Source organism: Lithobates pipiens, unplaced genomic scaffold (assembly GCF_037356315.1).
Source record: "Lithobates pipiens isolate NorthernLeopardFrog02 unplaced genomic scaffold, aLitPip1_a1.2 Scaffold_18, whole genome shotgun sequence".
NCBI lineage: Eukaryota > Metazoa > Chordata > Amphibia > Anura > Ranidae > Lithobates > Lithobates pipiens.
In genome coordinates, this window is record NW_027507758.1 from 490389026 (window position 1) to 490677383 (window position 288358).

The 288358-nt window shown below is 45.0% G+C and overlaps 1 protein-coding gene across 3 annotated transcripts; it reads left to right on the plus strand.

The window, feature by feature from the left end:
* The first annotated feature begins 4218 nt into the window (after window positions 1-4218).
* On the plus strand, window positions 4219-145208 carry GRK7 (G protein-coupled receptor kinase 7). 3 transcript variants are annotated; one of them, XM_077488574.1, is made up of 5 exons: window positions 4219-4332; window positions 4915-5346; window positions 82206-82643; window positions 118471-118742; window positions 143661-145208. In XM_077488574.1, the coding sequence occupies exons 2-5, from the start codon at window positions 4987-4989 to the stop codon at window positions 144004-144006; spliced, it is 1416 nt and encodes a 471-aa protein (XP_077344700.1). In that variant the 5' UTR covers window positions 4219-4332; window positions 4915-4986; the 3' UTR covers window positions 144007-145208. The 3 variants fall into 3 exon arrangements, with proteins under 3 accessions (XP_077344700.1, XP_077344701.1, XP_077344699.1); XM_077488575.1 differs by lacking the exon at window positions 4219-4332 and having other exon boundaries at window positions 4621-5067; XM_077488573.1 differs by lacking the exon at window positions 4219-4332 and having other exon boundaries at window positions 4622-5346.
* The last annotated feature ends 143150 nt before the right edge of the window (window positions 145209-288358 follow it).

The following is a 288358-nucleotide window of genomic DNA, read 5'->3' on the forward strand; positions in this document are numbered from 1 at the left end:
TCAGACTGAGCCTTGATAGCAGTGGCAGTTGCAAGACTATTTTGCTCAGCGGTGGGTGCATTTCTGGTAGTACCTCTGTGCTCGTGCTTAGCACTATGGGCAGAAGGGGAGGTACAAATACCCCGAAAAATAGGGGCTCAAAGGGATTTCCCTCAGGCTCCCTCTGCAACTCCATTCCCCCCCCCCCCCGAAAGACCTAGGGAGGCTGGTCAGAGTGAGCCATTGGGTTTAGGGGCTGCAACTGCTTCTGGCATTTCAGCCCCTGTATATATTACTCAGGAGGTTTTTTTTCCTCAGCCATAAATGGATTGAAGGAAAGATTAATGGCCTTAATTGTATCTTCACAAATTTGAAGAAAACACATTAGGTCCCCTTCTACCACCCAGGACCCTCAAAAAGAGGAACACTGGGAGAGGGGAAGATGACTTCCCCTCAGAGGACCGGGTAGGGACTGATGATTCCTCTTCCGAGGAATCAAGTGGGGAAGGACCCGCTTCAGCTTCACAGGCTCAGAAATTGCTGGTGTATTCTCTTACTGAAATGGTCCGCTCCACATTTAAGTTACCTGTAATTGAGTCGGTTGAAAAGCCCACTTCTTGCTTGGATTTCCCCCTCCCAAAAAGTTTTCAACACTTTTATCCTATGGAGGAAAAATTTACAAGGATGTGGGGTATACCAGTGATTGACGCTGCTCCTATCCTCCTATGAATAAAAGTTTGACTTGTCCTGTTCACAACGCTCAAATGCTTAGGGATCCAACTGATAAAAAGTTGGAATTCTTGATAAAAAAAAACTTTTTTCTTTGGCAGGTTCAGCAGCTCAACCTGCAGTGGTGGCAATTGGTGTCAGTCCTTGAGAGACCACTTGAAACAGGTGCTCAAGGTTTTCCCTGAACAGCAGGCCCAGGATTTAGCCGAGCTGCCAGCAGCTGAAGACATATAAAAAGCTCCTGGCTGGTTTTCCTTTTCATGTTGAAAAGCTGTTTAGGGTTGATTTGGACAATTATATCCAAAAGATATCAAGTGGGAAAAGTACCCTTTTGCCAGTTAAGAAAAGGAGTAAACGTCCCTCATTTAAACAGGCTTTCTCCACTGCCAGAGACGTCAGCCTCCAGGCAATAGCGACAACCGTCACTGTCGGGTCCAAGAGGTAAAACTCGGTCAACCCCAGGGACAAAAGAAGTCCTGGGGGAGGAAACCTACAAGAATGCTAAAGCCTCTTTATGAAGGGGTGCCCCTGCTTGTTTGGGGGGAAAACTGCTACAGTTCAAGGGTCTGGCAGGAGGATTTTCAGGACAGATGGAAGAGCGGGGGTTGGGGTTTTATTCAAACCTTTTTACAGTGCCAAACCCAAATGGAGATGTCAGACCCATTCTAGATCTCAAAGATCTGAACCGGTTCCTGAAAAATCGATCTTTTCGCATGGAATCAATCTGATCAGTAGTCTCCATCCTACAAGGAGAGGAACTTCTGGCATCAATCGACATCAAGGATGCATACCTGCATGTACCTATTTTCCCTGCTCATCAGAAACATCTACGTTTTTGAAGTGGAAAAACTTAATTTTCAGTTTGAAGCTCTACCTTTTCAGTGATTATAGCTTACCTAGATGACCTGCTCTTGATAGACCGGTCGGTAGTCCACTTAGACTGAAGCTTGGTCACCACAGTCAACTACCTGGAATACCTAGGTTGGTTCCTCAACCTAGAGAAGTCTTCTTTAAAGCCAGTAAGCAGACTAGATTTCTTGGGTCTGGTTATAGATGCAACCCAGAAGAGGGTGTTTTTACCCCAGACAACGATCAGCACCATAAAGGAGCTGGTTCAGGTGGTTAGGGCGAAGAAGGGTCCTTTTTTATTCGCCTTTGCATGAGGTTGTTGGAAAAGACGGTGGCTTCATTTGAATCGGTTCCCTATGCTCAGTTTCATTCGAGACTTCTGCAAAACAGTATCCTGTCTGCCGGGAACAAGAAAGTCCAGGCGCTAGATTTTCTGATGCGTTTGTCGGTAATGGTACATCAGAGCCATAGTTGGTGGTTGATAACTGAGAATCTGCGGAAGGGGAAATCCTTACCAGTTACCTGGAAGATGGTAACAGATGCCAGCCTTTTTGGGTTGGGGAGCAGTCTTGGAAGCGACAATTGTCCAAGGGAAATGGTCCAGAACCGAAGGGACCTTACTCATCAACATTCTAGAGATTTGGGCCGCGTATATAGCCCTAAAGGCCTGAACATTCAGGCTGTGGGATTGTCCTGTCAGGATCCAATCCGAAAGTATGCAACAGCAGTGGCTTATATCAATCACCAAGGAGGCACCAGAAGTTGTGCAGCCCAGGGAGAGGTAAACCAGATCTTAACTTGGGCAGAGAAGCATGGGCCATGCATATCGGCAATCGGACTACTTAAGTTGCACACAGTTGTTCCCGGAGGAATGGTCCTGGCAATATGCCAAAGATGGGGCATCCTGGATGTTTATCTGTTTGCGTCCAGGTTCAACAACAAGGTCAACAACTTTGGGTCAAGAACAAAGGATCCACTTGCATGTGCGTTGGTGACCCCCCGTGGGATCAGTTCTCGCTGATTTATGCATTCCCTCCTATTCTGCTGCTACCACGACTTCTTTGCAGGATCAAGCAGGAAAAGAAGTCAGTGGTTCTTGTGGCTCAGAAGATCTTGGTATGCAGAAATACTAAAGATGGCTGTAGGGGCTGCATGGACCATACCACCACATCCAGATCTGCTATCGCAGGGACCAGTGTTCCATCCTACCTTTACAAATGCTAAATTTAACGGTTTGGCTATTGAAACCCACATTCTGATGAATCACTTGCATTCAGGCTCAGTGATATCTATCTTGATTAATGCAAAGAAGCCAGCTTCCAGAGTCCTTTATTATAGAGTCTAGAGGGCATATGTTTCCTGGTGTGAATCCAGGGGTTGGCATCCCAGAAAGAATGTCATAGGTATAATCCTTGCCTTTCTGCAAATGGAGTTGGAGATGAAGCTGACCTTGAGTACTATCGAGGGCCAGATCTTGGCCTTAACGGTATTGTTTGAACGTCTGCTTGCTTCGCATTCTTTGGTCCAAAGCTTTATACAGGGGGTAATGCGGCTTAATCCACCGGTAAGCGCACCCCTGAACTCTTGGGACTTGATTTTAGTTCTGTCAGGATTACAGCCTTTTGAGCCAATAAAACATATTTCCCTGGTCCTTTTTGACAAGGAAGTTTTTCTGGTAGCCATTTCTTCTGCAAGAAGAAATTCAGAATTGGCAGCTCTTTCTTGTAAAGAGCCATATTTAATCATCCACAAGGCTAAAGTAGTATTGTGTCCTCATCATAGCTTTCTACCGAAGGTGGTTTCAGGTTTTCATCTAAACCAGGATATTGTTCTGCCTTAATTTTTTCCAGAACCCTGTTCTACGGAAGAAAAGTCACTACATTCTCTGGAGGTAGTGAGAGTGGTTAAAATCTATTTGGAGGCGACTGCTCCGATTCGGAAAACGGATGTTTTGTTTGTGTTGCCCGAAGGCCCTAAAAAAAAAAGACAGGCAGTGTCAAAATCTACTATTGCTAAATGGATTTGGCAAGTAATTATTCAAGCTTGTGGTTTTTGCAGGGGAAAGTTCCACCTTTTCAAATCAAAGCACACTCCACCAGGGCTGTTAATGCTTCATGGGCAGTGCATCACCATGCCTCCATGGCTCAAATCTGCAAGGCTGCAACTTGGTCTTCAGTCCATACATTCACCAAATTCTATCAGGTGGATGTAAGAAGGCATGAGGATATCGCCTTTGGGCGCAGTGTGCTGCAGGCAGCAGTTATGGGTCCTCAGGTCTGAATGCACCCTACGTTCGTTTGTGTCTCCCTCCCCTCAGTTAGGATTGCTCTGGGACATTCCATACAGTGATTACTGTGTCCCATGATGTACGATAAAGAAAATAGGATTTTTATAACGGCTTACCTGTAAAATCCTTTTCTTGGAGTACATCAAGGGACACAGGGGTCCCTCCCCTCTTTTAATACATGTATATTGCTTTGCTACAAAACTGAGGTACTCCAGGTAAGGGGAGGGGTTATATGGGGAATTGAACTTCCTGTCTAGGGTATGCCAGTGTTCATCACCTAAAGGTGCCTATATAACCCATGCAGTGATTACTGTGGCTCTGTGTCCCGTGATGCACTCCAAGAAAAGGATTTTACAGGTAAGCTGTTTATAAAAATCCTATTTTTTATTTTTTTTTCTCACTATAACATTTTACTTATTTAGGAAAAATATCAAGATCTGGTGAAGTCATAGTGCAGGCAGTGCAGTTTAACCACAAGACTGTCAAAGGTAACCTATTATTTGGATCAATTTGTTCTTTATCTTTTACCATTTTATTAGTGTATATAATTCACTATGAAGGTTCACACCTGGCTCTTGCTGTTCTACCTTGTACATGTGTTGGATTCCCATTGACTCTCGTAACACGCCTTGCTGTATGTAATCGGCAGCTATAGATAGCAAAAGAAAAGCTCCTTACAGCAGATATACCTCTTACTAGTCACTTTCCACAAATGGTACAAGCAAAGGTCTTAATGAAAATCCCTTAGTGGTATTTAATGCTAACTGTTGCTGGCACCTGTGTCACAGTGGCTGAGGAGGGAGACGATAGTCCCAGGGAGAGAGGGTAGAAGTCCTGTGACCTCTGTCCCAGCAAGGTGTATTTCTCATATTTGCTAAGACCCAGCAGCAGCCGCCATGTGTGATATGGGAGGACTAGATAATCTTATAGCCAACACAGCTTACTTGCAGGCCAGGAAAAGCAGTGAGGGGGATCTGAGAGAGTTGCAGAAAAGGCGCAAGAGCCTGTCTTTGCCTCCGCCGGATGTTTGTCGCAAGGAAATAAAAGACACCATTATTCTTGACTTTCAGAGCATCTGTGTGGATCAGCCCATTGGCCGACGACAGTTCAGAGACTTCTTAAAGTCAGTACCAGAGTACCTTATGGTTCAGGAACTCCTGGATGAAATACACGACTGGGAGCTGGAGGAGGGTTCTGCCAAGGAGCAGCTACTACAATCTTTGGTGAGCAAAAGGTTTAAACAGGACTCTCCGTATCGCCCCACTTTTTTCAGCGAAGACCTTTCCAAACGCCTCCAGAATGCCCAGGGTGCTGAGATTCCACCACTGGTTCAGCTTGTCAAGGAGGAGACAAATGCTTACCTTGCAAAAGACCCATTTGAGGCCTACCAAAACAGCAATTACTATGACCGATTCCTCCAGTGGAAAGCCTTTGAGAGGCAACCAATCACCCATAAATATTTCTATGAGTTTAGAGTGTTGGGAAAAGGTGGCTTTGGAGAGGTAAGAACAACTGATTTCACAACTGCATTTTAAAATATAATGCAATTTACATCTCAGTATTGTAGATGTTGTGTAATCTGCAATGGCATATATATTATGATGCGCACTGATGGAAGTTCAAGCTAGTTTTCAGTGTTTTATGTTCATATTTGATAACTGACTGTTACAGGTCTACTGACTAACTGCTTTGACGGTATGAGAATCGTGAGATGAGATATGTGTTTTTTTAATTCCTGTGCCAGTACACCTGGCGTGACCACTATAAAGGGGCCCCACTCTGTGTCGGATTTTTATGTTCTATTATGAAAGATGTAACAAGGGAGTACTGGGACATGCAAAGGTGGTAGGAACACCCAAAACTCCCATCTGAACAGGAACGCTGTTGCGAAACATTGTATTTAAGGAACCAGGGCTCACCAGGCCCTGCCTATAACTAAAGTTACATTTTTGATGGACTGGGTTAGATGCCTACATGCAGACAGATTAGGCCTCCCAGCAACCTTCTGTTAACTTTAGGTATCCCAATCTGCTTTTGGCCATTCTTACCAACTTGACACATCTTTGTGATTGGAATCGTATTCTTTAAAGACCCCAAAAATATTTCATCTGCATTATGTAAAGGAGATGCTGCTTACACTTACAGCTTTGTAGTAATAAAATTTAAAAAAAGCTCTCTAGTCCAGCAAATCCACTGATCTGATGAATCCTCTTTATTTTGGATGATTAGATTCTCCCTGGAAATAATAGGATTCCCCAGGTTAAAGTAGGCAAACACAAATCGCCAAAACCCGTCAAACGCGGACAGTGGCAAAAGTTTCTATATAAATAACCCCATGTGTTGTCAGAATACAACACTGCAAAATAGTTGTCCTGTACATATCTTCTGTTCTGATAATCACTTGAAACTTCTACTTATAGTGGATAAGTAATTATTTTTTATTGTTTTTGCATACATTACATAAATGTAAATTATGCACAGTGACTCTTTACTGTCTTGATGATATCTTATACATATAACTTCCAATAAGGTTTTATCTTAAGCATGCACTGTCCTGGTGAGCAACCAGATCTAGTTATGAGAAAACCCCCATGTGTACAGATATGCCCTGTACTCACGGTTGGACATTCTGACTACAAAATCCGTCATATTTTTTCTGACGGATTTTGGCCCAAACTTGTCTTGCATACACAGTCGCACAAAGTTGACGGAAAATCCGATCATTCAGAACGCGGTGATGTACGACGGGACTATAAAGAGGGCAGTAGCCAATAGCTTTCATCTCGTAATTTATTCTGAGCATCGGAATTGTCTACACACGATCGGAATTGAAATGATCGGATTTTGTTGTTGGAAAATTTTAGATCCTACTCTCAAACTTTGTGTCGGAAATTCCGACGGAAAAAGTCAGATGGAGCCCACACACGATTGGATTTTCTGACAAGATCCGATCGCACATTTTCCATCGGAAAGTCCAACCGTGTATACAGGGCATGAGACTTTACGAATGATGTTTTATATTTGCATTACTAGGCAATAATGATTATGTACCATGAGGATTGTGTTTTCAGAGCTTATGTATTCAGGTGCTCCCATTTGAAGTCAATGTGCTAAAAAAAACACCAAAATCTACTTTTTTTTTTTTTTTTTAACGCCTGCACATTTTCAAGTGCTCTAAGGCTCGGTTCACATGGGGGCGGCAAGACTTGCAGCGCGACTCAGACGCGACCTGCACACTACTTCAGCGGCGACTTGCAAAACGACTTCTGTATAGAAGTCAATGCAAGTTGCCTGAAGTCGCCCCAAAAATAGTACAGGAACCTTTTTTCTAAGTCAGAGCGACTTGAGTCGCTCCTATTAGAACGGTTTCATAGTACAGAACGGAGCGCGACTTGTCAGGCGGCTAAGTCGCCTGACAAGTCGCTCCTGTGTGAACCGGCACTAAAGCTTTCAACTTTAAGCTACAAATTGATCAGGTGTGATGGAGGCCTAGATGTTTTTCTTTATAGGATTGACGTATGCTGCTGATGCCTGAATATCCCTGAACCTTATGAATGACAGTGCCATCTGTTGAGCCTTTACTACAGCACCCGCTAATCTTTTGGTCCACATACTGTTTGGCGTGCGCTGAATATCACCTTTTGTGTTATGGCAATACCTTAGTGAATTAAACCTACTGCAGTTTTCTACAGGGGATCTATTATAATGCCTTTTATCAACAAGCTTCTACTATATCTGAACTAAATCCAGGTTTTGTTGTAATCATTTTAGGCCTTGAAGGAACATACATATTACAATTAATGGAGCAGAATATAAAGAGAGATTACTTGGCTGTCTGCCTATCAAAGGGGCATCAGGCCCAATTCATTAAGCTAGAACACATTCTTTTACATACATTAGTTGAAATTTTCAGCCATGTGTATGCTGTTTATTTTTCTTAATGGCTCTCATTGCTTAAAATATTGTGTGTGTGTGTGTGTGTGTGTGTGTGTGTGTGTGTGTGTGTGTGTGTGTGTGTGTGTGTGTGTGTGTGTGTGTGTGTGTGTTTTTGTTTTTTTTTTTTTGTTTTTTTTTTTGGAGACTATTGTAAAAAGAATATGTAGAGTGTTCCGATTTTACTTTGGAGATTGTTAGCTGTGACATATGCATCTGCATGAGAGAAAAACAAAATGTGGTAACTTGTAGTCACTGGGATGACAGTGTGCTGGGTAAGCCTTACCTTTTTTCCCCCAAATTTTTAAACTATGGAGATGATGGATAGGATTGCTTCTTTTTATATGTATTGTAAGGGATCTTCCCGGGGTAGGGTGTGTTTGGAGACAGTTCACAGCAGACTTGGAATTTATAAAGCAGATCTTGGCGTTTATTCGTGGTACAAACAGTCCAGCAAACAAAATATACAGCAACACCGTGCTTTCTAAGTACAACAAAAATAAAAGTCCTAGCCCGGCTGGGCGCTTACTAACAGGTTCTGCTCACCTATCTGACACTTACAAACACAGCGTCTTTCACCTGGATATCGCAGGGTGGGTTTTAGCTCCAGCAGTGGCAGTGCTTGCAGCTTCCTTCAACACACAGATTGTTCATTCCCTGGCTGAGCAATCACCTGCAGACTCTGCAGAGCCTTTAGCTTCCCAGGCTAATTAGGATCAAAGCTCACCTGATCCCAAACCCAGAACTGGATCGGGGGATGTGGAATGACAGGTCCCTCTACCAAACCTACCTGCCATTCCATATAAACCCAGGCCCGGCAAAATTTAAATAACAACTCAGCAGCATATCGCTGCTGAGAAACTGATCCATCCTGGATTTACCATCTCACACTGTGTAGCAACCTAGGTGAGATGTACACCCCCTCGATCACTTCTCCAGTGACATGTCTACATATCCCCCCCCTCTTTTTCAGACCGGAGGGCTGAGCCTTTTGTCCCCACAGACAACTCACCCTCGACAATGCGTCAGCATTTGCCTGTAATTTCCCTGGCCTGTGTTCCACAGTGAAATTAAAGTTTTGTAGGGAGAGAAACCATCTAGTCACTCTTGCATTTCTCTCCTTGTTTAACTTCATCCATGTTAGGGGGGCATGGTCTGTCACCAACTTGAATTTCCTGCCTAGCAAGTAATACTTTAACGATTCTAGGGCCCACTTTACTGCCAAACATTCTCGCTCCACAATGGCATAATTTTTCTCGGCCGGGGTTAGTTTTCTACTCAAGTACGTCACTGGATGCTCCTCACCATTCACTATTTGTGAGAGTACTGCACCTAAGCCTGTGTTAGAGGCATCTGTCTGGACCAGAAATTCTCGCCTGAAATCGGGGGTAACTAAGACAGGTGGTTGGCACAAGGCAGACTTAAGGCTTTGGAAAGCCTTCTCGGCCTCTGGGGTCCACGTGACCATTGCTGTCTTTCCGCCCTTTGTCAAGTCAGTTAGTGGAGCAGCAACTGAGGCAAAGTTCGGCACAAATCTACGGTAATACCCCGTAATACCCAGGAAAGCTCTAACCTGTTTCCTTGTCAGGGGTCTAGGCCAATTCTGTATTGCCTCAATTTTATTTAGCTGTGGCTTAATCAACCCTCTCCCAATAATGTAGCCTAGATATTTGGCCTCTTCTAGGGCTAGAGCACACTTCTCGGCATTTATGGTCAACCCCGCATCACTTATGGCATCCAACACGGCCTGTACCTTACAGAGGTGACTTTCCCAATCAGGGCTAAAAATGACCACATCATCGAGGTAGGCAGCTGAGTAATCACGATGTGGTCGCAGAATCAAGTCCATCAACCTCTGGAAAGTTGCAGGCGCTCCATGTAACCCGAATGGCATCACTACATACTGGAATAGCCCATCAGGGGTGGAGAATGCAGTTTTCTCTTTAGCCTCACCAGAAAGTGGAATCTGCCAGTAGCCCTTTGTGAGATCGAGGGTGGTTATGTACCTGGCGTTACCCAACTTCTCAATCAACTCATCTACCCTGGGCATAGGATACGCATCGAACTTGGAGATCTCATTCAACTTTCTGAAATCGTTACAGAACCTCCAAGTTCCATTGGGCTTTGGGATTAGCACAATTGGGCTGGACCATTCACTCTGTGACACCTCAATTACCCCCAGAGCAAGCATACGTTTTACCTCGGCAGATACGGCTTCCCTACGTGCCTCGGGTATCCTATAGGGCTTAAGGTTTACTCTGCTTCTAGGCTCAGTTTCAATGTGATGATGGATGAGGTGTGTACGCCCTGGGAGGTCAGAGAACTTGTTTTTGTTTTTCTGTAAAAATTCCTGAGCCTCCTGTTTCTGTGACACTGATAGAGTATCACCTACCTTGACTGGAGGGATTGGTGGTGACAAATTATTAACAGTATTTGTCGCCACCAAGGATTCCCTGTCTTTCCAGGGCTTGATCAAGTTTATGTGATAAACTTGGAAAGGCTTCCTTCTACCTGGTTGGTGCACCTTGTAGTTCACCTCACTGACCTTTTCAACAATTTCATAGGGACCTTGCCACTTCGCCAAGAATTTACTCTCAACAGTGGGGACTAGTATAAGGACCCTATCGCCTGGGTTGAATGTCCTGATTCTTGCGGACCGGTTGTAAATTCTACTTTGGGCCTCTTGAGCCCTCTGGAGGTGTTCCCTTACCAGGGGCATTATAGTGGCTATACGGTCCTGCATTTGTGCTACATGCTCAATAACACTCTTGTATGGGGTGGACTCATTCTCCCATGTCTCTTTTGCAATGTCTAGTAGACCCCTAGGGTGATGACCATAGACCAACTCGAATGGTGAGAACCCTGTGGATGCTTGGGGCACCTCCCTAATAGCAAACATGAGGTAGGGTAATAAATGATCCCAGTCACGACCATCTTTTGCCACCACTTTCTTCAACATATGTTTCAAAGTTTTATTAAATCTCTCCACCAATCCGTCCGTCTGGGGGTGGTACACAGAGGTACGGATGTGTGAGATTTTAAATAGTCTGCATAATTCCTTCATTACTTTTGACATAAATGGCGTACCTTGGTCAGTTAGGATTTCTTTAGGGATCCCAGTCCTAGAGAACATATAAAACAACTCACGTGCAATTGTTTTAGATGCAGTGTTTCTTAAGGGTACAGCCTCAGGATAGCGGGTCGCATAATCCAGGACTACCAAAATATACTGGTGTCCTCTAGCTGACTTTACAATGGGACCCACTAAATCCATGGCAATACGCTCAAAAGGCACCTCTATAATAGGGAGCGAAACCAAAGGACTGCGAAAATGTGACACTGGGGCACTAACCTGACATGTGGGGCACGACTCACAGTATTTTTTAATGTCATCATATATGGCCGGCCAAAAAAACCTCTGGAGAACCCTCTCTCGCGTTTTGTCAGTCCCCAAGTGTCCCCCAAGAACATGGTTATGTGCCATGTCAAGCACCTGACGCCGGTACGGCTTAGGTACCAGAAGCTGTTCCACAATCTCATCCTTAACCTTATTAACTCTATAGAAAAGATCATTAGTCACCGAAAAATGTGGAAATCTTTTTTCAGCATCTGGTTCCTGAGGTACCCCGTTCATAACAGCAACCTGCTCTCTCGCATTTTTGAGAGTGGGGTCCTGTAATTGTGCAGTCCCAAAATTATCGCTAGACACCTCTAAATCTAGTATATTTTGCTCAGTGGGAGGAGCCTCCTCCTCCCCAGCCAGGACCTGCAAAGGAAAACAATCATTTTCATCCTGCACACTTTTATCATTCACCGTGGACAAGGCAACCACCTTAGAGGTATCCTCACTCCTTTTGGGGATTTTTCTTTTTTCCCAGAGAGCCCAGAATAAAGGAAAATCGCGCCCCAATATTACATTATGCATGAGGTTTTTAACCACACCCACTTCATATTGTACTGTGCCTTGTTCAGTCCCGACTTTAGCCAGCACTATAGGGTACACTTTTGTATCACCATGTATACACACAACGCTCATATGCTTTTTAGACTCTAAGTCCCCAGTCACCAGGCTAGCATGCACCAAGGTTACAAGGCTTCCTGAGTCCATTAACGCTTTAACAGGAAAGTCATTGATTGTAATATCGCAGATTTGCGGTTCAGTCTCTAGTCCAGGAACTGCAGCACAAGATGGTTCCGCAAATAGCGACTGACGCCGGCTAGCGTCACATTCCATGGGTTCAGAGGTAAGAGGGCAATGGGCCGACACGTGTCCCGCCTCATGACATCTCCAACACTGGATAGGGCCTGGTCTCTTTGGCAAGGAGTCTTTTCGAGAGCCCCTTAGCCACCCGGGACCATCACCAGTCTTTTGTCCCTGAGACACCACTTGAGCCCTTTTCCCCCCATCAGCACCCCTCCACACTCCCCCAATAGATGGAAGTCTCTTACCAGCCGACGGCACAGATCTGGCGCTCCGGGGAGGTGAAGATGCTGCAGGAACATCACGGAGGTAGTCCTCAGTCGCCTGGAACCTCTCCACAAGGTTGACAAGTTCGTTTGCATTCTTAGGATCACCTTGTCCCACCCAGCGTTGCAAGTCAGTAGGAAGGGCTCGGAGGTAGCGATCCATCACGACCTTCTCTAGGATTTGTGCAGGAGTAGAAGTGTCTGGCTCCAACCACTTTCTTGCCAAATGGATTAGGTCATACATCTGGGACCTCGCTGATTTGTCCAGACTGTAGCTCCAGTTGCGTACCCTCCGGGCACGGACTGCAGTAGTAACTCCTAGTCGGGCAAGTATCTCCTCTTTTAGCCGAGTATAGTCCTTAACCTCTTGCTCACTGAGGTCATAGTAGGCCTTTTGGGGTTCACCTGTTAAATAGGGCGCAATTACTTCTGCCCACTCAGCGGCTGGTAACTTCTCTCGCTCAGCCACACGCTCAAATACTGTTAGATAGGCCTCAACATCGTCCTCAGCAGTCATCTTTTGCAGCGCTTTCTGCACAGTCCTTCTCCCAGAAAAAATCTCTGGAGCGGCTCCCATCACCACAGGCGCCTCTCGATTTGCTATCAGGTGCTCGATAAGTTGTTGTTGTGCAGCCATGGACTGTTCATGTCGTCTATTGGCCTCTATCTGAGCCTGCTGTTGTGCAGCCATGGACTGTTCATGTCGTTGCTGTTGTTGCAAACTCACTTGCATAAACTGCTTCAGCATCTCCTCCATGTTGCTGGACTGTTCCTGGAGTGTCATTGCAGCTTTCACCCAAGACATAAGCAGCTGTAGCCAAGTCTGTCCACACCGTTGCCCCTAGCAACCGACTTTGCCCGCATTCGAACACCAATTGTAAGGGATCTTCCCGGGGTAGGGTGTGTTTGGAGACAGTTCACAGCAGACTTGGAATTTATAAAGCAGATCTTGGCGTTTATTCGTGGTACAAACAGTCCAGCAAACAAAATATACAGCAACACCGTGCTTTCTAAGTACAACAAAAATAAAAGTCCTAGCCCGGCTGGGCGCTTACTAACAGGTTCTGCTCACCTATCTGACACTTACAAACACAGCGTCTTTCACCTGGATATCGCAGGGTGGGTTTTAGCTCCAGCAGTGGCAGTGCTTGCAGCTTCCTTCAACACACAGATTGTTCATTCCCTGGCTGAGCAATCACCTGCAGACTCTGCAGAGCCTTTAGCTTCCCAGGCTAATTAGGATCAAAGCTCGGTACAAAGGGTAAACCGCGCTACTCGAACAACAAAAGAAAGCAACATAAAAGCAGCAACCCTAATCGTAATACTCCGATATCAAACTAAATAGGTGAAAAAAATGAGCTGCGCTAAAAACAAATTAGAAATTAAAAATTAATCAAACACCTAAAACCTAATCAAAACCTATACAAAGTAAGCATAAAAAACAATATTAAATAAACAAAAATGTGATTAGTAAATAGTATATATGAGTACTATCATATCATCATAGAGTGAATAAAGTGTGTACTAAATCTGAAATGAAATTAGTATAAATAATATAGAAAGCACCCACAATAATTAATGTAAATTGAAACAAAAATAACAATGTGTGCTAAATCTAAACGAATAATATTAATAAAAATAATATTCAAAAACCATAAAGAGTTCATATGTGATAAAGGAAAAAATGATATTTTTAGTCCAAAAATATTATTATTGATTCTTCAAACTTGGTATTAAGGTGAAAAAATTTTTATCCACAAATGCGTGTATGTAGAAAATATTCAAAACAATCCTCCACCAGTGAGAAGAGGGGCCGCTTACCAGAGCTTTAGATCCCAGTGTTAGTGAGATCAATAAGGCAACAGCACAGGGGTTTTTGGGTGAACCGTCACAGGCATCCCACCATCTATGTCTCCAATACGAAGGCTCCAATACGAAGGCTCCAATCAAGGAACGAAGGTGTCGTAGATTGCTGACACCACGCTGTCTCTATCTCCAGTACGAAGCCTCCAATCAGGGAACGAGGGTATCGTGGATCATATATAAAAGATCAAAGACACTCGCATAGCGTAAAACCACTTGGTTTAATAAAGTAGAATTTAAAAAAATTACACTCACATACGTAAAGAAAAAACGATCACATAAAAAACGAGCCGGCCGGACTCGTGTGCCGCCCGCACTTCCTGGTTGGGCGTAGAACGCAGAGACGTCAGAACGCCTATCTCCCTACGCGCGTTTCGTCTCAAACGGACGTGTTCACGGGATGCGGGACGGCGTTCTGACGCACCGCCTATATACAAAATCATAAACAAACAGCCTCGGTCTGAGCTCCATGTTGTCCTCTCAATCCACCATGTTAGGTGAGGGAAAGAGGACTGGAATGCCCATACTATCACCCAGTCCACCATTTTGCATAAGGAGAAAAGGGTAAAAATTTTGCCCTACCATTACGCAGAGGCAAACCCATAATTATAACCCTCCAGAATCTTTTAAGAACTATAAAATAAAAATGCAAAATTATCATAAAAATACATTGAGGGAAAAAGAGGAATTACAAAAAAATTCCTTTCAAATACCAATTGAAAAGTATATTTATCAGAAGGTATCCAATGAAATAATAAAATAATAATATAATAATAATAATAATAATAAAAGTAGTAAGACCACAAATACAGAAAAATTAATAAAGGCAAAAAACCTCATTGAGGGCTCATGGAACTCACACCAAGTTTACAGTTAAAAAAGCAACAACGACCACAGGAAGCCCAAGCTATATAAACCATTCCAACCAATCATATATTATTCAAGAATTGTCAATAAATGCATTTACGTCTACTTCAATATTAAGACCATGAGGGACGTAACTTTTTAATCTGTGTATCCACATCATTTCAAGCTTGGAAATGCTTCTTACCAAATGGGTTCCCCTCCAATGGGGATTGAACTTGTCAATTCCCATGAAGATTGTGTTGGTAGGGTCTCTGTTGTGTGCCAACAGGTAGTGTTTGGAGACCGAATGCTGGGTATATCCTCTACGGATATTCCCAATATGTTCGTTCAAACGTACATGTAAAGCACGTTTGGTCCGCCCTACATACTGGAGGCCACAAGGGCACTCCAGCATGTAGACCACTGCCTCTGAGCAGCAAGTGATAAAAGGTTCTATGGTATAAGACCTAGATGTGACCGTAGATCTAAAGGTAGTACTTCTCCTAGACCGACAGCCATTTAAGCTACATACCGTGCACTTCCTGCATTGATAGTACCCAGTAAGGTTTGAGAAAAAATGTGGACGATTAGTGGGTGGGTCCAAAACATTAGGGGCCACCCTGTCCCTCAGAGATGTTACGCCTCTATATACTACTTGGGGTCTGTCAGGCAAAATAGTTCCCAATACCGAGTCGTTCCTAAGTACATGCCAATGTTTTTTAAGTATATGTTTGATCCTAGTGTGTTGGCAGGAATAATTGGTGATGAAGGGGTAACGGAAATTGTTTTGACGACCTCCTTCTCGTTCCTTTAGTAAATCGGATCTTTCAACTTGACTAATCTCATCTATCAGACATGTCAAGGGTTCAGATGGATAACCTTTATCAATGAACCTCTGAGTAAGAACACGGGCCTGTTGTATAAAAACATCCTGTTCTGTGCAGTTACGTCTCAATCTTAAGAGCTGGCTTCTAGGTACTGATTTGAGCCAAGATGGATGATGGCAACTGGTAGTAGGTATAAAGGAGTTCCTATCGGTGGTTTTAAAGAAAGTTGATGTAATAAAACGTTCTTCTTTAATAGTAATAGTAAGGTCTAAAAAATGTATTTTGGTAAGACTGGCTTCATAAGTGAGGTGTATACCCCTGGTGTTGGCGTTAAGCTCACTCATAAACAGGGAGAGATCCGATTCACTCCCGTCCCATAGGAGGAGGATGTCGTCTATATACCTGGCCCAAAAGGTCAGCTGCGGATCAAAGCTCACCTGATCCCAAACCCAGAACTGGATCGGGGGATGTGGAATGACAGGTCCCTCTACCAAACCTACCTGCCATTCCATATAAACCCAGGCCCGGCAAAATTTAAATAACAACTCAGCAGCATATCGCTGCTGAGAAACTGATCCATCCTGGATTTACCATCTCACACTGTGTAGCAACCTAGGTGAGATGTACACCCCCTCGATCACTTCTCCAGTGACATGTCTACAGTATGAAAAGGCATCCCTACATCACAAGGGAAGCTCAAGTCTCTCAAACAAATCAGGCAGTGATTATGTTCTCTGGGTAGTTCAGTTACCTTATGTGGATGAAGTCATTCAAGACTCAACAGATTAAGTTGTCTATTAGAGCAGCCTGTAAATCAGAGAAGCAATGTACACAGCCAAGTTTTGGTGTCATACATATTTGTGTGACAGTACAGAGGGAGAAGTCCCGATAAGAGTGAAAGGTGTGCAAAATTCAGATTGTGTTATGCCCCTTTCACACTGGGGTGTTTTTCAGGTGCTACAGCGCTAAAAATAGCTCCCTGAAAAAATCTGGCCCCTTTCACTCCAGTGTGAAAGCCAGAGGGCTTTCACACTGGACCGGTACACTAGCAGGACGGTGAAAAAAGTTCTGCTAGCCGCATCTTTAGGAGCAGTGAATACACCGCTCCTTCACCACTCCAAACGGCTCCTACCCATTGAAATCAATGGGGCACTGTGCCTATACCGCCAGCAAAGCGCCGCTGCAGCAGCCCTTTGCGGGCAGTTTTAACCCTTTTTCGGCTGATAGCGGGGGTTAAAACTACGCTTTACCTCCGACGCCGCTCCCGCCCCAGTGTGAAACGGGCCTTAGTCTTCACTGCAGAGAATCCCGCTGCAGAAGAGGTTAACCACTTGCCGACCGCCGCACGACGATATACGTCGACAGAATGGCACGGGCAGGCATATGGGCGTATATATACGTCCCTGCCTTCCCGCGGGTGGGGGGCCCGATCGGGCCCCCCCCCCCGGTGCCTGCGGCGGTCGGTTTTCGTTCGGGAGCGATCCGGGATGAGGGGGTGGCCATTCATTCATGGCCACCCACTCGCGATTGCTCCCGACGAATAGAAATGCTCCGTGACATCACTTCCTCTCCTGTAATGTAAACACAGGAGAGGAAGTGATGTAATCTCTCCTCCGTGTCGGTATTTTTCGTTCCGGCACCGAGGAGAGAGGATCGGTGAGTTGCACCAACACGACACTACACAGTAGAACATGCCAGGCACACTCACACCCCCCCCCTTCACCCCCGATCACCCCCCCAATTACCCCTGCCCCCCCAGTCACAGTGACACCAATTGCATTTTTTTTTTTTTTTGCATTGGTGTCATTTGTGACTGTAATAACTGTTAGGGCAGTTAGGGTTAGCCCCCTTTAGTTCTAATGTACCCCCCTAACCCCCCCCCAATAAAGGTTTAACCCCGTGATCATCCCCCGTCGCCAGTGTCACTAAGGCTGGGTTCACATTGCAGCGGTTTATGAGAACAAATGTGATTCGCACTGCAGTGCATATCACATCCGATCTCTGTGCGATTCGAGTTCAGCCATACAGATAGTATGGCTGAATTCGCGCCGCACCCGCCGCAAATTCGCACGGGACCCTTTTTTTGGTCCGCAGCAGAATCGGATCGCATGGGTGTTCACACCATGCGATCCGAGTTTGCAGATCGCACTGCGATATGCGAACTGATATGGGGGTGTCATTAACATTTTCACTGACACTCCCAGCAGTTCGCATAGGGCAGTGTGAACTGCCGCCGGGAGGCATGCGATGCGGGAACCCGCCGCGGATTCGTGGCGTTCCCGCATCGCTCCAGTGTGAACCCAGCCTAATAAGCGATCATTTTTCTGATCGCTGTATTAGTGTCACAGGTGACGCTAGTTAGGCAGGTAGGTATTTAGGTTCGCCGCAACTTTTTTTTTTTTTTTTTTTTTTTTTTTTTCAAAATAATTTTTATTGAGTTTTAAAATCATACAAATGTAAGTAGAACAGAAGTCAAATGCTTAAGTACAGAACAGTCAGCAAGATGACATCTTAAAGTACACATTGTACTTATTTTTTTTTTCCGAATAACAATACATGTCTAATAAACATAATACAAGTAGATAACCAAAACCCCGAGTGGGGGCAAATTCTTTGTGAGAAACCAATTGCTGATCTCAAGTCTTATCAAAAGGGAGGCCGATTACACTATATTAAACGCTTGTTGCGAAAGTGGAAATCTAATCAGTTTCTGAGATATTGGTTACCATTGCATGAGGGATGGCTTGTGTAACAGCTGGAAATACAGATCATAGGGAGAGAAAGTCATATGGATGCAAAATTAAAGTCATATTGAAGTAATCGTTGGGGGTCAGGGGATGAGAGGGGGGGGGGTGGTTAAGAGGGTAGGAAGAAGGCTGAGGGGAGGAGGGAGGGAGGGGAGGGGGTGGGGAAGGAGGAGGGGTAAGGAGGGATAGACGGGGATGGAAAGGAAGGAAGAGGGTATAGAATAAAGATACGAATAGGAAGAAAAGTGGAAAACGAAGAGTAGAGGGGGGGTGGAAAGTAAGGAGAGAAGATGAGCTGAGTGAGGGGGAGATCTCTGGTCCCTCCCCGCTGATGGGCAGGGGAATGATAAAACCTAATCAAGGAGTACGGGTGAAAGAATTTGAAGAAAAGCGTCCCATTAGGAAGTCATAAGGGACGTATATTCCTGCGTGGTCTGAAAATGTGACCAGCAGGCCCACTTCGTGTTAAATTTAGAGGGGGTATCGTGAGAAGCTGCAATTAGCTTCTCCATGTCAGCTACCTTTTGGATTCTGGAAAACCAATCTTTGATGGTAGGAACTCGGGAGGATTGCCAGTGAATGGGTATGCATTGTTTTGCCACATTTATTAAATGCATTCCAAGAGATTTGTGATAGGTGGAATGTGGCAAGCTGGAATGATGCAGGAGGAACAGTGCAGGATGAAATTCCAGCGTGTAAGAAGAAATTTGCTCAGTAAGACGGTGTACTTCCTTCCAAAAGGTTTGGATCAGAGGGCAGGACCACCATATGTGTAAGAGGGTTCCCTTCTCTTGGGAACATCTCCAGCAGGACTCAGGGGTAGTAGGTTTATACTTATGTATAATTTCTGGAGTGTAGTACCATCTAGATTGAATCTTGAAGCCATTCTCTTGGGTGTTTACATTGGAGGACCCCTTGTGGATGTTAGCAAATATTCGTTCCCACTGATCTTCCGACAGTGAGATAGATAAGTCTCTCTCCCATTTAGAACAAATGGGAGTATCATTCGCTTTAAGTTTCGTAAAGAGTAGAGTGTGTATGTGTGAAATAAGACGCGATTGGGGAGCAGTTTGGATACATAGTTGCTCAAAAGGGGAGAGTGGACGGGAGCAACAGTGGTCTCTATCTATACTCTGTAGGTATGAGGCAGACAGAAAATACTGCCACTGGGGAATGGGGACCTCTCCGTTCCCGAGCACAAGCTGAGTTCTGTGTAGGAGTTTACCCTTGTAAAAAAATTGATGTGCTCTGACTTGGTTCATGGGCCAGCAGTCTACTAGAAAATCAGTTCTCTTTCCCGGCGGGAAATCAGGGTTAAATTTCAAGGGGGTTAGGGGGCCTGGAGCAGAGGAGATTTTCAATTTTTTGCAAGTTTGGTGGAAGCAACTCAAAGTCGGGCCTATAAGAGGGTGTTGTATCAAGCTGGGGGGGACACGGTTTAGGGGGATCCATGGTATAGGGGCAAGGGGGACATCTGAGAAAGAAGCTTCTAGCGAGACCCAATCTTTATTTGCTATGTGTACATTCCAATCCACTATCCTCGTCAAGTGAGTTGCGATATAGTATCTATGTAAGTTCGGAAGGCCTATACCCCCTAAATTTTTGGGGCGCGAAAGCAATGCATAACTGAGTCTGTGCCTACGCTTGCTCCATAGAAATTGTGAGCAGAGTCGCCTATATTTATCAAAAAAGGACATAGGAATGTGGATGGGAATCGTCTGCAATAAGTAGAGCATACGTGGAAGAGCGTTCATTTTCAAGATTGCTGCCCTGCCAAACCAAGTAAATGTTGGTTTATCCCAGGCCTTGAGGTCTTTTGTCAGTTGATTTAAAAGGGGAAGAAAGTTAGTAGCGAATAGTTCCGACAAAACTATAGGAATCTGAATGCCTAAGTATGTGATCGAGTCTTTCTTCCAGACAAAGGGAAAATTCTCTTTACATTGGTCTACCACCGATTGGGGCAATGAAATGTTGAGGGCAAAAGATTTTGCCAATTTGATTTTAAGGTTTGACAAAACTTGAAACTGTTTGAATTCTGAGAGCACCACTGGTAAGGTAATCAACGGGTTAGAGAGAAAAAGCAGAATATCATCCGCGAAAGCCGCGTACTTATATTCTTTTAATGGGGACCTAATGCCCTGAATGTCAGGGTTGGCAGAGATTTTACGGAGCAAGGGTTCAAGGGTGAGGACAAATAGAATGGGTGACAGGGGACAGCCCTGCCTCGTCCCGTTACAGATGGGAAAGGCGTTCGACAGAGTGTAATTGGCTCTAACTTTGGCAACCGGGTTATCATACAATGCCATGATTAAGTCTATTAAACGGGGTCCCAGACCAATCGCCTGTAACACCGCCTTCATGTATGTCCAGGACACTCTGTCGAACGCCTTCTCTGCATCTAAGGAAAGAAAAAAGCCTTTCTGATTGGAACTCGTAATGAGATGGTGGAGGTTAATAGCTTTAATTGTGTTGTCCCTGGCTTCTCTTCCAGGGACAAAACCTGATTGATCTTGGGAGACTAAAGAAGGGAGGAAAGGGAGCAATCGATTGGCTATAATTTTAGAGAAAATTTTGATGTCCGAATTTAAAAGGGAGATGGGCCTATAGTTACTAGGTTGGGATGGGTCTTTGCCTTCCTTCGGTATGACAGCTATGTGTGCTTCCAGCATCTCTCGGGAGAGAGGGGAGGATGGGGAGAGGGAATTGAAAGCTGCAAGAAAGGGCTTCCTCAACGAGTCGGAGAATGTTTTATAGTAGACTGCTGGCAGACCATCTGGGCCCGGGCTTTTCCCGGGTTTCAAGCTCTTAATTGCAAAGTTCCACTCTGCTGGGGATAGCGGAGATTCAAGGCTCTGCGAAGCTTCAGAAGAAAGTCTGTCAGGGGCATATTGGGAAAGGAAGGAGGATATCGCTTCACCTTGAAGTGCTAGACCTTCCGAGGTTGAACCCGGGTTCTGAAGGTTATAGAGGGAGGAATAATAGTTTTCAAACTCCTTAGCGATATCCCTGTTTTGGGTAATCAAGTCTCCCGTAGGGGAGCGCAGATGGTGTATGACATTGTTATTGCGTCGTTTACGTAGTGCTTGGGCAAGGAAGCGACCACACTTATTGCCGTGTTCATAAAACATCTTTTGAGATAAAATGTAATTTTTCTTAACTTTAAGGTTTAGGGTTTCATTTATCAGGGCTCTCGTGTTTGTTAAGTCATCTAAAGTATGTTGGGCTAATGTTCGTTTATGACTGGCTTCAAGATTCCTCAATTTGGAGAATAGAGCAAGGAGTTCGGCCCTACGGGCTTGTCTAAAGGATGCTGAGATTGCAATCATTTTACCTCTAATGACACATTTATGGGCCTCCCATTGAGTCAATTTAGATGTGTCCGGTGTGTCGTTGTCCTTGAAATAGTCTGTAAGACATTTCCTCAAATCTCCCTCGACAGATATATCTGTTAAGAGAGTCGGGTCTAGTTTCCAAATAAAAGTCCGGTCGTTTGTCTCAGGTAACGTAAATGTCAAGGAAATAGGATGATGGTCAGAAATTGTCATTGGTTCGATTGTCGAAGTCGTGAGTAACGACAAGTCCTGCTGCGATAGAAAAAGGTAATCTATGCGGGAATATTTGTTGTGGGGGGCAGAAAAATAGGTAAAGTCTTTGTCCTTGGGGTGCATGATGCGCCAGGTGTCGTGTACATTCAGGTCCCGAAGGCAGAGCTTGATTTGTTTAAGTGCGCTATACGAAAGGTGTGACTTTCCCGAGGAGGTGTCTAGTAACGGGTCTAAGGGTAGGTTAAAGTCGCCCCCCAATATCAGGATTCCCTCTTGGAAGGATAGCAACCGTCTAACCACAGCTCTTAAAAAGGGTACTTGAAGCGAATTAGGGCAATATATATTCGCCAGGGTGACGGGTCTGTTTTTGTGTGTCCCTTTCAAAAAGACAAACCTCCCTTGTTCGTCCAATAGGGAGTCAGTAATTGAGATTGACGAATTCTTGGAGAGCAAAATAGAAACCCCCTTAGATTTGGTTAAAGGAGAGGTGGCGTGGAAGCCCAAAGGATAGTATGTGTTAGATAATTTTGGCACATGTTTCGCACAAAAGTGGGTCTCCTGAAGAAAAATTACTTCAGCTTTGGTTTGTCTCGCGTAAGAAAGTACGCGAGATCGTTTTTCAGGGATATTCAGACCCCGGGCATTCAAGGACAAAATTTTTAGCGTAAGGGGGATCGGATTGGGTTGGGGGCGTGACATAGTAGCCGAATGGTGGAACTTACCTTAGACGTGGAACTGACAGCGGGAAAGGGCCAGAGATCCGGAGAAGGAGAGGGGAAGGGGGGAAAGAGAGGCAGAGAGGGCACAGGGACAAAAAGGTGAGGCAAGGAGGGGTGCTCCGCAAGAGATCGCAGAGATTGCACCGGTTGACGGGTATGACCCGCACACCAACGTCAGGCAACAGATGTAACCGGACAAGGTCGGGAGAACTTCTAGAGTTACCCGCTTGGGAGACAGAAGTCTGGATACGGACCGAGAGAGGAGTCACAGGTCCTGCCGAGGCTTCTGTAGCAAAGGGGAGTTAGGGGGAGGAGCAGCAAGGGCAAGGCCCAGAAGGGTACGAGGAGCCCCCCCGGATCCGCCCGTCATGTATTCTAATTCACTCATGGTGAGGCGAGCATAACATTTAGAGGGTATGCTAGCGGTTCCCCAGGGTGAATATGGTAGAAGATTATATAGTCAATATCCAAATAACCAGGGTTAGTTAGACAATAGGTAGAGACAAACCTACAGTGAGTAGCGTAAGGTGTAGGGTTATTCCAGAAGGTGTCTGGGAGTATGCAGAAAGAGAGAGAGGAAGAGAGCAGAGCGATGAGGCAGTGGGGATAAGGAAGGAGATTCTACAGTTAAACCGTGTAATGAATATGAACAGCCAAAAGCAGGGATTAATGAACATAACACAGTCATTGAGAACTTTTACTGTAGCAAACATGGTATCTGAACCCAGTTTGGGAGGCTACATCCCATCCGATAAGCCTGGGTAAGAAAGAGAACAATAAATATCACTTACATAACCAAAATGAACACACTAGCTGCGGAAACACAAGGCACTACAAGAAGGAAGGTTAGTGGGGGAAGACCCCCACCAAGGGGGTAGGGTGAGGGCAAACAGATTTTAATTTTAAAGCAGCTACAATTCCCCTGTACATTGACCCACACCCAAGGAGGTATCGTCGGAGCAGGAGAGGCCACGCCCGGGACTGCGACTAGTGGAGTAGCAAAAGATCCACATACCTATTCAGCTCTTTAGGTATGAGTAGCGATGCATTGAACGCCGGGACCGTCAGAGAAAATGCTGGTTTCGGCATGCGGATCAGGCGCTTACCGAACAGGGGTTGTGGGAGAAGGCTGTTACCCGAACGTGGCATCTCCTGGGCCAACCACGCCCTAAAAAATATAAGGATAGCGGAGCAATGGTCCCTAAAGCAGAGAAATGTTAGTCATTGGGAATATCTGAATCCTAAAAGGAGACAACGATTCCCCTTATCCTAAGGTACAGTATCTCTCTATAGGACAGCACTGAACATGTTAGCAGTAGAAAACAAGAAGAGAAAAAGGAGAAAGAAAGGTGGATGAGAGCGAAGAGGGGGGAGGGGGGGCAGGGAGGCGAGCAGGAAAGTAGAGAAAAGAGATTATAGAGTAGTAAAGTGGATTGAGGTGGTTGGATAGCAACTTAGAACAGTATGCATAATAAAAAGGAATAATGAGCCTAATTTACACTGCATCTAAAGAAAACCAATAAGAGTCAGTCCCATGGAGCAAGGATAAGTTCCGTGCAGTACTTCGGTATGCTGGGGAGTCCAAGTTGATGACCTGCAGTGATCCTGATGTCTATGCTTAAAAAGTCCAGTGGAAAAGTGTTAACTGTGCTGTATTACCTTCGCATGAGGCTGTGGTGAGCGCACCTCATTGAAAATATGGAGGGCAGAGGAGCAGTGAGGGGGGGGGGAGAACTGGCATAGCATGGGAAGCACAGTACCTGAGACTTAAAATGAGGGGGCTGGGATAAGGGGCGAAATGGGAGCAAAATAGGGTCCCGGGTCAAAGTAATTGAAGGCAGACTGGGCACGAAATGGCAGATCCTGAGCAAAGCAGGGTAGGTCTCAATACGTGGGGCAATGCACAGAGAAAAAACAGTGAAAGTCAAAGTCAAAAACAATGGAGTAGAAAAAGAGAGAAAAAAAAAGAAGAAAAAAAGAAAAAAAAAAGGGGCAGAAAAACAAAAAGCCATAAATAGTACCTTAACGTCGGATGGGAGTAGTATGCAAAAAAGGAGCGTGTATATTAATGGATCCTGGCCCTGCGATGAGCTGGAGAGGCTGAGGGACTTCCATTTCTTGGAGCTCCGGCATCACGCGAAGGTGAACGAGGAGGAAGAGGGTGAGGACGGCGGCGACCTAGGTTGAAACTTCCCGCTTCTGCTATGCCGTCCATGGAGAACGACCGGGTAAGCGTGGAAAGGCGAAAGTCACTATACCAGTCCGGCAAATCCACGGGCGGTATATCCAGGGTGAAAAAGAAGTGGTCTAGGTCTTCTGGCACTCTGAGGATTGCTGTTTTACCGTGGTGGGTTGCCGTCAGGCCAAATGGGAACTTCCATCGGTATACTATTGACCTGGCTCTCAAGGCTTCTAGGAGGGGGCGAAGTTCCCTTCTCCTTTGTAGAGTGATCCCGGACAGGTCCTGATAGATTTTAATGGTAGCTCCTTGAATCATGACTCGATCATGTGTTCTGGCAGCATGGAGGATTTGCTCTTTGAGGTGAAACTCCATGAGGCAGCATACCACGTCTCGAGGGGGATCCGTCTCTCTCCCTCTTGGGCGCAAAGCTCTGTGGATGCGTTCGAAATTGATTTGGGTGTCAGGAGGGCGATCCAAAATGTCGTTAAACAGCATGGCAACAGTCTGGGACAGTTGGGAGGGCTCGATGGTCTCAGGTATGCCTCTCACTCTGAGGTTACGGCGTCGTCCGCGGTTGTCTAAGTCCTCCAAATGCCTGTTAATATCTCGTAGGTGAACAGCGTGGGACTCTGTTATTTGTTGCACATGGCACAGAGCGGTGTCCTGTCTCGATTGAGTCGCCTCCACTTCCTCAACTCTCAGTGTCATGGCGTGTATATCAGCTCTCATATCCGAAATCGCCGCCATAAGCGTGGTCTTTATATCCGCTGCCACGCTGCGGAGGTCGTCTATACTCACCGCCGCAGCCTGGCTCGGAGGTCGGTCTGTCTTGGGGCTAGCGGCGGGCAGTGCCTCTGGTCTGTTGGGGCTGGCGCTGGCGCTTGGGGATCTGCCGCCGCGCGCTTCTGCTTGGGAGGCCTGCATCCTACCTGAGGGCCGCGCACGGAATATGTCCGGAATTGGACGGGCGGAGAGGTCGTCGGATCCCCTGGGCGATCTGGACCGGGTGGCAGAGGTATCCCTGGGTGTCCTCACCATGACAGGAGTACAGCAGAGGGCTAAAAGGCTGAAGTTGCTTGCCTCGAGGACGGAGCTCCAGGTTTAAGCGTCCATCTCGGATCGAATCCAGGCCACGCCCCCCCTCGCCGCAACTTTTTATAGCGCCAGGGACCCCCATATACTACCGCATAAAGCCCCCTGATTGCCCCCTAGTTAACCCTTTCACCAGTGATCACCATATAACTGTTACAGGTGACGCTGGTTGGTTATTTTTATTTTTTTATAGTTTCAGGGCACCCGCCATTTATTACCTGTCTCACTAGTGTACCCCTAAATTTAGGGGTGTCTACTTTCCAAAATGGGGTCATTTGGGGGGGGGGGGGGTTTGTGCCATCTTGGCATTTTATGGCCTTCAAAACTGTAATGCCCTTAGAAAGCCTGAAGGCGGTGCTTGGTTTCGGGGCCCCGTACGCGGCTAGGCTCCCAAAAAGTCCCACATATGTGGTATCCCCGTACTCAGGAGAAGCAGCAGAATTTATTTTGGGGTGTCATTTCACATATGCCCATGGCATGCATGAGCAATATATCATTTAGTGACAACTTTGTGAAAAAAATAAATAAAAAAAAAAAGTTTGTAATTTTCCCGCAACTTGTGGCAAAATATGAAATATTCCATGGACTCAACATGCCTCTAAGCAAATAGCTTGGGGTGTCTACTTTCTAAAATGGGGTCATTTGTGGGGGTTTTGTTCCATCTTGGCATTTTATGGCCTTCAAAACTGTAATAGGTAGTGAGGAGTGAAGTCAAATATTTACGCCCTTAGAAAACCTGAAGGCGGTTCTTGGCTTTCGGGGCCCCGTACGCGGCTAGGCTCCCAAAAAATCCCACACATGTGGTATCCCCGTACTCAGGAGAAGCAGCAAAATTTATTTTGGGGTGTCATTTCACATATGCCCATAGCATGTGTGAGCAATATATCATTTAGTGACAACTTTGTGTAAAAAAAAAAAAAAAAAAAAAAAAATTTTTTTTTGTCATTCAATCGCTTGAGGCAAAAAAATAAAATATTCAATGGGCTCAACATGCCACTTATCAATTTCCTTAGGGGGTCTACTTTCCAAAATGGGGTCATTTGGGGGGGTTTTGTACTGCCCTGCCATTTTAGCACCTCAAGAAATGAGATAGGCAGTCGTAAACTAAAAGCTGCGTAAATTCCAGAAAACGTACCTTAGTTTGTAGATGTGACAACTTTTGCGCAAACCAATAAATATACAGTAATTGACTTTTTTTTTACCAAAGACATGTGGCTGAATACATTTTGACCTAAATGTATGACTAAAATTGAGTTTATTGGATTTTTCTAATAACAAAAAGTAGAAAATATCATTTTTTTTTTCAAAATTTGCGGTCTTTTTACGTTTATATCGCAAAAAATAAAAATCGCAGAGGCAATCAAATACCATCAAAAGAAAGCTCTATTTGTGGGAAGAAAAGGACGCAAATTTTGTTTGGGTACAACATTGCATGACCGCGCAATTACCAGTTAAAGCAGCGCAGTGCCAAATTGTAAAAAGACCTCTGGTCATTGACCAGCAAAATGGTCCGGTCTGAAAGTGGTTAATATGCAAACAAGAGGTCACATTTATATAAGGGGGATTAGTTGGAGGGTTAGTATGAGGGGACCTTAGGGCTATTGTAGCAAATTTGTCTCTAGTGGCAACTCACTGGCAACAGGGGATGAAAGCGCTCACCTGTTTTTAAACTGTTGCTCCAGCTAAAGCGTTGAAGCAGCAAAATGTTTCACCATCCCTTGCTGCTGAGTGAGATTTCGCAGGTTTTCAGCAAGCAATGCTATTGGAACAGGTGAATGGTCTCTTTAGCAATCTTATTTCTAGCGAGTGACTGCTTTATTCCTACTAAAATATTATTACTAAGAATATAGAACAAAACATGTTCTAGAGAAAAAACGTAGGGAAAGCTGTAAGTATTTATTATGTTCTGGCTCTGTAAGGGTTTTAAACAAAAAGTGAGGTTTGGTGGCAGGGCCTATTTCTTTATCGTACATCATGGGACACAGAGCCTTAAGTAATTACTTAATGGGTTATGGGCCACCTTCAGGTGATGGACACTGGTATACCCAATCCAGGAAGTTCAGTCCCTGTATAACCCCTCCTCCCTCTAGGAGCACATAAGTTTTATCGCCAGTGTCTAAGGTGTTGGCCACGAGTGAAGATGTGCACTGATGAGCTCCAGGAGGGATCCATGCTGAATTTAAATGGCCTCCAGATCCATCCAAAGTGACACTGAGGCCAAAGTGGACGGTACCTGGGCCTCGTATCCGAAGCACAAGGTTTTTCCTGTAATGCCTCTTTGTAGGACTAGACCCCAGGACCCAGGACTTAGATCATGCTACATTACCTAACCCTTTCCTGGTAGGGTGCTTTTACAGGTCCAAGGGAGTGGAACCCCGATATAAAGTGACCCGGTCCTTGAAGGTTTGCTAAATGCCACCCACCGTGATGGGTAAAGGTTGGATTGTCTGTTAATTCAGAAAATCCTGTGGCCGTGTTGGGTCTGTAGACCCAAAAGCCCCCCATGCGTGGGAACATTTTCAAAAATGGAACAGGGGGCGGGTTTACAGAGGGGGTGGGCCCTAGGTGCAGCGCCATGCAACGTCCATGACGCACGGTAGGCAAGGATAATAAATATACAGCTGAGACAGTCACTCCTTGGCTGATGAGGAGGAAGCGAGCAGTCTGCACACAGGGATACAGGAGCTGTGGGACACGTGAGGGTTGCAACTGGCATTTCCTGATACAGGAAGGACTTTTTTTCCCAGCACTAGGCTGAACTTAATAGCCCCCTTACTATCATGACTATGTTCAGCGATTTAAGCGCAAAATTAATAGTGCCTCTGTTTTTGTGCTTAGGACTATGCCTGCCAAAAAAGACACCACAAAGACCAAAAAGGTACCAAAGGTTTCACCCCCCAGGTGCTAGGATCTCCAGTTGCATTTCCACACTTTCATCCTCACCTGAATTGCCAATTATGGCAAGCCAGGGTGAGCCATTGAAACAAATTGATGGTGCAACTGCTTCTCCCATCTCAGCCCCTGTATACGTGACTGAATATATCTTTTCCTCCACTCTGCAGGGTCTGGAAGGAAGATTAGCGGCTTTAATAGCATTCTCCATTCAAATAGATAGGAAGCGTGCTAGATCCCCCTCCCCCACTTCAGACCCTTTGCAAGGGGAACAGTGGGTACGGGATGAGGTGTTACCCTCAGGCAATCAGGAGGAAAAACAAACCAATGATTCCTCTGCGGAGGAAACAACGGTAGATGAACCTTTCTCCGCCTCACAATCTGAGAAATTGCTGATATGATCTCTTATGGAAATGGTTCATTCTACTTTCATGCTACCTCTAACGCTGCCTCCTGAAAGCTCAGTTTCTTCCTTGGGTTCCTTAAAACCTTCACAGCCATTGCATGCGTTTTCTGTCCATGCATTACTAAAACAACTTCTTTTTGCTGAATAGGATCACCTGGATAAGCATTTCCTCCCCCCAAAGAGATTTTCAGTTGTCTATCCCATGGACAAATGGAGAAATTTTCCAAAAAATGGAAAGTACCAGCAGTTGACGCTGCGATTTCCAGTGTGACTAAAATGCTAACTTGTCCAGTAGACAATGCACAAATGCTTAAGGATTCAACACACAAAAGGTTGGAATTCCTGTTAAAATCTGCTTTTTCCTTGGCAGGTGCCGTTACCCTGCAGTTGCTGCAATAGGAGTCTGTCAATCCCTAAAGGACCAATTTAGACAGGCCCTTAAAGAGGTTCCTGCACAACAAACCCGGGAATTGGCTGAACTACCAAAGGCATTATGCTTTGCCATAGATGCCATTAAAGATTCTGTTCACCAGGCGTCCCGCCTTATGCTTATGCTAGTACATATGCGTAGAATCCTGTGGTTAAAAAATTGGTCAGCCAAAACGCCATGTAAAAACCTCCTACCTGGGTTCCTTTTTCATGGGGAGTGGCTATTTGGGGAAGATTTGGACAAATATATCCAAACAATTTCTAGTGGGAAAAGTACTCTTTTGCAGGCAAAAGAAAGTATAAACGCCCTTCATTTACAGGTTCTTTCTCCTGCGCCAGGGGCTTCTGCCTCTAGGCAGTGGCGATAGCCTCCGCCATCAGACTCTGAAGGAAAACCTCAGTGGCAGTCCCAGGCTCAAAATAAGTCCTGGGGCCGGGAACCTTCAAAGCGGAATCCTAAAGCCTCATCATGAAGAGGAAACCCCCCCCCCCCACCACCAAGGTGGGGGGAAGACTTCTGCAGTTTTCAGAAGTCTGGCAATCTGTTTCAGGCACTAGCCTGAATAATATCTCAAGGGGGTGATTATACAGATCTCCACAAAAGAGCAAGGTTTGGGGTTTTATTCAAATCTTTTTATGGTACCAAAATCAAATGGAGACGTCGGACCCATTCTTGATCTAAAAAAATCGAAATCCATTCCCGACGATTTCCTTTCGCATGGAGGCGATCAGGTCAGTAGTTTCTATCCTAGAAGGAGGAGACTTTCTGGCATCTATCAACATCAGGGATGCATATGTGCATGTTCCTATATTTCCCGCTCACCAAAGGTTTCTGCGGTTCTAGTTAGAAAAGCAGCATTTCCAGTTTGTAGCTCTGCCCTTTGGGCTACCCACAGCACCCCGGGTGTTTACAAAAGTCCTGACCCCCCACCTCTAGCCAGGTTAAGGGCACAGGGCATAACAGTCTTGGCATACCTAGACGATCTATTGCTAATAGACCAGTTGGTGGCTCATTTGGAGAAAAGCTCTGGAAAGTTTTTGGACTGGATTCTCAACCTAGAGAAATCTTCCTTAATACCGCTAAAAAGGCTGGAGTACTTGGGTCTGATCATAGACATAGCCCAAGAAAAAGAGTTCTTGTCTCAGGCAAAGATCAACTCCCTAAGCGAGCTGGTGCGGATGGTCAGGCCAAAAGGCGTTCCCTCCATTTGCCTTTGCATGAGGTTACTAGGAACCATGGTGGATCCTTTTCGAAGCGGTTCCCTATGCTCAGTTCCATTCAAGACTGTTGCAAAACAATATCCTGTCTACTTGGAACAAAATGATTCAAGCTTTAGGCTTGCCAATGCGGGTGTCCCAAAGCCTCAGTTGGTGGTTACTAACCCAGAATCTGCTGAAAGGAAAATCCTTCAGACCAGTTATCTGGGAATTGGTAACGACAGAATCTCTTTGCAGGTGCTTCGGCACCTGTCCCTATTCATTTCAATGGGCAAGGGCGGTTTAGGAGCAGTGTGTACACCGTTCCTCCACCGCCCCAAAGATGCTACTTGCAGGACTTTTTTTAATGTCCTGCCAGCGCAGCACCCCAGTGTAAAAGCACTCCAGGCTTTCACATTGGGGTGGCAGGGGAGGCGTTTTTCAGGTGCTATTTTTAGCCCTTTAGCGCCTGAAAAACTCCACAGTGTGAAAGGGGTCTTAAGCCCCATACACACGGTCGGACTTGTACAAACTTTTCCGTGGACTTTTGTACAAAGTGTGTTGTCCACAAGTTTGTATTGCATACACACGGTCGGACTTTTTGACAACAAACACGAACGTAATGAGGTCACAACGTACTGACGCCGCTTCAAAAGAGGACGTTCAATGACTCCAGCGCCACCTTTGGTCAACTTCTGTATTGTAGTCTGATCGTTTGCAATGGTTCTGAGCATGCGTGTTTGTACCTTGTACAAAAGTCCGATGCTTTTGCGTACACACGGTAGGACTTTGCTCCATCGGACTTTTGTTGCCAGAAAGTTTGTCCGTTCGCAGAGCCAACAAAAGTCCGATGAAAACAGAAAAAGTTTGTCCGATGGAGCGTACACACAGTCGGATGTTGCTCCAAAACAGCTAATTTGCATGTTTGTTGTCAAAAAGTCCGACCGTGTGTACGGGCCTTAACAGTGACAGTTTTGTATTTGGTAAAGGGGTAGTAAATCTGTCGGCCTTCTGTTTGAATTTAGTATAGTATGAACCTAGAAAAACAACTAACTGCCATGAGGGATTAGAATTTCTTGCAATCTTTGGGGGTTGCAAAAGCATTAAGGGTTTCACTGATTGATTGAGAGATATATATATATATATATATATATATCTCTCAATCAATCAATAATTTTTATTTATTTATTTTTTTAACCACTTGACAACTGGGCACATAAACCCCCCTCCTGCCCAGACCAATTTTCAGCTTTCAGTGCTCTCACACTTTAAATGACAACCGAACTAAATGAAATTTTTGTCCTTTTTTTTTTTTTTCATACAAATAGAGCTTTCTCTTGGTGGTATTCGATCCGCTCTGGGTTTTTTATTTTTTGCGCTATAAATGAAAACTTAAAATGTTGAAAAAAAAATAAAGAATTTTTCTTTTGTTTCTGTGACAAAATTTAGCAAATTATTAATTTTTCTTCATAATTTTTGGCCACAATTTTTATACTGCTACATATCTTTGGTAAAAATAACCCAAATTAGTGTATATTATTTGGTCTTTGTGAAATTAGAGAGTCTATAAGCTGTGGTGTAAATCATAAAAAATTGATCACACCTGAAGCACTGGTGGCCTATCTCATTTTTTACGACCCTAATGCCCTGTACACATGACCGGACTTTCCGTCAGAAAAGGTCAGACGGAATCATTCTGTCAGACATTCCGATCGTGTGTGGGCTTCATCAGACTTTCTTTCTAAAATTCTAATGGACCTAGAAATAGAACATGTTTCAAATCTTTCCGCCGGAACCATTTCGTATCGAGAAAACTGAGTGTCTGTCTGTATGCTGTTCCAACGGACCAAAAACTATGCAAGGGCAGCTACTGGCTATTGAACTTCCCTTTTCGAGTCCCGCCATATGCCATTGCGTTCTAAATGATCAGACTTCAGTATGATCGTGTGTAGGCAAGTCCGTTTTGATGGAACTCAGTCAAAGTCCTTTGGAGTTCAGTCTGACGAGAAGTCCGCTCGTGTGTACGCGGCATAACAAGCCAGGATAGTACAAATACCCCCCCAAACGACCCCTTTTTTTGAAAGTAGACATTCCAAGGTATTTAGTAAGATGCATGGTGAGGTTTTTGATGTCATTTTTTTTCCCACAATTCTTTGCAAATTATTTTTTTCTTCTTCTTCCACAAAATTGTCATTATAATAGGTTATTTCTCTCACATGGCATGTGTATACCTCAAATTACACCCTAAAATACATTCTGCTACTCCTCCTGAGTATTACGATGCCACATGTGTGGGACTTTTTCACAGCCTAGCCACATAGAGGGCCAACATGCAGGGAGCACCATCGGGTGTTCTAGGAGCATAAATTACACATCTAACTTGTTGACTACCTATTACACTTTTGAAGGTCCTGGAGCACCAGGACAATGACACGTGACACTGATGTGGCACTGACAGATGGCACTAATACATGGCACTGAAGACAGATGGCACGTGACACTGACAGATCGCACCCGATACGTAGCACTGATGACACTGACAGGTGGCACTGGGGACAGATGGTGCTGTCAGGTGGCACTGGAGACAGATGGCGATGGGGACAGATGGCACTGATAGGTGGCACTGGGGACAGATGGCACTGTGTTGTGTTTGTGTCCAAGGGACATGACCAACACAGATTTCCCCCGCCACGCTGGGGGGGGGGGGGGGGGCTGTAAACAGGAGGACGTCCAGGGGCACCCCTCCCGGAAATTGAGTGCCACGCTGTAGCTGTCTTTTGGCTATAGCGCGGGCGCAAATTGGTTAAGACAACAGCCATCTCAGTACATTATATACAAAATAAAGTGCGCAACCATAAATATATAACATAGTGATGAAAAGTGAGATGATAAACTAATAATAAAGTCCACATCAATAATAAAAAATTATATGTGAATAAATAAGTAAATGTCTATGTGTATTCAGTGGCAAGCCTGGATGTCCGTGATGTTTAGTGCTATATTTTCTTATATCAGAGAGGGAAAGATTATAGACTCTTACCAGACAGGATGGATCACAAGTTATAGGAATCTAACACACTTGTCACCAAATCTAACACACCTGCGATATCCTTCTCTGTCGGTTCAGCTGCAAAAAAGCTTAATTTCCCAGTGATGATCGCTCCACCCGCCCCTTTGAGGGTGTGGCTCTTTTTGAGACACGATTTTCAATTCCACCATTCCAAGTGCTTGCCCATGGTGTACGAGACTAGCCTAGCTCTGAGGAATGGGGTGCGCCCTCAAAACACGTTATCTATACAGTTTCATTTTGTGAGTACCCACTTTTATATAAAAATGTCTTATTGATGACTTAATAATAATGTCTAATTATTAAATGATCTTTGGTAATGCACTATGTGTGCGCGCCTTCCATTTCTGTTTTTTTCTTGTTTTTGAGTAGTAAGGGTTGGTCTTCCTTGCAGAGAATTTACTTCACACCTTGCAGGAAAGCTGCTATGCATCTAGCAATTGGATTGAGTAATCCATTTATTGTGACCCTGTCAAGAATATTAAAATACCCACAAGGACCACCCCTTGGAGAAGATGGTAAATACATACTGCTGAAGTCTTCTGCAGAAAATAACATTTTTGGGAGTGTTGATCTTAGTCCTTCGCAGCACTCCCTGGTCCCTCTCACCAATCTCCATGTCACTATTATACCTATAAAAAGAAAAAAAATGTTGCGCAAATTTATACATGAATGGCCTATATGGAGGTATTTGCCTGGGATCTGTCTATTTATTCCTTTTGAGATATTCCTGGTTGCTGCCTTTGACTCTTTGGAGTTATCACTGTGTAGAACATGTACACTGTGTGAGGCCGAGAATAGGACCAGCACTGAGCTACAAGGTGAAATGCTTCTCCTTGAAATGACTGTACATCGATACAATTAATCAGACTGAAAAAGTTGCCGTCCCCTGCTCCCTTCTCTAATTCCCGTTAATCCTCTGCACGCAGTACAGATTCCCCACTGTGAAAAGGAACATTTCTGCTGGTAATTACAAGGGTTAGGAGGTGACTGCATCCACATTCAGGAACAATTATATAGACCTGTCAGGATTCAGATGAGCTGTCTGACAAGTAGCTTAATGGAGCCAGGAATCCACTGAAGGCTATAGAGCCAATCTCAGGCTGGCTGCTGGCATTGCCTGACCATATGGCACAGGGCAGATTGAACCTGTCTGATCTGGGTTACCATTTAAAAAAAAAAAAAAGTTGGTATAGTGTTTGTGCCATTCTCTCTAGGTTTTGCTGTCTCTTCAGGTGTCCCCGCTGGCACCTGCTGTGTGTATGTGAATGGTAGTGTAGCACCCTTCTAGTTAGGATGCTAGGCAAATTTTGTTTTATTTGGTTCCCCTGTAATCCAGTGGAGCAGTTGCTTAATTGATTTGGGCTGTTCAGGTTTTCGCAGGCTGCAGGAGTAATTAATTCCCCCTGAATTCTAGACTTTCCAAGAACATAGTGGGCTGGAAGGTCAAATAGGCAGTCTGAATATGTATGGGACTTCAGCCAACCTCTGGGGAGGTGTGCCCAATAGGTGGCTGAAGAGCATATTAATAGTCTTGGCTTGGAGCAGCCATGCTCTTGTTCTAATTTCCCAGGGGGGCTTTCCCCCTTTTGGGCAGACCACTAGAGTTTGCTGCATGTTCATCGAGGTCCCAGCTGTGAGACATAGCTAGGGAGCATTTTCTCGAGATAATAGAAGGGTTTCACTTAAAGGACCTGGTCTGGAGAGCTCACTTAAGAGTGGCCAGTGGAGGTTGGAAAGGGTCTGGCTGTCTTGGCATTGTCAGCATTAACCTGTCCCTCACTGAAGAGTGTCTGGATACTGAAAGGAGGCATCCAGTGATCCTGTGGCATTGTGACTACTGACCTAAGCTTAGGGTCTTGGTGACTGTGTGATGTTTTCTTTGGGTGGAAGAGGCAGGAGTAGTCCTGCCTGGCATAGATTTTTTTTTTTTTTTTTTTTTTTTTTTAAAGACTCAGTTCTGCCATCCGTACTTGTTCCTACATAGACTGTTCAGGGAGGCTTAGCAAAGTGGAGTGTCCTCCTGCAAATATTTAGTCAATTTTGTTGTATCCCATATCATCCTATCAAAGTTCTTCAGCAAATAAATGAAATCATAAAAATGCATCTCTCAGACTGATTACTGAGCCAGAGTGGGAAAAGAACTGGTTAAATTACAGCGGCTCCTTCAAGGGTAGTGTTACAATAGTTTTCTATATCGCTACGTGACTGTATCAAAAAGTGCATGTATTAGGCCAGCATTTCTCTGCCTTTTTTCAGTCAGGGGACCCTTTAGAAATATGCAAAATTTTGAAGCACCCTAGCTACCTCACCTAAGAGTTCCCCTTTTTACATTTTATAGTCCATCCTATGATAAAGTGCAAAGTGCTCAAGTGCTGGTAAGGTGCGTAAATGCAAATAGAAAAAAAAAAGGCAAAAAAAAAAGCTGCACCAATTTTAGTGAACCCTCACTTATAGAATGCAAATAAAAAAGATTATTGATGCGCTAATATCATGATATCACACTGTGCCAAAATAAGATAAGTAAAAGATCCGTGTACTTAGAAACCATAAATACTTCACAATACATGTTCCATATAAAAGTATAAATAAAAATATGAGCAGAAAAAAGTAGGCAAAAATCCCAATCCCTGTGTTCACCGGACTGCTCCAAACGGGATGGATGGATCACAGATATGATCAAATTATATGAAATCGTGACACTTCCATGCAATGATGATGATGATAACCTAAATTATAGCAGCTTCCAGAAAAAATGATAACTTTACAATAGTCCCATTCTGCAGTCCCCTATATCAAGTCTGCAAACATCATGCCCTCACAGCACTTAAACGCTGTTCCATGTGTATCTCTTATCTTTTACTCTTATTACCTCCCTCCTCTTATTTAACCATTTAACATGAAAGAGGCAAGGCAAATGAACTAATAATTGCTTGTCGGTCCACTCACAGGAACCTCTCTATTGGGAGCATAGAGTAATGGCAACTATCAGGTTGTACTCCTCCTCACAGCCTCCCTGTGCTTCCGTACACTGCATGCTTGGCGTCACTGGATCCTCCTCCCGACGTGTTGCGTCACAGGTCACGTGACATTCTCAAGGGAAATGAGCCTTGTGACGCGTGTGGGGGACTTTTAAGCCGCGGTTTGTTGTGTGGTTACCATAGTGACTCCACAGGGATCATCGTATCATCATGCTGCCTTCTTCTGAGCTCCCAATATGAGCTTAAGCATGAAAAACAGAGTACAATCCTTGCCACAAGAAATACATTTACATTACAAACATAAATGTTCATTTACATTTTACAGATCTGAACATAACTATTTAATAAAAATCTTAAAAATCACTATGAAAACACAGAATGCGGATGAGAATTCAATTAAATGTCAAACCTAAAAAATAAGAAAAAAAATTGTATAAGAAAAAAAAACTATAAAATGAAAATACTAATTAAAATAAGGACCTATCTCGACCATAATGGTGGTACTAGAATAACGCTCAGGCTATTTTCTAGCCCTATACTCTACCCCATGTGATAGCCAATACAAAAATCCTTTAATCGAGGGGTTGATAATCTTAATTAAAAAATATATAAAAATTTTGGATACTTCAAATAACTAGAAATCAGATGTAAAACCAATATTTGAGGCCCAAAGGTGCAAAACTATTGATTTTGAAAATCCAGCGTGATTCCATTTTGCTAAGCTCCCTAATTTTATGACTTCCTCTCCAGTGAGGTTTATACTTTTCTATACCCCAAAACTTTAGGTGAGCCGGATTTTTATTATGCACTTCAGCAAAATGGCGGGAAACACTGTGTTTTGGAAAACCAGCTTTTAATATTCTGTACGTGTTCACGTAGTCTTTTCCAGAGAGGACGTTTGGTTCTTCCTACGTATTGTAGGGAGCAGAAACATTCCAACATGTGCACAACCCCCTCTGTGCGGCACAAGATAAAATCCTTTATGTTGTATTCCTTATTTGTAGTGTTTGATATAAATTTATTGCATTTTTGTCCCTTCTGTTGAGTATTACAACATGCAAAGCATTTCTTGCATGGGTTAAAAACCCTTTCCCTGAAAGAAAACCATATTATTTTTACTTTGGTGGATCCGGCACATTCTTCGCTATCAGGTCTCTTAATGTGGGGGCTTTTCTGTAAAATAAACCTTGGTTCTGTTAAAAATTTTGCTTAGTTCTGTATTGGCTCTCAAAAGTGGCCAGTGCTTTTTTACTATTTGTTACATTTTCTTATGCTGTGCATTATAATTGAATATCATGGGGAGACCCTAATTTCTCTCAGATACTTTTTTCTCTTTATCCACAATGAGTGTATCTCTCGGTGTTTTCAATACTTCTTTAATTTTATTTTTTATGAAACCTCCATTGTACCCTTTCTCAAATTTTTTTTTTTCCAATTTGTTGACCTTGTTCAGCGAATACCTGTATGCTACTGCGATTTCTTCTAATCCTAATCATTAGAAGAAATTGCAGTAGCATACAACCTGATAGTTGCCATTACTCTATGCTCCAAATAGAGAGGTTCTTGCGAGTGGACCGACGAGCAATTAGTAGTTCATTTGTCTTGCAGTACCGTGCTATGCCTTGCCTCTTCTTTTTTTTTTTTTTCTTTCATGTTAAATGGTTAAATAAGAGGAGGAGGAAATAAGAGGGTAAAAGATAAGAGATACACATGGAACCGCGTTTAAGTACTGCGAGGGCATGATGTTTGCGGACTTGATATAGGGGACTGCAGAATAAAACTATTGACAAGTTATCATTTTGTCTGGAAGCTGCTATAATTGAGGTGTTTTTTTTTTTTTTTTTTTTTTTTTTTTTAAATCATCCTCGCACGGAAGTGTCACGATTTCATATAATTTGATCATATCTGTGATCCATCCATCCATCCCGTTTGGAGCAGTCTGAACACAGGGATTGGGATTTTTCCCTACTTTATTCTGCTCATATTTTTGTTTATACTTGTATATGGAACACGTATTGTGAAGTATTTTATGGTTTATCTATGTACACTTTTATTTTTATTTTTTTTCTTATTTATTTTGGCACAGTGTCATATCATGATATTGGCGCACTAATCTTTTTTATTTATAGTCCATCCTATCGCTTCTCCATAGTCCTACGTTCAAATCTCTACCTAGGCTGTGGCATCATGACAGAGGGCAGCAGGTATAGCATTTTCATAGTCTTCTGAATGCCCACCCTGGAGCTTTGGCATTGTGGCAATGAGTGATGCTCTGTCCTAATTGGCCATTCTGCACCATGGAAACAAACGATGCGGCCCAGTGGATAGGGATGGGGCACTGTGCAACCATGAAGATTCTGCATCACCCAGGCTAAACGGTACCCTATGGCCTGCCACTTTATAATACCAATGTTACTGTTCCTGGGGGGTTGCAACTGAGCATCCCCCAGACCTGGCCCTGGCATGGCAGTTATTGAACTTACTAAACTTACTTTTTAAGATTCTAAATGTAGTACTACTGTGCTAAATACAGGCAAAAGGATCGCCCCTGTTGCTGCTGGAGAGAAAAGGGAAGGACCATGACAATATCGGCCTGACCCTTCGGAGAAAGGTGGAGGGTGGGGCTTAGGCTGAAGGGTTGACCAAAATATTGGTTCATTTTAAAAGTGCCTAGGGTAACAACCCACAAATCTGGGTTCCCTTAATACAGGTCAGGGCTCAGGTGGTAAAGGTGGTGCTCAGCTCTTAGGGAAGGCACAGTTTTTAGAGAACCTCGCCTAGCTTAATTCAAGGAGTTACGAGTATCGCCTCTGATATAAATATGTAAATACTAAGTACCATCATCCACAAATCTTTAAATATCGAGGAATTTGGTATGGGGGTATTGGGGCAGCCTTTCACGCTAATCTCCTGGGACCAACCCAAACCAAAAAATGTTGTTTGGACTATACCGGTTCTTTCCATTAAAAAAAAGAGAAAAATAATAATTGTTAAAATTTACTAATGTTTAATACAAAAAAAAAAACCTTACACAGAACATCATTGTTAAAATCATGGTACACCCCAGAGTATTTATCATTTACAGATACTCAAAGAAGAGTTCAGTTCTAGTGGCATACAAGGTCTCCTCTACTAGTTTTGTGGAACACCCGCTTCTTCAGGAGGATATCTATATAAATTGTAGTAAACAATATACAGACCATTAGCAATCAGCCAAATAATATATAGAAATTTAATAATAAATATACATCATCGCATAAGGGAAATAAGGAGATCAACTCGCCCAAAATTAAAAAAAAAACAGAGCTTTAAGAAATAACAGGAAAACTGACCCCTATGTTCCCCCTACGGCGGACATGGGGGATTGGTTGGGTAGCTCTAGTAAAAAGAATAAATAAATACTTGGTTAATGGCAATTGAAGAGAAAAGGGGGGGGGGGGGAAGGGGGGGGGGGGGATTAGGGAAAGGGGGGTGGAGGAAGGGGCGGAAAATATAAATATAAAAATATATATATGTACCCGGTCGCAATATAAGTAACTCCAAAGGTTTCAATCAAACAAGCTTGGGGTTGCAGATAGATAAATAAACCAACCGATCAATAGAAAGGCAAATCGCGATTCCATCTATAGGCAAGCAAATCAATACCGGTAAAAAAATATAAAAGAAAAGTGAATAGACAAGCCTGAGGCTGGGTCTCCCAGGAGACATTTACCTGATGGATGCCGATTGTAACCTCTGGTCAAAGGAGCCATCCTTTCTAACCTGCCCAACACAGCGGTCTGGTGGCCGCTATATGGGCTCCCCGACGTGCATCACACCAGGCGCCCGCCGGTGGGAAGTCAGCGGCGTCTGACGTCATGCAGTCAGCGCCGCCACACTGCGCAGGTGCAGTGTAACATACACTACCGTTCAAAAGTTTGGGGTCACATTGAAATGTCCTTATTTTTGAAGGAAAAGCACTGTACTTTTCAATGAAGCTAACTTTAAACAAATATACTCTATACATTGCTAATGTGGTAAATGACTATTCTAACTACAAATGTCTAGTTTTTGGTGCAATATCTACATAGGTGTATAGAGGCCCATTTCCAGCAACTATCACTCCAGTGTTCTAATGGTACAATGTGTTTGCTCATTGGCTCAGAAGGCTAATTGATGATCAGCAAACCCTTGTGCAATCATGTTCACACATCTAAAAACAGTCTAGCTCCTTCCAGAAGCTACAAAACTGACCTTCCTGTGAGCAGATTGAGTTTCTGGAGCATCACATTTGTGGGGTCAATTAAACGCTCAAAATGGCCAGAAAAAGAACTTTCATCTGAAACTCGACAGTCTATTCTTGTTCTTAGAAATGAAGGCTATTCCATGCGAGAAATTGCAAAGAAATTGAAGATTTCCTACAACGGTGTGTACTACTCCCTTCAGAGGACAGCACAAACAGGCTCTAACCAGAGTAGAAAAAGAAGTGGGAGGCCGCGTTGCACAACTAAGCAAGAAGATAAGCACATTAGAGTCTCTAGTTTGAGAAACAGACGCCTCACAGGTCCCCAACTGGCATCTTCATTAAATAAATGAATAAGGAAGGCTATCACTCCATTTTGCAACGCCATGCCATACCCAGTGGACAGCGCTTGATTGGAGCCAATTTCATCCTACAACAGGACAATGACCCTAAACACACCTCCAAATTGTGCAATAACTATTTACAGCAGAAGCAGGCAGCTGATATTCTATCGGTAATGGAGTGGCCAGCACAGTCACCAGATCTGAACCCCATTGAGCTGTTGTGGGAGCAGCTTGACCGTATGGTACGCCAGAAGTGCCCATCCAACCAATCCAACTTGTGGGAGCTGCTTCTAGAAGCGTGGGGTGCAATTTCTCCAGCTTACCTCAATAAATTAACAGATAGAATGCCAAAGGTGTGCAATGCTGTAATTGCTGCAAAAGGAGGATTCTTTGACGAAAGCAAGGTTTGATGTAAAAACAATGTTATTTCAAATACAAATCATTATTTCTAACCTTGTCAATGTCTTGACTCTATTTTCTATTCATTTCACAATGTATGGTGGTGAATAAGTGTGACTTTTCATGGAAAACACAAAATTGTTTGGGTGACCCCAAACTTTTGAACGGTAGTGTACACTATAGCAGAAGTGCGCAGGGAAGAATAAGGAAGAGACACCGGTAAACCGGATGTCTCTATTCTACCCCTGCAAGCCATGGGAGAGAACAATCCCATCCCAGGCCAGGAGGGGCACATGTCCGCCGAAGGGGGAAATTAAAGAAGGGGTACCGAGGAAAAGAAAAAAAAAATTTTTAGAAAAGGAGGATGAAAAGAGGAAAGAAATTATTTTTTTGCTTTTTGACTTGTTCGGTGAGAAAAAATCCTAAGTAAACATAGATGAAGATTTCAACATTAGAAATATAATGTTACAATGATATAAATAAGATATCAAAATAATTTAGAAAAAAAAATATATAAAATTATATATCAGGATTATACAATATCCCAAAAATATGCCTGTAGCAACAAAATAAGTGACACACAAAAAAAAAAAAACCCCATAATTTTCAAATTTAAAGAGGGTTTATAAGAAATTGTCTCATTGAGACCAGGAGAGTGGGTGGGGTTGAGCCGTTCAATCCAGAGGGTTTCCCTCACCTAGCTTAAGAAGTACCTCAAGGTACTGATGAACTGTCACAAGCTGTGAATGCACCCTAGTACTTATGCTACTAGGCTTAGTAGTAACTAGATGGGAAGCGTTACGTGTTTTGAGAATAATTTACCATAGGATGATAAGTAGTTGTTTTTAGCAATCAAATTTCTTTGTAACTGCTTGCCGACCACGATATAGCTGAATGACGGCTGCAACGCAGTCAGATAACTCCTGGAGAGCGTACTCCCCAGAATCCCACTCTCGCGTGCCCCCTGGGGTGCGCACCCGGGAACATCCGTGACTTGGCGCTTCACGGATCATGGTAAACGCCCACTGATAGCGGGCGTTTACCAGGTGATTGCTCCGTCAAATGATGGAGCGATCACTAGTAAACCGGCGTCACGTCCGGTCCCTCTCTCCCCTCCCCGTAGCTATTGGTACAGTGCGAGGGGAAAGATCGGTGGCAGCATCGCTGTGGGCTGGATGTGTAGTGCCCACAGCGCTGATATGTGCCCATTGCAGCCTCATCCAGCCAGCCATCCATACCCAGCCATCCATGCTCAGCATACTCGCTCACCCATCCATACTCGGCATACTCGTCCATACTCGGCATACTCATCCATCCATCCATCCATGCTCCGCTATCCATACTCGGCATACCCATCCATCCATGCTCAGCCATCCATACTCAGCATACTCATCCATCCATCCATGCTCAGACATCCCATCCGCCCCCATCCATTATTTGACATACTCAGTCGTACCCAGCCATACTCAGCCATACCCATCCGTACTCAACCATACTCATTTATCTTCATCCATCCCCATTCATGCTCATCCATGCCACTACAGTGCCTCGCAAAAGTGTAATAGGTAGTCAAATTGGATTTGAAACGTATGCCCCTAGAACACCTGACGGTGCTCCCTGCATGCTGGGCCTCTGTATGTGGCCATGCTGTGGAAAAGTCTCACGGATGTGGTATCTCCGTACTTGGAGTGTAATTTTTGGTATGTACATGCTAAGTGTTAGAAACATTGTGTAAATGGACAACGTAGTGTAAAAAAAAATGTGTGTTCATTTTCTTTACACATCTTCCAAAAACTTGTAGAAAAAAAAAACACGTTCAAAAGACTCTATGCCTCAAAGATTATACATTGGGTTGTTTTCTTTTCAAAATTGGGTCATTTTTGGAGCGTTTCCATTGTCAAGAAATTTATGTGTAATTTTTGCTCCAAGAACGCCTGATGGCGTTTCCCTGCATGTTGGACCTCTGTATGTGGCCACGTTGTGTAAAAGTCTCACACATGTGGTATCAGGAAGAATAGTAGAATGTATTTTAAGGTGTAATTTGTGCTATACATATGCTGTGTGTGAGAAATAACCTGCTAATATAACAATTTTGCGGGGGGGGGGGGGGGGGGGAGATGTTGATATTGCAAAGAATTGTGGGAAAGAAATGACAACTTCAAAAACCTCACCTTGCCTCTAACTAAATACATTGAAATGTCTAATTTCCAAAAAGGGGTCGTTTGGGGGATATTTGTACTTTCCTGGCTTGTTAGGGTCTCGAATTGAAATGGGCCGTCAGTACATCAGGTGTGATCAATTTTCAGAGATTGGCACCATAGCTTGTGGACTCTATAACTTTCACAAAGGCCAAATAATATACACCAATTTGGGTTATTTTTTTACCAAAGATATGTAGCAGTATACATTTTGGCCAAAATATAAGAAAAATTACTCATTTGCAAATTTTTATAACAGAAAAATGAATTTTTCTTAGTTTCTTACAGAATTTTTGGTCTTTTTGTCTTTTTCTTATTTTTTTTATTTTTATTTTTTTCTGTTATAGCGCAAAAAATAAAAAAAAACAGCAGTGATTAAATACTACCAAAAGAAATCTTTGTGTGGGGGGGGGGGGGGGGACAAAAATTTCATATAGGTACAGTGTTGCATGACTGAGTAATTGTCATTCAAAATATGAGAGCATCGAAAGCTGAAAATTGGTCTGGTTAGGAAGGGGGCTTATGTGCCCAGTTGGGTAAGTTGTTAAAAGTACACATCATTCGATAATAAATATTCCCTATTTTGTCAGTAATCTTAACAAAACATATATTCACAATAGTTACATAATGGATGACATAAAAACAAAAACCTACATCAAATACAAAATTATTTGCAACACACTACTTGGTTTTGCTAAGCAGTGTGGGTGACATGAAATGATTAATATCTCCCCGTGTGTGTGTGTGTGGTTGCCACAGTTACCAGTTAGGGTAAGAGTAAAACCGGTATGCTAATAGAGTGCCAAACAAAAGATGGTAACATTTTGAGAAATAAATTTTAAAGAAAAATCTACAAAAGAACAAAATTCCCCTAGTGTTTTTTTTTTTTTTTTTTTTTTAGCAACAAAAATTGATTTTTAATATAAAAAATATATATATATATATATTATATTTTTTTTTTATTATTATTTTGTCTTTTTATTTTACAAAATAATTAAAATTTACAAAGTTTTAAAATATGAGCTCTGGATGCAAATTATAACACGTAATCCATCAAGCATACAGTAGCAACAGTAAAGAATAGGGTGGATATGCTCAAACACTGCAGCAATCCAGTCATGAAATTAAACCCCAATGCATTTCGACCCAATGTAGTCGTGGTCTTCTTCAGAAGCATTGTTTTGTCTAAAAGACAGAAACTTAGAATTGTAACATATCACAGTATATAGCTATCCATATGTACACATCAGGTATATTTACTGCTAGTGGATGGAAGATTATCTTGTAACCAGAGACTTGTTAAAAAGTGATTCGAATCATTCCATGAGTTATCCTCGTCGCCCCCAAAACCGATCCAATGGAGGGACTGGCATACAAGAAACCACGCTCTTGGTATCCCAAAGGTGTGACAGAGCGCCACCTGTGATGCAATGCCCAAAAACATGAATGAATAAAAGGTTGTATGGAAAAATGTGTATTGGTTATGGCGGAGTGACAAACTGAGTAAAAACAGGCAGCAAAAAAGAGAGTTCTGATTGTGTTAAATATAGATATAAATATGTGTTAAATATTTATACTATCTTAGAAAATAAATGTCCTTTTTTGGTTGGGTCAAAATGTGTTGGAGTTTAATTTCATGGCTGGATTGCTGCATTATTTAAATATATCCACCCTATTTTTTACTGTTGCTATGTTTGATCGATTTTACGTCTTATAATTTGCAGCCAGAGCTCATATTTTAAAACTTTGAGAATTTTAATTACTTTGTAAAATAAAAAGACCTTTTATACACTGATTAAAATTATAAACATAACACTTTTGTGTTTGTCCCTATTTATCATGAGCTGAACTCCAAGAGCTACGACTTTTTCTATGTATGCAAAAGGCCTATTTCCCTCAAATATTGTTCACAAATCTGTCTAAATCTGTTAGTGAGCACTTCTCCTTTGCTGAGATAATCCATCCACCTCACAGGTATGGCATATCAAGATGCTGATTAGACAGCATGATTATTTCACTGGTGTTCCTTAGGCTGGCCACAAACAAGGCCTCACTAAAATGTACAGCTTTACTGCATTGGGGGTCCAGGGGGGTCCGAAAACTAGTAAGTATCTGGTGTGACTACCATTTGCCACATGCAGTGCAGCACATCTCCTTCGCATAGAGTTGATCAGGTTCTTGATTGTGGCCTGTGGAATGGTGGTCCATTTCTCTTCAATGGCTGTGCGCAGTTGCTGGATATTGTCAGGAACTGGAACACGCTGTCGTGTACGCCGATCCTGAGCATCCCAAATGTGCTCAATGGGTGACATGTCCGCTGAGTCTGCTGGCCATGCAAGAACGGGGATGGTTTCAGCTTCCAGGAATTGTGTATAGATCCTTGCAACATGGGGCCGTGCTTTATCATGCTGCAACATGAGGTGATGGTTGTGGATAAATGGAACAACAATGGGCATCAGGATCTCGTCACGGTATCTCTGTGCATTCAAATAGCCATCAATAAAATGCATCTGTGTTTGTTGCCATAGCATACGCCTGCCCATACCATAACCCCACCGACACCATGGGCCACTTGATCCACAACGTTGACACACGTACACGCTTGATACACGCTGTTTGCCATCTGCCCTGTACAGTGAAAACCGGGATTCGGCCCTGAAGAGAACACCTCTCCAAAGTGCCAGATGCCATTTAATGTGAGCATTTGCCCACTCAAGTCGGTTACGACAACAAACTGCAGTCAGGTCAAGACCCTGATGTGAACAACGAGCATACAGGTGAGCTTCCCTGAGACAGCTTCTGACAGTTTGTGTAGAAATTCTTTGGTTCTGAAAACCGATTGTTGCAGCAGCTGTCCGGGTGGCTCACCTTAGACGATCTGGAGGTGAAGATGCTGGATGTGGAGGTCCTGGGCTGGTGTGGTTACATGTGGTCTGCGGTTGTGAGGCCAGTTGGACGTACTTCCAAATTCTCTGAAACACTTTTGAGACGGCTTATGGTAGAGAAATGAACATTCAATTCAAGGGCAACAGCTTTGGTGGACATTGCTGCAGTCAGCATGTCAATTGCACGCTCCCTCAACTTGCGACATCTGTTGCATTGTGCTGTGTGATAAAACTGCAGATTTTAGACTGCACTGGCATTTTATTGTGGCCAGCCTAAGGCCTCTTCCACATGGGGCGGATCAGTGATGATCCGCCCCGTAGATATCCGCTTGCTCAGCCTGGATCACAGCGGGTCGGATGTCAGTGGACATGTCACCACTGACATCCGACGCTCCATAGACCTCTATGGAGCATCCGTTCAGGTCCGCCTGAAAAACTGACAGGCGGACCTGAACGGATTGGCTGTGTGAAAGAGTCCTTAGGCACGGCTGTCCAATAATCATGCTGTCTAATCAGTATCTTGATTAGTGATGGACGAACTTCCGACGGGACGTTTCGCGAACGCGAAACGCGAACGGACACAAACGTTCGCGAAAACGACCGTTCGCCGCGGGCTCCATTGACTTCAATGGGAGGCGAATTTCGCAAACCTTTAGGTCGAATTTGCGGCCACGGGGTAATTATTAGGGGGTAGCACGTAGTCCCACCACCTGGACAATAGCATAATACATGTATGAGGTGAATTTGGGATCGATAACTACAAGCATTTTTTTTTTATTTGGGAAATTGTTCTGACAATTCAGGACTATGGAGCTAATGAAGGCAATGGAGGAGAGGGAAGGTCAGGGACCAGGGTAGGCAAACAAGAGGGTGCAGGAGATACAGAGCACTGACAGCAGCACCGTAATACAGAGCACTGACATCAGCACCGTGACATACAGCGCTGACAGCAGCTCCGTGACATACAGCGCTGACAGCAGCTCCGTGACATACAGCGCTGACAGCAGCTCCGTGACATACAGCGCTGACAGCAGCTCCGTGACATACAGCGCTGACAGCAGCTCCGTGACATACAGCGCTGACAGCAGCACCGTGACATACAGCGCTGACAGCAGCTCCGTGACATACAGCGCTGACAGCAGCTCCGTGACATACAGCGCTGACAGCAGCTCCGTGACATACAGCGCTGACAGCAGCTCCGTGACATACAGCGCTGACAGCAGCACCGTGACATACAGCGCTGACAGCAGCTCCGTGACATACAGCGCTGACAGCAGCTCCGTGACATACAGCGCTGACAGCAGCTCCGTGACATACAGCGCTGACAGCAGCTCCGTGACATACAGCGCTGACAGCAGCTCCGTGACATACAGCGCTGACAGCAGCACCGTGACATACAGCGCTGACAGCAGCTCCGTGACATACAGCGCTGACAGCAGCTCCGTGACATACAGCGCTGACAGCAGCTCCGTGACATACAGCGCTGACAGCAGCTCCGTGACATACAGCGCTGACAGCAGCTCCGTGACATACAGCGCTGACAGCAGCTCCGTGACATACAGCGCTGACAGCAGCTCCGTGACATACAGCGCTGACAGCAGCTCCGTGACATACAGCGCTGACAGCAGCTCCGTGACATACAGCGCTGACAGCAGCTCCGTGACATACAGCGCTGACAGCAGCACCGTAAGCAGCCCCAGGAGGAAGTCAGCACAGCACAGGGATGGTGTGATCCCCTCATAATAAGAACCCCCAGGAGGAAGTCAGCACAGCACAGGGATGGTGGGAGCCCCTCATAATAAGAACACCCAGGAGGAAGTCAGCACAGCACAGGGATGGTGGGAACCCCTCATAATAAGCAGCCCCAGTAGAAATATGACACCGCTCAACCTCTTCAAAGAGGAGGGTAGGGGCATATAGTACGGTGTGCTTTTTTGGGTCAGGGAAGTGAGCCAAATGAATTAAGAAGGTCTGTGTGCTTGATTCCAAAAATTGTTTATAGACATATACATGGTCTACTGATCACATGTGTTGAATTCCTCCGAGATCCATGCCTCATTCATTTTTAGAAATGTGAGGTAGTTAACACTGTGGTGAGCTAGGCGAGTACGCTTATCGGTCACAATCCCCCCTGCTGCGCTGAACGTCCTTTCGGACAGGACACTGGATGAGGGGCAAGCCAACAGTTCGATTGCAAATTGGGCAAGCTCTGGCCAGAGGTCAAGCCTGCCCACCCAGTAGTCTAGGGGTTCATCACTCCTCAGAGCGTCCACATCGGCCGTTAACCCAATGTAGTCGGACACCTGACGGTCTAGGCGTTCCCTGATGCTGGATCCGGATGACACCTGTCGATGGGTCGGCTGAAAGAATGACCTCATATCCGAAGTCACCAACACATCTTCAAACCGGCCTCTTCTTGCAGGCGCTGTTGGATTGGTACCCGCAAATCCTTCTCTGGGAGTGGGAATTGCTCCTCTGCCAGCGCACGCAAAAGCAGAATGCAGCATTTCTCGAAGCAAGGCCTGGAAGTGCTGCATTCTGACAGCCCTCTGCGACGGCGGTAACATTTCCGCCATTTTGTGTTTGTACCGGGGGTCTAAGTACGTTGCCACCCAGTACTGGTCCTTGACCCTCATGCTTTTTATACGGGGGTCCCTATTAAAACACTGGAGCATGAAGGCCCCCATTTGCACTAAAGTGGAAGCGGTGTGGTGGCCTGGCTCCTGCTCATCATCCAGGATAATGTCGTCCTCTTCATTCTCCTCTCCCCATCCTCGCACAACAGGGATCCCAGAAAGGTTTAAAGCATGCTCTTCTTGCTCCTGCTCATCCGCCCCGGCACCATCCTCCTCTGACTCCTCATCAGACTCCTGTTGTTGACTTGTCTCAGATAGAGTAGCCCCCCCTGGGAATTCATCCAGCATTGCGACTTCCTCATCTTCCCGCTCCTGCTCCTCCACAGCCTGATCAATGACACGACGCAATGCACGCTCCAGAAAGAAGGCATAAGGTACCATGTCACTGATGGCGCCATGGCTGCGACTGACCAGTTTGGTGATCTCCTCAAATGGCCGCAGAAGTCTGCATGTGTCGCGCATGAGCAGCCACTGGCGCGGTGAAAAAAAACCCAGCTCCCCAGAACCGTTTCTTTCGCAGAGTTCATACAGGTAGACGTTAACTGCACGTTTCTGCTGGAGCAGCCTATCAAGCATATAGAAGGTTGAGTTCCATCGCGTCGGGCAATCGCAAATAAGACGTCTGACCGGCAGATGGTGTCGCCGCTGAATGTCAGCAAGGCGAGCCATGGCCGTGTAAGATCTTCTGAAATGGGCCGAGATTTTCCTTGCCTGCCGCAAGATGTCCTGGACCCCAGGGTATTTGACAAGGAATCGCTGCACGACCAAGTTTAAGACGTGTGCCATGCACGGCACGTGCGTGATTTTGCCCTGTTTCAATGCGCTAAGCAGATTGGCACCGTTGTCACACACCACTTTACCAACTGTCAAATTGAGCGGTGTTAGCCACTCATCTGCCTGTGAACGCAAAGCTGAAAGGAGTGCCGGGCCAGTGTGGCTCTTTGCTTCCAGGCACAACAGACGCAGCACGGCATGGCAACGTCTCACCTGGCATGTGGAATAGGTTCTGGGGAGCTTGGGCGGTGCAGTGGAAGAGACGCTAGCAGCGGAAAAGGAGGAGGCAGCTGAGGAGGAGAGGGAGGAGGATGGAGTAGGAGGAGGAGAAGAAGAGTCAGGCCTGCATGCAATCCGTGGCGGTAAAACCAAATCTACACGGGTGCCACGGGTTACATGCTTGACGGCCGTCAGAAGGTTCACCCAGTGGGCAGTAAAACTGATATACCTTCCCTGCCCGTGTTTGCTAGACCACGTGTCTGTGGTCAGATGTATCTTGGCACCGACACTGTGTGCCAGAGATACATTCACTTGCCGCTGAACATGGCCATATAGCTCTGGGATGCCCTTCTCTGAGAAATACTTCCTTCCTGGGACCTTCCATTGTGGTGTTCCAATGGCCACAAATTTGCGAAAGGCCTCCGAGTCCACCAGTTTATATGGCAGTAGTTGGCGGGCTATGAGTTCTGACAAGCCAGCCGCCAACCGTTGGGCAAGAGGGTTATCCGGCGTCATCATTTTTTTACGCTCAAACATTAGGCCCACGGAAGCCTGCCTTTTTGCAGAAAAATGTGAGCTTGGCGTGATGGAAGGTGGAGTGGAGGACAATTGTGAGGAGAGAGGAGAAGGAGAAGTAGAAGACGAGGCTGGACGGTGAGAGCCTGCAGTGTGGCTTTGTGTGTTCCGTTGCTCCCACTGGGCTCGGTGATGGCTGCTCATGTGCCTTCTTAAGGCGGTCGTCCCTAGGTGAGTATTGGGCTTACCGCGACTAACGCGTTGACTGCAAAGATTGCAGATGGCAACGCTATTGTCAGCAGCGGACACGTTAAAAAAAGCCCACACTGCGGAGCCATGTGCCGGTGTCCTGGGAGCGCCAGATGTGACCGTACATGGTCGATGACTCGCTCCTGATACATTTGCAGTCTGCTTTGTCCCTGCTGTGCAATGTAAGTCATTGCTGCTTCTCCTCCCTATCTGCTGGTCCATATCTCCCTCTGAACTCCCCTCCTCTTCCTCTCTTGTGGGCACCCACGTGACATCACTAGACACGTCATCATCAACGTCACCTTCCCCACCGCTATAAGTAGAGTAGGCAGCAACACCGGGGACCAACCTCCTCCTTGGGCTGATCTGGGTACTGGCGTCAGACTGCTGAGTAGCGCTTGTTGCTACCTCCTCTTCCTGATCCAATACCAAGAGTGGCTGCGCATCAGAAATGTCCTCTTGATATGGATCGGAAAATAATTCCAGTGACTCAAGCGGAAGGTATGTGGTGGTGGTGGTGGTGGTCGTGTTGTTGGTGGTAGTGTCTTTGGGGGTGCACATAGCAGAGAGTGAAGAAGAGGGTGCAGATCGAGAGGATGAGGAGGGTGCAGAAGAGTAAGGCTGAGCGAGCCACTCAACCAAGTCTGGTGCATCCTTTAAAGTAATTGAACGCACCTTCTGCAACTTCCCACTTTGGCTCAAGCCTGTTGCTCCTGCCCTACCCCTACCACCCCTGCGGAAGGGCCTGCCTCTTCCTCTGCATGTCATTTTTTAAATGACCCTGTGACAAAACTCTTAGTCCCTATACCGCTGAAGGACTGCTGCAGTATAGGTGAGCGGTCAGCAGTGGTGCACGTCAACCCTATCTATTGTGGACCTATAGCGGTCCTTACAGAACAGCAGACTGTACCGCACTCAAGCCTATGTACCGTAGCACCCTATACCAAGTTACCAGTCCTTATAAGAACTTTTGTGGACCAAGCAGGTTGTGTATTAGTGTTTAGCAGACTGTACGTCAGTCCCTATACCGCTGAAGGACTGCTGCAGTATAGGGCAGCGGTCAGCAGTGGTGCACGTCAACCCTATCTATTGTGGACCGATAGCGGTCCTTACAGAACAGCAGACTGTACCGCACTCAAGCCTATGTACCGTAGCACCCTATACCAAGTTACCAGTCCTTATAAGAACTTTTGTGGACCAAGCAGGTTGTGTATTAGTGTTTAGCAGACTGTACGTCAGTCCCTATACCGCTGAAGGACTGCTGCAGTATAGGGCAGCGGTCAGCAGTGGTGCACGTCAACCCTATCTATTGTGGACCGATAGCGGTCCTTACAGAACAGCAGACTGTACCGCACTCAAGCCTATGTACCGTAGCACCCTATACCAAGTTACCAGTCCTTATAAGAACTTTTGTGGAACAAGCAGGTTGTGTGTTAGTGATTAGCAGACTGTACGTCAGTCCCTATACCGCTGAAGGACTGCTGCAGTATAGGTGAGCGGTCAGCAGTGGTGCACGTCAACCCTATCTATTGTGGACCGATAGCGGTCCTTACAGAACAGCAGACTGTACCGCACTCAAGCCTATGTACCGTAGCACCCTATACCAAGTTACCAGTCCTTATAAGAACTTTTGTGGACCAAGCAGGTTGTGTATTAGTGTTTAGCAGACTGTACGTCAGTCCCTATACCGCTGAAGGACTGCTGCAGTATAGGGCAGCGGTCAGCAGTGGTGCACGTCAACCCTATCTATTGTGGACCTATAGCGGTCCTTACAGAACAGCAGACTGTACCGCACTCAAGCCTATGTACCGTAGCACCCTATACCAAGTTACCAGTCCTTATAAGAACTTTTGTGGACCAAGCAGGTTGTGTATTAGTGTTTAGCAGACTGTACGTCAGTCCCTATACCGCTGAAGGACTGCTGCAGTATAGGGCAGCGGTCAGCAGTGGTGCACGTCAACCCTATCTATTGTGGACCGATAGCGGTCCTTACAGAACAGCAGACTGTACCGCACTCAAGCCTATGTACCGTAGCACCCTATACCAAGTTACCAGTCCTTATAAGAACTTTTGTGGACCAAGCAGGTTGTGTATTAGTGTTTAGCAGACTGTACGTCAGTCCCTATACCGCTGAAGGACTGCTGCAGTATAGGGCAGCGGTCAGCAGTGGTGCACGTCAACCCTATCTATTGTGGACCGATAGCGGTCCTTACAGAACAGCAGACTGTACCGCACTCAAGCCTATGTACCGTAGCACCCTATACCAAGTTACCAGTCCTTATAAGAACTTTTGTGGAACAAGCAGGTTGTGTGTTAGTGATTAGCAGACTGTACGTCAGTCCCTATACCGCTGAAGGACTGCTGCAGTATAGGTGAGCGGTCAGCAGTGGTGCACGTCAACCCTATCTATTGTGGACCGATAGCGGTCCTTACAGAACAGCAGACTGTACCGCACTCAAGCCTATGTACCGTAGCACCCTATACCAAGTTACCAGTCCTTATAAGAACTTTTGTGGACCAAGCAGGTTGTGTATTAGTGTTTAGCAGACTGTACGTCAGTCCCTATACCGCTGAAGGACTGCTGCAGTATAGGGCAGCGGTCAGCAGTGGTGCACGTCAACCCTATCTATTGTGGACCGATAGCGGTCCTTACAGAACAGCAGACTGTACCGCACTCAAGCCTATGTACCGTAGCACCCTATACCAAGTTACCAGTCCTTATAAGAACTTTTGTGGACCAAGCAGGTTGTGTATTAGTGTTTAGCAGACTGTACGTCAGTCCCTATACCGCTGAAGGACTGCTGCAGTATAGGGCAGCGGTCAGCAGTGGTGCACGTCAACCCTATCTATTGTGGACCGATAGCGGTCCTTACAGAACAGCAGACTGTACCGCACTCAAGCCTATGTACCGTAGCACCCTATACCAAGTTACCAGTCCTTATAAGAACTTTTGTGGACCAAGCAGGTTGTGTGTTAGTGATTAGCAGACTGTACGTCAGTCCCTATACCGCTGAAGGACTGCTGCAGTATAGGTGAGCGGTCAGCAGTGGTGCACGTCAACCCTATCTATTGTGGACCGATAGCGGTCCTTACAGAACAGCAGACTGTACCGCACTCAAGCCTATGTACCGTAGCACCCTATACCAAGTTACCAGTCCTTATAAGAACTTTTGTGGACCAAGCAGGTTGTGTATTAGTGTTTAGCAGACTGTACGTCAGTCCCTATACCGCTGAAGGACTGCTGCAGTATAGGGCAGCGGTCAGCAGTGGTGCACGTCAACCCTATCTATTGTGGACCGATAGCGGTCCTTACAGAACAGCAGACTGTACCGCACTCAAGCCTATGTACCGTAGCACCCTATACCAAGTTACCAGTCCTTATAAGAACTTTTGTGGACCAAGCAGGTTGTGTATTAGTGTTTAGCAGACTGTACGTCAGTCCCTATACCGCTGAAGGACTGCTGCAGTATAGGGCAGCGGTCAGCAGTGGTGCACGTCAACCCTATCTATTGTGGACCGATAGCGGTCCTTACAGAACAGCAGACTGTACCGCACTCAAGCCTATGTACCGTAGCACCCTATACCAAGTTACCAGTCCTTATAAGAACTTTTGTGGACCAAGCAGGTTGTGTGTTAGTGATTAGCAGACTGTACGTCAGTCCCTATACCGCTGAAGGACTGCTGCAGTATAGGTGAGCGGTCAGCAGTGGTGCACGTCAACCCTATCTATTGTGGACCGATAGCGGTCCTTACAGAACAGCAGACTGTACCGCACTCAAGCCTATGTACCGTAGCACCCTATACCAAGTTACCAGTCCTTATAAGAACTTTTGTGGACCAAGCAGGTTGTGTATTAGTGTTTAGCAGACTGTACGTCAGTCCCTATACCGCTGAAGGACTGCTGCAGTATAGGGCAGCGGTCAGCAGTGGTGCACGTCAACCCTATCTATTGTGGACCGATAGCGGTCCTTACAGAACAGCAGACTGTACCGCACTCAAGCCTATGTACCGTAGCACCCTATACCAAGTTACCAGTCCTTATAAGAACTTTTGTGGACCAAGCAGGTTGTGTATTAGTGTTTAGCAGACTGTACGTCAGTCCCTATACCGCTGAAGGACTGCTGCAGTATAGGGCAGCGGTCAGCAGTGGTGCACGTCAACCCTATCTATTGTGGACCGATAGCGGTCCTTACAGAACAGCAGACTGTACCGCACTCAAGCCTATGTACCGTAGCACCCTATACCAAGTTACCAGTCCTTATAAGAACTTTTGTGGACCAAGCAGGTTGTGTATTAGTGTTTAGCAGACTGTACGTCAGTCCCTATACCGCTGAAGGACTGCTGCAGTATAGGGCAGCGGTCAGCAGTGGTGCACGTCAACCCTATCTATTGTGGACCGATAGCGGTCCTTACAGAACAGCAGACTGTACCGCACTCAAGCCTATGTACCGTAGCACCCTATACCAAGTTACCAGTCCTTATAAGAACTTTTGTGGAACAAGCAGGTTGTGTGTTAGTGATTAGCAGACTGTACGTCAGTCCCTATACCGCTGAAGGACTGCTGCAGTATAGGTGAGCGGTCAGCAGTGGTGCACGTCAACCCTATCTATTGTGGACCGATAGCGGTCCTTACAGAACAGCAGACTGTACCGCACTCAAGCCTATGTACCGTAGCACCCTATACCAAGTTACCAGTCCTTATAAGAACTTTTGTGGACCAAGCAGGTTGTGTATTAGTGTTTAGCAGACTGTACGTCAGTCCCTATACCGCTGAAGGACTGCTGCAGTATAGGGCAGCGGTCAGCAGTGGTGCACGTCAACCCTATCTATTGTGGACCGATAGCGGTCCTTACAGAACAGCAGACTGTACCGCACTCAAGCCTATGTACCGTAGCACCCTATACCAAGTTACCAGTCCTTATAAGAACTTTTGTGGACCAAGCAGGTTGTGTATTAGTGTTTAGCAGACTGTACGTCAGTCCCTATACCGCTGAAGGACTGCTGCAGTATAGGGCAGCGGTCAGCAGTGGTGCACGTCAACCCTATCTATTGTGGACCGATAGCGGTCCTTACAGAACAGCAGACTGTACCGCACTCAAGCCTATGTACCGTAGCACCCTATACCAAGTTACCAGTCCTTATAAGAACTTTTGTGGAACAAGCAGGTTGTGTGTTAGTGATTAGCAGACTGTACGTCAGTCCCTATACCGCTGAAGGACTGCTGCAGTATAGGTGAGCGGTCAGCAGTGGTGCACGTCAACCCTATCTATTGTGGACCGATAGCGGTCCTTACAGAACAGCAGACTGTACCGCACTCAAGCCTATGTACCGTAGCACCCTATACCAAGTTACCAGTCCTTATAAGAACTTTTGTGGACCAAGCAGGTTGTGTATTAGTGTTTAGCAGACTGTACGTCAGTCCCTATACCGCTGAAGGACTGCTGCAGTATAGGGCAGCGGTCAGCAGTGGTGCACGTCAACCCTATCTATTGTGGACCGATAGCGGTCCTTACAGAACAGCAGACTGTACCGCACTCAAGCCTATGTACCGTAGCACCCTATACCAAGTTACCAGTCCTTATAAGAACTTTTGTGGACCAAGCAGGTTGTGTATTAGTGTTTAGCAGACTGTACGTCAGTCCCTATACCGCTGAAGGACTGCTGCAGTATAGGGCAGCGGTCAGCAGTGGTGCACGTCAACCCTATCTATTGTGGACCGATAGCGGTCCTTACAGAACAGCAGACTGTACCGCACTCAAGCCTATGTACCGTAGCACCCTATACCAAGTTACCAGTCCTTATAAGAACTTTTGTGGAACAAGCAGGTTGTGTGTTAGTGATTAGCAGACTGTACGTCAGTCCCTATACCGCTGAAGGACTGCTGCAGTATAGGGCAGCGGTCAGCAGTGGTGCACGTCAACCCTATCTATTGTGGACCGATAGCGGTCCTTACAGAACAGCAGACTGTACCGCACTCAAGCCTATGTACCGTAGCACCCTATACCAAGTTACCAGTCCTTATAAGAACTTTTGTGGAACAAGCAGGTTGTGTGTTAGTGATTAGCAGACTGTACGTCAGTCCCTATACCGCTGAAGGACTGCTGCAGTATAGGTGAGCGGTCAGCAGTGGTGCACGTCAACCCTATCTATTGTGGACCGATAGCGGTCCTTACAGAACAGCAGACTGTACCGCACTCAAGCCTATGTACCGTAGCACCCTATACCAAGTTACCAGTCCTTATAAGAACTTTTGTGGACCAAGCAGGTTGTGTATTAGTGTTTAGCAGACTGTACGTCAGTCCCTATACCGCTGAAGGACTGCTGCAGTATAGGGCAGCGGTCAGCAGTGGTGCACGTCAACCCTATCTATTGTGGACCGATAGCGGTCCTTACAGAACAGCAGACTGTACCGCACTCAAGCCTATGTACCGTAGCACCCTATACCAAGTTACCAGTCCTTATAAGAACTTTTGTGGACCAAGCAGGTTGTGTATTAGTGTTTAGCAGACTGTACGTCAGTCCCTATACCGCTGAAGGACTGCTGCAGTATAGGGCAGCGGTCAGCAGTGGTGCACGTCAACCCTATCTATTGTGGACCGATAGCGGTCCTTACAGAACAGCAGACTGTACCGCACTCAAGCCTATGTACCGTAGCACCCTATACCAAGTTACCAGTCCTTATAAGAACTTTTGTGGAACAAGCAGGTTGTGTGTTAGTGATTAGCAGACTGTACGTCAGTCCCTATACCGCTGAAGGACTGCTGCAGTATAGGGCAGCGGTCAGCAGTGGTGCACGTCAACCCTATCTATTGTGGACCGATAGCGGTCCTTACAGAACAGCAGACTGTACCGCACTCAAGCCTATGTACCGTAGCACCCTATACCAAGTTACCAGTCCTTATAAGAACTTTTGTGGAACAAGTGAGTTGTGAATGTTTAGCAGACTGCAGCAGAAGGGCAGCAGTCAAGTATAATATCCTTTCTATATTTGGAAGAAAGAATATTATACATGTACAAGCCTATTACTGTACCACTGATACCAGTCCTGAAAAGAACCTTTGTGGAACTAATAATAACAGCAAGTCTTTAAAATTACCGTCACTGCCTGACAACACTGCTTCCTTCCTGTCCCTATACAAATTGGCAAAAAAAGAGAACGATTAGTGGTTACTGGAACAGCTCTTTTGTGGACCTTGATAGTAACAGCTAATGATGATGATGATGATGATGATGATGAAAGACTAATCTGGCTGTCCCTGTAGCATACACCGTCCTTTCCCTTTCTCTAAACTAACAAAAGACACTCAGGCTGCTGCAAGAATCAGCAGCACAGCAAACCTATCAACACCTAACACCTATACCAGTCCTGAAAAGAACTTTTGTGTACCAAATAGCTAGTGGTTTATCTCTCCCTACTCCACACAGGAACCTGTCCCTATCTTAACAGAAGAAAGAATGTAAAATGGCCACCGGATCGGGTGTATTTATAGGTTAGGGGGAATGTACAAGTGTCCATGTGCTGTCATGTCTCAATTGGCTGTCCTGTATCACATGATAAACGTGTCACCAAAGGTTAAAGTTCTTGTATACATTAAACACGTAAGTCCGCCGCGGCGAACGACGGAAAAAGGCGTTCGAACGTGCGGACCGCGAATGTCGGAAATTCGCCGCGAAACGACCGCCGGGCGAACCGTTCGGCCATCACTAATCTTGATATGCCACACCTGTGAGGTGGATGGAATATATTGGCAAAGGAGAAGTGCTTACTAACACAGATTTAGACAGATTTGTGAACAATATTTGAGAGAAATAGGCATTTTGTGTACATAGAAAAAGTCATAGCTCTTTGCGTTCAACTCATGATAAATAGTGGCAAACAAAAGTGTTGCATTTATAATTTTGTTCAGTGTATATAGCTCATTGTAGTTGACTAATAATTTTTGCTGCTAAAAACCCCTGGGGGAATTATTTTGCTCTTTTGTCACTATTAGGGTGTGCAGCCTTCTCACTAGGGATGGGTGAACTGTTCGGCCCAAGCATAAGTTCGGCCTGAACTTTGGTTGTTCGGACATTTGGTGAACAACTGACAATAAGCGGTGTTCGCGGCAAATTCTAAAGCTACGGAACCCCGTTTAAAGTCTATGAAACGCTAACGGGAAAAACCAAAAGTGCTAATTTTAAAGGCTTATATGCAAGTTATTGTCATAAAGTGTTTGGGGACTCGGGTCCTGCCCCAGGAGACCTGTATCAATGCAAAAAAAAGTTTTTTAAAAACTGATTTTTTTTTTTCGGGAGCAGTGATTTTAATAATTCTTAAAGTGAAACAATAAAAATGAAATATTCCTTTTAAATATTGTGCCTGGGGGGTGTTTCTAGTATGCGTGTATAGTGGTGCAGTTTTCCCATGTTTAGAACGGTACCACAGCAAAATGAAATTTCTCAAGGGAAAAAAGTAATTTAAAACTGATCGCGGCTGTAATGAATTGTCAGGTCTTGGCAATATAGGTAAAACTCATTGAAAAAAAACGGTATGGGTTTTCCCCCAGTCCATTACCATGCCCTTTGGGTCTGGTATGAATATTAAGGGGAACCCTAAACCAAAAAATTGCATGGGGGTCCCCCCAAAATCCATAACGGGGCCTTATCCAAGTACGCAACCTGGCAGGCCGCAGGAAAAGAGGGGGGACAAGAGAGCGCCCCCCCTAAACCATATCAGGCCACATGCACTCAACATGGGGGGGGGGATGCTTTGGAGTCATCCCCAAAGCACCTTGTCCCCATGTTGATGTGGACAGGGGCCTCATCCCCACAATCCTTGCCCGGTGGTTGTGGGGGGCTTCTGGAATCTGGAAGCCCCCTTTAACAAGAGGACCCACAGATCCCTGCCTCCTCCCATGTGAATTGTTAATGAGTACATTGTACCCCTACCATTTCACAAAAAAGTATAAAAAAATGGTAAAAAAGACAGAAAACACTTTGGAAGTCCTTTATTAAAAAAAAAAAAAAAAAAATGAATAAAAATGTCCTGTGATGTAGATTCATCACGCTCCCAACGAGCCCAAAAAAGGGAAAAAAAGACGCAACCGTTCTGCCTCCATGGGAGGCTCCCGCCAAGTAAAGCTTCTTCTCATGACGGCTATTATATACCTGAGGTGGGGCCACTCAATGTAAACGGGTGACCCCGCCTTCCTCTGACATCATGTAGCGTCAGAGGGGGCAGGGTCACCTGGTACAGTTCGGCAGGGGGGCGCTCTCGTCCCCCCTCTTTTCCTGTGGCCTGCCAGATTGGGTGCCTGGATAAGAGTCTAGAAATTTGGCCCAGGGTTCCCCTTAATATCCATGCCAGACCTGAAGGGCCTGGTATAGATTTTGGATAGACCCTTACACTTTTTTTTTATTTTTTTTTTTTTTTTTACAGTTTTGGTTCGGGGTTCTACTTAATATTCATACCAGACCCAAAGGGCCTGGGAATCGACGGGGGGGGGGGGGGGGAACCCATGACATTTTTTTTTTTTTTTTTTTTTTAACCACTTAAGGACCAGGCCTCTTTTTTTCAGATTTGGTGTTTACATGTTTAAAGCAGTTTTTTTTGCTAGAAAATTACTTAGAACCCCCAAACATTTTATATTGTTTTTTTCTAACACCCTAGAGAATAATGTGGTCATTGAAATACTTTTTACACTTTTTTGGAAAAAATTAACTTTTTTGAATAAAAAAATAAGACAACAGTAAAATTAGCCTAATTATTTTTTTTATATTGTGAAAGATAATGGTACGCCGAGTAAATTGATACCCAACATGTCACGCTTCAAAATTGCGCCCGCTCGTGGAATGACGTCAAACTTTTAGCCTCAAAAATCTCCATAAGCGACATTTAAAAAATTCTACAGGATGCATTTTTGGTGTTACAGAGGAGGTCTAGGGCTAGAATTATTGCTCTCGCTCTACCGATCGCGGCAATACCCCACATGTGTGGTTTGACCACCGTTTTCATATGCGACGTTTTGACGTAGCTTCCGCCCTCCTATGGCATAGAGACGAGTGGGGGCCATCTTAGCCTCACTCGTCTCCATACCCAGCTAGCGAAAGGACCCGATCGCCTCCGCCACTACCGACGGCTCCGGTAAGCGGCGGGAGGGGGGATGGCACCTCTCTCGCCACCAATAGCGGTGATCTCGCGGCGAATCGGCCGCGGAGACCACCGTTATCGTACAGACCGGCGCCTGAAGATATGGATATCTCGGTTGTGGCAGCAGCTGCTGCCGTTGCCGAGATAGCCCTCTTCAAAAATAGAACGTACATCGTCGTGCGCTGGTCGGTAAGTGGTTAAATGAGTTTTATCTATATTGCCAAGACCCGACAATTCATTACAGCCGCGATCAGTTTTAAATGACTTTTTTCCTTTTAGAAATGTCATTTTGCTGTGGTACTGTTCTAAACGCAGGAAAATGGCGCCATTTTAAAGGCATACTATAGACACCCCCGGCACAATATTTAAAGGAATATTTCATTTTTATTGTTTCACTTTAAACATTTATTAAAATCGCTGCTCCTGAAAAAAAACGCTGTTTTTAAAACTTTTTTTTTTTTTGCATCGATATGGGTCCCCAAACACTTTTTATGACAATAACTTGCATATAAGCCTTTTAAAATGAGCACTTTTTGATTTTTCATGTTCGTGTCCCATAGACTTTAACAGAGTTCGTCCAAATTTTTGTCTTCTTCCCAAGTTCTGGTGCGAACCGAACCCAGAAGGTGTGTAACTTCTTATCATTGGTTGACGCAGATAGTAATTAGCTTCCTTGTAATTCTGTTGTTTGTTCAGTCACTTCCCCTTTTAACCACAAAGTGTCGATCAGATCATTCTAAATAACTTGTAGGACTGTGCACTTCTCATGATCAGGGGCGTTGCTAGGTCTACAAAAGATCTGGGGCTAGAGCCCAAAGCAGTGAAGTAAAGAAAGTCATACGCTTGGGCGGGCATACACATATATAGTGTGTGTGTGTGTAACATTAAATCAAGGTACCCAAAGCCCCCCCTCATTAAATCAGGGTCCCCAGAAAGCCCCCCCTTACATCGGGGTCACCAGAGAGCGTGTCATGTTACTTGCCACAAGATGCAGATTGTTACATACAGAGAGGCTAGTGTATATAGAAGACAGGCTAGTGTATACAGAGAGGGGAGATATTTGGTATTGTCAGTGCTGGGCTAAGCCCTTCCTTCTCTGAGCTGGCTGCTCAGCTGTCAGCTAATTGGCAGCTCCTATCTCTCCACAGTTACTCAGCTGCTGCTGATATCCTGCTTGTCAGTCTTGCTACTTAGAGGGCTTTCACTCTGCGCTGGCCATAGCGTCGGCGTTAAAATGCCGCTATTTTAGTGGCATTTTACCGTCGCATTTCGGCCGTCGCGGGGTGCTTTTACCCCCCCACGAGAAAGGGTTAAAACCGCCCGCAATATGCCGCAATAGTGGCGTTTTACTGGTGGTATTGCAGCACAGCACCATTGATTTCAATGGGGAGCAGCGGTGGAGGAGCGGTAAACGCACCGCTCCAAAGAAGCTGCTGGCAGGACTTTTCCTGACGTCCTGCCAGCGCACCGCTCCAGTGTGAAAGCCCTCGGTCTTTTGGGTAAAAAAAAGTCCGCCGGAGCCTACACACGGGCTGATTGTCCGCCGGACTTTTTCACCGGATTGTTTGATCGTGTGTACGTGGCATTAGTAAACATGTCCAAATTGGGCCCTAAGTGTCTAAAATGTTGTGTGGCCATCATTATTTTGCAGCACTGTTTTAACCCTCTTGGGTATTGAGTTCACCAGAGCTTTACAGGTTTCCCCTGGAGTCCTCTTCCACTCCTCCATGACGACAAACCGGAGCTGGTGGATGTTAGACCTTGGGCTCCTCCCACCATCCGTTTTGAGGATGCCCACAGATGCTCAATAGGGTTTAAGCCTGGGGACATGCATGGCCAGTCCAACACTTTTACCCTCAGTTTTTCAAGCAAGGCAGTGCTCGTCTTGAAGGTGTGTTTGGAGTCTGTATCGTGTGTAGGGAATACTGCCCTGCGGCCCAGTCTCTGAAGGGAGGGGATCATGCCCTGCTTCAGTGTGTCACAGTACATGTTGGCATTCATGGTTCCCTCTATGAACTGTAGCTCCCCAGTGCCAGCAGCACTCATGCAGCTCCAGATCATGACATTTCCACCACCATGCTGGACTGTAGGCAAGACACACTTGTCTTTGTACTTCTCACCTGGTTTATCGCCACACGCTTGATACCGTCTGAACCAAATACGTTTATCTTGGTCTTATCAGTAGACTTGTGCACAACGGAAATTTTTTTGTTTAGTTTTGGTTCGTTGTCATTCGTAAAATACATAACTGTTATATTTGTTATGTTACGTTAATAAGTTTTGGGATAATTCATTATTATTCGTAGAGTGTCGAATTCATTTGTTCGTATTCGTTGAAATTCGCTATTTATGAATGTATAGACATTCGTGATAAGCATTTGTAGTTTGGAAAGTCGTTTGTTTATTAAATCTTTTAATACACACAATGACAACGTCTCTTCTACTCGGCTCAAATACAATATAACACCCTTCTCTCTCAGTTCTCAGGAATGCACTTTGCCAGTAATCCAACCTCCAGCACAAAATTAATTAGCTGATTGGACTATAAGATTTACTTTAAGCTGACCCTTTGTTTCATTAGATCTTTAAAGAATTACTGAATCATGTCGAATTCATTCAAATTCATTCGTTATATTTCTTTCGTATTCGTTGTTCGTTATTTTTTTATTCGGATTGTTAGGTGTGACTACAGCAAGTCACCTACTCATCAAGTTATGTTACCGTTTCCCAATTATTATTAGAGTTCTTATCTAAGCAAAGAGACACGGAAAGAAGTTCTCAGTATTTCTGCTCAGAAGACTGCACCCAACTCTGAGACTCTTTATTAACACAGGTCTCTTATATACACAAAAGACAGGCTTCAGGAATGTTGAAACACAACAACAATTTCCATAAAAGGCAATTCTCTAGGCGTCTTCTGCTTTTAGAGCTGATGTGGCAGATGGTCCTTAAGATAAGGTTTCCTCTTATGTGTACGTGACTGCACCCACCCGGACTTAAGGATGATGTGTCTTTAAGATACTGAGAATGAAACAGACAAGATAAGCATTTAGTAAAACATACTGTCAACCATCTTGGTTTTCTTATACCTTGATCCTCACAATTTCCCCCTTTGACATCACCCTTCCCTCTTACCCTGGGTCCACCTGAACAAGTTCTAGTCGGCCTATGTCCAAAGTACTCTCCCTGACCGCGAGTTGTCAGAGGGGTATACACCCATCCCCCTGGATAGTACCAACATCTAAAATTCAGGAAGAGTGGCCTTTCTGAAAGATGGGTGATGTCAAGGAACTAAATCCATCTATCTTATCCAACTTATCAACTTACAAAAGTTCCATCTTTTCTACAGCATTTACCTTGGCTTTCTTGCAAAAACACATAAACAACTTAAAACACAAATAAATGAGAAATATGAATATAAGCACTACTATAATCGTCATTGCTGCCTTCTTGAACCAAGAAAATAACCCTGAGAAACTAAAAGTTCCACCAAAAGGATCCCAGTCACGGCCAATATTACGGGCCTTCTCCTGTAGATCCTTTACTTCCGTGCGGTGTTGTGCAATGATGTCATAATAATCGGGTACTTCGATGCTGGTGTTATGTATCCAAGTACAACATTCATAGTCTTCTGTGGTCTCACAGAGTCCTGTTAATGCTGCACTCATACTTTCAATCGCTAACTCATGTAATTCTATTTGTTTTGTGATGGCTCTGGTCTCTAGATTTAACTTAGTAATGTCATCAGAGTTTTTCTCCAAAATATCATTAATTATTCCAGTATAGTTATTTAGTCGCTTCATTAAGTCTATACCCCATCCTGTCCAGGACGGGAACCAAGCCCATGCCATGTCCTGCTCTAAAAATATTTCTCTTTTGCTACGATATCTGAGGGGATATCTGGGGTGCATACTAGCTTCTAGTAGGTGATCACCTCGTTCATCACCCACTACTCCCATTACTGGTACCAAACTTGCGAGGTAGCACCATCCCTGAGCCCTTCTAGGTATCCAGGTATAACACTTATCCCCACAACAGATGTATATATTGTTTCCTAAGGCTACTGGACTTGAACTGATATTACGTCTATAACGAGAGGTGTATCCATAGAGGGAAAGGTTGGACACTAACCACCTAACCTTATTATCCACAATGTTAGTGAGGAAGTCAGATAATGTCTGGTGTGTACTGGTATTACTGGGGTAGAAGCTTCCATTTAATACGACAATGGACAAGTTAAACTTGCTGTCTTGGCATTCTCTATTTCCTCCCGTTGTGTTCCCTAGGTTGAAACACCAATCAGGGGGAAAGGCGAGGCCATTCGATTTAAACATTACTGTCTTGCTGGTATTTGTTCCAATTATGTTAATGCTACTGTTAGCAAGATCAGTATAATTTATAGGAACTGCCATCAGTGGTATTTTAGCCGTGCTGGGGTGTAATTTACTGCAAACCCAACATTTCTCATATCCTGACTTCCGAGCATAAGCATATTTAAACTTCAGTAATAACATTTTTTTAGAAAATCCTTCATCCTTGCGAATTTCATTCTGTGAGGCAACCAAACTATTGGCCAGGATTACTGAAACAAAAAGAATAAAAAGATACATGTTGTCATTTGCCAACTGGCTCCTTTTTACAGTGTGAAGCGTGGATCCAGGTAGGTTTCCCTTCCAATTTCACTGAGGTTGCTGTAGTCAATAGCACCTGGAAAGGACCCTCGAACCTTGGTTCCAGTGTCTTCCTGGTATGTTTCTTTACATACACATAGTCTCCCGGTTGTAAGTCGTGAGTACCTGTGACAGAATTAGGGTCTGGAAGAGAAGAATACACACTCTTGTGGATTTTAGTTAGACGCTGTTGCAATTGTATCACATATGTAGTTAAACTATCACATTGCAATTGCATACTTTGAGGAAAATATAAACCTAATCTGGGTACACTCCCAAAAAGTATTTCATATGGGGATAACCCGGTTTTTCCTGTTGGAGTGTACCTAATAGAGAACAAAGCTAAGGGTAGACACTCAGGCCATGGTTTATTTAACTCTTGCATGGCTTTTTGTATTTTTAGCTTTATTGTCCCATTTACTCTTTCTACTGATCCTGAACTCTGTGGGTGGTAAGGGGTGTGAAAACTTTGTTGAACCCCTAACATTGCCATCACATTTTGCATTATTTCTCCCGTGAAATGTGTCCCCCTATCCGATTCTATTGTTTCTGGGAGACCAAACCTAGGTATCAGCTCAGTAATCAGTTTCTTGGCGGTGGCTTTTGCCGTAGCTGATTTCACAGGATAACTTTCTGGCCAGCCTGAAAATAGGCAGATGCACACGAGAACAAATTCAAAAGGGCCGCTCTTGGGCATTTGTATGTAGTCAATTTGCAGTCTCTGAAAGGGATATTGGGCCCGGACCTGATGTTTACGTGGGGTTTTCACTCTCTGTCCTGGGTTATTTAACAGACAGATTTGGCATGCAGCACAGTAGTTCCTTGCAGTACTACTGAATCCAGGGGCTAGCCATCCTTGGCTTACAATCCTATACATAGAATTGGAGCTGACATGAGTGGGCAAGTGGACAGCCGCTGCCATTGCTGGGTAAAGAGAAGCGGGTAGACATATTTTTTCTCCCTCTCTTCATACATTGTCAAGGCCTGGTGCAGCTCCCTCCTTAACCCAACGGTCCTTCTCAGTAGTCCCTGCTTGTTCCTGTAGTTCGATCAGCTGCTGCCATGTGGTTTCGGGCATACTCACCTGTACCGTGGCTAAGGTCTCAGGGCTTACTTCCCCTAGAGCTGCCTTCTTTGCAGCTAAATCTGCAAATGCGTTTCCTTTTGCCTCAGTTGTTTTTGCGCTCGTGTGTGCCGCTATCTTCATAATGGCTACTCTTTTAACTTTTTGAAGATTGTTCAGGACTCTTTTGATTCCTTCACCATGTTTAACAGGTGTGCCTGCTGCTGTAAGGTAACCTCTAGCTTTCCATATGTGGCCATAATCATGTGCCACACCGTAGGCGTATGCAGAATCAGTGTAAACGTTCCCTTCTTGTCCCTCTAAGTGTTCTAAGGCTTTTTCTAAAGCTGTTAGTTCCGCTTCTTGTGCAGACGTGTGCTGGTAGTGATTTTGCCTCAATTACCTGTGTGTCCGTTACCACAGCATAACCTGTGTGATATTTACCTTTGTCATCGGCAAATCTACTACCATCTATGTACAGTGTGTGTTCTGCATTTGCAATGGGTGTGTCTGTGACATGTGGGAACCCCGTGGTCTCTTGTTCCATAAGTTGAAAACAATCGTGTTCATCAGATGTTATGTCATGAAATGAAAGTGTGTCAGAATCCTGAGTTTCTTGTGCTGTGCCTTCACCATTACTCCCCCCTGTCAAATCTGTCTGTAAGGGTAAAAGTTGTGCTAAGTTAAAAGAAGTGCATCGCTGGAAGGTAACATTGGGAGGTAGGAGCAAGGTGCATTGCAGACGCAGCTGCCTCGCCATTGATATGTGTTTTGGCTGAACCTGTGACAAGATGGCGTGTATGTCATGTGTGGTATGTACCACTACAGGATTGTCTAAGACAATTTCTGAGGATTTGTCAATGATAATTGACACTGCTGCGACTGCTCGTACACAGGACGGTGATCCTCTAGAGACAGGATCGAGAGCCGCTGAGAAGTATGCTACCGGCCTTTGTTTGATGTGTTGTTGTGTCAACACCCCTGTTGCGTGTCCCGTGATTTCAGCAATGTACAAATGAAATGTTTTGGTATAGTCAGGAATCCCGATCGCAGGTGCCGAAATTAGTAACTTTTTTAAGGTGCTAAAAGATTTATGACCTGCTTCTGTGAGTACATAGGGTACTATTTTCAAGCAATCATATAATGGCTGCATCAGAGAACTGGCATGTGGTATCCATTGTCTACAATATGACACTATTCCCAGAAACATACGAAGTTGCTTAAAGTTGCGTGGGACATTCATTTGTCTTATGGCCTGGACTCGTTCTTCAGTGAGGTGTCGAGTCCCCTGGGATATACAGTGGCCCAAAAAGACAACCTTTTTCTGGCATACCTGTAACTTAGTTCTATTCACTTTGCACCCTTTTTCAGCCAGGAATTGTAACAATGATAGAGTGGCTTTTAAACAAGTATCGTTATCCGGACAACATAACAATAGGTCATCTACATATTGCAACAATACACAAGTGTCAGGTGGTTGCCATTCCCTATTTTTACTTTTAAAGGTTTAGTCAGTGGGGCATCGGACAAAAGACCGTCATAACCACTTATGGGTATGGTGTCACGGGAGGTCATGTGTGGAGGGACTACTGAATCAGATAATAAGCTGCGTGATGCTCCTGTGTCAACTAAACAAGGAATATGTTTACCTTCCACCTTCATCAACATGTGGAGCATTTTATTCTCTGATTCAGCTAGGACTGGGGCAAGTCATGCTGTCGGATCGTCCCTATCGTTGGTATGCCTCTGTCTGTTGTCCCTCGTGTCTCTGTCCGTATTTCCTTCCTGTTCGTCCTTTATTCTTTTCCTACAGTTTCTTTTTATATGTCCCACCTTGTTGCAGTAATAACAGGTAAGAGGTTTACGGGAGGAATTCCCTCCTTCATTGACCCGGGCAACAGTGTTAACTCCCGGTGTCCTTCTGTGTTTAGCTTCTGCTAAATCAGCCTCTATGCCTTGTGCTTTCTGCAACAATGTTCCTCTGTCCCGTATGGCTCTCCATTCGGGAGTACATGCCTTCAATTTGTCACCTATTTGGGGTACTAGTCCTTCCATAAACTGTCGATTGAAAGCCCTAATGGTGACGGGTAAGGCTAAATCTAGACCTTCGTCAGCCATCATGCTTTCCATGTTGAGGTAAAATTCTGTAACAGTCTGACCTGGGGCCTGTTTTATGGGCGCTGTCGAACCCCTTTCCTGCTGTTTCCCTTGGCAAAATTCTCGTAACTGATTAATAAACAGGGGTCTAGAGTCTATGTGACGGGGGTGTATTCCTGGTGGATCTGCCGCTGGATCCCCTTGTGGTCTATGTGGAGCAATTTCATTCATAAATTGATTAAACATCGTCAGTGTCATTTTATGTCTACACAAATCTTCCCCATCTTGCCAAGCTGCTTCATGTGTGTCTAGTAATTGTGTCACGAATCTACAGAATGCGGCAGGTTTTGCTACGGGATCAGGAGCATTCTGTATTAATGCCATAAGAGTGTCAGCCGACCAAGGTGTCCATGTCCTCAGAACGACTTGTCGAGTCACTGTAGGTGGCTGTCCTGCTTGACCCGCATTTGGATTATTTACTTGTATTACCCTAGTCCGACTGTGGACTGGAGCTACGGGCTCTGGTCTTTGAGCTCCGCAATGTACACATTCCTGTGCCCAGTCTGTATTCTGGGTACCGCATACTCGGCATACCCATCCTCTTCCTCTTAAGGAAGGATAAAGTTTTGGTCTTTCATTACCCGGTTTGGTAGTGCTATAAGGAGGTGGAGTACCTTCCGTTTCTACTCCATCCTCGGGAGCTGAAGGGAGACTCTTGCGTCGGACCTTCATGTCCCATCCACCCTGTTCATGACAATACTTCCATCCCTCCTCTTTAGCCCTGTTGGAAACCTTAATTAAACATTGTATTTGTGATACCCATCTGTTCTGCAGGACCTCTCCCTGTCTGTCTCTCTTTATATTCTCCCAACCTTCTACACTTAGCCCATTTTCTCCATCCATTCCAAATTTCTTGAGAACTCTATTCGTGCCCTGTGCCTTGTCCTTCCCATACAACATTGTAATTATGTCTTTAACAGCATAACATTTCTGAGATTCCTCCTGGGGTTTACCATGTGTCTGGCCCATTTTGACAGTCTTGCCTAGGTGACGTTTGGATCACTTACTAAGTGTCTCGTTGCCTTCTCCTCCTAGGGTGCCAAAATACTAAAAACCTCTCCTGGATGAGATTTCTGAAATCGAATTACTTTATATGCTAGCCAACTGACAAATATTATGACCAGACTGACGGCTACAACATATACAAGCATTCCTTTTGGTGGCCAAACACATATAACTAGATCTCCGGACTTTGTGGAGACCTTATTCCCTTCCCATTACCATGGAATCTCTCAGCATTCGTTTCTTATTCCTGCTTTATCGAGGTAGTCAGGACTTATACTTTCAACCCGTTTTTAGGCTCATGAATCAAAAAGCGTATATCAAACTTAAGTGTCGGACCCCCAAAGTACTCTTACGAGTTAAAGGCGCATTCCGTTACTCATTGGGATGATATATGTTTCAATTCACACCATACAAACAGGGCTTATCTCAGTCACAACAGACAGATGACAAGGAGACAGACAAGAAACAACGGTAACATAAGTCAAATATTAAATTCAAGACTCGCTTACTACAGAGGTTGGTTTTACCTGAAGAACAATTCAGACAGATCAGGTGGGCACAAATCTAAGAAGCACAGAGTTTATAAGAAAATAAAGCTTTTCTTACCTGCGCAGGTTTTGTCTGTGGTTCCTGATGTGCCCGACCTCTTCGTTCCGTCCTTATGTTCGTTCGCCTCTTGTAGTTTCTTCAGCGAGTCCCTGTTCGGGCGCCAAAATGTTAGGTGTGACTACAGCAAGTCACCTACTCATCAAGTTATGTTACCGTTTCCCAATTATTATTAGAGTTCTTATCTAAGCAAAGAGACACGGAAAGAAGTTCTCAGTATTTCTGCTCAGAAGACTGCACCCAACTCTGAGACTCTTTATTAACACAGGTCTCTTATATACACAAAAGACAGGCTTCAGGAATGTTGAAACACAACAACAATTTCCATAAAAGGCAATTCTCTAGGCGTCTTCTGCTTTTAGAGCTGATGTGGCAGATGGTCCTTAAGATAAGGTTTCCTCTTATGTGTACGTGACTGCACCCACCCGGACTTAAGGATGATGTGTCTTTAAGATACTGAGAATGAAACAGACAAGATAAGCATTTAGTAAAACATACTGTCAACCATCTTGGTTTTCTTATACCTTGATCCTCACAGGATGCATCCGAATGTACGAAAGATGCAAAATTCGGCCGAATTTCCATTTGTTATGAAACGAATTGCACAAGCCTACTTATCAGACCACAGGACATGGTTCCATTAATCCATGTCCTTGGTCTGCTTGTCTTCAGCAGACAATTCAGACCAATTTGATGCGGTGTATGGTCTGAACGCTGACAGGCTGCCCCCCCCCCCCACTCCACAGCTTTTGGTCGACCATAGTGAGGCCTGTTCTGAGTGGAATGTATGGCTGTATGAATGTATTACTTTACATTGTAATGATGCTGCTGTATGGCTCAGCATATTTGCGGTTATAAATCATTCTCAGTGGGGTTACTCATCTTATCAATGTATTGAGTCTGCACAAATAACTGTTTTTCTGACAGGGCTTGCTATGGGGGGCAACTATTGGTAAATATGAAAATTAAGATTATAATATCCTACACTTTATTTTATTTATTTATTTTCAGCAATAAATATAACATTATCTTATAAATTGAGGATTCATAACATTGTAAGGGGACCCCATAGAGGGGCACTAATAAGAATAATGGAGAAAACAAGAGTTTTAACATTGTATTTTGATTATAATGACCTGAACAATTTGTGTTTACACCAGCAATTCAGATGAAAGCCACAGTCATCCCAAAGATGTGTGCTGAAGCAGCAGGCTGGTCTTGGTTTTCAATACATTTTCTCATGTACAAAACCTGCCTCAGCAAATCATATTCCTAGCCATTGTCTACCAATAAGTATTTTGAGATACCACGTTGTGGTTTTGTGGATAAGTTACCGTAAGGCCGCGTACACACGCGGGGACTGTTCGCCCAACTTTGTCCGTCAAACAGTTTCAGCAAACAGTCCGCTCAAAATTAGCATGGACGGACATGGCCACACACAACGAACAGTTTGCTGAAACCGTGCGCGATGACGTGAACGGCACGTACGACGGGACGAAAAATACGACGTCCTATACACTGCATTATAACTTTCGGCGTGTAAATCCTTTCTGAGCATGCGCGGAACTTAGTTTGACGAACAAGCCTACACACGAGGGGACTGTTCGCTGAAACCAAGTTTCAGCGGACAGTTTTTCGGAATTTCCGAAAAACTTTGTTCAGCAGACTGTTCGCTGAAACTGTCCGCTGAAAGCCCACACACGGGCGGACTGTCCGCCGAAACACTGTTCAGCGGACAAAGTTGGGCGAACAGTCCCCGCGTGTGTACGCGGCCTAAGTGTATTCATAGAACTTTCCTAAGTTGCATAGAACTTTTTAGTGTTGTGCTTTTTACCTAATGCATCCTCAATCTAATTCCTGCAAGGGTTGACTGAAAATCTGTTTTAAAGAATCCTTTCCCTGAAAGCTGCAAATATTATCAGAGCCAAGTTTCTGCTGCCCTTGGTTACTTTGATCCTTTCTATTTTCGTAACACCAGAAATTGCTCATTCTGATGTGCAAATGACATTTATCAAATTCGAATCAGCAAAGTAATACAATTTGATTTCTGTATTATAAAATGTGTGTGTGTGTGTGTGTGTGTGTGTGTGTGTATATATATGTGTGTGTGTGTGTGTGTGTGTGTGTGTGTGTGTGTGTGTGTGTGTGTATATATATAATGATATAGTTGAAGCTGCACAACAAATCTTCTGATATTTTCCACATATTAAACAATTCTGGAATTGAATGGGTGTGCGTGAAATAATTTAATGGAAACATACACTCATCAGCCACTTTATTAGGTACACCTTGCTAACACCAGGTTTGACCCCATTTTGCCTTCAGAACTTCACTAATTCTTTGTGGCATAGATTCAATAAGGTGTTGGAAGCATTCCTCAGAGATTTTGGTCCATATTACACATATTGATAGCAGTTGTAGATTTGTTGGCTGCATATCCATGATGTGAATCTCCCTTTTCACCACATCCCAAAGGTGTTCTTATTGCATTGAGATGTGATGACTGTGGAGGCCACTGGCGCACAGTGAATTCATTGTCGTCGTGTTTAAGAAACCACTTTGAGGTGATTTTTAGCTTTGTGACTTGGTGTATTATCCTGCTGGAAGTAGCCATCAGAAGATGGGTACATTGTAGTCATAAAGGGATGGACAAGGTCAGCTACAATCAGGTAGACCGTGGCATTTAAACAATGCAAAATATCCCCCACAGCATTACACCACCACCACCCGCCTGAAACCATTGATATAAGGCAAGATGGACCATGCTTGCAGGTTTATGCCAATTTCTGACCCTACCATCTGAATGTTGCAGCTGAAATTGAGACTCATCAGAGCAGGCAAGGCTTTTCCAAACTGTTGTCCAATTTTGGTGAGCCTGTGCAATTTGTAGACACAGCTTCCTGTTCTTAGCATACAGGAGTAGCACCTGACATAGTCTTCTGCTGCTGTAGGCAGGGGTCAAGTCCTGGGGGAAAAAAAAAAAGAACTCGTCCAAGATTCCCCCCCCCCCCCTCAAAAATAAAAAAGTGTGTGTGTGTGTGTGTGTGAGAGAGAGATTATATATATATATATATATATATATATATATATATATATATATATATATATATATAATATAGTAAATAATCTCTCGCACACACACACACACTCACAAAAGTGTGTACACCCCTCACGTTTTTGTAAATATTTTCTTATATATTTTCATGTGCCAACACTGAAGAAATTATACTTTGCTACAATGTAAAATTTAAGTAGTGGGTTTACAGCCTGTATAACGTAATTTGCTGTCCCCTCAAAATATCTCAACACACAGCCATTAATGTCGAAACTGCTGTCAACAAAAGTGAGTACACCTCTAAATGAAAATGTCCAAATTGGGCCCAAAGTGTCAATATTTTGTGTGACCACTATTAATTTCCAGCACTGCATTAACTCTCTTAGGCATGGAGTTCACCAGAGCTTCACGGGTTGCCACTGGAGTCCTCTTCCACTCCTCCATGGTGACATCACAGAGCTGGTGGATATTAGAGACACGCTTGGCCAATCCATCACCTTTACCCTCAAGCTTCTTTAGCAAGGCAGTGGTCATCTTGGAGGTGTGTTTGGGGTCATTATCATGTTGGAATACTGCCCTGTGGCCCAGTCTCCGAAGTGAGGGGATCGTGCTCTGCTTTAGTATGTCACAGTACATGTTGCCATTCATGGTTCCCTCAATGAACTGTAGCTCCCTCATGCCGGCAGCACTCGTGCAGCCCCAGACTATGACAGTCCCACCACCATACTTGACTGTAGGCAAGGCACACTTGTCTTTGTACTCCTCACTTGGTTGCCGCCACACACGCTTGACACCATCTGAACCAATGTTTATCTTGGTCTCATCAGACCACAGGACATGGTTCCAGTAATCCATTTCTTTAGTCTGCTTGTCTTCAGCAAACTGTGGGCTTTCTTGTGCTTCCATCTTTAGAAGGGGCTTACTTCTGGGATGACAGCCATGCAGACCAATTTGATGCAGTGTACGGCATATGGTCTGAGCACTGACAGGCTGACCCCCCACCCCTTCAACCTCTGCAGCAATGCTGGCAGCACTCATACGTCTATTTTTCAAAGGCAACCTCTGGATATGACGCTGAGCATGTGCATTCAGCTTCTTTGGTCGACCATGACACGGTCTGTTCTGAGTGGAGCCTGTCCTGTTAAACCGCTTGGCCACTGTGCTGCAGCTTAGTTTCAGGATCTTAGCAATCTTCTTATAGCCTAGGCCATCTTTATGTAGAGCAACAATTCTTTTTTTCAGCTTCTCAGAGAGTTCTTTGTCATGAGGTGCCATGTTGAACTTCCAGTGACCAGTATGAGAGAGTGAGAGCGATCACACCAAATTTAACACGCCTGCTCCCCATTCGCATCTGAGACCTTGTAACGCTAACAAGATACATGACACCGGGGAGGGAAAATGGCAAATTTTCTCCAATTTGGACATTTTCACTTAGGGGTGTGTACTGACTTTTGTTGCCAGTGCTTTAAACATTAATGGCTGTGTGTTGAGTTATTTTGAGGGGAAATTTGCACTGTTATACAAGCTGTACACTCACTACTTTACATTGTAGCAAAGTGTAATTTCTTCAGTGTTGTCATATGAAAAGATAGGAGAAAATATTTACAAAAATGTGAGGGGTAAACTGACTTTTGTGAGATACTGTATATAATATGTACTCCTTTTTTTAACAAATAAAGTGCAACATTTATTGTAAAGTGCCGGTTTACAAGGACCACCCCGAAATTCACATGCATTAAATAAAAAATTATATATAACAACAAAATAATTTAACCTGTATGCTATACTAAAAAAAAAAGCCACAATGTGTGATAAGGGTTCAATGCAGACCTTATGTGCCCATCAATGCAGCCTCACTGTGCCCATCAACGCAGCCTCACTGTGCCCCTCATTGCATCCTAATTGTGCCCATCAAATACAGACTCGCCTGTGCCCATCAACGCAGCCTCACTGTGCCCATCATTGCAGACACACCTGTGCCTGGATTATACAGTATACAGCAGGCATCTCCTGCTGTGTCACGGAGCTTGGGTCTGCAATGTTTGGGGGCCAGCCACTGTAACAGACCGGCGGCAGCTCCTGTGATAGGCAGAACACTGATTCAATGCCGGGAAATTAATTGAATCAGTGTTTCGCCTATCGCAGAAGCCGGTCTAGGAGGCAAAACCTTGTTACAGTGGCTGGCCGCCGAAAATTGCAGTGAGGTACTTAAGAGGAAAGAGGCAGGGAAGCACTCTGCATCTGCAGCCACAGCGCAAAGCGGCCCCAGGGCAGGCAGCCTACCGACAGGGTCAGTGCTAGACTATTCTGAGCCCTAGGCAAGGCTAGCTACTGGCACCCCCACTACAAAAAAAAAAAAAACTTCAAAATTTCTAAAAGCAGTAGAACATGATCTAATATAAGCACAATCCATGCATTCTCCATATTTCTCTCTGTATTCAATGTGTTGGGGGGGGGGGGGGCAGTGTGACAGGTGCAGGAGCATTGTGACAGGTGGAGGGGAAGCAGTGTGTCGGAGGGGGGAGCAGTGTGTGGGAGGAGGGCAAACGGTGTGTCAGGGATGGGCGAACATTGTGTGTGGGGGGGGGAGCAGTGTGACCAGTAACATATAATACATAGCACATATTGTGCACAGCAGCACCCAGCTTACCCCACAACAACACACACACACACCTCTCTGTACACCAGCATCACTTTCCCTTCCGTGGCTGCAGCACCACCTCACACAGCTCACCCTCCGCCTCCTCACAGCTCAGCCTCCTGTTCTCTTCTCTCGGGTGTCCCTTCGGAGCAGCCATGTCCCGCAGCACCACCGCCAGCAGCTTCCTCTACACCGTCTCCTACTCCACTGCCATACTTAGCCAATTCCAGTGTGAGTAAACCCGAAAGTAGCACAGAGCTGCACATGTAGTTGAACCAGGCCCTGAGAGAGGAGGAGGGGCCGCACATCTCATAATGGCCAGTCTGGACTCTGTGTGCCAGACCGTGCCCTGTTGCTAATGGGAACGGTGTTCCTGCTGTGCAAAAAGTACAGGAAGGTCATTCCCATGCGTTCCTGTGGGACTTACAGTGGTGTGAAAAAGTGTTTGCCCCCTTCCTCATTTCCTGTTCCTTTGCATGTTTGTCACACTTAAGTGTTTCGGAACATCAAACCAATTTAAACAATAGTCAAGGACAACACAAGTAAACACAAAATGCAATTTGTAAATGAAGGTGTTTATTATTAAAGGTGAAAAAAAATCCAAACCATCATGGCCCTGTGTGAAAAAGTGATTGCCCCCCTTGTTAAAACATACTATAACTGTGGTTGTCCACACCTGAGTTCAATTTCTCTAGCCACACCCAGGCCTGATTATTGCCACACCTGTTCACAATCAAGGCATCACTTAAATAGGAGCTGCTTGACACAGTAAGGTCCACCAGAAGATGCTTAAAAGCTACACATCATGCCGAGACCCAAAGAAATTCAGGAACAATTGAGAAAGAAAGTAATTGAGATCTATCAGTCTGGAAAGGGTTATAAAGCCATTTCCAAAGCTTTGGGAATCCAGCGAACCACAGTGAGAGCCATTATCCACAAATGGCGAAGACATGGAACAGTGGTGAACCTTCCCAGGAGTGGCCGGCCGCCCAAAATTACCCCAAGAGCGCAGCGACGACTCATCCAAGAGGTCACAAAAGACCCCACAACAACGTCCAAGGAACTGCAGGCCTCACTTGCCTCAGTTAAGGTCAGCGTTCATGCCTCCACCATCAGGAAAAGATTGGGCAAAAATGGCCTGCATGGCAGAGTTCCAAGGAGAAAACCACTGCTGAGCAAAAAGAACATCAAAGCTCGTCTCAATTTCTCCACAACACATCTTGATGATCCCCAAGACTTTTGGGACAACATTCTGTGGACCGATGAGACAAAAGTGGAACTCTTTGGAAGGTGTGTATCCAAGTATATCTGGCGTAGAAGGAACATTGCATTTCATAAAAAGAACATTATACCAACAGTAAAATATGGTGGTGGTAGTGTGATGGTCTGGGGCTGTTTTGCTGCTTCAGGACCTGGAAGACTTGCCGTGATAAAAGGAACTATGAATTCTGCTGTCTACCAAGAGATCCTGAAGGAGAATGTCCGACCATCTGTTCGTGTACTCAAGCTGAAACGAACTTGGGTTCTGCAGCAGGACAATGATCCTAAACACACCAGCAAGTTCACCACCGAATGGCTGAAGAAAAACAAAATGAAGACTTTGGAGTGGCCTAGCCAAAGTCCTGACCTGAATCCTATTGAGATGTTGTGGTATGACCTTAAAAAGGCCGTTCATGCTCGAAAACCCTCTAATGTAACTGAATTAGGACAATTCTGCAAAGATGAGTGGGCCAAAATTCCTCCAGGACGCTGTAAAAGCCTCATTGCATGTTATCGCAAACGCTTGGTTGCAGTTGTTTGCTTCTAAGGGTGGCCCAACCAGTTATTAGGTTTAGGGGGCAATCACTTTTTCACACAGGGCCATGATGGTTTGGATTTTTTTTCACCTTTAATAATAAACACCTTCATTTACAAATTGCATTTTGTGTTTACTTGTGTTGTCCTTGACTATTGTTTAAATTGGTTTGATGTTCCGAAACACTTAAGTGTGGCAAACATGCAAAGGAACAGGAAATGAGGAAGGGGGCAAACACTTTTTCACACCACTGTAAGCCCTAGCTGTAGCCCATCTTCAAGGTTCGATGTGACGTGCGTTCAGAGATGGTATACTGCATACCTTGGTTGTGACAAGTGGTTATTTGAGTTACTGTTGCCTTTCTATGATCTCGAACCAGTCTGCCCATTTTTTCTGACCTCCGACAGCAAGGCATTTTTGAGATGGTTGTGCGTGAAAATCCCAGAAGATCAGCAGTTTTGGAATGGCTCAGACCAGCCCATCTGGTACCAACAGCTATGCCACATTCAAAGTCACTTGCAGTATATCCCGTTTCTTCCCTATTCTGATGCTCAGTTTGAAATCAAGCAAGTCGACTTCACCACATCTAGATGCCTAAATTCATTGAGTTGCTGCCATGTGATTGGCTGATTAGCAATTTGTGTTACCAAGCAATTGAACAGGTGTACCTAATAAAGTGGCTGGTGAGTGTATAAGCTTTAGGCTGGGTTCACACTATAGCGATGCGGGAATGCCACGAATCCGCGGCGTTTACCCGCATCGCACACCTCCCGTCGGCAGTTCACACTGCCCTATGCGGACGGCTGGGAGTGTCAATGATATGTTAATGACACCCCCAGATCCGTCGGCATATCGCAGTGCGGTCTGCCGACTCGCACAGGAATCGGATCGCATGGTGTGAACCCCCATGCGATCCGATTCTGTTGCGGACCCAAAAAAGGGTCCCGTGCGAGTTTGCTGCGGGAGCGCTGCGAATTCAGCCATACTATCTGTATGGCTGAACTCGCATCGCTACGGAGATCGGATGTGATTTGCTGTGCGAATCACATCCGGATCTCCCCCCGCAGCGGTGTGAACCGGGCCTTATAAAGAGTTTAGAACATCTAGCAGTAAGTGGATGGACAGATCAAGATTCAAAAGTTACTACAGACCTTCAAAATCCCTTCTATTGTGAGATCAGGAAAATCAAACAGTCATTAATTTAATCTATTACAGATTATGAGTAGTCCAGTGTATTTTTCAGTATGAATATATCTAGAAAAAGCTTTACTATTTAAAAATTGGAGCTAAAACCATCGTATCTAGAGGACTAGACCAGCCACCTTTATAACAGCTTGTCAATTATCTTTTACAGATACAACTTCATATAGAAAAATTCTGTGAGACCCTATAAAAGAATTTTTATTTTTGGTTTGGATAGTTTTAGCTTTTTTATGTAGTAACTATCTGTATATATGAAGTTTATATGATAGTATTAAAAATAACAAAGCAATAGATCACACTCGTCTCAATATTGAACTAAGTTTTTGATCAGCCAGTCTTTCAAAATTTTAAATAAATCCACCATATGGTATTCTAGATCTGTATATTATAGAAATGAATTTCAAGTAATATTTATTTACCATATAAGAGCATTGCCAAAGAACATCAGAAATGGGTAATGTATGTAAAACACTAGGATTATTGGAAATCGGTATTTATTTATTTTAAAAAGTAAGTCTTTATTGGAGTATGTTGTTTACAATAAAGTAACATACAAAATTTAGCATCAGTATGCACAGAAAGAACAGTGCAGTAAACTTTTACAGTGGCATAAAAATCTTCCATTACGTACATATAGTCATTATATTAACGCATCAGCAGAAAGAATGTCAGTAAAGAGTAATTTTATTATTTTCATGAGAAATATATCCCCTGGTTTTTTTTTTTTAAGTAGAAGGATCTTATGTTAGTCCTGGGTGGGCTGGGCCTATCACTCCCCGTATACATATTATTCCCGTGAAGTGAGTGTCCTGGTACACGGAGCCTTGGATTTCCTGGAATATGATGTTAAAGCGGGGGTAAACCTGCTGACATTTTTATTTTTATTTTTTCCAGATCTGCAAGGGAAAAGGCATAATGAGCTAGTATGCACCGCATACTAGCCCATTATGAAATGCTTACCTTAGAACGAGGCCCCCGACATCTCACCCAATCCATGCCGAGGGAGCTGACATGTTCCCTCGGCGTGTCTTCTGGGTATCGTGGCTCTGGCGCTGTGAGTGTCCATATTGAAGTGCTTCAATAGGTGCAAAATATGTTAAAGGACATTCACAGGATCACTCTGTTGTTGTTTTCATGAAAACAACATCAATCAGCACCGCTAACCAGAGTTGCTGGATATCAAGTTATAGAGTTTAAAAATGCTCACACGGGGATCGCTCAACCAAGGAATGGGCCTCCATAAGCACATCCACTAAAGGGAGCCTCTCTCCTACAGCGGGCTATCCAATGATATTATTTGGATTCTATTACAACTTAACCGCTTGCTGACTGATGTATGACGATGTATGTCGGCAGAATGGCACGGCTGTGCAAATGGGTTTACCCGTACATCCCTCCGTCATCGCAGGCTAGCGGACGCGTGTCAGCCGTGGATCCTGTGGACTCTATGTCCGCTGGTGGGCCTCGATCGTGGCACGGAGAGGCAGACCGGGGAGATGCAAGGCATCTCCAGGTTCTGTCTAGTGACATGACAGGGATCTACTGTTCCCAGTGATTCCTGTCATTTTATTTTCATTGTCTCAGTTTAGTACAGTATAGAAAAATATAATTAACTGCATAACAGTGCTGGCTTCAGAAAGCGTGTATGTGAACTCTGACTTTGCATTTCGAGCACAAAATACCTTTGCCTTGATATCTGGCAATTGCAGGAGTTCCATATGGTATAACTACTACAAAAACATATTCTGTATGATCAACACTCTCCAGGTACCACTGTAGCTATGACAGTGAAGTCTTTTGATGTGATACAGGGGTCCCAAAGGATAAGAGGGTCAGATCAGACTTGTAATAATCAAAAGAAAAGTGGAGAGAGGGCTCTCAGTACTAGTGTACATGCATGATGGTGCTGACAAGTTAGTAACTTAGTAGGTGCTAGACGTGGATTTGTTTTGTTGGCAAGGCAGCTGACTGGTGCATGTGGGACACAGAGTGGAAAAACATGCCAAGGAACAGAATTAAAGAACAAAACTGTGCTGACAAATTAGTGCTTTGATGAGTTCCCAGTCCAAACTCTTTATATGCACAAGAGCTCAATATAATCTGTTTCAATTCTGTTCATGGTTTAAATTATTAATGGCCTTCACAGGCCATTCCTGTGCATAGGTAGCCTTCTTTAGGCCCCACACATAAGGATGACCAATCTTTAGGTCCTGTTCAGCTTGGTGTGAATCTGAGTGTTCAGTGGGGGTCATTTGTGGTTACTGGGAAAGTACCCCTTTACATTGAGAGTAAGATGGAAATATGCTCCTAGCCCTGGTTGAGAAAGACTGGTATATACAATAGATAGATATTGGAAAATTCTTTATATTTGAAGTCATTCAAACCCTGTTGTGTGTTTGCAGGTGTGTGCTATACAAGTGAAGAACACAGGTCAGATGTATGCTTGCAAAAAACTGGACAAGAAGCGTCTCAAGAAGAAAAATGGGGAGAAAATGGCCTTACTGGAGAAGGAGATCCTAGAGAAGGTTCACAGCCCTTTCATTGTCTCTTTGGCCTATGCATATGAGACTAAAACTCACTTGTGCCTAGTGATGACCATTATGAATGGTGGAGACCTCAAATATCACATCTACAATGTAGGAGAGAAAGGACTAGAGATTAAGCGGGTGATATTTTATTCAGCCCAGATTTGCTGTGGCATCCTGCACCTTCACTCTCTGAATATCCTATACCGGGACATGAAGCCAGAAAATGTTCTTCTAGATGACAATGGCAACTGTCGCCTTTCTGACTTGGGACTTGCTGTTAAGGTGAAGGAAGGACAACCCATCAATACCAGGGTAGGTAACAATTCTCTCTGGCTACTGACATGCCTTTCCTGATGAAGATCTATTTTCCTTTGTATTATAAGAGCAAGTCTTAATTCCTTTGGATTTGGCCTTCGCTAAAGACCTTATGTGGCTATTTAATTTTAAAGCCAGATGGTAAGAAGATTTTGCCAATTAACCATTTGAGAACTACTCAGCTTCCAGTTTACATAATATATGAGACATTTATGCTAGAACACCTCTGATGGTAATGGTTTGTAACTGTTAGTTTTCTGTTACATAATACTGATATTTTCAGGAAAGTAGCTTTTGGAGTGGCAGGCCTAGATGTAAGATGACTACATTCAGCAAAGTATGATAATATAATAATGCATCACCTGTAATTCTGTCTTTTTTGTGGGCACAGAGATTATCACACTTTTCATGTGTGTTGGAAGGCTGCTGATCTATTGTCAGAGTGGGTCATCAGAATTATAAACAAGTCCAGTTATACAGATTGTGGTGGAAGAAGCAGAGCTCTACAATTAAAAGACTTAGCTCACTTGTCTGAAGATATGAGTTTTAAGAAGTTTAAAAGATTACAGAGTGCTGAGTGACATGTGGAAGGGAATTCAAGAGAAGTAGACAGGCTTATGAGAAGACTTGAAGACTGTAATGAAATTATGAAAATGGAGAGTGGAGATTAACCTTGGTATAGTATCTGAAAATATGCAAAAAAAGTATGGAAGAGCTAGAGTGGAGAGAGCCTTGTAGGACAGAGTCAGCAGTTATATGTGTAAATGGCAGCCAGTGGAGTGACTGACAGAGAAGAGAAGCATTAGAGAAGCTAGAACAGAACGTCAGGCAACAGGAATCAGAAAAATGTGGTGTGGTGTCAGACTATGAAAGAGAGGGCAGGCTGAAAAGAGGTGTCTGCGGGCCAGAGTAAAAGACAGGGATTGGTTAAACACTGTGCTCACAAGTGCCCAGGGTGTCCAATTGGTTACTAATTCCTTCTTCAATCTAATAAACTTAATTGTAAACAGTAAAGAGATAATTAAATTAATCTTTAAATAACATCCCAACAGGAGGAATTCATAATCAGTTACACATGTACATATAATCGGGTTGAAACCTTGGAATATATTCAACTCCCCATATAGAAACGTTATTAAATGAGATCTATATATATATATATATATATATATATATATATATATATATATATATATATATATATATATATACTATATAATATTTTCTTTTTCTTTTTGTCGTTCTCTTTTAGGACAACTCCAAGCTGTTTAGGAAAAACAGTGGGGCTAGACAAGGGGTGGAATTTTCTATTTCCAGTCCCCTTGTATTCTTTGGTCTGTGGCAAAAGATCATTCCTCCTTGTTGGGACGGCAGTCCCTATTGGTTCTATTTTTGTCGAGAATTTAGTTAAATGTTTTTCCTTCATCACAACCATATACTCTATGGGATTATTTAATATTACGCAAATATGGTTTAATTTATATATTTCTTTTTGGTTACAATAAGGTCCTTTCAGTCCTTTAAACCTCGGCCTCCGTCTATGTATCTATTAAATAGTGTTTTATGAATACAAGCATCCAGTAGGCATTCCTCTTCAATTTATCATTCTTCTTTACAAAATGTTTTTTTTTCCAGATTTCTTTTATATATATATATATATATATTATTATATTATAATATGTCCTATTGACATGCCATGTGATTTTTATCTATGGCAATTTTTTTTAGCATATCCATTTACAATTGTTTTCTTTATAGTATTTTACTTCATGTGAAACTTCCAAAAAACTCCTGAAGTAGCTCCTTTGAGCAAAACATATAGAATAAGAAATGGTTGTACATGTCTAAAGAAATATTACGTGACTCTTATAAATGTTCATTGAGATTTTAAAATAATTTTTTAAATAAAATTTTTATTTTTTCAAATTGATTGTTCTACATTTTGGTACATTTAAAGTCCCGCCTGCCCTTTTTTTTCTTTACTTATATCAGTGGGATGTGGTACCGAATTTTGATTTCTTGCCACCCAGTTCCCAATAGACAGTAGGGAAGTTGGCTTCATAACCACCCAATAATGGTTAGTAGGGGTTACAGCTCTCCAGAGGTAACAGGGGTTAGAGCCGGTTCATACAGCGGGCGATGCGAGGCGTCACGACTCGCCTCGCCTCGCTCTCGCAAGTCGCCCCCGTTCTGTACAATGGAACCGTTCTGAGAGGAGCGACTCGAGTCGCTCCGACTCAGAAAAAAGGTTCCTGTACTACTTTTGGGCGACCTCGGGGCGACTTGCATTGACTTCTATACAGAAGTCATCTGCAAGTTGCCGCTGAGGTCGCGGCAGGTCGCGGCGAGGCAAGTCGGAGTCGCCTTTGCCTCGCCTGCAGTGTGAACCGGCCCTTAGACTCCACCAGAAGAGGACCTAACCAGCCCCTAATAGAAATGCATTGTAAATAGTACTGCCCCGAAATCCAATCCATGTCAAAGCCAAAGACGAGCATATTTATTTTTCCTGAAAAAGCAGGATAATAAAGATGCAGCTTACTGCTTGTAGAGAAAAGTTAGGGAAACTTTCCAAGGCTACGTTTTTCTTAGGCTAACTTCATTGTGTGATCATTATTTTTTTTATTTTTTTTAGCATTTTTCTATCAGTGTCACTTCTTGTGATATTAAGAGAAGTATTTTTGTTTCCTTTTTTTGCTTAATCCTAATCCTTATGAGCTGCTAGTATCTACAAATCTTTCCTCTCCTCTGAGAAGTGCCAGTTTCTGTTAAAACGCAGTTAATTACCTGTGGGAGGGTCTACAGACTTTCATACAGCGTCATACCGACAATGGTCTGGCTCTGGAGTCTGGATCCACCCACTTTCCTGTCATCTTACTTGATTGATGTCGCTCCCACAACACACAGTGCTGCTCTCCCCCTCCCTTCTCCTTCCTCCTATTCCCTCCCCTCTCCCTTTTGCAGACAGAATGATCTAAGCACACATTCAGGAATGCAGCAGACTTGTGTGTAGAAGGCATTGGCAGTGCTCTGTATATTAGATTCTACACTCCTGGTAAAATTATAATACAAAGAATACATTTTTAAAGTAAAGTCCAGAACTGGCTTTTATTTTGGTTAGGATAGGGATACATCAGTGGTGTTGATGATAGGGATACATCGGTGGTGTTGATGATAGGGATGACATCGGTGGTGGTGAGGATAGGGAAGACATGGGTGGTGGTGAGGATAGGGAAGACATGGGTGGTGGTGAGGATAGGGAAGACATGGGTGGTGGTGAGGATAGGGAAGACATCAGTCCACTGCCACTGATGTCATTCCTATCCCTACCACCACTGTTACTGATGTCCTCCCTATCCTCACCACTGCCACTGATGTCATTCCCCACCACTGATGTTGTCATCCCTATCCTCACCATCACTGTTACTGATGTCATTCCTATCCCCACCACCACCACTGTTACTGATAATGTCATCCCTATCCCCACCACTGTTACTGATGTCATCCCTATCTCCCCTATCTGTCATCCCTATCTCCACCACTGATGTCATCCCTATCCTCACCACCACCATTGCTGATGTCACCCCTATCCCCACCACTGATGTAACCCCAGTCCCCACCACTGATGTCATCCCTGTCCCCACCACCACTGTTACTGATGTCATCCCTATCCACACCACTGATGTCATCCCTAGCCACACCACCACCACTGTTACTGATGTCATCCCTATCCTCACCACTGATGTCATCACTATCGTCACCACCACCATTACTGATGTCCTCCCTATCCCCACCACTGATGTCATTCCTATCCTCACCACTGATGTCATCCCTATCCTCACCACCACCATTACTGATGTCATTCCTATCCCCACCACTGAGGTCATCCCTATCCCCACCACCACTACTGTTGAAATCCCTATCCCCACCACTGATGTCTTCTCTATCCCCACAACCACCACTGATGTCATTCTTATCCCTGCCACCACCACTGATGTCATTCCTATCCCCACCACTGATGTCATCTCTATCCCCACCATTACTGTTACTGATGTCCTCCCTATCCTCACCACTACTGTTACTGATGTCCTCCCTATCCTCACCACCACTGCTACTGATGTCATCCCTATCCACACCACCACCATTACTAATGTCATCCCTGTCCTCACCACTGATGTCATCCCTATCCTCACCACTGATGTCATTCCTGTCCTCACCACTGATGTCATCCCTATCCTCACCACCACCATTACTGATGTCATCCCTATCCTCACCACCACCTTTACTGATGTCATCCCTATCCTCACCACCACTGTAGACTAAAGGAGTCTCTGAGGAAATATCCGGGGTCTAAACAGGGATATTTCCTCAGAGACGACAGGGAGTTGCCAATTTCCATCTCCCCTGCGGACCTGCTATATACAGTACACAGGTATGCTCTATACACAAAGCACTGTGTTTGTTTCAGAGAACAGACACAGGAAACGGGTTACTATGCTCCTCACAGTGTCTCTTCTTCTGAAATAACACAGTGCCTGTGTAGAGATCTTACCTGTGTTCATTCCTGGACATGAGCCCCCTCCCCCCATTGGCTAAAGGAGAAGCCGACAGACTTGGAAAGCCTCTGAGTGAAGGGAGAGGGAGTTCAGAGGACACAGGACATCAAAGCCCAGGGGAGAGGTGTTGGAGTCTTGCAGAGGAGAGCTTGTAGTTAACAACCAGAGAAAGGTGAGGACTTCACTGCTTTTGTCGCACTGTCTCTGCTTCTGGGTTTTAGCTGGGGACACACAGCCATGGAAACAGAGACACGTGAAGAGCGTGCTCGTTCTAGATAGCAGCCTACGTGTGTACCTCTTCACCAAACACACTCACATGTCCGAGAGAGGGCGGGAAGGAGTGAAGGATTGTGGAGATGTTTCCACCCCCTGCAAACTTTGACCTAAGAAATAACCATTGAAGGCTGATTCTGGAGTCTTCAAAAGACTATTCTGCAAAAACTAAAGGACTTGGGAAAGTAAGAAATGCAATGCAGGTTTGAGGGTAACGTACTACTTATTTTTACATTCCCATACTTCTCCTTTTAAAGTATAACTAACTAAATGCATTGCCTTTTATTTCTACTTTACATAGACAGTATTAGACACTGCTACCATATGGGAGATATAGTCTTAGGTTCCGTTCAGCATTTTAGTTGTATGAACAATATTGGCTCAAACAAGATTCATCCTTATTTAAACTCTGTAGTTTGCAGAGTATTGATCCCCAGTGTCCTTTTCAGTAATGGCTCTCTCTCAAATGTTTACTAATTGCTCCAACATTACTATATTTGGCAACAGAGCATTGTATAAAGTATTATTTTGTGAAAAGTTCCAGCCAAGAAACGCTGTGCCAGATATCAATAAGATCATAATTATATACGTATTAGACTTTACTGTTGCCTTAGTCCTGAGGGACACTGTTCAACAGTCAGTTCCTTGGTAAATTGCCAATGTGAAAGTGCCTCTATTGACAAAAGCTTATGTCAGATTGAACAAGCATATTAACTGCAGTGATGTAAGTAACTGAGTTAAAGTGAACCGCGTTACTTAACGCCGTTACTTTAGAGGGTAGTGAGTAATCTAACTGATTACTCTTCCCCTCATGGTAACGCCGTTACCATTACTTGGGCGGCGTTGCCGCAATTACATCTACTGCCACTAGGGGAAGGCCGTGGCTTCGGCCTAGCTCCAGAGCGGTGGCCATCTTGGAGCTAGGCCGAAGCTCCAAGATGGCCACCGTCATGATGACGCTGGTTCCTCTCTCTCCCCTCTGTGGGCTGGATCTGTAGTGCCCACAACGCTGCTCTGTGACAATTGCAGTCACAAGCATCCCTCCATACCCTGCCAATACTCTGAAATTCCCTGCCAATACTATGCAGTACCCTGCCAATACCCTGAAATAGTCTGCAGTACCCTGCAATACCCTGCTAATACTCTGCCAATACCCAGCCATACTCTGCCCAGCCATACTCTGCCAATACCCAGCCATACTCTGCCATACTCGGTAATACTCAGTAATACCCAGCTATACTCTGCAATACTCAGTAATACCCAGCCATACTAGGCGATACCCAGCCATACTCAGCCAATATTACAGTGGGGGAGATGATGTGGATATTACAGTGGAGACTATATGGTGGTGGAATTTTCACAGGTTTTTGCAAATTCAATAATTTGCTGATCCGAAAAATGATCCGATCCGTGAGTTTGGGGGGGATAGATGTACAGAGGGGAAACAGATATATGTTTGTGGGGGGGGGGGGGGGCGACAGACGTGTAGTGGGGTACAGAGGGGGAACAGATGTGTGTGGGGGGGGGGGGGAACAGACGTGCAGGGGGGGTACATTGGGGAAATAGACGTGCAGGGGGGTACAGAGGGGAAATAGAAGTGCAGGGGAGAACGCGCCCCTTGCTTACAGTAATACTAGACCCGCCCCTTAGAATATAAAAAAAAAGTCACAATTTACTTTGCTGAGTAACTATTTACTTTTCCAATGTAGTAACTAAGTTACTAACGCAATTACTTTTTGGAAGAAGTAATTTGTAACTTAACTAATTTATTTTTTTAAAGTAAGATGACCAACACTGATTAACTGTATAATCAAAAACTGCACCAACTGATATTCTGCTAACATTTTAAGCATGGAAAGTATAATGGGCAATATGCCGTAACCTTTAGCAACCAATCAGATTACAACTTTCACTTATCCAACCTCAATAAATTGAATACTGGTTGGTTACACAATGGAGCTTGCAGCACCTTATTAATGCTCCAGCAATCGTAAGTCAAACAAGTTTCATAAACTGGTTTAGATAAAGATACATTTGTAGCCATTAAGAAATACCATGTAATGTAGCAGAACTAGCATTTATGCTGAATGTGTGTGTGTGTGTGTGTGTGTATATATATATGTGTGTGTGTGTGTGTGTAAAATATATTATATATATATATATATATATATTATACATGTATAAATTATGTAAATATCCTTATATTCATTCTCTACCTTTTAACCACTTTCAGACCGGACCATTTTGCTGGTAAATGACCAGAGGTCTTTTTACACTTTGGCACTGCGCTGCTTTAACTGGTAATTGCGCGGTCATGCAATGTTGTACCCAAACAAAATTTGCGTCCTTTTCTTCCCACAAATAGAGCTTTCTTTTGATGGTATTTGATTGCCTCTGCGATTTTTATTTTTTGCGATATAAACGTAAAAAGACCGCAAATTTTGAAAAAAAATGATATTTTCTACTTTTTGTTATTAGAAAAATCCAATAAACTCAATTTTAGTCATACATTTAGGCCAAAATGTATTCAGCCACATGTCTTTGGTAAAAAAAAAGTCAATAATTGTATATTTATTGGTTTGCGCAAAAGTTGTCACATCTACAAACTAAGGTACGTTTTCTGGAATTTACGCAGCTTTTAGTTTACGACTGCCTATCTCATTTCTTGAGGTGCTAAAATGGCAGGGCAGTACAAACCCCCCCCCAAATGACCCCATTTTGGAAAGTAGACCCCCTAAGGAAATTGATAAGAGGCATGTTGAGCCCATTGAATATTTTATTTTTTTGCCTCAAGCGATTGAATAATGACAAAAAAAAAAATTTTTTTTTTTTTTTACACAAAGTTGTCACTAAATGATATATTGCTCACACATGCTATGGGCGTATGTGAAATGACACCCCAAAATAAATTCTGCTGCTTCTCCTGAGTACGGGGATACCACATATGTGGGACTTTTTGGGAGCCTAGCCGCGTACGGGGCCCCGAAAACCAAGCACCGCCTTCAGGCTTTCTAAGGGCGTAAATTTTTGAGTTCACTTCTCACTACCTATTACAGTTTTGAAGGCCATAAAATGCCAAGATGGCACAAAACCCCCACAAATGACCCCATTTTAGAAAGTAGACACCCCAAGCTATTTGCTGAGAGGCATGTTGAGTCCATGGAATATTTTATATTTTGCCACAAGTTGCGGGAAAATTGCAAACTTTTTTTTTTTTTTTTTTTAACAAAGTTGTCACTAAATGATATATTGCTCATGCATGCCATGGGCATATGTGAAATGACACCCCAAAATAAATTCTGCTGCTTCTCCTGAGTACGGGGATACCACATATGTGGGACTTTTTGGGAGCCTAGCCGCGTACGGGGCCCCGAAATCCAAGCACCGCCTTCAGGCTTTCTAAGGGCGTTACAGTTTTGAAGGCCATAAAATGCCAAGATGGCACAAACCCCCCCCAAATGACCCCATTTTGGAAAGTAGACACCCCTAAATTTAGGGGTACACTAGTGAGACTAGGTAATAAATGGCGGGTGCCCTGAAACTATAAAAAAATAACTAACCAACCAGCGTCACCTGTAACAGTTATATGGTGATCACTGGTGAAAGGGTTAACTAGGGGGCAATTAGGGGGCTTTATGCGGTAGTATATGGGGGTCCCTGGCGCTATAAAAAGCTGCAGCGAACCTAAATACCTACCTGCCTAACTAGCGTCACCTGTGACACTAATACAGCGATCAGAAAAACTATTGCTTATTAGGCTGGGTTCACACTGGAGCGATGCGGGAACGCCACGAATGCGCGGCGGGTTCCCGCATCGCATGCCTCCCGGCGGCAGTTCACACTGCCCTATGCGAACTGCTGGGAGTGTCAGTGAAATGTTACTGACACCCCCAGATCAGTTCGCATATCGCAGTGCGATCTGCAAACTCGGATCGCATGGTGTGAACACCCATGCGATCCGATTCTGCTGCGGGCCAAAAAAAGGGTCCCGTGCGAATTTGCGGCGGGTGCGGCGAATGGCTGAACTCGAATCGCACAGAGATCGGATGTGATTTGCACTGCAGTGCGGTGCGAATCACATCCGTTCTCATAAACCACTGCAATGTGAACCCAGCCTTAGTGACACTGGCGACGGGGGGTGATCACGGGGTTAAACCTTTATTGGGGGGGTTAGGGGGGGTACCTTAGAACTAAAGGGGGCTAACCCTAACTGCCCTAACAGTTATTAGTCACAAATGACACCCGCCGGGTGATCAGGGGGTTAAACCTTTATTAGGTAATAAATGGCGGGTGCCCTGAAACTATAAAAAAATAACTAACCAACCAGCGTCACCTGTAACAGTTATATGGTGATCACTGGTGAAAGGGTTAACTAGGGGGCAATCAGGGGGCTTTATGCGGTAGTATATGGGGGTCCCTGGCGCTATAAAAAGCTGCGGCGAACCTAAATACCTACCTGCCTAACTAGCGTCACCTGTGACACTAATACGGCGATCAGAAAAATGATCGCTTATTAGGCTGGGTTCACACTGGAGCGATGCGGAAACGCCGCGAATCCGCGGCGGGTTCCCGCATCGCATGCCTCCCGGCGGCAGTTCACACTGCCCTATGCGAACTGCTGGGAGTGTCAGTGAAATGTTACTGACACCCCCAGATCAGTTCGCATATCGCAGTGCGATCTGCAAACTCGGATCGCATGGTGTGAACACCCATGCGATCCGATTCTGCTGCGGGCCAAAAAAAGGGTCCCGTGCGAATTTGCGGCGGGTGTGGCGGGTGCGGTGGGTGCGGCGAATGGCTGAACTCGAATCGCACAGAGATCGGATGTGATTTGCACTGCAGTGCGGTGCGAATCACATTCGTTCTCATAAACCGCTGCAATGTGAACCCAGCCTTAGTGACACTGGTGACGGGGGGTGATCACGGGGTTAAACCTTTATTGGGGGGGTTAGGGGGGTACATTAGAACTAAAGGGGGCTAACTCTAACTGCCCTAACAGTTATTACAGTCACAAATGACACCAATGCAAAAAAAAAAAAAAAAATGACATTGGTGTCACTGTGACTGGGGGGCAGGGGTAATTGGGGGGGTGATCGGGGGGTAAAGGGGGGGTGTGAGTGTGCCTGGCATGTTCTACTGTGTGTGTAGAGTGTTGGTGCAACTCACCGATCCGCTCTCCTCCGTGTCGGAACGAAAAATACCGACACGGAGGAGAGAATACATCACTTCCTCTCCTGTGTTTACATTACAGGAGAGGAAGTGATGTCACCGGGGATTTCTATTCGTCGGGAGCGATCGCGAGGGGGTGGCCATGAATGAATGGCCGCCCCCTCGTCCCGGATCGCTCCCGGACGAAAACCGACCGCCGCAGGCACCGGGCGGGGGCCCGATCGGGCCCCCGACCCGCGGGAGGCAAGGGACGTACATGTAAGTCCTTATGCCTGCCCGTGCCATTCTACCGACGTACATCGGCGTGCGGCGGTCGGCAACTGGTTAAAGATGTAGGCACCCTGTCTTATGCAGAAATGACTCTTTAAATTTTAGTTCTGCTAGGCTGTAATCAGCCTGGGCTGAAATTGATAGCTCTGTTGTCGTGCATGGGGTGTCAATAGGGTAAACTTCAAGGGATTACAAATACACAGACTTGAATTTAGTTTCAATAGTTCTTTATTGCAAGTGAGGGAAAAAAGTATTTGGTCCCCTTCTAATTCTAATTTTGTACGTTTGGCCACTGACAAAGAAATTTATCAGTCTATAATTTTAATGGTAGGTTTATTTTAACAGTGAGAGATAGAATAACAACAAAAATATCCAGAAAAACGCATTTCAAAAAAGTTAGAAATTGATTTTGCATTTTGAGTGAAATAAGTATTTGATCAATAAGCCAGATTTCTGGCTCCCTGGTGTCTTCTATACAGGTATCGAGCTGGGATTAGGAGCAGTCTTCGGTCCAGTTCACACTGAGGCAGCACGACTTACAGTGCGACTGCCTCAGGCAACCTGGACGCGACCGCTGCGGCGACTTGCAAAACGACTTCTTTATAGAAGTCAATGTAAGGCCGCGTACACACGGGCGGATTGTCTGCCCAACTAAGTTCGTCAGACAATCCGACAGACAGTCCGTTCAACTTTTGAATGAACGGACTTGACCACACACGATGAACAGACAGTCCGCTGAAAACTTGCGCGATGACGTGTACAGCACGTACGACGGGACTAGAAAAACGACGTCCAATACACTGCAATGCAACCTTCGGCCGTGTAAACCCTTTCTGAGCATGCGCCATACTTAGTCCGTCCAACTTGCCTACACAAGAGCGGACTGTCCGCTGAAACCAAGTTTGGACGGACAAAATTACGGAAATTCCGAAAGACAAAGTCTGTCAGACTGTCTGCTGAAAAAGTCAGCTGAAGCCCACACACGAGCGGATTGTCCGCTGAAACACGGTTCAGCGGACTAAGTTGGGCAGACAATCCGCCCGTGTGTACGCGGCCTAAGTCGCCTCCAAAGTTGTACAGGAACCTTTTTCTAAGTCGAAGCGACTTGTATCACTCCGATTAGACCGGTTCCATTGTACAGAACGGGACGCTACTTGTCAGGCGGCTAAGTCGCCTGACAAGTCGTCCTAGTGTGAACCGACCCTGAAAGGGAGTGCTTCTAATCTCAGCTTGTTACCTGTATAAAAGACACCTGCCACATTTCGTTATCCCTGGAAAGCTGTGATACACTGGGACTTCCTTATGTCGATTCACCTGCTTCTTACATCCATAATATGCCTCTTCTTATCCTTGATTCTGTAATGCCCAGTACACACGATCGGACTATCCGGTGGACTTTCCAGCGGAGGTCCGCCGGACTATCCGAACGAGCGGACTTGCCCACACATGACCGCACAGGAACAGACTTTTCCGCCGGACTTTCCAAATGAACGGACTTGCCCACACACGGACTAAAGTCCATTCATTTTGAACGTGACTCCAGGTACGACGGGACTGGAGAAGGAAGTCAATCTCGCCACCACCATCGGTGAGATTGACACCTCGTGAGCCCCGTTGCCTGGTATGGGTTTTATGGGTAACCCCTACACCGAAAAAACAGCGTGGGGTCCCCCCAAAGTCCATACCAGACCCTTATCCGAGCACGCAGCCTGACCGGTCAGGAAAGGGGGTGGGACGAGCGAGCAGCCCCCCCCTCCTGAACCATACCAGGCGCATGCTCTCAAATGGGGGGGTGCTTTGGGGAAGGGGTGGCCCCCCCACCCCAAAGCACCTTGTCCCCATGTTGATGAGGACAAGGGCCTCTTCCCGACAACCCTGGCCATTGGTTGTCGGTCTGCGGGCGGGGGGCTTATCGGAATCCGGGAGCCCCCTTTAATAAGGGGGCCCCCAGATCCCGGCCCCCCACCCTATGTGAATGAGTATGGGGTACATCGTACCCTACCCATTCACCTGAGGGAAAAAGTGTCAATAAAAAAAACACACTACACATGTTTTTAAAGTAGTTTATTAGACAACTACGGGGGTCTTCTCGCCGCTCTTTTTTACTAGCGGAGGAGCCCTGCTTTCTCCTTCGTTGTCCTGGGGTCTTCTTCCGACTTTGGGGGTCTTCTTCCGACTTCTCCACGCTTTCCGGCCTCTTCTCCCGCTCTTTGGTTCTTCGGGCTCCTCCATCTTCTTCCAGCTTTTTTACTAGCATTGGCCCATTCTTTTTCTTCTTTCTTTTTTTCTTTTTTTCTTCTCTTTCTTCCTCTTTCTTCCTCTTTCTTCTTCTTTCTTCTTCTTTCTTCTTCTTTCTTCTCTTTCTTTCTTCTTCTTCTTCTTCCGTGTTGCGTGGCGACTTATATAGGCATAAGGGGCGCGGTCGCTGAGTGATGTCACATGGTGACCCCACCCCTTATGATGTCACAGTCCCAGGGGATGTCACAGTCCCAGGGGATGCTGGGACTGTGACATCATAAGGCTTACCTGTAGGTACTGTGAATATCTCCTAAACTTTTTGAACATATTCAGAGTGCATACAGTTGATGACATCATCCGCGCTTTAAAGGTCCAGCTTACAGTGCCGGACCTTCAGAACCTGTACCGGAAATGGTGGTACGCTGCATTAGCAGGAGTGATGCCATCCCAGCTCCAGCCACTCACTGCACCAGAGCCCAGGGACCCAGAAGAAACACCATAGGAAGAAGTCAGCCGTCTCAGCGGTAAGTCGGCACCGCTGCGAAGCATACTAGCACATTATGCCATTGCCTTACAGTTTTGGTTTTTTTTCATTCTTCAGTGGTGTGCAACTGCTCTAATTAAATTGAACCAAGATGTAGTTACCATTTAAAGAGAGTTTATATATTCTTACTTTTAAATGTTCTGGAAAATCCAGCCAAAATTTGTTTTATGCAGGAAATATTAAGAAAACTTTCAAATAGGGACACAAAAAAAATAATTAGTAGAGTGGGGAAGGATTATATTGCTGTCCATGCTTTCCCAATCATCGGTAACAGCTACATCCAAATTTTGAATGGGCATCACAGGGACAGAAAATCTCCCCACTGGGGTGACAGACAGAAGTAGTCACTTGACAAAACTCTTGAGCCTCGTTTATACTTGCCGACAAGCTGTGCAGAGAAGTGGCAACAACCCCAATCCATAACCAACATTACAGTAAGGTGCACATGGAAGGGGCTTAGCACATTAAAGACAACAAAAAAATACTAGCACACTTACTAGTTGGCCTGCAAAAAACAATTTAGCCCCGTCTAATAGTGTATGTCAAAGACAGAGGGTTTAGTTGCACACATTTGTAAATATATTAAAGCCACAGTGCCTTGTCAAGGCTCCTCTGTGTAATACCCTAACTTTATATTTTTTCAGGCTCCCAAGTTGGAGCAGTGGGTAAATTAACCACTTAGGCTGCATTCACACCTGAGCGTAGCGTTTTCAAGCGTTTTTTGCGGAGTTTTTTACCGCGATTCGCAGCGTTTTTTACCGCGATTCGCGGCGTATCGCTGCGTTTTTTACCACGATTCGCAGCGTTTTTTTTACCGCGTTTTGTCGCAAATTTGTGCAGGGCAAAAGGTGACCAATGTTAAAAGAAGAAAAACGCTCAAATCAGCCCGATTCGCGCGACAAAAAAGGGTCTGGAACTTGTTTGAGCTTCAGGCGTAGGGCTTCAGGCGACTTGGAGTGGAGATGTGAACCATCTCCATTGAGAATAATGGATTTTTTCCCCTCCAGCGTTTTGTAGCTTCAGGCGTCAAGCTACAAAACGCTCAGGTGTGAATTGGGTCTTAAAGTGATATTAAAGGATTGTTTTTTTGTTTTTTAAATAACAAACATACCTCCACTGTGCAGCTTGTTTTGCACAGAGTGGCCCGAACATCCATTTCTGGAGTCCCTTAGCGGCTCTTGTGGCTCCTCCCCTCTTTGGAGAGGAGCTTTCCTGAGGGGGTTACATTGCGGGCTTGCTCCTGCAGGAGCCAATGGCTGCGCTGCTATCAATCTATCCAATCAAGAGCCAGGAACCCGTGAAGAGAGGGACGGCGGGGATGCGCCGATGGAAATTCAGGGCTCAGGTAAGTAAAACGGGGGGCTAGGGGGCTGGTGACTGCAAGATGTTTTTTCACCTTAATGCATAGGATGAATTAAGGTGAAAAAACACAAGCCTTTACAACCCCTTTAACTACCGTATATATGTGCAGTGGCCAGGTGTGAGCTTCCTCCTTCTGAGTGGACGTTCAGGAATGTCCCTCAGGAGGGGGATCGCATGCACGAGTGCCCACGCAGCGGCGCAATCCCGATGTGCTCGTGTCACCCGGACATGGCACATCTCCAATCAGCAGGAGGGCTCTGTGATTGGCCATCCTGATCACATGATGGTTGTGTCCAATCCCAATCAAAGAAGCAGTTCCAGGTCTCAGTTAAGGTGTTGGGGGGGGGGGATTTTTTCCTAAAACACCCCCCACCTGGACAGAAGCTCTCCTCCTCTCTCTGGATAGAGGGGGAAGCCAGAAACGATCGGCAGATGCTGCTCCATCTTCCATCGCCTTCACGGCAGTTTGTCACAGCCTCCTCACTCCCCCCCCCCCCCCCACACACACACACACACACACACACGCCGATCCTGTGGACGGGCGCAGTATACGGAGGGGGCGCGGCTTAGCTCTGCGTTGACGTGCTTTTAAAAGGCTCCATTTTGCTATCTGCAACTGTCGGAGGGGGTACGAGCAAAATGGGGCATGTAAGTGGTGACACAGGCATTCTCTTGGCACATTTACTACAGCACCAGGCTGAGCACTAATAGCAGCGGCAGTTGCTGGACTATTTGCTCAAGCAGTGGGTGCAATTTCTTCTGGTGGTGCCTCTGCATTTGTGCATCGAGCTATGGTCAGAAGGGGAGGTACAAACACCCCAAAAAAGGGCTCAATTAATTAATTTCTAAAAAGCCTAAACTCATCTCTACAATGGCATCCTCCCCTGAGAGATCTAAGGTGGCTGGTCGGAGTGAGCCATCAGGCCCGTCAAGTGTTGCAACTGTTTCCAACACTGCAGCCCCTGTCTATATTACTGAAGAGTTTTTTTTCTGCAGCCGTGATAGGTTTGGAAGATAGGTTAGGGGCTTTAATCGCATCCCAATGTGGGACAAAATGCGACAGGTCCCCTTCCATTACCCAGGACCCTCAAACTGAGGATCTCTGAGTGGGGGGAAGATGAATTTCCTTCAGGGGACCATGAAGAGGCTGATGACTCCTGTTCTTAGGGGGCAAATGCGGAAGGATCAGTGTTATAATTTGATAGATTGTTGGTGCAATCTCTTACTAAGATGGCCGCTCCATATTTTTGCTACCCTTAACTGAGTCTGTTGATAAGCCCACCTCCTCAAGCCGTGCATGCCTTTCCTTTCCATTCATTGCTGGAAAAGCTTATGTATTCTGAGTGGGATCACCCAAATAAGCATTTTTTCTCTTATATTCAGCGACCGACACAGCTCCTCTCTGTAACTAAATAGGTTTATTAGCCTGCCATTAGGAGAACTAGGCAAAAATTGTAACACAATACACAGAACTTTAGTCCCGCCCTGGGGGGCGGACCCTGTGCTAACAACCATCCCTGCTGCCCAGGCAGAACTCAGTTTTTTATTTTACCTAGTGAAGGAGAACGACCTAGGAACCCTGCGGGCCCTTTGGTCCATTTTTTTGATGCAGGTTTTAATGTTTTTGCGCAAGATAGAAGATCCCAGGATCTTTCATCAACTGCCGGCTGGGTGACAGGCTGTTTAAGTTATCCTTGTAGTCTCCCCAGTCCGGCTATCGAGCATGTGCAGGCCACGACATACCTCAGCTCCAGAGGTGGTCGGTGAGCTTCAATGCTCCGGGGTATACATATGACCGGGCTACTGATGTCTGGATCACAGTATACCGGGCCAACAGCTACCCTGTAACTGCGCAGGAGTAGGTCTGTGATGGAATGTCACCCAGCTCTTCAGGACTGGTAAGTACGGCTCTCCCTGCTTCGGTAGGGTGAGCAGCTGGGCATTCCCTGGGAGGTCAATTTGGGGGCCACCTCACCTCCTTCTCTTCTCTCCCGCGTCCCTATCTCCCCTCCTTCCCCCCTCTGGGGGGGGGGGCTGCATGTGCTGCGGGCGGTGTGTGTGTGTGGGGTTTGCTGGGTCTCTCACCTGTAGGAGGCTCTGTGTGGCTACCGTTGGTCCTGGTCCCAGTCTGGGGGGTCCCAAAAGGTGTCTGTGGAGGTGTTCTTGCTGAATGCAGGCAGCACTGTTCTGTGATTTTTTTTTTTTTTTTCCTGTCACCTCATGGCGCTGTCCGGCGGCCATTTTGACTGTGGCCAAAGCAGTTTCCCCTTGTGAGCCTCAGCAGCCATTTTCTATAGGATTTTCCTATTAGTTGCATTGACGGCCATTTTTTTTAAGCCCGAGCGCTCTTTTCACCGCAGTTCTCTGGTGACACATGCTGTTTCCTGTGTCCACTGTGTATACAGAATGCTAGATGACAATTCCCTGAACACTGGTGCAAGCTCTGCAGATCGTTTCACCACTATTTTCTACAGCTGCTGCCGGCATAGTTTCCTCACTCTGCACTTGGGTAACCTGAGGACTACAGGCATGGCTAGTGACCATCACAGAACGCTCCAGGGTGGTGAGTCTGGCGCTAGGAACCCCCCCCCCGGCGGCGGCAGCAGCAGGAGGGTGGGACCTTCACTGTCCCAAGTCCCCTTGAAGGTGGCACACAGGGTAGGGTCAGCATGGCTTCAGAAACTGGTGTTTCTTCCCCCGAAATCCAGGCTATTCCAATGGGTCACCTGCGGATAGCGCTGTGCCCATGGACACCCTGAGAGCGGTCCTTAACTCCTTTGTTGCTAAAATAGAGGCGGTGCGTGGAAGGAAAGGTGCGTGTAAAAGGCCCCTACCCCCCCCCCCCCCCCCTCTGGGAAGAGCTCTGATGCAGACTCGGGCCCTGCTGCGGCTGGTGACCCCTGCTCTGACCTATCAGACGAGGCTGACCAGGACCATTCGAACAGTGAGGATGATTCCCCGTCCGGGTCTGGGCGCGACAAAGCGCTTGTTGGAGCACTTATCACAGCTGTGCGTGATACCCTGAAGATCCAGGAGCCAGCGGGTCCCTCTGCTGATGTATCGGTCACTTTTGGGTCCCTTAAGCCAGCACATTCACCTAAGGTGTTCCCGTATTTGACTTATTTTGACAAGTTCATCTACAGGGAATGGGGTCGGCCGCAAAGGACCTTTTCGGTCCCCAAAAACATGGCGGTGCGTTACCCTTTTGAGGAAAGCCTTCTCAAGAAATGGACCCCCCCAGTATCTAGGTTAAATAAAGTAACCATGATCCCAGGTTGAGGGGACTCCTGCATTCAAGGATCCCACGGATAGGAAGGCCGAGGCGGTGGGTCGTTCATTGTTTATGGTTGTAGGGTCAGCCATGCGACCAGTACTGGCATCCGCACTGGTGTCGCAGACACTGACTGGGGAAAACTTTTGCACCGCAAATTGGGAGAGCAAAACGCCTCCCCTGTCTGCGTGGAACTAGCAGACCAACTAGTACAAGGCCTCAAGTACGTTTGTGACGCGGCCCTGGATACTCTTCCTCTGTTATCCAGGGCTTCAGTGTCAGCTGTGGTGCTGAGGTGCCTGATTTGGCTTAACTGCTGGTCTGCTGACCAAGCATCCAAAAAAGCCCTGACGGATCTTCCCTTCCTTGGCAACTGGCTCTTTGGAGCTTCGTTGGATAACATTATTAAAAATGCCACGGGTGGTAAGAGTACACTACTCCCACAGGCCAGGAAGGCTAAGGAGCCACGCCGCAGGCAAGGCCCCTCTTTTTCCGCTCACAAGCGGCTTTTTCGTCTGCCCGGTGCTTCCACAAAACAATCCCAGCCCGACAGGATGTCCACGGATGGTAAAAAGCGTCCCTGGAACCGCAAGCCTAACAAGCCTGTGAACAAAAGTGCTACTGCATGAAGGTTTGCCCCCACCCGTGTATCAGGTGGGGGGTCGCCTTCGGGAATTTGCAGCCCGGTGGACCTCCCGGTTATCCGACCAATGGGTCTGCGACCTGATTTCCACAGGCTACAAGATAGTTTCTCTCTTGGCCGCCAAACAAAATCTTCCCCTCCAGCATACTTGCTTCCCCGGTTCACCGGGCAGTAAGGGACTTGCTGAATCAGGGGGTGATTGTACCAGTTCCGGAATCGTAACGCTTCCAGGGGTTCTACTCAAATTTGTTTGTAGTTCCCAAGAAGGAAGGGGTACGTCCAATCTTGGACTTAAAAGCCCTCAATCACTTTGCAAAAGTGCAGAGGTTCAGAATGGAATCAGTTCGCTCAGTAGTCGCTGCGCTCCATCAAGGGGACTCCCTGGCGTCTTTGGACATCCAGGATGCGTACCTGGACATACCCATATGACTTCAGCATCAAAAATGTCTGCGTTTGGCAGTCGGGGAAGCCCATTTCCAGTTTGTGGCTCTTCCCTTTGGCCTGGCATCAGCCCCCCGAGTCTTTACCAAAGTACTGGCTCCAGTATTGGCGTTGCTGCGACAACGCGGGTTCGCGATCGTGCTCCTGAGAGCATCTTCCGCCTCAGAATTGGAGGAGGATGTGGCGATCACCATGCAGACTCTGCGAGAATTTGGGTGGCTGTTGAACCTAAAGAAGTCGGTGGTTGTGCCGACCCAGCATCTGGAGTACACATCCCGGGGGTGGAAAATTGGCAGGCGGACTATCTGAGTCGTCAGATGCTGGACCCAGGAGAATGGGCGTTGCATCCGGAGATATTCAGGCTGCTGTGCCTGAAATGGGGCACACTAGATGTGGATCTATTGGCCTCCCGCCTCAATCTGAAGGTGCCGAGATTCGTGTCCAGGACAACGGATCCGTGGGCAGACGTGCCAGATGCGCTGGTGGCTCCGTGGGATCAGTACCAGCTGTCTACGCCTTTCCTTCACTAAAACTGTTGCCACGTCTGCTTCGCAGAGTGGAAGCCAAGGGGATCCGAGTAATCCTGGTTGACCCAGATTGGCCTCAGCGGCCCTGGTACGCAGACCTGGTGCCTCTGGTGGCAGATGCTCCCTGGTGACTGCCTCTGCGAGAGGACCTCCTATCTCAAGATCCAATCTTTCACCCTGCTTTACCATCGCTGGCTTTAACGGCATGGCTATTGAGAGCCAGGTGCTGAGGAACCTGTGTCTGTCGGACTCGGTGATTCCCACTATGCTGAGGGCATGGAAATCTTCTTCACGGAAGATATACCATCGTACCTGGAAGGCCTACATCTCCACGTGTGAGGCGAAAGGGTGGCATCCGTGCTCCTTTTCTATATCCAGGATCCTGCTGTTTCTTCAGCAAGTAGTAGACCAGAAATTGGCGTTGAGCACCATTAAGGGGCAAATTTCAGCCCTGGCTGTCTTTTTTTCTGCGACCCCCTAGCATCTCACTCATTAGTGAGTACCTTTGTTCAGGGGGTACGACGTAGTCCCTCCAGTGCGTCCACCGTTATCCCCATGGGCTTTGAACCTGGTGTCGGCGCTTCAGAAGCCGCCTTTTTCAGAATATTGGGGAGATTCCCCTATTGACCCTTTCACAGAAGGTGGTCTTTCTAGTGGCCATCACATCGGCCAGGAGGGTTTCGTAATTAGCGGCCTTGTCATGCAAGTTGCCTTATCTGGTCATCCACAGGGATAAGGTGGTGTTGCGTCCGCTACCGTCCTTTCTACCAAAGGTGGTTTCGGCTTTTCATATCAATGAGGACATTGTATTACCATCGTTGTGTCCTAAGCCGAAGCACCCCAAAGAGGTGGCCCTTCACGCTCTCGATGTGGTTAGGGCTCTGAAGGTGTACTTGTCTGCCACGGCTTCCTTTTGGAAGTCAGACTCACTGTTTGTTTCGGTGGCTGGTCCAAAGAAGGGTATGGCGGTCTTGTCAGCCACCATTTCCAGGTGGATAGATTGTAGTACAAGCCTAAGCCTTGAAGGGGCAGGTGCCCCCCTTTCCAGTCACGGCCCACTCTACAACAGCAATCAGAACGTCTTGGGCCTTCCGACACCGTCTGTCACTCAGGTGTGTAAGGCGGCGACCTGTTCGTCTGTCCATACGTTTACTAAGTTCTACAAGGTAGACATCAGTGCATCGGCTGATGCCTGTTTTGCCCTCAAAGTTTTGCAGGCGGCCATGTAGTTGCAATTGAGATTTTTTCGGGGTTTTTCCATAAAAATGCAGTACTGTCTTTTTAATGCACTGTTGCATTACTTACGCAAAAAGGTTGCGGTGTTGAATCTCTCCTGTTGAGGATGCCTGGTTATGACGGTGTGTTGTCCGTACACTGCTGTTTGTTTTTTTTTGTTTTGTTTTGTTTTGTTTTTTGTGGGTTTAGTTTCACTAGTTCCCACTTGCCATGGTGGATGAAGTTTTAATGCTGTTTTTTTCCCACCCCTCGTTTGGTACCGCTTGGGGATGTCCCATTTAGTTAGAGAGGAGCTGTGTCGGTCAGTGAATATAAGAGAAAATAAGATTTTTGTACTCACCGTAAAATCCTTTTCTCTGTAATTCACCGACCGACACAGCACCCACTCCTCCTTTTCTCTACGTTGTACTGCTTGTTGACGTACTGGGTTCTGCCTGGGCAGCAGGGAGGGTTGTTAGCACAGGGTCCGCCCCCTGTGGCGGAACTAAATTTCTGTGTATTGTGTTACAATTTTTGCCTAGTTCTCCTAATGGCAGGCTAACAAACCCATTTAGTTACAGAGAGGAGCTGTGTCGGTCGGTGAATTACAGAGAAAATGATTTTACGGTGAGTACAAAAATCCTATTTTTTCCTCCTAAAAAGTTCTCAACACTTTATCCTATGGAGGAGAAATTCACTAAAAAGTGGGAGATACCAGCAATTGATGCTGCTATATCTTCTGTGAATAGACATAGCTCAAATGCTTAGGAATCCAACAGACAAAAAGTTGGAATTCCTTTTAAAAAAACAATTTTCAGGTTCAGTGACTCGGCTTGCACTGGCAGCAATTGGTGTATGTCAAGCCTTGAGAGACCAGTTTCAACAGGTGCTCAAGTTTATTCCTGATCAGCAGGCCCAGGATTTAGCCGAACTACCAGCGGCGCTATGTTTTGCAATAGACTCCATGAGAGATTCTATTGTTCAGGCCTCGCGCCTTGCGCTTGGGCTGGTGCATATGCATAGAATCTTAAGGTTAAAAAAATTGGTCAGCTGAGGCGCCATGCAAAAAGCTCCTGGCTCGGTGGCGAAATTATCAGGGTTGCAAAAGTCGCAAGTGTGACTGGGCCCTGTAGTTCTCCGCCACTGCAGGGGGCCCACCGACCACCCACCCGCCTGCTGCGTGAGGGGCCCACCTGACCAGTGTGTGTCGGACTGTCGGGTCCATGCCGTGGGAGGGGTGCTTTCGCCCACTGAGCCTGAGGGGAGAGGCAAAAGATAAGGCAGAGGCAGCACAGCGCTGAGAGACTGTTTGTGTCACTGAAATAAAGTCAGCAGACTAAATCGATGAAGGCGGAGGAGGAGCTCTCCCCCTCTGCGACTACATGGAGTACCTACGGTCTACCCACGTGAGGAAAGGCATTCCTGGAGGAGGCACGGTGAACTTGGTGAAGGATCAATTCTGAAGGGGAATCGACTGATTGGCGGTAAGTCACCATTTTGCACTACAATCGATCCGATTCCCAACCTCCACCTCTGTGGCTCTGCTCTGCCTCTTACTGATCCCATCCCCCCACCACCACAGCAGATCTTATCCCTATCTATCCCCCCATCACCACTACAACAGAGGTGATGATGGGAGGGAATAGGGATGAGATCAGTGGTGGGGGGGATGGGATCAGTAAGAGGCACTGCCACTGCTGCCACCACCCCCCTCCAGTACCACCGCCACCACCCCCCTCCAGTACCTCCGCCACCACTCCCCCTCAAGTACCACTGCAGCAACCTCCCTCGAGTACCACCACCCCCACCCCCCCCCCAAGTACCACCGTTATAACCCCCCTTAAATATTACCGCAGCCACCCCTTCAAGTACCACTGCAGCAACCTCCTTCGAGTACCCCCACTGCCACCCCCCCTCGAGTACCACCACCCCCCCTCAAGTAACACTGTTACAACCCCCCCTTGAATACCACCGCAGCCACCTTCCCTCAAATACCACCGCTACAGCCCCCCTCGAGTACCACCGCCACCACCCCCCCTCAAGTACCACTGTTACAACCCCCCCTTAAATACCCCCCGTAGCCACCCCCTCAAGTACCACCGCTAGAACCCCTCAAGTACCACCGCAGCCACCTCCCCTCAAGTACCACTGCAGCCACGTACCACCGAAGCCACCCCCTTCAGTTACCACCGAGGCCATCCCCCTCAAGTACCACCGCAGTGACCCCACCTCAAGTAACAGTGCTGCCACCCCCCCCCCTCAACTAGTCTCCAATCCTGGGACAGATAATCTGTCTATAAAAGTTCCCTGGACAGGGGGGGGGGGGGGCTGTGTATGACTGCACACAGCGGGGAACACACAGCTATTGAAATGAAAGCTGTTATGTTCCCCGGCGCTCTGATCAACCAGGCAGCAGCTCTCCTCTCTCTTCCCCTGCACAGGTAGGCTACATTAGTGACTCAAGCTGCACTGGTGACACAGGTTGCATTGGGGACACAGGCTGCACTGGTGACGTGGGCTGCACTGGGGGGGCCCTTCGTGATTTTTTGCACCGGCACCCTGAGGTTTCTAGTTAGGCTTTTGTCCTGGCTAGTTTTCCTTGTCACGTTGAACGGCTGTTTGGGGTTGATTCGGATAAATACAGTGCCTTGCGAAAGTATTCGGCCCCCTTGAACTTTTCAACCTTTTGCCACATTTCAGGCTTCAAACATAAAGATATAACATTTTAATTTTTTGTGAAGAATCACCAACAAGTGGGACACAATTGTGAAGTGGAACGAAATCTATTGGATATTTTAAACTTTTTTAGCAAATAAAAAACTGAAAAGTGGTGCGTGCAAAATTATTCGGCCCCTTTACTTTCAGTGCAGAAAACTCACTCCAGAAGTTCAGCGAGGATCTCTGAATGATCCAATGTTGTCCTAAATGACTGATGGTGATAAATAGAATCCACCTGTGTGTAATCAAGTCTCTGTATAAATGCACCTGTTTGTGATAGTCTCAGAGTCCTGTTGAAAGCGCAGAGAGCATCATGAAGACCAAAGAACACACCAGGCAGGTCCGTAATACTGTTGTGGAGAAGTTTAAAGCCGGATTTGGATAAAAAAAGATTTCCCAAGCTTTAAACATCCCAAGGAGCACTATGCAAGCGATCATTTTGAAATGGAAGGAGTATCAGACCACTGCAAATCTACCAAGACCTGGCCGTCCCTCTAAACTTTCAGCTCAGACAAGGAGAAGACTGATCAGAGATGCAGTCAAGAGGCCCATGATCACTCTGGATGAACTACAGCTGAGGTGGGAGAGTCTGTCCATAGGACAACGATCAGTCGTACACTGCACAAATCTGGCCTTTATGGAAGAGTGGCAAGAAGAAAGCCATTTCTCAAAGATATCCATAAAAAGTCTCGTCTAAAGTTTGCCACAAGCCACCTGGGAGACACACCAAACATGTGGAAGAAGGTGCTCTGGTCAGATGAAACCAAAATCGAACTTTTTGCCCACAATACAAAACGATATGTTTGGCGTAAAAGCAACACAGCTCATCACCCTCAACACACCATTCCCGTTGTCAAACATGGTGGTGGCAGCATCATGGTTTGGGCCTGCTTTTCTTCAGCAGGGACAGGGAAGATGGTTAAAATTGAGGGGAAGATGGATGCAGCCAAATATAGGACCATTCTGGATGAAAACCTATTGGAGTCTGCAAAAGACCTGAAACTGGGACGGAGATTTATCTTCCAACAAGACAATGATCCCAAACATACAGCAAAATCTACAAATAAACGTATCCAGGTGTTAGACTGGCCAAGTCAAAGTCCAGACGTGAATCCAATCGAGAATCTGTGGAAAGAGCTGAAAACTGCTGTTCACAAACGCTCTCCATCCAACCTCACTGAGCTCGAGCTGTTTTGCAAGGAAGAATGGGCAAGAATTTCAGTCTCTCGATGTGCAAAACTGATAGAGACATACCCCAAGCGACTTGCAGCTGTAATCGCAGCAAAAGGTGGCTCTACAAAGTATTAACACAAGGGGGCCGAATAATTTTGCACGCCCCACTTATCATTTTTTTTATTAGTTAAAAAAGTTTCAAAAATCCAATAGATTACGTTCCACTTCACAATTGTGTCCCACTTGTTGGTGATTCTTCACAAAAAATAAAAATGTTATATCTTTATGTTTGAAGCCTGAAATGTGGCAAAAGGTTGAAAAGTTCAAGGGGGCCGAATACTTTCGCAAGGCACTGTACATCCAAATAATTTCTGATGGAAAAAGTACTCTTTTGCCAGTTAGGAAGAGGAGTAAACATGTTTCATTTAACCACTTACAGACCGGACCATTTTGCTGGTCAAAAACCAGAGCACTTTTTGCAATTCGGCACTGCGTCGCTTTAACTGACAATTGCGCGGTCGTGCGACGTGGCTCCCAAACAAAATTGACGTCCTTTTTTTCCCACAAATAGAGCTTTCTTTTGGTGGTATTTGATCACCTCCTGCGGTTTTTATTTTTTGCGCTATAAACAAAAATAGAGCGACAATTTTGAAAAAAACGCATTATTTTTTACTTTGTTATAATAAATATCCCCCAAAAATATATATATATATATAAAAAAAAAATTCTCTCGGTTTAGGCCGATACATATTCTTCTACATATTTTTGGTAAAAAAAATCGCAATAAGCGATTATTGATTGGTTTGCGCAAAAGTTATAGCGTTTACAAAATAGGGGATAGTTTTATGGCATTTTTATTAATATTTTTTTTTTTCTAGTAATGGCGGCGATCAGCGATTTTTATTGTGACTGCGACATTATGGCGGACATATCGGACATTTTTGACACATTTTTGGGACCATTGTCATTTATACCGCAATCACTGCTATATAAATGCAGTGATTCCTGTGTAAATGACACTGGCAGTGAAGGGGTTAACCAGTGGGTGGCAGTGTAGGGGTTAAGTGTTCCTAGGGGTGTGTTACTAACTGTTGGGGGCTGGGCTTTAATTTAGTGAACACTGATCTCTACTCCAATCACATGGAGCAGAGATCAGCATTACTAGTTGCTAGGCAGAATGGAGAAATGCTGTTTACAACGGCATTTCTTCATTCAGCTGCTCCGTGAGACGATCGCGGGTATGTCCGCGGCGATCGAGTCCGTGGGTCCCGCGACCGGACTCACGGGGGTCCCGACCAGCGCGGGAGCGCCCCGCCGGCGGTGCGCTCCCGATGGCAGGGAGGCAAATTTTAAAGGGACGTACAGGTACGCCCATTTGCCTGCCCGTGCCATTCTGCCGACGTACATCGGCGTGCGCTGGTCGGCAACTGGTTAAACAAGCTCCTTCTCCAGTGCCAGGGACATCAGTCTCTAGGCAGTCACAACGGCCTCTGCCGTCAGGTTTAAGAGGTAAACACTACTTCTGCAGTTCTCAAGGGTCTGGCAGGAAGAGTTTCGAGACAAATGGGTGACTTCTTCAATAGCTCTAGGGTACAAGCTAGAGTTTCCAGAGTCTCCGTCTCCTCGTTTTCTCAGATCAAAGGTTCCCAAGGATCCAGAAAGAAAGCAGTCTCTCTTTCAAGCATTGGACCATCTTTTGTCTCCAAAAAGGGATCTCGGTGGTCTTCATGCAAGAGCAGGGATTGGGGTTTTATTCAAATCTTTTCTTTAGGTGCCAAAGCCAAATGGAGATGTCAGACCCATTCTGGATCTCAAAGATTTAAACCGGTTCCTGAATATCCGCTCTTTCCGCATGGAGTCAATCCGATCAGTAGTCTCCATCCTACAAGGAGGAGAACTTCTGGCATCAATTGACATCAAGGATGCATACCTCCATGTGCTGTTTTTCCCCGCTCCCCAGAAATAGCTACGCTTTGAGGTAGAAAATCTTCATTTTCAGTTTGTAGCTCTGCCTTTTGGTCTAGCTACTGCACCTGAAGTGTTTACAAATGTCCTGGCCCCTCTAGCCAGATTAAGGGCCTAAGGTATAACGATTATAGCGTACCTAGACGATCTACTCTTGATAGACCAGTCAGTAGCCTGCTTAGACCAAAGTATGATCACCACAGTTAACTACCTGGAATACCTAGGTTGGATTCACTGGTGGAGGACAGCACAGGAAATAGACTCGCATAATTTGTTGTAAATACACCTCTTCCTGCCTTCTCAGTATTTTGTATGATGAGCCCAGTTTCATCAGTCCACCAAAGTTCTTAGAAATTGAATGCAAACGTTTTTATTCATGTCTCAAGTTGCATATAATTTACATTCAGTGGCAGACACATACTTCAGACGACACTTAGAGTAAAACTTGCCCCCTTCAACACACATTGATATATTCCAGTATACACACCATCTTGCCAGGATGCCACCTTTTGATAGGGTACTGCATAGAGTTTAACCTTTTTCCCACAGTCACATTCACATTCTGCTACTTGACTTCTGAGCATGTTAGCCATGTACTTATTGCACATCCTTAATTCAGATTGTATTTTTTTGACTGAATGCAAGGATTTTCTGTGGCTGGAGGAGGGGCGATAGCGTCATCCATTCACCCCTCCAATTACAGAAAGCATTACCTCTGAATGAAGGAGGTTTACAATGAGCGACCTGCAGCGGTCCAATTAGAGAGGTGTCTGGTGGTGTAGCTATGACAGGAAGTGGGCGGCTTGGCAAGGGCAATATAGTAGACCAGTTCTTAGGGCCCATTAGGCTGGAAGCTTACTGAGCCGGGGCTGCTCAGCCCGTACCACCACACCCAGCACTGTCACCTTGCAGGGAAGTGGCTTTGGGGATGAAGCAAGTGGGTGCTAAGCCCGGGCAGTCCTGTGGACTTTTGGTCCTGTCAGGGTGGTCACACCCCACACACAGCAGCCAGTCACTTTCAGGGAGATAAAAATAATGGAGACACTCAATCAGGCCGTGGCCTAGAAGGATGCTCTATGCAGCACCCTAGTACAGGAATCAGGGATATGGACTCAGTGCGCCTGTACCACTGCCCCTTCAATCCAACCGTGTCCCCAGAGATTTAGGAGCAGAGATTGAAAGTCGGGAGCGCAGCAGGATATCGCCGCCCACCCTCCGCAGTGCTGTGGAGGATTTTTCCATTCTCAGGAACAAAATGGCGACAGGTCGCAGGAACGTGGAAGGCCGTGGCCGTCACTTCAGCCGCTACTCTGGTGGGACCCCCTCAGACTGCAGGGCCGCAGGGAAGGAGTAGCTAGCACGGCAACAGAAGGAAGAAGGTGCGAGGGGTCTGCTGTGCCCATTGCTGTCCGGATGATGGCGGGTCGTGGACCGAGCCGTGGACTAGTCCGCAGACAGCGATGGACCAGCCAGCCAGGGAGGATGCTTGGAATGGTGCAGGAGATGGTGAGCAGTGTGGTAGGCTCACCAAGCTTACAGGCAGTCGGATGGTGCAGGATTTCTGTTAGGATGGCCTGGAGCTCCTCTCTCACACATCCGCCTCTGCTCACATCTGGTCATCGATTTTTAAATGCAGTTCTTGCTTTTCTTGTAACGCTGATGTCAGATCAGGGAGTAAACGATCCAAACTAATTTTTAGATGACGGTTTATTAGGAGCACTGCTGGGCTACAACCAGTGCTTGAGCATGGTGTCACATGTTGTTGCAGAAGGAAATTTGCAAGTCTGATTCCAATCTCCTTGAACAATTCTCTTCAATGAGTCTTTGGTGATCTGAACCATATGATGATGGGTGAAATAGTGCAATCATAACATGTTGAATAAGTTTGCTTGCCATAAAGGTTTTGAATTCTGAGGAGGTAAATTTGCATTCCATTATCAGACACGATTGTATCTGGCAACCCATGTGTAGCAAACGGCCTCCTTTAAAACTCTTATGACAGTAGCTGAGGTGGGGGATGTAACTAATACAACTTCCAGCCATTTTGAGAAGGAATCAACAACTAAAAAAAAAATCTGTCCTTTAAACAGGCCCCGCAAAATCTATATGCAACCATGACCAAGGTGACCTTGTTACTTCCCACTTCCCAGGGATCCACTGAGGCTTTAGGTGGAGCATGACAGTTCTGTACCCACTTCTCAATTTTATCCATTTTAAGCCAGCAAAAATAACTTCTGGCTAACGCTTTCATGTGGACTATTCCAGAATGTCCTTTGTGGAGAGCATGCAGTACTTGAGCCTGTCCTGCCTTTGGAATTATCACTGTTTCCCCATAGTAGGCAGCCTTTATAGGCAGACAGTTCATGTTGGCGCACTAAAAATTGTTTGAACTTCTCTTCAACTTTTGTTTTGGACCATCTCCTCCACACCCAGTTTAGCACACTGGACAGCACGGGATCTTTAGCAGTCATACCAGCAATGTGTCTAGCATGTAATGGAGGGTTTGGAATGGATTCCAACATGAGAACCTCAGACACAGGAGGGACAAGGAAATCAGGAGAAAACAAAGGCAACTGGCTCAACCTATCAGCATGAGTGATATTCTTGCCAGGATGATATATTCGACATCGCAGTCATAGGCATTCAGCATGAGTGACCATCTGAGCATTTGTGGGGAAAGAATTTGAGGAGTAGGAGTACTTCTGGTAAACAGTCCTAATGAAGAGTTTCCACTTTATACACCTACTCATTTGTATAAACACCTGTAGAGGTTTCATCATTCGTAACAAGCGGCGCATTAATGGAGTGTGCTGCCATTGGTATTGTATTTGTAGATTGATCTTTAGTCTGACAGACTGTATGTGACCTCTGTTTGCACGTGTGACAAACTGCATTTCTAAAACGACATGTATTAATTACGCCTGGAAAGTCCTTTGAGTTAACATTTGCCTTTGCCGCTTAATTTATATCCTGTGAATTATCTTTGCTGGAGGAAGAATTAATTTCTTTTGAATGAAGGTATACAGCCTCATATGCAAGCACTTCCTCTTGTGCAGTAATAAAAGTTAAGTTCTATTGGGCTAGAGGTCTTCTCTGCAGTGCTTCATCTTGTGCTCCACACACTAGCCTGTCCCTTAGCAAGGATTCTAAACTAGCACCTACATTGTAATTTTCTGATGTTCCGCAATATAGGCTGCAATGCTGGTTTGGTCCGTTGAAATGGAAACGACTCAATGTTTCAGATGCAATGGGTGAAAAATTTTTTTTTAACAGGGCCAGTATTTCGTCATATGGGCAGTCTTTTGGTTTAGCAGGAGATATCAGTGAGCGGACAATATTAAGTCTTAGCCCCTGTACACACGGTCAGACATTCTGCCAACCAAATCCGTTGGATTTTGTCCGACGGATTGTGTCCGAAACTGTTGCATACACACGGTCGGACCAAGTTGTCGGAAAATCCGATTGTTCAGAACGTGATGACATTATTTAGTTACGACGGGACTACGTTCAGGCTAGTAGCCAATAGCTTTGGTGTAGGAATTTGATCTGAGCATGCGTGGCACTTTGTCCGATCGGAATTCTCTACACATGATCGGAGTATGTCCGATCGGACCAGTTTGTCGGAAAATATTTCCAACAAGTTGGAAAACTGGGTCCGACGGATGCATACCACACACAGTCTGATTATCCGACAACATGGTCCGATAGGACACATTCCGACGGATTCTCCGACCGTGTGTACAAGGGCTTAGATCCAATAACACTTAGTAACACTGCTCTTTTCTGCACAGCATTGGCCACCTTATTAGCTTCTAGGAAAAAACTCTAGCCTGTCAGTAGGGATTAGCCGAACACCCCCCTGTTCGGTTCGCACCAGAACCTGCGAACAGACCTAAACTTCGTGTGAACTTTAGAACCCTATTAAAGTCTATGGGACTCAAACGTTCACAATCTAAAGTGCTCATTTTAAAGGGTAATATGCAAGTTACTGTCCTAAAAAGTGTTTGGGGACCTGGGTCCTGCCCCAGGGGACATGGATCAATGCAAAAAAACGTTTTAAAAACGGGCGTTTTTTCAGGAGCAGTGATTTTAATAATGATTAAAGTGAAACAATAAAAGTGTAATATTCCTTTAAATTTCGTAGCTGGGGGGTATCTATAGTATGCCTGTGAAGGGGCGCATGTTTCTGGGGCTTAGAACTGTCCCTGCACAAAGTGTCATTTGTGCAGGAAAAAGTCTTTTAAAATCACTTGCGGCTAAATTGTCGGCTCCCCGTAATACAGAGAACATTCAATGAGTGTTCTCTGTATTAGCCGACAATTCATTCATTCATTGATAAAAAAAAAAAAAGCATGGGGGTTCCCCTAAATTCAATTACCAGGCCCTTCAGGTCTGACATGGATATTAAGGGGAACCCCGTGTCAAATTAAAAAAAAATTGACGTGGGGGTCCCCCTAAATATCCATACCAGACCCTTCAGGTCTGATATGGATATTAAGGGGAACCCCGCATCAAATTAAAAAAAAATTGATGTGGGGGTCCCCCTAAAAATCCATACCAGACCCTTTATCCGAGCATGCAACCTGGCAGGCCGCAGAAAAAGAGGGGGGGACGAGAGAGCGGCCCCCCTCCCTCCTGAACCGTACCAGGCCACATACCCTCAACATTGGGAGGATGCTTTGGGGGTCTGTGACACCTCAAAGCACCTTGTCCCCATGTTGATGAGGACAAGGGCCTCATCCTCACAACCCTGGCCGGTGGTTGTGAGGGTCTGCGGGCGGGGGGCTTATCAGAATCTGGAAGCCCCCTTTAACAAGGGGACCCCCAGATCCCGGCCCCCCCCTGTTTGAAATGGTAAGGGGGTACAAAAGTACCCCTACCATTTCACAAAGAAAGTGTAAAAATGGTTAAATAAGACAAACACACTTTTGAAAAATTCCTTTATTAAAAATAAAAAAAATAAAAAAAAGATTCCAGCGGTGCTAATCCACTCTTGCTATCCATTGACGGATCTCCGGGGTCCAGCGATGGATGATCATATCCAGCGACGGGGATCTCTCAGTCCAGCGCTGTCCATACATCCGTCTTCTGTCTCCAGTGCGGAGACACTGCGGAGATCCCAGCGCTGACGTTTCTTATATTAGGAGGGCGGGGCCACCCGTCACCTGACCCCGCCCCTCTGACGCTGGAGAGGGAAGCCAGGGGTTCCCCAGTGACGTGTGGGTAACCCCGCCCCCTCTGATGTAACGCAGGTTTCCGTTACATCAGAGGGGGCGGGGTCACCCATACATCACTGGGGAACCCCTGGCTCCCTTCACCAGCGTCAGAGGGGGCAGGGTCAGGTGACAAACGTCAGCGCTGGGATCTCCGCAGTGTCTCCGCACTGGAGACAGAAGACGGATGTATCGACAGCACTGGACTGAGAGATCCCCCGTTGCTGGATATGATCATCCATCGCTGGACCCCGGAGATCCGTCGCTGGATAGCAAGAGTGGATTAGCACCGCTGGAATCTTTTTTTTTTAATTTTTTTTATTTTTAATAAAGGAATTTTTCAAAAGTGTGTTTGTCTTATTTAACCATTTTTACACTTTCTTTGTGAAATGGTAGGGGTACTTTTGTACCCCCTTACCATTTCAAACAGGGGGGGGCGGGATCTGGGGGTCCCCTTGTTAAAGGGGGCTTCCAGATTCTGATAAGCCCCCCGCCCGCAGACCCTCACAACCACCGGCCAGGGTTGTGAGGATGAGGCCCTTGTCCTCATCAACATGGGGACAAGGTGCTTTGAGGGGTCACAGACCCCCAAAGCATCCTCCCAATGTTGAGGGTATGTGGCCTGGTATGGTTCAGGAGGGAGGGGGGGCCGCTCTCTCGTCCCCCCCTCTTTTCCTGTGGTCTGCCAGGTTGGGTGCTCAGATAAAGGGTCTGGTATGGATTTTTAGGGGGACCCCCACGTCAATTTTTTTAAAAAATTTGATGCGGGGTTCCCCTTAATATCCATATCAGACCTGAAGGGTCTGGTATGGATATTTAGGGGGACCCCCACGTCAATTTTTTTTTTAATTTGACACGGGGTTCCCCTTAATATCCATGTAAGACCTGAAGGGCCTGGTAATTGAATTTAGGGGAACCCTCACGCTTTTTTTTTTTTTTTTTTTTTTTTTATCAGTGAATGAATGAATTGTTGGCTAATACAGAGAACACTCATTGAGTGTTCTCTGTATTACGGGGAGCCGACAATTTAGCCGCAAGTGATTTTAAAAGACTTTTTTTTTCCTGCACAAATGACACTTTGTGCAGGGACAGTTCTAAGCACCAGAAACATGCGCCCCTTCACAGGCATACTATAGATACCCCCCAGCTACGAAATTTAAAGGAATATTACATTTTTATTGTTTCACTTTAATCATTATTAAAATCACTGCTCCTGAAAAAACATCCGTTTTTAAAACGTTTTTTTGCATTGATCCATGTCCCCTGGGGCAGGACCCGGGTCCCCAAACACTTTTTAGGACAGTAACTTGCATATTACCCTTTAAAATTAGCACTTTAGATTTCTCCCATAGACTTGTATAGGGTGTTCCGGCTTTTCGAATTTGCTGCGAACAGCCCAAATTGTTCACTGTTCCCTGAACAGGCGAACAGGCAATGTTCGAGTAGAACATGAGTTCGACTCGAACTCGAAGCTCATCCCTACCTGTTAGTATATGAGTTCCATGAGGATGGATTAGCCACATCAAATTCCTCCATGTGTCCCAGAGAAGCCATGCTGGAGATATTTATAGATGTGTTTCTAAAACACAAGTTCTTATTCTTCATTCAGGCTAATTACCTGTGTTTCTGCTGTGTCCATTCAATGAAATCCCATCCTCATCACCAGTTTTGTGTATTTAAAATGAATTTGAGCCATAGACATGGACAGACATTCACAGGACTTCTTTACTTAATCCAACACAGGCATACAGAAACCATAGATGCTAAAAATACATAGCTATACCAGAACATATTTACAATGCTCCCCCTACTGGATGGAGAGCAGTATAACACACCAATGCATAACTCTTCTTTTAAAGATTCTCCAAATTTTTAAAATGTTCCAAGCTCTTAAGATTCATGCACACTGTATTTCCATACCAGCTGCAGCAAGTATCCAGTGTATTCCTGCAGCTGGATTATAAAATAGATTCTAATCGGGCCAGTGCGAGAATAAGGCTACTTAGGCAAACGCCTTAGGGTGCCAAGATGGGGGGGGGGGGGGGTGGAAAAATCCAAATCCGCAGCCCAGGGCTGCTGATAAAGGGGGAAGCATTGGTCCTCTTGTACCGCAGCAGGTCCAGTGGCTCTAGGCAGAAGGGAATCAGATGTAGGCAAGAGAGGGGGTGATTGGTGTAGCGGGGGCAATTACAGGAACCAATCCTCTGTTTGTCTCCACTTGCAGCAGCTGAAAGGCAGCTGTCATAATGATCAGTCACTGTGCAGGCGGCCCCTGTGCTGTTTCCTTCTCTTGAATGGAGAAAAAAGATACATCTTATAATTTTCTCCTTGCTAGAGGGGAAAATTGTAAACTAGAAAAAAGTGTGTATAAATAGAAGTAAAAAAATAAAGATAAAATAGCTAGATCAGGATTTGATCTAGGACAGTGTCAGAGTTAAGATTAGGGGAAATGTTAATAAAATAGAATGGACCCAGCACCATTTTACTGTAAATTTTCTTTAAAGACCACCATACTCTGTTTTGAAAGTGACCCACATACCTATAATAAACAATAAGACCGTGTACACTTTTGCCTTACTAGTGAATGCTTCTGTGTAATTGAGCTTTAATAACAAGCACTGTGCATGTTTCATCATAATTTTTGTCGCATGCATGTTTTCAGTGCTGAAAACTTACAAAAAAAAATATATATATATATACAATTTTGAATTCAGTCAATTGACGAAAACGATGACGAAAATCAATTCCCTAATTTTGATTAACGAATGAAAGAGGAACGAAAATGTGAGGGAGCGATGTTTACCCACCTGAACTTCTGCTTTCCTCCGAGCTCCACATGTCTGTTAAAGCCCCAATCCCCTGACTCTATCGGTAAGCTGCATTGACTGAGAGGTTCCCATCAATCCTTTCCCGTTCCTATGCAGTGCCACATATTACACTCATTCACACTATCTCTTTGGTGCCCACTGCTGGCCTTTTCTAAATCAGCAACACAATTCTATCCCCAGCCTATAATAGCACATTAAAGTTTAAACTTTTATTATACTACCACATAAGAATAAGTAGGGGGCATCTACTAAGCTGCTGAAAGAAAGGCTTTTTCTTTTCTTTCTTTTTTTTAAAATTTTTTTTTATTAATATTTACCCACTTCCCCCGCGGCCTATAGCAGATTGACGGCCGGGTGATTGTTCTGTTATCCTCATTGGGCATCATATGACGTCTTGCAGGAAAACATGCTGGCGCACGTTTGCAGGGGTGCGCAGCACAGAGATCGGAGGGGCTGTGGGTCAGTCTGACACACTGCATCTCCGATCGTAGTAAGGAGCCCCTGACAGAGGCTTCTTACCATGTGATCAGCTGTGACCAATCACAGCTGATCATCGCATGAACCAGGAAGTGCCGGTAAATGGCATTCCTTGGTTCGCGCTGACAGGGAGAGTTGATCGGAGGCTCAGCCAGTGGCAATCAGAGCACAGCAGTATCACCTGTCAGTACCTCATCATCAGTGCTGCCTGCCATTGCCCATCAGTGCTGCATATCAGTGCCCATCAAATCTAAATATCAGTGCCACTTCGTCACTTCCCATCAGTGAAGGAGAAAACTAAATTTTATGACAAACTAAGAAAAAATATAAATTTTTTCCCAAAATTTTGTCATTTTTTAGTTTGTTTAGAAAATAATAAAAACACCAGAGGTGATCAAATACCACCAACAGAAAGCTCTATTTGTGGGATGAAAATGATAAAAATGTAGTTTGAGTACAGTGTTGCATGACACTGCAATTGTCATTCAAAGTGCGACAGCGCTGAAAATTGTCCTAGGCAGGAAGGGACGAAAGTGCCTGGTATTGAAGTGGTTAATGTTGATAATATATTCAAGTAATATGTGCAATGGCATTACAGCCAATAGTTTACTTTTTTTTTTTTTTTTTTTGTTATTTTAAAGTTGTGCTTCTGTTGTGACATCAAAATTAAGACTGGCTCTGTGGAATAAAATGGTAGGCATCACAAAAATAAATGGAATAATCAGGTAGGCTGAAACCAAACATACATTTTCTAGGTCTGAACTTTTTGAAAAGGAGAGTTTTTAGCATATTATGTTAAACAAATGTTCATTAAGCCACTTTCCAGGATCTCGCAACTGATCTGATATTTCCTTTTTCTTGTTTAGCTTTCTTAGATATATTTGTCACACTTTCTGGTAGTAATGCTATTCTGCAAAACACTGCTGTCTCTTTCTGTATCTTAGGCTGGGACCAATGGTTACATGGCACCTGAAATTCTGAAAGAGGAGAATTACAGTTATCCTGTGGATTGGTTTGCAATGGGCTGCAGTGTGTATGAAATGATTGCAGCCCAAACACCTTTCAGAGATCCAAAGGAGAAGCCAAACAAGGACGAGGTGAAACGGAAGACACTGGAGGACCCGGTTACATTTAACCATCCAAACTTCACTCCAGAGACTAAGGATATATGTAAACTCTTTTTAGCAAAGAAACCAGAGGAGCGATTGGGAAGCAGGTGAGGAAAGCCCAATGTGCCTTGTGTCTACAAAAAAAAAATCGCATAACATTTCTTCTTTTGCAAATGATTTGTGTCCAGTAAAAGTGCTTATTTGTTATATTCTTTTTGGATGGCCATATGTGCTTATGTACAAATATGCACATACACAAATATATACATCATCAGTACACCAAAGTAGGGATGGGCCAAACACCCCCTGGTTCGGTTCGCACCAGAACATCACCAGAACAGGCAAAAAGTTCTTCCAAACATGCCAAATCTATTAACTACTTCAATACCGCGCACTTACACCCCCTTCCTGCTCGGGCCATTTTTCTGCTTTCAGCGCTGTCACACGTTGAATGACAATTGCGCGGTCATGCTACACTGTAACCATGTGAAATTTTTATAATTTTCTACACAAATCAAGCTTTTTTTTGGTGGTATTTAATCACTTCTGGGTTTTTATCTTTTCCTAAATTTTTTTTTAAAAAAGACTGAAAATTTAGAAAAAATAGTTTTTTTCTGTCAGTAAATTTTGCAAATAAGAAATTTTTCTCCTTCACTGATGAGGCGGCACTGATTAGGTGGCACAAATATGCTGCACTGATAGGTGGCACTGTAGAGCACCAATAGGTGGCACTGATGGGCACAGATAGGCGGCACTGGTAGGCAAAGATAGGCGGCACTGATGAGTGTTGATGGGCAGCAGTGATAGCCAGCACTGACTGGCATCACTAATAGGTACTGATTGCTGGCACTTGTGGTCACTGTTTGCTGGTACTGGTAGGTACTCACTGCTGGCACTGGTGGGCACACTGGTGGACACTCACTTCTGGCACTGTGGGCGCTTTATTGTAATCAGGACCCTGATTATCAGTGCCCTGATTACATGCCTAGATGTCCTTTGTGAGGTGATGGCACGATCACCGGCATCTCCGTGTTTACATTTGGCCGGCTGTGATTGGACACAGCCGATCACATGATTAAAGAGCTGTGGCTCTTTACAGAGATCTGGGGTGCACGAGAGCGGCCGCTCTGGGCGCCGTCACATGACGTCCACCCAGAACGAGATCCGCACCGCCCTGCCATCATTTGACGGTGGGTGGGCGGGCGGCAAGCGGTTAAAGTCTATGGGACACAAAAATGAAAAGTCCTCATTTTAAAGGTTTATATGCAAGTTATTGCCAAAAATGTGTATGGGGACCTGGGTACTGCCCTGGGGGACGTGTATCAATGCAAAAAAAGTTTTTAAAACAATAGTTTTTAAAGGAGCAGTGATTGTAATGATGCTTAAATCAGAGGTCCGCCCAAAAAAAAAAAAAAATGAAAAGCCAGCAGCTAAACATTGCAGCTGCTGACTTTTAATAATAGGACACTTACCTGTCCTGGAGTCCAGCGATGTCGGAACCGCAGCTGATGTTTCCACAAGCTGTTGGGTGCTGCCATCCCAATTGCGGGTAAGGGAACCCGGCGGTTACCTTTTTGGTCTGGCTCATGATAGCCTTTTACCCCCTGCTGCCACTGTTCTGGCTGTGGGGGGATCGGGTGGTATTGCTCCTTCTCGTTAATTTCAGTTTGCCATGTTGGCCTACAAGACATGATATGTATAGGTTTATATGCTGCACATTCATGCTACTCTTGTAGGGTGCTATATTATTTGTTCTTTTTGTGTTGATGAAAAATAAGCAAACACCGTTCAAAAAAAAAGGAAACCCGGCAGTGTAGTCTTATGGCTTCATGCCGGGAACCCTACTGCGCATGCGTGAGGCCATCTCGGAGGGGGAGAGGAGACAAATGAGCAGAAGTTCCATTTTGGGTGGAACTCTGCTTTAAAGTGAAACAATAAAAATGAAATATTCCTTTAAATATCGTGCCTGGGAGGTCCCCTTAGTCTCCCTGTAAAGTGGCTCATCTGCACAATGTTTAGAACATGCTGCAGCAATAATGACATTTCTAAAGGCAAAAATGTAATTTAAACTTGCTGGCGGCTGTAATGTATTGCCGACTCCCGGCAATACAGATTAAAAAACTGTGGAGTCGTCCCCCCCCGTCCATTCCAGGCCCTTATCTGAGCATGCAACCTGGAAGGTCAGGAAAAGGGGGGGGCGCAAGTGAGCACCCCCTTCCTGAACCATACCAGGCCACATGCCCTCAACATTAGGGGGGTGGGTGTTTTGGGACGCTCTCTTGTTCCCCCCCCCCCTTTCCTGGCCTGCCAGGCTGCATCCTCGGATAAGGGTATAGTATGGATTTTATACCAGACCCAAAAAAGTGGTTAAGGGGAACCCTATGACAGAATTAAGAAAAAAAATGGCCTGGGGTCCCTCCAAACTCCATACCAATCCTTTAGGGCCTGGTACTCATTTTTGGGGAGATCCCACGCTGATTTATAAATTTTTTTGATTTTGGCATGATGTTCCCCTTAAAACCTATACCAGATCCAGACCCAAAGGGACTGTTATGGAGTTTGGGGGGACCCCACACAATTTTATTTAATTCTGTCCTAGGATTCCCCTTAACCACTTCGATACAGGGTACTTTCACCCCCTTCCTGCCCAGACCAATTTTCAGCTGTCAGTGCTCTCACACTTTGAATGACAATTACTCAGCCATGCAACACTGTACATAAACAAAATGTTTAAAAATTTTTTTCACACAAATAGAACTTTCTTTTGTTGGTAGTTAATCGCCACTTGGTTTTTTCTTTTTTGCGATTATAAAAAAAAAAAGAGCATAAGTTTAGAAAATAAGACCCTTTTTTTTAGTTTATACTATAACATTTTGCAAATAACACATTTTTTTTTAACTTCAAAATGCGGCTTTATTGAGCATAAGAGACAAGTTAATGACAGCATCGCCTGGCGCAACAGGCGCCACAAACACAAAAAAGTGCATTTCACATACAAGGGTTGGAAGCATACAGGCAGTTGCAAGAGTAATTCATGAGACACAAGGCAGCGAGATAATTGTACAATAAAGGTTGGCATGAAGGAGAGAGATATAGACCCTACGGGAAATCCGCTGACGCAGCAAGGGAGGAGCTCCTAGTCCTCGACGCTACAAGTGGATGGGTCTTCTAACCACCCATCCCAAATTTTATTAAATTTATAGGGGCAACCTCTATGAGAGTATAGCATTTTCTTATGGGGGAGAGTAACATTGATCGCTCTTATCCATTGTTGTAGAGTAGGGGGGTTACCCCTCAACCATGTTCTGGCTATCTGCATTCTGGCCTGAAATAAGGTTTCTTGTAGAAAGATGTTAAGGTATTTATCACTATCAGATAGAGAGAGGAGCCCCAGAAGGCATTGTCTAGGGCATAACGACAGCGGGGAGCCCATGCGATCATGGAGGAACTGGACAACTTGTGCCCAGTATCCCTGTATGATCGGGCATGCCCAAATTAGATGGTAGAAGGAGGCGTCCAAGGAAGTACAGCGGGGGCAGCGGGGATCATAATCAGGCCTGTACTTGGCTATACGATGGGGCGTGAGGTAGGACCTGTGTAGGACATATAGGTGGGTGAGGCGGTCCGAGAGCCTAGGCGACACCATTTTATGGTTCGCCAAAGCCTCGTCCCAATCCTCAGCCGACACTGCTCCAAGATCACCCTCCCACCGAGAACGGACCTGAGAGGCGACAGTCAAGGCAGTGGGAGTCAGCAGGTAAGTATACAGCCGTGAGATCAACTGTGCGTGTTCCAGACCCAATACTGTATCAACCAAAACCGGAGTTCCAAGTCTCGGGAAGTGATTGGCGAACTGGGTGTGGAGCGCGTGTCGGAGTTGGAGATAGCGGAATAACATATAATTGGGGAGATCAAATTCGTCTTTAAGGGCCTGGAACAATTTAACCATCCCATTGGACACCACCTGAGAGAGATAAATGACCCCCCTACTTGCCCACAGCCCAGAATCCGGGATGAGGGCAAGTTCTGGCATATCAGGATTATCCCATAGGGGAGTGTGAGAGTGGGGGGAGGGGGCCTGACTCAGCTGTGTGGCGAGGTGCCAGACCTTGCGGTGGTGCAAAAGCATAGAGTGCCCGTGTCCCGAAGTGAGGGGAAGAGGGGGGCCGCAAAATAAGAGTTGAAAAGGGTGGGTCAGCGGGCCAGGGACCTGTGAACATACCAGGGCGGTGTATCGGGACCTGTCAGTGTGATGAAAGTGAAAAAAGTGGGAGAGCTGTGATGCAAGGTAATAAAGGAACAGGTCCGGAAGGGCAGTCCCGCCAGAGTCTGGGGGGCATTTCAAAACCCGCCATGGCAGTTTGTGTCGGGACGAGCCCCAGACGAACGTGTTAAGGATCGATTCTAGAGATTTAAATATACGAGGGGGGATGCGTAGTGGTGCCTGCCAGAAAACGTATAAAAGCTTGGGGAGGAGTATCATCTTAACTAAATTTATTCGGCCCATCACCCCCAGGGGGAGACGGGACCACACCTGCGTTTTGGATTTTAGGGTATCAAATAGGGGCTCAACATTAAGGACGAGGAAATCTGAGAGGGACCTGGAGACGTGCACTCCAAGATATTTGATGGTGCTTGCCCTAGCAAGCGGGGAAGCCGCCTGCTCGGCGGTGGGAGGCCCCAGGTCAAGTGGCAAAATTTGGGATTTGGTCCAATTGATCTGGAGCCCAGAAAAGGCTCCAAAGGCCGTGATGGTTCGCAGTGCAGCCTGCAATGAGGGGCCAGCGTCCGCTAAATAAAGGAGCATATCGTCCGTGTACAGACTGACCACCTCATGCAGACCGCCACAGCGAAGACCACGGATGTCAGGGTGAGTCCTGAGGGCGGTGGCCAGGGGCTCCACCGCCAGAGCATATAGGAGCGGCGAGATGGGGCAGCCCTGGCGAGTCCCCCTGGAGAGCGAGAAGGGAGGGGAGATCCTGCCGTTTACCAGAATACGTGCCATGGGAGCATAATAAAGTAGTTGGAGCCATTTAATAAAATTGGGACCTATACCAAATCTGCGCAGGCATTCCCACAAGTAACCCCACTCGACAGTATCAAACGCCTTGGCGGCGTCCAGGCTGACAACCACCCTTGAGCCAATGTCAGAGTGTTGGGCTTGTATATTCATGTGAAGCCTCCGAAGATTAAATGCTGTGTTTCTCTGGGGCATGAACCCGGTCTGATCGGGGTGTATCAAGGAGTGAATAACTTTATTCAGGCGTAAGGCAAGAATTTTGGCCAGGATCTTAACGTCTAGTTGGAGCAGGGAAATGGGTCGGTAAGACTCGGGAAGCAGCGGGTCCTTGCCTGGTTTGGGGATAAGGACTATTAGGGCCTCGCCCATGGACCTAGGAAGGGTGGCGGAGTCGAATATGTGTGAATATAGTTTAGTCAATTGGGGGATCAGAGTCTCGCCAAACTGGGCATAGAACTCCAGGGGTAGGCCGTCAGACCCCGGGGCCTTGGAGGTAGGAAGCGATGACATGGCCTCTGCCACACAGTCGGATGTGATGGGCGCTTCAAGTTGTAATCTCTGCTCAGGCGTGAGGGTCGGGAAGGGAACATTGTCGAGGAGCGTTTCGAGCTCAACCTGGGTGTACTGAGCAGTGGAGGAGTACAGGCCCGAATAAAAAGACCCAAACTCCTCCGCCACCAAGTCGGGGTCAGTAATAATTCTCCCACCGGCGTCCCAAAGGGACACCACCACCAGGGACCTATGGTCCAGATGGGCCATATATGCGAGTAATTTGCCGGCGCGCTCCCCGAATTCAAACAGGCGCTGTTTAGCGTAGAAGATGCCCTTCCTGGCCTTTTCATGATGGAGGTGGTCTGTAACCCTAGTTTGTAGCTTCAACAGGGAGGCATTGGCCTCCGACGGGTCAGCCCGAAAGGCCCGCTCAAGTGCATGCAGACTGTCCTCCGCTTGTTCGAGTAGACGCTTGGAGGAAGCCTTATGTCTGGAGATGCGCGAGGAGAGAATCATACGGGCATGCACCTTAAAGGCCTCCCAGACGGAGCCGTACGAGGCGGAGCCCTCGTTGGTGTGGAAAAAAAGGTCCCATTCACGCTGGACAGAATCCAGGTCCGGCAGAACGGTTAGCCAGAAAGGATTAAGTTTCCAGCCACGGGGTCCAGGAGGACCCGGCAGACGCAGCCGGACCCAGTAAGGGGAGTGATCGGAGAGCACCCGGGCCCCAAACCCCGCGTCAAGGAGATGGGGAAGGAGGGGGGGGCGAGATGAGGATCAGGTCTATGCGGGACATGGCTGAACGGGATGGAGTAAAGCAGGAGTAGTGTGCTAGTGAAGGATGTCTGTGTCTCCATGTGTCCGTAAGGGCGAACTCCCCCAGGAACCTCCCAAACCTAGTAACAACCTGGGACGGAGGTGACGAGGCCAGCGGGCTCAGCCTATCAAGCAGGGGATTTATAACCATATTGAAATCACCCGCCCAAACAGCGGGCACCAGGGGGTGCTGGGCCATAAATGTGACACCCTGCTGCAACGCAGCAAAGGTGAATGGTGGGGGAATGTAAAAAGCAAGGATAAGGAGTTCCAAGCCACCAATAGGCATGGAGGCATGGAGAAATAGGAAGCGGCCCTGAGGGTCCGATTGCAAGCTATGTAGCTGAAACTGAGCTGTTTTTGCAATCAGAACCGCCACACCCCTAGAATTCGAGGTGTGGGGGGCCTGATAGAGCCAGCCCACCCAAGGTTTCTTAAGGCATAACTGTGTTTGGCCTACCAGGTGAGTTTCAACCAGGATCGTAACCTCCGCCCGCTGTGACTTTACATGAGACAAAACCGCAGCCCGCTTAGCCCGATCACCCAAACCCCTCACATTCCATGTCAAGATCTTAAGGGAGGCCATGTGGCATGCAAAAAGTGTATAGTCCCGCAAATTTTCCCACCTCCAATAGCAGTTGTAAACACATTAATAGTCCCAAAAAGAAATGCACAGCGGATAATATAGCATAAGTCCCCTTGCAGCAAAAAGAAAAATACTGTAAAATGCACATAACAAGAAAAAGGTAACAAAAGTACTGCTTTAACGCTGGACCGGCTAAGCAGGTTCAACTCTCCTGCCACCTCCGAAGGCGGGGGGGTGGAGGCCGGCCAGGGAAACAAAGGCTTATGAGCAGCTGTAGCGAGCTGCAGAAACAGCAATGTCACAGAGTGAGCCTCGGTGGGGGGGCGAACAAACTGCAGAGCACACATCAGTTTCTGAGGAAGTTCAAATCAGTACCAAAACAGGACGGGTCAGCAAGGGCCGCCCGAGACTAAGTGGCATAAATGCGGGCATGTGGTGCAGGATGTGGGCACGCCGTGCCAAGGTCCGGGGACGGCAGATGATCCGCAAGGGGACCAAGGAGAGAAGGGGAGATGGCATGGGGGGGGGGGGGGCGAAGAAGACTCACATGTCCAGAGCTGCGCTTTGTCCGTAGGCCGGGTAGGTGGCGTCCATCACGGGAACCGGACCTTAGGGATCTGGGCGGCCGGCTTCTCCGTGGCGCTCCAGCCAAGCAAAAACGGCCTGTGGGTCCTCAAAGAAATGTGACCTGCCATCTCTGGTCACTCGGAGGCGAGCAGGGAAGAGCATCGCGTAGGGCAAGTGGAGTACACGTAGCTGGCGCTTCGCCTCAGCAAACTTAGCTCTCTTCTTCTGTACCTCCGAGGAGAAGTCCGGGTACACCGCGACTGTTACGTTGTCAATCGGTATGTTGCCTCGCTCCCGCGTAAGCCTCAGGATAGTGTCGCGGTCGCGAAAATTAAGGAACTTGGCGATGAGGGTTCTCGGCGGGGCCCCCGCCGGGGGCGGCTTTGCAGCAAGGCGATGGGCGCGTTCCACCACGAAGGTCGTGGAGAACGCCTCGCGGCCATAGGTGGTGACCAGTAAGTTCTCCAAGAATGTGGGGGGGTCAGCTCCTTCACTACGCTCAGGTAGACCCACAAACCGGAGGTTACACCTCCGGAAACGGTTCTCCATATCGTCTTGCTTGGAGAGGATGGAGGTCAGCTGGAATTGCATCTGTTCAGTGGCAACTTGAAGGGGGTGCAGGCCGTCCTCCACATGGCCGACCCGGCGCTCGGCCTCCGTTACCCGCTCCCGGAGTCTGTGGATATCCTGCCGGATTAAGGATATGTCCACCTTCACCTCTTCGATCCTGGAGGTGAGGGTCGATTGGCAGAGCGCTATGGCCTCGAGCACGCGGGCAGTATCATTGGCGGGCTGTGTGCTGCACTCGGAGGGCTGAGCGGCGCCATCTTCCTCGGCAGGGTCGCGGTCCTCCCGACGGTATTTGTCAAGCTTGGAAGCCGTACCGGAGCGTTTAGGGGGAGACATCTCAAGCAGGGGAGTCCCAGGGTCCGGCAGCGCGAGGATTTCCGAGAGAAAGGGCCCAAAGGATCAGTATAAGGATATGTCTCGAGCGGAGCTCCTACACCGCACGTCCTATTCCATGTAGCTCCAGACCACGCCCCCAAATAACACATTTTTTAGACATGTGCAATTCATTTAGTTACAAATTCGTTTTTTAATGACGTTTAGACAAATTTGTTAATTTGAAAATATCCGAATTACCGAATTTCTGAATTTCTGAATTTTTCTGAATATTCAGAAATTAGAAAATTCTAAATTTTGGAAATTTGAGAATTCTAAATTCAAAAAGACAAAAATTCGAAATTTTTCGGAAATTGGAAATTCGAAAATCCAGAAATCTAAAAATAAGAATGAAAATCCGAACATTCAAAAGAATAAAATTCAGAAAATTCAAAAACCCGAAAACTCGAAAATCTGAAATAACTAACTAATAATAACTTAACTATTACTAACTATTAAAGTATAGGTATTTTATTTTCCTTTCAAATTTGGCTGTTAGTGAACATAACAAATAAAAATGTATCCAAAGTTACGAATTATCCCTAATAACGAATGCCATATCTAAAAAAAAATGGAACGTAACAATAATAAATAATTATAATAACTTATTATCATTTAGTGTCGTTCCATTTGTTTAGATGTGGCATTCTTAATTTCGGATAATTCATAACGTCAGATAAATTTTTATTTGTTACGTTCACTAACAGCCAAATTTGAAAGGAAATTCCAATACCTATAATTTAATAGTTAGTTATTATTAGTTATTATTTTGAATTTTTGGATTTTCGTTCTTTCTAATTTTCGGATTTTCCTTTATTGTTGGATTTCCACATTTTACGAATTTCCAAAAAAACAAAACAAAAAAACCCCAGAATGAAACGAAAACAAAACAATTTTTCGGCAGTGCACATGTCTACTATATACTCTACACTATGTGGTATTATATATTCTGTGCTACAGTATTATTCTCCACACTACACTGTATTATATACTCTACACTGACTGACCGGACAATATACTAACTACCCTGCCTAATTTACATTCAAATACACTTTACAAGGCCGCCGTGTAAGCAGCCTTATATAGTGTGGGGCATGGACTTAGCACCTGAGCCATGATTGGTCAAAGGCACCCTGCCTTTGGCCAATCATGGCTCTTACAGCACATCGAGCTGTGATTGTCCAAAGCCTACAGGTCAGATGCATGCTTTGGCCAATCAGCAGCTATCAATGCACTGCGATCTCGCAGTGCATTAAAGGGTGCTGGTGGGCGAACTTCCTGTGAGTGCCCCATTACGTTACGTTCGACTCGAACATTGGGCCCATGCCTACACCAAAGTAATAAAAGGGCTCTCAACCAGGAGAGAAGCATCTGCTGCATGTGCCTTACTGACCTCCCCACCACACCTCTACTCATATGCGTATATAGCCTGTTGCATTAGGGTTGGCACCCTAAAGCTCAAACACATATGCATGTCTGTGCATGTGTATATATACTGACAGTGTCAGAGCAATGGGCAGAGGTAGTTTGGCAGTGCACGTTGTCATTAGTTTTTTTTTTATTTATTTATTTTTTTACCTTTTTTTTTTTTTCTAGGAGCCCCATTAGGGGGCTTTGGTGAAATATCAAGGGTCTAAACGGGGAATCTGCACCACACAAGATGATTATGGTGTGTTCAGACACACCTGGCACACCCTGTGTACACACCTATGCCTCCACTATACTATATTGCAACCCAGGGAAACTTAAAAATGATGGATGCAGTGGGGCAGTGAATGCAGTTAGGTTGTGTCTGCACTGCAAGGGTTATTTAGTCTAGAGACATTGGTCTTGATGACATCAGGACCTTAGAATGCTGGAGCATGGGGTGAAGACACTGCAGAGATTGGCCTAGGAGCATGGAGGAGTGGGAAAGTAGAGCCTCTTTTTATGTCCCCTAGACTTAATGAGCAATTAAAGTGATTGTAAAGTCTTGTTTTTTTTTTCTATAAAAATAACAAACATTATACTTACCTGCCCTGTGTAGTGGTTTTGCACAGAGCAGCCTGGATCCTCCTCTTCTTGGATCCCTCTTCTGTGCTCCTGGCCCCTCCCTCATGTCGAGTGCCTCCACAGCAAGCAGCTTGTTATGGGAGCACCCAAGCCGAGTCACAGCTCCCTGTGTCCATTCAGACACGGAGCCCCAGCCTGGCCCTGCCCCTCTCTCTCCTGATTGGCTGACTGACTTTGACAGCAGCGAGCGCCAGAGGCACCGCTGCTGTGTCTCAGCCAATCAGGAGGAGCATCTCGGACAGCCAAGATACTCATGGACGTGGCTGGAGAGAGGGCTCAGATAAGTATTAGGGGGTGCTGGAGGGCGGCTGCTGCACACAGATTTTTATCTTAATGCAAAGAATGCATTAAGATAAAAAAACTTCTGCCTTTACAATCACTTTAACTCTTGCAGTGCGGGTGCAGCCCGCAGCTGGGGTTTAAATCTCACCCAGTCCCCAATTGTTCATACCCCTCCTCCACTGACACATTTGGTACTTTTGGAGGGGGAGAGGGGAGCAGGTACCTGGTTTTGACAGATACCCGCTCCCACTGCTGGATAAGATCACAGCAATAATCTTCGAGTATGTCCACCCCCTCCTCCTTCCCCCTGCAGCCTTCTGAGACGCACACACACATAAGACAATGGGACCATTCAGAAAGTGCAACGCAACTCACACATGCACAGTAGGAAACCGGCTGTGAAGCCTGAAGGCTTCACTGACAGTTTCACTTGGTGAAGTTGCCAGTGCCTGCACCTCAAGTCGATTGAAGAATTGGCTTGGGTACCAACAGCGCTGGATCCCTGGACAGATAAGTGTCCTTATATGAAAAGTAAGCAGCTACAGTATTTGTAGCTGCTGATTTTACATTTTTTGGTGGGAGACGGAGCTTCTCTCTAAATAATACACAGTTTCACCAACAACTACTGCTAATTGACAACATGATGTGTGTGACTGTGTGACACCCTTGAAAGCCCTGCTGTGATAGGATACAGCCTAGGTTGGCTATGAAAAAAACCTGGTCTCACCCAAATCCAACTAACATTCGGTCTCTTTTCTGTTCTTAAGACATCTTTGATCAGATTAAAGCTGAGTTCTGCCGGGCGGAAAAAAAAATTAAAAGTCAGCAGCTACAAATACTACAAATACTGTAGCTACTGACTTTTAATATATGGACACTTACCTGTCCAGGGAGCCTGCCATGTCGGCACCCCTGCTGATCTTCGGATCAACTCCCAGGTGCTGCCGCCACCATTCCTGGTAGGAGAACCAGGCAGTGAAGACTTTCGGCTTCACTTCTGGTTCCCTCTGACGCATGCGCAAGTCGCGCTGGGCATTCTGATTGGTCCCTGCTGTCTTCTGGGACCTGTGTGTCTCCCAGAAGACAGCGGGGTGGGGGCAGATTTCCCAGACATTGCGTAGATCTCTGCACATTACGCGTTTTTTCCCAGAAGTGGGAGTAGATACCTGGATTTGACAGGTATCTACTTCTCCCTCCCCCCTGAAGTGTGCCAAATGTGACACCGGAGGGGTGAGGATTCCAAACAGTGCAAGTTCCATTTCTGGGTGCAACTCTTTAATACAGCCACAAAAGTATCTAAGTATACAGAATGTACCACAAAGCATACCTGACTGGAGTTGAGAACCCCTATTAGATCTATTTTAGACAGACCAAGTGTTATTGTAAAAATAGTACATTTTATTACATATAAACAAAAGTGGATAAGAACATTAGTGACTTCAATAAAAACAAAAAAACAAAGTACCCAAAATTGCAATGGTATGTAAACCCGCTGCCCTGAGAAACTGCAGGATAGTGGTGATGCATAAAGGCATTGACACCTTACATCAGGGGTGCCCAACCTTTTGAAGAGCGAGGGTCACTAAAGCAACTTGGTAACCAATCGTGGGCCACAATGAGCAGAGCAGGCGGATGACAGGTCCATGCAGAGCGGACACGGATACAGCTCACTCTATGGGTCCTCTGATCCGATCTGCCCAGACAGACGGAGGTTTTTTTTTTTTAGGGAATCAGATTGGAGGTAGGCAGGTGTAAATGGACACAAATCTGTTTACATCTGCCGTTTCATAGAGGTGAATGGATGGTCCAATTGGGTCAGACCGATTGTGTGAAAGGGGCCTTTCACACTAATGCAGCGCAGTGTACCTGTGCCTTTCCTGCGGGTTAGCTACACTTTGCCATAAACTTCTATTATATTCTGCAGGTGTAATACACTTTCTGAAAGCTCACCAAACCCACAGGTAATAACAGAAGTCTATGGCTCAATGCAGGTAACCTTAAGGTGCACTGGACCTACGGAAAGTTTTGAAAGCAGCCCAGTATCCACTGCGCAGTTATGCCCATACATACACTGCAATTTTAGTAAAAACTGACCTTTAATAACAGTCTTCCATTCAGGTATCGCCTGCTGTTGCTGTCCCAGGCAGAGTGCATTTGGTATCACTTCGCCTGTGGCAGGAAACAGCGCTATATAGGAAGCATCAGCTTATATAGCTCTGCTCCACAGCTGCTTGCTTTTCCGGTGTCCTATCACATTGTGTCCCCCATCGGATAGTGTCCGCTGTGTACTGCGCATGCGCAGTACACAGGACACACAGATTCCAAAAATAGCCGAAGATGAACTGCGCCTGCGCCATGAGTCCAGGTTCAAGCCCCACCATCCAAGTGGACATAGAGTCAGAATAAAAAGAGCCGAGCGTAGCGAGGCTGAGCTCACGAGGGGCCCTCTAATATTTTCAGCCCTATGTCCACTTCGATGGTGGGGCTAGCACCTCCACTCACTGCGCAGGCGCCGTTCATCTTTGGAGATTTTCCGAATCTCCTTCTGCTCCGTACTGTGCAAGCGCTGCGCCTGCGCAGTACGGGGCGGACACTATCCGGTGGACGGATGCTATATTCCAGAACACCGGCTTCATTAAAAACAGATGGTCTGCAACCCATGATCTGGGCTTGCAAATCTGCCATCCCACAGAAGGAGGTCGCAGGCCACATCAGAGGAGGTCGCGGGCCACATCAGAGGACTCCGCGGGCCACATATGGCCCCCGGGCCACTGGTTGGGCACCCCTGCCTTACGTGTTACGGACAAGACAGTCCTTCTTCAGAGGTTTTTTAAGTCAAGTTGGGTACAGGGTTTCTATAATACAAGAAATATCAAAATGTATCGAAGAAGGAATGTCTTGTCTCAGGGCAGCGGGTTTACATACCATTGCAATTTTCGGTACTTTTGTATCTTTGTTTTTATTGAAGTCACTAATGTTCTTATCCACCTTTGTTTAGATGTATTTGTAATAAACGTTACTATTTTTACAATAACACTTGGTCTGTCTATAATAGATCTAATAGGGGTTCTCTCCAGTGCTTTTGCACTGGATATTCCAATTGTTTCACCTTAGGGGGTAAATAATTTAGGCATAGTGGGACATATAAACTGGAAAGCCATAAATTGCCGTTAAAAAAGTCAACATTTTATTGCGTGCAAAATATTAAAAACCATTTCAATATATAGTGTACATTTAAAAAAAAGAATATATCAGACACTCCCAGCTATTTATCCACTGTATCCATCAATATGTAATGAGCCAAAACAATGTATATTCAAAGATATTTATTCTGCCCAGTGGAACTTTTTGAAGTTATGAAATCTCAATGCATTTCACAGTTTTTGCTTCTTCATTAAAGAAGCGAAATTAAATTGTGCAGGTAATAACACAAATGATCATTATTTTCACAATGGAAGGTACCCCAGGGATGGAAAGATCCCTGGGGTACCTTCCTTCTGTGTTTTCCGATTGATTGTGGATGGCGCCTTTGGTATTGCTATACCAGTTGTCAGTGACTCTCTATATACACATTGTTATTTATACATGGTTTATATTTATATGTGAGTTTTATGTTTGTGAAAATAATGATCATTTGTGTTATTACCAGCACAGTTTACGTTTATCTCCTGAAGAAGCAAAAACTGTGAAACGTGTACAGTTTTACGGCTTCAGAAGTTCCACTGAGCAGAATTAATTATTTGTATATGCATTGCTTTGACTTATTAGTGAACAAATAGCTGGGAGTATCTGGTATATTCTTTTTAAAATGCACACTATACATTGAAATGGTTTTTAGTGTTTTGTACGCAATGAAATGTAAACTTTTTAAACTGCAATTTAGGTTTTTCTAGTAATAAACACAACTGTGTATCTATCACAGGGTGGTTTCTGTGGATACACTCAAAAGTTTAAAAACCAATTGCCACGTCCTTATCATGATTCAAATTGAAAATAAAAAAGAAAAAGGAATGGGAGAAGAGGAAGAAAACCTACACACAAAAAACCTCAAGAAAAAGTGTTGGTTATATTGGACTTTTTAGGCAAAATTAAATATACCAAAGAAAAATAATAATAAAAAAAAAATATATATATTCAAAAATATTTATAGAAATTTTTTTTTTTTATAAAAAAAAAAGCTAAAAAAATATAAAAACATATCAGATGCTACTTTATATCCTGTCTGTGTTAAAACATTCTAGACAATATCCATATCTATTTCTATTAGTTATATATAACAACTTGTACATTAATATTCAAAATAGAAAAGGATTACACTAGACAAGATATTAGTTACAGAGCTGATCTCAAATATATTCTGGCGCTCTACATGTTTTGCGTTTTGGGTAACTCTTCCTCAGGAGCAATTTTCCACAATACAGAAAGTGTATCAATCAGATCAAAATCATAAATTACTTTACATACATTTATAATCTGTTTATAAACTAAGCAGAGAAAACAAACAAATATATAATAACTAAAATAAAACCTATTCTCAAAAAAAAAAAAAAAAAAAAAAAAAAAAAAGGAAGGGTGTGTCGTGAGGGCTTTTATAATTTGAAGCAATATGGGAATGGGTGTGACATTTTATTCTTGTGCAAAAAATGTATGTATACAGAGTGTTCTCTGTATTACGGAGCCGACAATTCATAATAGCTGCGAGTGATTTTAAAGGACTTTTTTTGCTGCATAAATGACACTTTGTGCAAGGACAGTTCTAAGCACCAGAAACATGCGCCCCTTCACAGGCATACTATAGGCACCCCCCAGGTACGAAATTTAAAGGAATATTACACTTTTATTGTTTCACTTTAATCATTATTAAAATCACTGTTCTGGAAAAAACGGCCGTTTTTAAAACTTTTTTTTGCATTGATACATGTCCCCTGGGGCAGGACCCGGGTCCCCAAACACTTTTTAGGACAGTAACTTGCAGAATCTTTTCTCTCTGTCAAATCTTTTTTCTCTGTCGAATATTTTCTTTATATAATCTTGGACTAATAGAGGTAAGGTTAGGCACATTCGACCACAGGTTCTATAGACAGATTGTTATTGTCAGAGTCGAATCTCCTATTCTATATCGAACTGTTGTAACAACAAAAACGAAAATAAAGCATTTATTTATGTCGGCTATTTTGTTTTTCGGATTGCACAAACGAATGCACATGTCTAGTATATAGCACATATCTGCATTCTGCGCCCTGTATATAGAACGCGCCTGCATTCTGCACCCTTTATATAGAACGCGCCTGCATTCTGCACCCTGTATATAGCACGTGCCTGCATTCTGCACCCTGTATATAGCACGTGCCTGCATTCTGCACCCTGTATATAGCACGCGCCTGCATTCTGCACCCTGTATATAGCACGCTCCTGCATTCTGCACCCTGTATATAGCACGCTCCTGCATTCTGCACCCTGTATATAGCACGCGCCTGCATTCTGCACCCTGTATATAGCACGCGCCTGCATTCTGCACCCTGTATATAGCACGCGCCTGCATTCTGCACCCTGTATATAGCACGCGCCTGCATTCTGCACCCTGTATATAGCACGCGCCTGCATTCTGCACCCTGTATATAGCACGCGCCTGCATTCTGCACCCTGTATATAGCACGCGCCTGCATTCTGCACCCTGTATATAGCACGCGCCTGCATTCTGCACCCTGTATATAGCACGCGCCTGCATTCTGCACCCTGTATATAGCACGCGCCTGCATTCTGCACCCTGTATATAGCACGCGCCTGCATTCTGCACCCTGTATATAGCACGCGCCTGCATTCTGCACCCTGTATACAGCACATATCTGCATTCTGCACCCTGTATACAGCACATATCTGCATTCTGCACCCTGTATATAACACATATCTGCATTCTGCACCCTGTATACAGCACATATCTGCATTCTGCACCCTGTATATAGCACATATCTAAATTCTGCAACCCCACCTCCCCCCATCAGGTCAGCTACACTATACACATGGCAGGGGGAGGGAGTGATGGATACAGCAATCACCCTGACCCCCTAGACCAGCACATGGCAGGGGTAGACACACTATTCCAGCCTCTTCTTATATCAAGCCCCCCCCCCAATCAGGTCAGACAGCTACACAATACACATGGCAGGGGGAGGGAGTGGTGGACATGGCAATCACACTGACCCCCCACCTTACACCAGCACAGGGGTAGACACAATTCTGCAGCCTCTTCTTACATCAATTCCCCCCCCCCCCCCTGCTCACCACCTTCAGGCTCTCAGTAGGTTAGGGAGGACTCTGTATTCACTGTGTGTAAGCAGCCGCCCCAGCGGAGAGAGATGACAGACACACACAGGCAGCAGCAGTGGTGGGTGGAGGCGGAGCTAGCAGGAGGGAATACAGTCACTCACTGGACAGTCTGGAACAGTCCATTGCGGCCACAGCGCTGGGGGGTGTTCTAAAAAAAACTAAAGTGGAAATGAGCAACCAGAGACAGCAGGGATACCCTTGAGATGATCTGACGGTGTCACCCTGACTCGGGTGCGGAACGCACCCCCATAGCAAAGTCACTCGGACACTGACACCCCCCCAAAGTGTGGCACCCGGGGCGGACCGCACCCTTGCCCCCCTATTGGTACGCCCATGCCTGTGTACCCAACCTATAGTAGAGTAAATCTTCACATTCTGGTGCTAGAAATATTCATTTACATTCAAACATTAAGCTGCACAGGTTAAAGCATGACCTTTGTCATGACCTTTGTCTGTAGTCTACATCTGACATTTGCTGTGAAGAAACTACATACCACAATCCCTGGGTCTCAGACCCTGTTCTGCAGGTTAGAGCTGCAGTGTCTCACAAAAGTGAGTACACCCTTCACATTTTTGTAAATATTTTATTATATCTTTTCATGTGGCAATACTGAAGAAATTACACTTTGCTACAATGTAAAGTAGTGAGTGTACAGCTTGTATAGCAGTGTAAATTTGCTGTTCCCTCAAAATAACTCAACACACAGCCATTAATGTCTAAACCGCCAGCAACAAAGGTGAGTACACCCCTAAGTGAAAATGTCCCATTTGGGCCCAAAGTGTCAATATTTTGTGTCCCCACCATTATTTTTCAGCACTGCCTTAACCCCCTTGGGCATGGAGTTCACCATAGTTTCACAGGTTGCCACTGGAGTCCTCTTCCACTCCTCCATGATGACATCACGGAGCTGGTGGATGTTAGAGACCTTGCGCTCCTCCACCTTCCATTTGAGGATGCCCCACAGACGCTCAATAGGATTTAGGTCTGGAGTCATGCTTGGCCAGTCTATCACCTTTATCCTCAGATTCTTTAGCAAGGCAGTGGTTGTCTTGGAAGTGTTTGGGGTCCTTCTCATGTTGGAATACTGCCCTGTGGCCCAGTCTCAGAAGAGAGAAGGGATCATGCTCTGCTTCAGTATGTTTGCATTCATTTTTCCCTCGAACTGCAGCTCGCCAGTGCCGGCAGCACTCGTTCAGCCCCAAACCATGACACTCCCGCCACTATACTTGACTGTAGGCAAGACACACTTGTCTTTGTACTCCTCACCTGGTTGCCGCCACACACGCTTGACACCATCTGAACCAAATAAGTTTATCTTGGTCTCATCAGACAACAGGACATTGTTCCAGTGATCCATGTCCTTAGTCTGCTTGTCTTCAGAAAACAGTTTGCGGGCTTTCTTGTCTATCATCTTTAGAAGAGGTTTACTTCCAGGTCAACAGTCATGCAGACCAATTTCATGCAGCGTGCGGCATATGGTCTGAGCACTGACAGACTAACCCCCCCCCCCCTTCAACCTCTGCAGCAATGCTGGCAGCACTCGTACGTTTATTTTCCAAAGACAACCTCTGGATGTGACGCTGAGCACATGCACTCAACCTCTTTGGTTGACCATGGCGAGGTCTATTCTGAGTGAAACCTGTCGTGTTAAACCACTGTATGATCTTGGTCACCATGCTGCAGCTCAGTATCAGGGACTTGGCAATCTTCTTATAGCCTAGGCCATCTTTATGTAGATCAACAATTCTTTTTTTTCAGATCCTCAGAGAGCTCTTTGCCATGAGGTGCCATATTGAACTTCCAGTGACCAGTATGAGAGATTGAGAGGGTTAACACAAAATTTAACACATCTGCTCCCCATTCGCACCTGAGACCTTGTAATACTAACGAGTCACATGACACCGAGTCACAATGGCTAATTGGGCCCAATTTGGACATTTTCACTTAGGGGTGTACTCACTTGCCAGAGGTTTAGACATTAATGGGTGTGTGTTGAGTTATGTTGAGGGGACAGCAAATTTACATTTTTTTTTTCACTAGTAATGGCAACGATCATCGATTTTTATCTTAACTGCGACATGGCAGACATGTCGGACAATTTTGATACATTTTTGGGACCATTGGCATTAATACAGCAATCAGTGCGATTAAAATTGCATTGATTACTGTAAAATGTCACTGGCAGTGAAGGGATTAATACGTATCCTAGGGAGTGTTCTAACTGAAGGGGGGATGGGACTGTTTAGGGAAACTAACAGATCACTGTTCATACTCTGTATGAACAGACGATCTGTCAGTTCACTGCTCAGAGTGCCCCGAGCGATCGCGGGAGCCCGGCGGTGATCAAAACCGCCGGGCACTCGCATCGGTTCGGGGAGCGAGTGCCCTCTAGTGGTTGTTTATGCTACCGCCATAGTATAATGGCGATTCACGCAGCCGAGCCATGCAGTACTGCAGCAGCTGGTCGGCTAGCGGTTAACAACCAGTAAATGTCATGGTTGTTAAGGACGGGTGGCTGCCACATCATCAGCTGAATGTAAAAAAAAAAAAAAAATTGCAGCAATGAAAAATTGAGAAAAAAAAACCTTCAGGTCTGACTGTATGGATTTTGAGGGGAACCCACACGCTGTGTCCTTAACAACCAATGAGTCATCAGCTATCTACGGGCTTCCCCGCTGTCAGCTAAATGTAAAACAAAATAAAAAATGGCGGCAATGGAAAAAAAAATGGTGTGGGGCTCCCCCAAATCCATACCAGACTGTTTGGGTCTGGTATGGATTTTAAGGGGGAACCCCCATGCCGAAATGTAAAAAAAAAAAATTGTGTGGGGTTCCCCCAAATTCATACCAGACCCTTATCCGAGCAAGCAAGTCAGGAAAGGGGGGGCGAACGAGCGCAACACCGCTAAACATTGCAGATCACCGCCATTACTAGTAAGAAAAAATGCCATAAATCTTTCCCATCGTTTGTAGACGCTATAACTTTTGCGCAAACCAATCAATAATCGGCCTAAACTGATGAAGACATTTTTTTTTTTTTTAAACTGGGGATATTTATTATAGCAAAAAGTTAAAAAAATTGCTTTTTTTTTCAAAATTGACGCATTTTTTTGTTTATAGTGCAAAACAGAAAAAACGCTGAGGTGATCAAATACCACCAAAAGAAAGCTCTATTTGTGGGGAAAAAAAGGATGCAAATTTTGTTTGAGTGCAACATTGCATGACCGCACAATTGTCAGTTGACATAGTGCCAAATTGTAAAAAGTGCTCTGGTAGGAAGGGGGTAAAATCTTCTGGGGTTGATGTGGTTAAACAACAAAAATAAAAACAAATGTTACCGAGTGGCACTGCTCCTTTGTGATGTTACTGACCAACGTCGCCCCCCCCCCCCCCCCCCCCCGCCCCAAAGCACCCCCCATGTTTAGGGCATGTGGTGTGACATGATTCAGGATGGGGGACACTCACTCGCCCTCCCTTTTCCTGACCTACCAGAATGCATGCTCATATAAGGGCTTGGCATGAATACTGGGGGGGAACCCCACGCCATTTTTTTTTTTACATTTTGGTGTGGGGGTTACCCTTAAAATCCATACCAGACCCAAAGAGCCTGTTATGGATTGGGGGGGGACCCCACACCATTTTTTTTTACATTCAGCTGACAGCGGGGGAAAAAAATTGTCTCTGCCTTTTGCGAATAGTGAAAAGCTAGGTGAATGAATACATGGTCATAGGGGAACTGATCAGCCATTACAATACAAACTGCAGCCACGACATGTGAGTGAGCCCATCATTAGGCTCGGCTCACATATGGGCCACATCTGTCACACAGCAGGGGTCCAGTGTCTGCTGTTTCAATGTTTCAGGTCTGAATTCAGCCCAAAATTCAGAAACTGACCAAAAAAGCACACGTTTTTCCCGCAATACGGGGAAACCCACATCCAATTTACATAGGGGTGAACCCAGGCTCACAAGGTAAGGCAAACAAATGACACAAGGAATATACAGTAACTACACTAGTACCTAGTTCAAACAACTGTTTTGCAGTGTACAAATCCATTAACATATTTAATGGGGTCTAATACAGAGAAAATTTGGAGACATAGATCTAATTATTGTAAGACGCATAAGAGAGACTTCTATGCAGCTGCAAGCTTCTTTTGCAGCCTAAAACAGTTTAAAGATTACATTTAGGTAGCTCTTTGCTGTAGGATACATGTTTACATGTCGCATAGTATTAAAAATGATATGGTTGTAGTAATGATAATTCAGCAGCGACTGCTTGATCCTCCTGCAAGACAGGCATGACTGGGACTAATTACTAACATAAAAAAAATGTAAACTGAAATATGTGTAAGGATTGCCTATAAAGCAGTGGCATCAACTAAACACCCATGGACAGTAGACCCTATGTATGGGGAAAAAAAGCCTATGTATAGTGCACTGTGTACACACCACTGAATTATATGAGCTTGTTCAACCCCTAATGGAACCCCTACGATTTCAGTGCTGGCCTTCATTTTTCAAAAATATGAGTGACCTGTTGGGCTTTTGCCTTCTTTCCCCAATTGTCAGCCCTTCTCTGTTATTAATCGTAGTGGATAAACTGTGCTTGTACATATGCATATTCTATGGATGCATAATACATTTATCCTGCAAACTTAAACAGATATTTTCTCTTTCCAGTAGAGGGTGCTGAAGTTATCCATCTAGTTGCAAACAGGTTTCTACGTTTGGAAGGCGGCATGAAATGGCTCAGTGTCTGTACATTTTGTACTCAAAGCAAATCTGTTGATGTACCCATAGATATGTTGGTTTCTGCTTTTGTTTACCCAGTGGCCACATATGCATATCTCTCAGATTTATGAAATGATAAAGAGGGACACCTTTTAGCACATAGTATGTAGACAAAGGACACGAACCACAAAAATCTAACAGGCAGAAAGATATTGGCTAAACCACAAGTCCTTTTTTGACCTTTTTCCTTTATGTTGACTTTACAAAATAACAAATACAGCAATATAGAAAATAGATAAAATGTTTCCTGCAGCATAAAGCTCCATACACAGGGGCTGAATGTAAGGAGTAGGGATGAGCTCGGTGTTTGTCTCGAACGCATGTTCGACTCGAACATCGGCCGTTCATCTGTTTGGCGAATTCAGAACTTTGTGGACCGTTCGCACCAAATTCGTGTGGTCCAAACGGCCCACAATGCACTACACTATCGCAGTGCATTGCTGGCTCATGATTGGGCAAGCATGCACTGTGACCCCGCATGGTTGGCCAATCACAGTGCCGGCAGCGAGGAGAGACATAATAGCTCAGGGGGTTTAGTACACGCCCCACACTATATCTGGCTGCCAGCACAGTGGCCTTGTGTAGTGTGTTCCAGCGTGCAGGGACAGTGTTCTTTTCTTAGGCATCTACAGGAGTTAAAGTGGGTGTTGTGTGCCTCCAGCACAGTATACAGCTGTATCTACCCTTTTTTGCTGGTGTTCTCGGATACAGGCATCTGCAGGAGTTAGTGGGTGTTGTGTGCCTCCAGCACAGTATACACCTGTATCTACCTTTTTTTGCTGGTGGTCTCTAATATAGGCATCTGCAGGAGTTAGTGGGTGTTGTGTGCCTCCAGCACAGTATATACCTGTATCTACCCTTTTTTGCTGGTGTTCTCTAATGCAGGCATCTGCATGAGTTAGTGGGTGTTATGTGTCTCCAGCACAGTATACACCTGAAGATACCCCTTATTGCTGGTGTTGTCTGTTGCATATCTTGCATATTGGCCTTTAATATGAGCACTTTTGATTTGGAACGTTCGAGTCCCATCAACTTTAATAGGGTTTCAAAGTTCTTATGAATTTTTGGTCCGTTCGAAGGTTCTGGTGTGAACCGAACCGGGGGGGGGGGGGGTGTTTGACTCATCGCTAGTCAGGAGACGACTGGTAAAAAAAAAAAAAAAACGCCCGACATTCAGCCCGTGTGTATGTCGGTCTATCCAACAGAAGCCTTCTGTTGGACGTGCATGCTGGAAAATCAGCATCCAACCGACTCCCAGTCAAAGTCAGGGAGTGCTGATCGGAGTGTTCTGGTGGGGAGGGGGCCGTACCGCTATCAGAACACAACAGCTCAGCGGGGGAGATCACTGGACTAACTTTACATGGTTAGTAAAGTGGCTCCAACCCGAGCTGACAGTTTTTTTTTTTGTTGTGTCCACGGAGTTGAATGAAAAAAAACAAATAGTGTATGCCTAGCTTAACACTTTTGGTGGTAAAATAGTGCAATTTGTATAGTGATGTACATATCAGACGAAAAAGAGGGGCAGAGGGATATGGTCCCAAATAAAGTACAATACTGTACTTTGAAAACAGACAGTCTTCAGTGTTTCTGCAAAGATCAGAATTATGGCTAACATTATTATTATTATACAGGATTTATATAGCGCTAACTGTTAGCGCAGTGCTTTACAACATTGGGGCAAACAGTACAGTTGAATTACAATTCAATGCAGGAGGAATCAGAGGGTCCTGCTTGTTAGAGCATACAATCTAGAAGGGACGGATCATACGTGCGAGTTTCTTCTATAGTTATGTTATATCAATAACAATGTTATATAAAAGCTCATTGAATAGACAAGGGGCAAAGAGCTAAGGCATATTGCTGCTTTCCATAGCAATCAATGGAAATTTATTTTGGAAACGTTGCAAATAAATAATGTTTAAACACAACTAGTCATATGAAGCTGTGCAAAAAATGTTGCAGAATACCCAGCAAGAATGCACCGATATCTGTCAGTTATTTATTATGTCCAATTATTTCTGCACTAACAAAGGTGATGAAAATATGCAATTTGGTGGATCGGGTTTATGGGAAGGAGCAATAAATGATCCTATGTAGTAAGGACTGAAAAAAGCACTTCCTTGCCTGAAATGCACATCCACTTAACAGTCCTTGCTGTGTGAATTTCTCATAGTGCAAAACACTTGGTCTGGAAAAAAGCAGCAGATAGAAGTAAATTTAACATTTTACAAATTGCCTAACTGACAGTGTCATGTACTCTTACCCAATACTCTGTCAGCTTGTAGTGTTCTTATTTCATATATGGATACCTTTCACCAGCATGTTCCAGCAGTAAATACCATCTTTATGGTGGAACCTTTCGAAAATCCCAATAACCATTCATTTGTTGGTAACTACTCGTTATTGCTGAGATGAAACATGGCTTCTGGAATTACGCTAACTTGATTGTGACTGCCAGTTAAAATGGACTTGAAATCAAAAAGTGAAGATTTGCTGTGTTAGCGGAAACATTTAAAATGTTTTTTTGCTTGCGCAATACCCTGAAAAAATGTATCCTATGTCTTGAATTCCTCCTGGAAAACAGTAGTACATTTTCTGGCACATGAGTAGGTTTAGGTACTCCTGTGCCTACAGCCTCAGATGAATATTGTATTTGCAGTGCGAGATCTAAAGAGGGTTCGAGGCTCTGCTGGTCCAGCAGGAACCAGTCCATATTTGAACCACGTTCACAGGCTGAATGTACCTAAGTTAATTGATTTTACATGCAATTATTGCCAGCGGCTATTATAGCGCTAACAGTAATCACTGTGTTTTCCTAGCAGGAAAGGGTCGCCGCCTCCGGGAGAACCAAAAGGCTCCACGGGAGGGATTCCCACATCAACTCTGAGTGTGTTAAAGGGGGAAATCGCTTCATCTTTGACCTGCCTAAGGCATTGTTGCTAGCAGTAAATATGTATCTACCTAAAATTTGTAAGGCTATGTGATGCAGTAATCCTTCATTTTAAATTGTAAAGCTGACTTTTCTTTTTAAATATTAGGCGACATGGCCTTAGAATGTGTCAGGGGGGCAATCAGGGGTCTTTTCATGACATATAGCTGAACATGATGTATCTCTCTTAACCAGCTCTGTAACATCCTTTCTCATAGATCCAATGATGATGACCCACGGAAACATAATTTCTTTAGTTCAATAAACTTCAACAGACTGGAGGCTGAGATGGTGGACCCTCCGTTTGTCCCAGACCCGTCTGTGGTCTATGCTAAGGACATCGCAGACATAGCTGATTTCTCTGAGGTCAAAGGGATTGACTTTGATGAAAAAGATAACAAATTATTCAAGAGGTTTGCAACTGGTGCAGTGCCAATCAGCTGGCAACAAGAAATCATTGATACTGGACTCTATGATGAGCTCAATGACCCAAACAGGCAAAGCTCTGGAAAATACTCGTTTAGCGATGGTGAGAAAAAATCAGGAGTGTGTTCCATAATATAGTAAGCATTCTCTGTAAATTAGTGGCAAAACGGGGCATATTTTTTAAGCAGTTTTATTCAAGTAGCTGCAGATATCGTTTTCCTCTAGTTAAGTTCTCTCAATGCAAGTCACTTGTTCACCAAATCCCTCTGGAAAAGAAGTAAACAAGGTACTATCTGAAATTGTATCAAAAGCCAGCTTAAAGGATCAGGGGATCAGAGGTTGCCTGGAATCTATCCGTTGCTGCCCTTCAATGGCCTCATTAGAGCACTCTGGTATTTGATGCTATTATGCACACTCAGAAGCTAGAAAACACTGTAGAAGTGCTGGCATTTAAGGGGGCAGCAACAGGTTGTCAGACATCAGGCTAACTCTCACTTCCAGACTTAAAGTGGAAATACACAGCATCTGAGAACCACAAACAAAAAACACTGTTTTATTAATTTTTTATATTTAAAGCGAACTCCATCCATCCATCATCTACATGCTTTATTTTGCTGAGAAATCATTTTGAAAAACACCTCCCTAGCATATCTGGTCGAGGCCATCTTGGGTAAGGGCAGATGATTCATGTAGCATTTACTTCCTGGAATCCATGTGCCCTTAGCTTAGACATGCAGGCTGAAAGGTGTGTTTAGCTGAGAAAACCCTTCCTCCCCTCCTGAAGACTAGTTTATTTCCTATACCTTATACAAAATACCCACTTTGTTTAGGTGTAAGGTTGACAGTTTTGGAATTTCATAGCCATCTTCAGGATTCTTGAATTGGGACTAAGCTGAATTTGCTCTGCTGAAATTTTTTAGATGATTCTGCTTTGTTTTCTAGTATCATTGGCATGATAATGTGTGGTTTCAGGGAAGGAGGTTCTTCATGTGTATAGGACTGAAAACACAAATCTGGAATAACCCTGCCTATTGGCCATTCCAGGTTCTGGGTAACTGGGAGGTGAAACCTTATAAAATCCAGTCAAAACTGGAAGAAAATAATTAAAACTGCTTACAAAATATGGTCCCTTGTGCTGTAAGTAGCTCATTACCAAAATCACCCAAAACAACAGACGTATTGAAGATGTATTTTTGGCAAAGTTTTACAAAGCCTTTTTGTGTTTCAGTGTCTTGCGTCATTATGGCTTGATGCACATCAATGCCTGGACTTATACATTTATCATTATGTCAAATGTGTTTGTTTTTTTATTAAAAAATAATGAAAGAATGAGAACAAGGGCTTGTTGTGGTCTGAATTTATTGTTCAAGAGACTAGGGAGCTAACTAATAATTTGGCACAGGTGTCTTGGCCAAGGCAATATGGATTACTAAATTTTTTAATAGCTGGGATGTTGTCAAAGATAATACCTAGCAAATGAACATCTTCAATTTAAAGATTTTTACTCTTTACCATTTGCCACTGTGAAACTGTCTTTAGCCAATGGCAAGATATGTAGCACTGGTTTTACAGTGCCTTGCGAAAGTATTCGCCCCCCTTGAACTTTTCAACCTTTTGCCACATTTCAGGCTTCAAACATAAAGATATAAAATTTAAATTTTTTGTGAAGAATCACCAACAAGTGGGACACAATTGTGAAGTGGAACGAAATCTATTGGATATTTTAAACTTTTTTAGCAAATAAAAAACTGAAAAGTGGTGTGTGCAAAATTATTCGGCCCCTTTACTTTCAGTGCAGCAAACTCACTCCAGAAGTTCAGCGAGGATCTCTAAATGATCCAATGTTATCCTATAGGACTGATGGTGATAAATAGAATCCACCTGTGTGTAATCAAGTCTCTGTATAAATGCACCTGCTCTGTGATAGTCTCAGGGTTCTGTTGAAAGCGCAGAGAGCATCATGAAGACCAAGGAACACACCAGGCAGGTCCGTAATACTGTTGTGGAGAAGTTTAAAGCCAGATTTGGATACAAAAAGATTTCTCAAGCTTTAAACATCCCAAGGAGCACTGTGCAAGCGATCATTTTGAAATGGAAGGAGTATCAGACCACTGCAAATCTACCAAGACCTGGCCGTCCCTCTAAACTTTCAGCTCAGACAAGGAGAAGACTGATCAGAGATGCAGCCAAGAGGCCCATGATCACTCTGGATGAACTGCAGAGAACTACAGCTGAGGTGGGAGAGTCTGTCCATAGGACAACAATCAGTCGTACACTGCACAAATCTGGCCTTTATGGAAGAGTGGCAAGAAGAAAGCCATTTCTCAAAGATATCCATAAAAAGTCTCGTCTAAAGTTTGCCACAAGCCACCTGGGAGACACACCAAACATGTGGAAGAAGGTGCTCTGGTCAGATTTAACCAAAATCAAACTTTTTGCCCACAATGCAAAACGATATGTTTGGCGTAAAAGCAACACAGCTCATCACCCTCAACACACCATCCCCCCTGTCAAACATGCTGGTGGCAGCATCATGGTTTGGGCCTGCTTTTCTTTAGCAGGGACAGGGAAGATGGTTAAAATTGAGGGGAAGATGGATGTAGCCAAATATAGGACCATTCTGGATGAAAACCTGTTGGAGTCTGCAAAAGACCTGAAACTTGGACGGAGATTTATCTTCCAACAAGACAATGATCCCAAACATACAGCAAAATCTACAAAGGAATGGTTCACAAATAAACGTATCCAGGTGTTAGAATGGCCAAGTCAAAGTCCAGACCTGAATCCAAACGAGAATCTGTGGAAAGAGCAGAAAACTGCTGTTCACAAACGCTCTCCATCCAACCTCACTGAGCTCGAGCTGTTTTGCAAGGAAGAATGGGCAAGAATTTCAGTCTCTCGATGTGCAAAACTGATAGAGACATACCCCAAGCGACTTGCAGCTGTAATCGCAGCAAAAGGTGGCTCTACAAAGTATTAACGCAAGGGGGCCGAATAATTTTGCACCCCCACTTTTCATTTTTTTTATTAGTTAAAAAAGTTTCAAAAATCCAATAGATTTCATTCCCCTTCACAATTGTGTCCCACTTGTTGGTGATTCTTCACAAAAAATATATTATAGTTATATCTTTGAAGCCTGAAATGTGGCAAAAGGTTGAAAAGTTCAAGGGGGCCGAATACTTTCGCAAGGCACTGTACATATCTTCATCAGCCTTTCTCAACCTTTTTTTCCATAGAGGAGCCCCTAAAAATGTTTTTAGGTTTTAGGGAACCCCTGATAAAATTATTTTATCTGTAGCTCACAGTACATTTAGCAATATAAAGTAGGCAGTTATAGAAGGTTTTAAATGAAATAATAAAGAAATGGGCACATATAACTCTTCCTTTTCATTCTCTAAATATTTTTAGTAATAATCGTTATATGAAACAAATAATAATAATGGCCACAATGGTGGTCAGTTTAGAAGGGGCCCTTTTTAATTGTTAGCATTAGTGTACTTAACTGTGAACAGAAGACAAATTATCCACTGCCTTCTCTTCAAGGAACTCCTGGAATCCTCTAATGCCGCGTTCACACGATCGGAATTTTGGTCGGAAAAGGCTCTGGTTTTTCAGACGGGATTTCTGCTCAAGCTGTCTTGCATACACACGGTCACACAAAAGTTCTCTGAACTTTCGACCGTCAAGAACGCGGTGACGTGCAACACTACGACGAGCCGAGAAAATTAAGTTCGATGCTTCCGAGCATGCATCGAATTGTTTCTGAGCATGCGCAGGAATTTTGTGCGTCGGAATTTGTACAGACAATTGGAATTTCCAATTGGAACTTTTTCCGACCGAAAAATTGAGAACTTGCTCTCAATCTTTTGCAGGCCCGAAATTCTGCCAGCAAAAGTCGGATGGAGCACACACACGATCGCATTTCCCGGCCAAAAGCTCTTATCGGACTTTTGCTGGCTATGGAACCAAAATACAGAAAAAAAGTCCCGGCCCTTTCCACAAAATGCACAAATGTGAACTACATTCATAGGAAACCATGTTATATGGACTCTAGTGTGTTTGTGCAAAACTGAAAACTCACTAAAAAATGCATAGGTGTGAACCAGGCCTAAAAGAACCCCAGGGGTGCACTAAACCTTGGTTGAGAAAGTCTGCCATAGGTGATACACACACAGAACCCAGAATTTATTATGCAGCATCAGATACCTTAACATCATGTAAATAGAAAGACAAAAAGGAGGAAACCCCAGTATCAAGATCCACAACAACCACATTACCATTATTGCAATATACAGTACATCATACAAATTTGACCACAGAAAATGTTTTAAAATATAATTAAAACATGAATGGATTCACATGGAAAATAGTTAGGAGCAGCCTTTCTTGGTTGGGAAAACATACTTCCCTCCCAGAATATCAAACCCAGGTCTGTGCACACATTTCTCTAATAAAATAATTGAAAGTAGAAAGTGGTAAAGATTAAGGCCCCTTTCAGATCTATGCATAATGGGAGGGTACATTCAGGGGCGGACTGACAACTCATGGGGCCCTCGGGGCATAGGAGATTATGGAGCCCCCAGGCAATAGATCATGGGGCCACACAGTATGCACACACAGACACACATACAGTATACACACACAGAATACACATATGCACACACTGAAACGGTACTAGAGAGGCGGGCAGCTGTATTTTGGGATTTTTAACACAGATTTTTACATACTGTGCCTGGTTTTATTTTGGCTGGCAACCCTGATGGGGCCCCTTAGTGGCATGGGGCCCTTGGGCAGCGCCCAAATGGTCAGTCCACCCCTGGGTGCATCCTATCATGTGTTAATGCAATGTGTGTTAACACATGGCAGATGTGTTTGTGCATTTCTGTGCCATTCATTTAGCATTATTACAAAAGCGGAAAATGCACCCATGCTGAAATCCTCCACTATGCACATGCCCAGTATTGTGCACTGCATTAAAAAAAGGGTCAACTTCCTTTTTTTTGAGTCATTGCTCTGTGACCGCTACCCTAATGCAATGCCATAGAGAAATGCACTGAAACAGGTCAGAAAGGACGGTTAAAGATTACAGATCATTAATTGCAAAAAAATTAACGTTTTATTATATATGATTGTGTATCCCTCATCTAGTATCTAGAATAGATATATAATGAAGAACAACACAAGATTAAAATACTGCATAGGAGAGCATATTTATATTATTATAAAAGTAAAACTCATAGCTTATCGGCATTTTTCTAAGCATAGATCAAACCTTAGAAGGTTAGGATTGTGGGGATAAGGAAAGGTAAAAAAAGGGGTATAAAGGTGTATAATAGGAAAAGAAGTGTTTAAAAGGCTTTTGGATTTACAAAATGAAGGCCTTGAAATCAACGGGATTAAAGTAAAACTAAATTATATCCAATATTTAATGACCCTGTAATCTATTTTTCATTCATTCACTTCTTACTCTGTTTTTATACCTCCTTGTAATGTCTCCCATGCATTTCTGAATTTCTCCTTTTCCCCTTCTCTTATATTTGTTTGAAACCAGCAGTTCACATTAATTGCAATCATGTACACTGCTCTATGCACACTACACATCCCATCAGTGGCATATCAGCCATCATGCAGTGCACATGGGCCCCAGGGGAGATGAGACCCATTGTGCCCTCACACATTGCACATTGAATGTGTAAACAAATGTTTCCAATTAAGTTGCTCTTGTCACAGGCAGCCGCAGGAGAAACACTGTTTATGTGGGGGGGGGGGGGGAGGAGGGGGGGACGGGTACTAAACGCTAAAGTTCAGGGGTCAGTGGTAAGTGATGCACAGTTCAGGAGTCAGAAGTAAGTGACATCAAGGTCAGCAGTAAGTGACGCAGAGTTCAGGGGGTCAATAATAAGTGATGCAGAGTTCAGAGATCAGTAGTAAATTACTTCCAGGTCAGGGGTCATCAGTAAGTGACTCAGAGTTCAGGTAAATGATGCAGATATCAGAAGTCAGTAATAAGTCTAGGTCAGTAGTAAGTGACCAGAGTGTAGAGATCAGTAGTAAGTGATGCAAAGTTCAGGGTCAGTAGTAAGTGACTCAGAGTTCAGGTAAACGATGCAGAGATCGGAACTCGGTAATTAGCATAGGTCAGTAGTAAGTGGCGCAGAGTTCAGGGGTCAGTAGTAAGTGACCAGAGTGTAGTACATTGCCTTGAAAAAAGTATTCATACCCCTTGAAATTTTCCACATTTTGTCATGTCACAGCCAAAAATGTAAATATATTTTATTGGGATTTTATGTGATAGACCAACACAAAGTGGCACATAATTGTGAAGTGGAAAGAAAATGATAGATGGTTTTCAATTTTTTTTTACAAAGTGTGGCGTGCATTTCTATTCAGCCTCCTTTACTCTGATATCCCTAACTAAAATCTAGTGCGACTAATTGCCTTCAGAAGTCACCTAATTAGTAAATAGCATCCACCTGTGGTTAATTTAATCTCAGTATCAATGTAGCTGTTCTGTGAAACCCTCAGAAGTTTGTTGGAGAACCTTAGTGGAAAAACAGCATCATGAACACACCAGACAGGTCAGGGATAAAGTTGTGGAGAAGTTTAAAGCAGGGTTAGGTTATAAAGAAAATATCCCAAGCTTTGAACATCTCGTGGATCACTGTTCAATCCATCATCAGAAAATGGAAAGAGCATGACACAACTGCAAACCTACCAAGATATGGCCGCCCACCTAAACTGACAGGCCAGGCAAGGAGAGCATTAATAAGAGAAGCAGCCAAGAGGCCCATAGTAACTCTGGAGGAACTGTAGAGATCCACATCTCAGGTGGAAGAATCTGTTCACAGGTCAACTATTAGTCATGTACTCTGGCCTTTATGGAAGAGTGGCAAGAAGAAAGCCATTGTTGAAAGATTGCCATAAGCAGTCCTGTTTGCAGTTTGCAAGAATCCATGTGAGGGACACAGCAAACATGTGGAAGAAGGTGCTTTGGTCATAAAGTGAAGAGTCTTGATCGCCGCACTCCCATAAAATCACCTTTATTGATCCATGATAGAAAAACAACAATCCATACAGAAACGGGGGAACAAATACAGCTCAGCTATATAGCTGTGCTGTATTTGTTCCCCCATTGCTGTATGGATTGTTGCTTTTCTATCATGGATCAATAAAGGTGATTTTATGGGAGTGCAGCCATCCAGACTCTTCACTTTATGCTTCTTCATGCATGCACGGCCAGCACCCTTTCTATGTGCAGAGGTAATGGTGTAGAAGGATTTTGTTACCTGGAGCATTATGTTTCTTCTTCAAGTTGTTCTGCTCAGATGAGACCAAAATGTAACTTTTTGGCCTAAAAGCAAAATACTATGTGTGGCGGAAAACTAAAGCCTCATACACACAATCGGACTTTTTACAAACTTTTCCGTGGATTTTTGTACAAAGTGCGTCAGCCGTGAACTTGTATTGCATACACACGGCAGGACTTTTTCAGCCAACTTTCACCAAATCACGTAGTTTGTCTGCTCTTTACCGCCATCTTTAGTCAACTTCTGTATTGTTGTCTGAACTTTTGCATTGGTTCTGAGCATGTGTGTTTGTAAAGTCCGATGGTTTTGTGTACACACGATCGGACTTTGCTCCATCGGACTTATGTTGTCAAAAAGTTTGTCTATTTGCACAGCCAACAAAAGTCTGATGAAAACCAAAAAAAGTTTGTCCGATGGAGCGTACACACGGTTGGATGTTGCCTTAAAACAGCTAATTTGCATGTTTTGTTGTTAAAAAGTCAGATCGTGTATATGGGCCTTAATACTAATCTGTGTACAACAATGTTGGGCTTTAGCCCCTCCAATGTACCTCCACAGATACTGTGCTGTACATTCCCTATTCAACACTGTCTCATTCTATACTACGTAAGCACACTCTGACTTTGTTCAACAACATTTCTTCAAGCCATGCCCAGTATATCCAGTGCAATTAGAAACGCGCCCATTTTTGCCGTACCATAGTTCATTTCAGGAGTAAGCAGGAGAGGATGGCTACATTCCTATATATATGGGACCATGGAAAATGAAGGTAGCCACCCTCTAATGCCGTGTACACGCGATCGGAATTCTCGTCGGAAAAAGCTCTGATGGTTTTCCTGACGGAGTTCCGCTCAAGCTGTCTTGCCTACACACGATCACACCAAATTCCCATCGTTTAGAACGCGGTGACGTACAACACGTACGATGGTACTAGAAAAAGGAAGTTCAATAGCCAGTAGCCAATAACTTCCGTCTCGTAGTTGAATCTGAGCATGCGTGGTTTTTGGCTTGTCAGAATTGCATACACACAATCGGAATTTCCGATAGACAGTTTTTCCATCTGGAAAATTGAGAACATGCTATCAATTTTTGGCTGGCGGAAATTCGGACAGCTAAATTCTGATGGAGCATACACACGGTCGCATTTTCCGATGAAAAGCTCTCATCTGTCTTTTTCTGGGCGGAATTCCGATCATGTGTACACGGCATTACAGGAAATCAGATGGAAAAATTGAAATTTGGAGATGTGGAAGGCTGAGAGTGATAGAAGTTTTGAGTTTAAGCTAAGAATACATACTTTTTTCTTTTTAAGAGTTTAGAGTTTTTTTTAAAGAGTTTAGTGTCACGTAAAATATTCATTTAAACAGTTTTTATGGTAATTAATGAATTCCTTTTTATAAGGACTGATTTATGCAATTTTATCATGTGTGTAAAGAATTGTATATATATATATGTAAATAGGTACAATATAGTGTGATATAAGTCTAGTTATTATGTACCCTTCATTGAATTTGTAAAAGTAAAAATGTATATAAGTGCATAAAAGAGCATTTACTTTGCATGAATTTAAGGATGGACATTTTTAGCTAACGTGGTTCCTATAAAAGGGATGGCTTCTGAGTAAAGGACATGGGGGTTATTTACAAAAGGCAAATCCACTTTGCACTACAGTGCAAACTACAAGTGAAAAGTGCACTTGAAATTGCACTTGGAAGTGCAGTCACTGTAGATCTGAGGGGGACATGCAAGGAAGATAAAAAAAAAAACAGCATTTTAGCTTGCACATGATTGGATGATAAAATCAGCAGAGCTTCCCCTCATTTCAGATCTACCCCTTAGATTTTCAGCGACTGCACTTCCAAGTGCACTTTCAGTGCAATTTCAAGGGCAATTTGCACTTGTATTGCAAAGTGGATTTGCCTTTCGTATATAACCTCCCATGTGTGTGAATGTATCCAGTATTGTCTGCTCCTGCAAGCTAAGTTGGAGCTGGTGGGTATGAAAGACTACCTGGTAATACCAGGTGCTGTATGTGTTTTTTTTGTACTGCCATAGATGGGGAATATTGAAAAAAGAATCTTGGACTTTGAGACTGAAAGGGGTAATAACAGTTTTACATAGACCAGTATGAAGTGGTTAAATGCTGAAGAAATGGAATATAAAAAGCTTTTAGATAAAGTAAATTTTTAGCTGTAAATAAATGTTTTTAAACTATTCAGTTTGTGTGTGAGTTGCCTAACATACACTGTTTCGGAGGTGAACAGAAGAGAGTTTGAAGATGGGACATCAGCAGATAAAGAGAGGCTGGCATGGCAAGAAGCAAGTTAAGGAGTCTTACATGAGCACTATATAGCCAACCTGTGTGTGGTCATAAGGTGTGGTCATAAGGAGTTGGGTAAGTACCCCTGTGTGTGGGTGTTTGCTGGGGGTCATTGTACATGGAGCACGGCTTTTTTGCAGTTTTCTATTCAGTTGGCCAGTGTTAATTAGAGCTATGACAATAAGTCAGTAAAAAACAAAGAAGAGAGCAGTGCCATCTATGTGCAGCGTGATAAAAAAATTTTAATATAGGACAGATGATTTTAAACTCACAAGATTGTAGAGATTACAGCGCATGTGAAATGGTATAGGAAGTTCATCTACACCTGGGGGAAGGCGGTCAGCTTGCAGGTGGAGAGGCACCTGATGTTCCCGGCTGCGCTGGTGGCTCCCAATGCTTCCTGGTTCTCAAATGTGGCTCAGAGGTGGCTGGACACGTCACTTCTGGAGGTGAGAGAGTGGGGAGGAGCGCGCGTTCAGAGCATGCGTGTTCCTTCATCAGGCAAAAATCATGATTTTGGCATGAGATCTTTTGGAAAAGATCTTGGCATGAGAAGCTTCAAAGCTTGTGGTGTTTAGCACTAATCTTTAAGGGCTTTGTTCATGGCATCATCAAGCTTATTTGTGTACACAATTTGTTTTGTTTTATATATTTTCCTATTATTATAGCACTTTATTAGTGTCTTTTGTGACGCAAAAAGGAAGATCATTGTTGTTACCAAGCGGAATGGTGAGTAAGCTCTTCTAGGCAAATATTTTGTTCACTTTTCCTATTTTTTTTCTTGGCAGAGGTAGGGCGTCGGGTCTCCCATGATTGAGCCTGTGGTGTGGTTGCTGTTAGCTACTGCATATCATTATTTCCTACAATATATTATTTAATAAAAGCTAACCACTCGCCGACCAGCTCGCGCCAATATACGTCAGCAAAGTGGCACAGGTGCGCAAAACGACGTACCCATACGTCATTCCGTCATCGGCTGCTAGCCTCTCCATGCCACGATTGCGTGCCACCAGCGGACATCGAGTCTGCGCTACCTGTGGGCCAGGCGGGCATGCACAGGCGCCGCCAGCAGTGTGTGCACGCAACGGAAGCATGCCTGCGGGTCCTGCGGACTCGATGTCTGCCGGTGGCCCGTAATCGTGGCACGGAGAGGCAGAACGGGGAGATGCCTATGTAAACCATTTCCCTGTTCTGCCAAGCAACATGACAGGGATCTACTGCTCCCAGTGATCGGGAGCATTGATCTCTGTCATGTTATAGTGAGCCCATCCCCCCTACAGTTAGAACACGCTGAGGGAACACACTTAACCCCTTGATCACCCCCTAGTGTTTAACCTCTTCCCTGCCAGTGACATTTATACAGTAATCAGTGCATTGTTATAGCATTGATCACTGTATAAATGTCAATGGTCTCAAAATAATGTCAAAAGTGTCGGATCTGTCCGCCGCAAGTCGCAGTCACAATAAAAATCGCAGATTGCCACCTTTACTAATAAAAAAAAAAATAATAAAAATGCCATAAATCTATCCCTTATTTTGTAGATGCGATAACTTTTGCACAAACCAATCAATTTACGCTTATTGCGATTTTTTTTTATTTTTTTTTTATTGGCCTAAACTGAGGAAGAAATTTCTTTTTTTTTAGATTTTAGAAAAAAATAAAAATGTCAGAGGTGATCAAATACCACCAAAAGAAAGCTCTATTTGTGGGGAAAAAAAATACATCAATTTTTTTTGAGCACAACGTCGCACAACCACGTAATTGTTAGTTAAATCGATGCAGTGATATATTGCAAAAAAGGGCTTGGTCAGGAAGGGGGTAAATCCTTCCGGGGCTGAAGTGGTCAGGTGGTGGGTGAAACTGACAAGATAACACCTTACCCACTTGTTTTCATATTTTGTAGTTTGATAGTAAACATTTGCACGATTCCCAGAAATTATAGTTTTAATTCAACATTCCTGTTCTATTCCATGAAATATGCCTAACTGACATCGGACAGCATTATCATTATCACATTAAATCTGTAGTGCTGGGTCATGGGTTTGATTTTTGCTAGGCACACAAACTAGTGAAAATTAAATCCATGGCTGTCTAAATCACATTTTTCCAACCAGAGTGCCCAGGCATTCTGGGGTACCTACAGGCTTCTCCAGAGGTGCCTTGGCAAAATGCCTAAAAAATGCCCCATAGTCGTATACAAGCCAGTGGGTGGATCAAGCCCGCCTTTTAATTACACAAAACCACAGGTTTTCATTGTGCACCATTACAACCTACCAGCTGTTGGGCGCCTGTACAGCATCCTTGTTTACCCCTTCCCTGCCTCTCTTCATCAGAACTGGGGTCATGTTAGTGAGGGAGAATAGAAACATTGGAATACTAGTCAGGGCCAGCGTGCTTTGGAAGAATAAATTATCTCTAATGTTGGGTATGTGGAGGTTGCTGGGTTATGTAAACATTTTAGTTTAGTTTTTTTTACATTTTAGAATGGGGTGCCCCAAGAGTGTGCGTAATTTAAAAGGGTGCTTTGGCTGTAAAAAGGTTGAGAAACACTGGTCTAGATAATACCTTGTCAGAATTTTCTGTGCAACAAGGTTTATCAAAGACTTTCCACAAGTTGACGTCACTTAAAAATAAGTACAGATACTATTTTTGCCATGTAAAATTGACCAGTGCAAACAAAGGTAAGTGATTATTTGCATTACACCCACAGTACCATATGCCATCTCATTTTGTGAAAAGTCATCATCACAGTAGTGATGGCCGAACGGTTCGCCCGGCGGTCGTTTCGCGGCGAATTTCCGACTTTCGCCGTCCGCGGGTTCGAACGCCTTTTTCCGTCGTTCGCCCCGGCGGACTTACGTGTTTAATGTATACAAGAACTTTAACCTTTCGTGACACGTTTATCATGTGTTACAGGACAACCAATTGAGACATGACAGCTCATGGACACTTGGACATTCCCCCTAACCTATAAATACACCCGATCCGGTGGCCATTTTACATTCTTTCTTCTGTCACTGTAGGGAAAGGATCCTGTGTGGAGTAGGGACAGAGAAAACGCTAGCTATTTGGTACACAAAAGTTCTTTTCAGGACTGGTATAGGTGTTAGGTCAGCAGCCTGAGTTTCTTTTGTCAGTTTAGATAAAGGGACAGAGCGCTGTATGCTGCTATTTTAGGGACAGCTCAGCCAGATTAGTCTTTCTTCATCATCATCATCATCATCATCATTAGCTGTTACTATCAGGTCCACAAAAGAGCTGTTCCAGCTAATCGTTCCAGCCTACTCTTTTTTGCCAATTTGTATAGGGACAGGCAGGAAGCAGTGTGTCAGGCAGTGAGGATAATTTTAAAGACTTGCTGTTACTATTAGTTCCACAAAGGTTCTTTTCAGGACTGGTATCAGTGGTACGGTAATAGGCTTGTACACGTATAATATTCTTTCTTCCAAATATAGAAAGAATATTATACTTGACTGCTGCCCTTCTGCTGCAGTCTGCTAATCATTCACAACTCACTTGTTCCACAAAAGTTCTTATAAGGACTGGTAACTTGGTCTGTCTAGGGTGCTACGGTACATAGGCTTGGGTGCGGTACAGTCTGCTGTTCTGTAAGGACCGCTATCGGTCCACAATAGATAGGGTTGCCGTGCACTACTGCTGACCGCTGCCCTATACTGCAGCAGTCCTTCAGCGGTATAGGGACTGACGCACAGTCTGCTAAACACTAATACACAACCTGCTTGGTCCACAAAAGTTCTTATAAGGACTGGTAACTTGGTATAGGGTGCTACGGTACATAGGCCTGAGTGCGTTACAGTCTGCTGTTCTGTAAGGACCGCTATCGGTCCACAATACATAGGGTTGACGTGCACTACTGCTGACCGCTGCCCTATACTGCAGCAGTCCTTCAGCGGTATAGGGACTGACGCACAGTCTGCTAAACACTAACACACAACCTGCTTGGTCCACAAAAGTTCTTATAAGGACTGGTAACTTGGTATAGGGTGCTACGGTACATAGGCCTGAGTGCGTTACAGTCTGCTGTTCTGTAAGGACCGCTATCGGTCCACAATACATAGGGTTGCCGTGCACTACTGCTGACCGCTGCCCTATACTGCAGCAGTCCTTCATTGGTATAGGGACTGACGTACAGTCTGCTAATCACTAACACACAACCTGCTTGGTCCACAAAAGTTCTTATAAGGACTGGTAACTTGGTATAGGGTGCTACGGTACATAGGCCTGAGTGCGTTACAGTCTGCTGTTCTGTAAGGACCGCTATCGGTCCACAATACATAGGGTTGCCGTGCACTACTGCTGACCGCTGCCCTATACTGCAGCAGTCCTTCATTGGTATAGGGACTGACGTACAGTCTGCTAATCACTAACACACAACCTGCTTGGTCCACAAAAGTTCTTATAAGGACTGGTAACTTGGTATAGGGTGCTACGGTACATAGGCCTGAGTGCGTTACAGTCTGCTGTTCTGTAAGGACCGCTATCGGTCCACAATACATAGGGTTGCCGTGCACTACTGCTGACCGCTGCCCTATACTGCAGCAGTCCTTCATTGGTATAGGGACTGACGTACAGTCTGCTAATCACTAACACACAACCTGCTTGGTCCACAAAAGTTCTTATAAGGACTGGTAACTTGGTATAGGGTGCTACGGTACATAGGCCTGAGTGCGTTACAGTCTGCTGTTCTGTAAGGACCGCTATCGGTCCACAATACATAGGGTTGCCGTGCACTACTGCTGACCGCTGCCCTATACTGCAGCAGTCCTTCATTGGTATAGGGACTGACGTACAGTCTGCTAATCACTAACACACAACCTGCTTGGTCCACAAAAGTTTTTATAAGGACTGGTAACTTGGTATAGGGTGCTACGGTACATAGGCCTGAGTGCAGTACAGTCTGCTGTTCTGTAAGGACCGCTATCGGTCCACAATACATAGGGTTGACGTGCACTACTGCTGACCGCTGCCCTATACTGCAGCAGTCCTTCATTGGTATAGGGACTGACGTACAGTCTGCTAATCACTAACACACAACCTGCTTGGTCCACAAAAGTTTTTATAAGGACTGGTAACTTGGTATAGGGTGCTACGGTACATAGGCCTGAGTGCAGTACAGTCTGCTGTTCTGTAAGGACCGCTATCGGTCCACAATACATAGGGTTGACGTGCACTACTGCTGACCGCTGCCCTATACTGCAGCAGTCCTTCATTGGTATAGGGACTGACGTACAGTCTGCTAATCACTAACACACAACCTGCTTGGTCCACAAAAGTTCTTATAAGGACTGGTAACTTGGTATAGGGTGCTACGGTACATAGGCCTGAGTGCAGTACAGTCTGCTGTTCTGTAAGGACCGCTATCGGTCCACAATACATAGGGTTGACGTGCACTACTGCTGACCGCTGCCCTATACTGCAGCAGTCCTTCAGCGGTATAGGGACTAAGAGTTTTGTCACAGGGTGATTTAAAAAATGACAGGCAGAGGAAGAGGCAGGCCCTTCCGCAGGGGTGGTAGGGGTAGGGCAGGAGCAACAGCCTTGAGCCAAAGTGGGAAGTTGCAGAAGGTGCGTTCAATTACTTTAAAGGACGCACCAGACTTGGTTGAGTGGCTCACTCAGCCTTATTCTTCTGCACCCTCCTCATCCTCTCGATCTGCACCCTCTTCTTCACTCTCTGCTATGTGCACCCCCAAAGACACTACCACCAACAACACCACCACCACCACATACCTTCCGCTTGAGTGCAAATGGGGGCCTTCATGCTCCAGTGTTTTAATAGGGACCCCCGTATAAAAAGCATGAGGGTCAAGGACCAGTACTGGGTGGCAACGTACTTAGATCCCCGGTACAAACACAAAATGGCGGAAATGTTACCGCCGTCGCAGAGGGCTGTCAGAATGCAGCACTTCCAGGCCTTGCTTCGAGAAATGCTGCATTCTGCTTTTGCGTGCGCTGGCAGAGGAGCAATTCCCACTCCCAGAGAAGGATTTGCGGGTACCAATCCAACAGCGCCTGCAAGAAGAGGCCGGTTTGAAGATGTGTTGGTGACTTCGGATATGAGGTCATTCTTTCAGCCGACCCATCGACAGGTGTCATCCGGATCCAGCATCAGGGAACGCCTAGACCGTCAGGTGTCCGACTACATTGGGTTAACGGCCGATGTGGACGCTCTGAGGAGTGATGAACCCCTAGACTACTGGGTGGGCAGGCTTGACCTCTGGCCAGAGCTTGCCCAATTTGCAATCGAACTGTTGGCTTGCCCCTCATCCAGTGTCCTGTCCGAAAGGACGTTCAGCGCAGCAGGGGGGATTGTGACCGATAAGCGTACTCGCCTAGCTCACGACAGTGTTAACTACCTCACATTTCTAAAAATGAATGAGGCATGGATCTCGGAGGAATTCAACACATGTGATCAGTAGACCATGTATATGTCTATAAACAATTTTTGGAATCAAGCACACAGACCTTCTTAATTCATTTGGCTCACTTCCCTGACCCAAAAAAGCACACCGTACTATATGCCCCTACCCTCCTCTTTGAAGAGGTTGAGCGGTGTCATATTTCTACTGGGGCTGCTTATTATGAGGGGTTCCCACCATCCCTGTGCTGTGCTGACTTCCTCCTGGGTGTTCTTATTATGAGGGGCTCCCACCATCCCTGTGCTGTGCTGACTTCCTCCTGGGGGTTCTTATTATGAGGGGCTCCCACCATCCCTGTGCTGTGCTGACTTCCTCCTGGGGGTTCTTATTATGAGGGGATCACACCATCCCTGTGCTGTGCTGACTTCCTCCTGGGGCTGCTTACGGTGCTGCTGTCAGCGCTGTATGTCACGGAGCTGCTGTCAGCGCTGTATGTCACGGAGCTGCTGTCAGCGCTGTATGTCACGGAGCTGCTGTCAGCGCTGTATGTCACGGAGCTGCTGTCAGCGCTGTATGTCACGGAGCTGCTGTCAGCGCTGTATGTCACGGAGCTGCTGTCAGCGCTGTATGTCACGGAGCTGCTGTCAGCGCTGTATGTCACGGAGCTGCTGTCAGCGCTGTATGTCACGGTGCTGCTGTCAGCGCTGTATGTCACGGAGCTGCTGTCAGCGCTGTATGTCACGGAGCTGCTGTCAGTGCTGTATGTCACGGAGCTGCTGTCAGCGCTGTATGTCACGGAGCTGCTGTCAGCGCTGTATGTCACGGAGCTGCTGTCAGCGCTGTATGTCACGGTGCTGCTGTCAGCGCTGTATGTCACGGAGCTGCTGTCAGCGCTGTATGTCACGGAGCTGCTGTCAGTGCTGTATGTCACGGAGCTGCTGTCAGCGCTGTATGTCACGGAGCTGCTGTCAGCGCTGTATGTCACGGAGCTGCTGTCAGCGCTGTATGTCACGGTGCTGCTGTCAGCGCTGTATGTCACGGAGCTGCTGTCAGCGCTGTATGTCACGGAGCTGCTGTCAGCGCTGTATGTCACGGAGCTGCTGTCAGCGCTGTATGTCACGGAGCTGCTGTCAGCGCTGTATGTCACGGAGCTGCTGTCAGCGCTGTATGTCACGGTGCTGATGTCAGTGCTCTGTATTACGGTGCTGCTGTCAGTGCTCTGTATCTCCTGCACCCTCTTGTTTGCCTACCCTGGTCCCTGACCTTCCCTCTCCTCCATTGCCTTCATTAGCTCCATAGTCCTGAATTGTCAGAACAATTTCCCAAATAAAAAAAAAATGCTTGTAGTTATCGATCCCAAATTCACCTCATACATGTATTATGCTATTGTCCAGGTGGTGGGACTGCGTGCTACCCCCTAATAATTACCCCGTGGCCGCAAATTCGACCTAAAGGTTTGCGAAATTCGCCTCCCATTGAAGTCAATGGAGCCCGCGGCGAACGGTCGTTTTCGCGAACGTTTGTGCCCGTTCGCGTTTCGCGTTCGCGAAACGTCCCGTCGGAAGTTCGTCCATCACTACATCACAGATGGTTCTTCCTGGTTTAACTACATGGTTATGATGTAATTTCCTGTCTTTGTGTTCCTATTGTTATTAATTAAAATAAGAAGCCATGTGTCCAACACCATCTTGACTGTTAAGAGTCATATCTTCAGCAGTTTTTTTTTTTAGTTGGTATTAGCAACAGAGTCACTTAAAAAAAAATATATTTTGAATAAAGTGGAGAAGTTAGAAGCCCTGTTTGTTTTTTTTACTGCTATTTAAGGTTCTGTTAGATAAGTAACCCTCATTTACTATCACAGCGATAATGGCTCACCAGACAGGAAGTACGAGAAAGTCATCAACACAGGGAGAAATAAAAATATTAATAATTTTTCTATAATAGAGAAAGGCTGGAACTTCTGTCAGTTTTTATTGCTGTCATCCATATGCAGATTTCCCCTAACTTCCTGTCTGATGAAACCATTGACACTGGAACAAAGGGTGAGGGAAAACCTCTCTAACAGAGCCCCTGAAAGACCTAACAGGGGTTCTAATCCTTTCCCACTCTATCCAAGTCTAGAAAAAAAGTTTTAGCAGGATATACTATATCATTGCAACATTTTTTAGCCTTAACAACTTGATTATATATCCCTCAGTTTCAGGGATACTGAAGTTGGTATTACAGATCACACATTTCATATAATATAATGTAATATAATATTATATAATATAATAATAAAATCTCTAGTGTGTGGTGCTAGTCAGCTCTATTCAAACTCTTACAACAAGTCACTGTCTTCAGTTCCTTGTCGCTGTCTTCAGGTCTGTCTCTGGAACAGGATCTGGCCAGTACCCAACCCAACAGTGAACCTTTTCATTAGGTGCCTGGGTCTTCTTACTATTCCTCACCAGTCCCTGCACAAGCCCAGGAAACGTCTTTGTGCTTGATGATTAGCCGGCTTCTGCTGTGTACCCTCTGTAAGAGCCCTGCGATGTCCCATCCGTCACATAGTGTTCTTCACTTGTGCTGCTATGATTCATCTGTCAGTGTGAGCACCTGACCTGGTCCCAGGAACAGTGTGCTTATTGTTAAGGGCCTTACACTACTGGTATTGTAATGTGAAGACTTCAGTGAAACTTCCACTATTCCTTTATCTCTACGATTCTGAAGGACTACAGAGTAAACTCCATCACACCTATCAGTGTAATGCAGCAAATCTGGTTCACTTCTGCCATTTCTAGGGTTGCTGAATCTAAAATAATAGTCTGTTTCTTAGACTGACCATAAAATATTTCTAAAGTGGCCATAGATACAGGAGGGTCATCATAATTTTGACAGACATCATATTTATGGGCAGAAGCAAAGCACACCGGACAAACCTGACTGATTGTGTGCAGGCATATAGCAATAAGCTTTGCTGAGTATTTTGGGGTTTTTCTGTTGCTCTTTCCACTCTTTCTGTACTCACCCACATTGCTTTGTAGTCACAAGCATGCAACTTCCTATGCTTATGTATCAATATTTAAAAAAAATAAAAAATAATTCTGACTACCATTTAATGATTGCGGCCACCTCTATACAGATATGTAATCAGAACCAACAAGTTGTTTCCTTTACTAAGGAGAGGGAACTAATGTAAAAGCTGAACTCCAGGCAAACGACTAAATATCAAGATAGAATACATATTAACCACTTGCCGACCGCCGCACGACGATGTACGTCGACAGAATGGCACGGGCAGGCATATTGGCGTACATGTACGTCCCTGCCTTCCCGCGGGTCGGGGGCCCGATCGGGCCCCCGCCCGGTGCCCGCGGCGGTCGGTATTCATTCGGGAGCGATCCCGGACGAGGGGACGGCCATTCATTCATGGCCACCCCCTCGCGATCGCTCCCGACGAATGAAAATGCTCCGTGACATCACTTCCTCTCCTGTAATGTAAACACAGGAGAGGAAGTGATGTAATCTCTCCTCCGTGTCGGTATTTTTCGTTCCGACACCGAGGAGAGAGGATCGGTGAGTTGCACCAACACGACACTACACAGTAGAACATGCCAGGCACACTCACACCCCCCCGATCACCCCCCCAATTACCCCTGCCCCCCAGTCACAGTGACACCAATGTCATTTTATTTATTTATTTTTTTTGCATTGGTGTCATTTGTGACTGTAATAACTGTTAGGGTTAGGGTTAGCCCCCTTTAGTTCTAATGTACCCCCCTAACCCCCCCAATAAAGGTTTAACCCCGTGATCACCCCCCGTCGCCAGTGTCACTAAGGCTGGGTTCACATTGCAGCGGTTTATGAGAACGAATGTGATTCGCACCGCACTGCAGTGCAAATCACATCCGATCTCTGTGCGATTCGAGTTCAGTCATTCGCCGCACCCGCCGCACCCGCCGCAAATTCGCACGGGACCCTTTTTTTGGTCCGCAGCAGAATCGGATCGCATGGGTGTTCACACCATGCGATCCGAGTTTGCAGATCGCATTGCGATATGCGAACTGATCTGGGGGTGTCATTAACATTTCACTGACACTCCCAGCAGTTCGCATAGGGCAGTGTGAACTGCCGCAGGGAGGCATGCGATGCGGGAACCCGCCGCGGATTCGTGGCGTTCCCGCATCACTCCAGTGTGAACCCAGCCTAATAAGCGATCGTTTTTCTGATCGCTGTATTAGTGTCACAGGTGACGCTAGTTAGGCAGGTAGGTATTTAGGTTCGCCGCAGCTTTTTATAGCGCCAGGGACCCCCATATACTACCGCATAAAGCCCCCTGATTGCCCCCTAGTTAACCCTTTCACCAGTGATCACCATATAACTGTTACAGGTGACGCTGGTTGGTTAGTTATTTTTTTATAGTTTCAGGGCACCCGCCATTTATTACCTAATAAAGGTTTAACCCCCTGATCACCCAGCGGGTGTCATTTGTGACTGTAATAACTGTTAGGGCAGTTAGGGTTAGCCCCCTTTAGTTCTAAGGTACCCCCCTAACCCCCCCAATAAAGGTTTAACCCCGTGATCACCCCCCGTCGCCAGTGTCATTAAGGCTGGGTTCACATTGCAGCGGTTTATGAGAACGGATGTGATTCGCACCGCACTGCAGTGCAAATCACATCCGATCTCTGTGCGATTCGAGTTCAGCCATACAGATAGTATGGCTGAATTCGTGTCGCACCCGCCGCACCCGCCGCAAACTCGCACGGGACCCTTTTTTTGGTCCGCAGCAGAATCGGATCGCATGGGTGTTCACACCATGCGATCCGAGTTTGCAGATCGCACTGCGATATGCGAACTGATCTGGGGGTGTCATTAACATTTCACTGACCCTCCCAGCAGTTCGCATAGGGCAGTGTGAACTGCCGCCGGGAGGCATGCGATGCGGGAACCCGCCGCACATTCGTGGCGTTCCCACATCGCTCCAGTGTGAACCCAGCCTAATAAGCGATCATTTTTCTGATCGCTGTATTAGTGTCACAGGTGACGCTAGTTAGGCAGGTAGGTATTTAGGTTCGCCGCAGCTTTTTAATAGCGCCAGGGACCCCCATATACTACCGCATAAAGCCCCCTGATTGCCCCCTAGTTAACCCTTTCACCAGTGATCACCATATAACTGTTACAGGTGACGCTGGTTGGTTAGTTATTTTTTTATAGTTTCAGGGCATCCGCCATTTATTACCTAATAAAGGTTTAACCCCCTGATCACCCAGCGGGTGTCATTTGTGACTGTAATAACTGTTAGGGCAGTTAGGGTTAGCCCCCTTTAGTTCTAAGGTACCCCCCTAACCCCCCCAATAAAGGTTTAACCCTGTGATCACCCCCCGTCGCCAGTGTCACTAAGGCTGGGTTCACATTGCAGCGGTTTATGAGAACGGATGTGATTTGCACCGCACTGCAGTGCAAATCACATCCGATCTCTGTGCGATTCGAGTTCAGCCATACAGATAGTATGGCTGAATTCGTGTCGCACCCGCCGCACCCGCCGCAAACTCGCACGGGACCCTTTTTTTGGTCCGCAGCAGAATCGGATCGCATGGGTGTTCACACCATGCGATCCGAGTTTGCAGATCGCACTGCGATATGCGAACTGATCTGGGGGTGTCATTAACATTTCACTGACCCTCCCAGCAGTTCGCATAGGGCAGTGTGAACTGCCGCCGGGAGGCATGCGATGCAGGAACCCGCCGCGCATTCGTGGCGTTCCCACATCGCTCCAGTGTGAACCCAGCCTAATAAGCGATCATTTTTCTGATCGCTGTATTAGTGTCACAGGTGACGCTAGTTAGGCAGGTAGGTATTTAGGTTCGCCGCAGCTTTTTATAGCGCCAGGGACCCCCATATACTACCGCATAAAGCCTACTGATTGCCCCCTAGTTAACCCTTTCACCAGTGATCACCATAAAACTGTTACAGGTGACGCTGGTTGGTTAGTTATTTTTTTATAGTTTCAGGGCACCCGCCATTTATTACCTAGTCTCACTAGTGTACCCCTAAATTTAGGGATGTCTACTTTCCAAAATGGGGTCATTTGGGGGGGGTTTGTGCCATCTTGGCATTTTATGGCCTTCAAAACTGTAACGCCCTTAGAAAGCCTGAAGGCGGTGCTTGGTTTTCGGGGCCCCGTACGCGGCTAGGCTCCCAAAAAGTCCCACATATGTGGTATCCCCGTACTCAGGAGAAGCAGCAGAATTTATTTTGGGGTGTCATTTCACATATGCCCATGGCATGCGTGAGCAATATATCATTTAGTGACAACTTTGTGAAAAAAAAAAAAAAAAAGTTTGTAATTTTCCCGCAACTTGTGGCAAAATATAAAATATTCCATGGACTCAACATGCCTCTCAGCACATAGCTTGGGGTGTCTACTTTCTAAAATGGGGTCATTTGTGGGGGTTTTGTGCCATCTTGGCATTTTATGGCCTTCAAAACTGTAATAGGTAGTGAGGAGTGAAGTCAAATATTTACGCCCTTAGAAAACCTGAAGGCGGTTCTTGGTTTTCGGGGGCCCCGTACGCGGCTAGGCTCCCAAAAAATCCCACACATGTGGTATCCCCGTACTCAGGAGAAGCAGCAGAATTTATTTTGGGGTGTCATTTCACATATGCCCATAGCATGTGTGAGCAATATATCATTTAGTGACAACTTTGTGAAAAAAAAATAAAAAAAAATTAAAGTTTGTAATTTTTCCGCAACTTGTGGCAAAATATAAAATATTCCATGGACTCAACATGCCTCTCAGCAAATAGCTTGGGGTGTCTACTTTCTAAAATGGGGTCATTTGTGGGGGTTTTGTGCCATCTTGGCATTTTATGGCCTTCAAAACTGTAATAGGTAGTGAGAAGTGAAATCAAAAATTTACGCCCTTAGAAAGCCTGAAGGCGGTGCTTGGTTTTCGGGGCCCCGTACGCGGCTAGGCTCCCAAAAAGTCCCACATATGTGATATCCCCGTACTCAGGAGAAGCAGCAGAATTTATTTTGGGGTGTCATTTCACATATGCCCATGGCATGCGTGAGCAATATATCATTTAGTGACAACTTTGTGTAAAAAAAAAAAAAAATCTTTTTTTTTTGTCATTATTCAATCGCTTGAGGCAAAAAAATAAAATATTCAATGGGCTCAACATGCCACTTATCAATTTCCTTAGGGGGTCTACTTTCCAAAATGGGGTCATTTGGGGGGGTTTTGTACTGCCCTGCCATTTTAGCACCTCAAGAAATGAGATAGGCAGTCGTAAACTAAAAGCTGCGTAAATTCCAGAAAACGTACCTTAGTTTGTAGATGTGACAACTTTTGCGCAAACCAATAAATATACAATTATTGACTTTTTTTTACCAAAGACATGTGGCTGAATACATTTTGGCCTAAATGTATGACTAAAATTTAGTTTATTGGATTTTTCTAATAACAAAAAGTAGAAAATATCATTTTTTTTCAAAATTTGCGGTCTTTTTACGTTTATATCGCAAAAAATAAAAATCGCAGAGGCAATCAAATACCATCAAAAGAAAGCTCTTGTGGGAAGAAAAGGACGCAAATTTTGTTTGGGTACAACATTGCATGACCGCGCAATTACCAGTTAAAGCAGCGCAGTGCCAAATTGTAAAAAGACCTCTGGTCATTTACCAGCAAAATGGTCCGGTCTGAAAGTGGTTAAAGCGGTTGTATAGTCATAATTTTAACTTTGACCTACAGGTAAGCCTATAATAAGGCTTACCTGTAGGTAAAAAGAATATCTCCTAAACCTGTACGGTTTAGGAGATATTCCCCTTGCAATGAGCCACTGACTTCAGCGGCACATGCGCTCCGGGGATTCTCGGCTGACAGTCCGGCAGACGCCAGACCCTGCCGGGAAGAAAACTCCTGCATGCATGCGCGGGAGTGACGGCATCGTGGCTCCGGCCACTAACAGCGATGGAGCCGCGATACCTGGAAGACACGCCGAGGGAGCTGACATGGACCGAGTGAGATGCCGGTGCTTCGTTCTAAGGTAAGTATTCCGGTGCATACTAGCTCATTACGCCCTTTCCCTTACAGGTGTAGAAAAAAAAAGAGTTAGTGGTTTTACTCACGCTTTAAGGGGTTATCGACTTGCCAAAGCATTTGTATTTCTGTCCATTCAGTACTAAGGTTTGCATAATTCTGCCATACAGCACAGTCCTGTCTGGCAGAGCCAGAAGCCTCATTTTTCTTTGCTGCTGTTAAGTGACACTCAGTGATCTTGTCCCTCTCACATCCTGTGATTGGATGGTAAAAGGAGAAGAGGCACACTAATGAGTTCCTCTCTCTGCCACTCCTCTCTCTTCTCCTATCAGAACTGCAGCACAGCAGACTAGCTTCTTATGCTAAGGCTTGCCATATTGATTCACCCACCCTTCCCCAAGATACCAAGTCAAATTCAGGAAGCTATACTGTGTGCATTTACAAGAAAATACATTTAATGATTATGATGATGAATGATCAAGTGATTACAGAGCTACATTAATTTATGTCTTATAAATTTTCTTGGAATTCAGGAAAATATATTTTTTAATTGTTTATTTTGTTTTCAGTTTAAAAATGCAAATCAAATCAATATTTGATGTGACTCCCCCTTGGATTCAAACCCGCATCAATTCCTACACTTTGTATACTTGGACAAAGTCAGGGATTTTGTAGGATGCGAGTCTGGTGTATGATTAACCAATTATACCAAGCAAGTGCTAATGATCATCAATTTCATATGTAGGTTGAAACAGTCATTGACTGAAAAAGAAACGGCTGTGTAGGAGGCTTAAAACTGGGCGAGGAACAGCCAAACTCTGCTACTAGACAGTTTCATATCACAAATCAGCACAAAGAACCATGCAACGTTGAGGACCATAGACACAGTGGTTGGCCAAAGAAACAATGCAGCAGGCGAAATACACATCATGCTTACTTCCCTTGGACCTTGGAAGATGCCTAGCAGTGCCATCAGCACACAACTGGTGGAAACCAGTGGGACCCAGGTACACCCATCCGGAGAAGGGCTGGAGAGCAGTACAATAATGAGTGTCTGCAGGCAACACTAAAGCATGGTGGAGGTTCCTTGCAAGTTTGGGGCTGCATTTCTGCAAATGGAGTTGGAGATTTGGTCAAGATCAATGATGTCCTCAATGCTGAGAAATACAGGCAGATACTTTTTCATCATGCCAAACCATCAGGGAGGTGAGTAATTTGGCTCAAATTTATTCTGCAACAGATTACGACTCCAAAGATACAGCCAATGCCATTAAGAACTATCTTCAGCATAAAGAGGAACAAGAAGTCCTGGAAGTGATGGTTTTGCACCCACAGAGGCCTGATCTTAAAGCGGTTCTGCACACATATTAATAACATTTTCCCATTCTGTTCCCTCTAGACCGTACATTTGATAATGCCACAGTTTTATTTTTTTTGATTAACCTACCTTATGTAATTAGTAATATTTGATTTTCATCCCCTGCGGCGATGGGCGGTCTCTTGCGGGGATCAGCATCACTTCCTGCTGAACCCCGCACTGTCTCTTGGGATCTCGTCCAAGTAATCCCAGGAGACATTGCGGCTAATACAGCCAAAATCTCGCGAGATTTTGAGGACGTGACGTCATCACGCCAGCCACGTTTGGAGGGTGATTTGAATTCCGCCAGTGTTCTCCAGGGCAAACAGGTAAACATGACACAGCTCTGCTCTGTAGCTACAGAGCATGTGCGAGAACCGGCAAAGCATGCTGGTTAGAAACCCAGGAAATAAGGAGGAAGTTTTGCTTGTGGGCTTCACTTGCCCACAACAAAAATGACAACGGCCGAACATTGTGAATATAAACGAACATTTTGCACAAAAACGGACATGCTGCAGTCAGAAAACTAAGACAAGTAAGCCTTTTTATATAAAAACATCAATGTTAAAGCATAACCATAAAAAAAAAAAAATTCTCAGCAGTGCAGAACCGCTTTAACATCACCGAGCCTGTCTGGGATTACAGGAAGAGACAGAAGGATTTGAGATAGCTGTTAGCCACAGAAGATCTGTGGTTAGTTCTCCAAGATCTCCAAGAACAACCTACCTGCAGAGTTCCCTCAAAAACTGTGTGCAGGTGTACCTAGAAGAATTGATGATGTTTTAAAGGCAAAGGATGGTTATACCAAATAGTGATTTGGATTTCTCTTCTGTTCCTTTACTTTCCATTTTTCTTAAATGATAAAAAATAAATTATTAACATTAATATTAATAAGGATTCTCAATTAACACCTGCCTAAAACTTTTGCACAGTAGTATATATAGTAACAATGATAGAATTTGCCTTGTGCCAGAACATGGATCCTCTCCTTTCTTTTTTCAAAAATGACTTCATCATCTTGCTACGTATGTTTAAACCCTGTGACTTAACAGTGAAAAGTTAAAAGCATACTGGAAGCACTTATTGCATCCACCCATCGTATCATTGTCTTCACAGGAAAACCAAAGCCTACATCTCAATAGCTTGCTGTCTGCACTAAAGCAGAGAAATGGTTCTGCGTGCAGTGCCTGACAGAGTCCTGGGAGTTAGAGGACAGTTCCGGTCCTTGAGTGGATAAATACTGTTCCTGGACGTTGTTCCTGGGTAAAAGCCCAAAGCTTTCTATTTGTTTTGCAGGCAGCTCAGATACATGTAAGAACAATAGAAATGGACCAGGCAATTACAGCTGTAAAGAGCAGAGCAGAACAAATTATAAAAAGTACACAGCTTTCAATCCTCACATTGATGTAAAGCATATCTAAGCCTAAAAACCCAAAATAAAGTTAAAGTAAAGGTAAAGGTAATTTTATGTTTTCTGTTTTTTGTTTTAAAACAAACATGTTACACTTACCTGCTGTGTGCAGTGGTTTTCAACAGAGCAGCCCTGATCCTCCACTTTTCAGGTCCTCCACCAGAATTTCTGGCCCCCTCCCCCCGATGAGTGCCCCCATAGGAGGCCTCTTGCTATGGGGAGACTCATGCAGGCTCGCTCCTGAGCTGCACTCTGTCCATTGACACACAGAGTGCAATTCGTCCCCACCCCCTACTCGCTCCTCACTGGTTGTGATTGACAACAGCAGGAGCCAATGGCTCCTGCTGGTGACTCTGAACCAGTGAGAAGGAAGAGAGAGAACAGCAATGCTGCTTTTCGTGCACAGCGTTGGATCAACATTGGGATCAGGCAAGTATAAGGGGAGGTACACACACAAGTTTTTTTTAACGTAATTCATAGAATGCATTAGTTAAAGTGGTTGTAAAGGCTGAAGGTTTTTTACCTTTATGCATTCTACCTTTATAAGAATGATTGTAAAAAACAGGTTCATTGCTTTAAAAATTTGTTGCAGTTTGGCTGAATGGAAAAAAAAAGTCTAACTGTGTATGGCCAGCTTTACAATAGTCAGCTTTTATTCAAAAACCTTTACCTGAAAAGGAAAAAAAAAGTTGCTGTAACTGTTTAAAAGGTGTTTGCTGTAGCTCAGCTTTGGTTTGTTAGTCAAGTCCTTCTAAATCTGCTAGTCAAACACTACCAATATACAATGCTGCAGTCCAGGGGTGTCTTCATTGCTCCTCCATCCAGAGTGGAGACACTTTAACCACTTGCTTACTGGGCACTTAAACCCCCCTCAGTCCCAGACCAATTTTCAGCTTTCAGCGCTGATGCACTTTGAGTGACAATTGCGCGGGCATACAACACTGTACCCAAATGAAATTTTTATCATTTTTTTCCCACAAATAGAGCTTTCTTTTGGTGGTATTTAATTACAGCTGGGAGTTTTATTTTTTGCTAAACAAACAAAAAAAATGCAAAAAAAAAAAATCATGTTTAATAGTTTGTTATAAAAATTTTGCAAACGGGTCATTTTTCTCCTTCATTGAAGTGCGCTGATGAGGCGGCGCTGATGAGGCTGCACTGCTGGGCACTGATGGGCTGCATTGGTGGGCACTGATGGGCTGCATTGGTGGGCACTGATGGGCTGCATTGGTGGGCACTGATAGGCTGCACTGGTGGGCACTGATAGGCATAGTTAAGGCGGCACCGATGGGCACAGATAAGGCGGCACTGATGGGCAAAGATGGGCACAGATAAGGTGGCACGGATGGGTGGCACGGATGGGCACTGATAGGTACCACTGATAGATGGGACTGATGGGCACTGATAGGTGGCTCTGATAGGTGGCACTGCTGGGCACTGATGGGCGGCACTGCTGGGCACTGGTAGATGACACTGATGGGCACGGATATGTGGCACTGGGGGTGCAGCACCTTTGTTGAGGCAGATTGTGGGCACTGCTGGGTGGCACTGTGGGCACTGCTGGGTGGCACTGCTGGGTGGCACTATAGGCACTGCTGGGTGGCACTGACGGGGGGCACTTACTTTTTTTAATGTGGCACTGGCAGGGGGCAGGTGGGTACTAGCAGGGCTGGCCATGATCGGGACTAATGTCCCGATCACGGCCGCCGGTGATCGGCTTTTTTTTTTTTCTCCTCGCGCTGACAGCGCGAGGAGGAATAATAGCCGATTACCGGCTCCGTTATATCACATGATCAGCTGTCATTGGCTGACAGCTGATCACGTGATAAGGGGTCGGGATCGACCACTTGCACGGATTGGTGATCAGGCGAGTCTCGTAGACTCGCCGATCACAGAGCGCGCCGCTCGCGCGCCCCTCAGGGGGCGCGCAGGGCGCTCGTGCACGGGACTACGTCTATTGACGTCGTCCCGGAAAAGGAGATCCGCGCTATAGCCCTCATTTGGCTATAGCGCGGATCTCAAGTGGTTAAGACAGGATGTGTGTTACTGGCTAGATCACCTGGTGAAAATAAAAGAAAAAGAAGGAAAGTAAAGAGGAAAACTAATGCAGTCACCACGTTTAACCACTTGCTTACTGGGCACTTAAACCCCCCTCAGTCCCAGACCAATTTTCAGCTTTCAGCGCTGATGCACTTTGAATGACAATTGCGCGGCCATACAACACTGTACCCAAATGAAATTTTTATCATTTTTTTCCCACAAATAGAGCTTTCTTTTGGTGGTATTTAGTTACAGCTCGGAGTTTTATTTTTTGCTAAACAAACAAAAAAAGATGCAAAAAAATAAAAAAATAAAATCATGTTTTAATAGTTTGTTATAAAATTTTGCAAACGGGTCATTTTTCTCCTTCATTGAAGTGCGCTGATTAGGCGGCACTGATAGGCTGCATTGGTGGGCACTGATGGGCTGCATTGGTGGGCACTGATAGGCTGCACTGGTGGGCACTGATAGGCTGCACTGGTGGGCACTGATAGGCATAGTTAAGGCGGCACTAATAGGCACAGATAAGGCGGCACCGATGGGCACAGATAAGGCGGCACTGATGGGCAAAGATGGGCACAGATAAGATGGCACGGATGGGTGGCACGGATAAGTGGCACGGATGGGTGGCACGGATGGGCACTGATAGGTACCACAGATAGATGGGACTGATGGGCACTGATAGGTGGCACTGATAGGTGGCTCTGATAGGTGGCACTGCTGGGCACTGATGGGCGGCACTGCTGGGCACTGATGGGCGGCACTGGGGTGCAGCACCTTTGAGGCAGATTGGGTGGCACTGTGGGTGGCACTGTGGGTGGCACTGTGGGCACTATGGGCACTGACGGGGGGCACTTACTTTTGCTTTTTATTTTTCTTCAGGATGGCACTGCGGGAGGCAGGTGGGCACTGGCAGGTGGCAGGTGGTCCCTTGTATTGATGGCCGTGATCGGGACTGATGTCCCGATCACGGCCGCCGGTGATCGGCTTTTTTTTTTTCTCCTCGCGCTGTCAGCGCGAGGAGGAATAATAGCCGATTACCGGCTCCGTTCTATCACATGATCAGCTGTCATTGGCTGACAGCTGATCACGTGATAAGGGGTCGGGATCGACCCCTTGCACGGATCGGTGATCAGGCGAGTCTCATGGACTCGCCGATCACAGAGCGCGCCGCCGCTCGTAACCGGGACGACGTCAATAGATGTAGTCCCGGAAATGTAGGTCCGCGCTAATGCCGTCATTTGGCAATAGCGCGGTACCGAAGTGGTTAAAGATTGGTATGCTGCAATATATGATTTTTTTGTAAGATCTTAGTACTTAAGGCAGAATAAATAATTTCAAGGGGGGAAGGAGGGTATCTAGTTAACCAATTAGCTTTTTTCCCAAATATTAATGATTTCCAATACGGCTGAATCTATAATATGGAAGGTGAGAGTGAGAGCGCAGAAGACTTGTGACAAATAACAAGCCAATTTACTTAATAAACATGAAGCAGGACTGTTAGAAGTTGTAATCTTTTTAATTCTAATATTTTATACAAGTTGAGTCAAAGAGAACAGTAGAACAGTGAAAACAGTTGGCTAGCAAATATTATCCAGTATTATGACAATCATTCACAGCCATTTTAAGTCACTTATCCAATTAAACCACACTTTATGATGTACTAGCCAGCTGTGGAGTGCCCCTGCCTTTGTCTTGATCTTTTGTTGACTGCCTGAAAGTATCAATATTACTGTCCAATATTCTGGGTCTGGCAACTCATGGCTAATAAGGTGCAGCTTCAGGAACTCCATCTTCCACCAGCATGGTACAACAGCCCATCGGGATGATCAGACTTGCCCCGGTAAAGTACAAGAATTGATGATCTCTGCAGCACCATTGGGCCATTGCCAGATCAATTGTCCAGGTACTGAAGATACTACTGCCTGCCTCTTAAAAGAAGATAACCCAGAAGGCAGTGCTGGTAATTAGCAAGTTGCCTAAAACACTTCCTGAGGTAAGTACCACCTACACCTCCATGCATTAGTATCAAGACTATGATACAGCCTACAGTGAACCTACAAAACTGATTTTTTTTTCAGATCTAGGAGGGTGAAGCAGGGAGAAGGGGGCTGCTAAAATGAAAGTACTTTCTACTGTAAACTCTGAGAATGAATTACTCCACAGGGCTTACACCTGCAGGTAAGTGAAGGTGTGCTTTATACCTTATTTACTGGTTGCTAATAATATGTAAACATATAAATGTCCATAATCTATATGCAGTTCAACTTTAAAGTGCTACTAAACCCACAACAGTGAAATCAGTCTGTATATGCAGTAAAACATGCTTGTTATACTCACTGTGGAACCTAAGGGGTTAATCCTGCACATTGTGAAAAAAGGCTTTTTGATACCTGCTGTTGATCCAAGACTTGATTTTTATGGATGTGAGACTATCAACGGAGTCTGTGGACAGGCGCACTCTATGGTCCATTACAAACCCTCCAGCAGCACTAAATGTGCATTCAGAAAGAACGCTGGATGCAGGACAGGCCAGTAGCTCAACTGCATATTGAGCTAGTTCTGGCCAGTGGTCCATCCTCAAGACCCAGTAACCCAGTGGATGCTCTGTTGGAAAGGTCTCCAAGTCTGCTCTTGCCCCTAGATATTCCTGCACCATGTAATGCAGATGCTGGCGATGGTTGCTTCAACTGATCAGACCTTGGTGCTGAGGACTGAAAAATTGTCTAAAGGCATTGGTCAGCCATACTGACACAGGTACTCACTGATGACCCCCTGCTGCGTGTGCAGCAGCTTCAGCATTACGAACGTTGAGTTCCACCTGGTGGACATGTCACAAATGAGGCGGTTGGTGGCAGGTTGCATTCACTTTCAATGTCAGTCAGCCAAGCACTGGCATTGTATGACAATTGGAAATGACCACAGACTTTTCTGGCCTGCCTCAAGGGATCTTGTAAGCCTGGGTACCTGCTCAAGTACCGCTGCACCACCAAATTCAGGATGTGTGCCAAACATGGAACATGGGTCAAGTGTCCCTTTCGGAGAGCGGAGAGAAGGTTGGTGCCATTGTCGCATACAACCATTTCTGGCTGAAGCTGGTGTGGCGTCAACCACCTCTGAGCCTGTATCGATAGTTTCAAAAAACTATTAGATAAGCACCTGAGCGACAACAACATATATACAATGTAATACTGACATATAATCACACACATAGGTTGGACTTGATGGACTTTTTCTACCTCACCTACTATGTAACTATGTAACTCATGCACTGCATGGCATCTTTTTGCACCGCTGGTTCAGAGAACAAATCTTCAGAAGAAGCCATAGAGGAAGAAGGGGAGGGGGTGGAGGAGAGCTGTGGCAGAATCACCACTAGCATTTTGGAGGCGTGGTGGCCGAACAAGCTCCAACAATACTGAACCCTGTCCTGCATCCTTCCCAGCTGCCAGCAGAGTTACCCAGTGCGCTTTGAAGGAAAGCTAACATCCCTGCCCATGCCTGCTAGACCATGGGTCTGCGTTAATATACACCTTACTGCTGACCATAATGTCCAACAAGACAAAAACATTGCCTTCCACATGCTGGTAGAGAGCTGGAATGGTCTTCCGTGAAAAGAAATGGCATTTTGGAACCTGAAACTGAGGTACAGCACATTCCACAAATTCATGAAAGGGGGCAAAGTCTACCAGCTGAAAAGGCAGTAGTTGCAGTGCTAGAAATTTGGCCAAGCTAGCATTCAGACGCTGAGCACGTGAATAGCTGGGACCAAATTTCTTTTTACGGTTTAGCAACTGGGGGTAGGCAAATTTGCCTGCTAAAATCACATGGTGGTGTACTGCTAGCAGATTGGCTACAAGTACTTGGGACGCCTATTGCTATACCTTCATTCCTCTCAGTGTAGGTTTTCAAGAGGACTGGAGGCTTAGTAGGGTTGGAGATCCCAGATGAGGAGCAAGGAGAAGTCTGACTTCTTCTTTGATGTGGGTCTTTCAAGTGCTGTTGTCAACTGACTTGTTGCCTTATGACAGTGATGGCGAACCTTGGCACCCCAGATGTTTTGGAACTACATTTCCCATGATGCTCCACTACACTGCAGAGTGCATGAGCATCATGGGAAATGTAGTTCCAAAACATCTGGGGTGCCAAGGTTTGCCGTCACTGCCTTATGAGTTTGTGTGAAATCTACATTAATAGCTGTAAAATATTGGAATTATGAATATTTTTAATTTGGCTTTTATCTATGTAGGGCGGAACATATTATCTTCACAGAAAACTCTGGTAGACCAGACAAGTCGGTGCCTAGGCTTGTGTATACAAACAATGGGATCCAAACCTCATTGTTTTACACATACTTCAAAGGATTCCATGTTGGGATATGCAATGAAGGGAGGCCAACCCATAATCAATCCTTAACTTCCTGGGAAAATTCAAGTTAAGCTTTTTCTAAGAATAGTCACAAGGATTTGCATTAAAGGGGGCTGACTTATGCAAAGTATAGGGATTGGAGATGTAGCCAGTCCTTAACCAGGAATAGGGAGGCTCACCAATCAGAGTTACGCTATGCCAACCAATAAGGCATCAGCATGTAATGATATACAAAGACTAGATGAGAGGGATACACACACTTTTATGGGAGAGCAACCAGCAGAATGGAACCTTGGTGCAAAGGGTAATTATGGGAAAGGTCTGCATTTTACTTGTAACTAAATATGTTTGTAGATTAATGTTTTCAGGAATATTCCTTCATGTAATTCTCTTATTTTAACCTAATATTTTCTTCCTTGGTGTAGACTATAGATAGACTAGATAGACTTTCAACTACTCACAAATAAATTGTGTTAAAGCTTTCACTCATGGTCAAAGAACTCTCATTTAACCCAAATCATATCTGTGAGATATTAAATCTCAAATATAGTATACGGGAATAGACTGTATGGGAGGTCATCAAAAGGCCGGGTCAAGCATGTGGTGCCCAAGCGGCTGCTGTTGTGGCATCCGCTTCAGACATAGGTTGCAAACAGCAATGGTGCGATCTGCTGCACACGTGTCTAAAAAGGCACACACCAAGGAACTTTTCAAAATCAGTGGGGAGACAGCAGCGCCCTGCAACTGCGGAGCTCTGCGGTGTGATGCAGTAGGGTGGCTGCTCTTAAGCTGCCCCCTAGAGGATATCCTGCCTTGTTGGAGTTGTGCCTCTTCCTCCTCCACAAGTAGAGTCAGTGACCTCATCATCCCCTCCCTCCTCATCACTGGAGAAAACTTGGCACTATGCTGCAGCTGGGGGAACATGACTGCCAGTTTCTTGTCCTTCTTGGGCACTCCCTCTCTCTAGGCTCACGTTACTCCCTTCGTGTAATTACAATTCTTGATATAATATTTCACAGCATGACCAACACCTAAGGCCCAATTTTCCACAGCATGTATAGGGCAGGCCATATAGTATATACAGGCGGTAACCTATTTTCAAACATCCAAGTCAATATGGGAAAAAGGTGTCTCCACTGATGCTTTATCACCAATCCTTGTTTCCCTAATAACCCCAAATTTTCAAAATTCAATTGTCATTGGGACAGAAAGTGAGGTGAAATCTTCTGAACAGGGGCACAGACAGCAAAACAAATGTTACAGGGGTGATAAACCTTCCCTATAGTATCCAAAAAGCTTAAAAATAGATTTTTGGGCTGGAATTACACTTAAAAAATTTACCTGTTCCAAATTACAAACAGATTCAACCTACGGTCCCTATCTTGTTTATAACCCGGGGACTGCCTGTATACTGCCGTTCAGTGTATAGGGCGGTTTTTTTGTGCACTTACAACCCCTTCCTGCCCAGACCAATTTTCAGCTTTCAGCACTCTTACAGTTTGAATGACAACTACTCAGTCGCGCAACACTGTACCCATATGAAACTTGCGTCCTTTTTTTTTTTACACAAATAGAGCTTTCTTTTGGTGGTATTTAATCACTAGTGGTTTTTTTTATTTGTTGTGCTATAAATAAAAAAGAGCGTGAATTTTGTGAAAAAAATGCTTTTTTCTTTGTTTCTGTCGTAAAATTTTGCTAATTAGTAATTCTTCTTCATAAATTTTGGGCAAAATGTATTCTGCTACATATCTTTGGTAAAAATAACCCAGATTAGTGTATATTGTTTGGTCTTTGTGAAAGTTATAGAGTCTACAAACTATGGTGCCAATCACTGAAAATTGATCACAGCTGATCAGGCCTTCAGTACATCAAGTCTCATTTCTTGAGACACTAACAAGTCAAGAAAGTACAAATACCCCCAAATTACCCCTTTTTAGAAAGTAGACATTCCAAGGTATTAAGTAAATAGCATGGTAAGTTTTTTTTATGTTGTACAAAATTGTCATATTATCAGGTTATTTCTCACACACAACATTATGCATACAACAAATTACACCACAAAATACATTCTTCTACTCTTCCTGAGTATGGCGATACCACATGTGTGAGACTTTTACACAGCCTGGCCACATACAAAGGCCCAAAATTGACATGGCACTTTCAGGCGTTCTAGGAGCATAAATGACACACCTCATTTCTCAACCACCTATTACGCTTTTGAAGGCCCTGGAGCACGAGGACAATGGAATTGCCCACAAAATCAAATCAAATAAAAAAAAAAATCAAAAACACCCCAACGTATAATCTATGAGACTGAATGAGTCATTTGAATGGTTAATTTTTTTCCATAAGTTTTTGGAAAACGTGGAAAAAAAATGAAAATGCATTTTTTTTCACAAAGTTGTCAATTTATAATATATCTCCAACACATAGCATGTAAATAGCAAACATTACCCCCCAAAACACATTCTGCTACTCCTCCCAAGTATGGCGATACCACATGTGTCATATTTTTACATAGCCTGACCACATAGAGAGGCCGAACATTGAAGTAGTACCTTCAGGCGAGCTAGGAGCATAAATTACACATCTCATTTCATTCCTACCCATCACACTTTTGAAGGTCCTTGAGCACCAGGACAGTGGCATTATCCACAAAATGACCCCATTTTGGAAAGAAAACACCCCAACGTATATTCTGAGGCATGGGCTGCAGATAGGTACTCAGGTACTCTGATGGGCTGGTGACAAGTACTCGGGGTACTCTGATGGCCTGGTGACAGGTACTTGGGTACTCTGATGGCCTGGTGAAAGGTACTTGGGTACTCTGATGATCTGGTGACAGGTACTCGGGTAATCTGATGGACTGTGACAGGTAATAAATGGAAAGTAGTTCTGGACAGCAGCACTCCAAAGAAGCCTTTTTTTTTAAAAAATACACAAAATCCAAAATGCATGTTACAGCAGAACAAGACTGCTGATGCATTTTGCACTACACACAGTGCTTAATCATAGCTCCTGGAGCGGTGACATCCCCCTTCCCTACCTTGAGTCCTGGACTGTGACAGGTACTCAGATACTCTGATGGACTGTGACAGGTACTCGGGTACTCTGATGGATTGTGACAGGTACTCGGGTACTCTGATGGACTGTGACAGGTACTCGGGTACTCTGATGGACTGTGACAGGTACTCGGGTACTCTGATGGACTGTGACAGGTACTCGGGTACTCTGATGGACTGTGACAGGTACTCGGGTACTCTGATGGACGTTGACATGTACTCGGGTACTCTGATGGATTGTGACAGGTACTCGGGTACTCTGATGGACTGTGACAGGTACTCGGGTACTCTGATGGACTGTGACAGGTACTCGGGTACTCTGATGGGCTGTGACAGGTAACCAGATGGGCTGTGACAAGTACTCAGATGAACTGTGACAGGTACTTTGAGGGTTCCACTCAGAACAGGACTCGCTATGGTCGACCAAAAAAGTGGAGTGCATGTGCTCAGCATCATATCCAGAGGTTGTCTTTGGGAAATAGACATATGAGTGCTACCGGCATTGCTGCAAAGGTTGAAGGGGTGGTGGGTCAGCCTGTCAGTGCTCAGACCATAAGCTGCACACTGCATCAAATTAGTCTGCATGGCTGTCGTCCCAGAAGGAAGCCTCTTCTAAAGATGATGCACAAGAAAGCCCAAAAACAGTTTGCTGAAGAGAAGCAGACTAAGGACATAGATTACTGGAACTATGTCCTTTGGTCTGATGAGACCAAGGCAAACTTATTTGGTTCAGATGGCGTGTGTGGCGGCAACCAGGTGAGGAGTACAAAGATAAGTGTGCCTTGCCTACAGTCAAGCATGGTGGTGGCAGTGTCATGGTCTGGGGCTGCATGAGTAGGGTGCCCACATGTCCCGGATTGCCCGGGATTGTCCATGATTTTACATTTTTGTCCCATGTCCCAGGCACCTTCATTCCGGGACAATACAGTGTCCCGGAATGAAAAAAAACAGTGACCACCAGATCAGTCCGCTCCGCGACTTTGCCTGTCTGCCGCCACGGCGCCGCCACAGTCACACTCACTTGCATCTCACGGTTACAGCACAGGAGGATGACTCGTCATAGGCTGGCAGTCTGGTTGCTAGGCTAGGGTCCGCCCCGCGTCTAGCAACCAGTGACGTCAGCTGAGGCCTGAGGGGCAGGAACTGGTCTGGCACTGGCAGTCAGTATGGGCAGTGCACCCCCCCCCTCCTCCCCGCAGGCCGCCCGCACAGTACGTACGTACCCCAGCCAGAGTGACGCCACTGATGACACAGGGACGGAGCGCCACACTTAAATTTGTCTCCTGAGCAGCCAGCCAGCTTGAGTCTCCTTGTCTCAGAGTCCTCCTCCAGAGTCCAGGCTCCTCCCGCCCACGAGGTCCCCAAGTTTGCCTGCAGTGATTTAACAGAGATTGACAAACATCCAGTCTAGGTTAGTGTACTATTCTGCTGCTGTCCCCCTCCCCCTCCATTCTGCTGCTGACTGTCCCCCTCCATTCTTTCTGCTGCTGTCCCCCTCCATTCTTCCTCAGTGTCCCCCTCTGTTCTGCTGCTGTCCCCCTCTGTTCTTCCTCCGTGTCCCCCTCTGTTCTTCCTCCGTGTCCCCCTCTGTTCTTCCTCCGTGTCCCCCTCCGTTCTTCCTCCGCGTCCCCCTCTGTTCTGCTGCTGTCCCCCTCCGTTCTTCCTCCGCGCCCCCCTCTGTTCTGCTGCTGTCCCCCTCCATTCTTCCTCTGTGTCCCCCTCTGTTCTTCCTCCGTGTCCCCCTCCGTTCTTCCTCCGTGTCCCCCTCTGTTCTGCTGCTGTCCCCCTCTGTTCTTCCTCCGTGTCCCCCTCTGTTCTTCCTCCGTGTCCCCCTCCGTTCTTCCTCCGTGTCCCCCTCCGTTCTTTCTCCGTGTCCCCCTCCGCTCTTCCTCCGTGTCCCCCTCCGTTCTTCCTCCGTGTCCCCCTCTGTTCTTCCTCCATGCCCCCCTCTGTTCTTCCTCTGTGCCCCCCTCCGTTCTGCTGCTGTCCCCCTAAGTTCTTCCTCCGTGTCCCCTCCGTTCTTCCTCCGTGTCCCCTCTGTTCTTCCTCCGTGTCCCCCTCCGTTCTTTCTCCGCATCTCCCTCTGTTCTGCTGCTGCCCCCCTCTGTTCTGCTGCTGTCCCCCTCCATTCTTCCTCCGTGTCCCCTCCGTTCTTCCTCCGTGTCCCCCTCTGTTCTTCCTCTGTGTTCACCTCTGTTCTTCCTCTGTGTCCCCATCTGTTCTTCCTCTGTGTCCCCCTCTGTTCTTCCTCCGTGTCCCCCTCTGTTCTTCCTCCATGTCCCCCTCTGTTCTTCCTACATGTCCCCCTCTGTTCTTCCTCTGTGCCCCCCTCCGTTCTGCTGCTGTCCACCTCCGTTCTTCCTCCGTGTCCCCTCCGTTCTTCCTCCGTGTCCCCTCCGTTCTTCCTCCGTGTCCCCTCCGTTCTTCCTCTGTGTCCCCTCTGTTCTTCCTCCGTGTCCCCCTCCGTTCTTTCTCCGCATCTCCCTCTGTTCTGCTGCTGCCCCCCTCTGTTCTGCTGCTGTCCCCCTCCGTTCTTACTCCGTGTCCCCTCCGTTCTTCCTCCGTGTCCCCCTCTGTTCTTCCTCCGTGTCCCCCTCTGTTCTTCCTCTGTGTTCCCCTCTGTTCTTCCTCCGTGTCCCCATCTGTTCTTCCTCTGTGTCCCCATCTGTTCTTCCTCTGTGTCCCCATCTGTTCTTCCTCTGTGTCCCCATCTGTTCTTCCTCTGTGTCCCCCTCTGTTCTTCCTCCGTGTCCCCCTCTGTTCTTCCTACATGTCCCCCTCTGTTCTTCCTCCGTGTCCCCCTCTGTTCTTCCTACATGTCCCCCTCTGTTCTTCCTCTGTGCCCCCCTCCGTTCTGCTGCTGTCCCCCTCCGTTTTTCCTCCATGTCCCCTCCGTTTTTCCTCCATGTCCCCTCCGTTCTTCCTCCGTGTCCCCTCCGTTCTTCCTCCGTGTCCCCTCTGTTCTTCCTCCGTGTCCCCCTCCGTTCTTTCTCTGCATCCCCCTCTGTTCTGCTGCTGTCCCCCTCCGTTCTTCCTCCGTGTCCCCCTCTGTTCTTCCTCCGTGTCCCCCTCTGTTCTTCCTCCGTGTCCCCCTCTGTTCTGCTGCTGTCCCCCTCCGTTCAGCCTCCGTGTCCCCCTCTGTTCTTCCTCCGTGTTCCCCTCTGTTCTGCTATTCCCCTCCATTCTTCCTCCGTGTCCCCCTCCGTTCTTTCTCCGTGTCCCCCTCCGTTCTTCCTCCGTGTCCCCCTCTACACATTGCATACCACCTGTCTAAACTGGTTACCACTGTTTGCTTTTTTCCCCAAAAATTGGCAAAAAAAGTATCAAAAAACATATTTTTTGGGCGGGTGTGGGGGGGGGTGTCCCTGAATGGCCATTTGGAAATGTGGTCACCCTATGCATGAGTGCTGCCAGCACTGGGGAGCTACAGTTCATTGAGGGAACCATGAATGCCAATATGTACCGTGACATACTGAAGCAGAGCATGAGCCCCTCCCTTCAGAGACTGGGCAGCAGGTCAGCATTCCAACATAACGACCCCAAACACACCTCCAAAACGACCACTGCCTTGCTAAATAAGCTGAGGGTAAAGTTGATGGACTGGCCAAGCATGTCTCCAAACCTAAACCCTATTGAGCATCTGTGGGGCATCCTCAAACGGAAGATGGAGGAGCGCAAGGTCTCTAACATCCACCAGCTCCGTGATGTTGTCATGGAGGAGTGGAAGAGAACTTCAGTGGCAACCTGTGTTATTTTGAGGGGACAGCAAATTTATACGGTTATACAAGCTGTTCACTCACTACTTCTACATTGTAGAAAAGTGTAATTTCTTCAGCGTTGTCACATGAAAAGATATAATAAAATATTTACAAAAATGTGAGAGGTGTACTTACTTTTGTGAGATACTGTATAATGGGTCGGACTGGGTTTCTGTATAGGAGATATAAGGAAAAATGCACTTGTTTTGCCTAGTTTCACTTCAAACCGTTTCATCTTTTAAGAGAGTAACATCTGCATGTCTAAATCTCACCATCCACTAAGCAAATTTTGTCCAGTTCCTGAAGAAATTTGCTCAGTAGGTGGCGCTGCTAGCCTGGCTTTGATTGACTTTAGTTGAAGGAGAATTCATCACACCATACTGTTTGGTGTGGATGGAGGTATATGTTTTACAGTGGTGTGAAAAAGTGTTTCTTCACAAAGTGTTCCTCATTTCCTGTTCCTTTGCATGTTTGTCACACTTAAGTGTTTCGGAACATCAAACCAATTTAAACAATAGTCAAGGACAACACAAGTAAACACAAAATGCAATTTGTAAATGAAGGTGTTTATTATTAAAGGTGAAAAAAAAATCCAAACCATCATGGCCCTGTGTGAAAAAGTGATTGCCCCCCTTGTTAAAACATACTATAACTGTGGTTTTCCACACCTGAGTTCAATTTCTCTAGCCACACCCAGGCCTGATTATTGCCACACCTGTTCACAATCAAGGCATCACTTAAATAGGAGCTGCTTGACACAGTAGGGTCCACCAGAAGATCCTTAAAAGCTACACATCATGCCGAGACCCAAAGAAATTCAGGAACAATTGAGAAAGAAAGTAATTGAGATCTATCAGTCTGGAAAGGGTTATAAAGCCATTTCCAAAGCTTTGGGAATCCAGCGAACCACAGTGAGAGCCATTATCCACAAATGGCGAAGACATGGAACAGTGGTGAACCTTCCCAGGAGTGGCCGGCCGCCCAAAATTACCCCAAGAGCGCAGCGATGACTCATCCAAGAGGTCACAAAAGACCCCACAACAACGTCCAAGGAACTGCAGGCCTCACTTGCCTCAGTTAAGGTCAGCGTTCATGCCTCCACCATCAGGAAAAGACTGGGCAAAAATGGCCTGCATGGCAGAGTTCCAAGGAGAAAACCACTGCTGAGCAAAAAGAACATCAAAGCTCGTCTCAATTTCTCCACAACACATCTTGATGATCCCCAAGACTTTTGGGACAACATTCTGTGGACCGATGAGACAAAAGTGGAACTCTTTGGAAGGTGTGTGTCCAAGTATATCTGGCGTAGAAGGAACACTGCATTTCATAAAAAGAACATTATACCAACAGTAAAATATGGTGGTGGTAGTGTGATGGTCTGGGGCTGTTTTGCTGCTTCAGGACCTGGAAGACTTGCCGTGATAAAAGGAACTATGAATTCTGCTGTCTACCAAGAGATCCTGAAGGAGAATGTCCGACCATCTGTTCGTGTACTCAAGCTGAAACGAACTTGGATTCTGCAGCAGGACAATGATCCTAAACACACCAGCAAGTCCACCACCGAATGGCTGAAGAAAAACAAAATGAAGACTTTGGAGTGGCCTAGCCAAAGTCCTGACCTGAATCCTATTGAGATGTTGTGGTATGACCTTAAAAAGGCCGTTCATGCTCGAAAACCCTCTAATGTAACTGAATTAGGACAATTCTGCAAAGATGAGTGGGCCAAAATTCCTCCAGGACGCTGTAAAAGCCTCATTGCACGTTATCGCAAACGCTTGGTTGCAGTTGTTGCTGCTAAGGGTGGCCCAACCAGTTATTAGTGTTAGGAATTTCCCTTGTGATCAGTAAAAAAAACTTCAGGTGTTCTGAGAAGCAGGAAAATTTATTTCTGATGTGGCCCACAACAGAGAGACATGCTTACAGCACGAAAGCTGAAGAAAAATGTCTGCCAAAAGCCTGTGTTCCGCCCTCACATATCCCATAAGAATAACATCTCTATGCTTCTATTGGCTGAGGGAACATAAATAACGTTGTCATGGCATAGGCTAGCACTTTATTAGCTATTCATGTTCCCGTACATTCTTAGGCTATCATATTTAGTTAAATCTAATCATCCTACCTACTATGGAGTTAATTAAGACAAAACAATACAATGAGTTAATACAATAATGTGCTCAGAAGTAAGCTTTTTAACAAATCAGTCTCAGGACTATTGTTTTTCTAATAGTCACACAATAAACATTTAAAACTTTTCTAACATTCCCTCCTCTTTGTGTGACTATTTTATCTCAACACATTTCGATGATAGTCCCTGTGTTATACACTTTCGGACTGTATGTCATTAAGTTGAGCTTCAATGTCCACATAGGTCTCCTCAGAGGTAGAGAGGGTTTGATACATTGTTCTTGAGACTGCAATGAGTTTTTGTGAAAGTCCTCGAATACAGGGAATGCAGCAGCATCCGCAAGTGACCAAAACGGCCAAAGCCACAGCGATTGAGATCAAACATGATGTGATAAATCCAGTCCATTTACCGAACCATCCTTCAAGCCAAGTTGTGAATGGATCATTAATACCTGAGTTTTCCGCCAATTCATTCGATGCAGTCAGTTCTTCCAAGGCTCTGGTCACGGTCCCTCCAGGAGCTGTATTGTTGGGGATAAAGGTACAACACATGCTACCAAACATTTTGCATACCCTCCTCTTTCAGCTAAGACCATATCTAAAACCATTCGGTTCTGCCAGGCCATTAGAGATGTGGGGGCCAACTGTTCTGCTAGGCCCTTCACAGCATCCCTAGTATCGTTTACAAATCGTTGTTGGTTATAATATATATATATATATATATATATATAATTAATCCAGTCAACATTTTTATCTATAGTCACCCACCAGAGAAGAGACTCAAACCCAGCTGTCACCTAATTCCTGGCTTTAAACTCGTCCGGCACCCCGCGAGGAACCCCAATGTCATCTATGTAGATCTGAGAGTCAAATGACCCCAAGGGAGAGGTGTCCCTACGATACTGTCGGTGATTCTTAGTCCACGGGTATTCTGACAGGATTCTCAGGGGCATAGCCAGCTGGACCATAGCGCAATCCCCTTGGGCATTGGCTGGTAGTCTAGCTCGCAGTTTCTTATCCCCACACATCCACCAGACATCAGCTCTCTGAATGTCATGTTCAACCCAGTCACCATTGTCCGTGTTAATCCTCTCCACACAGTAGTCATCAGGTAGTGACCCAAGATCCACCGCGCTACGGTTCCCTGGGAGTGCAAAACAAGTAAAGTTGCCCGGATAAGCGGTAACCGCTGGAGGTATCTGAGGTCTCTGTACTGGGGGAAACAACAAACTCAATGTGTGACAAGTAGAATTTGCTTCAGGTTTATAGCTCTTATTATACAATTGCAACATGCATTTTAAACCTTCTGGATCTGTATTGTGATCTAGAGGAAAAGGAACTGTTGCTAAATGTGGTCTGGCTCCGGCACAAACTAAACAGTTTTCCTTTTTCAGAGTTCTAACCGTGTACCTCAACCATTCTAACCATTCATTTTTTTTTTTTTTCCTTGGTAGCCCGTCTCCAAAGCTATGGCATCTTCTATTGTTAGGTTAGTGAATCTTATAGTTTTACTCAGAACTTCTATTTTAGTATGGCCTTCTTCTTTCCCTTCTGAGTCTACTTTTTCCTGTTGTTTAATTTTATTAGGTGGTAATACCTCAAGGAAAAATGTTCCTGAGGGGTCAGTTCCTGACACCCATGCTCCCATGGAATACAACCGCTGATCTTCCTTCCTCAGCTCCTTTAATGTTATTAATAGTTGGTTACAGTTCTTACTATTTGTGCAGGGGGAGTTGGCCGCTTTTGTGATTAGGAGTCTCTCCTTTATACCACTCTTTTTAGCCCTTGGTTGATTATACCCCCAATCTTGATGCGCTGTAGTCCACAGGGCCTGATCCCATGCTTAACATCCTGCCTTATTCCAGAGCCAGCAGATATATTTATCTGCCCATAGAAGTCCTCTAGCCCCAGTTGTATCCCCACAATCTGCAATCTGACAGAAGTCTACCAGTATAGTGCTAGTTATTCCCTCTATAAAGTTTTGGATTTAATGCTTTTCCTGTTCTTTCCTAATTCAAAGGTTCCTCTACTCTTCCGTAGCGCCTACCCCCTCTTATGGATGCCTCTCCTAGAGTCACCAGTAACCCAAGGATAATTACTGTCCCTTTCATCCTAACCAGCTACAGAGTTCCAGCGGATAGGATAGGGGAGTTGGAAGGGGAGGGAGACTTCACCGGTTTGAGACAAGTCCCACCTTGTGTGAGACCTCCCTTTGTAGCCGGACTTTCTGGACCTCTTGTAGCCAACTGGCCCTACTCTGCCTGTGAAACGTTTTTACAATGGGACTGGTGAATCCAGGTAGACCTCTCTGCAATCCTTATCACAGTAGGGGTAGATAAAAGGACTTTGAAAGGACCATCCCACCTTGGGGAGTTACCACTACTTTTTTCTTATTACTTTTTATTGAGACCCCAATCTCCCACATGCACCTTTTTCATCTTCTTTTGGGGGTGTGATATACATACTGGTCACAGCTACTAGTAGGCAATACATCCAATTATTTTTACCTATTTCTTCCATAACTTTTCTCAGTTTGCTTTTTAGAATGCCATTATGTCTTTCTACCAATCCAGCTGATTGGGGATGATAGGCACAATGGTATTTCCCTTTAATTCTCATCACTTCTATCAAATGTTGTATATTTTTTAATTACAAAATGGGGTCCATTATCACTGTAAATCCTTTCAGGGATTCCAAATCTAGGAATAATATCTCTTAGTAATGCTTTGGCTACAGTCTGTGCATCTGCACTTCCTGTCGGGAATATCTCCACCCATTTGGTCAGGGTGCCTGGGTACCAAACAATATTTCTTCCTTTCACATTTGTCTAATTCAATAAAATCCATGCAAATGTGTTGGAATGGATATTGTGGTGTAGGGAACTTCCCTTTCTGTGGTCTTATACCTCCCTGAGCATTGTGTCTTGCACATATAAGACATTGCGAGCAAAAAGTTTTTTTAGTAATTTGTGAATCCATAGGCTGTACATACTTTATTTAACATCTCAGTCACCCCCCTGTTTGACACATGCGTTACTCCATGTGTCAATACTGCTGCATACCTAAATAAAGATTTTGGTAATACCGGTTTCCCTTCAGGTGATGTGTAAATATCATCAATTATTGTGCAACCCTTTGTTTTCCAATATTGTTTTCCCCAGGGGGGGGCATTTTGCTGCATATCAGTAAGGACTGTATGATCTATCACTATGATTTCTCGTCATTATTTTATGTGCAGCTTCATCTGCCCTTTTATTTCCCTTTGAGATGGGGTCCGTATATTTTGTGTGTGCTTGACATTTACAGATTGCAAGCTTTTTTGGTAACTGTATTGCATCTAGGAGTTCTAAAATGAAGTCCGTATGTGAAATTGGTTTACCACTGGAGGTGACCACCCCCCTGTTTTTCCATTGTTGTGCAAAAACATGCACTGTTGAAAAGGCATATTGACTGTCAGTGTATATGGTTACAGATTTTCCTTCTGACAGTATACATGCTCTTGTCAGTGCTACAAGTTCTGCAACTTGTGCTGAATAATGTTTTGGTAGTGGCCCCGCTTCCAAAATCTCATCCTGTGTCACTACTGCATATCCTGTTGCATTTGTGCCATCTGGAGTTTTCTTACTAGAACCATCAACAAAAAGTATCATGTCAGGGTTAGATAATGGTACATCTTTCAGATCACTTTGTGGCAGTACCTTTTCAGCGATGGCAACAGTGCAGTCATGTTTATACCCGTCAGTAGGAAGTGGTAGTAGCGTGGATGGGTTTAATGTAGTACACCTCTGTATTGTTAAGTGAGGTTGTGTCAAGAGTATTGTCATACAGGAAAGGTGTCGTGCTGGGCTCAAATGTGATATCTTTTGCTGTAACAGGATAACAAACACTGCATGTGGTACCTTTTCAGTTAGTAAAGTTGAATAAAGACACCAGTCCATCCGGTTCAGCCTGAGTGAGTGTCTAGCCCCCACCCCTGTACACCCACATCGTTCTCCACCCCCAAGGATCCAACGTCCCCATTCATATACCAGGGCCAAACCGGGACAGAAGCCAATCAACCCACCTGCATGTCCCCGGAGTGCGGGAGGAAACCAGAGCACCCGGAGGAAATCCACACAGGTACAGGGAGTACATGCAAACTCCAGGCAGGCAGCGTCATGATTGGGATTCGAACCAGTGACCCCCTTCACTGCTAGGCGAGAGTGCTAACCACTACACCGCTGATGCTACCAGTGCTTGTACACAGGGTGGAAGTACTCTCGTTGCACTGTTTAATTCTGTAGAGTAATCCTTCCTCTATGAGACCCCTCTGGTTCTGCCTCAGCAGTGTACTCTTCTGCATCCTCCTCTCCTTCATCACCTTGCATAAAAACCTTTACTTTCACATTCTTTTTTGCTTTTGCTTTCAAATACTTCTCAGAATGCTTAGCATATTGTAAAACATCTAAAACTGATGCAGTTCGGTAAGTAACCATGTTTTTAACAATGTAATCCTTATGATCCTGTTTCAATCCATTTAAAAAAGCAATCTTTAGCTGTTAATATGCACTATTCACATCCTCAGCTTCGGGGAGCCCGGAGAACACTCTAAAAATCTCTCGTAATTTATTTAGGTAGTCACTGACACTTTCTTTGTCTTCTTGTACTGTCATATTTATTTTTTTGCCAATCAGTCCGTTGTACCCATCTAAGCCGGCATCTGTTCAATAAGGCAGTCAACCTGTTCCCTAAGTCTGGGCTTTCTGGAGGCAATGGATCCCCCCCGTCCCTGTGCATTTTCTGGGGCGCAGGGGTATTCCTCACCGTCCTCCACACCATACCTAATAGGAGGTTTACTTAGTCTCTTGGCTCCTGCTGGGGCACCTAGTACATGAGTTATGGCATCAGTTAATGTTTCAAGGATCGATCTGTTCATCTCCAGGACTGAACTACTGTCTGGAGAGATTGAGGAAGTGGAGTTGGGGTTTAGTTCAGAGGCGGTTCCTTTGACAGGGGTGGATGTCACAGGGAAGGTGTTACTCTGGGCAGTTACTTGCACCTGAGGGGGAGGACCATTATAGGGAGGTGGTCTCTGGGTGTAGCAGATGAGATCATCCTCTTTGTCCACTAGGGGCATTTTTCCTTTGTTCTTCCTTCTACCCTAATTCTAGCATGCTGAAGCCAATACTCCGCCATTTCCAACCCATACCTTTTTTGAACTTTGCCTTTTGACTTTATAAATGTACCCAAATATAAACAGCATTGCATCATCAACTCCAATCCAATATAAATATTTACTTTAAAACTATTTTTCAGACTCTTTTCCCACCAAAAGTCCTAATATTTTCACAGATGCACAAATTAACCTCTGTCAGGCAATCTGCATTTTCTTGTTTCTGAGAAACAGCTTCTTAACCTTCATAGCAATGAAAACATTCTCAGCCTTTTTTTTTTTTTTTCTTCTTTTCACATTCATCAAGCCACCTGATAATTCTACAACATTCTATTTACTCCAAAATGCCATCTACCTTCTTTTTCTTTTATGCTAAGTTTCAATATTTACAATATAACCCTTCTGTATTGTCATAGCTAATCAAGGGTTAACATTTACAACTTCTTGCAGAAGCAATCCTTCCATGAGGGGAGGGGGAGGGGGAGAGAGAGCAGTGCTTGGCCTCTTATCTTCTGAGAAATACCAGCACAAAAAACATGTCAATACAAGAGAAAAAACATCAGCACTCCCCACACTATCAAGAGAATCAAAAAGGGTTAAACATGAACAAAGATAAGTAAACACACAGAAAAAAGATAGCCTTGCGATCTTTGTAGATCACTTAACTAAACAGCGCTGAAATAGTCAGGCATTCAACCTCTGACATTCGGTATACCTCAAATCTTTTTGTTATCTGTCCGGACAGCGGGCGACGTAATTTTTTACCTTAGACAACGTCCCCAAGTGTCTCTGTCTACGAGCACTGGATCATCTAGATATTATACGATCAATACCAATGTCGGCAATTACAACACATTAAACCAGAAGCAAAGAGAAAGAGAAGAAAAGACTCAGAAAGAATTAAGAATAATTTAAATGATCCTACCTCTCAAACACCTGGACTGGATCACACAAGGTTCGGAAACAGACAGTGGAATCCAGATCTTTTGGCCCCGCCCCTTTTTCACCAAATAACATTGATTGGGGGGACTTGTAAGCGTTCGGTGAGCTTCAAAGTCCAATACTCACCGAAGGTTTGTCGGGCCGTCTGATCTGAAAACCAGCGTGTTGCTCCCGGCTCGAAAGACCAAAAATGTTATGAATTTCCCTTGTGATCAGTAAAAAAAACTTCAGGTGTTCTGAGAAGCAGGAAAATTTATTTCTGATGTGGCCCACAACAGAGAGACATGCTTACAGCACAAAAGCTGAAGAAAAATGTCTGCCAAAAGCCTGTGTTCCGCCCTCACATATCCCATAAGAATAACATCTCTATGCTTCTATTGGCTGAGGGAACATAAATAACGTTGTCATGGCACAGGCTAGCACTTTATTAGCTATTCATGTTCCCGTACATTCTTAGGCTATCATATTTAGTTAAATCTAATCATCCTACCTACTATGGAGTTAATTAAGACAAAATAATACAATGAGTTAATACAATAATGTGCTCAGAAGCAAGCTTTTTAACAAATCAGTCTCAGGACTATTGTTTTTCTAATAGTCACACAATAAACATTTAAAACTTTTCTAACAATTAGGTTTAGGGGGCAATCACTTTTTCACACAGGGCCATGATGGTTTGGATTTTTTTTCACCTTTAATAATAAACACCTTCATTTACAAATTGCATTTTGTGTTTACTTGTGTTGTCCTTGACTATTGTTTAAATTGGTTTGATGTTCCGAAACACTTAAGTGTGACAAACATGCAAAGGAACAGGAAATGAGGAAGGGGGCAAACACTTTTTCACACCACTGTATTTCTTTTGTTCAGTTCATAGGCTGAATGAAAGAAATTTAATAGTTTTTGGGCATTTTACAATTCAGAATAATTAGACTTCATGGGATCCCAAAATTGCTGCTTCAAAGCTGGAAGTTGGGTCTAGGCTCTGGACTAACCACTAACTAACAACCAATTAGCAGGGGTCCCAGGGGCGTACCTACAGGAGTAGCATTTATGACTCTGCCCCATGCCACAGGGGGGTCCTGCAGCCTCAATGTACACCTGGATAGGAGGGACGGCAGCATATAGAGGAACCAATGCCCTCCATTCTCCTCCTGCAAAAACTGAAAGACTGCTTCTTCTCCCCTCCATCTCTCAGGCAGTCAGTGGCTGCAGGAGGAAATGGAGGGGATCGGTTCCTCTATGTGCTGCAGCCCCTCCTATCTAGGTCCTGCTGCCCCCGAACCCCCCCTGCCCCCCTTTTCCCGCAGCGGTGCCAGTCCCCCCACTGCCGCCGGCTGCTGCGGGGAATGTGTCAGGATAGAGGGTGGGGAAGGGGCTGGTAAATATGTCATTTACTGGCATCTTCCTTTTGTGAATGGACAGAGTCAGTGATTGGTACTGATGTGCATTCATAACTGAAGCATAGCAAACTGTATTTACTATGGTTCAGTTTGGGAATAAAGATGAAGATCTGTACGGAGCTATTCCTGGCCATTCTTTCTGTGCAGCTGAGGCTGCAGAAATGGAAATTGAAGGCTGTGTCAATCTCCTTTCACTGTCTCACAGGTAAAACATCAGAGGTATGATTAGATCCATCTTATTTCACCAAAGCCCCTCAGTGGGGCTCCTAAAAAGAAATTTATAAATTATAACAAATAAAATTGTAAAAAAAAAATTATATAAAAATTGTAAAAAAGTAATTAAAATATTTAAAAATAACCTGCCATGGCAGGTATGAAATGGCAGGCATATCACATACATGTATATCAGATATCGGTATACAAAGTATTCATGTAAATATACAATAGAGAAGGAACTCTGTGCCCTATGATCCACAAACTAACCCCATGCTGGTTGGTTATTTTACATTTTTCCCCAGCAGATTTTCTGTGTAATACTGGTCACTGCCACTTGGCACCCCTGTGAGCTGTTGATTGTATATTATACATCTTACAGAGACTTGTATGGTTGGGGGAAAAAAAAAATGGCATAGTAGAAATTATGATCACCTTACGGTAAATCATTTCAATACAAATAAGGCCAATCTTAAAAAAAGAAGACCTTTTTGTTAGGACTGAAAAACCTTTTGCACTGTGGTACGGTAACATGCACATTCATTTTGATGCACTAAGCCTAAGGCAACCCAGCTCCGACACACATATTGCAGTGGTGCTAGGGTTGCCACCTTTCCTTCAAGCCAAACCTGAACGCTTTAGCGGCACGCAGAATTATTATTTTATATTATATAGCCTAATCTAGGGTGGTCCTTACTCCAGCACACAATGCAGAATATCTGTAATGACCCCTAGTATTGGTGCCAGTTTACACAGTAATAACCCCTAGTATTGGTGCCAGTTTATGCAGTAATGACCCCTAGTATTGGTGCCAGTTTACACAGTAATGACCCCTAGTATTGGTGCCAGTTTATACAGTAATGACCCCTAGTATTGGTGCCAGTTTACACAGTAACGACCCCTAGTATTGGTGCCAGTTTATGCAGTAATAACCACCCGAAACTGGGGTTAATAAGCACTGTGACACCCTAAATTCATCCTCCCAGCACAAATTTCCCCTCCCCAGTTCAAATCCTTTTCCACCCCCAAACTCCCCCCTTTTTCGATCAGAATTTTCCATCACAACTACCCTTATGCCCCCACCCCCACAATTCATCCTCCCCACTTCTAGCACAAATCTCCCCACTAAATCTTCCAATGCAAATTCTCCCCTCTACCACATACCACCCAACCTCAGCCTTGAGCAGTTCCTGGTCCTTCCCCATCCTCTCCACAGCGCTGCACCCTCGGGGAGGATGATCCTTAGTACTGGAGAGGAAGGACAGGTCCTGGTGGAACTTCATTGGCCCTCACATCCCCAGCATTCTTCCCTTGAGAGGAGGACGGGGAGATGGGGACACTGGGTCAGATGCGCTGCTGGGGGGAGAGCATACCTCCAGCCAGGAGCCAAGAACATCCTGGGGATGTTTTCCACATTTGGGAGCTAGACGTGGTGAGCCCTGGGGAGGAGCCAGGAACACTTGTGGGCGTTCACCATACTCAAGAGTAGAGGCGGGGGGTGCCAGTCTCTGGGGTGAGTCCAGGGGAGGAGCAAGGTACACCGAGCAGCCAGGAGTGGGAGAGAGAGGGAGCATTCACATACAGGCTAGCGGCAGCCATGCGAGTAGGGGGGGGTGCAAGGGAGGGAAATAGCGCACAGCAGGGAAAATGCAGCTGACAGGATTTAATTGTTGCATTGAAGGATACCCCCCCCCAGTTCTCATATTGGCTCCATTTACTCACCCCAAGATAGATAACCGAGGGCTGGGACTGGAGGTATGCTCATGCTGCTTTGTTTGGGTTTCAGGAGGACAGAAACCCTGGCACAAGTGTCAAAACCCTGCCCATACAGGTGGCAACCCTATGCAATGTACCACATAACATGGTAGCTCATTATTGTTGAGGCGTGCTGCGCATGCATTGCCGTGCACCACATTGTGTGGTAACACACTACCATGTGTTGAATCGTGCCACGTTTTTGGTAGAATAGGAAGGGTTAAAACTAGACTTCAGTCAGCTGTAAAAATTGAAAAGGCAGTGGCAATTCCCCCCCCCCCCCCCCCCCCAGTTCCTGCTGGTTTCCACCCCACTGTATGAGTGGTTACACAAAACTGCTCTTCTAGGACATTCGACCAGTGGTGGCTTCACTGATGTCATCAAGTATATTGCAGGTCCAGCAGTCCTGCAATGTCCATTAGGATTCAAGAGCCTGCTCACATACTAGGAGTGTTGGAGACAAGAGGACATCTCTGGCTGACAGGGGAGCAGGGAATGAGGTAAATATTGCAGATTATTCCTTTTGCCTATGACAAAATTAGCAATGTCTCTTGCAGTACATTTGGGGAGTAGGGACTGCTTTTGCAATTGGTAGACCTGACTGGAGTTAAGCTTTGAAACCCCTGCCAGTTTTTTACCTATAACTAAATTTCCCGTGAAAACTCAAACAGTATGGTGTTCCCATCACTTCCCAATGAAGGTGAATCTCTCCAGCAGAGACACAGACAGCAATATAAACCTTACAGAGATTCTACCCTTCCACATTCTATCCAAAACAAAAAAGATTTACTGTACATACACTTTATAGCTGATCTCCAGTCTGCGGTCAAAATTGCTATGTAGTTGCTCTCCTTTGTACTACTAGGGTGAACTAATCTCAATTCTCATGGGAAAGGAATAAAAAGAAGTACTTATGTTATTCCTCCCTCCCTAGGAGATGTCATGTTTTCAGGCTCCCCATTATTTTGCACAGGTGATTTGATCAGTTTCACTGCCTTAGTAATTACCACGGTCGTTTCATCTGAGGGAAATCCTGAAAACATGACCTGTTGGGGCGCCTTGAGGACCTGAGTTGACAAACACTGCCCTAGGAGCAAGTGCTTATCTCCACTCTCTTACTATTCTAGATTATTTTGCTAAAAACCCCTTTCTCTGTCTGCAATCTTTTTTTCTAATTGTTTCCCCGATGGATGCACACACGTGTACAGGTATAACATCTATGGCTGGCCAATAGAGAAGACAGAATACTTTAGAATACAAAAAAAGGCACAAGAAGATGGCAGCAATGGCTACAGAGTGACACATGGGAATGGAGTCCTCAAATGGAGGAGGACTCACTGGGCTTACTGGAGGAAGGTTCACTGAAAGGTAAGTCTACCATAATCTACCATAATGTGCAACTATGCTGAGTTCTGGAGGCTAGAGATGAGTTCTGCTTGAACTCAAAACTAAAGCCTAGTACACATGATCCGAAAATTGGACAAAAAATACCGCTTTCAAAGCAATCATACGATAATCTGATTGTTAGTACACAGCTTTTGAGAGCCGATCACGACAGTATGGCCAAAATTATCTGAAGGGACAAACATTTTTTCTCATACAATACCAGATCGGCCGATTTTCATTTAATCAGTACCAATTTGTCTGAAAAAATTGTAAGAACAAGACTACGCATGCTTGGAAACAAACTAATACATTACTATATAATACAATACATTACATCACTTCCGAAGTTGTATTCTGTCATACAAGAATTTTTGTAAGTTGAGCAACCTCTTCATTTTCGATATGAGACTAACATGCAACAAAAAAAACAACGCAGGCCTTAAGGACACTTTCACACTGAGACGCGGGGACTTGGGCAGTAAAGCACCACTAGTTTTAGCAGCGTTTTACCATCGTTTTAGAGGCACTTTTCGGCCACTACCGCGACACTTTTAACCCCCGCTAGTGGCCAAATAAAGGGTTAATAGCGCCTGCAAAGCCGAAAAGGGCCGCTGCCCATTCATTTCAGTGGGCAGGGTGCTTTAGGAGCGGTGTATACACCACTCCGAAAGCACCTCAAAGATGCTGCTTGCAGGACTTTTGTTAACATCTCGCAAGTGCACTGCTCCAGCGTAAAAGCACTCGGGCTTTCACACTGCAGTGACAGGAGAGGCGCTTTACAGCCATTTTGCAGGCGCTACTTTTAGTGCTATAGCGCCTGTAAAGCACCTCAGTTTAAAAGCAGCCTAATAGTCTACTTGAAAAATATGTAATCTCTCAGCAAGGCTGACGGTTGTACCTGTCTGGCATAAGGTTTCCACGACAGAGAAATTCTACCAATCATTGCGTACAAGCACAATTAAAATACTCATATCCACGTTGGATCCTGGTACCAGAAAATGGCAGAAACATCTAGCATGAAAACAACCTAACAGCAAGTAAACTATTTGCTTTTATGTGTGTTTTAGCTGTATATACATTCATACAACATTTAGATGAAGACGTATTCAAACAGTCTTCATCCATACCTCCATTTATTTGCATATGCATGTTTAGTATTCATAGCTGTTTACAAGCATATAGGCATAAATTACATCCAAACACTCATCTCTAATGCAGGATTTGGTAATTTTTTTTCATTGCTGAATGCTGCTCTAGATTTACGAAGCTAAATCCTGCTAAGTGCATGGACATATTGGCTATAATAGAGCTGCTTTCAGATTTGTAAAAAAAAATGCTGCTTGGATCTGAAAAGATTCATTTTTTTGCACCCATGTGCCTGAGCCTTTTGTATTTAATACCCTTGTGAAAATAAAGAATAAGCAAATACTTGAAAGTTACTGTATATCTAAAACTACATTGATGTAAACTTTAATGCTTCAGAGAGTGTACCCATTAAAAAATATACTATGGTTTTCATTAAAAGTTAAATTAATTGTTAATGTTCAAGAGTTAGTGTTGTCAAAGTGAATACTCATTGGATGCTGAGGGCTGCAGCACCTTGCTCATTGGTCGTTGCCTTAAAAGACTGCAGTGTTCTAATAGCTATACCGTATATTAAGACATAAAAGTAGACTGCAAAAATTGATATATAAAGTTGGCAGTTATCCTGAAAACACAAGATTACAGTAATCCAAATAGGATAACATAACATGTTGGTGTTAGCAATGATTGGACTGGTGAATAAGGATTATGCATACACTGTCTTCTACCCCTCTCTGGCAAACCCTCTGCCACTTGCTCAATGAATTAAATTCAAAATACTAACAATAAGCTACAAAGCCACCCACAACTCTGCCCCCAACTACATCACTAGCCTAGTCTCAAAATACCAACCTAATCGCCCTCTTCGTTCCTCTCAAGACCTCCTGCTCTCCAGCTCCCTCATCACCTCCTCCCATATCCGCTCCAGGACTTCTCCCGCGCCTCGCCCATCCTCTCTGGAATTCGCTACCCCAATCTGTCAGACTGTTTCTAAATTTATCAACTTTTAGATGATCCCTGAAAACCTTCCTCTTCAGAGAAGCCTATCCTGCCTCCATCTAACAACTGCACTATTTTCTCCATTAGCTCATCCCCCACAGTTATTACCCTTTTGTATAACTAGACTAGATTGTAAGCTCTAACAAACAGGGCTCTCTGATTCCCCTTGTATTGAATTGTATTGTAATTGTACTGTTTGCCCTAATGTTGTAAAGCGCTGCACAAACTGTCGGCACTATATAAATCCTGTATAATAATGTGTCGTGGTACCACATACAGTGAGCCCACAGGTGAGCCGGTGACACGGGATCCCCCAAGGTGAGTCTAAGGGCCAGCCGGTTTTCGGCCAGTAACCCCCTCACGAGGGTTTGGGTTTAGCTGCATGCTGACCCCAGGTCATGACCCCCGGGTTCACCCTGCTCACTAGGGAAGTACCAGAAGACACTGTTGGACAAGGATGGATGGATGGATGAAGCAAAGGAGAGCCGGATAGTGAGCCAAGGTCAGGGCGGGCTGCAGACAACGTAATCAGAACAAGCCGAGTCGGTACACAAGAGATCAGTTCACGAGATGTCAGGTAAAACAGGTTACAAGAAGGGAGCTCAGAAACAAATGTTGCTCAAGCAACCAGTAGCTGGTTTGAAAGGGATTAAAATAGAGAAGCACATGGGGGGCTGGATAGGAAGTAGCAGGAAGGAATCGTATATTAGGCAACAGGTGAAGGGCAGCGACACCCATAGCTGCAGAGTGCACAGAGCTGAACAACAGCTAGTGGAACAACAGGTGCCAGCCGACCTACAGCAGTAAAGGTGGGTAGTTGCTTTGGCCAATTGATAGGAGGTCAATTGATTTTACCCTAATTCTGGAATTGCTGCACTTCTCTCTTCTGTCACTAGATGGCCGGGTATCTGGTGGCATTAGATAAGGCAAAGGGCATTGTAAATTCAGATTAGGAATTAATATGGTGTCTCAACCAATGGGCAGGGATTTTCTTAGGTCCCTTGGCCTTTGGGTGAGGTCAGGTGATCGGGGTTCTGTGCCACCTGGACAGCTGTCTGGGTGGACATGTGTTGCGCTGCCCCGGGCTGCTAGGCCAGAGCCTGAGGCCTATCTTGGGGACATCTGGCTGCTAGGCTGTCTGAGGGCCTATCCAGAAGCAAGAGAGCAGCATAGGGTTGGGATTGCGGCTTGCAGTACAACCAGAAGTGACGGTTCTGTCGGCTGGAGAACCTGTCATGTGGTCAGAGGTGAAGGGAAAGCTGTCGCCACTAAGGGACCATCCACCTTACTACCAGAGACCACCATGAGTAGCTGAAGCAAGTACCAGAGCAGTATTCATATCACCAGGGAAGGTGACGAATTGGGAAACTTCAACAGATGTCAAGCCAGGGACCCAGCCAGTGGAGGTAAGGCTTGCCGAGCAATATTGTGTGTCAAGACAGGGACCAAGCAGGCTAGTAGTAGGTGACGCTTGAGGAGTATCTGTGAGTGCCAAGCTAGGGACCCAGCAGGAACGCGGGGGTGACACTTGAGGAAGATCCTGAATAAGAAGATTAGAAGAGCTCAGGGGATCCAGTGGCAGTGGATCAGCAAGTCTAGTGAAAGACTGGGAGCTCAGTTGAGTAAAGATCTACAATAGGAGATTGTAGAAGAAGTGAATAAGTTCATTACAACCTTTGTTAGAAACTGTTCCAAGATATTTACCATAGGAGACAGCGGTCCTACACATGCAGATGGGGTGTCTTGCTGGATGCCTTTCCCTGCATGGCTGTCTGCCTATAGAAGTCTCGGAGTCTGATAAATTACCATTGCAACTACTAAAGGGTGTCCTGGCCCTAATCCTCTCTCCCCCAGAACTCCCAAGTTCTGTTTAAGAGACAATAAATCTCTTTGCATTGAAGAAGTGTCTGGCGCCCATTAATCTACCTTGTATTGCACCCACCATGCCTGGTAACCCACTCTACACAGAAGGATGTCAGCTGTCCCTAACTCTGGAGGTCACCATTAGGCCTGGAGAAGCCGGGACTTGGCTATATTTTAATAAAAGCTGCAGATTTAAGAAGATTGAAAACCACTTTTGAAATTAGGTGAAATTAAGTGTAAAAAGTTTTGGATAGAGTGGGGAAGAAGCAGCACCTTAGTGAGACTTTTTTGCTCTCTGCGTCCCTGATGAGTTGATTCATGCTCATTATTTGTTAGAGAAATAGTACAGAAAGTGATAGGAAATCAAAATGATTTGAGTTGTCATAGGAACAGAAGGTGAGGCAAAATCTTCCACTGAGTAAACCTGTTCTAGTGAGCTGGCCATACACCTATAGTTTTCTTTTATTAGGTCTGTGTGTCAGCAATTTTTCACCCTGCTCCTTTGATTTTTCTTTAATCAAAGGATGTGGGGCAGAGTGGTGCCGATAGGGCCACTGACTGATTGAATTTCATGTTTCTCATTAAGAACCAGCTAAAATTTGCTCAGTGTATTATTTAAGGTTGTCATTCAAGTCAGGATTACCATTAGGATTACCCTGATCTTGTATCTGTGGAACCATTGAACAATTAGTTGGGTAGAAAATCTGCCCCTAGCCACCTCCTCTTTACACAATAACAAACCTAATGCCGTGTACACACGAGCGGAATGTCCGACAGAAAAAGTCAGACGGAAGCTTTTCATAGTATATACCGATCGTGTGTATGCCTCATCTGACTTTTATTTTTTCGAAAATTCTGACAGACCTAGAAACAGAACATGTTCTAAATATTTCCGACGGAACTAATTCCTGTCGGGAAAAACGCTTGTGTGTATGCTGTTCCGACGGACCAAAAAACAACGTATGCTCTGAAGCAAGTATGAGACAGAAGCTATTGGCTACTGGCTATTGAACTTCCTTTTTCTAGTCCTGTCGTACGTGTTGTACGTCACCACGTTCTTAATGACTGGACTTTGGTGTGATCATGTGTACACAAGACAATTTCAGCGGAATTCTGTCTGAAAAACCTTCAGAGTTTATTCCGATGGGAAAAACGTTGTATGTACAGGGCATAACACTTGGCCAAGCAGTCCTTTTGTGGATTTTTACAATTTTTCTCTTTGAGTGCAAAGACTAAGCATGGTAATGACTCCTAACCAACCACTTTTGGATGTCTATGGGAACCCTTTATCTTTGTCCAACTTTCCAACAAACAAGATGAATAAATACCACACTATACTTAGCAGACTGTAGTGGGTACAGATGAAGAATTGACTGCTTACTGCCTACCACCCACTATTTTTTGTTGCTTGCGGCGACTGGTTCACCTTAATAATTGTTTTAATGAACACATGACTGTGCAGCGTTTGGAAGATTTTCTACCTTGGGGGCAGTCAGATGAATGAAGCCTGCATATCTAGTTGCCTTCTAATGTCTATGGACAGCTTAAGTCCGGTTTGTACTGAGCTGCGGATTGAGAGATGATAAATAATTATACAAGCAGTATTTTAAAATACATTTAAAGTTACACTGCAATTTGTCTATAGTAGGCAATGCAACAAGTACATGATAGCAGACAGAGTAAACATCTTATTCTTGTTGTCCTTGTTCTCCTCAATGCCCAAAACTGCTGCAGAACCCCCATAACTCATGTGTACGTATTGACTTTCTGAGAACTTTTAAAGGGCTATGGCCAAAAACGTAATACAATGCAGCTGCCCTGCCCTTAGATGTGCTGGTTGCAATAGTTTTCTGTTTCCAGGCTTTTTTTTCATCTGGTGATCGTGCCATTAACATGCTTTCTGTTCTAGATTGAGAGTGCTCACTCACGAGAGGAGCAGCATTGTCACCCTAGGACAGGAAGTGTATTAGTACTTCATAACACCTCCCTTCACCTCTGCCGGGTTAGCCCCCCCATATCAAATTTTTGAAAAAATCTTATGCAGATTGTTAGATCTTTGTTAGATGAGGTTAGATCAACCATTGTTTGCGTTAGATCTCACACAGAAGAAGCAATATTAACAGTTATTTGCTGGGGGGGGCTAACCCGTCATCAGCCTCCCCTTATCAAAAACTTGACCAAACAATTAGCTATTTTGGAAGCTATTTGTTAGATCCGGTAAGATCAAATGGTTTTAAAGTTAGATCTCACATAATTAAAGACTTATTAAGTGACTAATGAGGGGGGGCTGGCCCCCCTTATCAAATTTTCTGGCCAAAAATCATTCAGGCTAATAGATATTCCTTAGATCCGGTAAGATCAAGGGGTTTTAATGTTAGATCTCACGTAATTTCTGAGATATTTCACATCAAAATAGAGATATTAGATGGTACATATGGATGGGTTAGCCCCACCCACATGCAATTTTCTAGCCAAAAATCATTCAGGCTAATAGATATTCGTTAGATCCGGTAAGATCAAGTGGTTTTAAAGTTAGATCTCACATAATTTCAGAGAGATTCCACATAAAATTAGAGATATTAGGTGGTACATAAGGACGGGTTGACCCCCCCCCCCCTTATCAAATTTTACGGCCAAAAATCATTCAGGCTAATAGATATTCATTAGATCCTGTAAGATCAAGTGGTTTTAACATTAGATCTCACATAATTTCAGAGATATTCCACATAAAAATAGAGATATTAGGTGGTACATAAGGGCGGGTTGGCCCCCCACATGCAATTTTCTGACCAAAAATCATTCAGGCTAATAGATATTCATTAGATTCAGTAAGATCAAGTCGTTTTAACTTTAGATCTCACAGAATTTCTGAGATATTTCACATAAAAATAGAGATATTAGGTGGTATAGAAGTTACATCCATCTTCAACCTTTTCTAGATGGTCTCTGGAACCGTCTTTGGATGGTTCTTCAGCGGGTGCCTGTAGTCTCTCCTCACACCTCTGTATATCTCCCTGCCTCATGGTGATCTCTCCTCAGACCAACAAGCTTAATTCTTTAGCTAGCCCCCCCCTTCTTGCAAAGCAGGTCTGGCTTGGTAGTTCCACCCCCTGTAGAAATCAATGGGGCTGTATGCCATTGAGACTTCAAGTCCCATGGTCCTCTGCTGCTGCTTTATTGGCTCCCTTTCCCTGCCAATAGGGACACAGGAAGAGGAGAGGGAGGGGGAGAAATCCCCCACAGGGGCTGACAGGCATGCTCTCCCTCAGTGAGTGCCTGTGTCAGTTTATATTCAGTCCAGCGGTCGCTGGCGGGAATGGCAGGAGACGCGGGACCATGGGTGATAGAGTAGCCCCCGATACACACTCCCCCCACCAAAGTACCTTTGGTCCGCCAAAGGAGGTAAAGAGTCTGAGACCTGTTACATGCTTTTGATATATTCACGGAAAAAAAAAAACAGGTTAGTGTGCACAGGAAACCATACAATTTACATCTGCATAAAACCATGGCAGAGGAACATCCCAACAATTAGCATAAGAGGGATGCCTACAGGTCACCTTAACTGGAATGGCCCAGATAGATGTGCCAGGGGGTGAGTGTCAGAAACAAAGAAATCAGGTCGAGACAGAAGTACAGTTAAATCACACTTGTTTAATAATAAAAGCAAAAAGAACAAACTTAGTCAAAACCTAGCAAAAGCTCAGTAACCGGAACGGATAGTCAGCCAAGCCAGAAGTCAGGGTTCAATGTAGTGGAACAGCAAGTAGGATCTGGAGCCAGAAAGGATGTCAGCAAAGCAAGTGTTGAACAGGATTGCAGAAGGTTGTTTCTGTGATGTTGACCAAGGCGAAGGCAGAGATCCCCTGGACTGGACAGCTTAAGTAGGCAGGACTGATGAGCAGGATATCATCAACAGCTGAGTAACTGTGGAGAGATAGGAGCTGGCAATTAGCCGACAGCTAAGCGGCCAGCTCAGAGAAGGAAGGGCTAAGCTCAGCCCTGACAGTGAGTTGGGATTGTCCACCACCAAATCTGCAGTGGGTCAGTTACTTCAAGAGTCCTTTTTGCAATGAGAACGACCTCCTCAGAGCTTTCACCCCCTGACAGGCTCTGCAAGGCATCTTCTATCCTTGGGGTGGTATATTGGTCGGGAATTGTCCTTCGGTTCATCGTCCAGTAGTCAATACCCAGACTCAGTGACCAATTCTTCCTCTGTACCACCACTATTGGGGAAACATAGAGACTCTGGGACTCTCAGATGATACCTGCCCTCTTTAACTCAGCCAGTTGTTCACGCAAATCCTTCATGTCCCCTAAAGGAATCCATCAGACTCTTAACCTGAACAGCTTATGCACTCGAAGAGATGGATCCAGTATTGGGCACTTTTTGCATACCCCACATCAAATTAATCTTACTGGATCTAACGAATATCTATTAGCTTGAATTATTTTTGGCCAGAAAATTTGATAAGGGGGGGCAGCCCCCCTCATTAATCACTTAAGTCTTTAATTATGTGAGATCTAATGTTAAAACTACTTGATCTTACCGGATCTAACAAATAGCTTCCAAAATAGCTGTTTGGTCAATTTTTTGATAGGGGGGGGACTGATGACGGGTTAGCCCCCCCCCAGCAAATAACTGTTAATATTGCTTCTTCTGTATGAGATCTAACGCAAACAACGGTTGATATAACCTGATCTAACAAACATCTAACAAACTGCATAAGACTTTTTTTTGAATTTTGATATGTGGGGGCTAACCCAGCAGAGGACCTCCCTTCTCCTCATCTCCATAACATAGAGCAGGGAGGAGTGTCACATGTTCTCCTACTGTATATCCAGTATCAAAATTTTTTATCAGGCTCTAGAGGCACAAGTGTTAGAAAGGTAAGCACAAAATGCATACTCTGCCTGTTACATACTTATTATAGGCCTACTATAAGCTGCATTTGTGGCAGAGGATACTCTGAGAGGTTGATTTACTGAAACTGAAGAATGCAAAATCTGGCGCAGCGCTACATAAAAACCAATCAGCTTCCAGGTTTTTTGTCAAAGCTTAATTGAACAAGTTGAAGTTAGATGCTGATTAGTTACCATACACAGCTGTACAAGATTTTGAATTCTTGCGTTTTAATAAATCAACCCCTGTATGTCTCTTCTGCCCTAAAAACCTACTATCAATTTGCTTTTGATTGTACACTGCACTGTACATTCAATCTTGTCACCTAGAGCATGGGCCTGCTGTGGGTGCCGTGGCGAAGTAACCCCTGTGCACATGCATGGGAGTTATGTATTGCCAACCTGGCCAAAAACATTAAACTTAGAAGAAGACTGGACAAATATGTCTGCAACATAGTGGTGAGGAAGATAGGAAGATTGCAGACACTGCATAGGAGGAGATAGGATCACTTTGGCAGATAGTGATAGTGTAGGAAAATGTATCCTGACTCACGCTGTAAAAAGTTTGTAATTGGGTCAGGAGTATTAGAGGCCAGGACTGGATAACTCATCTTGGCAGCTCTCTGGTACCTCCCCCTGGTCTGGAAGGTTGGAGAACCTTCTAGAAATAGAGGGTGGAGGTTAGGAGAGGCTGCCATGAATATTTAGGGGGCCTTGGCCTATCCCCAGTGGTGAGCTGCCATGGGACTGAGACAACCTCTTAAATAGACATGGGCCATACCAGCAGGGGTAGTCGGGTGGAAAATGGAGATACAGTGTTGGGGAGGCTGTCAGTGGCCCTGAGGGATACCCCCTAGTATGGAGGGGGTGTCCTGCCTTGGGCCGGGTGCTCAGGTGCTGGAAGGATCCTGTCAAAAACACAAAGGGAGGAGACTTTCCTGGAGCAAAGAGAGTACAGGGTAAACATTGGTGGAACTAACAAAAGGGGGAGACTGCCACATGTAGTCTCCCTTGAAGACAGCGGTCAGTTTAAGTCTTTTACTTTTCCCTGAGAGATCACCAGTGATTCAGCCAGGTGGGCTGGGGAAGAGTCAGCCGGGTGGGCTGGTGTAGAGGCAGCTGCAGCCAGGTGTGCTAGCATTGCCTGAAGTCAGTGGCCAAACAGGAAGGAGGAAGGAAATGTTACATACTTTTTAAGGGACTGTGAGTTCCTGCCTGTAATGGGCCACTACTGAACTGACAAGGAGTCTGTCAGTTCCCTCAGGAATGAATCAGCACATGTTCTGCAAGAAAGGAACAAAGTGTGTGCAGAAGGAAAGCTGAAGAGGAGTCTGTATTTAAGAAGTTGTACCTGAAGTTCATGTTAATGTGAAGTGGGCATCCCATAAACTCCCTCTCCTTATCCAAGTTTTTAAACCCCCTCATAAAACAACAAAAACAAAGCTACAGACTGTTTTCTGATGTTTGGACGCCTGTGAAGCTTCAGTGTGCCTGGCTGTGCAGAAGTGGGGGGTCCCAGTTCATCTGCAGCTCCTATGTGGGGCGTGCTACATGTCCATTTCAGATGTTATAATGTATATTTGCCTCACAAGAACTGTTTGTCAACAGCTGTGCTCTCCCTATATCAGATATTAGCAATCATAAAACTATGACTACAGCATATATGTTTAGGAATATACACAGAAAATATTCTACTAAGCTTAAATAAGCATTCTGTTTTAAGAAACTACCAGTAAATATATCTGGATCGGCCTTACAAGAAAATAACTCCCTGTATTTTCCAGAAAAGTAGCCCTGCAGCAAACGATAAACCATTTCCTTGTAGTGTGGACAGGTCTAAGCTGGCATTGTCTGGGCTTTTAATGCTCTGATTGTTCCTATTGTAATTCGTTTACTGAAGCTTCAAAGCCATTTGTTGGACCTTGAGTTCTACTTTCATCTTATCCTCATTAACCTCAAAAGGAACAGAGCCCCTACTGAACCTTACGAGGTTATCACTTTGCTTTAATGTTCTCATTTATCTGCATGGAGTCAATGCCACAATTACTCCTCAGAGTAACCAACTAAAACAATAGTCTTGCACAGTGTTTGTGTATTTACTAAAAACTCTCATTACATTAAGAGTAAGGGAGGTAATAGATTAACATAGTCATGTTGATGGGGGAATCAACACTTCTGCCAGTGGGGAACTTCCCTGCTGGCAGAGCACAATGCTTAGTGTTTCGGGCTATAGCTGAGGACACTATTCATTTGGAAAAAACCCAGGCAGGCTGGTTGTACACAAGTCGATTAATAGATCCACTTATGTACAACCAGGGTGCCCTTATATGGAATTCAATTTAGACAGTCCTTGCTGATCTGGCCCAATTTCAATTCATGTTTGACCAGCTTAAATTGTAGTATGATGCTCATACAGTGCCTTGAAAAAGTATTCATACCCCATTGAAATTTTCCACATTTTGTCATGTTACAACCAAAAATGTAAATGTATTTTATTGGGATTTTATATGATAGACCAACACAAAGTAGCACATAATTGTGAAGTGGAAGCAAAATTATAAATGGTTTTCAAAAGTTTTTACAAATATCTGAAAAGTGTGTCAATACTTTGTAGAACCGCCTTTCACTACAATTACAGCTGCAAGTCTTTTTGGGGATGTCTCTACCAGCTTTGCATATTTAGAGAGTAACATTTTTGCCCATTTTTCTTTGCAAAATAGCTCAAGTTCTGTCAGATTGGATGGAGAGTGTCTGTGAACAGCAATTTCCAAGACTTGACACAAATTCTCAATTGGATTTAGGTCTGGACTTTGACTGGGCCATTTTAACACATAAATATGCTTTGATCTAAACTAGGGGTCTCAAACTCAAATTACCTGAGGGCCACAGGAAAAGTTTTCGCATCCATTGGGGGCTGCATGCAAACTGTCCTTTCCCCCAGGATTGGTGTCAGCGGACACACTATTAACCCCCAGCACTGGTGTCAGTGGACACACTATTAACACACAGCATTACCTCCTACACTCCACAAGTACCCCCCCCCCCACACTCTACTTCACACAAATACCCCCCACACTCCACTTCACAAATATCCCCCCTTACACTCCACAAATACCACCCCCCCCCCCCACACACACTCCACAAATACCCCCTCTTCACAAATTTCAACCCCAGTCACGCAACTAAGGACTTTGCTCAAGCTCTGTGTGATGACTCACTTACCTCTTCTCCTGGCAGTCAGCTGGTGGCCTGATCTTCTGCCTCCTGAGTCCTCTCCTCCTGTCAGGTCCTGGCTTTATCACAGGCCCAGTGGCAGGGCACCCTGAAAACGCCACAATCTTCCGCCCTGAGGTGACAGCAGGACCCTGGATCCGGGGCCGGTGTTATTTTGAGAAGTGCCCGCTATCGAATATTGCCTGGGACGAACTGCGCATGCGCCATACGAAATAGCACAACAGCTGATTTTACGATCAGCTGTTGTGTTGGCGAGACAGCGCCTGCGCACAATAGCCGACTGAAAACATTTTTCAGTCAGATTGTGCCTTGCGCTGCCAAGGAGCATTCATATAGGTGAGGGGCGGAATTTAACATGAAGGGCGCGGATGTTTGCAATGATGGACAGTGCTGCAAAGATGGGGGCCTATTTAGCTAGCTAAATGTTTAAAATTCTGCCCCCATCTTTGCAGCAGTGGCCATCCTTGAAAACATCCGCTCCCTTCATGTTAGATCAGCACTGGCCATCACTGAAAACATTCACCCCTTCATGTTAGATCAGCACTGGCCATCACTGAAAACATTCACCCCTTCATGTTAGATAAGCACTGGCCATCAATGAAAACATTCGCCCCCTTCATGTTAAATTCCGCCCCTCATTTACATGGAAGTTCCTCGGCACAATCTGACTGAGAAATTTCTTCAGTCGGCTATTGTGCGCAGCCGCCGTCTCACCGACACAACAGCTGATTATAAAATCAGCTGCTGTAGTACTATGTACGGCCCATATACAGTTCGTCCTGGGCACCATTCGATAGTGGGCACTTCTCCATAGAATTAGGTGGGTGGGGTTATGGGCGGATCCTCCATCCGCTCTGCTTTCCTGTGTTGTGTGTGCTGGGCTGCGGAGAGGAGACAGAGGGAGAAAGCTCCCAACCTCTGCCACCCGCCTAGGATTGGACCTGCTTGTGGCCCATTTGTAACCAGTCCACAGGCCATTGTCCTACTGAAAGGTGAACCTCAGCCCCAGTCTCAAGTCTTTTGCAGACTCCAACAGGTTTTCTTCTAATACTGCCCTGTATTTGGCTCCATCCATATTCCCATCAACTCTGACCAGCTTGCCTGTCCCTGCTGAAGAAAGTGCAGTGTTAGTTTTACACCACACGTAATGTTTTTCTTTTAGGCCAAAAAGTTCGATTTTTTGTCTCATCTAACCAGAGCACCTACTTCCACATGTTTGCTGTGTCCCCCACATGGCTTCTCGCAAACTGCAAACAGGACTTTTTATGACTTTCTTTCAACAATGGCTTTCTTCTTGTCACTCTTCTATAAAGGCCAGAGTTGTGGAATGCACTACTAATAGTGGGACAGATTCTCCCACCTGAGCTGTGGATCTCTGCAGCTCCTCCAGAGTTACCATGGGCCACTTGGCTGCTTCTGTTATTTATGCTCCTTGCCCGGTCTGTCAATTTAGGTGGACGGCCATGTATTGGTAGGTTTGCAGTTGTGCCATACTCTTTCCCTTTTCGGATGATGAATTGAACAGTGCTCTGCGAGATGTTCAAAGCTTTGGATATTTTTTTTTATAACCTAACCCTGCTTTAAACTTCACAACTTTATCCCTGACCTGTCTGTTCCTTGGCCTTCATGATGCTGTTTGTTCACTAAGGTTCTCTAACAAACCTCTGAGTGCTTCACAAAACAGATGTATTTATACTGAGAATAAGTTACACACAGGTGTACTCTATTTACTAATTTGGTGACTTCTGAAGGCATTTTGTTTCACTAGATTTTAGTTAGGGGTATCAGAGTAAAGGGGGCTGAATACAAATACACACTTTTCACATATTTCTTTGTAAAAAAATATTGAAAACCGTTATCATTTTCCTTCCACTTCACAATTATGTGCCACTTTGTGTTGGTCTATCACATAAAATCCCAAGTACATTTACATTTTTGCTTGTAACACGACAAAATGTAGAAAATTTCAAGGGGTATGAATACTTTTCAAGGCAAAGCTAGCCATACATGGAATAAAATTTGTCTGGTTTAGCAGGAATCGGACAAATTTGAATCCATGTATGGACAGTGTGCATTTTTGCTGGTCAATCAGCGCTGCTGGCTATAGCTAACAGCACCTGATCAGTGTATTCTGAGGGTGGGGATTCCTCTATATGGCTTGAATGTGTAGATGTAGGACTCAAGTCATTGTTTTCTTTTAAGCTGATTGGTTAAATGAAAAAATTGATTCATGTATGGGCTGCCTAATTTTTATTCTGAATTCACACCAAATATGCATACATTAACATGCGTTAATCACATCGTGTTGCATTACAGCATATGAAAAACCAAGAACTGCAATCTTTTGTAGACCTAAAGCCCGACTCCAGGAAAACTGATAACTAGCCATTAAGTCTATGTGAGAAGATTTAAAGCATTTTACTTTCCTGATCCTCAATTCTCCAGGAGACAATGCTCACCCATACTCTTGTAGTATGCCAGATGCCAAATTCTTACCTGGCATACAGACCACTTTCTGAGGGACTGGCATTGAGAGAGGCATTCATTGACTGCATAGGCAGAACATTGAACATTCGCAGGGCAGTCAAACCTGGAGGGAGAGCATTTAGATATTTGGATGGTTTTAGTAACAACACACAACACGGAGGGGAATACTTCCCCGGACTGAAGGCATGTTTAAGGAGCCACTGTATAGATATGAAATCTAGATTATTTAATATCATTGATTTGTATTTCATGTATTATCATTGATTTGTATTTCTAAAGCATTTTTCTCCCCAGGGCCTCAAAACACTTTTTATCTGCTGGTGAGGCAGCCACCTTGGACATTCTTGGTAAAATATAATACTACCTACCAGCATGTTTTTTTTTCCCAAAGGAAATCCATCCAAGCAGAGGGAGAACATGCAAACATGAATTATAGGGGAAACTTTGCTAAAACTGGTGCACACAGAATTATAGTGACCAACTGGCTTCTAGGCTTTATTGTCAAAGCTTAAAGTGCTTGTTAACCTTTTTTTTTTAAACTAAGATGACTAACATGGCTATACTTACCTTCTCTGTACAATGGTTTTGCACATAGCAGCCCCATCCTCCTCTTCTGGGGTCCCCCGCAGGTGCTCCAGGTCCCTCCTTTTTGGAGGGTGCCCCCATGGACGATACTTTCCATGGGGGTACCCGTGCATGCATGGGAGTCACCCATGCAGAGTCCCGCTGTTGCATCCATTGACACAGACAGTAAAAATGGCCCCACCCCTGCGCCTGTATCGCTGCATTTGATTTACATCCAATGACTCCCACTGCTATCAAGCTGCCCAATGAAGAGGGAGACAGAAAAGGGAGCTGCTGTTATTGTGCACATCACTGGATCAGGTAAGAAAAAGGGGGGGGGGGGGCTGCACTACAGAAGGTTTTTCACCTTAATGCATAAAATGCATTAAGGTGAAAAACCTTATGGGTCCTTTCACACAGGGCACGTCTGTTTGACGGACTCCGCTTGCTCAGCAGGGAACGCTTAGCTGATCCTCCACTGTGCAGGCGGATGACAGGTCTGTCTCAACTCACTGTGCAGAAACAGACCTGTCAGAATCCCGCTCTCCTCTATTGGGAGATCGGATGAAAATGGACCGCCTGTCTTTTTTTCGATAAAGAGATAAAATCCTTGGAACGTTGTATAAGACATAGGACAAAAAGAGTTTGTAGGCTCCATCCCTAAATTATGAGACTAACTAAAAGGGGGGGGGGGGGGGAGGGATTGTGTCTTTGTGTGAAGTATGCGGTGTAGATTAGCGACTAATATGGCTATATCATGGTACATTATAAATAAGGAATTATTCTATATAAAATAAAGATTTATTCCATAATATAATACATACAAGCATAATAACATAGTAATACATGGTAATGCCAGACTTTTGATCCATATGAATACCATAAATATAAAACATACACAATAGTTACAGTAAGGTACAATATAAAATGTAAACATTTTCCTAAAATGTGAACACGTAGATAACATCAGATTTCTTGATGTGTTTCATGGATACTTCCACTCATCAGGAGAAGATGCTATATAGGTATCTAGAGATATTAGTAGATAATAGTAATTAACAATGGGCCTCAGCAATTGAAAGGGGGTACAAAGGGAAGAGGGTAATGGAAGGAAACCCACCCTGCTGAGGATCAACTAGCAGTCTGAGTGTGAAGCATTGAGGGCTGAGGACCAGTCGGGAAACCCATCAGTCCTGGGATTTATGGTATTTATGATTTATGGTATTCATATGGAATAAAAGAGTCTGGAATTACCATATATTACTATGTTATTATGCTATGATGCTTGTATGTATCACATTTTGGAATAAATCTTTATTTTATATAGAATAATTCCTTTTTAGTACCATGATATACCAATTTTTATCGTATTGCACAAGTTACCTGCCAGACTAATTTGTAGCCATTCTACAACGCATGCTTCACACAAAGTCACAATTCCCCCCTCCCCTTTAGTTAGCCTGCCTGCTTTCATCCAATCCTATCTGATCCGATCCGCCAGACGGATGGAAAATAGGACCATCATCCATATGTATTTGGTGGATCGGATAGTAGTGGATGTCAGAGGACATATCACAGTTGACATCTGTCAAAGCACTTTCAGAAATAAATTCAATTTCTAAGAATGCTGTACAGAACTCATGTCAGGGCCAATTAACTAGGATGAACTATACGCTCATCTGGTCTTGCTTGTCTGTCAAGCTATGCATGACCCAGACACATTTACCTGGCTCCACAGCCATTCCCAGCTCCCACCATATCAGTGCCAAGTTGGCTTCTGCTCCAAAATTATTGGGTGGATGGTGTCAAAGAGTTGCCTACCAATAGTGGGGGGGGCAAATGCATGGTTGCAGCGCAATCAAACATATCATTTTTCCAATTTCTCTCTTTCCTTTTCAATGAAGCAAACAAAAAAGTAGAAAGGTACATATGGCCCTAACTCTATAGCAGGAAACAAATATTTTAACAGCATTTCTATCCATTTTTCCACTTCAATCAAAGCACCAGCCATACCAATTCAAAGAGGAAAATGCTTCAGAACTGTGTTCTGAAGTGACTAACACAAAGTTAGTATCATATAGTTAATGTAAAAGAGCATTTCTGATCAGGAATGCTGGATGGCAACTAAGTGAGAAGCCATCATGTTCATAGTATAATGAAAGAAGACGTGTGACAAGGAAGCAGGTTTCATAAAATGTGGGTGTTTTCCATGGTCACTGATGCAGGTTAACACATCAAAAAAACACATCCTATGATAGTGCTGATTCGATATTACAGCTGCTTCTAAAAGCTTGATGGATTTTAAGAGGTTCATAGCGTGAGGCTTTTTAAGCTAGCCATAGATGGATCAAAATTTGGCCGGTTCAACAAGGACCAGCTGAACGTCAATCCATCTATAGCGATTCCCATTCCAGAGAAGTCGAGCTAATAATTGACTTATTTTAAACCAGTTTGTTGGAAATGTTTTCTGCCACTATTATGGCTGAGTCCAATTCTTTTAAAGCAATATCTCCAGCATCTCTTACCATGATCCAAAAAACAAAATTGTGAAACCGGATATTTTGCTAAAATTCAGTTGCTACTTGCTACATATATTTCTCTAATTTCTGTGGTATTACTTTATCATCATTTAATATACATAGGCAGCTGTTTAATAGAAAAGATTTCTATATATAGGTTCACAGCAAAGCTACAGGAAGAAATAAGACAAAAGTTATGTGGTCTGTTCTCCTTAATTCCTGAGCAGTCTACATCCTGAACACACCGCCAACACTCATAAATTTAGTTTCCTGCTTACTGAGTTGAACTGTGAGCATGAAAGTGACTTGAGGATAGCAGAAATAAGAAGAGATGTGCACAGTTAATGACGTGATATATAGAAATGAGAGACGTATAAGTAGCAACCGAGTTTTAGCAAAATATCCTGTTTCACAATTTTGTTTTTTGGAACATGGTAAGAGGTGCTAGCGATATTGCTTTAAAAGACTTCAATCACTAGCTTGGCTTCTCTGGAATGGGAATCGCTATAGATGGATTGAAATTCAGCTGGTCTCTGTTGAGCTGGCCAAATTTCGATCCATCTATGGCTAGCTTAACTAGTTGCTGACCGCCGGCCGTCAAATGACGGCCAGGCGGCGCACCTATTGTGGCGCGCATCCCTGTTTCTTCAGGGGCGGCGTGTCACGGAGGCACCGCTCGCCACCGAAGGGGGTGAACAGCCATTCGTTATGGCTGTTTACCACGTGATCGGCCGTGATGAAGTCACGGCCGATCACAGATGGTCACACCCCGAACGTGCACGGCGCATGCGCGCGAGCGCGCTGCGCGTGCACGTCGGTGGCGGCGTGTTCCCCGGGAACACTGCTCGTCACCGACGCTGGTAAACAGCCATTGGCCGGCTGTTTACCCACATGATCGGCTGTGATCCTTTCACAGCCGATCACAAAAATGTAAACAAACCGCGGTAACGGGATGTTACCGGGTTCTCCTCCTCACACACCGATCGTGTGTGAGGAGGAGATTGCGGTAACATCTCGTTACCGCATACAGTGTACACCAATCATACTGATTGCCCCCCCCCCCCAATAAAGAGGACCTGTCACCACCCCTCATAGTACCTGTCAATCACAGTCCATCAGAGTATTTGAGTACCTGTCACAGCCCATCAGAGTACCCGAGTACCTGTCACAGCCCATCAGAGTACCCGAGTACCTGTCACAGTCCATCAGAGTATTGAGTACCTGTCACAGCCCATCAGAGTACCCGAGTACCTGTCACAGCCCATCAGAGTACCTGTCAGCCCATCAGAGTACCCGAGTACCTGTCACAGTTCATCTGAGTACCCGAGTACCTGTCACAGTTCATCTGAGTACCCGAGTACCTGTCACAGCCCATCAGAGTACCCGAGTACCTGTCACGGCACATCAGAGTACCCGAGTACCTGTCACGGCACATCAGGGTACCCGAGTACCTGTCACGGCACATCAGGGTACCCGAGTACCTGTCACGGCACATCAGGGTACCCGAGTACCTGTCACGGCCCATCAGGGTACCCGAGTACCTGTCACGGCCCATCAGGGTACCCGAGTACCTGTCACGGCCCATCAGGGTACCCGAGTACCTGTCACGGCCCATCAGGGTACCCGAGTACCTGTCACGGCCCATCAGGGTACCCGAGTACCTGTCACAGTCCATTAGAGTACCGAGTACCTGTCACAGTCCATCAGGGTACCCGAGTACCTGTCACAGTCCATTAGAGTACCGAGTACCTGTCACAGTCCATTAGAGTACCCGAGTACCTGTCACAGTCCATTAGAGTACCGAGTACCTGTCACAGTCCATCAGGGTACCCGAGTACCTGTCACAGCCCATCTGAGTACCCGAGTACCTGTTCCAGTCCATCTGTGTACCAGAGTACCTGTCACAGTCCATCTGAGTACCCGAGTACCTGTCACAGTCCATATGAGTACCTGTCACCGCCCTTCAGAGTACCCAAATACCAGTCACCAAACCATCAGAGTACCTGTCACCAGGCCATCAGAGTACCCGAGTACCTGCCACCAGGCCATCAGAGTACCCGAGTACCTGCCACCAGACCATCAGAGTACCCGAGTACCTGTCACCAGACCATCAGAGTACCCGAGTACCTGTCACCAGACCATCAGAGTACCCGAGTACCTGTCACCAGACCATCAGAGTACCCGAGTACCTGTCACGGCACATCAGAGTACCCGAGTACCTGTCACGGCACATCAGAGTACCCAAGTACCTGTCACGGCACATCAGAGTACCCGAGTACCTGTCACGGCACATCAGGGTACCCGAGTACCTGTCACGGCACATCAGGGTACCCGAGTACCTGTCACGGCACATCAGGGTACCCGAGTACCTGTCACGGCCCATCAGGGTACCCGAGTACCTGTCACGGCCCATCAGGGTACCCGAGTACCTGTCACGGCCCATCAGGGTACCCGAGTACCTGTCACGGCCCATCAGGGTACCCGAGTACCTGTCACAGTCCATTAGAGTACCGAGTACCTGTCACAGTCCATCAGGGTACCCGAGTACCTGTCACAGTCCATTAGAGTACCGAGTACCTGTCACAGTCCATTAGAGTACCCGAGTACCTGTCACAGTCCATTAGAGTACCGAGTACCTGTCACAGTCCATCAGGGTACCCGAGTACCTGTCACAGCCCATCTGAGTACCCGAGTACCTGTTCCAGTCCATCTGTGTACCAGAGTACCTGTCACAGTCCATCTGAGTACCCGAGTACCTGTCACAGTCCATATGAGTACCTGTCACCGCCCTTCAGAGTACCCAAATACCAGTCACCAAACCATCAGAGTACCTGTCACCAGGCCATCAGAGTACCCGAGTACCTGCCACCAGGCCATCAGAGTACCCGAGTACCTGCCACCAGACCATCAGAGTACCCGAGTACCTGTCACCAGACCATCAGAGTACCCGAGTACCTGTCACCAGACCATCAGAGTACCCGAGTACCTGTCACCAGACCATCAGAGTACCCGAGTACCTGTCACCAGGCCATCAGAGTACCCGAGTACCTATCTCCAGCCCATGTCTCATAGAATATATGTTGGGGTGTTTGCTTTCCAAAATGGGGTCATTTTGTGGGTAATTTCACTGTCCTGGTGGTCCAGGACCTTCAAAAGTGTGATGGGTAGGAATGAAATGAGATGTGTCATTTATGCTCCTAGAACGCCTGAACGTACTACTTCAATGTTTGGCCTCTCTATGTGGCCAGGCTGTGTAAAAGTCCTACACATGTGGTATCGCCATACTCAGGAGGAGTAGCAGAATGTATTTTGGGGTGTAATTTTTGCTATATACATGCTATGTGTTAGAAATATCTTATAAATTGACAATTTTGTGTAAAAAAAAAAATGCGTTTTAATTTTTTTCCACATATTCCAAAAACTTCTGGAAAAAAATGAACCGTTCAAAAGACTCATTATGCCTCGCAGATTATACGTTGGGGTGTTTTCTTTCCAAAATGGGGTCATTTTATGGGAAATTCCATTGTGCTGGTACTCCAGGGCCTTCAAAAGTGTAATAGGTGGTTGAGAAATGAGATACGTAATTTTTGCTCGTAGAACGTCTGAAGGTACTACATCAATGTTAGTGCTCTGTATGTGGCCAGGCTGTGTAAAAGTCCTACACATGTGGTATCGCCGTACTCGGGAAGAGTAGCAGAATGTATTTTGGGGTGTAATTTGTTGTATGCATATGCTGTGTGTGAGAAATAACCTGATAATATGACAATTTAGTAAAAAAAAATTAAAAAAAATAAAAAATCTTCATTTTGCAAAGAATTGTGGGAAAAAATGACAACTTAAAAAAACTCACCATGCTACTTACTTAATACCTTGGGATGTCTACTTTGTAAAAAGGGGTCATTTGGGGGGTATTTGTACTTTCCTGACTTGTTAGTGTCTCAAGAAATGAGGTACACCTGATGTACTGAAGGCCTCATCAGAAGTGATCAATTTTCAGTGATTGGCACCATAGTTTGTAGACTCTATAACTTTCACAAAGACCAAATAATATATACTAATGTGGGTTATTTTTACCAAAGATATGAAGCAGTATAAATTTTGGCCAAAATTTATGAAGAAAAATTACTAATTAGCAAAAATGTATGACAGAAACGAAGAAAAAGGAATTTTTTTTCACAAAATTTACGTTTTATTTTATTTATAGCACAAAAAATAAAAAATCCACTAGTGATTAAATACCACTAAAAGAAAGCTCTATTTGTGTGGAAAAAAGGACGCAAGTTTCATATGGATACAGTGTAGGATGACTGAGTAATTGTCATTCAAACTGTGAGAGCGCTGAAAGCTGAAAATTGGTCTGGTCAGGAAGGGGGTGTAACTGCACTGTATTGAGGTGGTTAAAAAGGAAGTAAACCCTGTTGGGTTTTAATTCCTCTTTGTTCCCCTGCAAACCCTGTAAAGTAAAAGCATAATGGGCTAGTATGCACCACATACTAGCCCATTATGTGTGACTTGCCTATAAACGAAGCCTGCTGTGTCCCCGCTGGTGGCCGCATCCATCTTCTGCTCTCTTCCTTCCAGACTCCGGCTCTGTGAGCATGCATGAGGGAGCCATCAGTCACAGCGCATACAAATGAAGAAACGGCACGGAGGTCTGTTTTTTTCACAGCGCATGCGCCAATGACATCATCAGCGCATTGTACAGGAAATATCTCCTAAACGGCACACGTTTTTGAGATATTTCTACTACTTATAGGTAAGCCTTATTATAGGCTTACCTATAGATAAAACTTACAAATGTGGGTGTACAACCACTTTAAGACCTGAACGTTATTTCAAGGGTTTCTTCATGTTAAAAAAAAGGTTGTAAAAGGCTGCTTTAGAAGCTTGTTTTCCAGTCACATTTGTTTGAATGTTCATTTTGATTCCAGAGACTGAAAGCCAGAATGGTTTGAACACCTTGTCGCCACACCCAACATCGCTTGTGTAGAGTTAGATAGGCCATACAGGGTGTAAATTTATTTGCTGCAACCATGGGCTGTAGCAAAGAAATTCACACAATCCCCCCCCCCCCCCCCAATTAACACAGCCAGTGCTGACAGGGGAATACCTCCTTCCGAACAATTGTCTTCTCCTGGTGGTAGAGGGGGGGAGCCATCCCCACCAGGAGAAGACAGTGATTATCACTAGTGGCTGCTCATAAGAGAATCCGGCAGGCTGGTTGTACCCAAGTTGATCGATTGATCAACTTGGTACATTCAACCTGTCCATTAATGGTTCGAATTTTGGCCGGTCTCTGCTGAACCTTAGTACATGAAAACCAGCTTTGGCTTGATGCAGAGGATGATATGCAGATAGGATTCATACTTAATTGTTTTTTTAATGACTTGTGCATGGACATGCAAGGTTGTATCGTGTGTATGCCCGTTGATGCACTGGACAGAGAGTGAGTGTGACAAGGAGGGGGGGGGGGGGGGGGGGTTAGCTTCACCTTCAATATTCCTGATGCAAAATTTTCCTAAAGAATGGCAACTATTCCTGATGCAAATGCAGATATTTTTACATTTCTATTTACTTAATGTAATTGCATATATGATAAGAATAATCTTTGATTTATTATCAGCAATGTATAGTTAATATGTATCATATAACACATCCCTTAACAATATCAGCCTATAGGAAGAAAAAAGGCGTTCTGTGCAGTTTATCTAGACCTCCATAGGTCATATTGGATTAGTCAGGAGGCTGGCAATAGCACAAGCTGGTTACACTGCAGAGATACTGCAGAGCATTCTGAGTGATATATGACAAGACATAGGAGTCAGCAAATGCTGCAGTGTAAAAACACAGCAGGCTGGGAGGACACAATCCTGCAAAATGCAACTCGAACATCGTATTAGAAGGAATACACCCGGCATCCTATAGCATAAACACTTATAAGAACTTTATGGTGCTGAATATATTTTTAATTTAAACATCTCTATTATGTTAGGAGGAGGAGGGAGGTGGAAAGAAAGAGAGAGAGCAAGAAGATGCAGGAAGAGTAGTGAGGCAGATGGGGAGAGGAAAAACAGATTTGAAAAAGTACTAAAAAAAGAAAGAATGATACAGTTACACATTACATTTACACCAGATAAATGCAATAGTTTTCCATTAACATGAATACCAAACTAAGTGGTTATATTAACATTTGGTATTATATCCAATTTATTTGTGCCCTCACTATAATTATAATACAGTTTGCTGAGTGTGGGACAGCAGATCGCCAATGCACTTCATTAATATGTATGGCCAGTTTCCTGCAGTAGAAACAGTAAAACTAGATTACCAGGTAGGCCACTGCTGTCTGCAAGCTTTGTCTATTCTGTGTGTACCGTTCAGCTTCTAAAATATATCCAACGGGAATACGTTTAAATTAACATGATATATGTTATGAACTAGGGGTATATGCTAATAATTATTACAAATCAGCATAAAGATTTCTTTTTCATACACCATGGGACACAGAGTTGGGGTAATAGTCATTACCTACTGGATTATACTCCATCACCAGGTGAATGGACACTGGTAGACCAAAGATCTCCAGACAGGAAGTGATCCCCTATATAACCAGTCCCACACAGGAAACACTTCAGTTTTTTCCCAGTGTCTGCATGGTTTGTTTGAGCTCTCTGAGCTCCAGATCTCTAGTCCCACAAACGGCTCCTAAATTAATCAAGGGATTGACTGATCGGATCCATTTGACACAGGCTTATGTGCTTAGATAAATGGTACCCGAGCCTCGCAAAGAAGACTTAAGATCCTACGAGGTTTTGTCTGTAATGCGGCCTCCGGGCGCTGGACCCTGTAAAGTGGAATCCTGGACACTACAGCGCTAAGGCATTACTGCAGGGTGCTGTACAGGTCCAAGGGAGTGGACCCTAAACATGAAAAGGGTACCCAGTCCTTGAAGGTCCTCAAGTGACAGGAACCCGCCATAAAGGGTGAAGATTGAGCTTTTAGTTTGTAAGCTGCCCTAAGCCTGGACGGGTAAGTGAAACCCCTTTACTACTATTGGGGGGTGTCACAGTGATTGTAACAATCAGTCAAGCTAGCTAGAGGCTGGACACCTATATGCCGTGACCATACAGGGGAGTTTTGGGCTAGCTGTGGGTGTTTGCAAAGTGCAACTTTGTTGTTTGTGTCTTACCTGTATGATAGGGCACGACGGTACGCCATTTCACCTTGCTTCACCATGGCGCACGTGCATTTGCAAGAGTGCTGCTGTGTCCAGTGGCCATGGCACACGTGCATTCGCAAAAGCGCCGCTGGACTTAGCTGTTTGTTTGGCATTCATGGCGCACACGGCTTCGGCACGCATGCGCTGTAGCCTTTATCTGGGCACATGAGGTTTTGTGTCATATGCAAATACACCCACGCCAGTTCGCCGGGACCACGCATGTGCACACATACAGAATGTTTTGGCGCACACACCGAGCTTATTTAAGCTTTACAGGCCAAGTATGCGGTACTTACAGAAGGCAGCTGTGGGACACAGAGCAGGCTCTGAACAGACACTTGCAATGGTTCATTCTTTCCTTACCCAGGTCACGTGAGTCACCAAGTGTTGCTTGGCAGGCTAAAGGTGCTTAGCAGGATTGTTAAATAGGGGCTTGGAAGCCCTATTAAAGGGTCTCCCTTCTGGGGTGTTCTAATACTACACCCAAGTACCCTCTTTTTGTGGTAAATGTCTTCAAAAAAGAGGAGCAGGACTAACGCTACAGGGAAGGGCACACCAATGTCATCAGTAGTTCCTGATGACCCTAGTCATATCCCTAGTGTTGTATCCCCTCAAAGACTAGAGGCTGCCAGGCAATCTGAGCTGCTGTTCCTATCTGGTCTTGTACCACCAGTCAACGCTGCTGCTTCACTCTTTATCACCAAGAATGAACTGTCCTTGGCCCTAGCCAGGTTAGAGCACAGGAATGGGTTGAGGATGGGGAAGAGCTTAAAGCTCAGGACTCTGTGGAGGGCCCGGGAGATGAGTCTGCTTCCGAGCAATCTGGACAAGAAGATATCCAGTTGATGTCTGCCTCTCAGTTGCGAGGCTTTTGATCCTGATTCTGACCGAAATGGTTCATTCTGCCTTTAGGTTGCCTCTTGCAGAAGTGACTGAGCTCCCCTGGTCCTCTTTGAGATCCCTGAGGCCTCTTCAGGCTGCACAGGCTTTCCCTTTACACCCCCTGTTGGAACAGGCGGTGTATGTGCTAATTGGGAACATCCTTACAGGATTTATGTTCCTCCTAATGCCGCGTACACACGACCAGACTTATGTCCCACAGACTTTCGAAGGAGTTCTGCCGGAGTTCTGACAGAGTTCTGACGGACTTTCCGAATGAGCGGACTTGGCCACACACAATCACACCAAACTCCGACGGATTCGAACGTGATGACGTACGACTGGACTAGAATAAGGAAGTTCATAGCCGGTAGCCAATAGCTGCCCTAGCGTCGGTTTTAGTCCATCGGAATAGCATACACACAAGCGAATTTTTCGGTAGGAACTGGGTCCGGCAGAGTTCTGGCGGAAAAATTTGAAGCATGTTCCATTTCTAAAGTCTGTCAGACTTTTGCGAATCAAAAGTCCGTTGCAGCCCACACACGATCGAATAGTCTGCCGGAATCATTCCGTCAGACTTTGGATGTTGAAAAGTCCGCTCGTGTGTACGGGGCTTTAGAGGTTTTCCCTTTTATATCCCATGGATGAAAAGTTCATTAAAAAATGGAGCATGCCAGCAGTAGAGGCAGCAATCTCTTCCTTAAACAAGAACTTAACTTGTCCAGTAGATAACACACAGGGTTTGAAAGACCCTGTTGACAAGAAATTGGAGTCATTGTTAAAGGCTTCCTTTTCTTTGGCCAGTTCAGCTATTCAGCCAGCTGTTGCAGCAATTGGTATCTGCCAGTCCGTAATGGATCAGGTCAAATAACCGGGAGGATGATCTGCCTGAACTTAAGACAGATATTTCTTGAGCACTGTGTTTTGCTATTGACACCTTAAAGGATTCAATACAGCAGGTTTATCTTTTGGTTCTCTCGTCTGTACATATGCGCAGACTCTTATGGCTTAAGAACTGGTCAGCCGAACTTCCTTGTAAAAAGTTATTGACAGGTTTCCCTTTTCATAGGGAACATTTATTTTGTGATCATTTGGACAGATATAGCCAAAAGATCTCTGGAGGCAAGAGTTCTCTACTTCCTGTGAAGAAAAGCATCAGACATCCCTCATTTCAAATCTCAGGGACTGCTTCCTCCAATGTCTCAGCGTCAAGGTTGTTCTGCCGCTAACAGAACACTAGGGCCAGGGGCAAGCCGCAGGGTCGGGGCCCGAAGAAGCCCTGGGTCCAAGATTCTTCTAAAGCCAGCACCAAGCCCTCCTTTTGATGGGACCCCCCACTCCATCGAGTGGGGGGAAGGCTGCTGCACTGTGTGGACATTTGGAGAACAATAATTCAGGACGAGTGGGTCACCTTAATTATATCTCGCGGTTACAAGTTAGAGTTGCGGGGGGTTCCCCCTCAGAGGTTTTTAAGATGCAGGGGTATTGCTTCAGGCACTACATCATCTAGTGCATCAAGGAGTGATTGTAGAGGTTCCAGTATCCGAAAGGGGCACGGGGTTATACTCACACCTGTTTACAGTTCAGAACCCAAACGGGGACACAAGGCCCATTTTGGACCTACAGTGCCTTGCGAAAGTATTCGGCCCCCTTGAACTTATCAACCTTTTGCCACATTTCAGGCTTCAAACATAAAGATATAACATTTTTTATTTTTTGTGAATAATCACCAACAAGTGGGACACAATTGTGAAGTGGAACGAAATCTATTGGATTTTTGAAACTTTTTTAACTAATAAAAAAATGAAAAGTGGAGCGTGCAAAATTATTCGGCCCTCTTGCGTTAATACTTTGTAGAGCCACCTTTTGCTGCGATTACAGCTGCAAGTCGCTTGGGGTATGTCTCTATCAGTTTTGCACATCGAGAGACTGAAATTCTTGCCCATTCTTCCTTGCAAAACAGCTCGAGCTCAGTGAGGTTGGATGGAGAGCGTTTGTGAACAGCAGTTTTCAGCTCTTTCCACAGATTCTCGATTGGATTCAGGTCTGGACTTTGACTTGGCCATTCTAACACCTGGATACGTTTATTTGTGAACCATTCCTTTGTAGATTTTGCTGTATGTTTGGGATCATTGTCTTGTTGGAAGATAAATCTCCGTCCCAGTTTCAGGTCTTTTGCAGACTCCAACAGGTTTTCATCCAGAATGGTCCTGTATTTGGCTGCATCCATCTTCCCCTCAATTTTAACCATCTTCCCTGTCCCTGCTGAGGAAAAGCAGGCCCAAACCATGATGCTGCCACCACCATGTTTGACAGTGGGGATGGTGTGTTGAGGGTGATAAGCTGTGTTGCTTTTACGCCAAACATATCGTTTTGCATTGTGGGCAAAAATTTGGTTTTGGTTTCATCTGACCAGAGCACCTTCTTCCACATGTTTGGTGTGTTTCCTAGGTGGCTTGTGGCAAACTTTAGACGAGACTTTTTATGGATATCTTTGAGAAATGGCTTTCTTCCCTCCACTCTTCCATAAAGGCCAGATTTGTGCAGTGTATGACTGATTGTTGTCCTATGGACAGACTCTCCCACCTCAGCTGTAGTTCTCTGTAGTTCATGATCATGGGCCTCTTGGCTGCATCTCTGATCAGTCTTCTCCTTGTCTGAGCTGAAATTTTAGAGGGACGGCCAGGTCTTGGTAGATTTGCAGTGGTCTGATACTCCCATTTCAAAATGATCGCTTGCACAGTGCTCCTTGGGATGTTTAAAGCTTGGGAAATCATTTTGTATCCAAATCTGGCTTTAAACTTCTCCACAACAGTATTACGGACCTGCCTGGTGTGTTCCTTGGTCTTCATGATGCTCTCTGCGCTTTCAACAGAACCCTGAGACGATCACAGAGCAGGTGGATTTATACAGAGACTTAATTACACACAGGTGGATTCTATTTATCACCATCAGTCATTTAGGACAACATTTGATCATTCAGAGATCCTCGCTGAACTTCTGGAGTGAGTTTGCTGCACTGAAAGTAAACGGGCCAAATAATTTTGCACGCACCACTTTTCAGTTTTTTATTTGCTAAAAAAGTTTAAAATATCCAATAGATTTCGTTCCACTTCACAATTGTGTCCCACTTGTTGGTGATTCTTCACAAAAAATTAAAATGTTATATCTTTATGTTTGAAGCCTGAAATGTGGAAAAAGGTTGAAAAGTTCAAGGGGGCCTAATACTTTCGCAAGGCACTGTAAGATCCCTGATCTACTTATACAGTGCTTTCGGATGGAGTCTGTCCCCTCAGTAGTAGCCTCACTCCAGAGGGGAGACTTTCTAGCCTCCATCAATAGAAAAGATGCACATTTACACATACCTATCTTTCAGCCTCATCAGAGGTTCTTACGTTTTGTAGTAGAGGAACTACATGTTTAGTTTGGCTGTACCCTCCGGGCTGTCTACAGCTCCCCAGGTGGTCACAAAGGTCCTAGCACCAGTACTGGTTCTTTTAAGGGCCCAAAGGATCCTGGTACTCAGGTATCTGGACAACCTCCTAGATCACTCATTACAGGCTCTAGAACAAAGCATAATATACAAAATGCGGTATTTGAAAAGTTTAGGCTGGATCATAAATACCGAAAAGTCAGCCTTGAATCCAGCTCAAAGTCTAAAGTATTTAGGTCTGATCCTAGATAGGGTTCAAGCAATAGTATTCTTGACACCTGTAAGGATCTGTGCCCTGAAGGTTCAGGTGCATCAGATAAGGGGCACCAGACAACCCTCCATTTGGCTCTGTATGAGTCTCCTATGGAGGATGGTATCCTCCTTCGAGGCAGAGCCCCATGCCCAGTTCCATTTCAGGCCTTTACAACAAGACATCTTGTTGGCCTGGATCAGAAGAGGAAAAGCCCTGAATTATCCAATGTGCTTATTTCCTTGGGCACGCTTAAGCCTAAATTGGTGGTTGCAGGATCAGAACCTGCGAAAGGGAAAATCCCTTCTCCCGGTAACTTGGAGAGTACTGACTACAGATGGCAGTCTCTCAGCCTGGGGAGCGACCCTAGAAGGGCTCACAGCTCAGGGGAAATGGTCAGGGACAGGACAGATCCTGCCCATCAACGTCCTGGAATAACAAGTAGTACACCTGGCCCTACGGTCCTGGATGGTGGAGCTTCAGGACTGCCCTATCAGGGTTCACTCCGAAAATGCCACTGCAGTGGCCTATATAAACCACCAAGGAGTCGCTCAGCTCTGAAGGAGGTGAACCACATTCTAGCCTGGGCAGAGGGACATGTGCCAATTATATCAGCAGTCCATATCCCAGGAGTAGAGAACTGGAAGGCAGATTATCTAAGATGCAAGCAGATCTGTACAGTTGAATGGTCCCTACACCCAAGGGTGTTCCAGGAAATATGCCAGCATTGGGGATGGCCAGAGATCGACTTATTCACATCCAGATTCAACAACAAGCTACAGCACATTGTGTCCCAAACAAGGGATCCTCTGGCAATCGCAGCAGATACTCTGATAGTTCCATGGAGACAGTACTCCCTGGTTTATGCTTTCCCTCCTATCCCTCTCCTTCCACATTTGTTGTGCTGGATTCGGAAAGAGGGGGTTCCAGTCATTCTGGTGGCACCAGCCTTGCCCAGAAGGCCCCGGTTCCCAGAGATTGTGAGATTGACAATAGACGGGCCATGGACGATTGCAGGTCGCCCTGATCTACTGTCTTGAGGTCCTATATTCCACCCAAATTTACAGTCTCTAAATTTGATGTCTTGGCTATTGAAGTCAGGGTGTTAAAGGACCCTGACATCTCGGAATCTGTAGTGTCTATCCTAGTGAATGCTAGAAAAGTTGTCACTAGAAAAATTCATCATAAAGTCTGGAAGAGTTGTATTGCTTGATGTGAAGCCAGAAATTGGCATCCTCGGAAATATGTGATTGGGAGAATTCTCTGTTTTCTACAGTCAGCTGTGGAAATCAAATTGGCTTTGAGTACAATCAGAGGTCAAGTTTCGGCCCTATCATTAATCTTCCAAAGGCCTTTAGCCTCACATTCACTGATCCGAATCTTTATGCAGAGGGTAACTCACTTGCTTCCCCCCTTTAGGTCATCTAGGTGTCCTTGGGACTCGAACTTGGTGTTGTCTGTGTTACAGAAACCATTTGAACCTATCAAGGAAATTCCATTAGACTTGCTGTCACGCAAGCTAGCCTTCCTGATGGCCATGACCTCGACTAGAAAGGTGTTGGACTTGGCGGCCCTTTCGTGCAGGGAACCAAACTTAATCCTTTACCACAACAGGGTCATGTTACGACCTGTTCCATCCTTTTTTGCCAAAAGTGGTGTCAGCCTTTTATTTAAATCAGGACATTATTTTGCCTTCTTTTTTCTTGCCTTCTTCGCTTGGCAGAAGCGAGACGGCTGCATTCATTGGACTTTTTCCAGGCAGTCAAGGTATATTTGTCTAGATCTGTGGTGATCCGAGGATCAGTCTCCTTTTTTGTTTTGCCAAAAGCACCCAAGAAGGAGCAGGCAGCTTCCAAGGCTTCCATTGCCAATTGGGTCCGTCAAATGATGATTCAGGCCTATGGTTTGAATCATAAATATGAGAGCTTATTTTACCAGGGGTGTAGGAACCTCCTGGGATTTCGCCATCAGGTATCTGTGGCTCAGATTTGTAAAGCTGCTACCTGGTCTTCAGTGCATACATTCACAAAATGTTATCAAGTGGATGTTCGAGCAGCCTAGGATTCGGTTTTCAGCCGCAGTGTACAGGGAGCTGCCGTATAATTTCCAATGGCTATTGTTTGACAGGTTGTCTCCCTCCCCTCAAGACTGTTGCTCTGGGATGTCCCAGTAGGTAATGAATATTAGCCTGAATCTGTGTCCCATGATGTATGAAAAAGAAAATAGGATTTTTTCGTCATACCTGTTAAATCCTTTTCTTTGAGTACATCATGGGACACAGATCCTTGCCCTCTTTTTTTGAGGATTCAGTGCTTGTTACAAAACTGAAGTGCTTCCTGTGTGGGATGGGTTATATAGGGGATCACTGTCTGAAGACCTTTGGTCTACCAGTGTCCATTCACCTGGTGATGGAGTATAACCCAGTAGGTAATGAATATTTAACATGACTCTGTGTGCCATGATGTACTCAAAGAAAAGGATTTTACAGGTAAGTGTGACGAAAAAATCCTATTTTTTTGCTTGTCCCCTTAAAATGGAGGTTAAACTTTTTTGAGTTACGGACCCGTTTAAGAATTTGATGAAAGCTTTTGACCCCCCCCCCCCCCCTCCTCAGAAATATTCATGTAGCAATGTCTCCGGCCTTCTTCAGTCTAATGAGAACCTCCAGGGACAGAGATATCCTTCTGTATGTAGTGGGTTGTGAGGCATAATGGGTGCAAGATGGATAAAGTTATTGGGCACCAGACACTTCTTGAACACAAAAAAGATGTTTATTTCTCTTACAAACTTTTATGGGGGGAAGAGGGTTAGAGCCAGGACACCCTTGAGTAGTTGCAAGTTCAATTAGCAGACTCTGAGACTTCAATAGGAGGACAGCCATGCAGGGAAAGGCCTCCAGCAAAAAGCCACATCAGCACATGCAGGAATGCTGTCTCCTATGGCAACAGTCTTTAACAGTTCCTAACACAAAGCATAAGAGTTCTTTCACCTTCACTACAACTTCTCCTTCAGTACATTGAGATCCCAGTCTCTCACTAGACCCACTGATTCACTGTCATCGAATCCCTTGAGCTCCTCCAATCTTCACGGTGGTATCTTCCTCAAGTGTCACCCCCACTTCGCTTCTGGGTGCCTAGCTTGGCACTCCCGATAATCCTCAAGCTTCACCCCACTGACCCGCTCGGTCCCTGATTTGACACACAAGGCTGCTCTGTAAGTGTCACGTCCGCTGGCTGGGTCCCTGACTTGATCATTGCCTGAAGTTTCCTGATTCTCCACCGTGCGGTTCGGTGAGAATAATGCTCCAGTACTTGCTTTAGTTACTCACTGTGGTCCCTGGTAATAAGGTCGTTGACCTCTTAGTGGCAACGGCTTTCCCTCTACCTCCGTCCACTGACAGGTTCTCCGGCCGGCAGAGCGTCACTTCTGGCCTCTGGATAGGCCCAATCTCCAACCTAGCAGCCCGGAGCACATGACACACATCCACCCAGACAGCCATCCAGGTGGCACAGAACACAGATCCAAACAAACCCAAGGATAAATCGAGGAAAAAAACAAGCTTTACAGAACAGAGATCACCTGACTCCATCTAAATATATAGGCACTCCCAGCAGGCCCTGGGATTCAAAGAAAGCCTTGCCCATTGGCTGAGATACCCACATATTCATAACTTGACCTTGTGTTGCACTTCTCATATGTAGCACCACCAAGTACCTGGCCACCTAGTGGTAGTAGAGGCAAGTGCAACCAGGCCACACTTAGGGAGGAATCAATAGATCTCTAAAAATCAACCAGGGTAGCTACCCCTGGCAAGTACATTTTTGAGTAGCATCCCTGCCTAAACTCCAGGGTGCTACTGTACATCCACATAAACACAAATTAGCATGCAATTAATATATATACTTTATTTCATTGAAATGTGATTGCCTCTCACATACAGTATGTGACATACAGTTTGAATAAAGTAAACAATCTTAACAAAAAACTCACTCCTTTACGTGCAAAAAGTAATAGACACTCAATACAAAAATGAGATTCGATCATCTTGCGCAAATTAAACAAAACAATTTAAATTCTCCTCAAATCTACTGCTACTACTACTGCTAGAAAATGAGTTAGCACTTGCTATTATGGAGCGGCACAAGATGGCAGTTGTGCAGAGAACAATAATACAGATTTAAATGGTAAACATGGGCCAACAACAAGTCAGACCCTTAGCGGTCAGCGCTATAAGCAGTGCCAGAGTGTGTTTTCTTTCATTTCTTTCAATGGGAAACCATTGATTAGGACAAGCGGGAGCGCTGCATAGTGAATGTAAATGTTACTTTTTGTAAACCAAAAAGCAGCCCTCATAAAAAATAAATAAATAAATAAATAAAATAAATACATTTAAAAAAGTAAACAAAAAATTATAAAAATTAAAATAATAAAAACGCAAAGCATATAAACATCAATCAAAATACAAAAAAATATGAGAATAAATCACCCTACAACCAAGTGATCAATTCTTTTAAAAAGAAAGTGAATAACACTAAGTCCAATGCGATAGTGACAAGAGAGAACAGAAAAAAAAGAGTCCTAATTTAAAGCTCATCCATCCATAAAAGCTTGCTTGCTGCTCCGCTTGAATTCAGCGTAAGAATGATGGATCACATCGAATCAAAAATGAAAAAAAAAGCGCATCATTGCGCAATGTTGTGAATTATATTAATCAAAACAATGAATTGTATCCACTCACATATATGTAGCGGTTGTTAGCACTTTGTAAAATGGTCAGTTGCGACACCGCTCTCCATACAGCAGCTACTGTGCTGACACTAACTTTCGATGTTGTCACTGGCTCCGCCTCCCGACACGTTGCATCACATGACTTTCTCAAGGGTAGCCTATTTTTGATTTATATCATTCACAACATTGCGCAATGATCCCCTTTTTTTAAAATTTTTGATTCTATGTGATCCATCATCCTTATGCTGAATACAAGCAGAGCAGCAAGCAAGCTTACTAGCGATAAGTGTGTATTTGGACATTTAGTTCTTGCAAGACTGATCTCTTACATCTGCTAGTGGGGATTTTTTTTATATTTGTCTGGTGTTACAAACAAATGTTGATAATGGGTACTTTTGAGTAACCATAGCTTCTACTGTCCCTCATTTGGAAGGACGTTTTTAAATCCCTCTGTCCCTCATTCACAGCTGTTCATCTTTTTGTTCTAATGTACAGATTTTTAATCATTAATTTTTATATGGTATAGTTTGCATTAACCATCTAAAGAATTGCCGTTTAAATGCTGGCATTTAATAAAAGAAGTCATAAAAAAAAGTACCAGTATGTTTATGTTCTCTTTGGTTATGTGGTATGTATTTGCGTGGTGTTCCTTGTTTACTGTCATTGAACATCTAAAGTCTTTATGACCTGAATGACAGGGGTATGACAAGGGCACATTTTTTTGCTATAAATATTTTACATGGAAAGGTGTCCTACTTCCCATCTCTAAAAATTGAATGGTATGCAGTGTCTATTTTCCAGTTAGGGACTTAGGGGCTTATTTCTACCTTTGATTTGTTGTGAAGGGTTTTATATTATTACAATATATCTAATATATTTTGATATAAAGTTTTTCCAAGTGTTTACTACATCTTTCATACGCATTTATGGCTTGCATATCATAATTCAGTGTATTGCTTTCAAAGTTATTCAGAGTGAAAACATAAAAATGAAGAATAGCATCTCACATTCAGATCTACACAAGGCCCAAATGTGATCCTTCCCATGCGCCAGGCATAGTGGGAACAAGCTTCTAAATGGAGAGACCTCTGAAAGTAAAACAAAGAACTTGTTTCAGCTGCTTCATGCTGGGAGAATTTAAAGCAGAGGTTACGCTCACTGTTTAGAAAAGCTGCCTAGTGTGTCTGGACTTAAGTTAAAAGTTGCACACTTGTGTGGACAAACATGTACTCATTTCTTCATCTGCTGCAGCCCTTCAGCTAAACATCAAAGAGCAAACATAGCAAAGCACAACCAAAGCTATTGATAGACCCTGTTATTAGTAGAAACGACTTGGAATGTAAAACATGATGCCCCAAATAACTATTAAAAATTAAAATTTGATTAAAAAAATTAGGCACTTGTGTTATATTTTAACAATAATTCAGCTTTTCTTAATGGCTCAATGACTTTAAAGAATAAAAGAAGGTTCCAAGAGAATGGCTTCTGAAAGTATAATATACATGTACTATCATGCAGGGAATAGAAAAAGGCTATATCAAAATGTGGGGCCAAGTGAATATGATGAAGCAATAACATAATGTTTGTTGCTCTGTAACTTGACCTTCTATGGTGTCAGTAAAATGCATAATGTTGCTAAACTACTACAAGTCACTCTCATACTATTTGGAGGTTGTTTTTTTGTTGTTTTTTTTTTTTTTTTTACTGCTTTTACCTCTCCCTATAACATAGCACACAAAAAACACATTCAGGGGGGCGGAGCTTGCCGTGGACACGATGGACGCTTAATCCAGAAAGCTTCACGGCCATCAGGGAAAAAACTGCACTCACCGACCTGAAAAACAATCTGAATGAACCACCGAGCATACAGGAGCTGAGGCAGAGCATCAGGGACCCGATCGATCATGCCTAGATGGCTTAAGAAAAGCAGGAAGCTGCAGAAACTCACCGCATACTTCACAGAGGGGCTCAGGCAAGATGGCGGTGCATCAGAGCTTACCAGATCCAATACACCTCAGCAGGGACCTGCTAAAGGTAACACCATTAAAAGAAATGCACCATCCAAGAGCCCACAATCTCACCTTCATACCCATTCATCTGGGAGCCCCGAGAAGGCAAGACTGAGGCTGGATGCAATGGATTCAAGCCAGGAGGAAAGCCGGGGCCCAGATTCAGGGGAAGACATGAGGAAGCTCCCTGACTCAATTGATCTCTTTCCCACAATCAGCCTGTGCTGGACACCACTCTAAAGGAGATGTGAGTGTCCCTGAGGAGTTCCCTACATGCTGACATCATGTGTTCATAAGTTTGGGGTAGAGCTGCAGGCAACATCCTCTAGGGTAGATCACATAGAAACAAAGATGGAGGAATTTGCAACCACCGTCAATGATTTAGTGGATGCCCATGACAACACAGAGGATTACATGAAGGCAATTAAAGCAAAGTCAGCGGACATTGAGGACCGCTCTAGGAGAAATAATTTAAAAATCAGAGGGGTCCCAGAATTAGTCCAACAACCTGAAATGCGCGAATATGCAGCACAACTTTTCAAATCCATATTACCAGATTTGACATATTTGGACATCACAGTGGACAGGATCTACCAATTGCCAAAGCCAGCAAATCTGCCTGACAATATCTCAAGAGACATCATTCTGCGTCTCCACTTCTTTCAAGTAAAGGAGCGTCTGATGGCAGCATCACATACTAAAGATCTTTTCCTTTCTCAATACAGGGATCTTCAATTCTTCGCTGACCTTTCTCAAGTCTTTACAGAAACGCAGGAACCTGAATACCATCTCGAAAGCACTAAGGAACCATAAGATCACCTACAAGTGGCAGTTGCCTACTAAACTGATCATTACCAAGGAAGGTAAAGACCACATTGTGGACACTCATGCCAAAGGAATACACCTGCTCAAAATGTGGCACATTGTGCCAGACTGTTCTCCACAGTCCTCCAAGAAACAGACCCCTAATCACGTTGTGGAGGACTGGTAACTTCGAAAAATGCTCGTAGACACAGTTGAAATAAATGCAACCAGGAATGGAAATCCCTACTGCTCCCTGATTAGGAGAAAGCCATTAAGCGGAACTGTTTTCTGTTTATACCCCTTATGCATACATGAGTGGCCCGCTGCCACACCCAGGTCGCACTGACCTACGTCAGTTACAACCGCTTCTATCTTCTCTTTTATTTTTGATGTTGCAGCTATCCATTGTTCAGTCGCCGCTCTATCCATCCCACCTCCGGAATGACTATGCCAAGACAGCCGTAAAGATGACAACCGAAACCTCAACCACCAACACTTCGAGACCTGGCTCACCAAGGCAACCAACCCATGTAAGTGTTACCAACACCTTCTACATAACACCCTCTTTGCCCAATTTACAAGATGACCATCACCTTTCTAACTATGAATGTCAGGGGTCTGAACCACCCAGCAAAATGTAGATCTCTGTGGAAAGAGGCAGCGCAAAATAACTGTGACATTCTATGTGCCCAAGAAACCCACTTCAACATATATGCTCAACCCTCCTGTTCAAACCCCAAGTTTCCACATGTCTTCTTTGCCAGTGCAGACACTAAAAAAAAGAGGAGTACTTACTGCAGTAAGAGACACGGTAGCCTTCCATCTACACAAAGAGATCTCCGATCCATTGGGCAGATACCATATTCTGATTTGTGACATTAATTCCACAACTTACACAGTGGTAAATGTTTATGCACCTAACGATCACCAGACCCGTTTTCTACACAGAATTCTGAAAAAGATCTCCCAAATCCCGATCCAAAGGTGGACTCTACCACTTCATCTAGCAGACAACTCCAGGCACTCCAACCCCTTCTTCTCTCATATGATCTATATGATGCTTACATGCTACAGAAAGAGACTACTCATTTTTCTCCACAAGCCACAAAACCTACACGAGACTTGACCTTTTCTTAACAGATAAATGGTTACTGACCAAAATTCAAGAGTCTAAGATTAATGCTATCACTTGGTCGGATCATGCCTCGGTGTCTCTGCAGGTTGAGAATACATTTAATACCAATCCCACATTCATTTGGAGATCCAACCCGTGGATATTTCAGGATTAATCCAATCTAATGAAAACCCTTAAATAATTTTTTGAGAATAATATGAATTCTGTGACTGACCCTTCTGTAACATGGAATGCATATAAGGCATTTATGAGGAGTTTGCTGATACAATTAGGAGCCAGGGCCAAGAAGATGAGGGGGCAGCAGATTGAAACAATTTATTTTCGTATACAAGCCCTAGAGGCCCAAAGCAAAATTAATGGAACTCCAGCAATGTCAGATGAATTAACTAAATTGAGATACGAGCTTCGTATAATATTGCTGGAGGATTTTGAAAAGACCTCACGGAGGCTTAAAATGTCCTACTACGCAAATGGCAATAAAGCAGGTAAACTACTTGCTGCGCGCTTTAAAGGGCAGAGACACAAGGCAAAAATATCCTATATAATTCACCTGGTTAACAAATCCAAACTATACCATCCTCAAGCTATATAGCGGATGCTTTTAGCACCTACTACAGCTCACTCTACAACCTAAAACTCGATCCTAGCACAATCCAACCCACATCCCACACGATTGCTGAATTTCTTAGTAAAATCAATCTTCCACAACTTATGAAAGAACATAAAGCCAAATTACATTTTCCATTTACAACACAAGAAATTTCTGGGACCATAGATTCCTTACCCAATAACAAGTCACCAGGCCCGGATGGCTTCACAGGGGAATATTTCAAAACTCTATTAGAGGTATACAATCAAGCCATCTCCTCGTCTTCTTTTCCATCTGAAATGCTTAGAGCTATGATTGTTGCATTGGCGAAGCCAGGGAAGGACCCTAATGTTCCACAAAACTTCCACCATATATCGTTACTCAATAACGATCTAAAGATCTATGCCAAATTGATAGATAGCAGGCTGGAGGATATACTAACCTCTATAGTCCACTTGGACCAATCTGGATTTAGCAAGGGAACACAAACGGCTGATGCTACTAGGCGCCTAATTAATATCATACATCTTTCCAATAAAAACAGAACGCCTTCTCTCCTCCTAGCTTTGAAAGCAGAGAAGGCATTTGATAGAATCCATTGGTATTACCTTAGACAGGTTCTACATAAATTCGGATTTCAAGGCCAAATTCTTTAAGCCATCATGGCACCATCATGGCACCATCATGGCACTATATACAACCCCTCAAGCCCAGGAATATATATCGGGCATGCTTTCAGACCCATTTACTATAACAAATGGAACCGTCAGGGGTGCCCCTTATGTCCGCTCATTTTTAACCTACTCATGGAACCTATGGCCGAATATATCCGCCAACATCCAAAAATCAACGGATTCTTTGTGTGAGGTAGGATGCATACCATCAGCTTATTTGTGATGACATCATACTGATGCTGATGGACGTTACATCCTAATTGACTTCTGTGCATCAGGCTTATTCAATAATGTATCATACTATAAAGTCAGTGTGACCCTCATGCCAACACCCTGTGGGCTGAACTCGAAAGGTTCCAAGTGCCAAGGGGTAATTTATACGACTACCTGATAACTAGTCCTTTCCACTTATCCAAAACTCCAATACTCACCCCTACCATACAAGCATCTATAGAAGCTTGGAAATACCTTTACAAGACAGTAGGGAGCACAAGTACCCTAACACCTCTGAAATTACCAATCACAGCCGTAGCCCTGCTGATACCTGGCATGTCCTTGAACACTTGGGTGTACCACCAAAAATCTTCTCCTAGAAAATCTATATGTGGGACCAGCAATGAAGACATTCAGAGCCTCATAAAGAAAATACTCCGATCATCGGATTTTTTCAAATATATCCAATTATCCCACATACTAAACACAGTCATAATTGGATATATTTGAAAAAATCAGATGATGGGATAGAGTATTTTATTGCTTGCTTCATTGCTGGTCCCACATATAGATCTTCTAAGAGAAGTTTTTTGGTGGTACACCAAGTGTTCAAGGACATGTCAGGTATCAGGAGGGACAATCCAATTATCCCACATACTCAAACAACACAACAAACTCACCACCCTTCTACCCTGGCAAATAGCCTTATACTATACTATACAGGCGTGCCCTGTGGCTCTGTCCTTGGCTAGCCGATCCTGCTTCTAAGCAGGTTTGGTGCCGTATTCCCTTTGATGGTTCTTCCCTTTTCAGCAATAAGCTGGATAGTGCTATGACTCGAGCCACTGGGGGTAGATCGGGATTTCTCCCCCAGGATAGGCACCTGCAGAATCAAAGGAGATTGTTCCCAGGAAAGCAGGGTCAAGATCGTGCCAGGGAGGCACGCACTTACAGGCCTGGACGGGAATTTTCCAGATCTTGGAGGTCCAGACAGACATCTCTCAAAAAATTCGCAAAGGGCACTTCGATGGGGAAAAGGAGCCTACTAAGTCCTTTTGAGATCGTGCCCGTCCAGGTGGTCCGGGTAGGAGCTCGTTTGTTCCGCTTTCGGCACATCTGGGCGGCCTTGATCCAGGACTTTTGGACCGTCAAGACGGTTTCCTCCGGGCACACGTGGTCGTTCAGCAGTGTCCCCAAACTAAAGTGTGTTCCCACATCCTTTCCAGAGTTGGAAGAAAAAAAGACACATTTTTCTAACCTACATAAAATCTTTGTTGGATCAAGGCGCCGCTATTCCTGTTCCAGACGATCAACGCGGCTTGGGAATGTACTCCCCTCTTTTCCTGGTCCAGAAAAAGAACGGTACGTGGAGACCTGTAATAGACTTGACGCGTCTAAATCGCTTCATAAGAAATTCAAAATGGAAACGCTGTCCACGATTCAACATTCAGGGCAGCCAGGAGACTGGCTTGTCTCAATAGACCTCAAAGACGCCTATTTTCACGTCCCAGTGGCCACAGAGTTCCAACAGTTTATTTGTTTCTTCATTGGCCAGATTCATTTACAGTTTACCTGCCTTCCTTTTGGTCTGTCAACCTCTCCTCGCACATTCTCGAGGGTCCTTCTAGCAGTTGTAGCATTGTTGAGAGTCAGGAAAATCCGGATTCATCATTATCTGGACGATTTGCTTCTTCTTGCTCAGGACAAGGATTGTCTCTTGAAACACAGGGATCAAGTCATTGCAACCCTCAAGGAATTCGGGTGGCTCCTGAATTTAGAGAAGAGCCAGTTAGTTCCTACACAGTCTCTGGTGTTCCTCGGCGCCCTGTTCAATACGGCAAAAGGTACCATTTCTCTGCCCGAGGAGAAGATTGCAGTAGTACGGGACAGGATCCACCTCACTCTCTCATCGTCTCGTCTCAGTGCTCTTCATTGCCTAAAGATCATAGGCACCATGGTGTCTACTATACCGATGGTGAAGGGGACACAGTGGTGGATGCGTCCCTTTCAAATGGGTTTTCTTCGCCAATGGTCGGGAGAAAAGGTCCAGTCCAGCGAAATTACTCAGACCATGAGAGGTTCCCTCCTCTGGTGACTTCGTCGGGAGAATCTATTGAATTGCCACTCTCCTTTTCCAATCAAATGGATCTCAGTAACGTCAGATGCCAGCAATAAGGGCTGGGGGGCACATTGTCTATCGGAAGTGGCTAAGGGCATTTGGGGTCTTTCCCTCTCGGGGGAATAGTGTCAAATGTGTTAGAACTTTGAGCAGCCTTCCTAGCGCTGTTGGCATTTCCGCATCTGATAATGGGTGCATCCGTAGTCCTCAGGCTGGACAATACGACTGCGGTCGCATACGTAAGGAAGCAAGGGGGCACCAGAAGTCGGTCTCTGCTGAGGGAAGTGGATCCAATAATGCGTTGGGCCCAGAGGAATCTGGCCAACCTAACAGCAGCTTATGTGCCTGGAGTTCTCAGTGTCCAAGCGGACTTTCTATCACGAGTCCACTTGGACAACAATGAGCGGACCCTTCACGAAGATGTGTTTCAGTGGGTTCTATCCCTGGGGATGTCTCCAGAAGTGGATCTCTTCGCCTCCTGTTTCAACAGGAAGCTAACAAGGTTTTATTCAAGGTTCAAGGATCAGCAGGCCTACAGGATAAATGCCCTAACAGAGCAGTGGTGGTTCCACAAGGCATACGCCTTCCCTCCAATTCCAATTATCTTTCAGTTCCTGAAGAGACTCAGATGGGAAGAAGTGGAGGTGTTGGCAATAATTCCGCATTGGCCCAACAGGCCTTGGTTTCCTCTCCTATCCCTCCTCAGCTTTTGGGACCCAGTTCCTCTTCCGTCCGGAGGGGACCTGCTCTCCCAGGGGTTGATTCTCCATCCATGTCCGGCTCACCTTCAGTTGAAGGTCTGGTTCTTGAGAGGGGAAGGTTGGAAGCACTGGGGTGTCCTTAGGAAGCCTTTTCCACCCTCTTAAGTGCAAGGAGAAGAAGTACTAATAAGGTGTATGAACGGATCTGGACCAAATTTTTATCTTATGTGTCCTCCAGAACCAGTTCCTACGTTTTACCCACAGTTCAAGACGTTTTGGGTTTCCTGCAATCAGGCTTGGGCTTACCCTTATCAGTTAGCTCCCTTTGGGTTCAAGTCTCGGCTATTTCCGCATTTACAGGGGTTCTGTGGGCTAAGCATGCCCTTATCCAGCAGTTCTTCAAAGGCGCAGAAAGATTGAGGCCCCAGAGAAAGCCCAGATTCCCTAAATGGGATCTGCCTCTAGTGCTGGGCTTCTTTTCTCTTCTCAGTAAGGCTCTTTCCATCAGAGAACTCACCTTGAAAACTGCATTCCTGGTGGCGATCACCTCGGCGAAACGAGTATCAGAGATTCAAGCTCTAGGAGTCAAGGAGCTTTTTCTAACCTTTTTCCGGACAGAGTGGTCCCAGTTCCAAAGTTGGGGTCAAACCCTAAGGTCACTTCGGTTTTTCATGAAAATCAAGAAATCTCTCTACCCTTATTCAGATACTTGAATTCCTCGGAAATTTGTCCTCTTGATGTTGGACGCTCATTAAAGCTCTATTTGGGAGCTACAGCTCCATTCCGGCAGTCGGACTTCCTGTTCGTTCTGTTCTGTTGGAAGAACAAGGGCACTAGAGCATCAGTCAGGTCAATTGCGGCATGGATAGTTCAAGCGATCCAGTAGGCATACAGAGTAAGGGGCTTGGCTCCTCCTCAGGCGGTGTCGGCGTATTCGACCAGAAGTCTTTCTATCTAGTGGGCGGCCTCTCGCCATGTGGCTCCTGATGCGATTTGCAGGGCGGCCTCGTGGTCTTCAATTCACACCTTTATGTCTCATTATTGTGTTGAGCCGGCGGCTCTATCCTCAGTTGACTTTGGAGTCAAAGTTTTGTCGGTTGAAGGTGTCAAATAAATCTTTGTTAAGCAGCCTTTTTGCCCACCCGGGTGTGTTTTGGCGAGTTATTTCCCACACGTAGGCTGCCATGGAGTCTGTCAGGAAAATGGAAAATTTATGTCAAATACTTACCGTAATTTTCCTTTCCTGATGGACTCCATGGCAGCAGGAGTTCCCTCCCAAATGGCTGGAGTAGGATAGTTACCGAACACGGCCTCTGGCAGGGAGCAAAGATTTATGGGAGTATCGTCCTATAGGGTAATGGAGGCGGGACTAAACCCACACGTAGGCTGCCATACGTAGGCTGCCATGGAGTCCATCAGGAAAGGAAAATTACGGTAAGTATTTGACATAAATTTTCCGTTATTTTAGCAGAGACTCTAGAGAATAAAATAATGATTGTTGAAAGATTTTATGTCACATAGTATTTGTGAGGCGGGCTTTTAAATGCAATTTTTTGCAAAATGTTAATAAAAAAAAAAACACAATAGTTACCCCAATTTTTTGTGTAATGTGAATGATGATGTTATGCCAAGTAAATAGATACCTAATGTGTTGCTTTAAAATTGCTTAAGCCTGTGAAATGACGACAAACTACGGTACTTAAAAAATCTCCATAGGCAACGCTTTAAAAATGTTTTACAGGTTATCTGTTTAGAGTTATAGAGGAGGTCTTGCACTAAAATTATTGCTCTTGCTATAATGATTGTGGCAATACCTCACATGTGTGGTTTGAACACTGTTTACATATGCATTTACCAATGGCTCTGGTAAGCCCGGAAACAACTGGGAGGAGGCGGGAAGGGGGTGCACCTCTCCCACCGCCTCTAAAATTGATCCAGCGGTGATTAGGTCCGCGGGACCACTTTTATCTGATGTGGAATCTGTCATAGTAAAAACGATATTGGGGTTATGGCAGATAGCTGCTGCAATAACACTGGTGTTTAACATAAAAGTAATGACATCTTTTTTACTATAGGCCATTTGGCAAGTGGTTACATTTCAGTTAGCATGTTCAATACTTTTTCCCTGTGTCATTCCATTTTATTACACATAACTTAAAGAGGGATTCCACCAAAAAAAAAAAAATATTAAAAGCCAGCAGCTATAAATACTACAGCTGCTGACTTTTAATAAATGGACACTCACCTGTCCCGGGTTCCAGCGATGCCGGCAGCCGAGGCCGATCGATCGCTCGGCTCTCGGCTGCTGCCGCCACCATTCTAGGTGAGGGAATCAGGAAGTGAAGCGAATCGGCTTCACTTCCCGGTTCCCTACTGCGCATGCGCGAGTCGCGCCGTGCAATAGGAAATCTCCGCGCTGTCACTGGGACCCGTGTGTGTCCCAGCAGACAGCGCGGCAGGGCAGGAAATGGCGTAGACTCCCACGGGAGTCTATGCCCGGAAGTGGGTGTAAATACCTGTCTTTGACAGGTATCTCCACCCCCCTCCCCCCTGAAAGGTGTCAATTGTGACACCGGAGGGGGGGAGGGATCCGATCAGCGGAGGTTCTACTTTAGGGTGGAATCCCGCTTTAATATCTGAACTTATCTTTGGTTTCTTTGTATGTATGGATTGCATGAGTTGTTATCAACATGTGATGAAAATTTTATGTCAATAGAACCTTTAGAGTCCATTCAAGCAGGGGCAACTTTGGATCCGACTTCGTTGCCCCAAGTGGCCTCAAGTTGCCCTACATGAAAAAATCAATGTAAGTGAATAGATCCATCTTAATGCACACTACTACAGTCGCTCCGACTTCAGAAAAGATTCCTGTACTACTTCAATCTGACTTCTAGGCAACTTGTGCCCATAGAATTCAATGGAAGTCGCCTCCAAGTCAGATCTCCATCTATATTGAAGCGACTTTACCAGGAAAACCGCCTCTCTAATAATAAAAACCGGCATGGATTCCCCTCCAGGGGCAAACCAAGCCCTTAGGTCTGGTATGGATTTTAAGGGGCACCCCTATGCTGAAAAAACGGTGTGGGAGTCCCCCAAAATCCATACCAGACCTCCACAGTGATGTTAAACACAACACCCAAGAAGAAGTACCATAGAAAAGTAAAGGGATCCTCCACCAATGACAATACTGCCGCTTACCAGCTGATCTTATCCCTTATATGGGGCCCCTGGAAGATGTCACTTTTGACAAAACGGCATAGGGAGGAGCGGTGTGCTGACGTCACCACAAATCCACGCTAGTCCCAGAAGCGACGGGCTGCGATAGTGTGGCTGGCTTGAATTTTATACTATGTACGCTTTTTATACAAGAGACATGTAAGTGCAATATGGTTGTTTTTTATTTTTAAAGTAGTTTGCAGTATTACGCTATGGTGGTTCATTTTTCTTATATATATGGGAAATGAGCTGTTAATCCATATGGTGTGCGCACTGGAGAATAATTATTTCCATCATAAGAGGAGCAGTGGAAAATGGGGCATGCCATTTTGACACAGAGACCCTGGCTGGGGGATAAGCCACAGGCAACATTACATCTCATATAAGGGATCAGATCAGCTGGTAAGCGGCAGTATTGTCATTGGTGGAGGATCCCTTTACTTTTCTATGGCATTTATTCTTGGGTGTTTTGTTTAACATCACTGTGGAGGTCCTAAGAAAAACTGTTGGATTTGGAGAGTGGACTAATTAACCCCTCATTTACAGAGTGTGTTTTTAGAGACACGTTTTTTTTTGGACTTAGTATCTGTTTTTTTTTACATTTTTATTTGAATGAATTTTCGCACCATTATTTATTTAATTCATATTACATGGGTTAATGTTACATGGTATTCGAATGAGGTTTATTTATAATATTATTTATATATTTATTTTCACACTATTTGGGTTAATGCTATATGGTTCTTCATAAATTGCAGCGCAGCTTTTCTTTTTAGTTTCTGTTATTATTGTGTGTATCTCACATTGAGTTGCAGCTCTATTGTATTTTATTCACGCTCCACTTCCTTTAGTCACGGTTTATTTCAATTTTATTTTTGTAGAATTTAATAGACAGAGCTGTATCACCATTTTTATATATATATATATATATATATATATATATATATACACAGTATGTCACAAAAGTGAGTACACCCCTCACATTTTTGTAAATATTTTATTATACTCTTTTATGTGACAACACTGAAGAAATGACACTTTGCTACAATGTAAAGTAGTGAGTGTACAGCTTGTATAACAGTGTAAATTTGCTGTCCGCTAAAAATAACTCAACATACAGTCATTAATGTCTAAACCGCTGGCAACAAAAGGGAGTACACCCTTAAGTGAAAAAGTCCAAATTGGACCTGACTAGCCATTTTCCCTCCCTGTTAGCATGTGACTCATTAGTGTTACAAGGTCTCAGGCGTGAATGGGGAGCAGGTGTGTTAAATTTGGTGTTATCGCTCTCATTCTCTCATACTGGTCACCGAAGTTCAAGGTGGCACCTCATGGCAAAGAACTCTCTGAGGATCTGAAAAAATGAATTATTGCTCTACATAAAGATGGCCTAAGCTATAAGAAGATTGCCAAGACCCTGAAACTGAGCTGCAGCACATGGCCAAGACCATACAGCGGTTTAGCAGGACTGGTTCCACTCAGAACAAGCCTCACCATGGTTGACCAAAGAAGTTGAGTGCACGTGCTCAGCGTCATATCCAGAGGTTGTTTTTGGTAAATAGACATATGAGTGCTGCCAGCATTGCTGCAGAGGTTGAAAGGGTGGAGGGGGTCAGCCTGTCTGTGCTCAGGCCATACACTGCACACTGCATACACAACACACTTCCTCCCAGAAGGAAGCCTCTTATAAAGATGATGCACTAGAAAGCCTGCAACGTTTGCTGAAGACAAGAAGACTAAGGACATGGATTACTGGAATCATGTCCTGTGGTCTGATGAGACCAAGATAAACGTATTTGGTTCAGATGGTGTCAAGTGTGTGTGGCGGCAACCAGGTGAGGAGTGCAAAGACAAGTGTGTCTTGCCTACATTCAAGCATGGTGGTAGGAGTGTCATGGTCTGGGGCTGCATGAGTGCTGCCAGCACTGGGGAGCTACAGATCATTGAGGGAACCATGAATGCCAGCATGTACCATGACATACTGAAGCAGAGCATGATCCCTTACCTTCGGAGACTGTCCACAGGGCAGTATTCCAACATGATAACGACCCCAAACACACCTCCAAGACACTGCCTTGCTAAATAAGCTGAGGGTAAATGTGATGGACTGGCCAAGCATTTCTGCAGACCTAAACCCTATTGAGCATCTGTAGGGCATCCTCAAATGGAAGGTGGAGGAGCGCAAGGTCTCTAACATCCACCAGCTCTGTGATGTCAACATGGAGGAGTGGAAGATGACTTCAATGGCAACCTGTGAAGCTCTGGTGAACTCCATGCCCAAGAGGTGTAAGGCAGTGCTGGAAAATAATGGTGTTCACACAAAATATTGACACTTTGGGCCAATTTGGACATTTTCACTTAGGGGTTTACTCACTTGTGTTGCCAGCGGTTTAGACATTAATGGCTGCATGTTGAGTTATTTTAAGGGGACAGCAAATTTGCACTGTTATACAAGCTGTACATTCACTACTTTACATTGTAGCAAAGTATCATTTCTTCAGCGTTGTCACATGAAAAGATATAATAAAATATTTACAAAAATGTGAGGGGTGTACTCACTTTTGTGAGATACTGTATATGACATCTGACTAGAGCATCTTCTTCCAAACATGTGCTGTGTCCCCCCACGTGGCTTCTCACAAACTGCAAACGGGACTTCTTATGGCTTTCTTTTAACAATGGATTTCTGCTTGCCACTCTTCCATAAAGGCCAGATTTGTGGAGTGCACAACTAAGCCCTTGTACACACGGTTGGAGATTCCGACAACCAACTCCGTCGGAATTATTCTGATTGATTAATTCCAGACGAGGTCCAGAAGTGATCTTGCATACACACGGTCGGACTAAGTTGTCGGAATTTCGGGTTGCCAAGAACGCGGTGACGTAAGCCTAGAAAAGGGGAGTTCAGCACCACGTCCGGCACTCTTTGGGTCCTTCTGCTGATCTTGTGTGTATCGCGTGTTAGTAGAAGTTTGGTGAGAGACGATTCGCGCTTTTCAGATTTGTGCTTCAGTTTGCTACTGCTCTTCAGTTTCTGCTTGTCTTTGCGTATCTGCTTATCAGTGCGTGTAGTCAGTAAGTATTTGTTTCTCATTGTGGACTATATCTTGGTATAGTACTCTTTGATTTGCATTGCTTATTGTCTGCTTGCTTCTGCTATTCAGGTCGTTCTTTCAGGCATTGCTGTTTATCTGTGCTTTCTGTTGTCCGTTCTGACCAGCCGACCGTTGTTTTGTCTACGTACTCATCGTAGAGTTTGTGCTGTGCAGGGGCTTTGTGTTGGGGTTCTTACTTTGATACAAGCCCGGTCCATGAACAGGGAGGGGAGGCGTTTGTGGACCAAGAATTGGTTGCGCCAGCGTGACCAGTTCTCGCATATGCCTTTGCTCCGTGAGATCCGCGAGAATAATCCTGATGATTTCAGGAATTATCTCCGAATGACGGACCCCGTTTTTCACCGTCTGCTGGCTTTGCTGTCCCCTTATATCACCAAGCAGGATACCTGCATGCGGCAAGCCATCACTCCGGAGCAGAGGCTCATCGCCACGTTGCGCTACTTGGCGACAGGGAGAAGCCTTCAGGACCTCAAGCTCTACAGGCATCTCCCCCCAGGCTCTGGGGATCATTATTCCAGAGACCTGTTCTGCCATCATTCAGGTCCTGCAGAAGGACTATATGAAGGTAAGTTTTATCCTTTAACATCACATTCTATGTATTTAATGATTGCTAATGTATTGCATTTCTTTCCTCATTCCCTAATTACCATCATTGCAATATGCTCTAATTCATATGCTCTGCCCCTTTTTCCTCTTGCATATTTGCCTCACTAACTTCCCCACCATGCTCTTCTTGGCCCATAAAACTATAGTCTAGTCACTTACCAATGTCTTTTGTCAGCTCCATAGTATTGCTTTCCCCTAAACACCCCCTAAAATGTCTACCAATGTTATGTGTGTGCTTCAATTCATGCAGAGTGACTTTTTTTTTTTTTGGGTTGTGCCAAACTCATTAGGAACCCCCCTCCCCCCAACTGCTAGGCAAGCTGATAGCAATCCTCTATCTGCTGACTTTACCAAACCCAATACACACTCTACCTACCTTTTTGATGGTCACATTTATGGTTGAATTCACCAAAGCATGTAGTGCAAAGGCCTGCCTCAATACTTTCAAATGCTATAATTTTTTTTGTTTTTCCCCTATTATTATCTTGATATGTAATAGCAGAATGTCAAAATGTGCTTCCATTTTTTTTTTTGGGTATTATGACACTTCTTACCTGTCCGGTGGGCTGCCAATAGTGTAAGTAAGGAGGGGCTGCCCAAAGTATCACACATTATTTAGGCATTCAGCTCTCAATCAAGTGGAGAGGGATACCTGTCCAAAACCTGTCCCCCTCATTTTTAGCAAGGGTCCATCAGATGGGGGGGATGACTCTGATAAGGGGACCTTATACTTTAGGCTTTAAATACTCAGTTCCCAAAATGTTATACTGATCTTGGCCAAAAATGTTTGTGTCTAATCTGCTTGCAATGTTGATTTGCAAAATTACAATTTTTTTGTCTTGTTTCTCTCCACAGTGTCCTTCAACGCCACAGGAATGGCAGACTGTGGCCTCCCACTTTGCCAGTCGTTGGGACTTTCCCAATTGTGGAGGTGCAATTGATGGGAAACACGTCCGCATCGTCCCACCACCCAACTCGGGGTCGTACTATTTTAAATACAAGGGGTTTAATAGTATTGTGATGTTGACAGTGGTGTCTGCGACCTATGACTTCTTGTATGTGGACGTGGGGCAAAATGGCCGGATGTCGGATGGTGGAGTGTTCGCACGGACGGAGTTCTACTGGCGTCTCCAGAGTGGCAGTCTGGGCTTGCCACCCCCAGAGGAGAATCAGGAAGGACTCCCATTCGTCTTCGTCACGGATGAGGCGCTTGCCCTGGCAAACCATCTGATGCGGCCTTTCCCGATGAGGACCCTCACCCCGGACCAGAGGGTTTTTAATTTCCGGCTGTCCAGAGCCTGAAGAGTGGTGGAGAACACTTTTGGAATACTGGCCAGCTGGTTCCACCTTTTTTTAACGCCTATCCACATGGCGGAATACAAAATAAATCACATTGTGCTGGCCTGCTGTGTTCTTCACAATTTCCTAAAAAGACATTCTGCAAATTATGCGGTCTCAGTTGTCCAAGAAGCAGACTTGCTTGAATATGAGAACCTCGCGGGCCTTGAAGCTGCTCGTCCTGGCTTGCCCCCCCCCCCCCCCCCCCCAAAGTGCCCGTGAGATTAGAAACCAATACATGGACTACTTTGTGGGTAGGGGGGCCATTGATATGCCAGACAATGTCTGAGACGCATTTTTGGAATACATTTTTCTTTGAAACTGCAATCTTTGTTTTCATTTACTGCTTGGCTTGGTTTTAGGTGTCTCCTAGGTAAATTTATGTTTTTTCTTGTTGTGCCTTTTTCAACAACAGTGCAACAGTGCAAACCCAAGTTCTGAGCGAGACAGTCTCTTCTTCAAATAATCTTATTATGTTGTGGGTCTGCTACACACACACCTTGTTTTGGTTAACTAATGTATGTAGTGCATAACTTACCAAAATCTTGCTCATTTTCAGCACCATGGCAGGAAAATGGCATGATTGTGAAAATTAACACATCACTGTGGGTGTTATTTACTAAAGGCACATCCACTATGCACTACAAGTGCACTGCAAAAGTACACCTGAAACTGCACTTGGAGTGCAAAGTGGAGTTGCCTTTAGTAAATAACACCCATTGTCACCGAAAACAACAATTTTACTCCAAATGCATCTTTTGCGCAATGAAAAAGGAAGCCACACATTGTTGATAATTTAACTTTTTAATCAAACACATTCACACGTGCGTTTAGAAAAGGGTTTTACAACAAACCAACAAATTGGGTGTATCAAAAACATTATTTCAGGTAATTTTTTTGTAACTTGGTGTTTTGGTGTAAACAGGCATATATCAAAGCGTAACATGCAAAACACAGGAACTTACAAAGTTTAACTTTGAAAAGTGAAGACAATATCAAACATGAGTATGTACAAACTGGGCTGATATTGCCTTCATCGCATGGGGTGTCATCCCCTGGAAAAGCCAAATTTGGAAGATGCACACAGTGTGTGAACATGTGCTATCTCCCATCATGGGGGATCAATGTACATGTTTTGGGGATGCAACCCCTTCATCTCAGCCACTTTCCACAAAACATGTACATTGATCCCCCATGATGGGAGATAGCGCATGTTGACACTCTGTGTGCATCTTCGAAATTTGGATTTTTATAAAAGACAAAAGTTGTTGTTTAAAAGCAGAAAAATAAAACACGAGCTAGTTTGTGGTGTTTCACACTCTCCCCAAAACATCAGTGATGTTCTTCATTTTATTTTTAACATCATTGATGTTTTGCTGTATATTTTCTAAATCCTTATTGCACCCCATTATCTCCCCAATCAGGATCTGGGCACTTTCACTGGTAAAATGTGATTCTTCTTCCACATCAACTACAAAACAAAGCAAAAAACACACCATGTATTATAAATATGACGACATACATTGATGAGCTTACCGGAAGCTGTGGTCTCCGACACTCACCTGTTGTGGTGACAATTTGTCCAACTTCAACGCTCTCCCTCCTTCCTCCTCCTCCTCCTGCTCCTCTGCTTCTGGTTTTGAAATTTTGCCTTCTTTGGGATGGGTGGGGTCCCTGGTGTCCTCATACTTGCCGAGTCTTCTCTCCCCTATGAGAATGTAAAAAAGGAATAATTAGCACACAGAGGGCAGAAATAGGAATATGAAACATTGCTTGGAAGTGTTGTACAATTGTGTTTTTTGGCCGAGTTAAAAGGTGATAACATTATTGTGGACACTTTGTTAAGCTGGAATACTTACCTGCAGAACGATGTTTCTTACGAATGAATGAAACATTGAACTTGTAAGTGGCCATTTTAAAATGCACAACATGAAATCAAACCACATGGAGCAGTATGCAAGCAAGAATAATCATATGAACACACGACAACTACTTACTTTTTTGAAGAACACGCTTGATCCTTCTGTACTGATCGTGCTCCCCCAGTTTCAGGTCTGACCAGCGTTTTCTCAGTTTATCCATGGATCAGCGTACCCCAAAATTCTTCTGAAGGCTCCGGGCTTTCCTAGCCCTCCTCCTCGTTAGTGGTTGCGCACCTGCGTTCTCTCCGCCTTGTGCTCTCCCCACTGTGCCGAAAGCGAAGGAACGGGGAATAGTCTAGAAAGAACGTCAGGGGCGGGCGGAGTTTCACACATGCGCACTGTATATAAAACGCAACACGCGCGTGTCGTCCGTACGATCTGTGAACAGAGGGAGAAGCTGGCGCGTCGATCGTGCAAACGAAGGTAAAAATTTGAACTTGGTACATCACTAGGCTATACTGCTTCTAGATTGAGGCCTGCATTAGTGGAGTTTAGCCTGACATTAGGGTTTGTCTTGTGTTGTGTCTTGCAGATATTATGGACGGTTTCAATGATAATAGTTTCCTCCCTCTGTTCATCGATACATACAGTGAGCTGCCCTGCCTGTGGCAAGCGACACACCCTCACTATAGTAACAGACAAAAGAGGCAGGCAGCAATGGAGAAGCTGATTGAGTTTGTGAAGCCGGTGGTCCCCAGGGCAGACATCCACTATTTGAAAGTGAAAATCGGTGGCCTGAGGAGTACATATATGAAGGAGAGGAAGAAGGTGCTGCAGTCCATGCAATCTGGAGCTTCAGCAGATGACGTTTATGTCCCCAGGCTGTGGTATTATAACAGGATGCAGTTTCTGTCAGACCAGGCTGAGGTCAGAGAATCACTCTCTACTCTTCCTTCCACGCGTCCTATGCTACATTCCACACCCGCTGAGTCTTCCGACGCCCAACCTGGGCCTTACACTCAGGAAGAACTGGGGGAGCCCAGCTTGAGCCAGGTATTGTTGTACATATTTTGGGAGTATAAATGAATGATGTTAACTTGATTTTTTCTCACTAATTGCTGATTTTAGAAAGTGTTTCACATATCAATAGACAGTAGTGGCCAAAACCTTTGGGACAAGAAAGAAAAATGCTGGGCTCAGAATGATAGTCTTTTGTATTGCTTAACAATTTGCAACAGTCTTGATGTGAAAATTGTGTGTGTTTGATGAACCAAAAACTAAAACTATGTCCCTTTTTCATACACAGGAAGAACTCAGCCAGGAGGAGGGTGTGGAATGCAGCAGCCAGGAGGAGGCAGGGTAAGCAGCAGCCAGGCGGTGGGTGGGCAAAGGAGCCTGACAGAATGCCAGGTCCCTCCCCTCCGCCTTCCATGCAAAAGGGCGAGAAAGGGGGGGAATGTGGAGGAGTCGGCTCTGAGGCTGATCGGGGAGGCTTCAGCGGCCCTCCAAGCCAAACCCACCTATCAAGAAGCCTTTGCCGCCTTGGCTGCGTGCAAACTGGAGAAAATAGAGGAGGGGCAACAGCTCTTGTGTGAGGAGATAATTATACACACCCTCAACAAGGGTTTGTTGGGCCAAATGACACAAACAACACACTTGGGTCATTTGGCCCATGCCCCTCCTCCTCCTCCTCCTCCTTCTGCCACACCTCCAGCACCACAGCCACAGCCTGGAAGAAAGACCAGAGTGTGATGACCTGGGTTCAGTCTGGTCTGACAGAAGATGCAGCCTCTTGTAGTACCGCAGCCTGGGAACATAGATGTCATCTGCTGCTGTTCCGGGTTTCTTGGACTTCAGGACCAGACTTCTCTCCCTCAGATATGTACTCCTCAGGCCACCAAGTTTTGCGTTTAAATAGTTGATGTGTGCCCTGGGGGCCAAAGGCTTCGCTAATCTCCCCAGTTTCTCCATCGCTGCCTCCCTCTTTATCTGTAACTGACCCCTAAATAAAGGTTTTTTTTGTTTGAAGAAATACTTGCGTATGCGTTTGACTTCAAAAAGGGCAGTTTATTTGTGAGCAGGCAGGTACATTTCAAAAATACAAAGTGACATGAATAACAAGGGGTACCAACACTAAAAAACCTCCTGTAGATTAAAAAAGAAAATATAAAAAAGATAATAATGTTGTTGTGGTAAGTTGACACACAAAACACACCCCAAAAAATGGAAAGATGAGCAAATTGTCGAAAAAGGAGATGTTTATGAAAAAAAAACAAACACAAAATTCACCCAAAAAACAATAAAAAATAAATAAATTGTGTAGATGTGACGATTTCAAAAATTGTATTGCTAAAATTAGTAAAAAATAGTCAGGAAATACGTTCAGGAGAAGTGTGTGTGACTATGAGCATCAAAAGAAGTTCCTTCTTGCAGCATTGTAAAGAACAAGAGAATGCGCTTCATGAAAGAATTTTTAACATTGCAGCGTGATGAATGTGCTATATCGATTACGAGCAGTAGTTTTACCTGAGCGAGCGCTTCCGTGTCCGAATTGGATTGCGAGCATGCGTGGCACCTTGTCCGTCGGAGTAGGCTACACATGATCTGAGTATGTCCGATCGGGGCATTTTGTCAGAAAATTTTACCGGCAAGTTGGAAAAGTTGGTCCGACGGATATTCCGACGGAAACAGTCCAATGCATACCACACACAGTGGGAATATCCGACAAAACGCTCCGATCGGAAACATTCCGTCAGAATCTCCGACCGTGTGTACAAGGGCTAATAGTTGTCCTGTGGACAGATTCTCCCACCTGAGCTGTGGATCTCTGCAGCTCCTCCAGAGTTATCATGGGCCTCTTGCCTGCTTCTCTGATTAATGCTCTCCTAGGTGGACGGTCATGTCTTGGTAGGTTTGCAGTTGTGCAATACTCTTTCCATTTTTGCATGATGGATTGAGCAGTGCTCCGTCAGATTTTCAAAGCTTGTTTTTTTTTATATAACTTAACCCTGCTTTAAACTTCTCCGCAACTTTATCCCTGACCTGTCTGGTGTGTTTCCTTGGCCTTTATGATGCTGTTTGTTCACTAAGGTTCTGTAACAAACCTCCGAGGGCTTCACAGAACAGCAGTATTTATACTGATACTAAATTACACACAGGTGAACTCTATTTACTAATTCGGTGACTTCTTAAGGCAATTGGTTCCGCTAGATGTTAGTTAGGGGTATCAGAGTAAAGGGGGCTGAATACAAATGCACACCACACTTTTCAGACATTTATTTGTAAAAAAAAAAAAAATTGAAAACCATTTATCATTTTCCTTCCACTGCACCACTTTGTGTTGGTCTCACATAAAATCCCAATAAAATAAATTTACATTTTTGGTTGTAACATGACAAAATGTGGAAAATGTCAAGGGGTTGGAATACTTTTTCAAGGCACTGTACGTTCCAGAGTCATAAAATAAAATAAAACTCTATCCTTAACAGTGATAATTGGGCATTTCCCTGTCTGAAATAGAGCAGACTCTCTAATGCATTATCTCTAATATAGTTTTCCAACTACTACAAAGAAATTTCCAATGAAAAGAGAAGATAATTGTAGTAAAGTCTCTCACAGATAAAAATTCCTATTAAAAAAAAAGTCTCTCACAGATGAGCATGCCGCTCAGAAGTTAATTTATTCCATCTTGTATGATTATTCCTAGCTGTCTCAACAGAGTGCGCAGTGTTTACAACAAAACGATGTGTTCTGAATTAATACACCATGTAATAATTATTGGCTGAGTGTGGCCAGTGGCCAATGCTGGTGACCTACTGTGACGTCCTGTAACATGTGGGATTATAAATATAAAAGGCTTGTCATGTCTACATCAACATGAAGAATCTGCGGATTCTGGGAATATCTGGCTCCCCTCAGGCAGGTCCTGGACTGTCTCTCTCTGTCAAAATATCTGTGTTACAACATAAACTGAAAGAGGACAAATGACAATGGTAACTCGCTGCTCTGCGGCGCTGGCTTCCTGTATACTTTGTCATAACTAGTAATATAATAAAGAATTGCTTCAAAATGTGTCACGTCCGGGCCGGCTGCTGCCTGGATAACGCAGTCCTCACGGAATTGTAGGAGGACGTACAGAAATGTCAGTAATATGTAAGCCACTGGAATAGCTGCCTAGTTGTGTGGCAAAAAAAAAAGCTAGTAACCCACATTTGATTTTGACCTACAAGGACTCATTAGGCTGGGTGCCTCTGTATACAAAATCTATCCATAGCAGGATGTGTAATCTAAAGGCAAACTACAGAACTACAAATCTCATCATGCCCATCACCTGAGAGTAATGCTTGTGGCTGTCAGATACTCGCAATGCCTCATGGGACTTGTAATTCTGCAACAGTTGGTGGGCCGAAATTTGCCTACCAATGCTCCTAAGTAATAGGTACAAGCACCCAGATTTTATGATGGTTGTCACACCAATTAGAAGCTTAACCTCCCTATCGGTAATCCCGAGCCTGGCTCGGGTTGGGAATTTACTAGCAGGAGCGGTAACCCCGAGCCAGACTCGGGATGGCTTCGCTGGATGCAGGGGAGGACACAGGGAGAGTTACTTACCTTGTCCCCTGGATCCAGCGATGTCCCCCGTGCTGTGTGATCGAGCTGTCCTCCGCTCGATTCACAGTGCCGAATGCTGCCGAGCTCCGTTCCCTGCGACGTTACGGCGCACGGGAGTGGAGAACGGCGGCAAATTCAAAAAAGTAAAAAGACACCCAGATTACAGATTACAGTACTGTATAAAAAATGACACACCCACTTTGTCCCTAGTGGTCTGTGCAGTGCCCTGCATGCACTTTTATATTATAAATACAGTTTTTTCTGCCTGGAATTTGGAGATTGTCCATAGCAACCAAAAAGTGTCCCTTTTTCAGTGTTTTAGGATTTGATTACATTATTGAATAATTTTTATTATTCTTTGTTATATTATAAACTTTATCATACCCGGGATGTCTGCTAGACTCTGGTTTGAAGAGATAAGAGCGTTATTCCTAAGAATTACAGGACTACAAAATAAAACACCAGATTTCCATGCAAAATAATTGTACCACTTTCAGCACCTAATTCCAGACTGAATCATACCACCAGGGAGGTTAAACTATGAATGATTTTAAGATAGGGTGACCAGAAGTCCCGGAGCCCGTCTGTCCCCAAATCTTTCATCTCAGCAATGGGAATCATAGGTAGAGCGTGCGGGGACTCCCAAATCCTGTTCACTAATTAACTAACCCCCCCGCTGTGCAGTTATTTAGAAAAAAAACATCTCTGAGCCCCCTGTGCTCAGTGGGTGCCGGGGGACGAGTGGCCTATTTCAGGGGCCGAAAAAGAGTTCAAAGTGCCACCGCAGTGGCGCTTTGCCTGTCGGTATAGCCACACTGCCTCTTTTTTTTTCAATGGGTAGGAGCGGTCCTTCATTGCTCCAAAGATGATGCTTGCAGGAGTTTTTTTTCCGTCCTGCAAGCAAGTGCACCACTCCAGTGTGAAAGCCCTTGGGGATTTCACATTGGAGACACAGAAGCGTCTGTTTCAGGGGGCTTTGCAGGCGCTATTTTTAGCACTGTAGCGCATGCAAAGCGCCCCAGTGTGAAAGGGGCCTTAGTGCAGTTTTGCCACATCCTTATTTCTCCAAGGTTGCCTGCGGACTGGGGGGGTGGCAGTGGCTGGGCTCAGGGCCCTCTCAGGTAGGCTGTATGGGCCCCGTGATTTCTAGTAGCAGCCTTACCTAGGTGGGTGCCGGGGGGGGGGGGCTTTTCTCCTTCAGCAGACAGCACACTTGTCCAAAGGATGTGTGCTGTCTCTCATAGGTAGGAGCCGGTCTGGCAGGCGGCACTTGTGTCACGATGGGCACCCAGTGATTCAAATTAACACTGGCACAACAGGAGACATCCCGGCCTGACACTCCCCAGTGTGTGGTACCTGGGGCGGACCACCCCCCTCTACCTCAGCATCTGCCCAGCATCTGTGTGATGATGGGCTCTCCTCTCTGATCCCCTGCACGTGTGAGGCTGCATTGCTGGGCACTGCTGAGGCTGCATTGCTGGGCACTGCTGAGTCTGCATTCCTGGGCACAGATGAGGCTGTATTCCTGGGCACAGGTGAGGCTGCATTGCTGGGCAGAGGTGAGGCTGCATTCCTGGTCACAGGTGAGGCCCTGCATTCTTTGTGTAGTGCACTCCTGAGCCCTGCACTGTTTTATCTCTTCATAACATTGGTTAGTCATATCTCAACAAAAATTCTAAGCCCTTGTACACATGGTCGGCTATTCCGATGGACAATGTCCGATAGGACCGTGTTGTTGGATAATTCGACCGTGTGTGGGCTCCATCGGACTGTTTGCGTCTGAATATCCGACGGACCAAGTTTTACAGCTTGGCTATAAAAATTTCCGACCACATGATCCGATCACGTCAGTTCCGATCGTGTGTAGCCTAGTCCGATGGACAAGGTGCCACGCATGCTCGCAATAAAATTCGGAGACGGAATCGCTCGCTCAGGTAAAACTACCGCTCGTAATCGATATAACACATTCGTCACGCTGCAATGTTAAAAATTCTTTCATGCAGCGCATTCTCTTTTTCTTTACAATGCTGCAAGAATGAAGTTGTTTTCATGCTCATATTCACACACACTTCTCCCAAATGTATTTCTTTATTCTTTTTACTAATTTCAGCAATACAATATTTTAATTCGTCACATCTACCCAATTATTATTTTTTTTTTATTTTGTGGTTGTTTTTTTTAATCAGCATCTCCTTTTTTGTCAGTTTGCTCATCTTTGCATTTTTTTTGGTGTGTTTTGTGTGTCAACTTACCACAACATCATTATTATCTTTTTATTTTCTTTTTTTCTTTTTTAATCTACAGGAGGTTGTTTGGTGTTGGTGCCCTTTGTTATTCATTTGACTTTTGTATTTTTGAAATGTACCTGCCTACTCACAAATAAACTGTCCTTTTTGAACTAAAACACATAGGCAAGTATTTCTTCAACCAAAAAAAACCTTTTTATTTAGGTGGCAGTAACAAATAAAGAGGGAGACAGCGCTGGAGAAACTGAGGAGATTAGCGAAGCCTTTGGCCCCCAGGGCACACATCAACTATTTAAATGCTAAAATTGGTGGGCAGAGAGGGAGAGCAGTCTGGTCCTGAAGTCCAAGAAACCCAGAACAGCAGCAGATGACATCTATGTCCCCAGGCTGTGGTACTACAAGAGGCTGCATCTTTTGTCAGACCAGACTGAACCCAGGTTATCACACTCTGGTCTTCCTTCCACGCTTCCTTCCAGGCTGTGGCTGTGGTGCTGGAGGTGTGGCAGGAGGAGGAGGAGGGGCATGGGCCAAATCACACAAGTGTGTTGCTTGTGTGATTTGGCCCAACAGCCCCTTGTTGAAGGTGTGGATAATTAGCTCCTCACACAAGATCTGTTGCCCCTCCTCCATTTGCTGGAGTTTGCAGGCAGCCAAGGCGGCAAAGGACTCTTGATAGGTGGGGGTGGCTTTGAGGGCCACTGAAGCCTCCCCGATCAGCTTCAGAGCCGACTCCTCCACATTCCCCCCCTTTCTGGCCCTTTTGCGTGGAAGGCGGAGGGGAGGGACTTGGGATTCAGTCAGGCTCCTCTGCCCGCCCACCGCTTGGCTGCCACTTACCCCTGCCTCCTCCTGGCTGCCCTTTTCCACAGCCACCTCCTGGCTGCTGCATTCCACACCCTCCTACTGGCTGATATCTTCCTGTGTATGAAAAAGGGACATAGTTTTAGTTTTTGGTTCATCAAACACACACAATTTTCAGCTCAAGACTGTTGCAAATTGTTAACAAATAGAAAAGACTATCATTCTGAGCCCAGCATTTTTCATTTTTGGCCCAAAGGTTTTGGCCACTACTGTCTATTGATATGTGCAACACTTTCTAAAATCAGCAATTAGAGAGCAAAAATCAAGTTAACATCATTCATTTTTACTCCCAAAATATGTAGAACAATACTATACCTGGCTCAAGCTGGGCTCCTCCAGTTCTTCCTGAGTGGAAGGCCCAGGTTGGGCGTCAGAAGACTCAGCAGGTGTGGAATGTAGCATAGAAGGACGCGTGGAAAGAAGGGTAGAGAGGGATTCCCTGACATCAGCCTGGTCTGACAGAAACTGCATCCTCTCATAATACCACAGCCTGGGGACATAAACTTCATCTGCTGCAGCTCCAGTTTGCATGGACTCCAGCACCTTCTGCTCCCTCAGATATGTACTCCTGAGACCACCAATTTTTGTTCTTAAATAGTTGATGTCTGCCCTGGGGACCACCGGCTTCACAAACTCAACCAGTTTCTCCAGCGCTGCCTGCCTCTTTAGTTTGTTACTGTAATGCGGATGCGTAGCTTGCCACAGGCAGGGCAGCTCCCTGTACTTATCGATGAACAGATGGAGGAAACTGTGGTCATTAAAGCCGTCCATAATCTCTGCAAGACACAACACAAGACAAACCCTAATGTCAGGATAAACTCGACTAAATCTTGTCCCAATGCAGGCCTCAATCTAGAAGCACTATAGGCTAGTGATGTACCAAGTTAAAAATTGTACTTTCGTTTGCACGATCGGCGCGTCAGCTTCTCCCTCTGTTCACAGATCGTACGTACGACACACGCATGTTACGTTTTATATACAGTGCGCATGTGGGAAACTCTCCCCGCCCCTGATGTTCTTTCTAGACTAATTCCCACCCCTTCTCTTTCGGTGCAGTGGGGAGAGCACATGGCGGAGACAACGCAGGTGCGCAATCATAGTTCCACCACTAACGAGGAGGGGGGCGAGGAAAGCCCGGAGCCTGAAACGTCCCGATCCTGGAGGAGAAGATTTAAGGCCTCAAATATGTCTTTTGGAGAGATGTTGGAGATGGTGGACATATTGAAGAGGACCAACTATGATGGGAAGTATGGACCTTACCCAAACCCGAATATCAGAAAGGCCAAGATCATGACTAAAGTTGTGAAGAGTCTTCAGAAGAATTTTGGGGTATGACAATCCTAGGATCAACAGAGAAAACGCTGGTCAGACCTGAAACTGAGGGAGCACGATCAGTACAGAAGGATCAAGCGAGTTCTTCAAAAAAGTAAGTAGTTGTCGAGTGTTCATATTATTATTATTGCTTGCATACTGCTCCATGTGCTTTGATTTAATGTTGTACAGTTTAAAATGGCCACTTTCATGTTCATGGGTTCAATCATTCGTAATAAACATCGTTCGTTAGCCCACTCCAAAAACAATGTTTTCCCAAATTACACTTCACTACATTTGTTCACACTGCAGGTAAGTATTCCAGCTTTAGAAAGGGTCAAAAATAATGTTCTCACCTTTGAACTCGGCCAAAAAACACAATTGTACGACACTTCCAAGCAATGTTTCATATTCCTATTTCTGCCCTCTGTGTGCTAAGTATTCCTTTTTTACATTCTCATAGGGGAGAGAAAACTCTGGACGTCTGAGGACACCAGGGATCCCACACATCCCAAAGAAGGGGAAATTCCAACACCAGAAGCAGAGGAGGAGGAGGAAGGAGAGATTGTTGAAGTTGGACAAATTTTTTTTAGGTGATGTGGAAGAAGAATCACATTTTACCAGTAAAAGTGCCCAGATCCTCATTGGGGAGATAATGGGGTGCAATCACGATTTTGAAAATATACAGAAAAACATCAATGATGTTAAACAGAAAATGAAGAACATCATTGATGTTTTGGGGAGAGTCTGAAACACCCCAAACTAGCTAGCATTTTTTTTTTTTTTTTCAAAAAACTTTGATATTTTTCAAAAAGCCAATTTTGGAAGATGCACACAGTGTGTCAACATGTACTATCTCCCATCATGGGGGATCAATGTACGTGTTTTGTGGAAAGTGGCTGAGATGAAGGGGTTGCACCCCCAAAACATGTACATGGATACCCCATGATGGGAGATAGCACATGTTGACATTAGGCATGGGATCAGGAGGAAAATGGCCACTTTTGTATTCTCAATGTGTGTGCATCTTCCAAATTTGGCTTTTCCAGGGGTGACACCCCAGGCGATGAAGGCAATATCAGCCCAGTTTGTACATACTCATGTCTGATATTGTTTTTCACTTTTCAAAGTTGAACTTTGTAAGTTCCTGTGTACTGTATGTTATGCTTTGATACATGCCTGTTTACAGAAAAACGGCAAGTTATAAAAATGTTACCCAAAATAATGTTTTCTATACACCAAATATGTTGGTTTGTTGTAAAACCCTTTTCTAAACGTACATGTGAATGTGCTTTGAGTAAAAAGTGAAATTATCAACAATGTGTGGCTTCCTTTTTCAATGCACAAAAGCAGTATTTGGAGTAAAGTTGTTGGTTTCTGTGGCAATGGGTGGTATTTACTAAAGGCAAATCCACTTTGCACTCCAAGTGCAGTTTCAGGTGTACTTTTGCAGTGTACTTGTAGTGCATAGTGGATGTGCCTTTAGTAAATAACACCCACAGTGATGTTTAAATTTCCCCAATCACGCCATTTTCCTGACCCCACATATTTCTGCCATGGTGCTGAAAAAGAGCAATATTTTTGTCAGTAATGCACTACATACATTATCAACAAAAACAAGGTGTGTGTGTAGCAGACCCACAACATAATAAGATTATCTGAAGAAGAGACTGTCACCTCATCTTGCTCAGAACTTGGGTTTGCACTGTTGTTAAAAAAGGCCCAAAAAAAAACAGCAAAAATACCTATTGAGACACCTAAAACAAAGCCAAGCAGTAAATTAAAACAAAGATTATTGGAGTTTCAAAGAAAAATGTATTCAAATAATGCCTCAGACATTGTCTGGCATATCAATGGCCCCCCTACCCACAAAGTACTCCATGTATTGGTTTCTGACCTCACGGGCGCTTTGGGGGGGCAGGCCAGGACGAGCAGCTTCAAGGGCAGTGAGATTGTCATTTTCCAGCAAGTCTGCATCAGGGCCAACTGAGACCACATAGTTTGAGGAATGTTTTTTCAAAAAATTGTGCAGAACACAGCAGGCAAGCACTATGTGATTTAGTTTATATTCCACCATGTGGATTGGCGTCAAAAATAGGCGGAACCGGCTGGCCAGTATTCCGAAAGTGTTCTCTACGACTCTTCTGGCTCTGGCCAGCTGGAAATTAAACATCCTCTGATCCGGGGTGAGGGTCCTCATCGGGAAAAGGTTGCATCAGGTGGTTTGCCAGGGCAAACGCCTCATCTGCGATGAAAACGAACGGGAGTTCTTTTACATTCTCCTCTGGGCGTGGCAAGCCCAGACTGCCACTCTGGAGACGCCAGTAGAATTCCGCCTGTGCGAACACTCCACCATCCGACATCCGGGCATTTTGCACCACGTCCACATAAAGGAAGTCATAGGTCGCTGACACCACCACCAACATCACGATACTATTAAACCCCTTGTAATTATAATAGTAGGACCCCGAGTTGGGGGGTGGGATGATGCAGACGTGTTTCCCGTCAATTGCACCTCCACAATTGGGAAAGTCCCAACGGCTGGCAAAGTGGGAGACACGGTCTGCCATTCCTGTGGCGTTGAAGGAAACTGTGGAGTGAAACAAGACAAAAAATTAGTAATTTTGCTAATCAACATTGCAAGCAGATTAGACCCAAACATTTTTGGACAATATCAGTATAACATTTTGGGAAATTAGTATTTAAAGCCTAAAGTATAAGGTCCCCTTATCAGAGTCATCACCCCCCCATCCCCCCCATCTGATGGGCCTTTGCAAAAAATGAGGGGGGATGTTTTGGACAGGTAACCCTCTCCACTTCATTGAGAGCTGAATGCAGAAATAATGTGGGATACTTTGGCCAGCCCCTCCTTACTTACACTATTGGCAGCCCACGGGACAGGTAAGAAGTGTCATAATACCAAAAAAAAGGAACAAATGGAAGCACATTTGGACATTCTGCTATTAACTATCAAGATAATAATAGGAGAAAAAAAACTTGAAACTGTAGCATTTGAAAGTATTGAGGCAGGCCCTTGCACTACATGCTTTGGTGAATTCGTCCATAAATCTGACCAGAAAAAAGGTAAGTATAGTGTGTATTGGGTTTGGCAAAATCAGCAGATAGAGGATTGCTATCAGCTGACCTAGCAGTTGGGGGGAGGGGGGTTCCTAATGAGTTTGGCCCATAAAAAAAAATGTCACTCTGCATGAATTTAAGCACACACATAATATTTGCACACATTTTAGGGGTGCTGAGGGGAAAGCAATACTATGGAGCTGACAAAATACATTGCTAAGTGACTAGACTATAGGTTTATGGGCCCAGAAGAGCATGCTGGGGAAGTTAGTGAAGGCAAATATGCATGAAGGACAAAAAAGGAACTTGAAAAGCTTCCAGCATGCATGAGAACAAAGGGGCACAGCATATCAATTAGAGCATATTGCAATCATGGTAATTAGGGAATGAGGAAAGAAATCCAATACATTAGCCATCATTAAATACATAGAATGTGATGTTAAAGGAGAAAACTTACCTTCATATAGTCCTTCTGCAGGACCTGAATGATGGCAGAACAGGTCTCTGGAATAATGATCCCCAGAGCCTGGGGGGAGATGCCTGTAGAGAACTTGAGGTCCTGAAGGCTTCTCCCTGTCGCTAAGTAGTGCAACGTGGTGATGAGCCTCTGCTCCGGAGTGATGGCTTGCCGCATGCAGGTATCCTGCCTGATGATATAAGGGGACAGAAAAGCCAGCAGACGGTGAAAAACGGGGTCCGTCATCTGGAGATAATTCAAAATTAAAATCATCAGGATTAATCTCCCGGATCTCACGGAGCAAAGGAATGTGCGAGAACTGGTCACGCTGGCGCAACCAATTCTTGGTCCACAAACTCCTCCTCGCCCTGTTCATGGACCGGGCTTGTGTCAAAGCTAAAAGCCCAACACCAAGCTCCTGCACAGCACAAACTCTACGACGAGTACGTACACGAAACATGGCTTAAAACGGTCAGCTGGTCAGAACGGACAACATAAAGCACCGATAAACAGCAATGCCTGAAAGAACGACCTGAAAAGCAGAAACGAGCAGACAATAAGCAATGCAAATCAGAGTACTATACCAAGATATAGTCCACAATGAGCAACAAATGTTTACTGACTACACGCACTGATAAGCAAATACGCACTGACAAGCACAAACTGAAGAGCACTAACGATCTTAAGCACAAATCTGAAAAGCGCGAATCGTCTCTCACCAAACTTCTACTAACACGCAATAAACACGAGATCAGCATAAGGAGCCCAAAGGGTGCCGGACGTGGTGCTGAACTGCCCTTTTCTAGTCCCATCATATGCGGCTTACATCACCGCGTTCTTGGCAACCGGAACTTCCGACAACTTAGTCTGACCATGTGTATGCAACACCACTTCCGGACCACTTCCGGACTAAATCCGTCTGAATTTATCAGACGGATTTGGTTGTCGGAATGTCCGACCGTGTGTACAAGGGCTAAGAAGTATCTTTTTTTTAAATCTGGATTTATGGAGGAAATTTGAGAAATAATGTACATATCATACAATCATTCCATAAACACATACCACATACACTGCATATATAACTTGAGGAAAATATGCTTGTAAAATAGTTTACCATTTTGCCAATAAAAAAAAAAATATATTCCCCAGATTCGATTTAAAAAATCTGGTCACCTTAACCTCCCTGGCGGTATGATTAGTTCTGATTTTAGGTGCTGAAAGCGGTACAATTATTTTGCATGGAAATTTGGCGTTTTATATTGTAGTCCTGTAATTCTTAGGAATAACTCTCTTAAATCTGTTCAAACCAGAGTCTAGCAGACATCCCGGGTATGATAAAGTTTATAATATAATAAATAATAATAAAAATTATTCAATAATGTAATCAAATCCAAAAACACAGAAATTTGCTAATTTGCAGAATTGTCGCTGTCATTAGATTTAGTGTTTGATGACAAATTTCCCCACAAATCGCTATCGCTCAATTCTGCAAGTGATTATAATTGTGATTATAATTTATTATCACTTTTGACATAAAGGGACACTTTTTGGTTGCTATGGGCAATCTCCAAATTCCAGGCAGAAAAAACAGTATTTATAATATAAAAGTGCATGCAGGGCACTGCACAGACCACTAGGGACAAAGGGGGTGTGTAATTTTTTTATACAGTACTGTAATCTGTAAGATTACAGTACTGTGTGTGTTTTGTGTGTTTTTACTTTTTTTAATTTGGCACCGATCTCCACTCCCGTGCGCCGTAACGTCACAGGGAACGGAGCTCGACGGCATTCGGGCACTGTGTGAATCGAGCGGAGGACAGCTCGATCACACAGCGCAGAGGACATCGCTGGATCCAGGGGACAAGGTAAGTAACTTCTCCCTGTGTCCTCCCTGTATCCAGCGATGTGATCCCAAGTCTGGCTCGGGGTTACCGCTCATGGTACTGTAATCCCAGCCCGAGCCAGGCTCGGGATCACCGCCAGGGAGATTAATGTAAAGACAAAGTTTTTTTATCTTAATGCATTCTATGAAACCACTGCACAGAGCAAGTAAGATTACACATGTGTGTTATTTAAAAAAAAAAAAAAAAACGACACTTTAGTATCATTTTATGATAAAAATTGTCCAGGTTTTAAAACCACTCCAAGCTCTTTGCTTGCAGTCCTAGACCCTCATTTCACCATATATGCCAACTCTATGTCTTTCTCGTTGTAGCACCCTCCTAGATAGGTACTAGGATTAGGAAAATTTAGTCCTGGCTCACTGTAATCAGTGAAACCGTGTTGATTATTCTGGCCTGTTCGATGTTTCACCTGCTGCAGGTTTGATTGTTCTCTCTGTTTTCTGGAGAACTGTGGATCTCTCTGGAACATAGGTGTGGAGCAAGTCAAATGGGTAGAATGAATTTTGACACAGCCGTGGCCAATTCCTGGGAGGGTGACCCAGATGGCTTTAGGAAACCTGTATAAATACTATGAGACAGAGGCCCTTAGCAGTCAAGCAGTTGAGGTCATTGAAGGACTGCCACTTCCAAGCCTTTAAAGGGACAAAATATTTCTTGCAGAACTCTTGCAGTGGACCCTTCTTTCTTTCAATATTCTCCAGTTTTACTGTTCTACTGTCATTCTCCATGTCTTACTGAATTGTACTGTATTAGATTGATCAGCAAAGTAAATTAAATGATTACAAGCAAGGTGGTTTAAATGTTGACTAATCGGGGGGCATGGCCTGACGCGAATGGCGACGGACGTGTAGCTGAGGAGCTCCCACCGCTCACGGAGCTATCCGTCGCCATCCACCTTTAATTGGGCACATTCTGCCTATATAATTGACTTGCCCGGTCCGCGCTGTGCCGCCACGGGTTCCTGGACACTCTTTCCCCGGAATTGGGGCTCCCAGCCGCCTGGACCTGCCGTTTTTTCCTCCGCCGGCCGCCGCCATCTTGGGCCTCCGGAATCGCCCGAGGCCTCCGGAGCCACGCCGGCGGGTGAGGTAAGGGGCTGTCATCGGTCCTCTCCAGCTACCCCCCCCCCCCCCGCCCGGATCATAATTGGGGTGGTTTCGGGCCTCCGTGACTCCCGGGAGGGCCCGCGGCCGGCTCCGGCCTAGTGCGGCCTACTGAGGCCTGCGGATCCCCGGGATTTCCTACGGCTGCTGCCCGGGAACGTGCTCCGCGGATGTTTTGGCTCCCTCCTGCGGTCTGCCTGTTGGCTCTGGCCTGATTGCCCACCCCCCACCACGGAGGACTGTTTTATCTGCCTCGTCTCCCTGCCTGTGGTTCTCCATCCACCTTTGCTGGTGACCCCAGCCTGCTCTCCTGGTCCACTACTCCAGGCATCCTTGTTCCAGGCACCCCCTGCAGCCCTCTGCACACAGACTCTGCTCCCTTTGTATACTCATTTACTCTACTGCAGCAGGGGACTGACCACTTTACATTCCTTTTACCTGGATGATCTTTTCATTCTCTCAGATTACACGCCACTATACCTCACGGAATTACTACGGCGAAGGTCACCTTGCTCTATCTCAAGACTGTACCTATAGGACCACGTCCTGATTTATGCAAGTCCCTCCTGAATGATCTGGACTTTCACCTGTAAGGGCCTGCCCCCACGTATGGAGAGGTAGGTCGGGCCTACGCTCAGCTCCTGGCTCCCCCGGCCCCACGGCCCTTATTTCGGACAGTAAACCGGCCACTCACAGCACCATGGGGAAAGACAAGCCCAAAGCACACAAGAGCGGTAATAGCCGTCACCCGGGAGGGGATCTCGATGATTATTTTGGCCATGGTCGGTCGTCCTCACAGCTCCGACCGGCATCCAAAGGGACGCCGGCCCCTCCATCCCCGGCACGCTCTGAATCAGCTCTGCAGTCTCAGGTGAGACCCCACAGTCTGCTTTCACACTCTGAGGACGCTGCCCTCTCCCCCAGGCTTACCAGAAGCCGCTCTAATGCCTCCCTAGGCTCGGGGGATGGATGGGACATGGAATCGCAGATTAGATCCCTGCACAGCTACATGAGGTCTCTACCCACCAAAGCTGACTTTGAACATTGTGTACTCCGGATCGAGGAAACGTACCGAAAGGAGATCTCTGACTTGAGAAAAGATGTGGGGGTACGCTTTGACGATGTGGATAACACGGTAGATGGCCTGCGGGACACCGTACAATCACATGATCGGATCCTCAATACCCACACTGTCCTACTTCAGCAGCTCTCATACCAACAGGACGACCTCGAAAACCGCAGTCGCCGCAACAACATACGCATCCGGGGGATACCCGAGTCGGTCGACCCTAAAAATCTGCCTGCAGCTGTGACGACTATCTTCAACCAACTGCTCCAACGACCCAAGGATGACCCGATCGAATTGGACCGGGTGCACCGTACATCGGGTCCTCGTACCCCTGACCCCTCCTTCATCCGTGACACATTGTGCCGTGTCCATTTCTACAAAGTAAAGGAGAACATCATGAGGGCCGCTAGCACGCAGCAGTCGATCCTCTTCAATGACACTCCCGTCATGCTTCTTCCTGATCTTTCTCGCCAAACACTGGCTTTGCGGAAGTCCCTACGACCCCTCACGCAACTCCTGCAAGCAAGACAGATCAAATACCAATGGCGTTTCCCGTTTCATCTTCGAGTGCACCACGCGGGTAAAACCGCTGTATTTCGTACACTGGGAGACCTGCCTACATTTCTTAGTACGCTTGAACTGCCTCAAGTTGCCCTACCTGACTGGCCGTTTGCACCGACCACTCCAGGTCTACCCTACACCCCGCAATGGCAGAAGCAGGGACGCAGGCGCACCCCTCGGTCCCCGCAGCTTCCGGATCCCAACGACTGACCCGATCCAGTGGGCCCCCCCCCCCCCCGGGCCTGTTTTCTCTTCCCGCCGCTGGGGTTCTCCCCTGTGATGGCCTTGGACCCGTATGGGTCAATTATCTCCCATGTTGATTAACCCTTTTGTTTACAGGTTTTCTACATATCTTTTACAACCCCCGTTGCTGTGTTCCCCTCCTCCCTGTCCCTTTAGTTGGGGTTCTCCGTTGTGCTGATAGCTCCTGGACGGACCTCAAGACTTGTCTTTGCAACCCACTGTCTACAACGGTCCCCTCCGTGTTGCCCTTGACATATTTTGCGATTATTGTTATGTTTAATCTGACCCCTTTGTTGGGCCTATTGCCTTTTCTTCCCCCTATGACTCATAGATGTTCTATATTTTATGCCGGTTTACATTTGCATTTATTGATGACCATTACGATAATTGTGACTATTATGTTCATTAGTTTATTCTTTAGGTCGCAACAGATATTGGTACACCCGTGGGGCCGGGGCGCTGGGAGCTGCCCGACTCTGTGTTTTTATCCCACGCTCCCCCCCCCCCCCCCCCCCCCTTACGGGTTTTTCTTTCTTTTTTGTTTTTTGATGTGCGCCCCACGGTGATCCTATGATCACTGTGCGATGCACTGATTTGTGCCTCTGTGACAGGCTTTTTTTTTCTGTACAATGTTTGCCTTTTTGAGCCACCTAGTGGCCTTTTTTATTTTTATTTTTTTTTTTTTTTTTTTCTTGTCTACTCCTTTTTTCTGTCTGACCTACTGGGCCCGTCTCCTCTCACTGATGTTTATGTATGCTCTGTTTCATATCCCCCTGTTTATTGTGCTGGGAGCGGGTTTCCACACCTACCACTGTTGCTACTACCTCTGTAAGGTTGTTATACTGTTCTTTCTCTCTCTTCTTTCTTCTCTTCTCCCCTTCGCTTTCTCTTTACCTATTCTCTCCCACCCCTTCCCCCCTCTCTTACCTCCCCTGTTCATCCTCTATTCCCGTTCCTTATCCCGATGGGGTTTGCCCATAGTGTCACTTCTCCTATTGATCCCGAGCTCCACCACAATGATCCCACATGGCTAGTGACGATTCGATAACCTTCGCTTCCTTTAATTGTAGAGGTTTCAACACCCCCGAGAAGCGGAGCCAGACACTTTACCATTTCCACAAAAAGCGCACGAAAATTCTGTTGCTTCAAGAAACACATTTTCGCGCTGGAGCTGTTCCGGCACTGCGAAATAGGTATTACTCTCAATGGTTTCACAGTGTTAATCCGCAGGCCAAATCTAAGGGGGTATCTGTTGCCTTTCATAAATCTTTCAACCCGGAGGTTCTGGACTCTCTCATAGATGATTCAGGCCGCTATGTATTTTTGAAGCTGAAACTAAACGATTTTCTCTTTACAGTAGCTAACGTTTACGTGCCGAACGTGGGCCAGGCTCGGTTCCTCTCTTCAGTCCTCACCAGACTATCCTCCTTTGGAGGGTCGACTTTTATTGTTGGAGGTGATCTCAATATTGCCCTCTCCCCATCCGCAGACACATCCTCGGGTAAGTCTTCTGTACCTTGTTCCACCTTAACACGTATTAAATCGCTCCTCCATTCCTCCCATCTGGTGGATGCTTGGCGAGTCCAGCATCCCACAGAAAGGGATTACAGTTATTTCTCAGTTTCACACAACTCCTACAGTAGATTGGACCACTTTCTCATATCGCAATCCCTTCTAGACACGCCCATCCATACGGCGATCGGTAACCTCCTGTGGTCCGACCATGCCCCCATCTATCTGACTCTAGTCCGCCCTCCTGTTGCCCGCCGGGGGGCGAGCTGGAGACTTAACGACAATCTGCTGCGGGACACCGTGTGCATAGCGGATGTCTCCAAAGCCATAAAAAACTTCATAGGTGACCACTCCACTGACACAACCTCCCCTTTGAACCAATGGGACACGCTCAAATGTGTGATCCGAGGTACCCTCATACAACACGGCTCCCGCCTTAAGAAGGCCCGCGCTCATGATATACGCAAACTCCTCTCTACCATAGCGGACCTTGAACCCCTTCATAAAAAAGAGCTGGACCCTGTGGTTTTTGTCCAGCTCTCTAACGCCCGCAGGGACTTGCTCCAGCTTTTAGACGCGCACTCCCTAATTGCCAGGGATAAAGCGCGGAATCACTTTTACTCCCTGGCGAATAAATGTGGTAAACACCTGGCTAGAACTATTCACCCTAGACCCCCACGACAATCTATCCCCTTTATCGTCCAATCGGACCATAGGAAAATATTTAACACTTCTGGGATATCTGAATCCTTCCGGCAATACTATTCGCAGCTTTATAACCTTTCGCGTGCAAACCCCTCCGATCGGTCCCCCCCCTCTCCCGACCCCACACTGGATTATATTATGGAAACTGCCTTACCCACTATTGATGATGCAGACGCGACATCCCTGGATGAGCCCCTAATTACTTCTGAATTTTTGCAGGCCATCAAAGCCCTTAAAGTGGGAAAATGCCCGGGTCCGGACGGCTTTACACCCCGGTTCTACAAGACATTTGCCCCACAACTTGCACCCCTTCTAACGAAGGCCTTTAATTCGGTAGACAGTCTTAACCTCCCCTCCAAGGAATCTTTATCTGCCAACATCTCTATTATCCCCAAACCAGGCAAGGACCCGTCCCAATGCAGCAGCTATCGACCCATATCCCTGCTCAACATAGATATTAAGCTATTTGCGAAGGTTCTGGCCACCCGTCTGTCCCCTTTGCTGCCTAAAATTATTCATAACGATCAAGTGGGGTTTGTCCCTGGCAGAGAAGCGAGGGACAACACCTCCAAGACAATCCATCTTATCTCTCTGATCCAACGTAAAGGCCTGAAAGCTTGCCTCTTGTCTTTTGACGCTGAAAAGGCCTTCGATAGGGTCAGCTGGAGGTTCCTACGGCTGTCTCTACAACAACTTGGCCTCGGATCACCCTTCATCTCTAAAGTTATGTCCCTATACTCACGACCCTCGGCTGCGGTCCTAGTCAATGGTACCACGTCGGCCCCCTTTGACATTGCAAACGGTACACGCCAGGGCTGTCCCCTGTCCCCCCTCCTCTTTGTCATCATTATTGAACACTTGGCCTGTTCCAATACGACAAAACCCCTCCATTATAGGTATCCAAACTCCGTCTGCACATCACAAACTTTCCCTGTATGCTGATGACCTCCTTGTGTATGTTCAGAACCCACACACCTCCCTACCATCCCTACTCGGAGAATTTCAACGTTTTGGTATCCATAGTAACTTCAAGATCAACATTGCTAAGACTGAAGCCCTTAACATATCCCTCACCCCCTCCACACTATCCCTTCTAAAATCCAATTTCTCATTTAAATGGCAGACCAAGGGGATCTCTTATCTAGGGGTCATTATACCCTCCAACCTAGCTAATTTGTTTTCCCTGAACTATATTCCCCTGCTTAACCGTATACGGAAGGACCTTGAGGAATGGGGGGGGGATCTCCCCTGCCCTGGTTCGGAAGGATTAATATTCTAAAGATGGACATCCTGCCCAAGCTCCTGTATTTATTCCAAACCATCCCCATTCAAGTCCCCAAATCTTTTTTCATCTCCCTGCGTTCGCTGGCCATCAGATTTATGTGGAACAGGGGCCTCCCCAGAGTTAAATTCAAACTGCTTACACTCCCGAAGACTATGGGGGGAACAGGCCTTCCTGACTTTGAGACATACCATACGGCTGCTCACATGACTCGCATCATAGAATGGTTCCCCCGTCCTCCCTGCAAGGCCTCGGTTGCTGTTGAACAGGACCTTTCCCCTGTGGATCTCCGAGCTCTTCTATGGGGATACAATCTGGACTACCCTAGTATGACATCCTTATCCCCATTGACTTTGGCCTCCTTGAAATTATGGTATAAGACGGGGCTAAACACCACCCTTTCCTCTGATCCGGGCCCCTTGACGTCCCTCTTTGACCATCCTGCTCTGCCACAAAGTACAGGGGCAGCTTCCCTAGGACCCTTTAGGCGTGCGGAGTGGCCACAAGCTCTCACATTTGTACATCCCTCTCAGGGGACCCCGGTCCCCCTGACAGACTCTGGAGATTGGCTCACGGCCCTACAGGTGTCCGCATTTACTAAACGTCTACACTCCTCCTCTCAAATACACCGCAAGCTTACCAACTTTGAGGTATTGTGCTCGCTCCCAGAAACCCCCAAACACCTGCTATCCTCCTTATATAACTTGCTACAGACTTTAGCGCATGATCAGCTCCCATCTTATACTAGACTGTGGTCTGCGGATTTGGGTGAAGACATCTCTGTGCCGGAATGGCAAACCTCTTTTCACTTCACGCACAAGTCGACCATCTCCTGCTACTCTCAAGAGAAAAACTATAAGCTACTGTCCAGATGGTACAGAGACCCTGCTACTTTACACAAAATCTTCCCATCCATGCCAGCCACCTGCTGGCGCTGTGAGGCCTCAGTCGGAACTTATATACATGTCTGCTGGGACTGTGAGAGGATTCGCCCCTTCTGGACACAGGTTTTTGACTGTTATAATCTTCTAGCTGATACTCCGGTTTCTATCTCCCCGAAAATTGCGTTACTCTCCATACTGCCCGGGTCTATTAAATCGCAGAGACAAAGATTACTCCGCTTTTTCCTGTCCTCTGCTAGGCAACTGATACCTGCTTATTGGAAGACGACGACTACTCCCCCATTGTCGCGGTGGGTATCCATTATGAATGACACCATGAGAATGGAGGAGATGTTGGCACTGGACAATGACACTTACACCAAGTTTATATCTCAATGGTCGATCTGGCTCCGCTTCTCTTCCTCTGACACCTTAATGAAACAAATCCAGAACGCGTAGAGACGCTGTGGGCTCTCTCCTACCCTAGCCCCCACCCCCATCCCTATCTCTTCCCCTCCCCCCCTTTCCCTCTCCTCTCATCTTACTATTCATTTTTCCCCTCTACCACCCTGTTCCTTTTTCTCTTGCTCCTCTCTTCCCTTTTTTCTTCTCTCTCTCTTTCTGTCTTCTTTGCAATATTAATTACACGTTGTCTCATGTATTAACCCATGAGTGTTTTCCCCTGCTGTGGCCTTGTGGATCGGGAACAGGAGGTTTTCCATGTTTTCCACACTTTCCGACAGGACCGACTGTGGCTGATAGTCATTAGCCGGACACCCGTGCCTCTAATCCTGTTACTGTTCCTGTTTGTTTTTGCCTCATGATGGTTACTGTCTTATTGTTTTCATTTGAAATGTTCAATGTTCAATAAAAATATTTTCAACACTAAATGTTGACTAATCAATTACATTTAGTTGTTGCATATCAATTACATAGTTGTTTAGGCTGGCTGTATACAGTATATATTTGGGAGGGAAGCAATGCCTTCTAAAAAACAGCCGATGGAGCAGATTATAAAGTCACTGCTATGATTACATGCTCGAGGAACAGAAAGCATCACTTTAAATCCATCACTAGCTTTATTAGTGAGCCAGTAAAATCGGCACATACTACAACTAAAAAGGACAGCAAGGTTATGCTGGATACTGCAACACAGTGCAGAGATAAAACGGAGGTCAAAGTGGATCCTTTGCAAATTTCTGCAGATATTCTGTCTTCCAGTGGTTTATTTTAGCATTTTCTATTACCAATTTGCATTCTGCTCGGCTGCAGCCATCGTGGAATTTACATAATATGAAATGACACACAGGGCACTGGAAGGAAAGCAAACAAATGCGCCCTTTCCAGGAGCCTGCGGCTTGCTGATCTCTTATCCCATCCCCTTACTTCAGGTTGCAAGAAATAGCTGGAGATTGAATGCTGTTTCTCCACTGTTTGAATATAAATAGCATGCTATGTCAGTTTAGTAGTAGTGAAAAATAAAACACATTGCTGTAAGGGGCCTAGTGTGTCTGGAGAAAACTGCCAAATTATAGGGTAGATGACCAATAGTCTTGCAGCACTGATGCTGTACATGTGCAGTGTGGGCACACGGACACCTCCCCCCCATCCATGCGCCTGGCCCCTTTTAGGACACCGAACTCATGGATTCCTATAGCGGGGGTGGTATATTTTGAAGCACGGGTCTAATAGGCTTCAAAATGTGTTACAATAGCGAATACATTTTTGATATTTTCACACTAAACTAACTCCCGCCCAATCAGGAGGCAGGACATCAGACCTGCTTCCTGACTGGCCAAAGTGCCAGGTCACACTTAGGAAGAGGAGTGAGGAGACTCGCGCTGGAGCGGAGGTTGCCTCCGATATGAGAGGTAAGTCCCCTCGGCTGAGTCAGCTGCATCCCCCCCATGTAGATCGCGGCTCTGGCACCCCCCTTTGGGTGCCAGAGCCGTGATCCGTGCACGGGGGTGAAAGAGCCGCGATCTGTGCACGGGGTGATGCAGGCACAGCCGCAAACCCAGTGAGTCGGGGGGTGATGGGCAAGTGGCTGCATTTGATGGGCAAAAGTGGCTGCGTTTGATGGGCACAAGTGGCTGTGTTTGATGGGCACAAGTGGCTGCGTTTGATGGGCACAGATGGCTGCATTTGATGGGCACAATGGATGTGTTTGATGGGCACAATGGATGTGTTTGATGGGCACAAGTGGCTGTGTTTGATGGGCACAAGTGGCTGAATATGATGGGCACAAGTGGCTGCATTTGATGGGCACAGTCGCTGCATTTGATGGGCACAGTCGCTGCATTTGATGGGCACAGTCGCTGCATTTGATATGCACTGTGGCTGCATTTGATGGGCACAATGAATGCGTTTGATGGGCACAGGTGGCTGCATTTGATGGGCATAGGTGGCTATGTTTGATGGGCACAAGTGGCTGCATTTAATGGCCACAGGTGGCTGCATTTGATGGGCAAGTGGCTGCATATGATGGGCACAAGGGGCTGCATTTGATGGGCACAGGTAGCTGCATATGATGGGTACAAGTGGCTGCATTTGGGCACAAGTGGCCACGTTTGGGCACAAGTAGCTGCATTTGATGGGCACAATGGCTGCGTTTGGGCACAAGTGGCTGCATTTGATGGGCATTTGATGGGCACAGGTGGCTGCATTTGATGGGCAAGTGGCTGCGTTTGATGGGCACAAGTGGCTGTGTTTGGGCACAAGTGGCTGCATATGATGGGCACAAGCAGCTGCAATTGGTGAGGGGGGGTTCAGTATATTTCAGTTTGTTTGCACCCCCCCCAAAAATGTTGAGCACCAGCCTCCATTGACTTGTACACAATGTGCAGCTTGACAATGTGTTTTTTAGCACACAAATTATTCTTCAGAAATACTTGGAGAACATTACATTAACCATTTTGCTTTTTGGATGCTTCTGTGCTGGCTGGATGAAGAGGACTCGGCGTATACCTGAGTTTTGGAGCTGTTACTATAAACTTACTAATAGTTGTAAAATGATATCCACCAAAGCTGCCATAGAAAAGGGATAGCAGCCAGACCTCATCTCACTCATCCTACAAGTAGGAGGAGTGGTTCATTTCAGAGATTGCCCCAGTAATGTTTGACCAGCTCCATGATTGCAATCCCTGATAAATATGGGAATTAAAGTGCATCTAAGGCCCCTTTCACACTGTCGGACCGTTCTGGTCCACCTGTCAGTTTTGACGGCGGACCTGAACGGGCGCTCCATGCTAGTCTATGGAGTCTATGGAGCGACGGATGTCAGTGGTGACATGTCCGCTGACATCCGACCCAGTCCAATCCTCTAAAATCAGACGGATGCCCTTACATTCGCATCCATCCCTGGCGGATCGGATCGGGTGAGATCTGATGAAAACGGACATGCCGTCCGTGTTTGTCCAATCTCTCCATAGTAACTAGCGGCGCTTGACAAGCCCCTACCGGCTCAGTGAGCAGAGAGGGACCTGTCATCCGCTGGCTCAGCGGAGATCAACGGAACGATCTTCCGCTGAGCTGGTGGACAGAGGCGGACTCCGAGGCAGCGGATCCGCCTCGTGAGAATGAAGCCTAAAGCCAAAACTTCAAGGGAGATTCATTCTCTGTGTTTGTCTTGGTAACCATTGTCAACAGGACTGAATGGAAAAATCCCCAATGTTTAACCAAAACAGGAAGTAGGGTTGGCACCTCATCCCTTTAAACCTGAACACATAATAACCACTTAAGGACCGAGCCTCTTTCTGAGATTTGGTGTTTACAAGTTAAAAACAGTTTTTTTTGCTAGCAAATTACTTAGAACCCCCAAATATTATATATTTTCTTTTTCTAACACCCTAGAGAATAAAATGTCAGCCATTTTAATACTTTCTATCACACCGTATTTGCGCAGCAGTTTTCCTTTTTGGGAAAAAATACACTTTTTTGAATTAAAAAATAAGACAACAGTAAAGTTAGGCCACGTATGCGTTTGCCTCTGCACGCAAGCTTGGCGGGACAGGGCATTTTTAAAATTTTTATTTTTGTCTTAATTATTTTACCTTTAATTTTTTATTTTTACACTGTTCTTTAAAAAAAAAAGTATCACTTTTATTCCTATTATAAGGAATGTAAACATCCCTTGTAATAGAAAAAAAGCATGACAGAACCTCTTAAATATGAGATCTAGGGTCAAAAAGACCTCAGATCTCATATTTACACTAAAATGCAATAACAAATAAATAAAAAAAAAAATGTAATTTGAAAATAAAAAGTCGCTTTAAGAGCTATGGGTGGAAGTGACGTTTTGACGTCACTTCTGCCCTGAAATGATAATCACTCATCTCCATGCCTAAGAGGGAGAAGAACCCGATTGCCTCCGCCACTACCGACATCTCTGGTAAGCTGAGGAGGGCACCAGGATGCGGCGGGAGGGGGTGCCCTCTGCCACTGCCTATAAAATTGATCTTGCCACAAATCTGCCGCAGAGAGCACTTTTATCTGAAAGCCGACCTCCCGCTGAAGAAGAGGATTCCAGGATTATGGCAGCTAGCTGTTGCCATAACAGAGATATTCCTCTTCAAAGTAGCGACGTAAAACGACGGAGGGCGGTACGTAAGTGGTTAATTACACAGGTTCTGTGGCTGAATAAGGTGGTAATTAAACTCACTTGTTGCCTTATCTGCATTAAATCACCCTCGGGTTTAAAAGGATGAGGTGGCAACCCTAAATGCAAGGAAGAAACTTGTTCTGGTGACAACTGTCAAAATTTTGCTTACTGCGGAGAGATTCCTTGTGTCTACAGCAGCCCTCAAATTTTACACCTGCCTACTCGCATTTTTCGAGTGGAAAATGATTGCTGGCAAGTGTGCAGCTGCCTTGGTGGGGGGGGGGAGTGCCGCCGGCAGGCGTGGTTGATCTCCTCCTCGGATTCCTCCAGGGGAAAGATCCTTTCCCAATACAGCAAGCTATCCGATTAACTGTAAATCTTGGAGAAACAAATCATCCTTTCCAAATAATCCTAAGTAATCTCCAGCATCAGAGGATAAAAGGAAGAGGCTTCATGGTGTAGTATTTCAAGAAGATTTATTTAAAAAATAGTAACACTCACATCCCAGAAGATGGTAGAAAATAGAACTTTCAAACAGCCGCAGCTCTGACCAACTTGTTGATACGTGGTGACGTCAAGGAATGCTGCTCCACCCGACGCGTTTCCCCATACAAGACATTAACTGAGAAAGGAGGGGCTCTACCTGGACGTCACTCACCACGCAGTAACTACTAATGTGGCAGGAGAGACACCGGAAGAGCCATTTCTGTCTCTTCCTGTAAAGTGTCATCCATTTCAAAGGATTTCAGTATCAACAATCTAATTGCAATTCATAAAAACTGATATATAATGTAAAATACTATTATGCATAAATATACATCACAAATCAATTATATAAAGAATTAAATAAGAAATACAATAATATTAAATTTATTATGATTAACCACTTGCTTACTGGGCACCTAAACCCCCCTCCTGCCCAGACCAATTTTTCAGCTTTTAGAGCTGTCACTCTTTGAATGACAATTGTGCGGTCATACAACACTGTACCCATTTTTTTTCTACAAATAGAGCTTTCTTTTGGTGGTATTTGATCACCTCTGGGTTTTTTCGTTTTTGGTAAAAAAAATAAAAAAAAAGACCAATAAAGAAAAAAAAAATACAAAATCGTTTTATATTTTGTTAATAAATTTTGCAAACAGGTAATTTTTCTCCTTCATTGATGAAAGCTGATGAGGCTACACTGATGGGCATTGATTGGCTGCACTGATGGGCCCCGATAGGCTGCATTGATGGGCACTGATAAAGCGACACTGATGGGCACTAATAGGCGGCACTTGTGGGCACTGATGAGGTGGCACCGAGAGGTGGCATTGATAGGTGGCACTGAAGGGCACTAACAGGTGGCACTGATAGGTGGCACTGATAGCTGGCAGTGATGGGCAATGTGGGTGGCAGTGATGGGCACTGATCGGCACTGGTAGGTGACACTGATAGGCAGCATGGCTAGGTAGCACTGATGAGGCACCACTGGTGGGCATTGATAGGTGGCACTGATGTACTAGTGGGCACTGATTGGTGGGCACTGTGGTCAGTGATTGGTGGCACTGGCAGGCGGTACTTGTGGGCACATATGAGGTGGCTTCACCTCTCCCTGCTCGGGACCGATATCCCATCAACAGGGGCCGGTGATCAACTTTTATTTCTCCCCACGCTGTTAGTGTGAGGAGAGAAAAAAATTATTCTGTTTACATCACGTGATCAGCTGTCATTGGCTGACAGTTGATCACGTGGTAAGGGGTCTGGATCGACGCCTTACTCCGATCTGTGATCACCGGAGTCTCATTGGCGCACACCCTTCGGGGGGGTGTGGCCAGCTTGCTAAGGGGAGGACGTCTATTGACGCCCTTCCGGCAAAGCAGATCCACGCTGTAGCCGTCATTCGGCTATAGCGCGTATCTGAAAGAGTTAAAAGAAATATTCAATAGAAACACAAAGAAATGATTCTCAAAGAAACAAAATCCTTTTATGCTAGATCAAATATCACATATAATCTCAGAAAAAAGGAATTTGAGTACATTGAAACCTATTAATAATAATATGACATGTATAAAACAAATACACAGATATTAAAATAAAAAACATATAAATGGGTGGAGAGGGTGGAGATGATCTCAAAAGGCTATTCCATTATTAACCATATTTAGAGTGACGTGTGTCAGTCATCAGAAAAAGAACACAATTATACCCCTATAGATTGTTAACACACATAGCTCCAACCTGGACAATATGTGAACACAACATATCAAATACTAAAAATCGAGATAGAGACTAAACCACTATTTAAAAAAAAAAAATGGTAATACAGAAAAGGACAGAAGAATATAACAATGAGACTAATAAATTGTATATTAGTCCAAAGCAAGGAGGATAAGCGGACAAAACTATCTATTATATATAGCAATTAATGTCCCATTCCACATTGAGGCCCAGGGGACTATATGACTGTAAGTCATAAATCCACTGGGTTTCTCAACGTGAAATGTGTCTTTTGAGGTTGTTGCCCCTCCAATGTGGAGTATACTTCTCAATAGCTATAACCTGAAGGAGAGAAGGGTTCCTACCATGATGATGAAAATGTTTAGACACACTGTGTTAGGACCTGGGCTTGAACCTGGGACCTCTGGTGTGTCTGGCAGTGACTGTTTGCTGAGCCACCTGGAATGCTGCACAGCTCCTTGGACAATTCCTTAAATGATCTGGTCTTGAATCTTGTTTGCCTTGAACCTTGAACCCTTTGCTCCTCCCATGAACTTCCTGATTTAAGCCATGTCTCTGCACTTCCTGGTTGCCAGAATATTGTGCCTTCACCAGCCAATATCTTGCTCCTGTCTCTCCTGCTGCCAACCGTATCCTCGCTATCATTCGTTACCGACATTTGGCTTGTTCCTGGACTACGCTTCTGCTGAATCCCAACCTGCAACTATTTGTTACCAACTTTTGGCTTGTTTCTCAACTACGCTTCTGCTTGATCCCTACCTGCTATATCCGCTACCAGACCCCGGCTTGCTCACCTCCTGGTGGGGCTATCCTGAGGACCGCGACCTGGCACTAACACGCAGCAAAGCCCATCTCCACCTTCAGGAGCTCTGGTGAATACCGGTTAGTGCTTAGACCCCGCACCTCAGGGGAACCCGTGTCATCAGCCAGGGTGACCTGTGTGAATACCTGCTCTGCTGCTATAGCTACTGGCCTCTGAGCCTGACTCCAGACCGTGACAGAATATTCTGGCCAAAAACATGGAGGCTGTTGTAGCAGCTGCCATGGCTCCTCTCAGGGTTCAAATCGCTGAGTTGCAGACATTTGGTGTTAACTACCAGGAAAAAATTTCTGAGTTACAAATTGAAGTGAAAGGTCTACAAGAGGAAATCCTGGATCTACACAAACAATTGCAGGATTTTCATGCCCAAGATACTGCTGCCATAGATACTAATGCACGAATGCCCATACCACTCAAGTTTAGCGGAGACCGCCGCCATTATAGAGGGTTCCTTAATCAATGTCGTATATACTTTCAGATGCAACCTGCTGCATTCACTTCTGACAGGAAAAAGGTGCTGTTTATTATCAACCTCCTGACTGAGGAAGCCTTAGCCTGGGCCTCCCCTTATGTGGAGAAAGATGATGTCATCCTGGATAATTTTGATTCTTTTGTGACTGCGAACCAAGTTTTCGATGATCCTAACCGCTGTGCTACTGTTGAGGCAAAATTGCACAATTTACGGCAGGGAAGACGCTCTGTTGCAGAGTAAACAACTGAATTCCGACGTTGAATCTCAGATACCATTTGGAATCCAGCAGCACAAAAGAGTCAGTTCCGTCAAGGACTCTCGGAACAAGTAAAAGATGAGCTTGCCAGAGTAGAAAGTCCCGATGACTTTGAAGCTTTTATTAAATTATGTATTCGAATTGATCAGAGACTTACTGAAAGGAAAAAGGAGAGACTGGGAATCCTAGGCAGTAATGGTGGCATGCGTTTTTCTAGTACTCAGTATCCTCCAAAGGGTCCAAGAGTTTTTCCTGATTCTGACACTCCTGAACCTATGCAGGTGGATGCTATTAAAAGATCTATTACTACTCAGGAGAAAGAAAGACGACGTTCAGAAAACGTATGTCTTTATTGTGGAGACTCTGGACATTACGCAGTTAATTGTGCCAATAAATTTAAAAGAACAATTGCAGCAACGGATGTTACAGTATCTGAACAAATAAACTCAATTTCTCAGTCCATCTCTCCTTTGATTCAGGAAACAAATAAAGTTAATTCTTTATCAACTCATTTTGTCATCCCTATAAAGCTTATTGTTGAAAGCAATGAAATACCTTGCTCTGCTATGCTGGACTCAGGGGCTGGGGGAAACTTCATCGACATCGAATTTGCCCTAAGTAATAACATTCAAATAAGAAATAAACTCGCCCCAATTGATATGGAAACTGTGGATGGCTCACCTTTGTCTTCAGGCCCTGTTACCCACGAGACAATCCCACTTAAACTCCTAATTGAAACTATCAGCTTTGAGCTGATTACATCCCCCAAGTTCCCTGTTATCCTGGGCATTCCTTGGTTCTCTATCCATAATCCCTCCATCAACTGGGAGACACGTTCTTTAACCTTTACATCTGACCATTGCAAGAAACATTGCAAAGAATCTTATCAAATAAGCCCTCCACCAACCAACAAGCAGTTTTGGCAACTATCCAATCATACGACAAGCTACCTCAACAATATCTTGAGTTTCGGGACGTTTGTGATAAAAAGAACGCAGATCAGCTGCCTCCTCATCACTCTTATGATTGTCCCATTGAATTGCTTCCAGGGGCAATACCATTTGGTCGTCTTTATTCGTCTTTATTCTTTATCAGAACCTGAACTGAAAGTGCTTAGGGAGTGGATTAATGAGAATCTTGAGAAGGGTTTTATCAGACACTAAATGTCTCCTGCTGGCGCAGCCTTATTCTTCGTGACGAAAAAGGACTCCACCCTGCGTCTGTGTATTGACTACAGAGATTTAAATAGGATCACAATTAAGAATTGCTATCCACCCCCACTGATTCCAGAAATGCTCGAGAGACTCCGCTCTGCCAAGCTCTTTACCAAATTAGGTTTACGGGGAGCATACAACCTTGTCCGCATTCGTCCTGGAGATGAATGGAAAACTGCTTTCAGAACCAGATATGGACATTTTGAGTCTTTGGTCATGCCCTTTGGGCTTTGCAATGTTCCTGCAACTTTTTAACATTTTATTAATGATGCTTTTCGAGATTTGCTTGATCAATTTGTAATAGCATATTTGGATGACATTCTCATTTTCTCTGATACTTTGGAAGAACACTGCAAGCATGTCCGTATTGTTTTCGAGAGATTAAGGCGGAATCAACTTTACATCAAACTAGAAAAATGCGAGTTTGAACAAACTCAGATCCAGTTCTTGGGATACATAATCTCTTCTGAAGGGGTAAGCATGGATCCTGATAAGATCAAAGCTGTGGTGGATTGGCCTGTCCCTAAGAATGTTAAAGAGATACAGCGATCTGTTGGATTTGCCAACTTTTACAGAAGATTTATAAGGAATTTCTCTAAGGTAATTGCTCCAATTACACAGCTGACAAAGAAAGGGGTGCCCCTTTTGTGGTCACCCGAGGCACAGGCTGCCTTTAGTAAACTGAAAACTCTCTTCACTTGTGCACCAATACTGGTACATCCAGATCCAGAACTACCTTTCATCGTAGAAGTTGATGCTTCTAATTCTGCTGTGGGAGCTATCCTTTCTCAGCGAATGGGAGAAAAAATGCAGCTTCATCCTTGTGCTTATTTCTCTCGACTGATGTCTTTAACCGAGATGAATTATGACATTGGAAACAAGGAGCTTCTGGCAATTAAGGAAGCATTTTCTGAGTGGAGGCATCTTCTGGAAGGAGCTAAGCACCCTGTAACCGTTCTCACCGATCATAAAAATTTTGAATTTATTAGGTCTGCTAAAAGGTTGTCATCTAGCAAGCACGTTGGACCCTTTTCTTTTCCAAGTTTAATTTTGTTATCTCATACCGCCCTGGGTCAAGGAATGGTAAGGCTGATGCTCTATCACGGATGTTGTCTGGGCCTCTCCAGGAAAGCACCTCTGAATGTACAATCCTGCCTCAAAAAAACTTTCTAGGGGCCATGAGTTCAAAGACATTTCTTAATCTTCTCAAGGAGGGGTATGAGAATGACCCACTTCTTAATAATCCTCCTAAGGACATTAACCTCAAGTACAACAGTGGTTTTTGGACTCCAGCGCATTGCCTCTATGTACCTGAATCAGTTCAGGTAGAAGCCCTCAGGTTGGTACACGACTCTAAACTTGCTGGTCATTTTGGGGTTTCTAAGACAGAAGAACTCTTATCACGTTTCTTTTGGTGGCCTGGGTACAAGAAAGATGTAAAGAGTTCTGTGGCTTCATGTCTAACCTGTGCTCGCAATAAGACCCCTCGATCTTCTCCTCTGGGGTTACTTTTACCACTGCCTGTTCCATCAAGACCATAGGGGTCAATTTCTATGGACTTTGTGGTTGACCTTCCTCTTTCAAAAGGGATGACCACCATTCTGGTAGTCGTTGACCGTCTCATTAAGATGGCTCATTTTATTCCAGTTAAAGGGGTACCCTCCGCCGAACATCCTGCTGAGGTAATGGTTAGAGAAGTTTTTAAACTTCATGGAATTCCTGATGATGTGGTGTCTGACAGAGGGGTACAGTTTACCTCAAAATTTTGGAGAAGTTTTTGCTCAGCTTTGGGTGTAACAGTTAATCTGTCCTCGGCTTTTCATCCGCAGTCTAATGGTCAGACCGAGAGGATCAATCAAACTCTGGAGCAATATGTTTCGTGAGTTATCTTCAGGATGACTGGGTGGACTATCTTCCTACGGCAGAGTTTGCTTATAATAACTCTAAACGCTACTCAAACCATTTAATGAAAATACTTTTTGTGGAAGAATTTATCCTCCTCCTCCACCTGTTGAGGTACAGGGTGAAGAAGAATTTGTGGTGGAAAAAATTCTTGACTCCAGGATCTCTAGGAACAAATTGCAATATTTGGTTCAATGGGAAGGATATGGGCCAGAAGAAAATTCTTGGGAACCTGAAAAGAATGTTCATGCCCCTAGATTAGCAAGGGAATTCCACCAGAGGTTTCCTCAGAAACCTGGCCCTAAGATGTCCAGGGGACATCCTGGGAGGAGGGGAGTACTGTTAGGACCTGGGCTTGAACCTGGGACCTCTGGTGTGTCTGGCAGTGACTCTGCTTGCTGAGCCACCTGGAATGCTGGACAGTAGCGATGGACGAACTTCAGACGGGACGTTTCGCGAATGTGGACCACGAACGCGGCCGATAGTTCGCGAACCGGAACGTTCGCTGCGGGCCCCATTGACTTCAATGGGAGGCGAACTTTGCAAACCTACAGGTCAAATTTGCAGCCACAAAATAATTAATAGCTGTGCAAACATAGTCCCACCACATGGCCAATGACATAACACATGTATGAGGTGAATCTGGGATCGACAACTACAAGCATTCTTTTTTTATATGGGAAATTGTTGTGACAATTCAGGACTGTGGAGCGCATGAAGGCAATGGAGGAGAGGGAAGGTCAGGGTAGGCAAAGAAGAGGGTGCAGGATATGATCGCCAGCAGCGTGACATACAGCAATGACACCTGCACCGTGATAGAGTCATCTGACAACAGCACCGTGATAGAGAGCACTGACATCAGCAGCGTGACATACAGCAATGACACCTGCACCGTGATATACAGCACTGACAGCAGCACCGTGATAGAGAGCACTGACATCAGCAGCGTGACATACAGCAATGACACCTGCACCGTGATATACAGCACTGACAGCAGCACCGTGATACAGAGCACTCACATCAGCAACGTGACATACAGCAATGACATCTGCACCGTGATAGAGTCATCTGACAACAGCACCGTGATAGAGAGCACTGACATCAGCAGCGCGACATAAAGCACTAACACCAGCACCGTGATATACAGCACTGACAGCAGCACCGTGATACAGAGCACTGACATCAGCAGCGTGACATACAGCAATGACACCTGCACCGTGATAGAGTCATCTGACAATAGCACCGTGATAGAGAGCACTGACATCAGCGTCGTGACATAAAGCACTAACACCAGCACCGTGATATACAGCACTGACATCAGCACCGTGATAGAGAGTACTGACATCAGCACCGTGATATACAGCACTGACACCTGCACCGTAAGCAGCCCCAGGAGGAAGTCAGCATAGCACAGGGATGGTGGGAGCCCCTCATAATGAGAATAGCACAGGGATGGTGGGAGCCCCTCATAATGAGCATAGCACAGGGATGGTGGGAGCCCCTCATAATAAGCAGCCCCAGGAGGATGTCAGCATAGCACAGGGATGGTGGGAGCCCCTCATAATAAGCACAGCAGAGGTACAGCCCCAGGAGGAAGTCAGCACAGCACAGGGATGGTGGGAGCCCCTCATAATAAGCATAGCACAGGGATGGTGGGAGCCCCTCATAATATGCACAGCAGAGGTACATAATAAGCAGGCCCAGGAGGAAGTCAGCACAGCACAGGGATGTTGGGAGACCCTCATAATAAGCAGCCCCAGTAGAAATATGACACCGCTCAACCTCTTCAAAGAGGAGGGTACGGGCATATAGTACGGTGTGCTTTTTTTGGACAAGGAAGTGAGCCAAATGAAGAAAGAAGGTCTGTGTGCTCGATTAAAAAAATTCTTTATCGACATATACATGGTCTACTGGTCACATGTGTTGAATTCCTCCGAGATCCATGCCTCATTCATTTTTAGAAATGTGAGGTAGTTAACACTGTCGTGAGCTAGGCGAGTACGCTTATCGGTCACGATCCCCCCTGCTGCGCTGAACGTCCTTTTGGACAGGACACTGGACGAGGGGCAAGCCAACAGTTCCATTGCAAATTGGGCAAGCTCTGGCCAGAGGTCAAGCCTGCCCACCCAGTAGTCCAGGGGTTGATCACTCCTCAGAGCGTCCACATCGGCCGTTAACCCGATGTAGTCGGACACCCGACGGTCTAGGCCTTCCCTGATGCTGTCGATGGGTCGGCTGAAAGAATGACCTCATATCCGAAGTCACCAACACATCTTCAAACCGGCCTCTTCTTGCAGGCGCTGTTGGATTGGTACCCGCAACTCCTTCTCTGGGAGTGGGAATTGCTCCTCTGCCAGCGCACGCAAAAGCAGAATGCAGCATTTCTCGAAGCAAGGCCTGGAAGTGCTCCATTCTGCCAGCCCTCTGTGACGGCAGTAACATTTCCGCCATTTTGTGTTTGTACCGGGGGTCTAAGTACGTTGCCACCCAGTACTGGTCCTTGACCCTTATGCTTTTTATACGGGGGGTCCCTATTAAAACACTGGAGCATGAAGGCCCCCATTTGCACTAAACTGGAAGCGGTGTGGTGGCCTGGCTCCTGCTCATCATCCAGGATAATGTTGTCCTCTTCATTCTCCTCTCCCCATCCACGCACAACAGGGATCCCAGAAAGGTTTAAAGCATGCTCCTCTTGCTCTTCCTCATCCGCCCCGGCACCATCCTCCTCTGACTCCTCTTCAGACTCCTTTTGTTCACTTGTCTCAGATAGAGTAGCCCCCCTGGGAATTCATCCAGCATTGCGACTTCCTCATCTTCCCGCTCCTGCTCCTCCACAGCTTGATCAATGACACGATGCAATGCACGCTCCATAAAGAAGGCATAAGGTACCATGTCACTGATGGCACCATGGCTGCGACTGACCAGTTTGGTGATCTCCTCAAATGGGCGCAGAAGTCTGCATGCGTCGTGCATGAGCAGCCACTGGCGCGGTGAAAAAACCCCCAGCTCCCCAGAACCTGTTCATAGAGGTAGACATTAACTGCACGTTTCTGCTGGAGCAGCCTATCAAGCATATAGAAGGTTGAGTTCCATCGTGTCGGGCAATCGCAAATAAGATGTCTGACCGGCAGATTGTGTCGCCGCTGAATGTCAGCAAGGCGAGCCATGGCCGTGTAAGATCTTCTGAAATGGGCCGAGATTTTCCTTGCCTGCCGCAAGATGTCCTGGACCCCAGGGTATTTGACAACGAATCGCTGCATGACCAAGTTTAAGACGTGTGCCATGCATGGCACGTGCGTAATTTTGCCCTGTTTCAATGCGCTAAGCAGATTGGCACCGTTGTCACACACCACTTTACCAACTGTCAAATTGAGCGGTGTTAGCCACTGATCTGCCTGTGAACGCAAAGCTGAAAGGAGTGCCGGGCCAGTGTGGCTCTTGGCTTCCAGGCACAACAGACGCAGCACGGCATGGCAACATCTCACCTGGCATGTCGAATAGGTTCTGGGGAGCTTGGGCGGCGCAGTGGAAGAGACACTAGCAGCGGAAAAGGAGGAGTCAGCCAAGGAGGAGAGGGAGGAGGATGGAGTAGGAGGAGGAGAAGAAGGGCCAGGCCTGCATGCAATCCGTGGCGGTAAAATCAAATCTACACGGGTGCCACGGGTTACATGCTTGACGGCCGTCAGAAGGTTCACCCAGCGGCCAGTAAAAGTGATATACCTTCCCTGCCCGTGTTTGCTAGACCACGTGTCTGTGGTCAGATGTATCTTGGCACCGACACTGTGTGCCAGAGATACATTCACTTGCCGCTGAACATAGCCATATAGCTCTGGGATGCCCTTTGAGAAATACTTCCTTCCTGGGACCTTCCATTGTGGTGTTCCAATGGCCACAAATTTGCGAAAGGCCTCCGAGTCCACCAGTTTATATGGCAGTAGTTGGTGGGCTATGAGTTCTGACAAGCCAGCCGTCAACCGTTGGGCAAGAGGGTTATCCGGCGTCATCATTTTTTTACGCTCGAACATTAGGCCCACGGAAGCCTGCCTTTTTGCAGAAAAACGTGAGCTTGGCGTGATGGAAGGTGGAGTGGAGGACAATTGTGAGGAGAAGGAGAATTAGAAGACGAGGCTGGACGGTGAGAGCCTGGAGTGTGGCTTTGTGTGTTCTGTTGCTCCCACTGGGCTCGGTGATGGCTGCTCATGTGCCTTCTTAAGGCGGTCGTCCCTAGGTGAGTGTTGGGCTTACCGCGACTAATGCGCGTTGACTGCAAAGATTGCAGATGGCAATGCTATTGTCAGCAGCGGACACGTTATAAAAAGCCCACACTGCGGAGCCATGTGCCGGTGTCCTGGGAGCGCCAGATGTGACCGTACATGGTTGATGACTCGCTCCTGATACATTTGCAGTCTGCTTTGGCCCTCCTGTGCAATGTAAGTTATTCCTGCTTCTCCTCCCTATCTGCTGGTCCATATCTCCCTCTGAACTCCCCTCCTCTTCCTCTCTTGTGGGCACCCGCGTGACATCACTAGACACGTCATCATCGATGTCACCTTCCCTACCGCTATAAGTAGAGATCTCGGAGTAGGCAGCAACACCGGGGACCAACCTCCTCCTTGGGCTGATCTGGGTACTGTCGTCAGACTGCTGAGTAGCGGTTGTTGCTACCTCCTCTTCCTGTGACTCAAGCGGAAGGTATGTGGTGGTGGTGGTGTTGTTGGTGGTAGTGTCTTTGGGAGTGCACATAGCAGAGAGTGAAGAAGAGGGTGCAGATCGAGAGGATGAGGAGGGTGCAGAAGAGTAAGGCTGAGTGAGCCACTCAACCAAGTCTGGTGCGTCCTTTAAATGAATTGAATGCACCTTCTGCAACTTCCCACTTTGGCTGAAGCCTGTTGCTCCTGCCCTACCCCTACCACCCCTGCGGAAGGGCCTGCCTCTTCCTCTGCCTGTCATTTTTTAAATGACCCTGTGACAAAACTCTCAGTCCCTATACCGATGAAGGACTGCTGCAGTATAGGGCAGCGGTCAGCAGTAGTGCACCTCAACCCTATGTATTGTGGACCTATACCAGTCCTTATAGAATAGCAGACTGTACCTCACTCAACCCTATGTACTATAGCACCCTACACCAGGTTACCAGTCCTTATAAGGACCTTTGTGGAACAAGTAGGTTGTGTGTGACTGATTAGCAGACTGCAGCAGAAGGGCAGCAGTCAAGTATAATATTCTTTCTATATTTGGAACAAAGAATATTATACGTGTACAAGCCTATTACCATACCACTGATACCAGTCCTGAAAAGAACCTTTGTGGACCTAATATAGTAATAACTACTGATTAAACTGACCCTCACTGCCTCACACACAGCTTCCTGCCTGTCCCTATATAAACTGACAAAACAGAGGCTATGGGACAATAACTGGAATAGCACTTTTGTGGACCTGATAGTAACAGCTAATGACTAAACTGACTGTCCCTGCAGCACACACCGTCCTGTCCCTTTCTCTAAACTGACAAAAGACACTCAGGCTGCTGCAACAATCAGTAGCACAGCAAACCTATATCCTGAACTACACCTAACACCTATACCAGTCCTGAAAAGAACTTTTGTGTACCAAATAGCTAGCGATTTGGGTCACTGCAAT

Bases quoted from the DNA above. Each gene is read 5' to 3' on its own strand.
- GRK7 (XM_077488573.1), top strand. From the start codon at position 4,741: ATGTGTGATATGGGAGGACTAGATAATCTTATAGCCAACACAGCTTAC. The intron at 5,347-82,205 runs GTAAGAACAACT...GTGTGTTTGCAG, and splicing joins GAAAAGGTGGCTTTGGAGAG to GTGTGTGCTATACAAGTGAA. The intron at 118,743-143,660 runs GTGAGGAAAGCC...CCTTTCTCATAG, and splicing joins GAGGAGCGATTGGGAAGCAG to ATCCAATGATGATGACCCAC.